The 243,793-nt window shown below is 47.7% G+C and overlaps 1 protein-coding gene across 2 annotated transcripts; it reads left to right on the plus strand.

Annotated features, from left to right (window-relative positions):
• The first annotated feature begins 98,512 nt into the window (after window positions 1-98,512).
• Window positions 98,513-240,646, plus strand: Slc24a4 (solute carrier family 24 member 4). 2 transcript variants are annotated; one of them, XM_006990888.4, is made up of 17 exons: window positions 98,513-99,790; window positions 101,840-101,950; window positions 187,063-187,139; window positions 190,046-190,120; window positions 191,720-191,804; window positions 192,385-192,488; window positions 193,215-193,289; window positions 196,948-196,973; window positions 198,812-198,865; window positions 200,488-200,573; window positions 204,821-204,990; window positions 209,069-209,273; window positions 225,541-225,707; window positions 232,815-232,929; window positions 237,776-237,888; window positions 238,323-238,388; window positions 239,741-240,646. In XM_006990888.4, the coding sequence occupies exons 1-17, from the start codon at window positions 99,661-99,663 to the stop codon at window positions 239,891-239,893; spliced, it is 1,812 nt and encodes a 603-aa protein (XP_006990950.1). In that variant the 5' UTR covers window positions 98,513-99,660; the 3' UTR covers window positions 239,894-240,646. The 2 variants fall into 2 exon arrangements, with proteins under 2 accessions (XP_006990950.1, XP_006990949.1); XM_006990887.4 differs by having other exon boundaries at window positions 98,953-99,790; window positions 200,488-200,630.
• The last annotated feature ends 3,147 nt before the right edge of the window (window positions 240,647-243,793 follow it).

Below are 243,793 nucleotides of genomic sequence, written 5' to 3' on the forward strand. Positions count from 1 at the left end.
TACCAGCTCAGCAAGGGCACAAGTACTGAGTGATTACTAGGAAGCCTTTTTACTGGGCTCACTGCCGCCTGCATTCTAATTCCCTGTCTGTAGAGGGTGGGAGGAGAGGGCGGGGAAGGGTGAGAAGGGACAGACTGAGCAGGGAAGCTAAAGACTGTATTCACTCTCTGGCTGGCCCCTGATAGGTCCTTTGGGTAATATGACCTGGCCACTCTGTGGAATATTTAAACCTTCTTTAAAAAAAAATTTAGCCGGGCAGTGGTGGCACACGCCTTTAATCCCAGCAGAGCAGGCAGATCTCTGTGAGTTCAAGGCCAGACTGGTCTACAGAGTGAGTCACAGGACAGTCAGGGCAACACAGAGAAACCCTATCTTGAAAATAATAATAATAAAATAATAATAATAATAATAATAAATATAATTTAGATGGGTAGACTGGATAGTACTAATCCTGACCTGAAAAAATGTTTGTGTTGTATTATAATAAAGTATCAGTAAAAGGCCAGGCATGATGGTACACGGCTTTAAACCAAGCACTTGGGAGGCAGAGGCAAGTGGAACTCTGAGGTCGAGGCCAACCTGGTCTAGATATTGAGTTTTAGGAAAGCCAGAACTGAATAGTAAGACTCTGTTTAGAAACAAAAACAAGCCCCACAAACAAAAGGTCAGTAAGATGCAGAAGAGGACTCGAGGTCACTTAGAAAGCTGCATTTGCAAATGGCCAAGGGAAGATTCTAGCCCCTGCCCGTACTGAAAATGAGATTTTTTTTTTTAAAGTACACAGTTTATGACTCTGACTGCCTTTTGCTTCTGTCCCAGTGAATAAGTACTTTAAGGAAACAGGGATGTGGCATGAAAATCCTGATTTTCCCTACTCCCCGTGCTGGTGTGCAATGGCTTGGAAGAGGTAGCTGAGGAGGTGATGGGGGCGGAAGGGGGACCGATGAACAGAAGGCGTGGCCTGCTGCAGAGCCTGGCTACCCTCAGCCTATATTGTTGTTCTTCATCACCTACCCTGGCATAAGTGGCACCCCCTCTTTGAGAACATCACAATGCCATCTAGTCTATGCCCACTCCATTTCTGATCTGAGATCCATTGCCCTTTAAGAAGACCAGACGAGCTCAGATACTAGCATGGTTTCAGGAAGACTCTTGACGAACGTGCCCACTCATTTTGGCAGAAGTAGCTGGGTTCTTGTTCTGACAAGCGTGATGTGTCTATGCAGAGTGGATTGACGGCAGATTTGGAACATTTGAATGTCTCCGGGCCTCTCGGATCCTCCGTGTATTTGTCTGTCAAGTGGAGATGGGGTTGGGGTTAGACCAGATAATCAATAAGATCCCTGTTTACATTCTGATTCTGTCCTCTGTGCCACAGACACTGTGTTGCTGAGGACCTGCCATGTTTTAAATGCAGCACACTGGGGAGTAGGTAATGAATGTGAGACCTGGCTGCTGAATGCCTCTCTGGGTCCCCACTGCCGCCATCCTCCACTCAGCCCTCCCTCTCCTCATTGCCAAGAGCACCCAATGGGGATAAACAAATACTGCATTAATGCAGCTCACTCTTCAGCTAAGGGGGGACGGTGCACAGAATTTCAGCACTTGCAAACTTGCAAATAGCATTCCTATGTGGAATCAATTTGCTATCTGCCTCCCACAGACCTGAACTAGGGACACTCTTTGTTGTACAAATGGCCATCCCCTGGGGGTAATTTCGTATTGAAACCACATTTTCTTTACAACAAATCAGTTTTATTTGTACTTTTCAATGGTGGTAAAACTGATGATTTCGACTTAAGATCTAATCATTAGGAAAGGGTAATTAGTTGGAGTCATTAAAAACTCAGCAGCTACAGATTTTTAAAAACTCATACAGGGCTTTGAAAAACTTTAGCTTCCCCTTTAAAAAGTGTGTGTGTGTGTGTATGTGTGTGTGTGTCTGTGTACTAGCATTTATGCTAAGGTTTGCATGTGGTCGGTTGAGCTTTTGGAAATAGGTTTTCTCCTGTATAGGTCCCAGCAATCAGACTCTGGTCGTCAGGCTTGGTGGCAGGCATCTTTACCCTATGAGCCATCTTGCCTGCCCCAACTTCCCTTTAAACTGTCTCTCCTGCAAAATAGCCTAAGCAAATGAGATAGTCCTCGGAATCAGAGGAATTCTACAAAGAGCAGTGGCGGTGATAAATCTTTAATGCTCTGACTTCCCTAACTCCCTTTCCTCAGCCTGAAGTTGGGGCTAGAAGCCAAAGAAGATATAAAAATTCGAGGAGAATGAAATCCATGACTTCATCTGCAGTTATCTATTTCCAGAAAGAATGTGGAAATGCAGAAGGGGAAGTTTTTTGCAGTGAGTAGCTAGGCTAGGAAAGGACACTATCGGAAGAGGTTATTTTAAAAGCATATTCTGGACTAGAGAGATGTCTCGGTGGTTGAGAGCACTGGCTGCTCTTCCAAAAGACATGGATTTGATTCCCAGCACCCAGATGGCAGCTCGCAACCTTCTCTTAGTCTAGTGCCAGAGCATTTAAAGCCTTCTTCTGGCCTCTGCAGTCACTAGTCATTCAACTAGTGCACAGACACACATGCACGCCAAACACCATAAACATAAAATACATAAATCTTTTTTTAAAAAGCATATTCTGATGAGCCAGAAATGGGCAATGGATCTGACCACAGATGGGGGATGGGGAGAACATATTCTACAAAGCAACAAATAACAAAATAACCCAGAACGGATCTACGTCCTGCACAACACTTATGGAATTGCTCCCATCTACACCCCATAATCCATAGCTTCTTGAACAATTTATGATTAGCAAAGTTAAAAATAGAAATGAGTAGTACCTGTTGTCTTTCATGCTTTCTAGCCTGTGGAATGTTAACCTTCAAGAAACCCCCAAAGTGGGACTGGTGCCAGACAGAACCGTTGATCGGAAACTGACTCTGGGGAGCATCCTGGGGCACTCTGGAGGAGGAAGACATGAAGTGCAGTCCTGGCTTTGGATGACTGCATGCTAAGACAGACCATGGACACCCGGCTGGGGATGCAGCACAGTGGCAGAGCCCTTGTCCTGCTTGCCTAGTATGTTTAAAGCCCTGGGTTCAATCCTCTGCACTGAAGAAAAAAAGAAAATAACAGAGAAAGGGAGACTATGGATAGTGCAGTCTCCTCAATAAATCAGAAAGAAGCAGTCAGAGAGATGCCTGGGCTGACCACAGAGGGAAAGAGGCATGATGGTGAGGAAGGGCATGTCTCCTACTGGCAGGATATAGCTCGTGCAGGGTAGAGTCAGCTTCGGATGGAGGAACAGGAGATGACGGAACAGTGGCTGGGCCCAGGGATTTCTCTTTGCCTCCTGGAAAATCTAAAAGAACAGGAGAGGGTTTGCACGGTGGCTTAGCTGAACTAGAGGATGCTAACTAAATAAACAGGTGTTCTTCAGAGCACAGCTGGAGCTCAGTTTGAGATGGAGACATGTGGGGTTTCTCACAGCAGGTTTAGAGCTGGGGAGCAGAGGCACCGAGTTAAGGTATGAAAGTGGGTTTCTCTCCATCAGTGTGGAAGTGAGCCCTGAGACCTGGAGTCACACTTGTCTGTGACCCCCAAGACAAAACCTCTCGGCTTCACTTGCCTAAGGAGACCGTGGATGTAAATGGATTCATTCCCACAGTTTTTACCTGCCCAACATCCATTTCCCCCTTTGCTAATAAGAATGCTAGGTTTTGCTCTGAGAAACCCATCTCTTCCCTGCTCTGAAGAAGTAGGACCACACTCTCAGTTCCAGGGCTGAGCATGTGACTAAAGGTAGAGACACAGTGATTGGTGTAACCTTACTCAGTCCAGGATCCCAGGACTTCAGCCCCAGACCGGCGTTTTACTTGTGTATGCTGGAGACTGACCCCAAGACCTTGTGTGTGGCTTTCAAGGTGAACACTTACCCACTGAATTGCATCTCCAGACCCAGAGCATTTGAGAAAGAACACTCTACTTCCTATTAGGCTACTGATTTGGTGGGATCTAGCCCTGGGGAAGGGGTCATTTTTGCCTCTTCCTGAGGGAACAGTCTGTCCCAGAAAGAAGTCAACACAGAAGAAAGCTAAAAGGGAGGGAGTAGAGAGAAAGCCACGAAGCTGGTGCTGTCACCTGAGTGCCTCAGGAAGTTAACTACAAACGCTCATAGGTTCTTGACCCAAAACGCTTGCTTGTCCATTTCAGCTAGTTTGAGCTAGCTTTTCTAGAATTTGTAGCACAAAAGTTCTGTCTAAAGAGAGCACACTGCATAGGAACCAGCAGTGGAGATCACCTCCCAAATTTCATTTTATTTGGTTTTTTGAGACAGGATTTCTCTGTGTAGTTTTGGTGCCTGTCCTGGTTCTCGCTCTGTAGACCAGGCTGGCCTTGAACTCACAAAGATCTGCCTGGCTCTGCCTCCCGAGTGCTGGGATTAAAGGCGTTCGCCGCCGCCACCACCACCGCCACCGCCACCGCCACCACCACCACCACCTGACTCAAGAAGACCAGTTTCTAAGGAATAAGTATTCAATAAATGCTAACTATTCATGCTACATAAAGTATGTTTGAATAGTTTTGATCTTATTTATTCATTTTATGTGGATTATATAATTAACCTTATCATTTCTGTATCCTTGGGGGAAAACTGTGCTACTGCTTCATTCATTCATTCATTCATTCACTCGTTGAGTCACTCACTCAGTTGTGAAGTCTCCTTGTTAGTGAGGGGTCTGGGGAGATGGCTCAGTTGGTAGAGTGCCTGCTATGGAAGGACCTGAATTCAGATTCCCAGAATTTGTGTAAAAGTGATGGCACACTTCTGGAATCCCAGTGGACTCCCACATGCTCTCTCTGTCTTTCTGTGTGTGTGTGTGTGTGCATGCAGGCATGTGAGTGTGTATGTGCATGCGTGTACACGTGTGTGTGTGTGTGTGTGTGTGTGTGTGTGTGTGTGTGTGTGTGTGTGTGTAGGCAGATCCCTGGAGCTCACTGATCAGTCAGCCATGCCAGTTCAGGAGCTCCAGGTTCAGTGAGAGACACTGCCTGAAAAAAGAGTTGTACTCAGTAGTTAAGAGCACTTGCTGCTCATCCCCGGGTTCAGGTTCAGTTCCCAGCACCCACAAGGCAGCTCACAACTCCCTTTAATTATAGTTCCAGGGGATTTGATGCCTCTTCTGGCCTCTGTGGGCTCCTGCAAGCATGTAGTACACGTACATACACTCAGGAACACACACATACACATAAAATTAAATAAATAAACATTTAAAAATAAGATAGACTTCAGTTGAGGAAAACACCTAACATTGACCTCTGGCCTCTATACATGTATGCATATACATATACCCTGGACACATGCACTTATGCACATACACACACACCCATATACAGAGACAGAGACAAAGTTACAGTTAAATCTCTTCCTTTGCTGCTGGGGCTGCTGCTTCCAACTTCGTAGGAATCCCTTATGGGTCCTTTCTCCTCATCCACCTCCCTCCTGATTTGATGGAGCCATTTCAAGCATGTGGTTGCTTGTGGGTCTTTTGTTCCAGCCCTCTCACTTTTCAGGTGGGAAAATGTGGGCCCAGAAAAGGACGGTGACTTGTCCAGGTCCTAGAGTAAGTAGCAGAACAGAAAATGCCCTTGTCCTCCCAGGTCTCCTTGCTCCCCGATACCTGTGGGTGGCCTGCAGAACTGACCACCACTGGGCTTTAGACAAAGACTCACACTCTGAGGAAGAAGAAAAGCACAGGAAGCTATCTGCCTGCTTTAGGGCTCAGAGGAGCCCCTCTGCTGGCCTGGAAGCTCCTCCCACCAACACTACCCCTTCCTCCTTCCTGTCCTTCCTAAACAAGGAGAGCAGCTGCACCCCTCCTCAGCTGAAGGTGGCACCAACTCCTGGCAGGTGGAGCTGCTGAGCCCTCACTGAAAGGTTGCTCTAATCCTGCTCTCTCCCACGCTAATTCCCTGCAAATAATCTCCCAGGCTGGCCTTAGCCTACTTCCAAGGCTAGAAGGCACAGGAGGTAAGCCAGTGGCTTAATGACCTGTGGGAGACAGAGACCCACATCACTCGACATGCGCAAAGCGGGTGGTGGGCTGGGAGCTGAGATTCAGCGAGGCTGTCACTGTCCCGGGCTACTTGGCTTCAGGGACTTGCATTCTGGCATTGTACCGCAGAGCTCCACTGGGGGAAATATGAAGTCCTCTGTGTGGTGAATTATTAATGAACTTGTTCCTGCCTCTCAGAACCCTTCTGCCTTCCTGGGATGTAATTGTGGTGGAGAGACTTTGCTGCAGTCCCCAAGGGGCAATGTCTATGTGTCTTTCTTGAAATGGCTTGTGGGTCAGTCATTTCATCTGCTCATCTCCATCACCAAGGGGTTATTTGGAAACAGGAACTGCAGTGTAGGGTTCTGCCTTGCTCCCACACATGCACACTGGTACAGGCCGGTATGTTGGTGGCTGGCTGCTTCAGGTTTCCACAATGTTCCCAGATCCCCCCTCTGCAACCCTGTGATGGAAGCTGACTCAGTTTGTCTGAGGCTTGAGACTCTGTGTTTATCCTATAGAGCCCAGGCTATCACCTGCTGTGTTCCAGGAGCTGTCCAAGAGTCTGTCCAAGAGAAATGAGGTCACTAAGGTCACACAGCAGGTAGGTAGAACTATGATTTAAAGCCACATTATCAAGCTCACAGCTCTCATGCTCCAAAGCACCCTACTGTATAGTCACTGTTGAATGCATGTACCCTGTGTGACCTTCAGAAGAGACCAGGATAGAAATGGCATGACACCCCCCGCCCCCACCAATGCCAGCTGGAATAACAACTCCTGAAGGGCGGAGCAGAAAGGGATGTGGTACTCAAGTCAAGGACAATTGGATTCCAGACAGGGACAATATTAATTAATATGCAATTAACATCAGTCATATGTTTGTTTAGCTTTATTTGCTGCTGTGCCTATTGTCTGCAGACAGACAATAAAATATAAGTTTGATGAACATAGGAATGTTGAGCCAGGCCTAGTGTCCTGGGCCTGTGAGCTCAGCTACGCAGAGGACTGAAGCAGGAGGATCCCAAATTCAAGGTGTGCTTTTACTATAGAGTGAGTTCAGGGCCAAGTGAGGCAACTAAGTGAGATGTGGCCTCACAATAGGATGTAAGAGGGCTGAGGATGTAGCTCAGTGGTAAAGCACTGGCCTAGCGCTTCCAAACTCCCAGGTTCAAGCCTCAAGACTGACACAAGGAACTTTCACAGTCTGTATCTCCAGCACTTAACAATAACAGCTGGTATGCAATAGGTGCTCAATATTTGTTTGAAATGGTATGTTAAAGGTAGGTATGCATTCTTTGTGAATTCTCCAATTGAGAGGTGGGTTTGTCTCTCCTCACTCTGCATGGAGGCTTGCCTCAGTGGCTCATTTAACCAATGCAACCCAGCAGAAGTGATGCTCTAGGTCCTCTGAACCTGTTGTAAGAAGTATTTAGGGTTCTACCTGGAGTTCTTGGAATGCTCACTCCTTGGACTCTGTTCCTCTTCAAAGCATTCTGAGGTCCCAGAAGAGGCTATGTACAGTCAGCAGCTAAAACCAAGCCCCGGTTGACTGTCACTACCAAGTGCTGACCACAGCAGAGACCAGTGTAGACACCCAACTTAGATGAGAATTCAGACCATCACAGCTGCAAATATTTGCTTGCAATAACATGACAGACCCCATGTGAGAGGCACCCAGTGGGGCCTAGTCACTACAAAGAGCCTTGGAAGACAGAGTGGAATTTTATATATGTGGATGGAGAGAGGAAGTAGCCACATGCCCATGATAAAGCAGCATGCATATTTTGGGTTCATTCATGTGAAATCATAAAGGATGGCTGTCAAATAGTTAATGGTAATTAATCTCAAGATGGAAACATCCGGGGCACCCTTAACTGTCTTCATGTTTTAAAGATTCATTCAGGTGGCTTACAATGTGTCTAAGTTACTTATATAAATAAATATTACCATCAAGGTTATTGAAGGTGAGATGAAAGAAAAATAATCAACTCGGAGTTTTTCTCTAACACAGTGGACAGCCTTGAAGATTGCCATGGCTGTTCTTGTGTACATCACCCTTGTGCAGGGGTTATGCTAGTCTCTAGACCAGTGGTTCTCAACCTCTGGGTTGTGACCCCTTTGGGGGTGCTGTCCTTTTTTAAATGGCTGTTGCCCTTTAGGCCACAGCTGTCTGAATCAGCAACCGCAACTCTGCCGCTCCCAGCAGCGGAACCGCAAGGGCCGCAGCCGGAGGGAAGTCCGTTCCCTCCGCTCCAACTCTGTTCCCTCCGCTCCAACTCTCGCAAAGCTACGAAGGGAACTTAACCAAACCTCTCTCCCTCTAAAGAACTCAAGACTCAAAGGTTAAGACGGAATTCTGCTCTTCAGAGAGGCTGAATAGCAAGTACCTAACCTCCTCTCCTTGCTCGAATCCCCCAAAAAGCCCTGGTGAATCTCCTCTGCCCTCCTTACAAACCCTTTCTCCCCTGGCTCCTCCCTACCACTTCCTGTCAGCTAGTTGCTGACTGAGCCTCCAGACCGCAGGTGAATTTTATTTAATCAAACACATCTCTGCATCATTAAACAAACGCTTCAGAGCATAAACAAAAGTAACACACCTTGAAATAATATTCTACAACATGGGGGTCAAACAACACTTTCACAGGGGTCGCATACTGATATCCTGTATATCAGATTTACATTATGATTCATAACAGTAGCAAAATTGCAATTGTGAAGTAGCAACAAAATAATTTTATGATTGGGGTCAATACAACATGAGGAGCTGTATTAAAGGGTCACAGCATTAGGCAGGTTGAGAACCACTGCTCTGGACCATTCTAATTTTAGTGTATGTGCTTCTCAAGCAAGCACATGCCTAGTCTTTTTGGGTAGTAAAATTAAGAGAACTTAAAATTTCCATCCCTAGTCTTCCCTTTAGACCCTGAGTCAGATGAAATCGAAGAACTTACCTAACCTTACAAGGCTGCTAAATCAGTCAGAACTTTTATTTGAACAGACACCATCTCTGGTTGATTTAAGCATAAAAGAAATGCATTAAAAGGTCAATGGACATCTATTTATGACAAGCACTCTCAGCAAACTGGGACTAGCAGGGACCTCCTCACCCTAATAAAGAGTGTCTGCAAAAATCTATGGCTACTGACATACTTAATGCCAGAGACTGGATATTTCCTCCCAAACTGGAAAAGGTAAAGATGTCTTTTCTCACCACTCCTAGTCAACATGTGGTCAGTAGAAAGACTCGGGAGAAAGAGAGAAAAGGCGGAATGATAAAGAACTTCAAACAGGCAACATTGTATCTACATAGGAAAGCTCAAAGAATTTCTAGTTCCTATTAGATCTAGCGTGTGAGTTTAGGAGAAGGCAACACACCAGTTCAATGCCCTAAAATGGACATATTTCATTGCATCCCTACATGTTAGCAATGAACAGTAGAACATTGAAAGAAATTCAAATGATGCCACTTACAGCAGCAACAAAACCGTGAGATACTTAGAGATACATAATGTGCAAGATTTGGAAGTTGAAAACTGCAAAATATTAATGAGAGAAATCCCAGAAGTCTCAAGTGAGATACTGTGCTCATGGGCTGGAAATAATGGAACCTATCAACATGCCAGTACCTCCTCATCCCAACCTCCACCATCCTATGGATCTCAAGATTCAATGCAATTCTAATAAAAATACTAGCAGGTCCATGTTGAGAATTGAAAAGGTGATTTTAACATTTATATAAAAGAGCAAAGTGCCTAAATTGGCCCAAACGGTATTGATAAAAAACAAAACTATAGGACTGATACTACATGATTTGAAGGCTTATTGTAGACAGAACTGTAGTGATCAACACAGTATGGTGCAATTGATAGGACACACACACAGAGGTCAACACAACAGGGAGCAGTCCGGAAAAATGCACAAGTGATTTGTGGTGTTGATGCTAAGGTAGTTCACAGAGGAAGGTTGGGGTTTCAGCAAAAGGTGAAGGAACTCTTGGATATTTCTATGCAAAATGCAAGGAACTTCAGGTCACAGCCATTTTGAAATACTTAATGCAAGAAGCTAAAATTATGAAACAAAGGAGGAAATCTTTGTTATTTGGGGCTAGATAAACATTTCTAGGTACACACGAAACATGAGCCACTGAATTAAAAAAAAAAGAAATAAAATGAAATGAAATTGCAGACAGATTAGAACTTCTACATTGAAAGACACTTATGAAAAAAAATCAAGCCACAGACTGGAAGAACAAATTTGCAAAACATATCTGATAAAGGACTGGTAACTAGAATACATAAAGAATTCTAAATAAAATTCAGTAATAAGAAAAGGTCCTAGCCGGGCGGCGGCGCACACCTTTAATCCTAGCACTCGTTAGGTAGAGGCAGGCGGATCTCTGTGAGTTTGAGGCCAGCCTGGTCTCCAAAGTGAGTTCCAGGAAAGGCACAAAGCTACACAGCGAAACCCTGTCTCGAAAAACCAGAAAAAAAAAAAAAAAAGAAAGAAAAAGAAAAGAAAAGAAAAGGTCCTGCAGTGGTTTAAAGGAGAAATGTCCCTGCCCTCCCAATGAGGTTCATGTGTTTGAACATTTGGTCCCCAGCTGGGGGCACTGTTTGGAAAAGTCATGGAGCTTTTAAGAGGTGGGAAGTATGTCACTGGGGTGGGATTTGAGGTTTTATAGCCAGGTACCACTTGCTGTTCGCTCTCGGCCTCCTGAGTGTGTGTGCAGTGTGAGCAGCCAGCTTCCCGCTCCCACCTCCATTCCTTCCTCTACCTGTTTCATGCCCCACCACGATAGACTCCAGCTCTCTGGAACCAGTAACCCAAAATAAGCCTTTTCCCTTTGTCTTGCTTGTATTGGGATGGTTTTGTTTGTTTGTTTGTTTGTTTGTTTGTTTTTGTTTTTTTATCACAGCAACAAAAGTGAAATGAATGAAGTAAAAAAGCAACACAAAATCAGCAAAAGATTCAAACAGAAACTTTGCCAAAGGATATGTGATGAGTGATAACGCTACACGCCACAGTTACAAAACACACACTGAGTCTATGATGACAATTAAGCCAATACAAGTCAAACTTTAAGGAAACTGATCCTGAAGGTTGAGGCAGGAAAAATGCTTGAGTCCAGAAGTTCAAGGACAACCAAGGAACAGAGTAAAATCCTATCTCAAAGAAAATTTCTTAAAAAAAAAAAATCTATAATGAAGTACCTAATGAAATAATGGAGTGTTCATCTTTTTCAATCTGATGATATCCAGTGCTGGTAAGAATGCTAAGCAGCTGGGACTCTGGCCGGTGCTGGCAGAAATAAGGTGATCTGACCATGTTGGAGAACAGTTGGACAATTTTCTACACAGATATGTAGTCCCACCTCTCTGTGTCTAATGAGACAAAGTGTGTGTACCCGACTCCTATGCTGCACATATACAGTCCTTTTATTAAATTCCTGTGCTTGAAAACTGGAGTGTTTTCTGTGTTCCTGTTGGGAACATCTGTAGCGGGAAGCTTGCTTTGTCTTCTCAGGAGATTTACTGCAAAGGGAAAGGTCCTAGTGATAGAGGCAGAGAGGAATTGCAAAGTCCGCTATGCCAGTATGTGAAGGGTGCATTCCCAGCTCTTACCTTTCCAACCAAGGCCAAGAGCTTAATTGCAGCTTAGCAGGTGGCTATCGACTGTTCACAGGATCTGAAATCAATTAAAAGCCGTGGACACATTACTGCACATACTTTAGCTGGACCTGTTGGCCTGTGCATCTGGGAGCCCATCTGGGCTCTGCAGCCCATGGATGTCCTCAAGAATGTCCTTTCTCAGGTTTTGGACCAGTCAGGCTACCCCAAAATAGAAGAGGAGCAGGAGGCATGCCTCACTACTGTCCCTAGTCCCAGAGGCTAGATTTTCCAGAAGCATCAGGGCCCTGAAGGAACAAGAAAGAAGAGACAGAGGCTGGGAAGAGCATAGGGAGGATGAGGAGAGGCCAATTTGAGGGTTGGAAACCAAACCTTTTCCCCCTTGTGCTCCCAGAGCATCTCAGGCCTCTCTCACTGCTTCCTGTCCTGGTCTCTGCATCTCATCTACTGATCCCACCCACCGACTTCTGAGCACTCTCTCCTTCCCTGTCCACAAACATCTGGATTTCTCTGCCCAACTCTCACCAACCCTAGACACATCCTAAATGCTCAGAGGATCTTGGTCCTCATCCACTGTACACCTAGGCTGCTGTCTCCAGACAGATGTCCAGTTCCCAACCAAGGAAGGAAGTCAGGAGGATGCTTGGAAAAGGAGATAGAAAATACGGAAAGGAGCGGGGAGTGGGGTGGAGGGAAACAGGTGTGACCAGCCAATAAAAATCAGAGATGCTCTAATTGAATTATAGAAATCCGAAGGTAGGCTGCAGAGTGGTTCAGTAGTTAAGAACACTGGCTGTTCTTCCAGAGAACCAGGGTTTGATTCCCAGCACCCACATGGCAGTTTGAAACTGTCTGTCACCCCAGATCCAGGGGATCTGATGCCCTCTTCTGACCTTCTTGGGCACCAGACATGCATGTGGTGCACAGACACAGGTAAAGCACCCATACCCATAAAATAAGTTTGGAAAATCAGAAGGTGGAGAAAGGCAAAGATAAGGGGAGTGGATCTGAACAGCTAGGAGAAAACCAGCCGAAAGACGTGTATGTTGAGACCTCTACTTTGTCCATTACTGCAGGTGGACTACCAGGGGCAATCACCTGGTTCACTGTAAACTCCCGGGACTGTTAACTCCAACTTGCCCAGAAACAGCAAGGACTTCTGATACACCACTACCAGCACCTCTTCCTGTTCTGGTGCAGTGGGCATTTCCCAGTTACTCTCCAGCCCCAGCTACTGGTTGTGGGAATTTATCTCAGGACTTGGTTTTGCTTTTCTTGGTTCACATCCTTAGTGGTGGTGAAATATCTTTGGACTCTCAAGCTATCTTTTTGGACTCTTGGCATAACAGCCATCAAACAACCAACTCCCTCTTTCCTCTCCTCCCATAGAGACTGAAATGGCCATGTACTTACTTCTTCCTCTCCCAACCCCATTTACAACAAAACTGGGAAATATGTGCTCTGATGTAGCCCTGTGGAACTGCTAAGAAGGGGGATATTTTAGTGTCTCCTGGGTAAGGTTTTCTTCTCTAAGACTAAGAGCTAAACAGGTATCAATCATCTTCTTCATGTAGATGTTGTTCTGCATATGTGTGGTGTTGGGATCGTGGCAGCCATCTGTGACAAGGACAAGCAGAGGAGCAAGCCATTACACTGTAGAATGTGCAGACCTAGAAGCCATAGGTTACTCAGTGAAAACCCCAGTGTCAAGTGTGGGATGCTTCCTTATGCAGTTAGTCAGGGAAGCCCTGGAGGCCTCTGACACGATATAGGCCACACAATATATAGCTGTTGTTTTTGGTTGTTTACTGGAACTAGGTGATAAGTCCATATTTTTGAAGACACCATGTATTTTGGTTGTGGAACACAGAGGGGTCAACCTGGATCTGGGCTGGAAGCTTCCTCCCCACTGGCTAGCTTTTGCAGTGCCTGACGGTCCTGTGTAGGTAGCAAAAGGAGAAAAGTCATTAGGAGTCTCATGCAGCTGTTGACTCTGTGTGCTATGATACCAACCTTCTGGGAGCTGAGCATGCTCAGAAATGTGTCCACCATCTTTCATTCTTGAACTATGACCTTGAAATGAGCATGCTCAGGAACCTGCTGTCCCCTATAGGAATATATATAAATATATACCTATGTTTTTCTTGAAATAAACTTCTTTTTGTTTGGGGAGAGTGCTGCTTTTTGTTGCTGTTTATTTGTTTGTTTGTTTGTTTTGGCTTGTTTGAGATAGGGTCACACTGTATAGTTAGGTCTGGCCTAAGTCTCAGCCTTCCTGTCTTTACCTCTGAATATTGCGATTACAGGTGTGTGCCACCATGGCCTGTGAGAGCATTGCTTTGGAAATAACTCCCTTGCTCTCCTTATGCACTGAAGCTAATAGATCTTTCTCTGTTCTTTTATCTCTTGGCTGTGCTATTTTTGGCTTTGTGCTCACAGAGATGCAAGCCCATTATGCTCAGTTTCAAAACTTCTGCTCTAAAAAAAAATAAAATAAAATAAAAATGAATGGATTCTGAGCACTTATGTTACTTTCCACACTCTCCCCAGAGCCGGCAATGCAATCCACTGGAGACAGACATTGTCAGGCTGTCTGTGCTGCCATTCTGTATGTTGGGGGTGGGACCTGGGTGGAATCGGTTCCCTTTTTTCCTGGCCCTCTGGTCTAGCTGTCTCCATTCTTATGCTGTGCATTCTAATTAGCCAAATAAACAGTATAATTATAGATCAATGATAATTCTTACAAAGGTGAAGTGCTGGGAGATATTTGGGGTTTCTGGTAGTGAGATGAGGGGTCATTTCAGATGAGGGGGCATTTCAGACAGGAAGAATAGCTAACGAAGACTTGGTCATCAAGAAGTCACATTTGAGATGAGGCACGACATGGGAAGGAGTTATATCACGGTGTGAAGACCCAAAAAGGGTCTCTGAAGCAGAGAAAACTGCCAGTGCAAGGCCCTGTGGCAGGAAAGAGCTGGGACATGTGAGACACTAACCAAAGGAAGTGGAGGAGACGGTGAGTGCTGGGAAGAATGGAGGAAGAAGGGAGAGGCCAGATTCCGTCAGGCCGCATCGGCTGTGACAGACGGTCTGCATATGATTCCGATCCAGAAGTCACTTGAAGTTTTGTCATATGTTGTTGGGCAGAGTCCTGCTGCATAACCTAGCCTGGCCTCGAACCGAAGAGACACCTGCCTCAGTCTCCAAATATGGGATTACAGGCTATACCACCACATCCAGGTCACTGAAAGATTCTAAGCAAAGATGCAACATAATACAGTTTACTTTTAAACTTTTTATTTTTTATTTTATTTATTTATTTATTTATTTATTTATTTATTTATTTATTTATTTATTTATTTTGGTTTTTCGAGACAGGGTTTCTCTGTGTAACTTTGGAGCCTGTCCTGGAACTCACTCTGTAGCCCAGGCTGGCCTCGAACTCACAGAGATCCGCCTGCCTCTGCCTCCGGAGTGCTGGGATTAAAGGAATGCGCCGCCGCCGCCGCCGCCACCGCCACCACCACCACCACCCAGCTACAATTTTAAAATTGTTTTGATGCTGAGTTTCACACACTGAGCTATATCTCCAGGCCCTAGTTTGCATGTGTACATGCAGGTGAGGTGTGCATGTATGTGTGTGAATGTGCACGCAGAGGCCAGAGATCCACATTGGGCATCTCCCTCAGTCACTCTCCACCTTGTTTGTTGACACAGGGTCTCTCTCTGAACCTAGAGCTCTCTGACTCCGCTACACTGGCTGCCAGCAAGCCCAAGGATCTGCCTGTCACTCACGCCAGTGCAGGGATTATAGGTACCTCACTGCATCTGGCTTTAAGAAAACCCTGGGCACTGGGGATCTAACTCAAATCCTTATGCTTTTGTGACAGGCACTTGGCCAGCGAAGCCATCTCAGCAGTTCCTGTGTGAGCCTGATGCTGACTGTATTCCCCAACTCCCAGCATGCCAGGGGGCTCCCAGTGCCCCGGTTTGCACTGTTCTTACCTAAGGCGTCCTTCACTTTGGGGTGTTCTCTGTACCCTGGGGGCATGGGCAGCATACTTCACTACTTTTGAAGAGGGGCAGACAAGGGGTACTTCCCTCTACCCAGTGTGAAATCACCCTTCTCTCAGCTCCCTCCATCCACGTTCCCTTTTTTGTCTTCAACTGTGACCAAATAAAACATGATGCATTTCATCGACAAACCCTCAGAGTAGTCTGCATCCTTCCTTAGCATCTGTCTCCTGGAACCTGGCAAGGGGAAAAGAGGTATCTCTGCTGTTCAGGAAAGCGCCGCGAATACCCATTGCCCACTGAGTTCCCAGCTCTGTAGACAAACTGCAGCCAAGCCCTGGACCACATTGTCTGCAGCCCTCTTGGGAATGATTTTGCCTTTAGGGTTTCAGCAGCTAAAATCTCTATCTCTGACAGTAGTCCCTCGGCTTTTCCAAACAGAAGGTGTAACATGCCTGTCAAAGCAGGGTTATTTTACATATACAATTCCTTCTTTCCTTCCTTCCTTCCTTCCCTTCTTTCTTCCTTCCTTTTCTCTCTCTCTCTCTTCCCTCCCTCCCTCCCTCCCTCCCTCTCTCCCTCCCTCCCTCCCTTCCTTTCTTTGTTTCTCTCTTTCTCTGTTGTTGCTTACCCCTCTTCCCTTCCTTCTGGTTGCATTTCACACACCCTGAGGGAATGTCAAGAGACTCTGGTCAGTTCTGTAATCATTATGCCTGACACGGGAAGTCTCTGTATTGCGGACATGTTTCGCCACAGTCCAGTAACGTGAGCTTTGAAGGTGAAATGTGCCCAGCCCCACAGCGCAGGCAGGCAGTGTGAGGTGCTTATGTGAAGGTGAGATGCTGCTGGCTGGCTGGCTCAAACTCAGGCTGATTAGACAGCAGTGGTTGTCAGAGGCTCCGGCAGAAGTGCTGAGTCGCTAAACCTATCATCACTTACAAACGAGCAGCCCAAGGCTCTGGCTTCAAAGAGCTCAGCCTCAAAGGGCAGCGGGGAGCTGTGAGGAGGGGCTCGCCTATGATCATGCCACACTAAAAGGGTGCACTCGCACTCTCTGTCACTCCAGTCACAGAAGACAACACATCATGGAGGCCTGGATCTGCCTAGCGCCCAGAAGTCTGGCCATGCATGGAGTTCAAAAGATAGAGGGTTTGGGCAGTGGAAATCAGAGAAATCTGTGGACACCGAATGAGGACAAAGACCAGTGCTTGACACAGCACAGACACACAATTCACATTTGTTGCATGAATGTGCACAAAAGGATAAATGGATGGTTAGCACACCAGCGTTCTAACGACTGATGATCTGTGAACAGGCAGGAGAGTTAGACTCCTGCCCCTGCGAAGTGGCCATTCTAGAGGTGGGGGAAATGGATGACCATGAGAACATCTGTTGGCTCCCCTGGAGGAGAGAAGTTGCAAGAGGGAAAGGGCTGTAGAAGTGCGGGGCAAACGGGCTGGGATTCTACATAGGGAAGCCAGGGCAGTCTTCACATGACAGGCCAACCAAACCTAAGCAAAGTAAAAAGCAGGCATGTAGCTAGAGTTTTCCTGCCTTGCCCACAGTCAGGACAAATTTCTGTCACCCGCCAGTCCCACAGCCGCTCAGACCTGACCAAGTAAACACAGAGACTTATATTGCATACAAACTGTATGGCTGGGGCAGGCCTCTTGCTAACTGTTCTTATATCTTAAATCAATCCATTTCCATAACTCTATACCTTGCCACGTGGCTCGTGGCTTTCCGACGTCTTCACATGCTTCTTTTCATGGCGGCTGGCTGGCAGTGTCTCCCTCTGTCTTTCTGTTCCCTCCTTTCTCCTCTCTGTTAGTCCCTCCTATACTTCCTGCCTGGCCACTGGCCAATCAGTGTTTTATTTATTGACCAATCAGAGCAGTTTGACATACAGACCATCCCACAGCACAGGCATGTTGTGTGCACTTATAATCGCAGGCCCTGAGAGGCAAAGGCAGGTGGATCCCTGGAGCTCACTGGCCGGCCAGCCTAGCCCACTCAGTGGGGGGAGGAGAGTGGAAGGAGAGAGGAGATAAAGGAAGGAAGGGAAGGAAAACAGGAGAGAGACCCTGTGTCCAAAAAAAAAAAAAAAAAAAAAAAAAAAAAAAAAGGTGGCTGGGTGGCAATGGTGCATGCCTTTAAACACAATACTCGGGAGACAGAACTAGATGGATCTCTGTGAGTTCAAGGCCAGTCTGGTCTACAGAGAGAGATCAAGGACAGGCACCAAAATTACAGAGAAACCCTGTCTCGAAAAACCAAAATAAATAAATAAATAAATAAATAAATAAATAAATAAATAAATGAATAGCAATGTCTGAGGGATCATGTAGCCTCCATATGTACACATGTACATGTGCATGTATAGTCCCCCCATGTGCATCTGCACACAAGAATACAGACGACAGACAGACACACTCACACACCCCACATACACAAAGGAAAAGCCAACTCTGTGTGACAGAGAAGCCCTGGGTGGCACTAAGCTGTGGGCTGGGCACTGTACAGTGAGTTGGTTCTCCTGAAATGGAGTGAGATAAGTGAGAGGACCCAGGTGAGAGCATGCTGTTCACCAGGACTGATGCTCAGCTTCCTTTTGATGTGACTAATTTGTTTATCCTGTTGTGTCTTTTGTCTTGATCCTAGTTAGTGCTCCTGGTGAAAACACGAGGGTTTCTAGTGAGGCAAGCAGGCTGTCTTGAGGGATAGAGATGGACTCTAAGACAGAACGCTTGTCCTTCCTTTGTTGAAATGAAGCTGCCCCAGTCACCAGGAAGACTGCTCACGTCAGGGTTTCCCAGACAGCTGGCTTAGTTAGCAAGGGCAGTGAGGTATGGGTTGCTCACCCCTCTTCTGAGCAGCCCCCTCGGAGGCTGCAGCCTGCAGTGTTGACTGACATTTGTGACAAGGTGGTTCTGGCTAGGGCCAGGCCTTCTGCCCCATGGGCCTGCCAGCTGGCTTTATCAGCTCGGCAAGATTCCAGGCCCAAGTGAGAAGAAAAGTTCCCTGCCTCCACGGTCCTCACCCACATCTGCCTATTGGACTTCTTCTAACAATGCGACTCTGGTGTGAAGAAGAAACTGGGGGGTGTTGATTTAGTCTAGAAAAGAGAAAGGCTCCATGAGCACAGCGTCTGATAGAGAGGAGGCACTAGGTATGTTCTAGAAAGTTCCTGACCCAGGCAAGGGCACAGCTTGGCTTCATACATAAACATAGTCTGGATTAATGTCGGAAAGGGTGGTTAGTGAGGAGGGCTTCCCCCACCCAGTTCCCTTTTGTGATTGCTATCCTGGGTCAGAGCCTCTGCCAAAAGAGCAGGTCCTATATCCACCCCCCCCCCTCACCCTGTACAGCTGATAAAGGGTAAGGTCTGCCACCTTACCAAGACCACAGGGCCTCTGGCTGGCCACTGTCCATCAGTTGCTTTCCCCTGAGAATCTGAACTAGTCTACTGCACGGGACTGGCAGATTTTGTTGGGTCCCACATGTAGCTCCTCAACATCACATACACACATAGCTTTGTGACACAGCTGTCTGCTCTTCACGCCAGGACTTTTGCCTAATGCTGAGAATGTGCTCCACCCATGCCCAAAGCCAGCCAGAAGCACCACTGAATGAATGGCCCCAGAGCAGCCCTCAGTATGCCAGAGTCAGTGGATAAATGTACCCAGTTTCCTTGACCCTCGGCTGAAACGGCAGTTTTCCAGAGTTTTTTTTAACAGCTCCCAGTTTAGTTACCCATAACAGCCATTTATTTGATAATGCCCCATTTTCTGACTTCTTTTCCCTGCCTCACTTACTCCCTTAAAGGTGTTTTGGGGGCTATCTCCCAAATAGACTTGGCTACTCATCTGAAATTCTTTTCTTTAGGATCTGCGTCTTCAACAATCCAAACTGAGACAGGATTGGCTCTACGAGTTGGTGTAGGCATGAGGTTGGAGACTCTTGTTGAGTCAGATGTTAGTGAGGTACCACGTCAGGAGAGGCCAACCGTGGAGGGCCCCAGAGTTCCTGAGAGCCAAGGAGCAGACATCACAAGGCACCCAACAAGCAGCTCTGTCCCTGTGCACCCTCCAGCTGCTTCCATCTGCTACTAACTCTATCCAGGCCACTTACAACCTGCCAGACACGCCCTCTATCTAGTAGATCTGTGGAGAAGCCAAGATTTAGCAAACAAAAATTCCAAGATGCCCAGTTAAATTCAGGACACACTCACACTAAAAATAGCTGTTAATCTAAATTCCAAATATATTGGTTTCTAACTTTATCTGGCAAGCCCATGGCCAGTAAGTCAAATATTTATACCATTTTGAAGACAAGAAACAGAGTAATGGAGGTGTCTACCCTGCTTTGCACAGCTGCTTAGTAGAGGGCTGGACTGGAAAGTCTCAATCCAGAACCTCCTTCAAGGTAGAGCCTTGGTGGGTTCTTTGCCATTCAACAGTGATCTGAGCCTATAAGAGTAACATTAATGTGTTGGAAAGAGAGGCTGAGCATTGAGCAGATGGAGAGAAGATGAGTGTTCTTGGCTACGGTGCTGTCAATCATTGAGAGCATCTCTTTCCAGGCTTTGCAGAGGAGTGGCCTGGTGCTCGTGTCCTGAGATGAAGCAGGTGGAAAGGATTTTGATTGGTGTTTGATTCTTGCCCAGGAAATATCTAATGCAAGTGAGGTGTCTTTGAGAATGCCTTTGTGGAAGAAATTGGTGTAATGTGGGCACCAGAGCTTGTCCTGGCAAAGGGCATGTAAATGTCCCTGTGGATCAGTCATGGTAAGCCACCATCCATCCTAGTTTCCCCGGAATAGTTCTTAGTGAAGGCTCCAAGTCTCATCTGATTTAGCCTTTGTGTGTCTGTGGCAGGAGAAGGGGGGTTGAGATAGAGTCTCACTGTGTCTCCCAGGCTGGGCTTGAACTTATGTAGAATCCATACTAGATTAGAATTCACAACAATCCTCCTGCCTGGGCCTTCTTAGTTCTGGAGTTTCGGGTGTGTGCCATCACTCCCAGCACAAGTCAGCATTCATCTTATTATATTATTTCTAATATTGGATGGGTTTAAGTTCAGCTCCCATGGGTACTTCTAGCTTTCATGGTCTCACCCAGTTGTGTGTAACATGTATCTCAGGCCATTCTGTTGCTATAACAGAATACTCGAGACCAGCTAATTTATAAAGAGGAGAAGTTTATTTGAATCATGCTTCTGGAGGTTGGGAAGTTCAAGAGCATGGTGCCAGCATCTACTTCTCATCTGTTCAGGATCTTCTTTCTACATCATAATCTGATGGAAGCACCACATAGTGACATTCAATAAGCATGTAAGAGTGGGTCCCTCTTTCTATAAAGTCACTAGTGCCATCATGGGGACCCCATCCTCATTACCTTGGTTAGATAATACTAATGACCTTTCAAAGATCTCACATTCAAATACCATTAATATGTAAATCTGGGGATTAAATTTTCTGTCCATGAAAATTTAGAGGGACATATTGAAACCATAGCAACTTGAGAACACTTTAATTTTTTAAAAATGTATTCTATGTATGTGGGTGTTTTGCCTACATGTATGCCTGTGTACTATGTGCATGACTGATATCCATAAAGGCCTAAAGAGGGACTGGAGTTACAGATGATTGTGAGCCACCATGTTGGTGCCAGGGATCAAACATGGTCCTCTGGAAAAGCAGTAAGTGCTCTGAACAGCTGAGCCATCTACAGCCCATGAGAATACTTTAATCTGTAGTCAAATTTAGATGATTATTAGCAGTAGCCCTAATTCTCTGCTGTACAAATTGACCAACACCCCTTTTTCAAGGACAGCATGCAGAGGGACTCAAAGATGGATGTTCTGTAGCACATGTGACCAGGGAGAGCTAACTGTTGTAGTTTTGCCTTGTGTGTAGAAAAAGTATTTCATTTGATGCACTGGACCTTATAGGCACTTGTACCAGTGGCTTGTACCTGGAGCCTTTGCTGTGATCCATGAGATCTTGAAGTCATTGGGCTGCCAATGGATGGTATCAGTAGGAAATATGGGAAGTCATAAATTAGGAGTCATATTAATGTGTTGGAAAGAGAGGCTGAGCATTGAGCAGAGAAGCATGAATGTTCTTGGCCACATTGTTACAGCTGTCAATCATTGAGAGCATTTCTCTTCCCAGTCTTTGCTCTGCTTAGTGATGCTTTCACATCATTCAGAAAGATCATTCAGAAAGACCATCTGTGTGCATCCAAAGGACACTTAAATACCCGTTCAGTTTCTCAAAAAAAAAAAAAAAAAAGCTTATGGTAATCATATACTTGACACAAGATAAAGACATTTGCAAACATCCGAGGGTGCTAAAGTCACTGGCTGTATAAAAACTAGAAGACATAAATCTGATGGTGAATATCTATTTGTGCCGAAAGAGCAAAGATGCTAGTTTTTGGATGGGACACCCAAGGAGAACGCTTTAGCACCAGCAACTACAGGAAAGGATATTTCTACAGCTTTCTGTTGTCAGGGCTCTTGATTCATCTGAAAGGACTGTTCTTTAAAATTAATCCTGCTCATGTGGGGAGCAAATGAACTGAATAGACACATCTCCAAGGAAGATATTTTGTTGCCAATAAGCACGTGAGAAGATTCTTATCACCACCCATTACTAAGGAAGTGCCAATCAAAAATGAAGGAAGCAAACACATCATGCTCAAGAGGATGTCTGGCATCCAAGCTCAGACCACTAACAAGTGGCACAGAGCTGAAGTCCCTGTGCGTGGGAGGGGTAGCAGGAGGATTAGGAGTTCAAGGTCAGACTGGGATACATGAGACCCTGTCTCAAAACAGACATATAAAAGAACAAAATAATTTTTTTTTAAAGAAGGGAGGAAATGGTCTGCCAGTTCCTCAGAATCCTCTTAGAAAGTTAAAAATACAACAAAGAATGCGCACCTGCCCGGGCCATTCCACCTTTGGGCAAATGCCCCAAAGAGTTGAGTCAGGGATGGAAATTGATGTGGTCTACTTCTGTGCACAGCAGCATTTTTTACAAAAGAGAGGAAGCAGTCCACGTGCCAAGAATGGATGAATGAGTAGACAAGATGTGTTCTTGATACTCACTGGAGTATTACTCATCCTTTAAAAGGCAGAAACTCCGATACACACTGCGGAATAAGGAGCCCTGAAGACACTAAGCCAGCAGTGAAGCAGCCACTCTGATGTGATCCCGCGTGTGTCAAGAATGGCGAGTAGCGGAATCTGCAAGGAAAGTGTAACAGTGGGTACCAGAAATACAGGGACTTACTATTTCCATTTATGATAGCGTCTTGTTTGCTTTTCTGTTGCTAAAGATAAAATGTCCTGACAAAGACAGCTTAAGGGAGAAAAGATAATATTTTGTCTTGTAGTTCCAGGGAGACACAGTCCATCACCATGGAGAAGGCCCAGTGGCAGGGAGTCAGCTGGTCACATTACACTCACTCTTACACACATTACACTCACCTGCAGAGAGTGAGCAGGAATTAGGACTGGGCTATCCAGCTTCAAAGCCTGTAGCCAGTGACCCATTTCCTCCAGTGAGGCTTAACCCCTAAAAGGATCCACAGCCTTCCCAAAAAGGACTATGGGCTAGGGACCAATTGTTCAAACATGTGAGCCTAGGGAGACATTTCACATTTAAAACAGATGGGGCCAGCAAGATGACTCAGCAGGTAAAGGCACTTGCTGCCACACCTGACCACCTGAAGTTCAATTCTTGGGACCCATATGGTGGAAGGAGAGATCTAGTTCCTACAAGTTGTACTCTGACCTTTGTGTGTGTGTGTGTGTGTGTGTGTGTGTGTGTGTGTGTGTGTGTGTGTGTGTGTATGTGCGCGAGCACATATAATTAAATATAATTAAAATCCAATACAATAGATGATAAAAAGAACTAATGGAAAAAAGCTCCAGAGATAACGATGAGGTGGAACAGCAATGTGAATGTACTGAACTTGGGTCATCAAAAAGCATAATGTACACAATACTTTTAATAATGCTCTGGATGGAACCCAAGGCCTTGAGCATGGTTGGCAAGCAGATTCCCACTGAGATTATTCCCATTCCCAATCAATTATTATGTGTTGATTACAAATAATAAAAACAAATTAAAAATGGCTAAATGAGAAATTTTATAATGTATATGTATATTTTACCTTAAATAAAAACCCTCTTGCTCACTTTTTTTTTTAAATATCAAGCATTTCTGCACATGTGCAGTGAGAAATGATAACTGCTAATGTGTGGGCTCTACCAGGAGAACAGCATTGCTGACAGACAGATGATGCCAACTCCAGGGCAATGCCAGCTGCTGTGTCAAGCAAAGGATCAGATAGCTCTAAAGAGGGTTTGCTTTTTCTCAACTGATTCACGGATTCAAAATAAGGCTTTAGGAAGCTCATCCTGCCAAATATGAGGTATCCAAAAGGAATGTAAACATGACCACAGATTTAGTTAAAATCCCTGGCATTCAAGATAAAATTGGCTTTGTGGTCTCAAATATCCATTTTGGTGGAAGTCAGTTTCATAATAAAACAAATAATGGTTTTGCTAAATTTAACTATTGAGTAGCAATGACCCTGGAATTGGTTGTGATGAACTTGTAATTTCTAATTCATTCAGAACAGCTGTGATAATCTAACCAACTGAAATTAAAACTGCAGTTGTTAAATGAGACAAATATTTTTATATATACCCAGAGCAACTGTGATAAAGCTGAAGTCATATTCAACAGCAACAACAAAAAATCTGGCACAGAGCATGTTTGCTTGCTTTTGCTAAAAGCCATTAATCAGAGTTTAGAAATGCTCAAGCTTTGGCAGAAATATAAAATTGAGTAAGTTCCAGGAGACCCTGTGAACACCCAAATTGGGGATGGATGCACAAATCCCTTGTAAAAAATGGCAGAGTAGTTGCATGTAACCTATGCACATCCTTCAGTGTATATTTTTTGCCTGTAGAATGACTTTTAACACTTTAGCATGGGTGTCCAACCCATAGTCTGCGGACCCCCTGTGTCCCAGGGTAACTATGAATGCAGTCCAACATGAAATCACAAATGGTACTTAAAATGCCACGAGATTTGCTAGGTATGGTGGTACACACCTTTAATCCTAGCACTTGGTAGGCTGAGGCAGGTGGATCTCTGTGAGATTGAGGCCAACTTGGTCTACATAGTGAGAACTTGTCTCAAAAAACCAACAAAACAAAAACAAAAACCACTGAGATTTTTTTTACTTGTGTGTGTGTGTGTGTGTGTGTGTGTGTGTGTGTGTGTGTGTGTGTGAATCGACTGCATAGTTCTCAAGCACAAACTTTGTAGGTGATAACACCATGTCATCATATCATCCAAACATGTATGCTCTCACAACCCAAGGGCTGTAGGTTAGACACTCCTAGAATTAATGTGTGGACCAAGGCAGCTTTTCATCCTTTGTAGCCAAAAGGAGCTAGAAGGATAGATACCCCTGATCTAAAATAACATAAATGCTATGTCAATAGTTGTTCTAATCACCTGTTAGAAAATAAGAACAAAGAAAAGTGTCTGTACATATTTGGTAAAGACATAGTTCATCTCTGAAATATTTTTGATTTGTAGTTGGCTGAGTCTTCCAATGTGAAACCTATGCATCTGGCAGGCTATCTATGCATATGGAGGGCTACCTATGCATGTGGTAGACTACTTATGCATATGGAAGGCTACCTATGCATATGGCAGGCTACCTGTGCCTGTGAATCAGCCCACATCTAGCAATCATACCAGACTTTTGATTTTCTTCCAAAAGAGTCTTCTCTATATTTTGATCAAAAATCACTTGGAAATAGTTAATCAAAATACTCTGCATGGAACACTAATGAAGTTAAAAAAAAACTGTTAATTTGCAATGGTTGAAATCAAAGTGTACAGGACACATGGTCAGGTCCTATGGCAGAGCGTTTGTCCGCTGGGCACAAGACCTTGGGTTCAATTCTAACACTGGGAAAAAGAAAAGGAACCAACAAAGCTGCAAATGGCAAGGCATGGAGGTGCATCCCTGAGGAGAACAGGGAAGGAACTGAGCAAAGCTGAAGACAGCACATCTGTGGTGCCGCCCACACACTGCTCTAGACAATCTTAACCGGAGGGAGAGGAGCTGAATACGTGGATAATTGTATAAATTCGTATTCCTTACCCGAGTGGGACAGAATTGAGAAGGCTAGCACTCTAAGAGTGGCAAAATATTCAAAATGATAAAATACTTTAATTGATGATTTTAAAAAATCTTGTAACAGTATTTATCAAAAAGAGGTACTCTAAAAGAAGATAAAAAGACAATTTCTGTGAAAATATTTGGGTTAAAATAGTTATGCTTTTAATAATTTTTTAATTTATTTTTTATTTTATGTGCATTGGTGTTTTGCCTGCATGTATGTCTGTGTGAGGGTGTCAGATCTTGGGGTTAGAGACGGTTGTTAGCTGACATGTGGGTGCTGGGAACTGAACCCAGGTCCTCTGGAAGAACAGCCAGTGCTCTTAACCGCTGAGCCATCTCTCCAGCCCCTAGTTATGCTTTTTAATATGATATAGGTTAAATATTAGATCATTTTCCTTGAAACTCACTAAACATATTGGTACCTGTAAAAAATATTTTCTGAACTGGCTATGGTTGTATATGTCTATAATTCTGGCGCTCAAGAGGCTGAAGCAGGAGAATCACCATGGGTATTAGGCCAGCCTGAGCTATAGTGTGAGAGTCTGTCTTAAAGGGGATGCTTTATCAATTAAAAAATTCATGATCTGTAGAGAAGAGTCTTTGGAAAATGTCAACAATTTCAAATTTACTATCGATTCAAAGCAAATTTGAAGATAATTTCAGTCTACTTTATAAAAAAAAATTAAAAAATAATGAGGCCAAAATACAAAACCCATCCTTTGGAAGCATAATTGTGAGAGAGTATTGAAATAAGATACATATACATATATGCATGTTCCAATAATTAATAAAAATAAAGTTGTAAATTTGAAAGACAGCAAGAAGAGGTATATAGGGGAGAGTTTGGAGGAAGGAAAGGAAGCAGCAAAGGATGTATTTATATTATAATTTCAAAACATAAAAAGGTGCCAGGCGGTGGTGGCGCACGCCTTTAATGCCAGCACTCGGGAGGCAGAGGCAGGCGGATCTCTGTGAGTTCGAGGCCAGCCTGGACTACCAAGTGAGTCCCAGGAAAGGCGCAAAGCTACACAGAGAAACCCTGTCTTGAAAAACAAAAAACAAAAAACAAAACAAAACAAAAAAAAGGTGAAAAAAAAACCCAAACTAAGGTTGAGAGTGAAGATGACTGTGTTGATCTCTGGCCTCAGCACATCCCTTCACTTGAGCACACATGTGCACATATCCACACAAACGTGTACATGCACATATCAAAGTTCCTAATCAATTTCTAGCCTAGAACTCCCCATAATTTTGTTCAAATGCTAGGCAAGGAAGCCCAGCTTTCCTGAGACAAAGCCCTAGACAGTTCTCCCAGCTAAGAAATACATCAAGCAAGACTTACCCAAAAGTCTAAGGACACCAAATTGTAAAGATATGCTTCCTGGGGCTAGAGGGATGGCTGAGCAGTTAAGAGTACTTGCTGTTCTTGCAAAGGATCCAGGTTTGGCTCCAGTACCCACATGAGGTAGCTCATAAACCCCTGCAGCTCCAGCTCATGAGGATCTGTCACCTCTGACCCCCACATGCACATGCACATATGTGCACATACTCCCTACATACATAAAATAAATCATTTTTCAAAAGATTATCTCCCTCCCAAGAATCACAAAGGTCCTGCCCAGGCTGCCTGCACCACCAGCAGGCATCCCTAGGTTAGATAACAGACAGCTGAACCAGGATTCTAATAGATGTTCATTTCCCGAATGGGTCTGGTCAGTGCCATTGGGCAGAGGCTGAGGATTCCTTTGCCATTAGAAGAAAGGAAGGAGGGACTCTTTTTTTTTGCTCTGTCAGCAGCAAGACACATTGAATTTCATGGCTGGGTGACACATTGGACATGGCCTAGTGCCCCACTTAATTTTTTTTCTGTTGTGGTAAAATGCATATAATATAAAACTTACCATTTAAACCATGTTTAAGTGTATAATTCAATGGCATTCTCAGTATACAACACCCCCAGTCCACCCCCAGAATATTTTCATCCTGTCAGACTAAAACTGTCCCCACTGAACATTAATCCTCTAGTCCCTCCTTGCCAACTGTTCAACTTTTCATTTGAGTGGAATCCTACCAATTTGTTCTTTAGTCTTCAAGTACTGACTAGGCTGGATGCTGCTTCGATTCCAAGGTCAGACTCAGGCATAGAGTTACACCATCGACATTTGTTCTTCTGTGACTGGATTATCTAGCACAATGTCCTCACACAGCTTGTACCAGAATCTATCTTCCTTGGTTTGGTTGCACACTATGTCTTTTGTGAGCAGTGTTTCTGTAAACATGGTGAGCAGTAGCTGCTCCAGTCCATTCTTTTGGACGTGTACCCAGAAGTGAAATTTCTGAATTATATGTAATTCTATATTTAATTTTGGGGAGACTGTTAAACCATTTCCCATTTTGTATTCTCACCAACAATGTGGAAAGGTTCCAGTTTCTTCCCACCATCTCCTGTACTAGTGATTTTGTTTTCTGATAATGACCATCCTCGTGGGTATAAGATGGTATCTCACTGCAGTTCTGATTCCCATTTCCCTTTTCATGTGGGTGTTGGCTATTTGAGTATTTTGTTTGAAGAAATCCCTATTGAAGTCCTTTGCCCATTTCTTAGTTGTTGGAATAATGCCTCTTTTTATATAGGAGGGAAATTGATCATAAAAAGGCTACATGGAAAACAAAGGCCCAGGTGTGTTGGCACATACCTTTAATACCAGTACCCTGGAGGCAGGGACAGGCAGAACTCTGTGAGTTCAAGACTAGCCCAGTCAATTTAGTGGATTCTAGACCAGTCAAGGCTACATAGTGAGACCCTGTTTCGGGGGGTGCTATGTGAGGACTTGGGATGTAGCTCAGTGGAGCACTTCCCTAGCTTTTGCAGGGTCTTAATTTCATCTACAGAATTGCAAAAAGTGCAGGAATGAGAGCTCTCTCTCTCTCTGTCTCTCTCTGTCTCTGTCTGTCTCTGTCTCTGTCTCTCTCTCTCACACACACACACCACACACACACACACACACACACACACACACACACACACACACACACCATATACTTTTGGACCTGGTGGTAACTATCCATAATTCTATACATTTCAGGAGGCTGAGACAGGAGCATCACAAAGTCAAGACCAGAATGGGTTTCAGAATGAACTCAAAGTCATCTGGGAAAATTAATGAGACACTGTCTCAAAATAAAAGTTAAAAATGGGATGTGAATATAACTCATTAGTAGAGTGCCAGTTTAGCAAACACCAGACTCTAGATCTGATCCTCAGCAACACAGATAGGCAGACAGACAGACAGGCAGGCAGGCAGGCAGGCAGGCAGATACACACACACACACACACACACACACACACACACACACACACACACACACACGGCCCTGTGACATTCAGGTGCTCTATAAATCTAAGATGTCCTGACCTCCCAAGAGGGCTTTTTTGTTTGTTGTCTGACTTCAGTCTGTAGAGAGGAAGAGCCCGAGGTCCAGATGATTCACCACATAACAGGCTTGTCTTGCTTTTTCCTGCCCAGTGATCACAGCCTGCTTTTTAATCTTGGGTCATGCATTCAAGCATTGCCCTTCCAAATGGAAAAGCACTAATCAGTGTGTGGAGATAGGGCTTTTTAATGAACTAATTAAGGCTAGTTGGTATCATACAGGTGAACTGGTTTCATTTCTTAGACTCTTCTGAAAGCTCCTTCTCCATTCTTCCTGTCCTTACATGACGCATCTATCCAGTCTGTCTCACTGCATTATGGGTAGCCCATTGTCTCTCATTTTGCATGCTGAGGACTCTAACCCAATAGGACCACTGTCCCCATTAGAGGAGACAGACATCAGGAGTGTGTACACCATGGACCACAGGAGAACACAGCAAGAGGCACCATTTATTAGCCAAAAGGAGCCTCCATCAGACTCACAACCTGCTGAGCCCTGACTGTGGACCCAGCTTCCCGAATGGAGTTGGTGACTTCATATCACCCAGCCTATGATATTCTGTGTGATATTCAGAGGTGGTAGACTCTGCTGAAGAGGACACCTGGATTCCAGAGAGCTCTCCCAGGGCAGGAGGATGGGCAAGCTCACCAGCAGGATCCTCTCTAGGCTGGGGCCAGGTTAGATCTTTCTGGGATCTTATAGACATAATCTCGCAACCAAGTAATCCTCTCCTGGCAGAACACAACTTCCTGCTGTTGAAAAGAGAGTTTAACAAAGGCTACTGAATTATCTCCCAAGGCTTCCTGGATATCGAGTGGCTTTAATCAAAAAGTGATGATTTAAAATCTGCAGGCATGTGCATATTGGATTTCCCCAAAGCTTGGATGCCTTTACCACGGCCAGTTCTCATCTCACAATCCTTAGTTTGGATTGCTTTCCCCTTGGCCACCTCTTTATTACTATTATTACGTTCATTTATTTTTATTTTATGTGTATGAGTGCTTTGTCTGTGTGTATGCATGTATACCACCTAAGTGCCTGGTGCCCATGGAGGCCACAAGAGGGTGTAAGATGTAGCAGGAATCTTAAAAGCTCTTATTAATAAAAACAAACAGGAGGTCAGGTATTGGGGTGAAAGCTGGAAGATCAGAGAAGCAGAACAAGCCACAGCTACCTCATCTTGCCAGTTCCTCAGCTAATCCTGTTTCCTCAGACTGGAAGCCTCTGAGTCCTCATCCAGAATGGGTCTCAGCTGAACTGTAGCTCAAAAGCCTAAAAGCTTAACCAGCCAAATCCTTAACCAGGCAAATGCTTCTAGTTTCTGGTCTCCATGCCTTATATATCTTTCTGTTTTTGCCATCACTGCCTGGGATTAAAGGCTCACTCCTTGGGATTAAAGGCATGAGTCACCATGCCTGGCTGTTTCCAATGTAGCCTTGAACTCACAGAGATCCAGAGGGATTTCTGCCTCTGGAATGCTGGGATTAAAGGCGTGTGCTACCACTGCCTATCCTCTATGTTTAATATTGTGGCTGTCCTCTTCTCTGATCCCAGATAAATTTATTAGGGTGCACAATATTTTGGGGAACACAATACCACCACAGCATGATTCCTGGGAATTGTGGTTGCAGATAGTTGTTAGCCACCATGTAGGTGCTGGGACGTGAACCCTGGTCCTCTGCAAGAGTAGTAAGTACTTGTAACTGCTGAGCCATGTCTCCTGCCCAGAAGATTGGCTCTTCAGGATGTGCCTAGGGCAAAGGCAGGATGCAAGGGGACACGTGTGGAGACTAATCCAGCACTAGGATTGAGTTTGGTACCATCAGGATTGCCCTGCACAACACAGCCATCAGTGTCCACAGACTGAAGTTTCTAAGTCATCAACTTCATCCTTCCTGCCCCTCCTCCTTTGCTCTGTTTCCTTAGGCTGTGGTCCCTGGCCTCCCCACCATCCTCTCTGTCGATGCCTTGCTCACATCTCTCTTAGCTATATTCAAGGTAACCTTGTGTTTCTTCTTGTCTTTGCTTGCTGATGACCTAGCATAACATCACATCCCAGGACTTCACAGGGTCAAGGGCAGGACCCTAGTAGGAGACCAGGGCTGGCTCTGAGACTTACTGGGTTTCACTGACTCCAGAATTAAGTGGGATGGGGAGTCCTAGATGGAAGGCTAAGGAAGGGGTAAAACTGGAATTTATGCTCAGGAATGAAGATGTTAAGCCTGGTACTCACTCCACTCCATCACTTTCTTTAGAGTGCTTCTGGAACTTCCTAATACACTAGCTCTGCTCGGGCAGATCTAGGGGTGGGTCCTGGATGCCGCATCTCTAGAAGCTTCCAAGAAGTATAGCAGCTGCTAGAGGTACATGTACTTTAAGCATCAAGGCCCATGGCATTGCATTTTTGAAGGGTTACCTGTGCTGGGATTTTAGGGACATTGAAGTCAGGAGTGCTTCTCAACATCATGACCTCTAGGACCATGGCCCCTGGGAGGTGAGAATCTCCGGCCCTCCTTCTGGCCCTGCATTTTATCAGGTGTGGATCTGCAGGCAGATTATGCATCCCTGTGTAGTAGACCCACTTGATGTATTAAAGCACAGAACACAGCAGCTATCCCTGCCACCCCCCCCCCCCCCCAGCCCCACTCAGCAGACTTTCTGATTCAGAAGCTCTAGGGTGGGGCTCCAGACTGCATCTCCAGCAACTTCCCAGGCGATGCTAATACTACATGTTGGAGGAGTGCTGTTACAGAGCATCTGAAAACCAGGTACCACACAGGTCCTACAAGAGAAGATCACATGGACCTTGGTATGATGCTGGCTCTGTCTTCGGTGCTCAGTGTGATCCTGGACAAATCATTCCCATTTTCTGAGATCCTATTTCCAGTCTTTAGAACCGTGACGATACGCTCACTCTGTGGAGCTACTGAACAGATGGCAACAAATGTTGGCAGCTCCCTCACAAAGGCTCGTCCCCACACTGATCATCCAGCCTGCACCCCAGAGTTGTCAGTAGTGTTGCACTAATTAAAAAACTGTTTTCAGGGGCTGGAGTATAGCTCAGAGTCTGAACATAGCATGGACAAAGTACTGGGCTAGATTCTCAGCACCCCTAACCCTCACCCCATGGTTATTCTAGTTCCTTGATTTACCCTATTTATGCAATAGAGTGCGTGAACTGAATGAATTGATTTTGTTTTGTGCAGGGGCCCTGTTTAGGAAGGTGGAATCTAGATAGGAATGGCTTCTCAGATGTTCATGTGCACTCTTGGCTTGTAGATCTTCAAATGCTGGTTTTCGTGCAGTAGGGCTGGGGCAAGAATTTGAATGTTTGCATTTCTAACAAGCTCCCAGGTGGTTTGGGTTTGGGGACCACTCTTCAAGTATCCAGAACTTTACAATGGGGCAGACAGATGGCTCAGTGGTTAAGAGCACTTGCCACTCTTGCAAAGGACCCCAGTTCAGTCCAGATGGCAACGCACAACCATCTGTAACCCCAGTTCCAGGGTATTCAACCCCTCTTCTGGCCTTTAATAACACCAGGAACACATGTAGTACATGTACATTCATCCATGTAGGGAAATACTCAGACATATCACATTTTTAAAAATCTTAAAATGATACTAATATAAAAGTCCATGGTCCTGCTCAATCCTATCCTATGATTTCCTGGGTGACTTTTCAGCCAACAGAAATTTGAGAGCTCCTCTCAGTGTCCCTTGAGCCTCTCACTTCGAGTGTACGCTGACATCTAGACCAGGGCCCTCATCATCACTCGGCCAGCCCCACCCTGCTTCCTGGGGTTTTAGGTGGAAGAAGAGGTTGTTTCAATCAGGGCTGTGTGATGATGTGAGAACCATTCTAATTGGTGTAATTCTCATAAAGTAATCTGCTGATCTGTAAAATGGGGAAAATATTATCTGTCCTTGTGATGAGTCACTGCAGATCTGGATGACCCACTGCATCCAAAAGCACTTTGGAAATTGCAAATTTGTAAATACGAAGGATTATCTTTAAAAAAAAAAAAAAAAAAAAACAGGCAAGTACACAGCAAAGCTTTCTGTCCCAACTTCCAAAAAACTGACTTCAGGCACTTTGCTAGAGGGATCATGGGATGAATGCAGACAGCCACAAAAATGATCAAATATTTTTGGTGGTTTTCCTGACTTAATCCAACAATAAATTGGAATCTTTTAATTTTGACCACCTCCAAAGAAAGACAGCTGGGAATGAACACCCTTTAACCGGTCCACTTAAATTGTTAACGATTAGTTAAATTGTTAACTGTGTCCCATCAGCAACTGCTAGGCACACACACCTGCATGCAAGAGCAGGAAATCCACGAGAATGGGATTGCAAATGCAGGTTGGTCACTGGAGCTGAAGGTCCAGCAGGAATATGCTTGAGTTCCAGCACTAGTCTGGAAACCCATTTACTTCATACTGTAAGAACATAATAGGAAAAAAAGTACAAAGAACATGAGCACTCCCAAAGCGCTGCAAGATCAGTTATTATCTGTACTTCTAAACTAAGGAAAGGGGCGGGGGGGGGGGGGGGGGGGGGGACCTTCTATTTTGTTTAAGCTATGTTTAGTTTTGAAAGTGTCCTCTCCTGCTGTTTTCAACTGAAATCAGCCTACCCCCTCCGCGTGCGCGCACACGTGTGTGTGTGTATGTGTGTGTGTGTGTGTGTGTGTGTGTGTGTGTGTGTGTACATGGGTGTGGGTGGGTGGGTGTGTTTTGGCCTGTGTAGGTGTATGTAGAAGCCAGAGAGGGTGATTCCAGGTGTCTTCCTCAGTCACCCTCTGCTTTATTTTTTAAGTCAGAGTCTCGCAGTCAACCCAGAGCTCCCACAGAGAAGAACATGACCTTAATACACTGGAGACTTTACCTTTTTATATTCAGCTAGCTCTGGAATGGGTAGGTGCCTTGATTCTACCAATAAGATGCAACACTGGTTTGCTGAAGGACTCTGGATAAACAGTCTTCCCTTTGGGGGTGGGCAGGGCAGCCAGATTCATTCTCTTCCTGTGCCTTCCTGGCTACCTAGCTGTTTCTCTCTCCTTTCCCTGGAGTGCTGGTAGCCATTACCCCAGGGGTCCAGTCTTGGACTGTACTTGCAAGAGCAGAGATCAGGCACGACCCCAGCCTTCTGTTACATCCTTGAGTTGCAAAAACAACCAGCCTGCACGCTCTTCTTAAAGCTTCTGCAAAGCTGTTCACGCTGCCTCCCATCTCTCAGTCTGAGTAGGGCTCCATCATCTGTATCACAAAGCAGAATAGCTGTCATGAGTTTATTACATTAAACTCAGGTGCCCTCTTTCTTTGACTAACTAGACTTCAGAGGTGCAGTGGAGAGAGTCTGGGGTGAGGCAGAGGAGAAGATAATGATCTCAATGTTCAGGGTCCCAACATCAAGACAATCCTGTAGATCAAGTCTCAGCTTGTTTCTGTCTCAGCATGGAGGCATTAGACACCCCCGCCCCCCAAAACCCTATTAACTTGGGTTAAATGGAAGGGAGGGCCTGAAATGCAGCTTCAGTCCTAGGAACACAATTTTATTCTATTGTCAAGTGCATTGTAACTGGACCAAGCTCGGCCAAGAGGTCCTGCTGGGATGTTCAGGGGAGATGCAATTAACATATTGTTGCTATGCCAACACTAATAATTTCTTTTGGGACTTGTTTTCTTCATATAGGCATTGTGGCGGAGTCAATAGTGTAAAGGAGGTAACTGGCATTGGAAGGGAAGGTTAACCTATTTCAGGGAACTGACTGTTTTCAAGGATTTGAGCAGTGGCCCTTGGCAGTCCAGCAGAATGCTAATTATGCATTCATTAAAGAGGGCTCCACACCAACCTGGCACTGCCCAAATGCCCACAGTTTTTAAGTCTGAGGAACCCTGGGTGCTGCTCCCTCCGTGATATGTGCCCTGGAAGGTGACAATGTGAATGACTGGATACATGCATCAGCCATTTCCAAAAACATTTGAGTGTGCCCTGTCCATGCTAGTGAATTTCTCATTCTGGGGAGAATGACTGAATTTGGGCTTCTTTAGCAACTACTGGTCATCAAGGGCCTTTAGGCCCCCAAATTAGACTTAGTCTTTAGTCTCTGACCTCTCTCCAGTTCTCCTCAGTGACTTCTCAGATTATTAGCAGAAACAAATCAGGCTGCTTCATTAGCAGAGAAATGGGCACAAGCTGCATTATAATCTCCATGTGCACTTAGATATGGGTGAGGACAAGAGCCCTTTACCTAAGTCGGGAATGACTGGGGTGGGATCCATCAGCTGTCTGCTGTCCCATGCACTGAAAGTCTTTTCCTGAGCTATGTGGGATCCAGGCTTCTCTCTTCCTTCCTTCATCACATACACCTGGGACACCTGCTTCCCATCAAACATGGTGTAGCATGAACATGAAGATGAATGAGATGCAGAATCTGCCGTTGAGGGACTCTGGGTCTAATGAGGCACATACAGACATGAGTACATTCACATTCAGCTCTAGTAGGCATCGTGTATAGGAGAACACAGGGGCAGAGCCTTCCAGCAGGAAGTTGAAGGTCAAGGTAGGTGGTCTGTGCTCAGGAAGGAAGAACAGACCATATAGGCAAAGGCTTGGTGGCCTGTTAGTATGAAGATGAGTAACTAGGGCCAGAGAGGACCTATAGCTTACAGTGCAGTGGTCTTGAGAACAAGTTCCACAAGTGGGTTAGCCGAGTTTGAACACATCAGGACCTGTGTAAATTTGTTTCCTTGTATGTAAAAAAGACAGAGACACCATATGCTACCAAGGTGGGCAGTGAAGATGGAGCAGCTGAGCAGCACCCGGGCAGATGGGAAGTGTGTTCAGTCACTGAACATGGTCCTCCCCTCTGGAGAAGACTTGGCTTAGGTCTTGGTCTTTTTAAAACACACACTTTTTTTTTTTAAGTGAATATAGGTGTTTTTCCCCCGCTTGTATATCTTTATACCATGTTTATGCAGTGCTCATGGAGAACAGAAGAGGGGATCCCTGGAACTGGAGTTGCAGACAGTTGTGAGCTGCCATGTGGGTGCTGGGAATCAAACCCAAGTCCTCTGGAGGAGCAGCCAGTGTGCTCAACCACTGAGAAATCTCTCCATTCCTCAACGTTTTTGCCCTTTTTAAAGCCAGTGCTCAGGTCTCTTCCTCTGGCTATTTTGGTTCTGTTGGGCAAGTCTTTGCCACAGAGCTGCAGGCTATTTTTTTTAAGTGATGCTTAGGGTTGGCATTAAGGCTTGGTTGGTCAGTAAAGTGCTTGCCAAACAAACATAGGGACCCAACTTCAGATTCCCAGCACTCATGTAAAAAGCAGGACAAACTGGTACATGGCTGTAATCTCAGCACTGGGGAGGCAGAAATAGGGTTTCTGGAGCTCATTGGTCAGCTGACCTCACAAAATTGATGAGCTCTGGATTAAGTGAGAGACTGTCTCAAAAATCCTAAGGTGGGGAGCATTGAGGAAGACACTTGATAGAAGCCTCTGGTCTCTGTGTGAATGTACACATGTATACACACAACTGGGCACACACACACACAAACATGAAGACATGCTCACACCACACACACTAAAAAAATGAGGCTCAGCAAGATACTATACAAAAGTAAAACTATCAATGTAATTTCATGATGTCAAAAATAAATGTTTCCAACTTTGTCAGTACTAAACGCCTTACAGTCAGACTTTTTTCTCCCCTGAATCCAGGGTCTGTGTATGCTTGGCATGGGCTCCACCATTAATCTTCACCTCTCCCCACTGAGCTACATTCCTAGCCCTCCAGGCGGATTTTAACCTCTCTCCCTCCTTTCCTTCTCCCCTCCCTCCTTTCTTTCCTTCCTTGGCAGAGTCTTTAAGTGAAGCCCAAGCAGCTTCACATTTTAGATCCCCCTGCCTCCACCTCCTGAGTGTTGTGACCACAGGAAGCACCTCCACTCCAGGGCCAGATTTCAGTTTTCTACACTGTCCATCAATGATATCATGACGCTGATGACTAGCCTGTCTTGTGTCAAAAGACAAAGGGGATGGAAAATTTGGGGTCATTACTTACTGTTATCAGAAAGGAAGTATGCTTTCAAAGCTGCCAGCAGCATCCCCCAGTGCTCACATGGACAAGCCTGACAACTTGACCCTCTGTGAATGCGGTCAATTGAAGCAAACTCGTGAAAGGCCATGAGTACAGAACACCACGCAAGTGAGAAAAGCCAGTCTCTGGCTTTACAAAAGGGTAATTGAGTGCTTTGAGGATGGTGACAAGTAGAGTGTTCTTACGTCGTTTATAGGTCAGCCGTATTGACAGTCACGGGCAGTTTGCTTCTCCCTGTATGATGGCTTGTGGTAACTGGGGATGTGCATGTGAGCCTTAGCTGCACTCTTTGCCAGGAGACAGACCCTGACAGGGAGAACTTCTCAGGCTTCTGGTTGAGTCAGGACAGTTGGGAAGGAGGCTGGGGGTCAGGAAGAGAGTCTCTGTCTTCCATGCTGCTGCTTCCAGCAGAAGCCACGACTGTGTCTCCTCCCTGCAGTGCCTCTCTGGCCACAGCTGTCATCCTTATGTGAAATTATAGGGGCCATCTTCTCCCCTGAGGTGCTGGGGCAGAGATGAAACCTGTTAAATATTACTGATGACAGTCAAATGCCACTGAGATACCAGCTAAGCCTTTTGTTAGTCTTGTCTCACAAACACCTTTTGATGTATTTCTGTGGATGAATGAAGCTGCAGGAGAGTCTATTCAACAGACTTCAGCAGGACCTGTCCACAGCTCTGCACTCCAGCTACAAGGATGTGGTAACCACAGCTGCTGAAGACTCCTGCTTCAGGAGACCTCCAGCCATATCCGCAGCAGTGTGGGACGCCTTCACTGCATGCAGGAAAAGCTTCAGTAGACTCTAAGTGACCTCACTTTCGGCTGTTCCAGAAAGTCTGACCTTTGACTACTCTAGACCTTGCCAAGGCATCTTCTATCAGGTCTGGAGGAGTAAGTACACTCCCCTAATAACTCAGAAAAAGCGTGTGATGGACAGATGCCAGGGCTGTACCGGTGCTTGGCTGTGATCGGCCTTGACAAAACTGGAAGCTATGCTGTGAGTGGTGCAAGTTTTAGGTACCACATTTGCATACCACTAATGCGGGACTGAATTCTAGAGTGAAATCAAGTTTCTTAACAGGTGATCAAATAGGTACACTCACAACAGAGGACAGAGCGGAGACTCATCGCCGCTGATTCAGCTGCTGCTGTGCTGCTGGTCCACCCAGGGGAGACGGAGCCAAACTTGCAACCATGCTTCTCCGATGCTCCCTCCTGCTCCACCTACCCCAAGTTCTTACTGCTAGGAAATCCTCAGCCCAAGAGAGCTACTTCCTGTACAATCATGCCTTATACACTTTTCTGTGCCCTGTCATGTTCTACATCATTTCCTCTTTCTGCCCAGCTCTATCACTTCCTATCTGTCTGTACAGACCTCCAGACCTCTATAGTTAACTAGTGCTGGGATTAAAGGTGTGTGCCATCATGCCTGGCTCTCTTCCCAGTGTGGCCTTGAACTCACAGAGATTGGATGAATCTCTGTCTCCCAAATGCTAAGATTAAAGGCATGTGCTACCACTGCCTGACTTCTATGTTTAATATAGCAGCTGGCTTTGTCCTCTAAATCCCAGGCAAGCTTTATTTGTTAGAGCACAAATAAAATATCAGCACAAGTGGCCCTCACCTGCTGTTGCCTCAGTGACAGAAACAGCAGGTAGAATCAGGCATCATTAGGATTAAGTACACCTAGAGAAGAGGATGTCTTTCCAGGTCCCACTATTCCTCTGGGAACATGGTCTGATATTAATGTTAATAGAACTCTAATAAAGAATGTGGATGTTTTAAATAATGTCATCAGACCTGGTCAAGACATTATTATGATAGAATGATGTGTTTGATGCCATCATTCAGGAAGCAGTTATAGATTTTCAAGCAAGATGTTGGGAACAACAGTGTTGCCAGCAACCCATCCATCTGCCACACATTTTAGCTTGTCAACAGGGCAGTGCTGAGCTGTAAGCCCCAAGACTCTGTTAGGACTGCCTCTAGTTGCTCAAGCCTGTGAGGCCCACGTGAGGCAGACTGGAAGCATCTGGATCCTGGTTACCCTCCAGCAATGGCTGCCAAGAACGGAAGATAAGAATCCTAGCATCTTTGCCTCCTGGAGGGTAGCTCTGAGCTGCCATGTTTACCATCTCCTGTGTTTCCAGGGAAGCCTGAGTCCTGGTGGCCCACAGTGATGACCTGCTTGCTCAACTAAACTCTAGACCTTATTGGGATATCATCCAAATTTTGGTGGAAGTCTCTTTTCTGGGGCAGGATTTCATGAAGGGATGTAGTCCATGGGTCCCCCTGGTATCCTCTACTCCATCACAGTTTCTCAGTCCTTGTCTCCCATAACCTTGACAATTTTGAGGAATCACATCAGGTTTTTGTAGATTGTTCTTTGGGTTGGGTTTAGCTATTGTGATAATATTGTGGCTATTAGTGTTTGGCCAAGGTCTCACAGGCCAGGTATTCTTCCTGTTCCATCAAACTAGGGAAGACACCACATTTTAAAACTTAAAGAAAATGCCTCCACTCCTCAAACCATCACAGACAGCCCTTTCTCCCAAAGAGGGACATGGCTGGAGAGTGGTGTGTGTTTGAATGGTCCCATCAAGAATCAGTGACTTAATCCTATGTTTCCTGCTTGCCTGAGAATATGCTCTCTGTGTTTTGGGGTCTCTTAAGATTCTGATTTTCCTTAGCCAGCCACAGGGATACTACATTATGGAAATGCTAAGACAATACAAAGGCATGCAAATCAAGACTACACAGTGAGATTCCATCTCTCTAGTCAGAATGGCCATCAGCAAGAAAACAACAAATGTACCCTTAGTCACTGTGGGGGATGCAAATTAGTCCAGTCACTATGCAAATCAGGATGGAAATGCTGCAGAAAACCAAATAAACAAACAAACAAAAGCAACTAAGAACAGAACTCCCTTATGACCCAGCCGTACCACTGTTGGATCTAGAACCAGAATCAGCTTGCTTTGGCAATAGCTGCACACCCATGTCTGTTGCCACACTAACCACCATAGCCAAATTATGGAATTACTTTAAGGTGTCTATTAACAGATGAGTGGCATCTATACACAGTGGAGTGGTACTGAGCAATAAAGAATGGCATTGTGTTTTGTTTTGTTTTGTTGTTTTATTTAAATGGCTGGAACTGGACAGCATCATCATATTAAGTGAAATAAACCAGACTCAGAAGATGTTTCCTCTCACCTGTGAAAGCTTGAAAGAAAGAAAGAAAGATGTAAACTAATGGGGGATATGCTAGGATTGTAGAAGAGAATCAGGAAAGGAGGGGTGTGAAGGGCCATAATAAAGAGGAATAGCAGGGTGCATATGATCCAGTACATGATATGCATGTATGCAAATGTTACAATGAAACACCTTATGTTGAAAATTAACACATGCTAATTTAAGGAAAAAAACGTAGAGCTGGGTGTGGTGGTATACACTTATAATTTTAGCATTCTAGAAGGCAGGAGGATGAGGAGTTCAAGGCAAGCCTGGAATATATGAGACCCTGATTCAAACAGACACAAATCAAGGTAAAAAATGAGAAATGAATGTCCCGGCTTTCTTTATTTTGAGATGGTGTCTCACTAGTTGCCCAGGCTGGCTTTGAATTCACTCTGTAGCCCAGAAGACCTTGGCCTTCAGCTCTTGAGAACTGGCAGTACCGGTGTGCATCACCAGCCCCATATTTTGTGTGTATTGGTGTTTGGCTTTCATCACTTGTGTGCCTGGTGCCCACAGAGGCCAGAAGAAGGCATCGGAGCCCATGGGACTGGAGTTACACATGGCAGTGAGCCATCCTGTGGGTGCTGGGTATTGAACCCAGGTCCTCTGGAAGAGCACCCAGCCTTCTTATCCACTGAGTGATCTCTCCAGCCCTACTATGTCTATGACTTCTGAGAAGCAGTGGTACCAACCTGGCCACTGAACTCCAATAATAAAATTAATGAGAATGATGCAATGTCGGGATTGTTCTGGTTTCCATAGCTGTAACAAAATACTGGAGAGGGGGCTTTATAGAGAAAGATGGTTTATTTAGCTTATGATTCTGGAGGCTCAAGAACAAACATAGTGCTAGCATCTGCCTGGCTCTTTAGAGGGTCTCACAACACATGCCACCACAATAGAGAAGGGCATGCCAAAAATGTCATACATCAAGGTGGGTGCAGGAGAGTGAGGAAGAGGGGGGAGAAGGGAAGGAAGCTCACTGTTTACAGTTACCTCTTCTGGTAGAAGGTAATTGACTCCTACCAGACCTGATCCTTTAGACCAGCAGGACCCCTCTGAGGGTGATCAGAACTCAGTTCCCTCCTATCCTAGTTTACCTCTCCAAGGTCCCTCGGCCTCTGAGCATTGCTACACTGGGAACCCACCTCTCAGCACGCGAGTCTTTGGGGGTACATGAGCCACATCTGAAGCTTAGCATTGCCCTAAGATGCAGTTTCCAAATGCAGGCTTCCACATGGAATTTGCCAAAGGTGTGGTGGGCTGCTACGTTCTCTTTGGGGACAGCCATGTGGCTACATGACACTGAGGACACTGAGTCTGAAGTTACAGGATGTACATTTAAGCTGTTCTTCTGAGGCAATAGAGGACTTATAAATTGCCATGCTCAGAGTCATGTGTGAATTGTCAGCAAATCACAGAGTGCTGCTCGGTCTGGTCTGTCCTGTGTCTCAGAGTTACAACACAGGCTGTTTTCCGTCTCTTATCCCGCTACAGTCTGAGCATTCCTCCCAGCCCAGCTCTGCCCCAGTCATCTATTAATCTTTGAGCCACGTAGTGCTTGACTTAAGGTCTAGCAGATTGTAAAAATGACTGTGATGGCCTGGGGGAGATGGCTCTGTCAGTATAGCACTTCCCTGGGCAAGCCTGAGGACTGGAGTTTGAACTCCAACACTTAGATAAAAAGCCATGTGTGGTGGCTCACCCGTAATCCCAGCTCTGGGAAAGTGGAGACAGGAGGATTCCCCAGGGCTTGCTGGCCAGTTAATTCAGCTGACTTGGTGAACCCCAGGTTCAGTGAGCCCCTGTCTCGAAAGAGAAGGAGGAAAGCTATCGAGGAGAACACCTACCCACACACGTGTATGTGTACCTGCATACATGTTTACATACCCGGGCAGAAACATATGCACACACATAGCAAAAATGAATATTGTACCACATTATATAGCACTTTCTTTACATCAAGCATAGTTCACTCATGTGTCAACTCATTTAATCTGCTACAAGGTAGGTAGCATTGTTAGGAAATTATGTACAACCAGTGCCCAGGAAATATGAATGGAAGCATCTGTGGCCACCCTCTCCTACCCTTACATGAGGTCTGTCAAGCATTAAGCTGGCTGAAAAGACTAGTCTTACACTTCTAACAAAGATCCAGATGGCTTCCTATATCACCTGTACCTTGAGGGGGCAGGGAATACAGGCAGAGGTACAGGCAGGGCTGGAGAACACAGGGACTAAGACTCACTTGTTCCACTGCTTGGGAGAGGATTACAGATTCTCAGGTTTGATTCTTTAAGGGCATGAAGAAGCCAGTTAAGCCAAGAGCTTCAAGAGCCTCATCGGAACCATCCATGTTCACAGTCCCTGGGAAAGCCGGGCAGACACTTTCCAGCACCAGGGATAGAGCTTTTGAGTTTGAACTTAACGTGGAGCCCAGTGATGGCTGCCAAGTGGCCCGGAGCCTGCTGTCCAGGCAGGACTGTGACCCTTTCCAAGGATGCCACAGATCAGGTAGAAGTGGAGCTGGTTCCCTGGAGACTGAGGAGTGTTCAGGGGCAGTGGAGGAGGTATATGGTTGAAGCATGACCTTTGGGCCAGGCAGCACTGTGTTCAAATCCAGCATCACTGACCATCCACTGTCCAACCTGTGGTGAGCCGCTCATAGGGTTCTGTTTGCTTGGGGTGGATATAGAGGAAGTGGGCTCCACACACCTGCTGAGGAAATGGGAAGCCCTGGAGATTTGAAAACAGCATTCTGAACAGGTGATGGCTGATTGGTGGGGAGAGCAAGGCAAACCAAGGATGAACAGAAGATAGTTCTGGGCCTGAGGGTCCTGGAAGAGGTGACAGGACCTTCACATAGGGTCACACCACCAGGTATGCTAGAAGCATGGGGCTGACCCTGTCACTGCACATAGCCCTAGGCACAGGACACCTGAGACAGGGAGGAGAAATCCCTGTCCTGTCCTGTCTCTACAGTCCACTCTCCTGGCTGAACCCAGAGGCTGACAGGGGACATCCCTTCTGTCAGCTGGAGCAGGGAGGCTCAGAGCCTGTTTGGCAGGCTCAGGGAAGGTACATACAAGACCTAAGATGCCTGGACACATCTTAGGGATCATCATCCCTGTGATGAGCCCAGCCTCTGGATCCAACTGGCTTCCTTAAGTCAGTAGTGTCTCCTAGGATGGCTCTCCAAAAATCATCCATTGCCCTCTCCATCTCTGGTGTGGGAAGCACCAGGCTGTGTAACGTAAGAGACCTCTCCAGTAGCGTTTTATGATTTGAGGATGCATAAGAGGGATTCCTTAGACCAAAAGACCATCAGGGTCAAAGGAAGTGGGTGAGGCTGGATGTAGGAACATCATGGGAAATAAGGGTTAGAATGGTGCATATCTGCCTTCCAATCTCCCAACCTTCTCTTTCTTTCTTTCTTTCTTTCTTTCTTTCTTTCTTTCTTTCTTTCTTTCTTTCTTTCTTTCTTTCTTTCTTTCTTTCTTTCTTTCTTTCTTTCTTTCTTTCTCTCTTTCTCTCTTTCTCTCTTTCTTCTTTCTTTCTTTCTTTCTTTCTTTCTTTCTTTCTTTCTTTCTTTCTTTCTTTTTCTTTCTTTCCTTTCTCTCTCTCTCTCTTCCTTATTTTTTTGTGTGGGAGTCTTGCTGTGTAGCAAATTGACTTTGAGGCCTCTTGACTCCACCTCCCAAGTCCTGAGATTATAAATGATTGCTACTAGGTTTTTTTTTTTTTGAGACATTGTCTTTGGGTAACCCTGGCTGTCCTGGAACTTGCTATGTAGACCAGGCTGGCCTCATAGAGATATGGCTGCCTCTGCCAGAATACTGAGATTAAAAGCGTGTGCCACCACACTTGGCCATGCCTGGCTCTCTTAAAGAAGCATTTGTGCACCCAGAAACCACAGGAGTGCCTAGGAATGCAGGAGGTGCGCCTAGGCTGGTGGGTAAGATCCACACATTAACATTCAGTTAGTGCTACCAAAGTGTAAGAAGCAGACATCCACTCAAGCACTCGGGAAGTCAAGAGTCCTTCTCGAAAGATAAGGGCTCCGATAGGATCAAGTTTATTAAGTGCAGTCAAGCTCAAGTGATAGACTGTTCTTTTCTTCCGCCCCTCCAAGCACCAGTTCCCCCACACTCTACAAAGCACACCCTTCCTGCTCCCACACAACTCTTGGCTTTTGACTTTCCAAGATGTCAGCTGACCAAGCTCTTTCAGTCCCGGAAAGCTACGAATTCAACACATTCTCAACAGGCTCCATTCACTGGGCTCTTAGGTTATATGACTGAGTCTGTCTCCAGGTCCCTTTAGGGTGCAGAGTGGGACAGGGAGGGGCCTTCAAGCTGGCCTTTGGAGGAACAGGTTGTGGCTGGGAAGGCTATGAAGCATGCTTCCTGCCAGAAGCAATTGCACATCTGGCCCAGGGAAGAACTGGATGAAGCAAAGGCTTTAAAAGGACAATAGCAATCAAACCGCTCTGTGTCCTGTACTACGTCAGTGCTTTTATTGGTCAAACTCTTCAGTCCTCACAGTGACCCCCAAAAGTCAGTGTTCTAAGCATTGACACCCCATTTTACAGATGAGGAAACTGAGGTGGGCAATGGTGACCCCTGTGTCTGAGATGGGGAGGGGTTTGGCAGCTGCTGGCATAGTCCACTTCTTGAACCTCATGCTTGAGCACCAGACTCTGCAGCTTCCACTAGTGAGGATGGAAATTCCCACCAATTCCTAATGGATGCTTTTCTAACCCCGGTAATGGGGGACACAGAACCGAGCTACAGTCAGCTGGATCTCAGGTGCACAGGCTGGGGACTTGGCTCCCGAGTTTAGAGCTCACTATCACCTCCCCACCCCAGTGCTCCTGTCCTCTTCCGAGTTCTTGCTTACTTGAACAAAATCTTTATTTTCTTTCACTTTTAATGGACATTTTTGCTAGGTATAAATTTTTTGATGGGTGATTTGTTCCCCCTTTTAATACTTCAAGTCCATGGGTCCACTCTCTTCCTGCGTGCCTGGTGTGTGTAGAGCTAGCAACTCGCATCCCTGCTTGTGCGTAGCTCAGACTTTTTACCACCTTCCTTGTTTTTCTGTATTTTGGACATGTGTGCCTATCGAGATATGAGGGTGTCTTTGTTTTCCTCATTTATTTTGAGTTTATTCTACCTAGTAGATCGGCTTGGGATTGTGACCATTATCTCTTCAAATCCTTCTGCTCCATTCTCTTTCTTGTCTTTCTGGCATCCTAATTATACACATGCTATGGTTTTTAATATTATCCCACTGTTCATTGAAAGTTTTTTTTTTTAGCATTTATTTGCTTGTGTGTGTGTGTGTGTGTGTGTGTGTGTGTGTGTGTGTGTGTGTATACACACATGCACTTATTCCAGAGTGTGCATACAGGGGTCAAAGGACAACTTGCAGGAGTTGGTTCTCTCCTTCCACCATGTGGGCTCTGGGACTCGAACTCAGATCAACAGGCTCTGCCTCTGCAGTGTTCTTATTCCCTGAGCCATCTGAAGGCCCTACCCCATACTTCTTGATGTCCTGCTATGTCTTGGACATTCCTTCTCTTTGCATTTCAGTTAGAAATAATTCTATTGCCCTGTCTTCAAGCTGCCTGAGTTGACTATGTCAGTCTCCTGATGAATCCCTGAAAGGCATTCCCTTTCTCTCTCCCTCCCTCTCTCCCTCCTTCTTTCCTTTCCTTTCTTACTTTTTTTTCCCCATGCTGGGGATTAAAAACGCTCTACCACTGAGTGACATCTCCAGTCCTGAATGCCAGCCTTCATTTCTGTCATGAGGTCCTTAATTTCTAACATTTCCTTTTGGTGTTTTCTTAAAGTTCCATTCTCTTTGCTTACTTAGCCGTATGTCCTTACATGCATTGTGCATCCATAGCAATCATTTTACTTGAGATTCCCTGCCTGACATCCTCATCTGCCCTATTGGAATGAGTCTGGTTCTAGGGACTGCCTTGTGGACTCGGTGCATTTTCTTACTTTTGGGCAAACCTTGTAACTTCTGGCGGGGAGCTGGAGGTATCACACTGGGAGACAGCAATGCCAGTAAGGAGGCAGTTAGCGGAGGTTTTCTGTTCATCATCTAACAGTTGGGTGTGTTTAATATTTAATATGGTTGTGCACTCTAAACCCTTCAGGTTCCTCTGGTGTCCTAGTTTTATCTCCGTTTGACTTTGAGTTTTCCCACTTAGCTTTCCTGCTTAGAAAAAAAAGAAAGGAAGAAGTCCGTCCTGTAGATTTCTCAGCAGTAATCTGCTGTTCCTATGTTGGACTCTTGGTGTGGTGGCCTGGCTTCTCATTCGCTTTGTGACTTTGGACATGTTTCTCCACTGAGCCTCTTTTCTCATCTATAATATAAAACAGGAATAATGTCCCCTTATAGTACTGGGCTGAGGATTAAATGGAATACTAAATTAAAAATGATGAGCGCTGTGCCCTGGATAGACCACATTCCTGATTGAATCAATGGATCCTTCGGGCTCTGAATCACTAATTGCTACTTGTTGAGCTGGATGCTTGCCGAGTGTTGCTCTGTGTCTTTCAGCTGTGTAGTTAGACGAGAAACTCATCTCTCCTCATCGTAGCGGCTCCGCTGTATGGTTGCTGCAATAGGCAAGTATCTTAAAAATAAATAAAGGTGCCTTCTAGGTACCCCAGATACTTTAAGCAGCACCTAATGACATATTTAAGTGCAAGACCTGCCGGAACCAGAGAAAATAATAACCTCCTTAATTGCAGAGACATCCAAGCTACATTCTCCCATGTAAATAATACGCCCTTCAGAAGCATCCTAATTAGGTATTTACCTCAGCAATTGCAGCGGCTTCACCCTGCTCCATAGGGACACGTTAAACAGCATATCAGGGTGGCTGGGACTGAAAACAAACTGGCATCAAGAAAATAAATGGTGTCAAAGATTTTTTTTTTTTCCTGAGAAGGTAGAGGCTGGGGCTCTAGCTGGGGAGAGCAGTGGGAGCCCCAGGGGTGGGCAGCCTACCTGTGTATGGAGGCAACTTCCTGTCAAGACCCCTCTTGGGCAGGCAGAAAAGCAGCACTGCCCCTCCTCATCCACTTTCCAGAATTAGGATCTGGAAATTGGAAATTGTGGAATTGGGTCTGCAGGGGGATGGCTTCACTCCGCCGTGTGCTGGTAGGGAAAAGGGCTCTCATGAGGAATCACTGGTTTGGAAGGTGTCGGGGTGTGATGGGGTCCTGCCAAAGTCCTCATTCTCATTGTCCTGGGTCATTGGCAGTCCCTGGAGAGACAATGGAACCTCCAACAGCTTCAGGAGAAGTGACCTGCCCTCCTGATTGCTTCCTTTTCTTTCTTCTTCCTGTCTCTCCTGTCCCTCTCCTCACCCAGACCTTATTTCTTCTGTCCTCTACAGTTCTACCTCTTCAGAACCCCAAGATGCCCAGACCATCATCACTGCCCCTGACCATTACTGTCTCCTGGCTGGGAGATGGCACACCTGGAACAGAGATCTCGATGTTTTGAAATTAGTGACGGCTTGGGGACAGGAAGACTGCTCCTCACAAGGACTTGGCATGTGACCTCAGTTCTTAGAGCCTATTCTGTCACTTGCAGGCACCATCACTGTGCCTCAGAGTCAAAGCCATGTAGCCTTGCAGGCCTGGCTGTCTGTAGATACACTGTCAGGTCCACAGGACTGTCTGCCCTTGAGGTTATCTCCCAGATTCTGCACTCCGAGGTGTGAGGATATGAGACTAGCTCACAGGGACAACAGCAATCACAGCCCAAATGGGGTCCAATGGTATTTGGGTCTCGCTGACACCCTAACTTGTCCTGTAGTAGCCCGAGGTCTTGACCTTTCTATTTGCATCTACAGCACCTGTTATGGTCCTAATATGAAATGTGACTCGAAGGCTCACTGTCTGAGCAGTTGGCCCCCAGCTGGTGGCTCTGTTTGGGGAGCTTGTAGGACTCTCAGGACATGGAGTCTAGTTGGCAGACAGGGTGGAGGCTCATGGGTTAGAGGCCAGAGCTGGTTCTGCCCTGAGTCCACTTTCTCTGTTCCCTGGTTGGTGCTGAGATATGAGCAAGCCTCAAGCTGCTCCCACCACCATGCCTTCCCTGCCATGACAGGATGCACTCACTCAAACCCAGAGCCCAAAACTAAATCCTCCTTTGAGTTGCTTCAATAGGGCCGTTGGTCATAGCAACTAGAAGAATGATATATCCAGTGCCCTTCTTGCCTGTCATAGTTGCCTTGGTAGCATGAGAAAGTTGAAAGGACCTATGGCATTGTCTGATTTTGTAGTCCTCAACTTGGCATCTATTGACTGGAGAGTTGTATCAGATTGTGGGTGCTGCTATAACAAACTACTGTGGGCTGAGTGTCTTAAACAACAAAGATGTATTTCCCATAATTCTGGAGTCCAGACACTCAAGGTAAAGGTGTTGTAGGACTGGCTTCTTCTGAGGTGGAACTCTTTGACCTGCATATATCTGCTTCCCTGTGTTCTTGCACGGTCACCCCACTTTGCATTGCTGTGTCCTATTCTACTCTTCTTATAAGATTAGCAAGTTTCCATATGACATCATTGAACTAGAGTCACCTATATAAAGTCCCTGTCTGAAGAATCGTTTCCTTAGCTACAGAGATTTGGAACTTCAACATACAACGTGTATATGTGAGGTGTGTGTGTGTGTGTGTGTGTGTGTGTGTGTGTGTGTGTGTGTGAGAGGATGGGGTGGAGGGGTCATGTACATGAGCTCAAGTGTACCTGCACATGTGTGGGCTATGCACGTGTGCATGCTCATGTGCCCAAGTATATTTGCACATATGTGTGATGTGCATATATGCATGCAGGCATGTGTGTATGTGTGTATTTGCCCTCATGTGCATACATGCATGTGTAGGCCAGAGGACAATGTCAGTTGTCTTCTTCAGTCTCTCCATTTTGCTGTTGAGACAGGATCTCTCACTAATCCTGGAGCGAGTGAGCTTCAGAGATGGCCTGTTTGTGATTCCCTCCTCCCTGAGTACTGGAGTTGTAGATGTGTGCCTCTGTGCCTTGTGTTAGGGATCCAAACTCAGGTCCTCATGGTGTGAGGCAAGCACTTTGTAATTGAGACATCTCTGTAGCCCCTAAACTTAAATCTTTATAAATGAAGAAAGTGGAGCCCAGAAAGGATAATCCAGCCTCTCTTGTCTGTGGCACACAGTGGGTCTGGAGAGGCTGGGAGTGGAGTTCGGGGCATAGGGCTCCTAGCTATGTCTAGGCCTACTCTGTCATCTTTGCTGGGTGTTTTCCCATGATGAGGATTGCTATAAAGTCATTAGCCACAGTATGGATTTCAAAACACCTTCAGATTGCTAAGATACCTCCTATGTTTCTCAGATGCCAGCCTTCAGGGTTGGCTTTTCCTTCAATAGCTAACCAGTTTTGTCTTCCTTCAGAACGTGGTTGGGGAGCACTTCATTGCCCTCACTCCTGACGTATTTGGGGGATATCTCAGAGGGCTGCTTATACATGCTACAAATGGGTCCTGTCTCCCATCATTCCAGGTAGTAGAATGGTCACCCTGTCCTGGTCTGTCAGGGGCCTTGCCAGCATTGGCACTAGACATCCTGTGTCCTGGGCAACCCTCAGTCCCCCAAAACAGGGATGATTGAAACCACTCCAGCCAGACTCCTCTCTGGGCTCATCTCTCACATTCCCCCATTGGCCTATCTGGCCTGCTCCCTCTTTCAATACCTCATCATGGCTCTCTAAAGCCCAGTTAAAATCACTGCTTTACCAATGTTTTCAGAGCCTCAGGAACTGTGGTGGGAAAGGGAACACATGGCATCTGAGAGTGGAGCTCCATGCTCCTGGATGGCTGCCCATGACTCTGGCCAATGGGCTGCCTGTCTCTCTCTGGTTACATCTGCTGCTGCTGAGCTTGTGCAGTGGGATACCATCCATCTCTCACCAGCATGCCTCCTGCCTCTTAGGGTGCATGTAGCTAGCTAGTATCCTCTCCCTTCTGGGTCCCTGTCTCAAAATCTTTCTGAGGGGGATTCTCTGCCTTGAGTACCACACAGAGCAGCTTATCTTCCAATTCTCACCTTCCCCAACTTGGCTTTCCCTCTGCACACTGAGAAAATTCATTGATGTCAATTTCTCAAAGCAATTAGCGCTTCCTTCCCTCAGAGGGAGACTTCTACAGGCGGCGTTGAAACTGTAATTCATCCTGAAGGTCGTCGGCTTTGCATCACTGTGAATGATGCCCTGATAATGTTATAAATGCATGCATGGCAGGCTGTCATTCACTCACTTGAGAATAAGGACAGCTGTCAATCAAGCTCTGCTGCGCACCCACACTGAGTTGGGATGTGCAGACACAGAGATGAACAAGACCACATCCCTTGCACTCTGTTCTTGCTCCATCAGGGAGATAGGAGGCCCACAGCACCTATCAGGGGTCAGGGGTCACAATCCATAAAAGACTGGGTGATCTTAGTGAGGATGTGATCATCCTTGCTGAGGGATGGACAGCAGAAAGAGGTGATGTGAAGAGATTCTCAAACAGTGCTTGGGGACTGGTAGGAAACGCAACTGCCCTGCCCAGCCCAGCCCAGGCTCCCTAGATCAGAGCTGCTGGTGTGAGGCTCAGCAATCTGTGCTAAGGAGTTTTCTGGGAGTTTGAAAGCCGTCTGGTTGCTCCTCAGTGCCCTCAGTAGGTCATTACTGCTGACCCTTCACCACAACCCCTTTGCTGGAGAACTGGCCCTGGCAGCAGGCTGCCTCACTTGGCAAGGGGAATCCTCTTACGCCTCTACAGATTCAGAGTAGTGGCAGGGCCGACATGGCTGTACAGTCATGTTCTCTGCCTCCTCTGTGGAGGAATGCTAGTTTGGGATGCAGAGCATGACCCAGGGTTCCTCATATGCTCAGCCCGGTCCTGTCCATTTCTGTTTCCCCTCACATCTGTGTTCTGGAGATCAACCAGTTAATTGCCTAAATGAGAAACCCTGACTCGGGCTCTGCTTCTCAGAACCAAAGTCAAAGGCTTCTCTGAGAAAGGAAATCTTTTGCTGGCCCCTTGGTGGGACCAATAAAAACCTGCCAACTAGGAAAGCAGAGGACATACATAGGTCGAAGGAATCCAGTGTGCAAAGGCCAGAAAGTATGACTAGCATGGGAAGGTGGGTTTCTGGTGGTCTTATGGCTGCAGTGTGGGTGCCCAAGGAGAGTGTGGGAAGTTAGGATGGAGGTCAGGTGGGAATCGGAGACTGAAAATGTTATGAGCCATCATGAGGGTTTGAATGTCAGGGGCAGTGAGTGGGAGGCCACAGGAGAGGAAGGAGGATGGACAAGACTAGATTTGCATTTTGGACAAATGACTGTACTATAGGAAAGAGGTTAGAAAGTGGAGAGATGGGAGGCTGAAGCCACTTGGGAGGAGCATCCAGCAGTCCCCAAATGATTCAAGCAGGACCTTGTGGACTACAGGAGGATCAAGAAGCGTTCTGCTGGTAAGAGATGCAGCCATGGATGTCAATCACTCCAGCCTCGGTGAGTCCATGGTAGTGCTGCTCCTGAAGGAGCTGGGCTCAGTTATATATCACACATGGTCAATAGCAGTGTCTGGGAGTAACTGAAGATATCCACTCAGCACGGGGATGTCCCTCCGATTTCTGAGGTGTAGAGGGAGGGGGTAACAGTGTAGAGGCGTGAACAGCGGGCAGAAGATGAAAGGGAGACACACACAGCAGCTGGAGTTTGAGGAGCTGGGATGATGTGATGTCTTGGGAATCAGGGACGGAGCAGGAGGTAGGGGAGAGTGGTCATTGGAGTGACAGCCAGAAGGCATGCAGCTGACCACTGGGTACTGGCCACCTTAACTGCCTGCATCTTGTGATCTGGGTGTGTAGACAGCCCACTGGCTGTGGATTGAATGAAGGTTTAAGAGGTGTAGAAAGGTATGGAAGTAATTCCATGAAGCTTGATCATGATGGGAAGGAGACAGCCGAACTCTCCCTGGTCCTCCCCTCCCCCCACTACCATCCTGGGTCCTCCTGTCATTCTCAAGCAGAACAGTGGGTCACAGCTGGCTGGAGTCTGTGCATCAAATCCAATCACAACCTCCTAGATGCAGGGAGGTTCTAAGGACAACCTCCACCTAGGATGTCCGGCTTTTACCACCTAAGTTACCTGCCACACAAAGGGTGATGGTGCAGAAACGTGCATTCGGGCAGATGTATAGCGCACACTCCAGAATTTCTTGGCCTCCCAACACACCTGGTCTTTGCATCAGCAGAGCGTTTGTATCTCCCTGGACAGATAGTGGCCCAAATTATTTAAACATGCAGTTTTCACTTGAGATGCAAATACACTCCCAGAGGCAGTTACCGCCCCCCCCCCCCACCCACCATGCTTTTAAAAAGCTGGGCTAACCCATCACTTCTGATTCCCCGGCTACCTATTGGAACCAATCACTGAGAGGCCTCCTGACATTAATGAGAACGTCAGTGATGCTTCCGTAGGATTCTCCCTGAGACTTTGTTTTAACTAACAAGGTTATTATTTCTGATGTGTTATTAAAGCTGGAATCTTTCTCCAGTTGCTTCAAAGCTCCTCTCCCCTTGGGATCAGGTCTTCAGATCCTCTGATGGAGAATTCTTTGCCTCAGATTTAGAGGAGAGGGAAGAACTAAGCCAAGACGTCTTTACACAGACCGATTAGGGGTGGGGCCTAATTGCAGGTGTTTCCATATCTTTTTCAAGCATTTCACTTGCCTCCCTCATGTTAAACATTTGTCAGGGATCTGACAGGTTGCCAGAGCTTACAAGGGGTGTCCCCCAGAGTCCAAAGATTCAAAATTATGGACAATAATGTCTAAGAGCAAGGGGAGATCAATATTTCTCCCTTTTCCCTTTGGTCCGAGTGATGTATGAACATAGTGTCTGCCCGCCATGGTGAGTGGGGATCTTTACTTCGTATGCTGAATCTAAGGCTAATGTCTCTGGGTACACCACAATAGACCCACCTAGAAATAACATTTTGCCAGCTTTCTGGTCATCCTTTATCCTAGAAAAGCTGACACATGAAATTAGCCACCATGCCATCCTAGGCACGACTTCAGCAGGTATTCAGTGGGCATGGGCTGAGTGAGTGAATGGCTGTAGTTCACACTTTGCTTGGTTTATTCCAACAGTGGACCTCTGTCTCTTCCTGCCTGGCTTGGAGTGATCCCTATCTGCTCTGTTTCCTAGACTTCCACTCCATCTTTTGAGATTTGGCTCCTGTATTGTTTCTAACTGTCTCCTGATGTTCTACTGATGGAACAAAACACCACAATGGAGGCAACTTATAAATGAAACCATGTAATTGGAAACTTTCTTACAGTTTCAGAGGGTGTCTATGACTATTATGGAAGTAGGCAGGTAGGTATGGTGCTGGAGCAGTAGCTGAGAGCTTACTTTTGATCCACAAACTTGAGGCCGAGAGAGGGAGAGGGAGGGAGGGAGGGAGGGAGGGAGAGAGAGAGGGAAAGGAAAGGAAGGGAGAGAGTGGGAACAATAGTGCTAATTGGAAATGGCATGGGCTTTTGAAACCTCAAAGCCCATCCTCCCACCCCAATGACACACCTCCTCCAACAAGGCCATACTCCTAATCCTCCTCAAACAGTTCCACCAACTTCAGACCAAGCATTCAGATATATGAGCCTATGGGGGCCATTCTCATTCAAACCACCACTCTCTTTTGGATTTTAGAAAGACAAATGTGGTCCTGCCATCTCTTCTAAGACTTTAAAGTATCTTTCCATTGTTATTGACTCATTTAACAGGTGTTTTCTGGACTCCTAGTTAAAAACTGTAGTGGGCCTTGTGGTGTCTGGCACAAAGCCAAGCAAGACCAAATGGTCTGTGTCTTCTTGTAGCTCACATTCTAGTGGAGTGGAGGAATGAACAAGGAATGATACCCTGCAGATTGTTGCCCTTGGAACATAGGGTCTTAGGCTCGCCTGGGATAGAAGACCCACACCAAGGGTCACAGACTGTAGTCTTATTGTGCCTGCCCCCACAGCCCCTGTCTCTGAACTGCTATCTCTTTGACACACAGCTTTTGTTTCCCAGAAGTTCACAGGAAGCTAGAAGTCACATTGGAGACAGCAATTTACACATAGGATGAACTCTCCTGGGACATGAATTTTTGAGTCAGAGTCTCTCGCTGGTCTGGAACTTCCCAATTAAGCGATGTTGGCTGTCTGGAAAGTTATAGGGATTTACCTGTGCCTGTCTCCTTAATGCTTGGATTATAAGAATTCTGCTACCATGCTTGTTTTGATGTGTCTGTGTGCATGGGTGTGTGCGTGCATGCATGCATGCGTGTGTGTTGTGGGAGTTCAACTCAGGTCCTCATACTTGCCATCTAAGCATGTAATCAATGGAGCTGTTTCCTCAGCCTGTGACTTGATTTTCCAAAGTTTTCATAAAATGATGTCATAGGATAAAGTCCTTGTATTAGTCTATTTTCTGTTACTGCAACAAAGCACCAGAAGGTAGGAATTTTATAACAAAAAGAGATCTGTTTAATTCACAAGGGCCTGGTGCTGGGTCAGCCTGGCTTCTATGAGTGCCCCATGGCAGGAGTGTATGAGAAGGGGTGAAGTATCATCTGGTGAGACAGGAAGCCAGACAACAGCCAGGAATCCTGTGTTAATCCCTTCCAAGGGCATGTCCCCAATGGCTTAATGGCCTTCTACGAGGCCCTGCCTCTTAAATGTCCCACCACCTTTTAACACTATCACACTTAAACTAAGCTTCCAATTCACAAACATGTGGGGAACACACTTAGACCACATCCAAACCACTGTGGTCCTCTATGTAAAACCGATGGGGGAGAAAGTTCTGACTGAAGCAGTTCAGAATTCTGCCTGTCTTTCACCTTGGGTGGTTGTAAAGACCTCATAGAGAGCTTCAAAGCAAAGTTTCAAAACTGGTCTACAGACTAAACTTCTAAAGCCTTAGTACATGGCCCTTCTGTGCTGGTCCAGCTTGTCTGCATCATTCCCCTTTGACCCTCCCTTTCCAGTCCATCCCCACGCGATAAGAACATAAGCTTCACTACATTGACTATCCACATGTATTCATCTTCCAAGACAGTTCCAAAGGCAGGAAGCAAACCCAGCTCAGGATGGGGGGTTGACTCCTTGGTGCCTCTTTGGCTTGGGGTCTTAACCGCTTTGTAGGGAGCCTGTCTCCCCACCCCAGCAGAGCTGTGAGCTCCCAGGGACAGGGACTATGCCTCTTAGCTTTGCAGGTGGAGCACTTGAGCAGAACATTCATTCCTTGGTGGAATGAATGGGTAGAATCTGAGTGGGGCCATGTGCAGTCCTGCCTAAGCAAACTCTTCCTGACCCATTACATAAGCTCAGCTTCATCTCTGTTACCGGATATTGACATTGCCTGTGATGTTCAGATCTGCCCCCTGTCCTGAGGGAGGAACACGGTGGCAGTAGGACCTGAAACTCAACAGCATCTCATTGCTCCTTCGTATAGCTATTTGTGGTGTGCTTGCTGTGTGCCACAGAAGGACTGAAGATAGAGCCTGACCAAGCAACATGACGGCTCACCCTCAGAGAGTTTACGCGCTAAGCACATAAAGCAAGAACGAAGAAAAATTCAAGATTTTGTCAGATGTTACCGCGTGAGCAGGAGTGGAAAAGGGAAGGTGGAGACGGGACAGGGCAGTGTTAAGGGGTCACAGTTTGCAGCAGAATAAACAAGTCAGTCTCAGGAGTGATGGAGCACTGACTCGAGAGCAATGTGGCTAGGGAGCTGTGTGAGAACTAGGGAAGAGGAGCCAGCAAAGACAAAGGCCTGAGGTGCGAGGGTGCTGGACATATTTGAGGCCTATGAGTGTGAATATGGGTGCATATGGGTGAATATGGGTGCATGCACATGGATGTGGAAGCCAGAGGCCAACATCGGATGTCTCCTCAATTATGCTCTACCTTTTTGGGTTTTTTTCTTTTTTCATTCTCTCTCTCTCTCTCTCTCTCTCTCTCTCTCTCTCTCTCTCTCTCTCTCTCTTTCTCTCTCTGTCTTCTTTTTTTGTGGCAGGGTATCTCACTGATCCTGGAGCTCACTGGTTTGACTAGAATGGCTGGCCAGTGAGCTTACACATCCCCCTGTTTCTGCTCCCCAGTGCTGGGATTACAGGTGCATGCCACCATATCTGGCTTTTTGTGGGGGTTCTGGGGGTCTGAACTTGAGTCAGTGAGCACCTTTACTGACTGAGCCAACTCCCTAAACCTCAGACTTCATTTTGAATCCATCAGCAAATCTTCTCCCCCACATCCACAAAACAGTACCTGACTCGTTCCCACTGCCTGCTCCGTCACCTCCCCGATCCAAACCAATGATTTTTCTTTGAGTAAATTTATAGTTACACAACTGTTGCCACAGTCTAATTTTAGAACATTTCCGTCATGTCTCCCCTAGCTGTTTGACATACGTAAATCATACCATATGTGTCTTTTGTGTCTGGCTTCTTCTATTCCGCATAGTGTTCTGAGGCACAATTAGTCAGGGCCTTGTGGCTTCTTGCTGTCTATTAAATTATGTTTCCTCCCTCGATCCATTTATTGATATCCTAAGTCCTGGTGGAGCTGTATTCAGAGTCAGGTGTTTGGGAAATTGCTAAGGTCTTAAAGAAGGTGGAGAGCCTTCAGCGAGGAATGGCCACTTGAGGACACAGACAGAAGCTGGCAGACATTCTACAATCCAGTAGGACCCAGGCAGGCTGGCACCCTCACCTCAGGCCTGCACCCTCCAGAGCTGTGAGGGCAAAAGTGTGTTAGGGAAGCCACTCCATGCATCTTGAGCTGGCTAAGACACCTCTGCTGGGACCTTTACTCCACACTGGGAGCCGTGAGAGGGTTTGAGTCTAGAACAGCACGTACTAAGTTAGATTTCCAATGAATCTGTCTGGCTGCTCTACTCAGAACTCAGGGAGTCAGGGCAGACAGGAAGAAGCAGAGAGACCCATGAGGGGACCATTTCTAAGAGGTATCAGGCATGGTTCAGCATTAAGATGGAATCAACTCATACATGCCACAACATGGATAACCTCAGAACATTATGCAGAAAGAAGCCAGACACAAAAGACCACATATGGCATGATCTACATATGTCAAATGCCTAAAGGAGACATGACGGAAATGTTCTAAAATTAGACTGTGGCAACAGTTGTGTAACTATAAATTTACTCAAAGAAAAATCATTGGTTTGGATCGGGGAGGTGACGGAGCAGGCAGTGGGAATGAGTCAAGTACTGTTTTGTGGATGTGGGGGAGAAGATTTGCTGATGGATTCAAAATGAAGTCTGAGGTTTGGGGAGTTGGCTCAGTCAGTAAAGGTGCTTGCTGACTCAAGTTCAGACCCCCAGAATCCCCACAAAAAGCCAGCTACGATGGCATGCACCTGTAATCCCAGCACTGGGGAGCAGAAACAGAGGGATGTGTAAGCTCACTGGCCAGCCATTCTAGTCAAATCAGTGAGCCCCAGGATCAGTGAGATACCCTGCCAAAATACAAGATAGATAGATAGATAGATAGATAGATAGATAGATAGATAGATAAGAAAAGAAAAGAAAAGAAAAGAAAAGAAAAGAAAAGAAAAGAAAAGAAAAGAAAAGAAAAGAAAAGAAAAGAAAAGAAGGAAGGAACTAAGGAAGGTAGGTAGGTAGGAAGGGAGGGAGGAAGAAGAAAGAAAGAAAGAAAGAAAGAAAGAAAGAAAGAAAGAAAGAAAGAAAGAAAGAAAGAAAGAAAGAGAAAAAAAAGGAAGGAAGGAGGTAGAGAATGCCCGAGGGAGACATATAATGTTGACCTCTGACTTCCACATCCATGCGCATATACCTACACCCTCACACACAGTAAAATGGGAAAGGAAAAGAAGAGACAAGGGTTGGTTCAATGGAACAGATAGTTAAAGCAACTTGTAACAGTTTCTATATCTCAGACCCCTGTCTTGATCGTTTATAAAGGTGAAAAGACACCATTCTATAACAGCTCTACAAAGCACCATATTTCACAGTTGAGAAACAGGAATTTGTTAAAGCACAGAGTGCTAAGTAACTTGCCCAAATCACATGGGCAAATCACATGACCCCGAGGAATGGAGTTGACAGATGTTCAGCTGAGAAGCAGCTGTGAGAGGAGAACATGCATGCAGTGTGGACAGGGACGTCTGGGAGAGAGAGAGAGTTCAATGTAGGGACTTAAGTTCCAACATGGTGTTTAAAATCATGAGCGTAACCCAAGGACTGCATATAGACAAAGCAGAGAAGGTGCCCCAGACCTGATCCCTGGGACTCTCCAAACTGCTACCAAGAGGAATATGTTAGCTACCTTTCTGTCACTGTGAACTGTAAAACAAATCAACTTGAAAGGAGTACAGGAAGAATTCTTTAGCTCATGATCTCAGAAGTTTTGGTCCATGGTCACTTGGCCTCATTTCTTCGGGCTTGTGGCAGCTCAGCGCTTCATGGCTGGGGAGCACAAGAAGAGGCAGCTGCTTTAGGGAGAAAAAGAGACAGAGGAAGAGGCTGGGGCCCCAGTGCCCTTGATGACCTAACTCCTTTCCTCTAGGCCCCACCTCTAAAGGTCCCACCACCTCCCAGAAGCACCACAGGCTTCAAGCAAATGCTCTTTGCAGATCACAGAAGATTCAAATTGGAGTGGGAGAGTTGGCCATGGGCTCGTCAAAGAAGCTAGTCCAGGAGCCCATCTAAGGGCAACTCCTAAGCTGCCTGGGGCTTTGGGAGGACAGGTCTGTATCTGTGGAGAGAAATGGAGAGGGGACATATGGGGGCAAGGCTGCTGTACCAGGAAGCCCTGGGAAGTAGAACATAGAAGGCGGTTTGGCTTGGAAAGGGAATTCAGTTTTTTCTCAGGATGGAGGGCTGCAGACGGGACCCAGATCCCTGTGGAGTGAGCAGGAGACGACATATGCACAGTCTGGCTTCCACAGGCCACCTGGTTTTCCATTCCAATTTCAGGACGAGCAGAATGTGAAGGCAAAAATACCAGGCTCTAGACATGAGTCACCAATACTAGGTGAGGCTGCGAGCCCAGGCAATGACTAGGATTCCCCTTTGGTCAAGGAGACAAGGTCTCAACACAGAGATTTGGGTAATTCATGTAATTTGGGTAATTAATTGGTCTGATTTACTCTCATCTGGACCACACAGGTCTGGAAAGTGTTTGAGATACAATTAGAGGTTGCTACATGAGTCCTTATTGACTCAGCTTGTGGGAGACTCTTCTTGCATTTACCTGGTGTGGTGTGAATTACTTCATCTGATTTATACAGTAAACATGCAGTGTCTATATTTTCAACTCTGCAGTGCATGGAGAACAGCGGACAGGAAGCCACAAGGTTGACTTCTGGTCATCACAAGGCAATTTATACAGGGCAGACAGTTGGGCAAGTTGATCTGCAAAGTCCCCTGTGAGTTTGTTAGGGCTGACCAAACCAAGAACCACAGACCTGGGATTAAGCAAGTCTATTTTCTCACAATTCTGGTGGCTGGAAGTCTGAGATCAAAGTGTTGACAGGGTGGCTTTGAGGCCTCTCCCTTGGCTTGCCCATGGCACTTCTCTCTGTTTTCATGGGGTCTGCGTGAGCCTGTGGCCTAATCTCCTATTGGACCAACACCAGCCACGCTGGATGAGGTCCCAACAACACAACTTTATTGGACCTTAAACACACACTGGAAAATTTTTTTTGTTGTTGTTTTTGTGCATGTATGTTCATGTATGTTGGAGTTCATCTGTATGGGTACACATGTGCTTGTGTGAGGATCAGAGGTTGACATCAGGTGTCATTCTTCAGGTCCTTGTCTGTCACATTTCTTTTAGACAGTCTCTCACTGGCCTGTAGCTTGCTAATTCTAGATGAGCTGGCCAGTAAGCCCAAGAAAGTCTGCTGGCCTCTGCCTCCCTAGCTCTGGGATTACAAATGTGTGCCCCTGTGCCTGGCTTTTTAAAAATATGGTTTCTGGGGATCAAACTCAGATCTCTCTGCTTGTGTGGCAAGTACTTTACCCGAATGAGCTGCGTGCTGGCCCTTTAAATCACATCCGAATCCGGCTATGCTGTGAAGGATGAGGGGCTGAGAAGGATGATTTGGAGGGGATGCAGTTAGGCTCATAGCAGCATCCTGTCTCAAGATGCTGAGATCCCAGGTTCTCTCTGCCTTGCTAACTCCCCTGGTGGGGATCTCTGGATCTCCACTTTCATAGCTGCTTGGCCTTCCTCCAATGGGAGCAGTGCATCAGTGGATATACAAGAAGGGACAATGTGAACTCTCCAGTAAGGGCCCTCCAAGGGACAGCACTCCCTAAGGGGAATTTTGGAAAGCTATGTTACCTGTGTGGGCTTGTTAAGATGGTTGGACCCCTGAACATTTAGTGAACAGGAGCTAGGGAGAAGTGTGGATACGTGAGGGATAGTCCCACACAATGAACTGAGCTGTCAGTCATAGCTATCTCTGTAGATTCATGTGGTGGGAGAAAATGTTCATAATAATCTAGCATCTAATTCTATTCCACATATAATCAAAAGGTACAGTGGGCCCCTGGTGTCCATGGATTCACCAACCTCAGAGAGAAACACATAGCAGAAAATTATGCTGAACCCATATTCTCTTTTTCGTTGTCATTATCCTCTAAACAATTCAGTCCAAGAGAAATCACATCCCCTTAACATTTACTTTGTATCAAGAATCATCAGTAGTGTGAGATCACTTAAATTATCCAGGAGGATGTTTGCAGGCTATGTTGCAAACACAATACTGTTCTGTGTAAAAGGAGTTGGATTTGGGCATCTGTGGGGAATTCTGGAGCCAATTCCCTATGGAAAGACCACATTTCCCTTTGCAAACTGTCAATGCATGCTCTTTGTAGACATGCCTAGCCAGTCAAACCTGGAGGAGGTTGTGTGTTACTTGCTTTAAACCTTTACCAAAACTTAGTTTAGACAACACTTATTTTCTATGGCACAGGCTCCTGAAGCAGGTCTCTAGGAGCAACCGTGATTGTGGTGCCTGATCCCAAGGCAGCTCTCCTGTTTACAGGCATTGTCTCAGCCATGGCTGTTCAGCTCATGTCTGCAGGTGTCTGCCTCACTGCGTCCTCCAGTATAGCTGGGACATGTGTGACTACAACTTCCTCTCAGTTTTCTACAGCCAACACATTGGATATTGTTTTGAAATGAGTTGAGTCATTTTATTATCTAAAAACTTCACTTAAAGGTATAGGAGAAGTTTTGAATAAATTTTAAAATCAGGGTTGGGACCGTATTACAAGACATTCTAAGACTCCATTCTATACCAGCTTTGTCCAAGCAGAGGCTCGCTTGGTGACTGACATTTCTTTACCTTCTTGGTGTCACTGGACTGATGTGGAGCCTTCTTGGAACTAGTCTTGTGCTGTCACCTGAACAGACTGTGAATCAATGCTAGACTGGTCACCGCCAAGGTTCCTAAACATCTGTCATCCTGCTTTCTGGTGTAAGAGCTGAGAATGAGGACAGATATCTGGAAGAATAGGTCCTCCGAGCCCAGTTATATATGCCAAACAGTAACAGCCTGAGAAGCCTGGACTCCTGGGAGCCCAGACTGGGGCAGTGGTGGGGACTGGATTATCATCGTCAGTTGTCACCGGACAGGGGCAGGGTGTCCACACATGCTGCACTCAGGGCCAGGCCAGCTTGTTGTTGTTGTTCCAGTTTCGGCCCAGGCCCAGGAGCTGGCCCCTGCCTCACCTTGGGGCTCCGGGATCAATTAGTAACACAACATATAAATGAGGTCTGGGCCCCTTGGGATGGCTAGCTTCCCATGGGCACTGCCTCTAAAGAAGTGGATTCTGCCTCTTCCTCCCTGGCTCCTTGGCCTAGGTTCCTCTTCCTGGATGCACTGATTCAAGATGTCACAAATAATCCACCAGAGCGAAACCTACTTGGCCTCATGCTAAGACCCCTCCTACACATCAGCCTGCGAGGGCCCCCTTTCCACTCCCCCCTCCTCAAGTCAGTCCTATGGAGATCAGTGAGAGCTCCCAGATTCACTTGCCTTTCTCTCTCAGCTCTTCCAGGTGGCTACTTCCCTGTCCCAAAGCATCACGGGTCCCAGTGCAAATTTCCAGGTCCTGCCTCACAGCTACAGATTCCCAGTTGCTAGAGCTACAGTCTCAGGATCAGCATTTTGTTTATTTGTTCAGACAGGGTCTTGTCCATCAGTACTTTGATATAAGCTCCCTAAGTCCTATGTGTTTGAGAGCCCTTGGCTGCAGAATACATTCCTGAAGCCTTCCCGACACCTGTGACATTTGCAGCCGGGGATCTAGTCTACCTGTCTAGTTTCCTTTCTCATAACCAGACTCAGGTCGACCTTGGCATTGTTTCCAACCTCATGTGCCCTCTTCTTTCCTGAGCTCTCTGCACACAATCTGTCTCCTGTCTGGATGAACTCATCCCCTTGTCCTTCTAGACTGTTCATATATTTCAGGACAAGGTCAGCGGCACAGTTTCTGGAAGCCCTCTCTCCCTCCAAGTTGTTGCCCAGCCCTGTCTTACGTCAATCATCGTCCTCACCTTGTTATGTCCAACACTGTCATACATCAATCATTGTTGTCCTTACCTTGTTTCGTCCTCTTTATTTGGCCCCACACAGCACTAGCCCCATTGGGTACCCACGCCCAGAGTGCAAGGGAAGCTCCTTACCTCTCACATCCCACCAGCCCAGCCCATTCCTGGTACATGTGCTTGTAAGTGATCTCTTAGACTCTGCTTTCCCATCTCTGCTTAATTGGCATTCTGCTTTCTGCTGTTGGGCTTTGTGTAAACCTCCTTCATTAAAAAAGCAGTTCCTTTGTCTCCTATGCGTGGTTCATATTTAGCCAAAGAGATTTATCTCTCCAATAAACGCCACTCTGCAGGCCGCCACATTCATCTGCTGTTCCTACAGGGAAATGAAAGCCAGACCCAGGATGTACCCAGAACCCCTGTGTTGTTGAGTGCAGGAGAAAAGGACCATGGGAATTTCCAGAAATCTTACTGCCAGCTGGTTGGTGATCAAGGCAACGTCCCTGGCATTTGTCTCCATGTTTATAGGGCTACGTGAGATTCCTGGTGGAGGTGATGGTGGTGATGTGGCGCGGAGCTATTTCCTTCGTTCTGTTGACAGCCTTAATTTTTAATATGAGAGAAGATGGTTTATGATCTAAGAGAGTGGTTCTCCTGTCAGGGAAGGTAGAGATGACAGGCATGGTTGTCAGCAAACTCATCATTCCATAAGGGACCAAGTTGGTCCTGCGGGCTCCAAGCTACAGAATGACACAGCTGCATTCTGGGATGTAGGACAGACACACCTGGCTCCTGGGATGTAGGACAATTGTCTTCCATGGTACATTTGGGTACAAGGTAAGTGTGAAGAAGCCAGTGGGTTCGAAATCCACATGCATATGTGCACACATGTTTGTGTTACCAGAGAACAACCTTGGATGTGGTCTCTCAGGTGCTAGCCACTTGGCTATTTTTGAGACATAGTTTCTTTCTCTCTCTTTCACTGGCCTGAAACTTGTTAAGTAGGCTGGACTGGCTGGCTAGAAAGCCCCAGGGACCCACCTGTCTCTACCTCCCCAGTGCTGGAATACAATCATGCCACCACTTCTGGATTTGTTTGTTTTCGAGATAGAGTCAAATGTAGCCCGGGATGGCCTCAAATTCTCTATGTAGCTGAAGATGACCTTGAACTCTTCTTTAAAACTTCTGTTTATCTATATCTATCTACCTATCTATCTATCTATCTATCTATCTATCTATCTATCTATCTATCTATCTATCTGTGTGTGTTGCGGGGTGGAGGTTGCTTGTGCCATGAGGTGTGTGTGGCAGTCAGAAGATAACGTATGGGAGTCACTTCTTGACTTCCACCATGCAGGGCCTGGGAACTGAACTCAAGTTGTCAGGTTTGGTGGCAGACACCTTTACCCACTGAGCCATCTCACTGGCCCTGGCTTTGTTTCTAAATTTTATTATTTATATATTTTTGAGACATGGTCTTAACTATATAGGCCTGACTAGCCTGGGAATCACTATGTAGATCAGACTGCCATCAAGCTCGCAGAGATCTGTCTGCCTCTGCTTCCCAAGAGCTGGGACTAACAGGATGTACCACTACACCTGGTTGACATAACAACAACAACAATAACAACAACAACATGGGGTCCTGGGATACAACTCCGTTCCTCGTGCTTGTAAAACAAGCTCTTTACTGACAGCATTGTTCCCAGCCCTGACTCTCCTGTCCAAGGATTTCTGCAGCTAAGCTGATTTCATAGACAGACAGGGGCAACTGGCCTGGTGAAGAGGTTGTCATATTCTCTGCCATGCGATCTGCTGCTGCATCAGAAGCTTGGGGGGTGGGGAGGCATGCAGGGCTGGCACTCACTGGCCTGTCTGTGTGCTGAGTGGGACACACGATGTTGTCTTCCTCCCAGTCATCTAAAACTTCTGAGTAAAAAGGGAACTTTGAAGATCACCTTGCCTGACTTCTCTGTCCCATGCTTGAATTCCCTCTGTGACAGACCCAGCAAATGATGATTATCTAGCCCTTGTACAATCATGTCCCATGCCAGAAAACTCATTACCTTCCCTGGCGGCCCATTTCATTTCCAGACCGCTCTCCCGGCCAGTGTTCTCATAGGTGAGGCAGACACTTGCTTCCTGTAACTGTATAGGATGGCCTCCCTGCAGACCACCCGTGGCATTTAGAGAAAACCTTCAGATTGGAAGTGTCCCCATTCCTGGGTCCCCACACGCTACTTCTGTGGGTGGCAAGAACCTGTAATCTTCACCCTTCTCATACACGGTGAAGATGCCTGGCAAAGCCATTGGAGGCAAGATTCTTGTTGGAATAGCTCATTTCTTCATTTATTTCTCCCCAAAGTAAGGACTGCCATCCACACCACCCACACCAAAATGTTGCCTGATAACCACCTCAGGACTTGGTGCCATGTTGGGTGCCTTGGCACAATCTGATGTTTATCGAATGGCTGCAAGAATAGATAGAGGAGGGGTTGAATGGGTGAGTAGCTGAGTGAAGGAAGAGATTTATGGATGGAATGAAGAAATGAGTGACTTACTAGGAAGAGAATGCCAACCTGGAAATGTGTAGGGACAACAACATCCATGGAACCTTCTTTATATCAACATCAAGATGGGTAAGAGAGCTTGAGGCAGAGTGAAGCATTAACAAAGAGGATACATTTTATATATATATATATATATATATATATATATATATATATATATATCCAAATATTGGAAGCAAGATGAATTTAAATTTCTCCTCTCTGATGCCTGTTAAAATCTGTCACATGGTCAGTCACCACTGGCATAGAGAAGAGGCGACTGGAAGGCATGTTAGTGGCCAATGGGTTGTGCCACATTGTCCAGTAAGGAGCCAGAGATGAAAGCAACTCTTCCATATCACATGGGACATCTTTAGTGCCAGAGACAGTCTGTGATCCCCATCTCAGCTCTTAGCTGGTCCCTCTTTTCAACCATGCTTTATTTGCTCAGAGATTATTTTGTTTTACCCTAAATCTCTTTTGCGTTTGTTCTAAAATCTCCACTGGGCATTCATCATGCAGACCCAGGTTTGGATTCTGGAGAAAACATCCATTCATTCATCTCCAGCTTTCTATTTGGCCACAGATGGAGGCTAGCTATGATGAAGCAGGCTTTGGGGGTCCATGGATGAGACACGGCCCCTTCCCTAGAAGAATCTGTCTGGAGGGAATGACTCATGAATAAACAAAAGGCAATGTGTTGGTGCTGTGGAGCGGAAGTGTGTGCTCCGAGGAGGGACACAGAGGCCGGATAAAGTTGTCAAGTTGTCTTATCTTGTTTTGTGGTTCAATCACGGAATGACATAGGCTGGTTAATTTATAATGAACAGACGTTATTCGTCTCATGGTTTTGGAGGCTAGGAAGTCCAAGAACAAAGAGCTGCACCTGGTGAAGGCCTCAGGCTACAGCATCATTACAAGGTAGAAAGCATTCCGTGACGTGTGAGGGGGTGGGGAGGAGAGAGTGAAAGCGAGAGCAAGACAGAGAACGTGAGCCGAACACATTCTTCTCTTTAAAACCAGGAATCCACTTCTACCATAAGAGGATGCTCTAGGTTGTTTTCTATTACTGTGGTAATCACCAGGACTGATGGTAACATGGAGAGGAAAGGTTTATCTGGCTTACACGCTCTAAGCACATGGTTCTTGAAGGACACCAAAGTCGGAACTCAGGCAGGGCAGGAGCCTGGAGGCACAACTGAAGCAGAGGCCGGGGAGAAATGCTGATTCCTGGCCTGCTCCTCACTGCTTGCTCAGTCTCAGTCTGCTTTCTTACACACCCCCAGGACAACCTGCCCAGAGTGGCACCACCAACAGTGGGCTGGGTCCTTTCCTATCAATCATTAGCCAAGAAGAAAGATGCTTCATAGGCAGACTGATGGAGGTAATTTGGGGAATTAGGAGTCCCGATTTCTGGATGATTTTAGTCTGTGTCAAGTTGATGAATGAACTAACCAGCACACAACATTAATCTGTTCTACTTATTTGAGTGCCAAGTCTCAACACTGTTACACTGAAAATTCTAACACACATAGGACATAGGGACACCATGGAAAGGGCCTTGAAGGACCAATAGGAGTTTGCTACCACCTACACATGGCGGGTATTTGAAGCAGAGAAAATGTATTTGCTAAGGCAGCAAGCTTGAAAAGAGTCAGAGGCAATGTGGGCTGTGTCTCCATACAGGAACCAGGGTCACAGGGCCTGGGTCTTCAACCAGGGAGAAGTGTATGATTGCCTCCCCCTATGACTGGCTGTTCTTGTGTCCTGATGAGATTCTGAGCAGCAAAACCTGAGAAAATAAATGTAGTAAAAGGAGAAGTCTCTCAAAAACCTGCTTTATGCTGGGGGGGTGGGCGGGTGGTGCATGCCTTTAATCCCAGTACTTGGAAGGCAGAGGCAAGTGGATCTCAGTGAGTTCAAGGCCAGCCTGGCCTACAAAGTGAGTTCCAGGACAGCCACGACTGTTACACAGAGAAACCCTGTCTTGAAAAACCAAACAAAAACAAAAACAAACAAACAAACAAAGCCCCTGTTTACAACTTAGTAGCTTGAGAGTGAACTGTAAGTCCTGTGACTATTGTAGGAGACATAATGGTTTGCAAATATTTGAAAATGTGTTTTTGACCTTCACTTTGGGCTTTAGTATGGAGGCTAAACAATTCTCCACTTGTGTATCTTATAAATGAGCTAACAACAGACATTAGTCTCTCTGATTTTTTAAAAAATTTGTATATGTGTGTTCATGTACATGTGTATATCTGTGTGTGTGCACATGTTTGTGTGTGGGTATGGAGGCCTGAAATTGATGTCTGGCATCTTCCCCAGTTGTTCTCCATCTATTTTTTTTTTTTTGAGACAGGTTTTGCAGCTAGCACACACCACTTCCTCTAAAGTGGCTAGCCAGTCTCTAGGGCCGTCCGGTGTCTGCCTCTCCAGCATTGACATTACAGCTATGTACTGCTGTGCTAGGCTTTTTATGTGGACACTGGATGTCTGAATTCAGTTCTTTATATTTGCATGGCAAACACTTTACCAATTAATCCATCCCCTCTTTTTTTTTTCTTTTCTTTTTTTTTTAAGTCCTCTAACAATCTCTATGTGGAACCTAGGCTGCAGATGATGAGACTCTGTGCGATTTCAATCCAAAGATGGGATACATCTGACCTGTGACCAATTCCCAGGAGCCATTGTGCCCATGGGTGGCAGAGACATCCGGGGCAGCTTGTCTGCTGCTTAACAGAGCACTGGAACAATCTAATAAATAAGAAATACAGTGCCACCGTCAGAGGCTTGGATGGAGGTTGGAGCGAGCCAGAGAAGTAATTTGGGCAATAAATCCTGTGAATTCCCATTACCCTCCCACCCCCCTTCAGACAAGCTAAAAATAGAAGCCTCAAATAAATATATATCAGAGGTAAGGGAAAAAAGAAAGGGGTGATTTAGAAGGAATTGTTGGTGGTCAGCCTAAACCAAGAGTGTGGAGATTAGAACCAGATTATAATCATGAGATACTCCAGTGTTTTCCAACAAGGTCGTTGGGGAATAAACATCACCGTGTTCTCTAAAAACAAGTCAAGACAAGCAAGGTGAAAAGCCAGGGATGGATGAGCTGTTGGCCACTTGTCTGCTGGCTCCTTGAGAACTCCTGTGGAAGTTCTAGCAGGAGAATACAGCTGCTTTACCCCAGACAGAAGGTCAGTCAGCAGCTCTGGCAGAGGCACAGGGAGACAGAAGGCAGGAGGGGGAGGTCTGCTGTCTGGGTTACAGCTCCTGATGCCGTCATAAAATGTTCTCACACAAACAAGGGAGGGGGTCCATTTTAGTTCCCAGTTCCAAGGTATTGTTCACCATGATGGGGAAGCCATGGCAGCAGGCGCTGTGGAGGCTGGCCACATTGCATACAAAGTCAGGTAGCAGAGAGGGATGTGGCTAGTGGCAGCTCGATTCAGTCCTGGATCCCAGCCTGTGGAATGGTGCCACCCACGGCTCATGTGGCCCTTGAACTCAATGAACCTAACCTAGGTAATCCTTCACAGCTGTGCTCAGAGACTTGCCCACCCCCCCCAGGGATTCCGGTCATTAATTCTAGTCTGTCAAACTGACAGTCAGTATTAACTATCACACTCCCTAGCCAACCAGATCTGCTGAACCAGTCCTGGCAGCTGACAGGTGACCAATGTCATAACTAGATGCCCTCACTTCCTTGGCTGCCACTGCCGGGACATCCTATGGTCTGAATAAGATTGGCAGTGACCATGATGGGGGCATCTTGGTTCTGATCCTGCAACCCATCTGGCTTCCCCATCCACGCATCCAAAGATCACTAGCGACCTTCCTGTTGATGAGGTCAATGGACACTTTCTTTGGTTTTCTCTCCACTGCATGTGGCTCTGCTGTGGGCCCTTCCTTCCTTAGGTTTCAACATGCCTTATCTTATGTGTTTCTCACTTCTTATCCCTGTAATGCGAATCTTAAAAGGTCTTATTAATAAGAACAAACCTGGAGCTGGGTATTGAGGTGAATGCTGGAAGATCAGAGAAGCAGAACAAGCCACAACTACCTCACCTCGCCATTTTCTCAGCTGATCCTGTTTCCTCAGACTGGAAGCCTCTCAGTCCTCATCTGAATGGATCTCAGCTGAACTGCTGCTCAAAACTCTAAAAGCTTAACCAGCTCTAGTTCCTGGTCCTCATGCCTTATATACCATTCTGCCTCCTGCCATTACGTCCTGGGATTAAAGGCTCTTGTTACCATGCCTGGCTGTTTCCAGTGTGGCCTTGAACTCACAGAGATCCAGGCAGATCTCTGCCTCTAGAATGCTAGGATTAAAGGCATGTGCTACCACTGCCTAAGCTCTATGTTTAATATTATGGCTGTTCTGTTCTCTGACCCCCAGATAAGTTTAATGGGGTACACAATATATCAACCACACATCCCCGTGTTCTTAGTAGCCTTTGCCGGCTCCTCGCCTTCTACTTGTACATAGACATCACTGGAAAAATGCCCCTTTGCTCTATCTTTACTCTACATCCTCCAAGCACCTTTGAGACCCCCAACTTTCTGCCCTCACCCAGTATATGTCTTAGCTCCTAACAGCTCTAGTTACTCAGTACAGCTGCTGCTAGCCCTATGAGTTATTCAAATTCCATTTTCTTTAAAAATGTATTATTTTAAAATATTTAATGTGTATTTTTTAAAGATTTCTATACATTATTTTTATGTGTGTGAGTTTTGTTTAGCCTGACTGTGTGTTCGTGTCCTACATAAATGCTTGGTGCCATTAGAGGTCAGAAGAGGACATTGGATCTCTTGGAACTGGAGTTACAGATGGTTATGAGCCCCACATGTAAGTGCAGAGAATCAAATCCAGATCTTCTACAAGAAAAATAAATAAGTGCTTTAACCACTGAGCCATCTTTCCTCAAATACTGATTCTTTAAGTAAAATTGAGACCTAGCAAGATGGCTCAGCAGGAAAAGGCACTTGCCACCAGGCCTGATGACCTGAGTTCAATCCCTGGGATGCTCATGGTGGAAGAAAGGAAGCAACTTAGCAAGTTGTTCTCAGACTACCACACCTTGCCATGGTACATGTACACCCACACACAATATACATACATGTACACACACATATAAGCTGCATTTTGAGGGTTTGTTAATGGCACAAAGCAACCATTTTAGACAACATTATTCACATTTTATTGCCCTTGGGTATTCTGCAAGCACCTCACCGTTATGTCTCATTGCCAGGCGGTGGTGGCACAAGCCTTTAATTCCAGCACTCAGAAGACAGAGGCAGGTGGATTTCTGTAAACTCAAAACCAGCCTGGTCTACAAAGTGTACTCCAGGATGGCCAAGGCTATAAAGAGAAACCCTGTCTTGAAAAACTAAAAACAAAAGAAAGCAAAACAAAAACAAAGAAAAGTATATTACTCGTAGACTATTGGGATGTGTGAAAAAGAGGGCGAGTAAACAGAGATAAGAGAGAGGATAACAGATTGGCTTTCGTTGTTAAGTAGCATACAACCCACTATGAATGAGCTTAAGTGGCTAGGGGGAGTTGATTGTTCCTTACACTAAATGGAGCACAGGTTTTGATTGAAGCTTTAATTAAGCAATTGGCCAGTGTTTGCAAAGGCCATCTCTCTGCACACGCACACACGCACGAACCCAGGCGCGCGCGCGCGCGCACACACACACACACACACACACACACACACTGTAGACTATGCAAAAGTAAGCATCACCTTGGACATAGAGTAGCTGCCAGTAGCTCCCGGAGTGGGGATATTCCTCATTCCTGTCTCAAGGGGACAATGGGTCTTCTACAAATGTCTCCCCATACCTGAGCCTAGGCCAGGGTCACTCACCAAAAGCAGTGCTTGGCTCAGTCTTGGGTTTCATTTTGGTCTCTAGAATCATGTACAAGTAGCTATTTCTGACTCAAAAAGACTCTCAGGCTGCTGGGGAGTGAGAAGAGGAACATTAATCCCAAGGAAGACCCACAGATGCCCAATAGAGAAGAGGAGGGGTAGATCTGAAGAGAGAGAAGTGGGGTTGGACTGCATGTCCTGTCTTCTTAGGATTTGTGAGGACTTGGCTCTGTAGGTCACCTGGAACAGCCAGTCTGAGACTGGAGCAGAACCACATGCTATAACCCCAGTAGATTCAGTGTGTAGACTGGCTCCTTCCACCTTGTATGTGTCCTAGGAAAAGCATTCTTTCCTCAGATGCAGAATTAATGGTTTTCCAAGGTGTCCAGAGGACCAGCAAATGGGTGTTTCTTTCAAATATCAAAATACACAGGCTGACCTAGAAGTTAAGAACACTTGTTGCTCTTATAGAGTACCTAAGCTCCATCTCCAGCATCACACAGGGCAGCTCACAACTATCTACAACTCAGATTCAGGAGTTCCAACACCCTCTCTGGCATCTGTGGGTACCTGCACACCTGTGGCACTCGTGCATAGACACACACACACATAAATAAAAATATATTTTAAAATACAGTGATGAAATTGAGCAGTGATGGCACACACCTTTATTTCCAGCACTCAGTAGGCAGAAGCAGGTGGATCTCTGTGAGATCGGGGCCAGCTAGTCTGCAGAGTGAGATCCAGGACAACCAGGGTTACACAGAGAAACCCTGTCTTGAAAAAACTGAAAAAAAGAAGCCATGAATTTGAAAGAGACCAAGGAGGGGTGTATGGGAGGATTTGGAGGAAGAAAAGGGAAATATTTATATTATATATGTAATTATATTATAATTTTTTAAATGTAGAAGGAATAAAGAACATGTATATTAGACATTTTCTATATTTTTTCTCAAATTATGGAAATACGTACAAAGATTCAGGGGAAGAATCAGGTGAGTAGTGGTGTGTGTGTGTCGGGGGGGGTGGGTGGCGTGAGGTAGTTCGGCCAAAAAAGACATTTGTCACACCAAACCCGACCACCTGTGTTTCATTCCTCAGACCCACATGGCACAAAGAGAAAACAACTCTGCAAGTTGTCCCTTGACCTCCCTGTGAATGCCGCGGCATGTGTGCATGCACAGGCAAACATCTCCAGTTGACACCAAGCAAGAATAAGAACCCTCTCATGACAGCAGGAGAAGGTAATGATGTGTCAAAGTGGGAACATCTTTTCTGTAATCTTTACTGCTGCTTTCTTTCATTTGTTTGCCTTGAATCCACATCACCTCTAACAAAAGCACCATATTCCTTAACGTTCTGGCAAAAACACTCTTCAGTTCTCAGGGCCGAGGTAGGTAAAGCCACCTCTTTAGAAAGTACGTATTAAGATAAGCATTCAAATGGATCGGCAACACAGAATGGGCTTCCTAAGCACGGTGTGCACAGAGCGAGAGTGGCCCTGCAAACTCCACCAACAATAGCGACTTTGTTCAGAGAGCTTTATGAACCCCATTTAGCATTAAGTAGATTGTCACACCTGGAGGAGTTCCAACAGAGGGGCTTCAATTTTCTTATAAGTAATATAGAGTGCTGGGAAAAATAGGCTTGAAGACATTGCAATTCCTTTCTTGCACAAATACAGAAAAAAATATTTTTCTTTGAAGTTGCTTAAGGTTATTTTTTTTTCCCAAAGGCAGAACATGTGAAATGTGTCCATGGCAGGAAGCCTTTCTGACAATTATTTATGAACCCCTGTGAATTGGTGAAATGGGAAAGACAGTCACAGTTATGGGTAAAATGGTGTCTCTTAGAAAGATATGTTAAGATAGAAGTCGCTGTACCAGTGAAAGTGATCTTAACTGGAAAGAGGGTCTTGGCAGATGGCATCAAGTTAAGATGAGGGAGGGTGAGTCCAAACCCACCCGGTGGCAGATGTCTTTATAAGATGAGACCATTTGGATTTCAAGGTCTAGACCCAGAGAGGAAGCAGAAGGCGATGACTGGGGCAGATCAGGGTGGCACAGCTGCCAGCCGAGAGACACCAAGGATGCCCCCAGCTGCTGGAACCTAGATAGAAACCTAGGAAACCAGACAGGACCCTTTCCAAGACCCTTCAGACAGAGCATGCTCCTGTAGCTGCCTGGATCTTACTTCCAGCCTCTAGAACCAAGGAAAATGACCTTCTATTGTCTTGGGCTACCCTGAATGTGGGCATTGGTTGAGGCAGCCCTAGACACCCTGAGTCCTAAGGTATTTTGGCACTTTTATTTATTTAAAACAGAGAGGGGGGGTTGTGTGTGTGATTTATGCATCCATGTACACATGTGTGTAATTTGTGTGCCCTTACGTGGATGTAGAGACCAGAGGTAGACATCTGTTGTTCTCTGCTTTATTCCTTTTAGGCAGAGTCTCTTACTGAATCTGGAGTCACCATTTTTGGCAAGGCTGATGCCAGCAAAGCTCCAACAATCTTCCTGTCTCTGTCCCACCCTCTCCCAGCCCTGATGTTACAAGCATATGTGGCCACACCCGACTTCTTCTTCTTCTCCTTCTCCTTCTCCTTCTCCTCCTCCTCCTCCTCCTCCTCCTCCTCCTCCTCCTCCTCCTCCTCTTTCTCCTTCTTCTCTTTCTTCAGTGTATGCATGAGGGTATGAATGCAGACCCTCATGCTGGTGTAGCAAGCACTTACCCACTGAACCACCTTCTCTGCCCTCTAAGGTCTTTTGGATATAGTAAGACATAAAAGCCTTTTCTCATTGGTTCCTCAGAAAAACATGTGTCCTCAGCCAACTGACCCCAATATCTCACAAATACCACTCTGTCACTGTGCCCTTTTGCTGACTCCCAACCTCAATTAATCTCCCACTTTTGGAGCACACTCTCATCAATAGGAAAACAGGGTTCAGCCTGGAAAAGGAGATTCAAATAGAGACACAATATAGGATCTGGGCTTATGAATAGGAATTCATTTCAGAACCCAGGCTTTGATAGGGGAGATTTGCACCATTACTTTCTGGGGACTGTGGGTGAGACATTTAGCTCTATGAACCTCAGGCTGTTCATTTGTACAATGTCTCTGTAACTCCTGCCCAGCCATTTCCTTGTCTTGTTTGGTGTCAGATGAGAGAATAGGGGCCAGTTATTTCAAAATGGGGATTACCTGTGAAGGCATTGCTTTACCCAGAGTGGCCACAAGCCCAGTTTCTTGGGGAAGGAAGACGAGAGGGAGGGAGAAGCAAGTGGGATTTATTATCCGGGCCTGCCTGCTTCTCACTCAGTGCTCAGAGCATGTAGACAGACCAGCCAAAGCAGAGAAGACCTCCAACCAGAAGCTGAATCTCCAAAGCTGAATCCCCCAACTCTTGCCTTCTTACTGATACCCCAACTCCCAACCTGCTCCACTGATTTTTATCTTTACATTATATGTGACTGCATGTGTGTGTGTGTGTGTGTGAGTGTGTGTGTGTGTGTGTGTGTGTGTGTGAGAGTGTGCATGTTTGCTTGTGTATACATGTGTGTTGAGTGTATGCATGTGTATGCATATAGAGGCCAGAAGTCAACACTGGGCATTTTTATCTATCATTCTATGTCCTAATTTTTGAGACAGGGTCTCTCACTGAACCTGGAGCTTGACAGTGTTGCCAGACTGTCTGGCCAGCAAGCCCCTGGAATCCCCATCTCGGCCACTCCAACACTGTACAGACAGGGACACCTGTACTCAACTGTCACATCGGGGCTGGGGATCAGAACTCAGGTCCTGATGTTTGCATGGCAGGCACTTTTCCTCCTGAGCCATGTCCTCAGCCTTCTATACTATTCTTATAATTGGGGAAACTAAGGACCCTACTCCCTCTCCAACCCTGTCCCCTCTCTGCCCTCGGCTGCTTCTCATCCTCTCTCCCTGTCTCAAACCTCATCTTCTCTTTGAAAAGTTTTGAGTAGAATAAAGTCACTGTTCTCAGAGGCTCAGCATAAAGAGCTCACTATGCACTTCAGCAGAAATTATCCCCTTTGAAGAATCCTCACTTTAATCTCCTCCAAGGCAGGTCTTTGTGGTAAATAGAACAAAATGACACAATATGCTTCACACTAAAAGCCTTATTAAGTAGCATTCAGAAAATCTTGCAATTATCTCATAATTAAAAGCATAATTAATTGGGTGGGTGATTTTTTAAAATAGTTATTTGGTGATTAGAAGCAATCAAATATTTCAGATGATCTAGTCAACTTTGTGCAGGGCGGTTAGCACCCCTAAATGTGACTTAAAAACAAATACATCTTGGCTGAGTTAACACATGGCCTCTTACACCTGTGATAAGAGTTTTGTGACAGATTCAGTCACATTCATGGAAGCATCTTTCTTTTTCTTCTGGGGTCTCTCCTGATACAATGAAGACATTTAAAGGCCAGCTTGTGGGTCAAGGAGAGAGAGGTATGGATTAGGAGCATCCCACCCTTCCCAATAGTAACCAGCACCCCAGGCTTCATCACCCCTCAACTATGAGAATTCAGAAGAGTGTGAGGTCATTGGGTTCTTGGCAGGAGAGGAGAGCACAGTGATGCCCCTACTTATCTACTTCATCCACCAGAGAAAATGAATCAGAATAGTCTTGGAAGCAAGTCACACATGTACAAATGGGAAGTGATGGCCTCTGTGTAGCTGGTGACCCCAGAGACATCTGAACAGGACTGGGAGGATACTATTATTTTCTTTAGCTTAAACTCCAGGTGAACCTCAACCCTGCCCTTCAGGAACTGGTCTAGACATGCACATCTGCTATAGTTTGAGTCACGTACAGAAAACTTGATCCTGTTGGAGACTTCAAATGGTGGTGGGACTTTGAAGAGGTGGGGCTATGGGAGGCTAGAACTGGATCCTTCCTGAGGCTGGCTTTCTCTTTGGCTAGAGAGTCTCTCCTCACACCAGCTCTTGTAGTAATTCTGTCTACCACAAGACAATATAGCTATCAGGAGGCCTCACCAGATCTGGCACCATGCTAAACAAATGAGCAAAATAAACCTTTTCTTTTTCTTTATACAGGTCCCTACCTCAGGTGCTTTGTTATAGTCATTTTTTATCACCCAACTGAAACTTTTATTCCTTCTGACATGCCGTCCTTCATTAATTTCACATCACTCCTCACAAAGAAAGTGTCTCCTGAGGCTGCCTGGGTCTTGATCTCTCAGCAGGCCAGGCAAAGGGAGAGATGGTTCTCGCTTCTAGCATCCTCAGCCATCTGCTGCCACTCCAGCCCTGAGTGTACTCCCTCCTGCTGTCCACGGCTGGTGGTCATCTCTTGTGTATCAATTTTCTCGGGAATGATGGGGGACCACTCTTACATTCCTGCCTTTAGTAAGAAAGGTCTTGATGCCTATTCTTGGGGCACAGACCTTAATTTTGACACGTTAGTATTCATTTCTAAGAGCTGAGGAAGTGAGGGGACCCTTAGCTGGACCTTTTGGGGGGAATCTTAGGCAGCAGAGCACCTTTGTCAGAACTGGGAGGACCCTGCTCCAGAGCAGGTGCCCCTCGTGGGGCTGGATGCTCCCTGGACAGTGGGGGCTTTCACCTCTCTTCATTGCTACATCATTCTGTGAAGCTGGTCATGGGAAAAGTAAGAGGAAGTAGTGTCCTGGGAAGGCTTGGGGATGATTCTGCAGGCTTCATGAGAAAAGTCCCCCAGATCAGAGGAGCCTCTCGGGGTACGTGGAAGCCAGCCAAGGCCACACAGTTCTAGATGGTGGATTTCCCAAGGACATTTGTAACACCAGAAGAGGCACATCACTCATATTAGAGCTTATTCAAGGGGCAAGAACTGAATGTGGGTTTAAGGATGAAGGAAATATAAGGTTTCATGTGAGCTCCTTTAGCCCCTGCATATATCTGGTTCTTCCAGATTCTCAGGACAGAGGCTTGGGAGCCATCCCAGCTCCTCCTCTTCTGCTGCCCCAGCCCTGCTTCCAGTCACCAGCCAGTCCATTCCACTCTGAATTTCTTGGGAGTCAGTGCCCTGATGTCAGGCCTGTGATAAACTGGTGTTCTTCGACTCATTGGCCTCCCTGTAATTGCCTCTTCAACCTTCCTTCATGACAGTTGCAGAATGGTTTTAATTTGTGGGGTGTTTTTGATTGTTTGAGAGAGAGTCTCAAGAACTCACTATGTAATTGATGTTCTCGGGTGAGTTTAGGATGGACTTGAACTCCTGCTCCTCCTGCTCCTACCTCCCAAGTGCTTACGATGACAGATGTACGCCACTCACTATACCTGACCTCGGGGATGGGGTATGTATGTATGTGGGGGTGGGTGCACATGTGGATGCATGCATGTGGAGAGAAGACAGCCTCAGGCATCATTCTTAGAAGCATCATCCACCTCCACTAAGCCAGGGTCTCTCTGGCCTGCAACTAGCGGACTAGGCTAGACTGGGGTCAGCCCCAGAAATACTCCTGTCTCTTCCTCTCCAGCACTGATATTACAAACTTGAACCACTATACCCAACACCCTTCCTTCCTTCCTTCCTTCCTTCCTTCCTTCCTTCCTTCCTTCCTTCCTTCCTTCCTTCCTTCCTTCCTTCCTTGTTTCCTTTCTTCTTTCTTTTTCCTTCCTTCCTTCCTTTCTTTCTCTCTCTCTTTTGTGTGTGGATCCTGGGGATTGAACCCAACTCCTCCTATCAGTAAGGCAAGCTTTAGAAACTGAGCCACAACCCCAGCTCCTCAGAAGGCTTTTGAAATGTATTTTATTTTTAATGTATGTGCATATGCTCGTGCACATGCAGGTGCCCACAGAGGCCAGGAGAGGGTGTTAGATCCCCCTGAAGTTACAAGTAGCTGTGACACACCCAGTGTGACTGCAGTGAACCGAACTCAGGTCCTCTGGAACAGCAGCAAATGTCTTTAACCACCAAGCTCTCTCAGCAGCCACCACACCCCTAAGAACAGTTTTTTAAAAGCCAGATCTGCCCATGCCAGTCTCTCAGGCAGAACCCTTGCTCTCTCTCCACCTCCAGTGCTGGGAAGTCAAAATGATCAACAGTGACTTGCATCTGAGAAGCCTCCATGACAAGTGACCAACACGACGAGAGAGGTGGAAAATGGAGAGAGATGGACTCTCAGAGTCAAGATTTACCTTGTGGAGTCCAGAAGGAGAGTGAGCAGGGTCAAACCTGTCTGGGCAGGATCTGCCTGGAAGTCCCATGAAGAACAGATGGGAAAATAGTAAGAAGAGAGGACAGATGGGAGAACCAGACCTTAGAAGCAGTGATCCCTAGGAGGCACTATAGATGGATTAAAGCAACATGAAGTTTCATCAACATGGCTGCCTAAGTAGAACAAGGAATACACCTATAGACACACTAACACAGAGAGGGGAAGTCTAATGGGACCCCAATCCTAGACAAAGAACTACAGGCAACCAAGGAATGTTGAGAGTGGAAGAAACAGTCTTCCTCAGGGAAGGTCCCCTAATTGGGTATCCAATACCAAGTGGTCAGCCCTGAAACCACATACATACAAGTAACAGTATATATACTGAACAGGTTATATTCATATATTTAGGAGTGTGTGTGTGTGTGTGTGTGTGTGTGTGTGTGTGTGTGTGTGTGTGTGTGTATGTGTGTGTGTGTAAAACAATGACAGAAAAAGAAGTCATGGAGTGGAGTGGTTGGAGGGAGAAAAGGGAAGAGATGCAATTATGTAAGAATTCCAAAAAATTAAAAAATATTTTTAAAAAGCATCAGTCTTCCAACACACAGTTAGTAATTATCAGGGATGGGCACACTTTGACTGTAAAGGACCAAATAGCAAATGTTGTAGGGTTTATAGGCCTTTCTGTCTCTGTCAGAGTTTTGTGTCTGTTGGTATAATAGGTTGAAAGCAGCCAGACATTTCGTAAGCAAATATTCATGATTGTGTTCTAATAAAACTTTGTTTATAAAATAAGCATGTTGGCTGATACCCTGTGTAGAATGATACCCAGCATTTTCTTAATCAGAATTGTGGGCTTGTCAGAGATGAAGAGTTTAACATGTACAGATGAAAGTTGGAAAGTCAAGACCTATAAATAAAGGTGCAAATAAAATAAAAAAGAGTGGGATGCTGTGGCCTCTAGGGACTCCCTGCAGCCAGAAGACATCCATATCCCTAGGTGTGAAGGGCCAAGAAGGGAATGTAGCTGGTGGAGTCTGGGTATGAGATGGGGTCTGGAGAGAGGGGCTACCTGGGAGAGATCAAGACTGTGATAGAAAGAGATCATTCTAAAGACTGTGCTCCAGCCAGAAGAGAGGCAGACAGGGACAGACACCCTGACCTCTCTTTGCCTCATCTTCATCCCCATCCTGTTTGTGGTCCATTCCCCCTGCTCCCAAGCCTGTGTGCATCTCAAACTAATGACTATCTTTAAGAGGTCCCTGAAAGGCTGTTCCACGACCCCACTTTAGTAACTGTATTAGGAAGGCAGGTGGGGGCCTGATCATGAATGACTTTGAACCTCCTGGCAAGTCTGTTCAGGCTGGCTCTGTGGGCACAGGGGCATGAACAGAGGGAAGGCAACAGTTGAGCCCATCGCCTTGACTATTAAACATTCATATTAAAAGTTGAGAGGTCTCCCTCTCAACCCCTGACCTCCTGCCTCCTTTCCCCCAGCTCTCATGACTCAGACACAGCCACTGCTCCCCCACAGCCCTTTGTCTGATTCAATCTCTTTTTCAATGGAACTCATTTTTTTTTTCTAAACAGTTCAATATCCATCTCTGCTTCTTATAAACCTGCCTTTGGAAGATTTGCATGATGAAAGGGGAAAGATGAAATTGTCTTCTCCTTAGGGAAATAATTTGTGCACCTTCCGTTTGGAAATTATTCCAAGTTCATGCTTCATGGGAAAGTCAAATTGTTCCCTGGAATGGCACTAATAAATCCATCCGCAAGCATCCTTACCTTCATCTTGGTTCAGTGCTATCCAGAACACCTCATGGCCTTGGGAAATGAAAAAGGGGTCACGGATCCAAGGTCACTCTTATGTGTTTGTTCTTTCTTTTTTTATGGTGTGTATGTTGAGGGGGTATATAAGTGCACATGTGTGCACATCTGTGTGAAAGTCAGAGGACAGTCTCAGGTGTCATTTTTTCAGGCACCTTCCATGTATTTTGTTTGAGGCAGGGTCTCTCATCAATCTGGAGCTTTATGAAATAAGCAGGCTAATTCACCTGGCCAGTGAGCTGCCAGGGATTTGCCTGTCTGTACTGGCTATCTTACAATCTCTGGCTAATGCCACCACACCGGGCTTTTATTATAAGGGTTCTGGGGTCTAAACCCAGATCTTCATACCTATAAGATCTTCACATGCTTTACCAATTGAATTATGTCCCCAACTCTTGTTCTTTCAGTTATTGGATATTTATAAGCAATTGGTTATGGGCCCAACACCAGGTAAGATCTAGGCAATATACCTGTGTGTGTGTGTGTGTGTGTGTGTGTGTGTGTGTGTGTGTGTAGATTTCTCTATACAGCATAAGCCCATCAGAGCAGGATCTGTCTGGTGGATGCTCCAGGCTCCATCCACCTGTCTGATGGATGTTCCAGGCTCATCTCTAGGTCAGGACCCACCACATAGGAGGTGCTTCATCACTACTTACTAAGTGAATGTATACTTGAAAGAATGCTATCCTGTTTCAATCTTAGACTCTAATAACAAGCAAGCCAATGTCCTCACCTATTAAAATGACTTGTTTAATCTAGTAAGAGATAAGTTCTGCTCCTAAAAAATGTCACATACATGCAGTCGCACACCACATCACCATACTTCTCTATCCTGAGTGGGAGAAACCCATCTAAGCAAATGTTATAAGCATCGCAGTCTCTAAAATGTCACTATGTCCTGCATTGGCTTCATAACTATAAACAGGACAGAATAAGAATCCAACAGAATTCACAGTACACTGTAGGATGAATAACTGCTTTTTCAGGAGCTCCCCCACCCCTCTTTTTTGCATGACTATAAAGAAGAGTAGGCACAGAGCCCCACCAATTCTCCCTCCGCCACAGTTGTGTGGAGCCAGTTGATGGAACTTTCTCTGTCCCCACTGGTCACACAATCAGCAAAATGATCAGCAGAGAGCTCAGTGGCTGCCCCGCTCACTGCCCTTGGCTTTTTGGTCAACTGAGCCCTGACAATAGCCAGCCAGCAGTCCTTTCCCAGCAGTTATCACGGCTCAGATAATAGGTCCATGTCGTCAGCCTCACATTTGTTGGTTGACAATGGCTCGATTCTGCAGGGTGGCATTATCCAAAACCTGCTTCCCCACCCCCCTACCCTTGAGGGATCTGTGAAAGAGACCTCAGTGGCGCTGAGACAAGCTAGACTGTGATGACAAAGGGGCTCTCCTGAGAAGCCTGAAAAGCTCTATTGGTAGATAAAAATGTCAAGCGGATTTACGGTCAAGAGCAGAGGAGCAGGGGACACATGCCCCACTTGCCTGGCAGAGTTCCAGTTAAGATGTCTTCCGACAGCTGCAGTCACAAGTGTAGAGCCAAAGAGGTGCAGAGAGCTGAGGAGTTTCAATGTCCCATCAAAGTACTGTCCTCCTGTCCCTGACACTCTTTCATGTGAGGTGTTGAGCTTTGATCCATTGAGCTAATAATGCTTAGCAATTATTAGAGGCACTGGGTCATAGGAGTATGTTATTGCCATCATGAACTATGATTTGACTATCCTTTACAGTTACAGGGGTCTTTATCTTGTCATTTGACCCAACTGAAACACACCAGAGCAAGGCTCCTACCTTTACAAACCAAAACCAAAACAAACCAAAACAAAAACAAAACAAAACCAAAAAACCAACCAAGCAACAAAAACAACAGAAAGGTTAAATGGCTTGCTTAGAGTCACCAGCAAATATACTTTAAACCTAAAGACTCTGTGTTGGGGATGGGCTACAGTCTATAATATCTCACAGTCACCCCATGTCTGCTGGGAATCTAAACAATGAAGACGACTGCCTTACTGCATTGCTGGTCAAACCTCAACCCTGCTTCTCCTTAGCATCATGGAACCCATGTTGGCCTCCTGTATCTTGTGCTCAACGGTTACTGTTTCTACTTTGACTACATGGAATAGGTCAAACTTTCTTCTATGGCCGCCTTTTTTAGTGCTCGAAGATGAAACACCTCTGAGGGCTTCCTCTTCAATCTAAACAATTCCCCAACCATCACAGTTGTTGTTAAGCATGTTTTAAATTTTTAAATTCAGTTCAGAGCCCGGCCACCAGAACATAATATGACATGCAACCTTTGGCTGGAGAAACAGCATGGAATTGCCTCTATTACCTACTTGGGTTGGGGTCTGTGCTTCCACGGATGCTCCTGGGGCCTGCATGAGTCATTAGGCTAAACTTCCACTTGGAATTATTATGGCATACAGAGAAGGTAAGGTTTAAGAACAAGAAATCAAGAAAACATGAGCTGCTGGAATGAAGGGGTTACCGTGGGAACTCCCCAATGGGGTCCAGGCAGTGATCTAGCTGCTAAAAAAAGAACAGAATAGACACTAAGACAGGAAGGCTTTGGTCAGCTCCCCAAGCCATACACCCACTTTCTCTGCCCTCCTTGGATCTTTGCATGTGGATCCACCAACACCCTAACTTTAGGCACCTTATTTTCTGGTTGAGCTCATTTAAGCCCCCTGCTGTTGTTGCCAGGGTGACCAGAGGGCAGGTCCAGCTGAAGCTGCTAGTGGTCCATCCAAATCTGTTCTCTCCTTCTGTTTTGATGGGATCTAAACTGTCCCCTCTAAGCCATGTGCTAACTGTTAGGTTGCTAGCTGATGGGCTTTTGGAAGTGATTGAATCATGATGGCTCTGACCTCTATGGTAGATTAATCTACAGATAGGCTCATAGCTGAACAGACTTTGGCAGAAGCCATAGGAGATATGCCCTAGCTGCAGAACATAGATTGTGGTGTTCTTGAAGGGGAGACCCCTCCCTCTGTTTGTTGACCACCATGAAGCAGGCAGCTCCTCTGTTGTGTGCTCCTGCCTCACAGTGTTCTACCCCATCTCAGGCAGGAAGCTATGGAGTCATCTGGTCATGAACTGAGACTTCTGAAACTGAGTCAGAATAAATCCTTAGATGCTTTAGTGATAGTGATGAAAAGCGCTCCTTCCCTCATCTTCCTCCTCCCCTTCCCTCTTTGGAGACAGGGTCTTATGTATTTCAGGCTGATCTTGAACTTGCTATATAGCCAAAGATGACCCTCAACTTTTGATCCTCCTGCCTCCACCTCCTAAGTGCTAGGATCGAAGGTATTTGCTACCATGTCTAGTTTTACATGAGGTGGGGGATAAAACCCATGGGTTCTTGCATACTAGGCTAACACTATACCATCTGAGCTACATCTCCAGCCCATTTCTTCCATTTTGTAAAAAGAGCTGTGGCTGAACACCCAACTGCCTCACTGGAGATGACATTCTCGACTCTCCTTGAGGATAGGCATGGCCATGTGACCAGCTGTCAATGGAAAGTATTTGAGGCTCTTGGTGGTCTAGGCAGGCTCATCCATGTTTTCTCCCCTTCCCCACCCCAAATTCCTCCACCTGATGGAAAAGAGGGTACGAAAAAGCCCAACTTCAATCAAACTGAAGAGGATAGCACCTAAGGTCAGTAGTAGTCAAACTCAAGCTAATCAGAATCACCTAGAGATTAGATTGTTAATGCATCAATCCCTGGACCTATCCTCGGGATATCTGGAGCGGGGCCCAAGAACTGCATCCTTATCAAGTCTCCCAATGCTGCTGCTGTTGGCTTTTGAACCAAGAGCTCCTCAGGATGGTGAAGCAAGAAGATGAAAGTGGGTCCCTGAATGACCATCAGTCTAGACCAATATGACTCTCAACTAAGAGAGAGGTGAACCTGTGTCTTCGGGTTGCTAGATTTAGCAAGGTAATATGAAGAATGTTCGGTTAATGAATGAATCATTTAAACCTTCCTTTAATATAGTTCCTCATGTTGCGGTGACCCCCCCAACCATAAAATTACTTTTGTTGCTACTTCATAACTATAATTTTGCTACTGTTATGAATTGTAATGTAAATATGTTTTCTGGTAGTCTTAGGCAACCCCTGTGAACCTCAATGGTTAGCCCCATTCTTTCAGGGTGCCTGATATCCATCTGATGATCATAAGCCATGATGCAAGCTTTGCTGAAAGGGCCTGTCAAGACCAGAGGCTGCACATGATTCCTCCCATGCCCTGGGCATTGGGAAATGCATGCTGTGGTCTTCTTCCTCTTCTAATCCAACCACTCCACTAACTTTTTCCAATTGTTAGATCTGGGTTCCTTGATAAAAGAATTCGAGGTAAAATTCTATTCTGTTTTTTTTGTGTTTTTTTTTTTTTTTTTTTTTTTTTTTTTTTATTTCCCGTGAAATCCATGTGAGATAAAAATTATTATTTCCAGGAGTTTTTTTATTTGTTTGTTTCTTTGTTTGTTTTTTTTGAGACAGGGTTTCTCTGTGTAGCTTTGGAGACTATCCTGGTACTCACTCTGTAGACCAGGCTGGCCTTGAACTCACAACTCACAAAGATTTGCTTGTCTCTGCCTCCCGAGTGCTGGAATTAAAGGAGTACACCACCACCACCACCCAGCTATTATTTCCATTTTTAAAAGGAGGAGGAGTCAGAGAGATGACTTGTCTAACTGTTAGCCCTGGCAGAAGACCTGAGTTCAGTTCCCAGCACCCACATGATGCCTTCTTCTGACCTCTAAGGACTCCGAGCATTCACACATACATGAAAATATATACATTGTAGGTACCCACACGTACACATAAAATATCTTTTTTTTTTTTTAAGGTGAGAGCATCTGCTTCGAGAGCTGGTGGGCACTGATAATGGGAGAATTGGTATTTGAACACTGGTTGCTTTTCACTCCAAACTGTATTCTCTGCCCCCAAAACAAGAACTTAAAAAAAATTAACTATGGTTGAACATTTGGTACATATAAAGAGATATATGTAGCACATATGTAGTTATCAAGTGTAACAATAAATGCTATCTCTGTGAGCCTGGCCCCCGAGGGCTCATAGGCTTCCAAATGAATGGTAGCAGGGACCTGTCAGGGACTAAGAAAATGTCTGTAGCCATTAGTCCCATGACACCCTGGGCAGATATTTCATCTTCAGCATACCAATGGAGACACAGAGGTATTGAGTTCTCAGTCTCACTATAGTTCCTGGAAGGAAGATGTGGCCTGGGAGGTCACGCCTGCTCTGATTGACCCTCCCAGTCCACAGTTTCCACAGAAGGATGTTCCTTCCTTGCTCTGGAGACGTTTTTCGGAAATGTAGGTCCCCAAGGTGTTTCCCTGATTTTGTGAGTAAGAATTCACAGGACTGGAAGCTTCCATCCCAGATTCTCCAGATGACACTAACGTAGCTTGGCCTACAGGCGGGGGCGGGGCTATCTCAGCATCTCCCATATTGGGTGATCCAGAGAGAAGGACAGAGCTTCAGGTACATGTACTTAAACTGCTTTGTACCTAGCTTTGGTGCTCATGGTTCAAGGATGATCTGCAGCCCTCTGCGGGGCTTCTGGCACCCTCCTGACAACACCAATCTTTTCTCCAAGCAAAGGGCACACTATCTTGACGGCTGTCGTAACATATGATCAAGGTGAGTATTGAAGGTTTCTGATGCACAGTGTGTATAGTCAGATACACCTACCTATAGAGACAATGGAAGGCTGTCGTTCAACATCCCTATGAAGTCCAGCTGCCACCCAGCTCTGGACAACAGGGACAGCTGGGAATCCTGCAGTTTGGGGAAGGATTCACAACACTGGCTCTCGGTGGTGTGGTATATGGTGGGATGAGCTTCCATTCAAAGCTTTTCCATGGCTTATGGTGCAGTGAGTTCAGCAGCAGGTGTATCCATGGAGACTTTAATGAGACATCAGACTAACCTGGCAGTGTGGACAATTAATCAACCATGGGGTGCTTTAATTTCCGAGTAACTAGACTCTAACATTACAGACACTGTGACTCACATTGAAGCCATCCATATCCTGTGCAAAGACAGACCTCTGACTTCATCTATATTTCCTTATAAGTAGCATGGCATATTGTCACACATTCCCTTCCCACTGGAAATTTGGGACTGAAGGGGGCAATGACTAGGGGATCTCTGGTCCTTTTCAAGAGAGTCCCCTGGCAACAACACATGAAAACCGTGCATCTGGATGTTCAGCTCTTAGAGCTGGAAGGAGCCTCACCTGCAGAACCAGGAGCCTTGGGTTGTTCCATTTAGCCAGATAGACACACAAAGTAATTTCTTCTTGTTTTTTAAGAAAAGGCCAGGCACACAGACAGTGGCCACCTGCCCAGTAATGTGATATTTCATTTACAACAGCCCAACAGCGTAGCTTGTATGTGTTAATATTGGATTATTTCTCTTCATAGTTAGCTGCCTCCTCACTTCACTGTTTCCATAGCAACACTCCTCAAACACCACTTCCTACTCTGAATACACAATGTAAACAATCTGCTGTTGAACATTTCCCAATTTAGGGGACTGGAGCCAAAGCTGAGAAGCGTGCGATTACAGGGGAAGGTGGGCCACTGAGAAGCAAGGTGCTGGCATTCACACAGAGGGGTGCCTACAGCAGCTTTTGGGGATCAAGATATCAGACAGTTACAGACCACTTGGTTCTTTCGGTGAGGGGACATTTAGTATATAGGAAGAGTTCGGGGGACTCCTCTACCATCACTGAGGGATGAAGAGTCTCGGGGTCCCGGAAGTGACATAAGTTGCTCCTATTGTGACAGAGCTAAGACAAGAACTAGGGCTTGTCTGAGAAATGCAAATGTTTCCCCTGCAAGCGTGCCCCGGCAGCCCCCAGCCTGAGTCCATGGCAGTCACTATTGGTGCATCTCGGCATTCTCCCCTCCAGAGCCTGCATACTGAGCAGTTCTTCCTAAGGTCAGCACTGTGCCTGTCGCCCAGCTGGACACCCAGGCCACTCTGCAAAGACTTCCAAAGACCTCACTGGGCCTGCATTCATGGGGTTCTTGGGGCTTCAGGAGTTGTATTTTTTTGCTAAGGAACGTGGGGACTCAGCCTGCTGCCCCAAGAACAGCTGAGGACCCTGCTTAAGGCATTGCTATTTTCTTTTTATCAAAGGAGCTATTTTTGTTTCCAGTCTCACCCACACATAGTAGTGTCCACAATTTCCACATCTTCAGAAGCAAGGCGAGACTGTTCTTTCTTTCTTCTTTAAAAGAAAAACAAAAACCTCAGACCATTTTCTTTCAACTTCTTAGCAACCCTTAGCATTCTTTGACTTCTGAGCAAATGATCACATGATTTCTGTGTCTTTAGCAATGAGCCAAAGGACACTCATGGCCTCAGGAAGTTCAAGAAAGGCTCACAGAAGAAGTTGGAAAAAATGCCAGCCTCAGGCACTCTGGGGGATGGGTACTGCTGGGAGGTGGTGGTAGTGAGGTTCCCACCTAGCTGCTAGCTAGATTTTGGAGTGGTGAGGGAGGTATAGAGAAGATTTGGAAGATCTTAAATCACCATTGGAAGAAGATTTTTAAACAAGTGACAGCCACTTAGTGCCACTGGTAGAGCACCTGCCACCCTTGCAGTGTCCTGGGGGGTCTATGGCCTGCTCTACTCACAGCCACCATAACATCGCTGCCTTGGGGTGGGGCTTGTCTGCTGTCTATCCTCCTAAGGATGGCCCACCAGGCCACCCCAGAGACACCAGCTAGAGTCACAAGGAACTCTAAGAGGGTCCCCAAGAGGTAGGCCTGCTGCTTGCTGCCTATTCTGAGCAGGTCCTACTGAGGTCTCTATCATGAGCCTCCTCACAGGCCCCCAGAATATTTCTCATGAGATGAAATTCACAAGCCTGTCAGGGCTCCAAGCTGGGGAGACTGAAGAGGGAGTGGAACATTAAACCCAGGTAGTAGATGAAGACCACCCTTAGCCTCTCAGACACAGGGCTGTGTGCCTCTCCCTGTTCTGTGGTTTCCTCTCAGAGCAAAGAGGGGGCTCAGAAAAAAAAAAAAGAGCTCTGAGACAGGAGAACAAGCTCAGACATCCAACTCCATCACTGCCTCACTGTGACGCTGAGAAAGTCATGCCCCTTCCCTGAGCCTCAGTTTCCCCATCTATAAAGTGCAGGGACTGGTTTGTATTCATCTTCCTTAAACACCCATTCTGTAGGGATACTGGGTGGTGGGAGGAGCAAAATGGACCTCACATGATACAGGCTTGGAAATCCCAAATGCAGTAAAGTAAAAGATGGTCTCCTGTGAATCTTCTCAGGCCCGTAAATATGCCGTCCCCAGAGGTAGCATGTCCAAAATTGTGGAATGAAATTTGGTTCTGTAGCAATTTGGAGATGAGCACATCCCAGATGAGACTATGGTGTCTTGACGGGAACTAGAGGGGATAAGTGACAGAAAAAGAAGAAATGGAAAACAAGGGGGGCCAGCAGCGACTCTATCTCAGGAGGGCCATGGCATCCTTAACTTTTCTCCCAGGTCTGGTGTGAATGTTCTAAAAGCCACCATGTGGCTCTTCGTTATGAAACTCAGCTCCTGAATATTGATGCTCCATGGCAGAGAGAAAATGACTGCCATATCCAGAAATCTATCTCTTACAGGTCACCAGGGCGCCATTTATAAAGCCATGGCTCAAGGGTACACATTTCTCTCTCGCTCACTGATACAGGGCGTTCAGCAGTGCTGTCTCTGTGCAAACTCAGGAGCCACGGTGAGAAGCTGAAGCATGGTGGCAAAGACCTCCTCCTCCTCCTCCTCCTCCTCCTCCTCCTCCTCCTGCTCTTCCTCCTCCTCCTGCTCCTCCTCCTCCTGCTCCTCCTCCTCCTCCTGCTCCTCCTCCTCCTCCTCCTCCTCCTCCTCCTCCCATTACAGAGCACAGCTTGGACACACACACACACACAATGCATGCACAAACACACAACCCGTGGCTGTGCGCATGAGTGCACATGCACACACACACACACACACACACACACACACACACACACACACAGCTTAAGGTGATGAAGAGAAGATTCCTAGGAACCAAGGCACACCCGGTGAGAAGTCCTCAGAAGGGAATTCTAAGGCAGAGTTCTGAGGTTCACCTATCTGCCGTCTGCTGCCTTTTGAGTGCGGGCCTTTGAGACAGAATGCTAATAATACGTTTTATATATTATATTTACCAGCAGCCCAAGGGATTAGCATTCTCTGGGCTTCAATGGCCTCATGACTACTCACACTCGCGACCTACAGGAGGATGGTTTCCGCCGCTGGTGAGGAGGAGGGCAGAGAGCTATTCTGCTCTTGGAACCAACAAGTTCTTTCCTGTCCCCACTTTGAGATCTTCAAAAAAAAATTGGCATTTCCCTACCTGGAATCGCTCCATCTAATAGAAAGTAAGAATTTGTTGCAGAATTTGTCTTTAAAACCTGGTTTAAAAGGAGGGAGGGGGCAAAGAGCAGTCCCCAAAGCTAACCAAGAACATCCATCAGAAATCCTTTAAATTAAATTAAAACGCTGAATCATTCAGATCCATCCCATTGCATAACAGCCATTAAAGTATTAGCATTACTTTGGGGGTACTCTGTTATGCAAGCTACTGCTAAATCTCCTCTGGGCCTTAAAAAAAATTCCCCCAAAGAGTTGTTGTTTGCTAATTTATTTTTAAATGGGGCTGCATCTGTGTTCATCCTGGCCTTCTATTCCGTTTCCGGCCTCCACGCAAGGATGGCAAAGCACACAAAAGTTGGGACCTAGGATTCAAGAGGTGCTTGATATCTTCAATACGTTTCTACTCTACATCTGTAGCAGCATCAGCAGCTGTTTGTTCACTGAGACAAGTGTGTGATGGCAACCAGTACATGCATTCGAGCACTGACTGTACAACCTCTCTCCTCCCTGTACACTTCTGGGCTTCAGTTTTTCCAAGAGGAGGGTTTGGGTGAGGAGGCTCCTCCTTGGCAAGATGATTAGGAGCAGGGGTCTTTGACTCCAGCGTTGTCACTTCTCGTTGTGTGACTTTGAGCAAGTTGCTTACCTCTTCAGAGCCTTGGCCTCCGACATCTGCAAATGTTGATCATGATGGTACTCAGCCCATAGAGTTGATAGGAAGATTCAGTGAGTAGATGGATATCAAAGGCTGTGATGACTGTCTGGCCAAGAATGAGGACCAATAAACATGGATATTGGTGAAATTATTAAGGCCACTCCACGTAGTTAAAAAGGAGGTTTATTTAGTGGACGTAACTTACAGATGAAGGGATAGGTAGGTTGCAGGGTCTGGGAAAGACGTAGTGCAGTCTGGCAGTGTTCTCTGGAGAACTCTGCTCAGTCTACCTCCAGTGTCCAGGGTCCAGGAACCAAGAGAGGTGGCACATCCAGATCTCGGGTCTTCAGGGTCCTCTCTTGGCCCCACCTTGTAGGCATGACAGTTACCAAAGCCTCCTTGGGGGTTGGAACTTCCAGATCAAAGCTGGAATGGCTAACCACTACACGTGATCTACAGTTATAATGGATTTTGTGGAGGCCCCCAGCAAGATGATCAATCATGTATGGCAGAAAACCCTCCTCTTATCTTTGGCTTCATTTCCTATCCTGACAGGCAGCCATGGCCAAGTAGTTGAGTTCTAACCCATGAGAGTAGAAGAAGGTTACCATGTTCAGAGCTGACCCATCAAAACCTTCCCGTGGGATTCTTTACATCTCTCCCCCACTGCCATCTCCAGATGAACATGTTGCCCCTGGAAAGCCATATTATTAAAGATGGCACAGTCACAGGATAAAAGGGACAAAGAAGTTTCAACAACCAGTTGGAGACTAGCCACCTGTGATATTCCCAGTCTGGGCTTCATGTGAGAGAGAAATAAACTCCTAAAGTGCTAAGTCAGTGAGATTTGGGGGTAACTGGAGTTCCCATAGCAACGCCCTGGGTTAGGTACCAAGTCTAATGGGATTGAGACACTGTCCCTGAGGGACCAAACCTGGTTGCAATTGTTTGATCGCTCAGTTCCTAGTTTCTGACGTTAACTGGGTAACAACCAAAGTACTCCCAGTTCTCTAGCTGGGGACACAAGCTTGCATGTCTGGCAAGTGCTGGCCTGGTACCTGGCGAGCTCTCTGCAGATGGTTGCCCAAGCTGGCCGCCTGGGCTGACTGCCCCCACACTCTGGACAATGGAGCGTATTTCTGCCCAGATGCCACAGGGAGCTGCTAGGGTTACCCAGGCAGTAGCCCACGTCCAAATATATCGTTTCAGTCTGCAGAGCCTTGTTGGCCCCCTGCCTTCCTAGCTTGCCTCTCCTCAGAGTGGGAATGAGCAGGAATGCCCACCTGGGGGCCCCAGAATGGGGAAAATGGAAACGTTTCCTCATTAAAACTCAGAATAGACACATGTCCCTGCAAAACAGGGGGCCAGAGAGAGACTCAGCACATGGTACAAGCTCTGGAGGGGAGAGGCTGCCTAACCGATGCTTCATCTGAGGTGGAGCTGTATCATTCCTGTATCCCCACTTCGTCTAATAATTCCCACATGCAGACTTTGCCCCAGGTATAAAGCCCCCCAACACTCTCTCTGCCCCTCTTTCCTGTGCCTTCATTCTCCACCATAACATCACCCTTCTCACCCATGTATTAAGGCTCTTTCAGACAGGCAGAGAGGCAAGGCTTTTGATTCTCGAACTGTAACAAATAAATGAAGAAATATGAAAACATGAGAGTGTGTTGGCTAAAGGTCAAAACCCCAAGCCTCCTTCGCTTTTGGCTGTACAGGGTACTGATGCTTATAAAGGAAAGTCTGGCTTTTGTGCCATGTCACAGCTTGTACTGAGCAAGAAGCAGCCAGTCGCACGGCATTATCGGGGGTCTAAATTGGAGCCAAATGTCTTGCCAAATAGTTCTCGTCACTGGGCCTGAGATCTTCTCCCTGCCTTGGGTGACAGGAGAGGAGTGAGCAGAGGACCAGTGAGTGGAGGGTCATCTGAGGTTGGAAGCTCAAGTCTGGACATGTCACTTGATCATAATTCCCTATCTTGAGCGGAGGTGGGTGATGGTCCACTTAACAGAAGTCTCCCTGTGCCAAGCTGCTCAGTTAGACTTTTTCCAGTCTTCCTTTGATAAGCATGATCATGTGACCAAGTGTCCACCAGTGGAACATGAGAGGTGTCTGGGACTTATGACACTGGATATTCCTCTGTCCTACTCTCCTCCACACCTATTGACACAACCCAGGTGTGGTGATGAGTCGGCTGTGATCCTGTAGATGAAATGTCCAAGGGGATGGCAGAGCCACAATGTAGAATGGACTAGGAGCCCCGAGTGGCAATGAGGAGTCTGGACTTCCAAACCCGGCTGCTCTTAAAAGAGTATTGTATTGTCATTTTCCTGTTGTGTGTGATATGTGTGTTTGTGTGTGTGAGTTTAGGTGCATGAATGCTATGGTATGCATGTGGAAGCCAGAAGACATCTTAGTCCTTGCCTTCCATCTGTTTTATGTTTTTATGATTCTCATTCGTTCATTCATTCATTCATTCATTCTCTCTCTCTCTCTCTCTCTCTCTCTCTCTCTCTCTCTCTCTGTGTGTGTGTGTGTGTGTGTGTGTGTGTGTGTGTGTGTGTGTCTGCACATCCTTAGAGGCCAGAAGACAGACGCTGTCTAATTTGAGTGCTGGGAACTGAACTTGGGTCCTCTGGAAGAGTAGCCAGTGCTCTTAACCTCTGGGTCATCTCCCCAGCCCCACTCACCTTGTTTGGGACAGGGTCATTTGTTGATTATCATTATATAAGCCAGACTAGCTGGCCTGCAGGTTTCTGGGGATTCTCCTGTCTCCACCTCCCATCTCATCTTAGGGACATTGGGGTTACAGATGGCTTTACAAAGGCCCTGGGGATCCACAGCTTCATGCCTAAGCAGCACTTCCCACTGTACTATCCCCTGGTCTGGCTGCATGTTCTCTTTGGCGCTCTGGTGCTGAACTCATTGCTGTGGTCTGTCATTCCTTTTGGTTATATATTTTAGGTTATGGTGTAGAAAGTATATAAGTGTAAAGTGCTCTGCTCTTAGGTGTCCAAGCAGTGTCTTCTGAATGAACAGCGAACACAGCTATTGGTTACTTCTGCATTGAAATCACAAGAACCCGAAGGGCAAGTTTACAAAGTACTTAACAACTGCATATCTTCCTTTACGGGAAGCAGCACTGTCAAGTAAGTTAATGGCGTGACTATTGTAAGAAGAGGCCAAGCAGGAGTGTCCAAGGGCACTGAGACAGAGCCACAAGTCCCTGATGACCTTGACTGTGAAGGTAGGTAGAAATCTGGGCTGGAGCTGAAGTGACAGTGGCTGACAGGGAAACACTCTTTATCTCCCCTGTGCATAGTCACAACTGTGTTTTCCTGCTCTGTGAGAGCTTTATTAAGCACCTCGTGGGCTGGGCACCACAAACTGCAGATAAGATAGCAAGCCCTGGACGGAGTCCCTCACTCACCAGGAGGAGACATGCTACAGTAGAGATGTATACCGGAGTCTTTGGAACAAAGTGGAACCAACTTCAGCAGGGGGAGGAAGGGCAGGCAGGAAGTCTCAGAAGGCAAGGAGCAGGGGAAGGTCTACCCTGACGCAGATGTCCCTGGATGGTCTACGGCAGAGCTGGAGTCCATCAGCTCCCACTGCACTTTTAGAAGTCCCCTCAGCTTGGTGAGACCAGGCCAGAAAGTGGTAAGCTTTGGTCAACAGGCCACCTCCAGGGTATAACTTCTGTAGCCAGCACAGAAGCCTGCAGGTCTCCTTTCCCTTTTGGCATGGACAGGCAGCGATCTTTGCTGCTGTGGCTGCTCCCCAGCACCTGTGTGGCCCCGCCTGTCACAGACAAACAGCATGAGCTAAAAAGAAACTTTTGTTGTTTGCCTTATTTGTCCTTATTCATATGGTGCAATCTGGCCCCTGGGTTCTCGAAGTGTGAGCCCAGGACAGGTAGCATTTGTTTTACTTAGAAAGGTGCTAGAAATACAAATACTCAGGTCTTACCTGGGATGATTGAAGCAGAAACGGGGTACAGCTCAGCAGGGTAGGTTTTAACAAACCTTGGGGGCGGGGGCATAAGAAAGTTTGAGAACCACTGCCTGGCCTAAGGCAGACTAAATCAGTCATCTTACAGGGGAGGAATTAGGACTCACAGAGGAAGGTGGGAGGGTGGCTCAGTGGGTAAAGAGCTTATTGTACGTACAAGCATGTAGGTCCGGGTTCAAATCCACAGCACCCATGAGCCACATAAAAGTCAGGTGTGGTGGCGTGCAGCTATAACTCCAGTGCTGGAGGTAGGAAGGGCAGGGACAGCTGGATCCCTGGCACTCACTGGCCAATCAGTCTAGCTCAACGTGGTAAGCTTTAGGTTCAGCAAGATCTCAACTCTGTCTAAAAACAAAGCAAGTGGAAAGTAACAGAAGAAGATACCAGTGTGAACCTCTGGCCTATCAATGTACCCCAGTGCACACACGCATATGTCTCCCCCCAAAAATAAATTTAGAGAAGTCACAGAGAAGGTCATTATAGGAAACTTTCAAAAGCCAAGTAATGAAATAACAAGATTTATCATGTGATGGGAAAGGGTTCTAAAGGAAAAACAGCACTGTACCCATCGCCCACCGACTGAGCCACCCTGTCTAGATAGCTAAAACACTGTCTGGCTGTGTGGACATCTACCACAAATGCACAATTGCAGAAAGACACTCAGAGTCCAGTGGCATTGACGCCAGGGCTCAAGATAAACCCAGGAAAGTACTTTCCATTTGTGCCTGTGGCCTAGCTGATTTAGGAAATGCTCCTGAATGCTTTGAATTTGAAAGGTACATAATATCCAATTCTCTCTTCTGCAAGCTGAGTCATTAGTGCTGTTGCTGAGGCTATTTGGTAATGGGCACTATTTAAATGAAGCCAAAAAAAAAAGTACAATTTCAAACGAATTGCTTTTTAAACTGTCAAATAAAAGGAATCCATTTGTGCATGTGAGATCATTCCAAGGATTCTAACTATTAACTGAGAGCAGTTGAAAAACGTCTATGAGAAGAAGTGTTCTACTCCAGGGTTGGCTGAACATTTCCAGGTAGAAACTGATGACTCCTTTGACCTGACCTGGACTCAAAACTTTGTTTTCATTAGCCCTGTGTAAACTTCATGGATGCAAGTTTCAAGTATTAAATCTCAGAAACAAGCCCCTGGGTTTGTTTGTTTGTGTTTTTGCTACTGTTGCTTTATCTAATGTCACCTGAATGCCATCTTGGATATCAGACATAGGTGTATTATCTTGTCGGCTCTTTCCTCTGTCTTAAATTGGGTATCAAGGGCCCTGGCCAAGCTGCTTTCCAGGAAGCATATTTAACAGTTTCTTCTTCCCTTTGTTATTGATGAATTCATCCTTGTCTAGTCTATTCCATAAGGAGGAAATTCTGAAGATCTGTGGAAAGTAACTTTTCAATAGCCAGTGTTCACGCTTGGTAGCTAGCACCGAACTTGAGGATGAGCCTAAATGGTGAGACCAGACAGAATTCTGGAAGGTTCTACACAAGGTCCACTTTGGCTCTTTCTGTTTCATACCCTCTAGGGCTTTCCACTCGTGGATTAGTTTTGTGTCCACACTTTTAGTGTCTTTGTAATGTCTGTTATATTGGCAAATTATCCCATGTTGTTAGAGTTCTCTGAGAAGTTGGAAATGAGGCTGTCATCCCCAGCTTCAGACCCTTTCATGTAGCTTGATTTTTTCGCCTTGCCCACAGTCAGGACAAATCTTTGTCACCCGCCAGTCCCACAGCCGCTCAGACCCAACCAAGTAAACACAGAGACTTAATTTGCTTACAAACTGCATGGCCGTGGCAGGCTTCCTGCTAACTGTCCTTATCTTGCTAACTGTGCTTTTATCTTAAATTGGTCCATTTCCATGCATCTATACCTTGCCATGTGGCTGGTGGCTTACTGGTGTCTTCACATGCTGCTGGTCATGGCGGCGGCTGCAGCGTCTCATTCTGCCTTTCTGTCCTTTTATTTCTCCTCTCTGTTAGTCCCGCCTACCTTTCCTGCCTAGCCACGGCCGATCAGGTTTTATTTATTAATCAATCAGAGCAACTTGACATACAGACCATCCCCCAGCACAGCCAAGTGCAGACCATCTCAAACACCTGCACTCAGGCCCATGGTCCTAATCATCCTCTATACGGACCTGCTGGGTAACGCCACAAAGAACCCAAGAAGGGCTCCCACAGGACATACAGAACATCCCACAGCACTTTCATGTTTGTGTCTCAAGATCCCTTGTCTGGGGATGGGCTGCCCTCCTCCAACTCTGTGGTTGGAAGGGGGCGGGCAGCAAAATGTCCAAGAATAAAAACATTGTGTCCTTGAGAGGAACTAGAAGGTAAAGCCGGACTGTCTCAACTTCCCGGGTCCCTTTCTGCTGGGTGTTTGTAAGCCTCATATTTGGTAATGTTCTGCTGTTTATTTACCTACCTGCCTGCTTTTTGTCCTTTCATTTTAGTTTTTTCTATAGTTAATAAACTTTTTTTTTTTTTCGAGACAGGGTTTCACTGTGTAGCTTTGCACCTTTCCTGGAACTCGCTTTGTAGACCAGGCTGGCCTCGAACTCACAGAGATCCACCTGCCTCTGCCTCCCGAGGGCTGGGATTAAAGGCGGTGCGCTCACCCATTCTCCTGACCATATTGGACAATGTAGAAACGAAGATACTGAAAACGGTGATTTCCTCCTCCTCCCTCCCAGACCACAGCCCCAGCTACTGGGTACCTCTTTCCTGTGTCCCTTTGCTTGGCTAACAAATGGAAAATGACCTTGTCTGTGAAGTACAAAGGAACCTTTGCAAGTGGTGGCCAACTCATGGAGGCGTTTTGGGACAGTCCCCAGAAGGGAACTCCTCACACTTGACTGTGCCCAAGGTCTCCAGGGATCTGGTTTAAAATTCACATTGTTGCTCAGTAGGTCTAGGGTGGAGCTGTGCTGCCTGCAAGCCTCCTAAGCTCCCAGGCAATGCCTTGGCTGCTGTGGACCGCACTGCGGCCTAATGAGCAGCAAGGGAATGCACGCTCTCTATGCAAAACACTGACTTCCAGAATCCCACTTAGCAGGCACGCATCTGAGGGACCGGCCCCTTTTGATTCAGGGTTCCTTGAAAGCAGATACTGGGTCTTAATACACATTTTTGTTGTTGTTGTTTTGTTTTGTTTCTTGGCTGGCTGGCACTTGGCACGGAGCCCACGCATGGTGGGCATGTATTTATTTAATTAAACAAAGTTGGCTTTGATCCAAACATGATTTTAAGTAGACTTAACCCCTAGTAGGCCCTAGATCACCACGGGATAAAAACCAACAGGGAAGAAGTCTGAGTTAGAGATCCTCCCCATAAAGGTCCCCTTTTATCTGCACCTGGAGGACACCTTCGTTGCTCTTCGGAAATTTCACTCCCGTCACATTTTAAACGCGGTTTACTTTAGGAAGAGAGGTGGGCAAATAAACCCAAACCAGAAAGTCCTGAGAAGCCGTAAGGTTGCAAAACATCAAAAGCTCGCAACTGTAGGGGGTGGAGCCTCAGAACTGCCGGGTTTCTCCCTTTGCCAGATTACCAGCGTTTCGTAGGTCGGTGTTGCGCCCCCGCTACACAGGTCCCTAGTTAGCCCGGAGAGCCCTGCAGAAACCGGTCCCGGCGGGCGTCGGTTGGCTTGGTGCAAGCCTGTTTGTTAGCGCTGAGCGAGCAATTAAGCTGCTTGTGCAGTAGCGACCTAGGGGTGGTGGTGGTGACCGCCTGGGTCGCTCGGGGGGGCTCGTGGGGAACCCGGACCGAGCGAGAGCGCTATAGAAATCCTGGCTTTGAGAGTCCCCGGCGATGCCGTAACCTGTTCCTCCCTACAGCAACCACAGATGCTGAGGACTCATTTCGGCTCCCCAGGGTCAGAGGGAGAGAAAAGGGGGGGGGGGTCAAGGAAAGGGGATTATATTGGTCAGCGCTTGGGCCTTCCCCTGGGAAAGAGAGAACCGCAAGGGGAGAGCGCCCTAGGGGAGGTGTACACGTGCAGGGGAGGGAGGGTGAGAGGCAGGCGGGCGGGCGGGCAGGAGGGGAGGAGTAGGGAGGCGAGAGCAGCTTGCGGGAGGCGCCACGGCCTCGCAGACGCAGGCGCCGGCCGCCGAAGAGCCAGAGAGAAAGTTCCCGGGGACAGTTCACCCGCGGGAGGGCCCAAGCTGCTGCGGCTGGCCAGACGGTCTCGAGTCCCGCGTGTGTAGCGCGCCGTTTGCCTGCACGCACTTGGCTGCCCGGGCTCTGCCTTCCGAGAAGCAGTGGAGCCTCGCGGGCGGGCAGCCGGGGCGGCCGCGACTAAACTTGGACGAGGAGGATGCTGCGAGTGGGCGCGGCGGCGCAGGGCGCGGGGGCGCTCCCCAAGCTCTGATCGCTCCCGGCGGGCTCCAGCGCGCCGAGGCGCAGTAGGCAGGTAGTGACTCCAAGCGCCCGGACTGCGCCAAACCTACCAGCCAAGGCCGCCAGCGCCACCGTGCAGGCATCGTCTCCGCCACGGAGTCATGGTGCGCGTAGCGCGCACACCCTGCGCGGAACTCTGAGCTCCGGCCGTGCAGTGCGCCCCCTCCTCCGGTATCCCCATCCTAGATTCCCGCGCCTGCCTTGCTCGCGGACCATGACGCTATCGCCTGGAGCCCCTTGCTTCTGAGCTGCTCATCACCCCGCTGCAGCCCCAGCGCCGCTGGACCACCGACAGCGCTCTGACCCTACAAACTCGGGATCTTCTCCCAGGGACGCCGAGCGCATTGAGATGGCGCTCCGCGGACCCCTCCGGCCGCGCAAAGTTCGCAGGAGGCGAGAGATGCTGCCGCAGCAAGTTGGCTTCGTGTGCGCTGTGCTGGCTCTGGTGTGCTGTGCGTGCAGCCTCTTCGGAAGCTTGGGTAGGTGCGGGGAAGGATGTTCTCCACTCCGGGAGTTGGGGGCCCTGAGCTGGAAAGCCTCAGGACAGCTCCAGCTCCTTCCCAGTCAGATTGGTCCCCAGGGTTTTCCCTCCCCGCCCGGGGTAGGGGGTGGGGTAGTGCTCACCCAGGAGGGCTGAGACACGCGCTGGACTGTGGCGCCGGTTCCGCTAAGCTGCTCAAGCTCCCTGGGGTTCGGGACGCGGCTGTAGGTGTGTGTTGCTGGAACTGAAGCCTACACCACCTCTCCCTCGAGTGTGCGGGCAATGGGCAACTCAGGGCAGCCTAGGGATAGATTCTCTTGCTTTAGGGTATGTGAAACTGAGCAGTGCACTTTCCTGTTCTGCATAGATGTAAAGGTTGTGCTCAGCCCCCCCCCCCCCCCGCCCACAGAGACTCAGATTCTCAGGCTAGGTCTCAGCTCTCCCCTGATCCACATGGGTAGCCTGGGTTTCCTGGCGCGTCCTCCCCGGATCCTAAACAGAGAGAGGCAGTTCCCGTGGGAGATTGCTGCCATGTTCCAGCATCGCTTCTCTCAACTCCGCTTAAATCCCACCGAAAGGGAGGACTGGCGTACAGAGCCCTGATCTACACTCCTCCAAGCAGAAGGCGACCCGAGAGACTGTTAAGATATGCAAATTTCAGACGGAGTGGGGAAGAGAAGAAACTTATGAGATATTTATTTCGGGGGCATTGGGGCTCCTGTTTAGTCTTTAAAGAACATTTACTGCCTAGATATTTCAGAACTGGGTGCTGTGAACCTTTCGGGGTTCCTTCCATGTAAAATCAATGTTGCCAGCTTAGCCACCAAGGCAGAGACACAGTAGAGAGAGGGCACCTTTTTGAGTGGTTAGAAAGCTCATTAACATAGCGTCTTGGGACCATTTAGAGACCTGTGCAGTGAAGAGAAAAGCAAGTGAAACCCGATTAAACTTTAAAAAGAAAAAGACACTATCTTTCAACATCCAAACTGTGATTTGGAAATAGAGGACTAAAGGGTGGCTAAAGGAAGTTTATTTTTAACACCTCAATACCCAGTGTTTTACAACTGGACAATTAAACACAAGAAATAACAAAATGTCTAGGCTGTGAGGTGTAGGCATTCTGGAGGAGGCATTGCTACCCAGCTGAAACAGTGGGCATCCGGATAAGGTAAATGGATACTTGGGGTGCGGTCTGAAGCCATAGCTATTTTTATTTGCTAGATCAGGAGTTAGCTTTGGGTATTTAACCATCTCTGCTCAGAGGCATCCATGCCTTCTCTGATATGGCTCTGTGCGGCCCCTGGACCACAGCACGATGACCTGGGAGCTTGCTACTACAGACTCTCAATCTCCACCTTGAATCGACTGAATCAGAGTTGTATTTTTGACCAGATCCGCAGGTGATGTGTGTGCACAGCTGGCCGCCTAACATCAGCTGGCTGAACTCACAAATTTAACCATCCAGTCATAGGAACCACCTTGAGCAAATTTACTGAGAAAGTATTTAATGCTCCTAATGAAATCCTTTGTTGGGTGGGGGTGGATGGAGGGAGCTGAGACCAGCTCAATCTTGTCCAAGGTCAGATCACACAATGACCCGTGTGAAACTAGAAACAATGGATTAGATTCAGGAAACAGAATACTACATGTAAGCAGGTGATAGCATACTGGCAATCACCGAATCACTCCCTACAGGTGGCTCTACACAGCCAAATCTGAGGCTGGAGAGATGGCTCAGCAGTTGAGAGCATGTACTGCTCTTCTTGAAGACCTGAGGCTGATTCCCAGCACCCCCAGTGAGGCGGCCCACAACCACCTGTAACTCCAGCTATAGGCAGATCTGACTCTTCTGGCCTCTGTGGACACCTGAACTCAAGTGCACTTACTCCCCCCCCCCATACAAACAAATACATATAATTAAAAAATAAAAATAAATAGCCCGTGGCTGTGGCTGACCTAGCTATATGGACAGGTGTAAGGTCATTTTTGAGAACTCAAGAATCACGTTGACCTGATGGTATCTGTGACTTGTTTTTTTCCAATCCAGGCCACAAAACAGCTTCTGCCAGCAAACGTGTTCTGCCAGACACGTGGCGAAATAGAAAGTTGATGGCACCGATAAATGGAACTCCGCCGGCTAAGAACTGCACAGATCCCGGTAAGATGTAGTCTCCCCTCTCTCGCAGGCATTTAACCCAGCCTGGGTTTGATGCTTATGTGGACAGACCCAGTTAATGCTGGGAAAGACCATCTTAGGAACCTGAGTGAGAAAGGGGAGCTGCATGGTGTTGAGATGAAACCTATAGACATTCGTCAGCCACGCTGCTAAGCAACCCAAGAGCTTGCCTTATCCAGCAACTACGAAGGTCACACACAAGAGTCTAAAAATGTTATCTTTTGTTCTAAAGGCAATGCATTTCCCCTGCTCTTTTGATTCTTTGGCTTTCCCCTGGTGTCTTCGTTCCCCACTTGGATCACTGTGTGCATTTGATGACCCCCTTGGGATATAGCTTGTGGTGGGTATCTTTGTGAGATGACCTACCAGGATGGGGGTGCTCCAGTCCACCGAAAGGGAGAACTCTGGGTTGGTTGCTGAGCCCTTCCTCTAATGGAAGTCCTCAGGTAGTTGGGTTTTGCTTGTCCTGGGAAGCAGTTTTAATGTTCTTTTCTGGGGTATCTGGGGTGGTAGGTTCCCAGGGGTAACATCTGGTCTATTCTGCTTCAGGCAGGCTTCACTTAAAAACAGCACAAAGATTCTCAGGAGTAGAGAGTAAACGTGCCAGCAGTAGGCATGTGAAAGCTGCCCAGACCTCTCAAGGCACAGGTGTAGGGCATTTGCTCTGCATCAATATCTTGGGGGTCTTTGTGAAGAGAATACAGTAGGGTGAAGAATTCAAAAGCCCTGAAGGAAATAGATTTTGTTGTAGATGGCTTTTCCACTGAGTTGCTGGGAAAATCACATAATTTTCGGGGATTCTAACCTGTAAAGTAGACTGAATAGTGCTTGCCTACTCTGGGTTGTTGGAGAATCTGGTGAAGCTCTACAGAGGGCTGTGTGTAGGAGATGGCACACACACACACACACACACACACACACACACACACACACACACACAGCAAAGGAGTGGGCTTGGATGCAGAGTGCCAGGCTTCTGAGGTTGGCTTTGGTAAGACAGTGTCTTCTCTAGGTTAGGAAAGGTCTATGGTAGAGACACGAGTTGCTCAAAGTCATACAACTCAATGGCACCAAAGCTGGCTTTGGAACCCTGGTCTGTGTGCCTAGACTGTATCTTGGGCTCCATGTGCTTAGGATGGCTTCTGTCATCTCTCTAAGCTTTCTTGCTTAGAGGTCAACACAGTGAACTCATCTTTCCCCAGAGGCCTTCTAGAAGGACTTCGGAGTGTGGAGAAATAGTGAAGACTTTCAGAGCAGCATTGTAATTCCCACTGAGACTGGACATCTATTCCTGAATCATCTCACCCATCATGGTGACCTTCTAGACAGTGGTACCATGCTGCCATTAACATTCCCAATACTCTTTTTAGTTTGGGTATTGCTCTGGTTCCTGCCAAGGGGTTTACTCAATCATTAACATGTGTAAGGCCAGGGACAAGTAATACTGGATCCCTTCTGTCATGCCAGGGACCTGACATTCTAGAATTGGCATCTTGAATTAGACAGGGCCCCACTTGTAATGCTAGAGTTTTCTTCAGCTCTATCATGGTCCCTGTATTTTTAGTCTGGTAAAAAAAAAAAAAAAAAAAAAGCTTTGCATGGACTTTCAAGCAGTGTGTTCTGTCTCACAGGAAGGGCTAGCCTTGGCTTGTGGAGAGGGAACTGCCAGAAACCACCCATATCTTTAGCAATAATTAATGTTTGGATTACACTTTATGCTGACTCTATCTGTAGTGGGGCCTCGCACATGGAAAGGTCTCAGTGAATGAGATGATTCAGTGAAAACACATTTGGAGCAGTCTTCATGCAGTTCCATGGTATTTTTTTTTTTAAAGATGGGCACATAAAGGCGAGTTTAGTGGCTTCTAAAGACCTCATCTCTGGGTTACCTGGCTTCTGGTGCTGTCTTAGTTACTTTTCCATTGCTCTGATTAAACGCCATGACCAGGGCAACTTATAAAAAAAGTGTTTAATTGAGTGTAGAGTTTCAAAGAGTCCATGATGGTGGAGCAAGGACATGGCAGTAGGAACAACTGAGAGCTCACATCTTGATCCACAAGTAGGAGGCACACACACACACACACACACACACACACACACACACAGGTAATGGCACAAATCTTTTGAAACCTCAAGTCTAGCCTCTGACATACCTCCTCCAACAAAGCCACACCTCCTAATTCTCCCTAAATACTTCTACCAATGTGGGGACCAAGTCTTCAAATGTATGAGCCATTCTCATTCAAGCCACCTGAAGTGCCCTGCTCTTCCCACTCCCACCCCCATCTCTTCCCAGGCCAGGTAGGGACTTCCCTTCCTGCCTCCCTTCTTTCTATTTACATCTCAGCAAGCATTTGCTATTATTGTATGCCAGCTCCCATGTGGACACAGACTGTGGAGTCTAAGGTTACAAGAGGCAGCCTCTGCCATTAGGTAGCTTACAGTCAAGTAGAGTGGGCAAACTCTTGACCCAGAAAAGCCAGGTAACAATGAAGGACCACAGAGACCTGCAGTCAGTCCTGCAGGAGACACTTCCTCTTTGGTGCACACAGGACAAAGAGCTGGCCTGCTGGGGTTCTGGGTATAGATGGGATTGGCCTTTGTTTCAATGACAGAAACCTTCCCGACTGAGTTTAGCAAACAAGGCAAATGATTGGCTTGGTAACTGGAGTGGGGTCAGAGGTTAGAAGGTATCTGTAACTCAGCTTCCCCCAGTCTCTGGACTCAGTTGTGTTCTAGCATGGGATGATGGTCACCAAAAGGCTGCTCTAATGTCCTTGCAGGCTCTGAATGTTGCAAAGAGTATATCTGAACCCTGAGACACATTCTCCTTACTTGCCCATATGATAACCCTAAGTCAACTATTTGGGCCAGATGAATATTCGGCTCTGGATTGTCTTGGGCCTCAGCACAAGCTAAACATTTAGAGTGAGCAAACAAAGCTACTTCTCCTGGCTCCATCTGGGAGTCAGTGTGCACCTGGGGGTCCGTGTGACTGTGCTCTTGCGTTAGTGTCACTGGGAACCTGAGAGGCTGTATGCCTGGGCACCTAGGGGGCTTGTGGCTGAGCACTTATTGGTCAGCATGGCTGGACACCTGGGGAGCAGGTAGATGCTCACCCAAGGCTCTCATCCTGGGCTGCTGTTCTGATAAAGGTGGGCTGGGGTTCCAGGTTAGACGCTCAGGAGTGTGACGGAGTCCATCCTTTTCAAGAGTGTGATAGGTGTTTCCAAGAGGAAGTCAGAGTTGGTGCTGTGAAGGCTGGGGCCTAGAGGTTCATGGTAGGGGCATCACCAGGAGCCTGCTAGGAATACCATGTCGCCCTCTCTCCTACTAGATCAGAATACACATTCTAACAAGGTCCTCAGTGAGTCGTGTGTACACCAGATGCCAGTGAGCATGCCCTAGAGTGTGTGCTGGACACTTGCAGGTAGATGCTTGATCAGTATTTGAATGTTAGACTGGAGGCATGGCTTAGTGGTAGAGCATTTGCCTGTCATGCACAAGGCTCTGCTTTTGATGGTCCCAGCACTGAAAAAAATCACATGTGAATGTTTAATAAAAAGTTAGACTTGGTTTAACATAGTAGTTTTCCTAAGTATTTGTTTATTTATTTTTCACATAGGGAAATAAAAATAATTACTTCATCATGGCCAATGATGTCTATAGGAAATTCATATTTTTCCCTCAGAAATTTGAAGACATGATTTGGCCTCCAGGCCTTAGATATTTCTTTTCACAGTCTGTACCAATGGTTCTCACCCTTCCTAATGTTGCGACCCTTTAGTACAGTTTCTCATGTGTTGATGACCCCCAACCATAATATTCTTTTTGTTGCTCCTTCATAACTATAATTTTGCTACTGTTATGAATCATAATGTAAATATCTATGTTTTCCAATGGTCTTAGTGGCCCTTGTGAAAGGGCCATTTGACCCCCAAAAGGGTCATGACCCATAGGTTGAGGACTCTGGTCTGTACAGAGCAGGCACTACATCAGGCAGGGGGCTGAGTGTGCACACGCTCTGTGGAATAGTAATGAGTGATGCAGACCTTGAGTCCCTTAGTTACTACTTCTGGCTGCTCTAACAAAATACCCCAGGCTGGGTGGCTAACCAGATGCTTTCTTACCGTTCTGGAGCCTGGGAAATTGAAGATCAAGTTGCTGGTTGCCCTGGTGTCTGGTGAGGGCTCAATGCCTACCTTAGAGCTGACTTTTTGCTGCATGCCCCTATGGTACTGAGAAAAAATGATTAAGCTCCCCTTTCTCCTGCTTCTTCCTTCTCCCCGCTCCTCCTTCTCTTTCTCTCTTTTTCCTCCTGCCCCTTATCCTCCTCCTTCATATAATCATGCTAATCCCATCATAGGAACCCCACCATCATGGTCTCATTTAACCCCAATTTCCACCCCATATACCCAAAGGCATCACCTCCAAATACTGTCGAGTAGAGGGTTAGGGCTTCAACATAAGGATGGCGGCCGTGGAGCCCATTCAGTTTATAGAAGGAACCAATGAGTTTCCAGGCCTCTCTTGATGGTAGCACTAGACTGCTTAAGGGTGGTTCTTCTCAACCCTGGACTGCAGAAAGAGACACTTCCTGGGGAATGTAGATGCCAAGGCCCAGCCCTGAACTGGAAATCAGGACCAGTGACAGGTGCAATTTTTAAGGGCTTCTGGACACGTGACCTCTCTGTCCTTATCTCACATGGGTTTCTGCTCATCACTGCCACATCTAAAGGTTGTCCCTGGCTACCCAGTCCTAATTAGACCCTTAACCACTGGCTGTCTTGTTTCAGCCCCTCACAAGTGTTCATTCTGCCCATTGTTACATCGCTCACTGCTCTTGAGCACACACCACACAAGCCTAGATTGCTCTCCAAAACCATAGCATGTGATTCAGCTTTCCTGTCTGGAGCATGGGATGCACGAGTACTAATTACGTCTGCTTTACAGGCTGGCTAGGATTGTACACATTACCACTCATCAGCCCTTAATATGGTGTTCGGCATGTAAAACACCCTCTGACCTGTGTTATAGGACTGTTAGATGCTTGGTTTTTCGCTTGCTCCCTCTGGGGATGAGACAGAGCTGGGCTATCACAAGCCCTGAGAAGCCATTTTGTTGATGGAGCTTGATGAAGATGAGTTAACCACACACATCACCAAACATTTACTCTTGTCTTGTGGAAGCAAGCATTTCTTAGCTTGCTGTGTCTTATGTTTGGAGGATTTCAAATTCTGAGGATAGTTTACTAGAACATTTTTATATTAAAAAAAAAAAAACGTTTACCTCCTACTTGGGTTTTTTCCTTCTAAACTGGACGGAGCAAGGCTCCCCCTGTGCCTATCCCCACCCAACCTGATTTGAGATTGAGTGAGCGCCTCATTGTCAGCTCTGTCACCCTGTAGTTTGGGTTTCTGGTATCCTGCATCTTTAAAAGAAAGGTGAAGGAGAGAGGAAGTTGGTTTACCCTCCCTCCCTCCCTCCCTCTCTCCCTCCCTCCTGTTGCTGCTGGGGGGTTCAGCCCTCCTGTAGAGTTTGCTGTGTTGTATTGGGCTTTCCTCTTTTGAATGTGCATTCTGAAATGCCTGCTGGCTGTGTGTCCTTGGGAGGAAGGCTGGGAGGAGCAGGCTGATGACCAGCTTGAGAGAGACTGAAGGTGGCAGGCCTTGTAGCACTTCAGGGAAGCAAAACTGATGCAGGGTTTGGATGGAGGATGCTTTGTGGTCCACTTGCTTTTGTGACTCTGCTCTTGCTTTTTTTTTCCTGTAGTGGATGGAGGTAAAGGCAGATGTGAAGAAAAGTCTATGGCAGCATGGGTAAGGATGGGAGGGACAGGACAACTGGACCAGGAATAAATGACATCATTGGACAGGCACCCCAGCAACAGGTCTCACAGATGCAGGAAGCAGAGGTGCCAAAGGCATGAGAAATAAAGAGAAGGAGGAGGAGAACTGAACTGCACAAAGTGTATCGGGATCAGTGGGGAGGTGCCGGGTACAGGCTACAAGGCAGTATTGTGGCAGAGCCACCAACCTGATCACAGTGGAGGCAGAGGCGGGCAGCACTGTCATCAACACACCCACATTTTGCTGCTTGGGGGGTGATGTGGAGTCAAGTGGGTCCAGTGCTTTGGGAGGCAGAAGTCTGGGTTCTAATGTCAGCAGTACCAAGACTCTGCCTGTTGGCATTTGGGCTCTACCTCTCTCACCTTTGAACAAAATGAGGTAGGCTGGGATAGGTATGAAGATTTCCAGGAGCCAGGAAAGGCTTGTGTCTGCCCATCTTGGAGATGCTGGTTTGTGTAGTAAAAGCAGACGCTGGAGTTTGAGTCCCAGCTTACTTCTTACCAGTGATGTGGCCTTGAACAAGTTATATAATCTCTAAGTTTCAAGTTTTCCCTTTTGTAATGAGGATAATAGAAGTTCCTACCCACTTTACCAGGCTGCCATGAGACTTGAGCCACTTGACAGATGAAGTTCTTAAGTGGTACCTAGCACATGGCAGTGATGCCCTGGGGCATAATGTGTTGGGCATATTCTGAGTACACTCTGTGTTGCTTCTTCTAAGAACTCTTTACATAGGGGCTATGGATGCTCTTGTTCTGCAGTTGAGAAAACCAGCACCACTCAGGGAACAAAAAGCAGAAGGGGGTGGGGAGGAGAGAATATACTCAATAATTATTTTTCTAGAGAAGTTTTAGGTTTATAGAAAAATTAAACAAGCAGAAAAAAATATAGAGATCCACTTCCCTGGTCTCTACCCTATAGCAGTTTACACCTAGCCTTAGGGTGTTACGATTGCACACATGAATTAATATTCACACATTGTTATTAACCAAAGCCTGCAAGTAACTTCAGCAGCCACTCTGTCCTCGCTCCTGTGGGTTCTGATAGATGTGTGTCCACCATTACTGATGCATACCAAATGATCTGGCTGCCTTAAAAGTCCCTTGTGGAAGCAGCTTATAAAGTATGGACTGGGAATGTGGCTAAGTTGGTAGAGTATTTTCCTAGCATGCACGAGGCTCTGGGTTCTATCCCTGGTGTTGCATAAGACTGAGTGTGATGGCACATGCCTGTAACCTCAGCATTCACCAGGTGGAGGCAGGAGGGACAGCAATTCAAGGTCATGCTTAGCTCTATAGCCAGTTCAAAGCTAGCCAGGGCTATGTGAGAGCCTGTCTTTAAAAAGGAGTAAGGGGAGGGGGTTGAACTGTGAGCCCATATCCTGATCCATAGTTTTAGTAAATGGGGTAAGAAAAGACAAATTAGGGAAGTGAGCTCGTCCCTGCTGGATGCCCTTCTGAGGAATGAGGTGTGCCCATCCCTGGCACCAACAAACACCGGTTTGTTTCTTGGTATGTTTCTAGTTTCTAATACTGATTTGTTTGCAATCAAAAACCAGTAGTCCCCTTTATCCAAACTATTGGGGCCATCTGTTAGCAAACCCTCCTCCCTGCTGGGCCGTCTGCTGGCCCTGGACTTGCAGATACTCGGTTCCTAACAGCCACCCTTGCCACTTTCGGGCCTCCTGCAATCCAGAGTGTGCCCACTCGGCTTCCTGTTGAACTCTGAGAGTGTTCCTGCCTGAGTTAAAAATGGAAATGATTAGGTACCACCATGTGCTGCCTCGGGTAGGAGCAATCTAGCCCTGCGATTCCACCCCAGAGTAGCATACTGAAGATGGGATTTTTGTATTTAGTGTGTTCCATTATTAAGGAGGTATTGGAACATGGCATTTCACCAAAAAGGAAGACAAATAACCATGCTGGATTCTTTCAGTGTTTCCCTTGGGAAAGCTGTGACTATCCTCCTTGGGAAAGGAATGGGAGTCCACTGGTGGCTGAGAGGGAAGGGAGGGGAGCTCTGCCCTTGGCAAATAGGACTGTTGGGTTGTGATCCCATCACTTCTTTTGATACTTCAATTAAAAGCACAGCCCTGTACTCAAAGCAACTGCAACACAACACTCATTTCTCAGGTATTTCTTGGCTCTGTATGAAGCTCTAAGCCAGAAGGGACCCAGGCCTTGCTGCAAAGGGGTGCAGACTTGAATGGGGGAGCCTGACCTCAAAGGCTCAGGGTAGCATGGATGGACAGCTAAGCAGATGGCGCTGTCGGTATTTGAGTCACAGTAGCATCTCTGTACCTGGAGGAATGCTTACTGACAACAGCCGCGTGTCTCACTCGTGGCTGTCCGAGGGGACAGCGCAAACAAACAGCAGCCAGGAGTGCTGGCACAGTAGTGAGTAATTAGGCTTCAGGGAGTTAGCAAGCAGTCAGTGCTTAGCGAAGGTGAGAGCGAAGACAGACGACTTTGATTGTAATATTCTGTAGCCAAAACGGAGAGGCGCTGGATAAGTGTATGCCATGGGGCCAGGATAAAGTTGCCAACTGGTTCCCAGCAGCCATGGCAAGTCAACAGGAGAGAGAGCCATCTCAGTTCTGTGCTGGACACAGAGACAGTTCATGGAAGGCCGCAGATGAAACAACACAGGCATTTTCCACTCTTTGCCCTTCAGCCTTTGAACTCTGACTCTGGGAGGGCAGGGACCGTATGCACTTTGTCCTTGCCTCTGAGGCTGAGGCAAAAACTCAGTTCATAGTCTATGGTGACTGGCTTCATAGAGCCCTTGGCTCTACCCACTGGGGAGCTGTACCCCGCAGACATGGCTGCTGCCTCTCCACTGTCTCTTCCAGCCGGTGGATACCGGAGGGCGTTGACCCAGAACACTCATGCAGGGAAAGTTGAGGATTAAGAACATGACTCCAGAGACAAGACTTCTGGTCTCTAAGCTGTGCCGTTCCTAGTTCTGAGACCTTGAACTCTAGTGATCATGTAGCCTGAGGGAAGGGGCAAGGCTTGTTCAGCTTGTGGATATATCCTCAGGTCTGGAACCATGACTGGTGTGCAGAAAATGTGTGTGTGTGTGTGTGTGTGTGTGTGTGTGTGTGTGTGTGTGTACCACGTGTGTTCATATGAGAGGCGTGTTTGACTTTAGGCTTTATTTTGAGCTCTCTACCCCCACCCCAGAGAGCAAATACCCTACTTTCGTGCTTTCTTGTTACCGTTTCTTTGGAGAGAAGAGACTGTTGCTTTTTGCAGGGATGACCAGAGGACAGTGCTGACTATGCACTGCCGTGGTCCTCAGTGAGTCTGTTCTACATCTGGTACTTTCTCTGCGTCACATGAGCCCCGAGGCATGAAACACGGAGCTCAGAGACCAGTTTTTATGCTGTGGCACTGACTGCCTATGATTCTGTAGAAGACACTAGTTACCTGGGCCTTGCCTTCCTGGCTGTGAAATGGGTAGAATGCTGACCCAGGGCATCCCTCAAGCTTCTGTGGGCTCAGCTCAAAGTATGTAGATGTGATTGTGACCACCTTCTCGGGGTATTAATGCATCTCAAGACCATCCACTCCATGTGACAGAGAAAACCAATTATTTGGGACCTTTCAGAATTGACCCCTTTATAACTAGGATTTGTTGAAAATGTGCCTTCTTGTGTGAAGCAAAGACCCCATTGATCTTGTGTATAGCTAGAGTAGAAGGCTAAAGATCATTTGAACCAGGAAGGTCCAACTTGCAGCCTGTGGGTGTCCCGCATGAGACCCCATGCAGCCAACAATCGCTATAAAATCCTAAGTTTACTGCAGACATTATGAAGGGTGGTGTGTATGTGTGCGTGTGTGTGCATGTGTTTGTGTGTGTGAGTGTGTTTCTTTTTATAACTTGAGAACATGGTTCTTGAGTGTGAACTCTGTAAATGATAACATTATTCCCAGTGTTGAAAAGTTAGATCCACCCGCTAGGCCATCTGTCTATCTGTCTGTACACACACACACACACACACACACACACACACACACACACACACACACACACACACACTGTATCCACCATTGTTTCATCTCATTCATACCACACACATCTGACTTTTCATTATGGACTCCACACCCAGTGAGAGCTCAGCAGATCTCACACTAACTGATTCCATTCAGGCTTAACATGTGCTTACTGAGGTAACTACATAGACGTAAAATCGCCCTGTGAAGGAGGCCTCCGGGGTCATTTCTTTGGAGCAGGAAGCCATCTGTGTGTTACGGTATAGCTAGCTGCTGGACACATACTGACTGGGCCAGCTTGTTGGCTGAGCCCATAGGGAGATTTAACTGACCTAAGTGTGGGCTCTGCCTCCAGGGAACATCCATTCTAGTAAAGAAGGTAAAAATCTATGGAACTAATCTGTAACACGCACAGCACTGCACTCTTGGTGGAACATATGGAGGTGTTAAGTCTTCAGCGTCGGGCCCAAAGAGAACATTAAATAAAGGAGGCGCCAAAGGTTGGAAAGGCAGGTGTTGAAGAGAGCGACACTGTTCTAAGTGCTTAATGCACATGGCCTTGCCAATCCTGGTCACTCCTCCTGTAAGACGATGAGGTGGCATCCTTGCTTCCATTTTTCCAAAGCTGCAAGTTAGATACAAGGAGGCTAAATAACTTCTCCAGTGTCTCTAGCTCAGAGTTGAATCTAAGCATCCTGATCATGGCCTGTGCTCCTTAGGGTAGAAGGTCATGGATGCCCTCAGACACCGGAGTAGTGAGTCTAGGGAAGTTGAGGGCACAAGGTGCATAGATGGGTTGGGTCAGAGAATCATCCTGTCTTATATGTTGAGACTGAGAGCCCGAAACACCCAGGAGCCTCTGTGCTCTGCCTATGGACAGTGGGAGTTCCTGGTGGATTCTGAGCAGCTCTGTGTCTTTGTGCTGGCAACACGGAGGACTCTGACTGAGATGTATCGTGTTGTTAGCATTGTGCTAAGTAAGCTTCCTTTGCCTTGGATTTGACAGAAGAAAGTGAAGATGGAAGAACTTGAACCTATTGTAAGGAAATTTAGGCAAAGATAATAGTCTTGTGTAGGATGCTATTAAATGGAGTGAGGTGTGCAGAATCTGTTGTCAGCACCACCACAGGTGACATCTGTGGACATACCACCACTTTCTGAGGTGGGAGCATGGGAAGTCCCTCCCTCCCCACTCCATTTCTCATAGAATCCTCTGTAGAACCCTAATCCAAGAAGGTCTTTTCCCCAAACACACTGCCTGAATTTTACCTTATATTCCAAAGTGTGCCTCTGACAGACACTCACTGGGCATCCATGTCAAAACCCTGGAGGATGCTAAGGAAAGCCATCCTTATCCTCACAGGTTGGAAGGTTGAGGTTGGCTTATCTTCATTCCCTGCAACCCGGAAAGGCACGTGGAAGGGTCTGGTATGACTGGAAGGTTTCACAAAGGATGCAGTGTCAGCTGTCCCTTGCTGCAGATGGGTGCTTGCTGGACAGATGGGGTGGCAGGACGTGCTGGTGGGTACAGTGGCTATAGAAACAGGAAGCCCAGAGAGATCCAAGGGCCAAGGGGATATTTTCAGTTGGCTTTGGGTTTGCCTCCCTGGCTGTCTTCGCTGCTTTTCTCGTCACTGTGACAAATACCTGAGAAACACAATGTAAAGAATGAAGGGCTCATTACGGCTCCCAGTCTGAGAGTGCTGTCCGTCATGATGGGAAAGGTGTAGTGACAGGAGCCTGAGGCAGCTGGGCATATTGCAGCTGACCCCTGAGGCCAGAGGATGTCCAGTCCTGTATGCTGCCCCCAAAGTTGGGACTCTGCTTGCCTTCTTTCATGGGAGGTTTGAAGAGCAGAAAAGATCACTGTTGTCTCCTGGCACTGGGCAGATGGGTGGGAGATTCAGGGATGACGGAAGTGCCAGTGTCATTCATGAAGCACCAAGGAGAGGGGAGCCCGTGTTGCTCCAACATGTGTGCTCTGGCCACATGACACCTCCCAGGTGTGGACATCAGTGTATTACACTTCAAACTAGAGATGTATTTTTAAGTGTGTGTGTATGCACGTTCATATGCATGCACATGTGCACACATGAGCACAGGTACCCTTGGAAGCCTGGGGCATCAGATCTTCTGGAATGGGAGTTACAGGTGGGTGCTGGGAACCAAACTCAGGTCCTACAAGAATAGTACGTGCTCTTAAACACAGAGCCATTCCTACAGCCCCACTTACTACACTTCTTATGCCAGCAGGCTTTGCTCCCACAGTCATCTCTAGACCAGTGGTTCTCGACACTCCCAATGCCGCGAGCCTTTAATACAGTTCCTCATGTTGGCATGACCCCCAACCATAAAGTTATTTCATTGCTACTTCGTAACTGTAATTTTGCTACTGTAATGAATCTTAATGTAAGTATCTGATATGCGGGATATCTGATATGCAATCCCAAAAGGGTTGTGACCTACAGGTTGAGAACCACTGCCCTAGACCACTGTGTAGACATTTTTTTTTTAGAAGCCATTTTGGAAGCCCTTAAAACCACAAGGAAAATTAGGAAATATGTAGCCTTGTATCTAAAACATGACAAGGAAGGACCTGTGGCCCTTATTGTGAGGACCTTCCCTACCAGGGTTCTCATCCTCATATCCTCTTCTGCCTCATTCCGCTGCATTGCTAAATCTTTTAGGGAACATCTGGTATGCCTCTGTGGAGGCCCACGGAGGCTCTCTAGTGTGACTTTACTCAGGATCAGAGAATCTGGGCTTGCTTTACCCAGCAGGGCTGAATAATGGGATGATTTGGCCACGGGCGTGGTTACCAGGTGTTTGGAAGGCTCTACACTTGACTGTATGTTGTGCTTTGATCTTGAAAGGGGGAGATCTTTTGCCTCTCCACTTGGTAGTGTATAAAAAGCCCATTAGAATAATGGATGAGGTGACTGGGTATTGATCCAGGGCCCTTCCGAAGCTATCCTGTGTCCCTGTCTTTCTTATCATCTTTTTTCTGTCTTTCTATCATTTCCTCATTTCTCTCTCCTCCCCCAAGAACCCTTCGACAGGTGGGAGCAGGGCTCCAGCAGACTCCCACATGCCTCCTGTAGGAGGACCCATGGCCTGGTTGCCTTATGCCTGAACCTATTTGGAGATGAGCTCCTGGGGTGAGGATCCCCTGACTCCTTACTGAAATGTCTTCTTACTGCTGAGGAGACAATCAGCTTTCCTGTGAAGGTGGCTGATGGAATCTGACCATGAAAACAGCCTTCCAGATTGGGTGCTTGGATGATGTGGGTCATTGGCTTGTACATGGGATGCCAGTGTGAGCCAGACATGGGCATCGCCACCTCAAAAGGCCTCATTTAAGAGAAGCTGGTTCTAGAAAGGAGTAGACACTCCGCAGAGGTTCACAGGTGCATTGATAAAGACGATTAGCAGAGAAGATGGAATGATTTATGAGCAAGATTAGAGAAGCTAAGAGGTTCTGGCTTATTAGTTGAGCCACTGTGAAGAAAGCCTGTAAGAAGGGGCTCCTGGCCCTGCCTTGCAGCGATTCACCTGCCAGGCCTGCATCCAGGGAATCCTTAGACCCAGGAGAAGCAGAGCCAAGGGTCAGCCTCCTCTGCTTAAAATGCCTCTGGCACAACACGCAGGCTCCTCAGTCAGCCTCCCCCAGGAAACCACAGGGAAACTCCACCACTTGGGGCTTTGGATTAGACAGAACAGAGTGTGGAGGAGTATTTGGGAGGATGCTAAGGCACCAGAGGGGTAGGCTAGCCTCATCACTGCAGCTTTACACTTTGTAATTCTTGGTAATTCCTCTGCAGGCCTGGGAGTGGGTAGGTTCTGTCTGCAAAGAACTGCTTTGAAATCCCTTTGATCATTTAAACCGTGCCTGCATTTTCCTTAGCTGGCAAATGCCTCAGTTTAGTGAGGTGTGACAAGAAGCTAAATAACTTGTAGGCTTTGGCAGACCCATATCATTAGGAAGAAGCAAGGGAAGGTGGGGGGGGGCAGTGCATCCCTCACACCTGAGAAAGATGTTGCTGTGGCCTCCACAGCCCTGGCTCACTGTGCATCTTCAACCACCACAGGGCCAGGTGAAAAGATGGCCGTGGGGTTGTGGAAGGCGAAGGCAGAGGAAGAGACAGTATGTCCCACTAATGTACATGTCCACCTGGGCTGTTGCTGAAGTGCAGATGCAGGAGGTCTGTACCTCTGCCCAGCCCCTGGGCAACAACATCACTTTGGGTGGTGGCAGTGTAGTCTGCCTGCTCTAGTTTGCAGGTGAGCCGTGTGGTCTTTCGCAAGTTGCTTGGCCTCCTTGAGCTTCTGCTTCTCTCTCAGTGGGTCTCAGGGCTTGCCTGGCATGAGTCCCGGCAGCCCACGCCCATTGGCTGCTGAGCTCTGAGACCCACACATTGCTGAAGCTCAGTGCTATAAGCTGGTCATTTGGAGCTTACCCTAACATCCCCCAGGCTTCTTGGAGGTGCCCTCTTGGTCTACAAGGTGACTTCCCCCTATCTCTATTCCCCTTCCTTGAGGTACTTTCCATAACCACATAGTTTGGGGCAAAGCGGTAGACTCAGTCTTTCTTGGTGATGGGACCACAGTAATATATTCAAGGTTCTGAGATGTTTAGCAGTCAAGAAATCTTTAAACTGTAAAAGTAGACATTTTAATTACAGAAACACATGTAACAAAATTTACCACTTAACTATGTGAGTCTGGTACATTCACATTGTGGTGTAACCATCTCCATCGTCCATGTCTGTTACTTTTTCTCATCTTTGTAATCTGAAACAGTGTGTCCATTTGTGGGAACCCACAGAAGTTTCCTAGTGAGAGCTGAGCTTGCTTTACCCAGCAGGGCTAGATAAGGGGATGGATTGACCACATGCATGGTTACCAGGTGTTTGGAAGGTCTGCACTTGGCTGTGCTGGGGGGAGGTCTTTTGTGCCACCCCTTGGCATTCCTATAAATAGCCCTTTAGAAAAGACAGTTGGGGCCAGTGGATAAGGATCCAGGCCCTCCTGAGGCTATCCTGTGTTTCCATCTGTTTCTCTCCCCTCTATATTTCTATCTAAATCTCTTATCTCTCACTCCTCAAAAGTACCCTGGGGGAAAAGGTAGGTGCAGGTCCCCCCCCACCCATTAACCATGATCCCCATTTCCCTCCCTAACCCCTGACGGCCACTCCCTGACTCCCTGAACCTATGACTGTGACTGTTCATATCAATGGGATCATATGGTGTCTTTCTTGGGTGTCTGGCTTCATCTACTCAGCACAGTGTTCTCAAAATCCATTTATGTTGTAGCAGGTGTCAATAATCTTTCCTTGTGTGTGTGTGTGGGGGGGGGCATATTATGTGGGTGGGTGTGTCTGGCGGCCAGAGATCAACTCTGGTGTTGTTCCTGAAGTGTCAACCCCTCCTCCTGGCTCCAGCCATTTTCCTTCCTTCCTTCCTTCTTCCTTCCTCCCTCCTTTCCTCCCTCCCTCCCTCCACCCCTCTCTCTCTTTCTTTCTTTGGAGACAGGGTTTCTCACTGGCCTATAACTCTCCAAGTGAACTGGCTGATGAGAACCCCAGGCTCTATTCATCTCTGCCTTTCCAGACTGTGATTACAAGCACATGCCACATGTATTAACATGGGTTCTGGGAACTGAACTCAGGTCCTCATGCTTGCAAAACAACCACTTTATGATCTGAGATAGCTGCCCAGCCCCAGAGCTCCTTTCCCTTTTATGGTCAAATGCTATTTTATTGTCTGCACAAACCACATTTTGTTTATTCATCCACTGATGGACAATTAGTTGCTTCTGGTTTTTGTATTTTATTTATTTTGTTATTTTAAATAATACCACTGTGAACATGTATGTAAAATAGGTTTGCACTGTAAAAAATCATAAACTTAATATTAAACCATTGTTTTTTTTACAGGGGAACACAGATCCTTAGCTGAGGTTCTTAGCCCCAGCTGTGCCGTAGATTCATCTGGGAGCTAGACAAAAATACCCATGCTAGGTCCTCCCATGAGCTAATTGAATCAGACCCTCTAAGGTGGGAACAAGTACACAAGTGTTTCAGTCTCCTAGGTGATTTTCTGAGGACCCACGGATGAAAGATGCTCTTTGGCGCAGCTGCTAAGACTCACATCCATCAGCAGTTCAAGGTCAGATCAAGAACTGGGAACTAAGCCAGGCAGTGATGGTGCATGCCTTTAATCCCAGCACTCGAGGCAGAGGCAAGCAGATCTCTGTGAGTTCAAGGCCAGCCTCATTTACAGAGTGAGTTCCAGGACAGCCAGGGTGGTTACACAGAGAAACCCTGTCTCAAAAAACCAAACCAAACCAAACCAAACCAACAAACAAAGAATTGAGAACTATTGAATCCTAGAATGCCCTGCGATGTGTCTCCTGTATAGGTCTGGCTCATCCAAAGCCTCTGCCAGGCTGGAGTTCCAGTCAAAGTCCATTCCACGGATGGAATGAACAGAATTGAGGGGATGGATGGATGGTCATCCTTGGCCTCTGGCTCCCATAAGTCCTCCATTGCTAGGGAGTCTGGGAGAGTTGTGTCCTCTAGGGGTACCCAGCCAGGGACCGGTCTGTATCCACATGAAATCACCAAGCAGATTCAGATAACAGGATGCAAGCCAGCAGCCACACTAGGACCCATCTCTGTAGTGTGCAGGACCGACTACAGCTTCAAAGGATCATTTTTTATATGGACAACGCATTTTTGCTGATAGAGGCCCCGAAAGCACCAGAGTTCACATTCCTCAATTCAAGATTGGAGTCTCTGGCCTAGCGCTCCTGACCACACAACCCATGCTTGTGAATGATGCCCCTCCCTAGAGACAGAGATTTACCTCAGCATGGTTTAACCCTGGAGCCACTATTTAGTGGTCTGCCAGCCTGTCTGGCATTGTGATGTCTGAGCTCGCTTTGGTTTGATGTATGAGAGTATGGAGAAATAACTTCAGTTATTACTTTTAAAGTATAGGATGGGCCTCCTGAAAACAAACCTCAAAGTCTGTTTTTATTTTAAATTAAGTCTTCTGACTTGGTTGCCTTTCTAGGGGTGTCTGATCCTGGTGTCTTTCATAAAGAACCCACCCACCCGAACACAGCAAGCTCGAGATGCTAGCAGTGTTTTGTCACATCCTCTGGGCACTCTGGGGACGTCTGTTTCCTGGCTCCCTGAGCACAGTTTGCAGGAGCAGAGCTGGTGAACCCATGGTAACGGGGCCCACATGTTCCCTTCAGTCTTAGTAACCAGTCCTCAGGCAGACTGCTGAGCCTGAGGGTGAGAAAAATCTGCTTCCAGTACAGTCTGCCTGACCTTCGTGTCATGGGGCAATGGGCTATCGATATCATTCTTTTCCCATTTAGAGAGAGTGACTGATGCAGTTTGAACAAACTGGCAAAAATTCTCAGAGCTGGTTTCTCCATTGTGAAGTAATTAAAGGGCAATAGCAAAGGTGATGACTGGTTCTTAACCATAGCCCCCTTGAAGGAATTCTGATGGGGAGATGGATCGGTCGGTGAAAGACTTGCTGTCCATCCCCAGAACCCACACTTAAAAAGCCATAAAACCATTCTCCTTTAAAAAATTTTTGTTATTGTTTTTTTCAAGACAGGGTTTTTCTGTGTAGTTTTGGTTCCTGTCCTGGATCTCACTCTGTAGACCAGGCTGGCCTCAAACTCACAGAGATCTGCCTGGCTCTGCCTCCCGAGTTCTGGGATTAAAGGCATGCACCACCGCCACCAGGCTCCTTTAAAAATTTTTGTTGTTGGGGATATTGAGCAAATCCAGGACCACTGAGTTATACCTCTAGACAAAACACCACCCAAATGTTTTGTGTGCACATGTGTACATTTTTAAGTACATGCAGGTGCACACATGTGGAGAGTGTGTTGACACATGCTTGTAACCTCAGCCTTGGGGAGGTGAACACAGGTGGATCCCTGGGTAGACTCCCTGGCCAGCTAGCTAGGCTTGAGCAGTGAGCCACAGGCCAGTGAGAGATCCTGTCTCAAAAATATCAAGATGGGCAGAGCCTGAGGAATTTTACCTGAGGTTGACCTGTGGATTTCACATGCATACATACATGCATGCACGTGCCTCGCCACACATATGTGCACCTGTATGCATATAAGAATGCATCCACATGCACACACAGCATTTGGGTGTGTTTTGGCTGGAGTATAACTCAGTAGTCCTGCATTTGCTTAGTATCCCCAACAGGAAAAAATTTAAAAGACCAGTTTTATGGTTTTGTAATGTCCTCTGTCTCCAGATCTGTGCAGGCCAACCTGGCCACTCCTCCTTTATATATCAGGGTGCTACACACACACACACACACATACACACACAAACACACACATACACACACACATCATCATCATCATCATCATCCTTCCTTTGGATGGGCTAGAAAATTCCATGGAGCAGGGACATTGCCATTCTTGATGTGTGTGAGTCTGGGATCCTGTGCTGGTGGGTCTGGCTTCCAGGGGTGTGGGGCTTGCAGGTATTAGGGGCCCATCAACTAGCACTTGGCTCCAAAGCTCTGAGTCACCATTCCTGACCCTGCTCAGCTTGCCCTTCTGCTGTGTAGGTCTTGGCCAGCATTTTCCACTCTTCTTTCTTCTTGTCTTCAGAAAGATGAGGTCAGGATGGCAGTGAGGAGCAGCTGTGACCCTGAGAAGCCATGAGGAAACCATTTCTTGTGTGTGCTTAATGGGAATTGGTGATGGTTCCTCTGCCATTCCTCTATGTACCCTCTTCTGCATTCAGATCTTCTAAAATTTTTTTAATTTATTTATTTTTGTGTTACGGGTGTTTTGCCTGTGTGTGTGTGTGTGTGTGTGTGTGTGTGTGTGTGTGTGTGTGTGTATGCACCATGTGCATGCAGTGCCCACAGAAGCCAGAAGAGGGCACTGTATTCCTAGAACTAGGGTTACAGATGGCTGTGAGCCACAATGTGAGTTCTGGAAACAGAATCCCCGGTCCTCTGTAAGAGTAGCCAGTGTTCATAATGTCTGAGCCTTCTCCAGCCCCCCAGATCTTTTTTTAAATAGAATTATTATTCCATACATGTTCCATCTTGATCATATGCACCCCAGATGCTCTCTTCCCACTTCCTCGGGAACCCCATCACACCTCCCCTACAGCCAGGTCTTGAGATCCACCTTCTGCCTGCCAGCTGTCGGGAAACGATAGTGCCTGTTGTCTCTCTTTCAGGAGAAGTTGGCAGACAGTAAGGAGCACCTGCAGACTTATCAGACATTTCCTGTCACTCTCCATGGTCTTGAGTGATGCTTGCTTTCAAGAACAGCTAATCCTGGAGGCTGGATTTTCCTAACTAGCTTCTCTGGCCTCCCAGGGCAGCAGGCTTCCACTCTTGATCCTCTTTGCCACCTCTGGGGCTGAAGTTTGCTCCGGCATCTGTTCACTGCTTATTTATCCAAGAAATCCCAGAACCTCTGATATAAGGGAGACTTCAGCAACTGTAGATGAATAGAATAAAGCTCACCTCAAGTAATGCTCAGCGAGAGGGGAGGAAAGGCAGAGCTGACATCGTAAGCATCCTGAGCAATGTAACTGCTCAACCACCCCCCACCCACCCCCCACTGAACACACACAATCTCTAAATCAAATGGAGGGCTAGCTCTCCGTAAACTCATCCACCCACTAATTGAGCATCGCTTTAATGCTGTGTGCAGATGGCTTAGGTAAGAAAATGGGCTCCATGTTCAGGGATCCTAAATTGTCATCTGATAGGAAAGTCAAAGCATGAAACACCAGTAGCTGAAAAAATGTGCTTGGAGACATGCAGATCTGTGTATCCTGGCAGCAGAAGAAACCATTCCATAACCCAGAGGAGCAAGAGTCTTTTCCTTGGGGCCTCCAGGAGGGATTGGCCTTGAAGGCAAGGGTGATTTTATACCACGAGTAGAGGAAACTGCATGGAGCTAGGCCCTGGGGTCCTGGTGGCTTGTCCTGCTATTTGCCTTGACTTACCGACAGCTATACTTACACTGGTGGAGAGGGTCCCATTCAAAGAATTGAATCCTGGTCAGAGTGATATAGACATGGCAGCTGCCAGGGGCGGGGGCAGGGGAGAGGAGCTGTCCTCAGATAGGCAGGGAGGATAGGTTGGCCCAGTGAGCACTCTCTGGCTGGTCTGCCAAGTGCCTAGCATTGCCTCCATCCAAACTGCAGCCCTTGTCTATATAAGAGCAAGACGTCTAGGGAGCCGTGCCAGGAGCAGGGCAGACTTTAAGGTTCTGCTGCTATTCTTGAGGGAACGGAGATGTGAGGGGCCTACCTGAGATGGATGGAATGATGGCAGCGAGGGTGAGCCCGTCAAGTGTACTGTACCCCATAACAAAATGAAGGGATCCCCATGTAGGGATCTCGTTGGCAGCCCTTCTCACCTGTCAGCAGAGCACTACCAACCATAAACCATTCATCAGTCTTTCTTCATCCAGTAGCATGTTAAGAGAGCAGACTGAGCCAGGCATGGTGGCACAGCCCTATAACCTAGCACCTGGTAGGTGGAGACAGGAGGACTGCCAGTTTAAGACTAGTATGGGCTGCAGAGTGTGGAATGTGCTGGCTGGGGTTAAACATGGCCCTGCCATCTCCTGCATTGGCTTCCAATAAGTCAGTTGAAAACCCTTCTGTGCTTTCATTTCCTTATGTGTGGAATGGGGACGAGAACTTGATGAGTTCTCTCTCTCTCTCTCTCTCTCTCTCTCTCTCTCTCTCTCTCTCTCTCTCTCTCTCTCTCTCTCTCTCTCTCTCTCTGTGTTATTCTGGAGCACCCCTTAGAAGCACCAGGCACTGGGGAAACAGTAGTGAATAATGCCTTTGCTCTTAGGAGTTTGATTTAATTCAAGAAGACAAAGAATAAAATAAATATGCAAACAAGTAAATGTCTATCTAGCATCAGTGATAAATACCATGAGGAAAAACAGTGGGTAAGGAGGTGGCGACCAGGATGGATTTCAAAAGCTATGGTGAGACATTTGGGGATGCCTCTTGGAGGCCACTGGGATCCAATGACACTGGAAGAGGACTGTGTAGCTGTCTGGTAGAGAAAGGGAACCATGGGGACTTCGTACATTCATGTCTGGCCAAGGGAAAGAAATCGTGAAAGCCTCAAGGAAGTGTGTGCTGGTCTCTTCCAGGTGTGACCAGCACAGAGTGAACTCATTTCGGCATTTTCTCTTCCCTCTAAGGACATCATGGGTCTCTGCATCCACGACAGGTCTAGGTTTCATAGAGTCTGCAAGTGTTCTAGAAAGTACTGCAGCTGGGTGTGCAGGTTCCCACTTACGATCCTAGCATTTGGGAGCCTGGGACACAAGAGGATAATCACGAGTTTGAAGGTTGGGTTACCATTAAGACTCTGTCTCCAAAACAAAGCAAAACACAACTCATGAATCAGTGCTAGCCCCAAGAATGGGTGACTGAGGTCAAGATGGAAGCATCTCCCAGATGAGGCATCAGGATAAAACCTGAGCTCAGGAGAGAGGGATGGCTCACTGCTGAATCATCTTAAAAATGGAAAGTGTCTATCTCCTAGTTGTGATCTGAAGCCACAGTGACTGCTTGTGGTGGCGATGGCTCCTGTGAAAGCAGAAGATGACCCTGAGGTCAGGAGCTAGTATCTTGGGCTGTGGTTCTCTATGGTGGCTGCTCCATAGAGTTACCTGGGAGCTTTGGAAAGCCCAGAGGTTATGGTGTGTTTGGGCATGGAGCAGTGTGAGTGGGTGGTAAACTTCCTCCTTGGTCAGAACATGTGGCCATGGTTAGGAATCACTGAGCCAGGCTGGGTGGAGGAGTGACCACCCTTGTTCTAGGAGATTCTGGACATGCAGATTCAGGATCACCTCCTCTGAGATAAAGACCATGAAAAGAATGGCCTCAAAGTCAAAATCTCTGAAACAAGTGTCATAAAAAATGGGAATGCTTTATGAATAGCTCTACTCATAATAAAAAGGCAAAGGACATACTTTCCCCAGGATCTACTATCAACCTTTGTTTATTTATCTCAGGGAGTTAATGATAAACTCTTAGGGTAGTACAGGGAACCAATGTGGTATAGTGTGTGTGTGTGTGTGTGTGTGTTGGGGGGGTTGTGCCTAGGTGTGACTATATATATGTATGTGTGTGTGAGTGAATGTGTGTGTGTGTGAATGTGTGTATGCACAGGTGTACATGCCTGTGTATGCATGTACAAAGACAGGAAGACAGTAGATGACTTGTTCCATCCACCTTTTTCCTTCGAGATAGGGTTTCTCACTCAGCCTGGAGTGATATTGACAGGTGGCAGACCCGAGTGATCCTCCTGTCTCTGCTCCCTACCCCACAACAGCAGAGTTGATGGTATGGACTCATGACCATGCCCACCATTTTATGTGAGTACTTAGGATTTGACCCCAGTTCTCACGCTTGTACAGCAAGCACTCTTACCCACTGAGCCATATCTCTGGCCCCAACCTTGTATTTTTGAGATAGGATCTCTCACTGGGACCCAGAGCTTGTTGATTAGGCCAGAATTAGAATGAGTTATTCATCCTGTCTGAGCATTACCCCAAGAGTAAGAAAAGATGGCAGCTGCAGCTTGCTGGCCAGTCAGTCTAGCCTAGTTGGAGAGTTCTAGGTCAGTGAGAGACCCTGTCCCCAAATAAAGGTGCATGGTGCTTGAGGACAACACCTGAGGTTGTTCTTGGAGCTCTGCATGTTCTTGGAGCTAGGCATGTGAACACACACGCACACACACACACACACACACACACACACACACACACACTTTTGAAGAAAGTATGCCTTGTGCCTAGCTATCTCATTGGCAGACTGGTTCTCCTTATTTTAAAAAGAGTAGATGAGGTATCAGGACTGCTTGTACATCCTTGTGATCCCCAGATGAGCATGCAAGATCGAGGGCTGACTTTTCAGGAACATACTCTGACAGATGGAGTCAGGTACCTTGTCTTCTAAGTGTGTGGACTCAGCAGGTTTCAGCCTCGAATTGAGCCCCAGTATCCTGATTCATGAGATGCCAATGGGACTGGCTGTACAGATTCACATGTATTTAGATTCATTAAGGCAACTAAGCCCTAAGCAAGGAGCCTGGGTCTTCTTATTATTTTTATTATTTATTCTTCTCTCATACAATATATCCTAACTGCAGCACCCCCCTCCACTCCTCCCAGACCACCTTCCCCCACCTTCCCTTTCCCCAAGATACATTGCTCCTCTGTTTCCCTTAAGAGCAGACCTCCCAGGGATATCAACCAAACACTGAATAACAAGATGTAGTAAGACTAGGTACAAACCCTCACATTAAGGCTGGACAAGAAGGGCTTTCCTGTTCTGAACATTGACTTGGGAATATTTTTATACTGAGTTTTGCTCTACATCAGGGGTCAACTGACTGTCTCTGTAAAGAGAGCATGCCCTTTGCAATCTGCAGGGGCCACTCAACCTGTCCATTCTAGAATGAATCTATAAATGAATGTGTGACAATAAAACTTTATTAACACTGAGCTGAGGTCCCCAAGCTGATTTGTAATTCTCGGTTTCCAGAACCTGGAGCTCTTTCTCTGGCCCTGTGCTACTCTGCATTAGAAATAGGACTATCCACTAACTGCTTCGGGGTTGACCATTGCTTCCTTTTTGGGGTTCATTTTTCTCTTAGAGTCAGACTAAGTAAAGGCTTCAGAAAGTCTCATCTAAGAGTTCTGTTGGTTAAGGCTTTCTGTAGCTGGGGACCACTGAGGAGTGGAGTCTGATGCTTCTGAATGGCAGGTATTGCTTGCAATGAGAGTGATTTGTGGGAGTGGAGAGAAAACTCAGAACAGAAGGCAGACTATGCCAAGGGTGGGTTATGACCCAGTTCCAAGAAAAAAGCCTTGTTCATGGTGACAGCTCAGTGAAGCCCATCGAACAGACCCCACAAAGCCCTCCTTCCAGGTAAGAAGTCTGGCTTGAGGCTTGCTTGCTGCATCCTGACAGCTTCCCCCAGATCCCCAACATCATAACTAAGGAAAGCAGCTGGAAGAAATTTCTTGAGAATAGAGGGCATTTTCTTTTTCAGTCTTTTTAGGCTACACTTTTCATACACATTTCAATTAAGCTAATTGCATAATAGATTATCCATAGATTCCCACACAACTGGGGAAAATACTTTCATCTCCTTGTGCCTCCCTTACTTCCATTTCTCAATGGCAGAGTTTTGCACAACTCCAAGACACTGTCACAATCAGGGTGCTAACACTGACATAGCCAAGACACAGAGCACATCTGTCACCCCAAGAATGATTATTTTCAGGGTCTCACTATGTATCCCTGGCTGGCCTGCAGCTTGCTGTGTAGACCAGGATAGCCTTGAACCCACAGAGCTCTGCCTGCCTATGCCTGGAATTAAAGGCATATGCTACCATATCTGGTGTGAATATAAGCTCTTATTGAAATTTTGGAAACATGATGGCCAGAAGAGTAGGTCAAGTGTGTTAATGACTCATGTTTTCAAACGCTGCCTGTAGCTAAGAGTCCTGTTGCCAGCACCAGCATCCAAAAGCTTTGCAAATAAGCATCTTCCTAAATGGACGTTCTTGTGGGTTTGGGAATGAGCCACCCAGTGGGTCCACAGGGAAGATATTTGTCTCTTCACCTGGCAGACGCTGGACAAAAGAACCTAGGGGCTGACCACAGACATTATCTACCCTTCGAAGCAAACAACCTTGGGGAAACTTGCCAGGCTGGGCAGAATGAATTTGCTTGTGCTGGCTGCTAAGGTCTTCTCTTACACAGTCAGCACAGAACAATGGTTGCTGCTGACTAACCTATGCCATTGATAACACGGGGAGATTCTTTTGGGGAAACTGCTCAGAGGAGGGAGTCAGAACCAGCTTCCTGGAACCCTGGCTACTAAGCTATAAAGAAAGTGTGTTGCAGGGGCTACAGGGGCGGCTCATTTAATAAATTGCTTACTGTGAAAACATGAGAACCTAAATGCCACCCCCAGAATCCACATAAAAACAGTTGGACATAGCTGAGCAGTGGTGGCACACATCTTTAATCCCAGCACTCGGGAAGCAGAAGCAGACGGATCTCTGCGAGTTTGGGGCCAGCCTGGTCTACAGAGCTAGTTCCAGGACAGCCAGGGCTACACAGAGGAAACCCTGTTTCAAAAAAAAAAAACAAGCAAACAAAACAACAACCAAAAAAAACAGCTAGACATGGTGATGCACAGCTGTAATCCTAGCACTGGGAGATGGAGCCAGCCAGCCTACCTAGCCTAATTGGTGAGTCCTGAGCTAGTAAGAGACCTGTCCAAGGCATTCACACACACAGAGAGAGAGAGAGAGAGAGAGAGAGAGAGAGAGAGAGAGAGAGAGAGAGAGAGAGAGAGAGAGAGAATATGAAAGAGATGAAATTATGCCTCACACAGATGTCTCAACATTCCACCCTTTCAGGTACTCTGTCTGCAGCCTGCAGAAGAGAGGGACTCAAGCGTGCCTCAGTCACACACCTCAATCATGAGCAGCAAGTGTATACACGCAGTAGGATGCGGCTCACCTCACAGTCAGGTTCACCAAGCCATGGTAGACTCAGGACCGTTTGGAAATCAGGCTTTGGGTACCACTGCTAAGGACCCAGGATGCAAGTTTCTATCCCTGGTTACCCTAAGTGAAGATGGTCTCTGAATTCCCTCTGCTTAGCCATGCCTCTCAAATGACATTGAAGGCATGCATGAGTGTCCACTTTTAGCACCCACTCTGTCAGCCTTAAGTTACCAGCAAACCCACTTGATTCTTTGAATTAGCTGAGTAGCTGATGCTGATGAGAAGTAGTCTGTGGACCAGATGTTTGTGCCCCACCCTCAATGTGATGGTGTTTGGGTGTGGAGTCTGGAAAGGGCTCGGATCATGAGGGTGGACCATCATAAGTGAAATGTGTGGGGGAGGGATTGTGTTATTCTGTTTTCTAGGGTGTGGGGCTTTGTTGTTGCATTGGGTTTTTGTTTGTTTTTTGAGAAAGAAAGTTGGGTAGGCAAGGAGAGGGAGAGAATCTGGAAAGACTTGTGGGAGAGAGAAATATGATCAAAATATATTTAAATTTAAAAATTGTTTTAAATAGCAGAAAGTAAGGAAAAGAAAAACTGGACCTTGGATCACTTTGGATTTTGGACTCACCCATCTGGGATGTTCACCCAATCAAGTCTATATAGACATTCCAAAGTCCAGAGAAGTCCAAAATCTAGATCCTTTCTGTCAGCAGAAAGGAGAAGAAAGACTCAACCCATGTACATACAGAGCATGAGGTGTGTGATTTTCCAGATATTTCCTGCTATGATGAGAAGCCCAGTCCTAGTATAGCTCAGTGCTTTCCTTTTCCAGCCTTAGAAGGCCAGCCCTGATCATAAGTGAAAAGTGGTCTGCCTCCCCCTTACTTTCCCACCCATACCCAGCATGCTGTGCGGTCAGCCGTGGTCATTTCATTGGTTCCCCAGCGATCTACATACGTTTACACTGTTGCTGCTGCCGTGGAAGAGGACAGAACCAATGTTGCAGTGGGTAGCTCAGAAATGGTGATCCCTGGTCCAGAGGGGACCAGGATGTGTTGTTGTGACAGATAGTGTCACATGGTCCTGAATCAAGCTCCCATTGGTTGGTAACCTTGTCCTACCTTCACAGAAGAGAGGCCAGTTCTCCAGCTCCCATGGTGTTGTCAGTGTGGAAGGGAATCAGCTTTGGTTCCTACTTTTCTCGTGATGGAGGCTGAGCATCTTTTCCTAGTTGAGCCGTGGGAGCTCCCACTCTGCGGGCTGTTTGTTGCTCATACCATTTTCTTTGCAGATCTTTGATTAATCTCGCTTTGCTTGGGTTCAGTGGTCTTAGAAAGAGGGTTTAGATTGATCAGGTTGGTAGACAGATTCCTCACTGGTCAGCCTAGTGCAGCCAGGGAAGGGCTTTGCCAGGTCAGGTCTCTCTAGGGCTGGAGTTACCCCACGATTACCCACTAAGAGAACAGCCTGGGTTTTGTGGCCTTCTCATGAGGTTGGTCATAAGGAGTTGCCTGTGGGAAACCCAGAGCTGGGGCTGGGGCCTCAGGGTGCCAGCCTGCCCCTTGGAGAGGTGTGTCCAGATCCTGTGCGAGCTTCTGCATTACTGGCCTGGCCTGCTTTTGACTCATTCATGTGTTTGTTATCAGAGGCATGCCTGCAGTGAAGAGGATTCTTCTCTATCTGGAGACAGTGATGTTCAGAACAGATGAATGTCTGTCTACCCATGATGCTGACAGTCTGGTGGGAAGGAAACAGACGCATTGTCTGAGCTAGGGGCAGAGTGTGAAAATAGAATTCCCAGCTCACGTGCCTTTCTGACAGGACAATGCCTGTGGGACCTGGGGACTCTGGTGAGGTGCAGCTCCTGGAGATGTGTGTGTGTGTGTGTGTGTGTGTGTGTGTGTGTGTGTGTGTGTGTGTGTGTGTGTGTGTCCCTGTCCTGAGATTGTGCATGGTGACTAGCATGGCCCTGAAAGCTGTTCCTCATGGAGAAAAGAGGGCAGAGTGAGGGGACCTTCTGTGCTGGCATCTCTCCTGGGCCTCCCAGCAAAGGCCTCACTGAGAAAGTGATATTTGTGCCAAAGAGGGCATGAAATGGGGGGGTCTTGAGGGGAAAGCCACTCTGCGTGGGTCTGAAGGTGGGTAGTTGGGGACTAGCAGGTGAGGGTAGCTAGAGTCAGGTGAGGGAGGGTCAGAGGATGAACTCCAGAGGTGGGAAGAGGGCAGGTGTGTCCTGGTGTCACCCATCACAGCAACAGGAACTGACACTGCACACAGACACCACAGCAGCCGCCCCCATGGATCCCGCTCTCAGGTAGAAGCTGCATGGCATGCTTGGGTGACTTACCCAGAGGCTCCGGCTTCCTCTGAGGCCCAAGCCTTCATCCCTAGCATTTGCTCTTGAAGATGCAGGTGTGGGGACATTTGTAGTTCATGCAGATGACACTAGCCCATTGTTTTAATACAGGCTGAGCATCCCAGGGACCAGGAGAGTTTGGGATGCTTTTCAGTTTTGAATATTTGCATATACATAACGAGATGTCTTGGGTATGGGGCCCAAGTCTAAATAAAAAAATCATTTATATTTTATATACTTTACATCCATAGCCTGGAGGTAATTTTATTTAACATTTTCAATGTATCCACATTTTTACTTTAGTCTGTCACATGATATTGGATATGCAACTACATTGTGTTGCTTGTTAGCCAGAACTGTCCTGGGGGAGGGCCAAACTAGAGAGTGAGTCTCAGACTGGGTTGCAGTGAGCAATTGGTACATGGAAATCTAAGTGCATAGTGCCTGGAGCATCCTCCAGCAATGTGGATCTCTCCTCTTTGATACAGCATTGGTTAATCCCTATAAACAGAGGCCAGCGTTGAGAATGCCATATGCATGTCCAATTCTCAATGGGGACCTGGCTCTGTTCTCGGTTCCAGTTCTGTCCTTATGCTCCTCACCAGCCTGATAGCCCAGATGTGCTGGGCTCTCTTCCACACCTCTGATACCCTTGGGGGTGTCATACTCTACCAGAGCCTTTCTGACCAGGTAAACACTGAAGAGAACTGATCCACATAGTATGGCAGGTCGCTAGGGTCCCTGGAGACAGGCAGTGGCTGGTGCTGGGACTGAGTGCTGCTGTCTCCTTCCTATCTTCATCATAGTTCCAGCTTTGGTGAGTGTCAGCTAGTGCATTCCATTCTCCCCCAGGATTGGAGCCACTTTCCTTAGTCATAGGCTTCCTTGGAGGAACAAGTTTGGGGTCAGCTACAGCAGGACTGGGCACAGCTAGAACCCAAGGAGAAATTTCCTGAATTATCAGTTAACATCAGAAAGGATGGTTGCCTGAAGAATATCCTGGGTCAAAGCAGAAGCTGGTCACCTTTATTGAGTATCACAAAGGTAACCAAGCTACAAAGAATAAATGCTAGATGCCCAACTAAAAGAAATATTTGTGGAGTGTTTTTCATTTGGGGTGGGGTTTTTGTTTGCTTAGTAGCAATCAAAGTAAGAGAATTTATTAATAAAGATGAACTTCCAAAGAAGGAGTCAGACTGAAGCAAGGGTAAGATTTTTTTAAACAGGAAAGAGAGACAGAGAGACAGAGATCGATTGTGTATGTCAGTGTGTATGCAATCCTGTTTCTGTGAGTGTGCACAGTGTATATGTATGTATGGAGGTCAGAGGCCTTGCGGGTCACTTCTCAGTCACCTCCCTCCCATCTTTTTACCTGAGACAGGGTCTCTCACTGACCTGGAACTTCAACAAGTAGACCAGGCCACCTGTCTCGCTCTCCTGTCTCCCCACCAGAGGCAGTAGAGGCTCCCACCACTGTGCTAGCTTTTTACATGGGTTCTGGGAATCTGAATTCAGGTCCTCATGCTCGTGAGGCAAGCACTTTGCTGACTGAAGACCGAGCCTTCTCCACAGTCCCTGTTCATTTTCATCCTGAGTTGTGGTGTTTTAAGACAAGGTCTTGCTATGTAGCTGATGCTGGCCTTGAACATACTACCTTCCTGTCTCCACCTCCCGAGTGCTGGGATTACAGTCATGCCGCATACAGCCAGCCTTAGAAGGAGTATTTGTACATCCATGCTTGTAGCAGCCATATCCCTGACAGTCAAAAGGGGGAAACAACTAGAATGCCTGTTGACAGTCGAATGGATGAGCACACGTGGTTTGTATAAACCATGAGCTATCATCCAGCTGTTTTGTTGTTGTTTTTGTTTTTGTTTTGTTTTTTCAAGACAGGGTTTCTCTGTGCAGCTTTGCACCTTTCCTGGAACTCATTCTGTAGCCCAGGCTGGCCTCGAACTCACAGAGATTCACCTGCCTCTGTCTCCTGAGTGCTGGGATTAAAGGCATGCACTACCACCACCACCACCAGGCTCATCCAGCTTTTAAAAGGCAGTTCTGATTCATGCTACCATGCAGATGAACTTTGAGGACATCACACTAACAGCAATGAGCCTGTCCCAAACCTACATGTTTCTGGGTCTCTGAGGCACCCGGAGTAGTCAGATTCATAAAGATGAAAAGTAGAATGGGGGTTGCAGAGGCCGCAGAGGAGCATGGGAAGTTACTGATGAATGGATATAGTTTCTGTTTGGAGAGACACACAATCCTGGAGACTGATGGTGGTGATTGCACCACAGTGCGTGGAGTTAATTTCACCAAACCATGCCCTTGAAAATAGTTGGTGATGAATTTGTGTAATGTGTATGTTAACATGATTTCCAGAAGTTAAAATATATGAGTTGCATTTCAAAATCATAACACATCAAGGAAATTTATTTCACCCTGTCTTAGCCTATCCAGGAGCCCTCTTCAGGTCAAGCTTTGTTCTGAGGTTACGTTGTTAGCTGGCCCAGCCTGACTGGTAGTCTAGCCTGGTGCAAGACCCTCTTACTGTGCCCCCCACCTTTCTTCTCCCCCAGTATCAATCAGGAGCCAACGGGAGCTCTCCCAAATGTCAGGGAACATTACCACACAGAAGTGTATATAAGCAGAATTGTAGGTGTAACAAGTCATATGGAGGGAGCCTGTGATGGACTGGGATTCCAGAGGCGGCTTTCCCAGGACCCCCAAAAGCCATCTCCTGCCTGCTGCTCAGCACACCATCCACCTTCCCCCGAACCACAGGTTTACCCAGATATAACTGGCCCCTGCCTGTGTTTTCTAAACTAAGTTCAACTTGCTTGATCTTACTTAAAAAAAAAAAAAAAAACAAAAAACAAAAAAAACAAAAACCCTTTCTTAGTGAATAGAGGCCTCTCTCTCTCTCTCTCTCTCTCTCTCTCTCCCTCCCTCCCTCCCTCCCTCCCTCCCTCCCTCCCTCCCTCTCTCTCTCTCTCTCTCTCTCTCTCTCTCTCTCTCTCTCTCTCTTACACACACACACACACACACACACACACACACATTTTCTTTAGCTGACATTGAATTATGTTCCTACTCCCATCATTTGCATTTGTTGGGGGTGCCTCTTTAGGGGGTGGAATGCTGCCCACCTCATCCCTATGCGCCGTAGACGTGTAGGCCATTGTTTCCTGTGTACACCAGGTACGCCTGTCACCTGGCACACCTGCTTCCATTTCTGTTGAGTAAGATGCAGAAACAGAGGAACCAACCACTTTCCCAAGCGTCTGCACCAACCTGTGTTCCCTCTAGCGGTGTTTAGGAATTCTGGTAAACCTAGAATTGTACTTAGTGTTAGTTTTGATGGCCTTTCCAATGATAACCTCACTGCAGCAGTGTTCCACTATGGTTGTACTCAAGAAGAGCTACTGTTGGCACCGACTCACTGTTGAGTGAGTGAGTGAGAAAGGATTTTGTGAACAAGCAATCCTGTAGGGAAAGGGCCACATTGTCCTTAAAGGATTTTGGTGGGCCAGGTAGATAACTCAGCTAGTAAAGTGCTATGCAGTCATGAGGCATGAATACCCACCCGAGTTCAATGCCCAGCGCCCATGTGAAAAGCCAGAAGTGGTGGCATGCACATTTAGTCCTAGTGCTGGGGCAGCAAAGACAGCAGGATCCTTGGGGCTCACCGGCAGCCAAGTTAGCTGAATCAGACAGCCCCAGGTCCCAGTGAGAAATCCTGTGTCAAAACAAACCAACAAACACCGTCAACAGCTCCTTAAAAACAACATTTGAAGGCCGGGCTGTGGTGGCGCACGCCTTTAATCCCAGCACTCGGGAGGCAGAGCCAGGCGGATCTCTGTGAGTTCGAGGCCAGCCTGGGCTACCAAGTGAGCTCCAGGAAAGACGCAAAGCTACGCAGAGAAACCCTGTCTCGGAAAAACCAAAAAAAAAAAAAAAAAAACAACATTCAAGGTTGACATATGGCCTACACACACACACACACACACACATACACACACACACTCACTCATGGATTTTTGTGGAAATTGAAAGCACCACTGGTTGTACTGAGTCCTTTTCTTTACTGGCACTTACATGGTGCTCACACATCCCAGGCATTGTTATACAGGTCCCATCCAAAACCGGAACTCGGTTATAGAAATCCGTTGGGGCAGAATTAGTGCCATTGCGCCGATTTTGCAGATAGGGAAAGTGAAGAATGACATTAAATACTTATGGCCACCTAACTGGGGCATGGCGAGCCTGGGCTTCAGGTTCAGGCAGTGAAGGGTTAAGTCTGAGACTGTGGCTGAAAAGAGTGGGAAGAAAGAACCACTGTCTTTCTAGGATTCGAGCCTCAAATCCCCAGCATGCACTGGGGCCTGCTGTGGCATTGCACAGGGGCTTTGTCAAGCTGACCTGTGGTGTCTGGGAAGTGCACATCTGAAGAGGGATGATGCAGTGCACGCTGTGTGTACCTCAGCATCTCTAACACCCCAGTGTCCCCTGGCACCCCCGGCTCCATATGAGCACAACCTGCTTTTGGCATCACTAGTAACCATGTGTTCATTGACCTTGTATGGAACAGATTTTTAGAAATAAGTTTATTGTTAACTTGAAATTCATTTGTATTTAGCAAACACAAGGGAATTGCATGTAAACATGAGCAAATTTAAAAGCTTGTGTGCATTTCTTTCCATCTCTAATAAATGAAGTTTTTGTTTTTGTTTTAACACAGAGACAAGTGTATTGAAGTCTTCTAGCCTGATTTTTCTTCTTCTTTACCACTTGGTTCATAAATCAGTTTAACATTCAGAGTTTTTCTGGCATAGGGCTCTTTCTCTTGGAAGTAGAATTATTTGGGCAGAGCACACATGATTTTAAGGCCTTGATTTGTCAATCCACTTTCCAAAGGAGATCATACTGGCTCACTATGTGTGGTATAGAAAATCCCCCCCTCTGTTTTTAACCAAAACCATTTTTAATTAGAAAATCCTGGGGTGCCTGATGACCTGAGTTCAAGTCTCAGAACCCAGAGTTGCCCTTTGACCCCACCCACATGCCTTAGCATTCACCCTGCATTCACCCCCTACACACAACAATAATAAATTTTAGAAAGGAGACCCCAGGTTAGATCATTGATGCTATGGAATTTCATAAGCTCAGTTCAAGTTCTCTTCCTGTGTAAAAGCAAGACCGCTTATTGGCCAAGAATCATCTTCTTTTGTTCCAAGCTCTGTAGTTTCTTTGTTGTGGTGTAAACAGCTGATATTGGTGGGTTTTGTCCACCAGGGGAGTGTGCAGCTGTTGGAGCAGGAGAGACGGTCTAACTGGAGGAAGAAAGGCTGATCAGAGATGAGCTTCATCGTGGCTGCTGGGCCTGGAGGTTTAGCTCAGGGCAGGAACATGTCAGTGCTGGGTTCTGGCTATGGAAACTCATCTCATCGACTTCTGGTTTGAGCCCAGGCACATATGCAGCCCCCTCTGGACCTAGACTCAGTTTCTCCTGTTAACAGTTGGAGCAGGGGGCCGGGCAGTGGTGGCGCACGCCTTTAATCCCAGCACTCGGGAGGCAGAGCCAGGCGGATCTCTGTGAGTTCGAGGCCAGCCTGGGCTACCAAGTGAGCTCCAGGAAAGGCGCAAAGCTACACAGAGAAACCCCTGTCTCGAAAAACCAAAAAAAAAAAAAACCAAAAAAAAAAAAAAAAAACAGTTGGAGCAGGGAGTTAATGTCCCCACCAAGCTCCTTGTATTTTAGTAGAATCCTGAAGAAGCTAAATGTTTGAGGGCCAGGAGGGAAATCCTTAAGTGAAAGGATCTGGAGCATTCTCCTTGGTTGCTGAAGAGGATGTGTTGGCCGAATGCCTACTCTACTCTTGACTAATAAAAATGTATATCCTGTGCTGCATACAGTTTTTAACATGTGGACATGCTGACTCTCCCCATGTGATCCTTACAGAAGCCGTGTGAGGTAGGACCAGAATCTGTCTCAGTCTATAAACACCCATGGATGGGTGAGGAAGCTGCTACATGGAGAAGCCAAGAAATCCCTGAGTTGTCCTCACCCCCTCTGAGTGTGTGAGCCTTCCTTCTCAAGTCAGCTGTCCTCTTCATCTGGGTGTGTAGTGCCCAACAAACACATTTCATGTTAGCTGTCCGGCTTGAGTCATTTTCTCAAGTGACCCAGCTAATAAGCGTCACTCGTGACCCCTGGATATGCCATCTCCCATTTTACCTGGTGCACACATGTGCAGGTGACCACAGAGCCTCCTCCTGAGATTTCTACCACAAAAATCTTTTCCGTCCATCTCTGATGCACTTTTCACAGGACAAGACTTTTTGTATGCTGGTGAAATTGGAATAAATTGGCCGAGTCTCACATTTGAAATGAAAGGGTCATCATGTTGCCATGTCCCAGCATGCACTGGCTTCCATGTCCAAGGTGATGGGGTGTGCAAAGTCACAGGTGTCCACAGCCAAGCATGCCCATGGCTGTGACTGTCTCTCCCACATGCGTCTCTGCTGAAGAATGTTGACCAATTATGTAATAGAATGATTTTTTAGTTCTGAAGATACCGTTTGAAAGTGCAAAAATGTTCCCTGCGCTAGCTATAAAAAAAAAAAAGTGTTTAAAAAACAATCTTCAGCTTCGTGTATTCTCCTTGGAATGTGTCACACGGGGGAAGAGAAGCCAGGCTGGAGAGTTTGGGCATATTTGAAGTTGTCGGGGCAGGTGAAGTAATTTTTTTTTTAATTATAAGATCTCTGCTACACAAATTTTTGCTTGTTGTCTGTATTTGTGAAGACTAAAGCCACTGAAGACCAGAGTCAAAAGGGAAAGTGTGAAGGGACAGACCTTTCCAAGCCAGCAGCAGAGATGTATTCATTCTGTGACAAGCTCAGGTGTGGGGCAGAGTAAAACAGAATGAGGTCCTTGCCCACATGGTGCCACATCGTGGGGGAGAGTGGGAAGTTGGTAAATAAGTGGGCTGTACTTGGGAGAATGAACAGCCCATCTTTACATCTTGAATGAAGGCATCTGGGTAGCCAAGGTGGCTGTGTGGGGCCTGTGAGAGCAGCTCTGCTTTGGTGGCATTGGCTGTGAGCTCTCCATGGCTCTTCCAGGCAGGGACAAGTGTCCAGTTAGGGGCTGGAAATGGAGCTTGGACATCAGATATGTCCGAGGCTGTCTGTGGTATCTTGAGGTGGAGTATTGTTCCTTGGAAATACCCAGTCTTGAGTCGTCCCACCACCCCAGAAAGACTCCAGAACAATGTCTGGCTTCCATGTGCTTAAGAGAGATGAAGTAATGTGTGGGACCGATGGCCTGAGCTTCAGGGAGGTCATAGCAGGCCTGGTTCCTGGGCCTTGTGTTTGGGAGATAAGGCCTGGCATTTTCTGTCCTTCCTTGCTTGGATCAGAATGTAAACCTCAGGCTAGGTACTAGGAGCCGACTAGCCAACCAGCCACAGCACATAACATGGCCTGGGACAATCCCTGGAGTCATTCATGCTGTGAAGTCACGTGAGCCAAGTGTGTTGATCCAGTCCAGAGCAGAAAGGGGATGTAGACATGAGGCTGCCTGGTGCATGCCCACAGTCCTCTGACGGCTCAGCTCTGGGCCAGGCCTGCCCCTCTCCTGTCTGGCTTCCCAGGGCTCTGGAGAGAGAGCCCCAGTGCTCCATTCCCAAGGTGCCTGATTTGGGTAGAACCTCAGCCACACCAGCTCCACAAGGCCAGCTCCTTCAGATCTGTGATCTTCCTCCCGTCCACCCTCCCCTCTCTGGTGGGGGAGGGGTCCTCTGCTGCCCACCTGCTGCCACTCTGGAGCAGACTGGAAGGTGGGGGTAGATAAGCCAGGTAGGCCAGACCCTTTGTGATTTACATCACCTAGCCCAGACTCAAATGGATACCTACAGGAAGGGTCTGAGGTCATGGAAGGGGAGCTGACTGTCCCAGGACTGCTGGGGAAATGGAAACTTTGAGAAAAAGTGGGGGGAGTGGTCTCAGAAGCCAGCAGCCCTGCTAAGGCAATAGTCTCTGGCAGTACTGGCTTGCCTTGTCCTGAGGCCTCATGTCTGATTCCCTTTTCCTTCTGGGTCTACAGAGCGTTCTACTCCTGGCTCTGTGCTGGGTCAACACACTTGGCTCACTGATGACTCCACCCCCCAGGGGCTGTCCCAGGCCAGGCTGTGTGCTGGTGCGAGTTGGCTACCAGTACCTAGCTGATGCTGGCTACTGGTCCTCAGTAGCTACTGGTCCTGTACTCCTCAGACATCTGAGGCACTGGATTTTACCAGGTGTCAACAATAGAAACAGCCTGGTGGGGGCCAAAAGTTGCATTTGCCTGCCACCATGACTTCTGAAGACACTTCCTAACCACCTCTGACATTTGGTTAAAGTCTCCAGACTCCTCCATCACCCTTGGGATGCAGTAGAAACTTCCATGCCTGCAGCCTGTCTGTCCACTATAGCTTCATTTGGATAGGATTCCAGCCACCCTTGCATAGGATTCCAGTGTGCTCCTTTTCTGTGGCACCTCAGGTGCTCCCTCGCCTCTGCGCTTCTTCTTCGAGGTACTTCTGGCTCCTTCTTTATCCAGCCTACACAGTACCTCCCCACAGAAGCATTCCCCCAGCTTGCTCAGGCAGTGTTATTCTGTTTTTCCACTGCCGCTTTCATGACATAATTAGATTATAATTATTAGTGTGTCACATAATTAGCTTATCATAATTAGCTGTCTTCCTAGACAGGCTGTGAGTACTGGGGCTCATACCAGCTGGTGCTGGGGACATGATGGTTCCTAACCTCTGTGGACTAGACTGATGGAGGGTGTCGGCACTTATGGACAGGGTGCTCTGCTAGCCCCCTACCCCGCTCCAGGGAGGTGGGAAGGCCAAGAAGAAGCCAGGTGGTGAAGCCTTGCATGGGAAAGAGGAGGCAGGCTGAGGGCTGTTCTTGAAGACAATGGACAGGAAGGGACTGAAAGGCCCGAAGAGTTATCCGTAAACACACAGGGCAAAGATGGTATACACACAGCAGCAGCTGTGTGCAGCAGATGTCAGAGTTGGGGACTCTGGGTGTGGGCACAAAAAGTGACTTCGGACACTAGAGAAAACAGTCTTTCCCTTGGTATCACTGTGATCATAGGAGGGAGAAGCAGGGGAAGGAAGGGAAGAAGGGAGGGAGGGAAGGAAGAAAGGAATGAGGGGGGAGGGAGTTCCTTCTGCCCAGAATTTCCTTCCATCTTTACACAGCCAGTTCCCTGTCTTCTTTCAGGTTTCCCTCCCATGATCCCCATGGGAACTCAGAGCCACCCATTGACCCTGCTAGATGGCAAACTACACCAGTAACCCAGGTGCAGAGCAGACTCAGTGCCGGGCACAGGCTTGCTCTCTTGCCCTCTTCCCTCCTCCTAGGGACCCATCCACATCCCACATGTGCCCTGGAATCACTGCCCTGCTTTTGACTCTCACCTGACCTCTTCCTTGCCCATGCTTCTCATTAAGCTCCTATGGTTCCCCCAGAGCCTTGGGGTATGCTGGTCTGAGTGGGTCTGTCCTCCCTCAGCACAGCCAGGCCACTTGGTTGACATCACCCTCCTCTGCCGAGTTCCCTACCATCCCCTCCCACTGTCCTGTCTTGAGAGCTGCCCAAGCATCAGGCCCACTTACCTGATTCATATTCTGGGGATACAAAGTTTGAGGTCAGCTGAAATCCTCCCAGCTAAGCAGCTGGAATGTTGGGAAATCTGCAGGGCAGCCTGGGCTCTTCAGAGGACTCTGGGCTCTCCACAGCTTGGCTGTCACCTCCGGGATCCTCACTTGGAGCTGGGCCTTCTGTAGGACTTTCAGCTCATGGTCAGGGCATTCTTGTATGGACAACCAGCCTGCATGGGCTTATCCTGAAGCCCCACAGTCTTTCAAGGTGCCCAGGTATCGGGAGCTCTCTGAGCTTTGAGGACAGTTGAGCTCTGGGTGCTCATTCTGGATTCTTTCTCTTCCTAAGCCCTTCCCTGAGCTGGATGTCCATCACGGCTTATCTTACACTGTGACATGTTGGGGATAACCAATCAGACTTCCTTCCTAGCTTCTTAAAATCACTTGGAGTAGCATGCCTAGAAGGTCCCCAAGCAGACCAAAGATGACTAGAATGTCAGTTCCTGGTCAGCGATTATTTACTATGCATTGACCACTGTTCTTGGAGTTTAATGTATAATAACCATTCCTTGTGAGACTTAGGGAAACTGAGGCAGCAGGTAGGAGAAAAATGAACTTGCACAGGTCACATGGTATGAGTGGCAGAGACAGGATGGGGTAGCTCAGTGCTGGTCAGAGCCAGAGGTCAGAGGTAGTTCTCAAGGACTTCTTGTGTGCCCTGTGATCTTCCTTTCAGAAAGTAAATTGATGTGACATGGCATGTCAAGTAAACCAAGGCAGGCTGAGGTCCACATTGTGCAGTTAGTGAACTGGTGGGTCTGGGATACACACCCATATGCTCAGGCCCGCCCTCCACCCCATGGTGCTGGAGCAGGGATGGGAGAGAATTTTGTTGCCGGGAGGATGACTCCCAGCCTGGTTTAAGAAGAGAGGAGACATCCCCCCTGAGCTGGAATGTTCCACCTGGAAAGTGATTGAGAATTGGGGGGAGGGGGCCAGCGAGAAACAGCGGCCAGTTGTGTAGTGCAGCAGCAGCCAGATAGAAATGCTAGCAAGCAGGTCCAGGAGAGAGGGGGCCCATCCTGCTGTTGAGGCTAGCTTGGCCAGGTGGCTGGTGTATGCTGGGCTGCAGGGGTGGGTAAGGCACACGCCGACCCCTCCAGTCTCTACTGCATGGAGAGCATCTGAGGTTGGAGAGTTTCGGGAGAGTGATACACACCGGAGGTAAGGCTGCAGCTTGGGGCCAGGTGGAGAAGGAGAAGGGAAGGACGGCTGCCTGTGGTTCCTGGGCCTGTCAGATAGAACCCGGTGGGACTTAAAGGGACAGTGGATACCCGTGTGTGTCACACTGGCTTTCTGTATGATGTATTTCCTCAAAGCGACACATCTGGGGGCAGATGCTGCTGAATTCCTCCAGTAAATGGCTTTGGGATTCAGTTGCTATTTCAGTATTAAAGGCCACCAGCTTGCTGTTAAACACAGTGAGCTGAAATGCATCTCGACCTCCATTGCTCCTCAGAGGCCCATTACAGAAACGAGAAATCAATTACAAAGTTAAATCCAGGAAGTCAAGAAAACAAAAAAGATCAAGAATTCTGGAAGCTGGAAAACAGAGGCTTGAGAAGGAAGTTGGTTGACTTCGGAAAGGCTGCAGCAGGGATGGACAGGGGAGGAAAGGGCAGGGTGGGCAGGGGTGTGGCAGGGTGGGCAGGAGTGTGGCAGGGATAGGCAGGGTGGGCAGGGGTGGGCAGGGATGTGGCAGGTTGGGTAGGGGGGTGGCAGGGATAGGCAAGGTGGGCAGGGATGGGCAGGAGTGTGGCAGGGTGGGCAGGGGTTGGAGCAACAAAGGCTTGGTGCATCAATCAGAGAATTTTGTCACTGTGACAAATACCGGAGAGAAACAATTTTAAGGAGAAAATGTATGCTTTGGCTCATGACTGTGAAGGTGTCAGCCTGGGCTTGTTCATGGCCAAGGGCCTGAAGTGAGGCTGAGGCTGAACATCCTACAGGGAGTGTGTGGTGGGACAGGGAAGCTTACCTCCTGGTGGCCAGGAAGCAGAGAGCTCCTCTGTGCTAGCTGGACATCTTTCTTCTCTCTCACTCCACCCTTGGTCCTGGCATTCAGATTCAGTCTGTCGGATGGTGTCACCCAGGCTCAGGGTGGGTCTCTCCCCTGTGGCTGTTTTTGGAAATGCCCCCACAGACACCAAGAAGGATGTTTCACCTGTCTACATGTCTTTTAATCCATTCTAGGTCACAGTCGATCTTAACCAGGCCCCCTTGCCTGTTAGCACTAATAGAATATCCTTTGCCTTTGGAAGCAAGTGAGGGTTCACTCTAGAGAGAAGGAAGTTGAGAGTATATAAGAAAGTAATTAAGAGGAAATATACATTTGAATGCCAATACCTGTAGCCCCTTTCCCCATCTAAGCTAGCTAGTGGCCAGGTCTGGCCCCCCTCAGGAGACTAGAAAATTTTTCTCCGGGGAGACTGCTCATCCTTGGCTGAGGCCCATTGAGATGGAAGGGAAGACCCTTCCTCCACAGGCATCCCCTGAAAGCTCTTCGTCACCCTACTACAAGGTCCACAGCCATCAACTTCACCCACGCACCTAGAGCTGGCTGGAAGCCTTCCATATGTCTTACTTAAAAGACCAGACAGATGACCAAGAAAGGCATGTTCTCATGAGTTCAAGACAAACAGCTTTTATTCATCAAGATATGTGGGCATGTCATGGATAGAGATCAGGAGGCTGCCGGACACCCCTCAAAGCCCAGGATAACCCCCCACAAAGTAAATCACCCAACATAACAACAGCACTGAAGTTGACTGCTCCCTGTCACATACACAAAACACACAGTTATGACTTCTTGATGGCAGCCAGCTGTGAAGGGAGGGAGATGAAAACTGGGGGAACCACAGACTGCCGAAGCAAAGTGGGCTTCGTCTTCCCCATGGGGTACTCTTGCAAGGATCTGACAAACCCATACGTGGGGTGCTCTCTATTGACCTGGTCTGGAGGGATGCAAAAGAGCCAATAGATCAGTGGTTGTCAACCTGTGGGTAGACATGGGGGGGGGTGTCACAAATCAGATATTTACATTATGATTCATAACAGCAAAATTCCAGTTATGAAGTAGCAATGAAATAATGTTATGGTTGGGGGTCACCACGACGTGAGGAACTGTGTTAAAGGGTTGTAGCATTAGGAAGGTAGAGAACCACTGCAAGAGAGCCATACCTACCATCCATAATGTTACCTCTAGAGCAGGAAACATTATGCATCAATGACTCTGCTTTTGAACGGCTCAGCAAAACTAACATGTGGTACAGAGAAGATAACTGGCAAGTACCCACCGGCCAACCCAAGTAAAGGGCCCGTGACTATTTGCTGTATCTGTCTCCGGGACAATTAGAGAAGTCTGACTATGACTATGTGAGATAATGTTGTATTAAAATTAAATTCCTTGGCAGTCATAACAGTGTGTGTGTATTTGGGCGGGGGAGAAGTCAGCTTCAATGCCATTGTTATGTTGGGTGTAATTACTTGGTTGGGGGCTGTTCTGGGCTTGAAGGCATCCTGCTGCCTCCCGGTCTCCATCCACAAAACGCCTCAGTATAGTCCCCTTCGTATCTCGATGAATAAAAGCATCTCTAAACCTTGTGAAGGTTCCCTTTGGCGGGAGATAGTCTGCAAATTTGCCCTTGGCTGAGGCCCATTGAAATGGAAGGGAAGAATTTTGTTCTAGGAAGAAAAAGGTAGTAACATATTTAGGGTGGGATTGCATGTGTTAGCAATCTTCTTCCTAACGGCTCAGCCAAACAAGTGTGCGGGAGCTTGGGATGGATTAGTGACCCCAGTTAGAATCTCCAGCACCCACATAAAAATCTGAGAGTGGCTACATACACGCCTGTAACCTCAGTGCTGCGGGAGCGGACAGGGACAGGAGGGTCGCTGGGGCTTGCTGGGTGCCAGTCCAGCTCCAAGTTCAGGGAGAGACAGACCCTGTCTATAAGGTGGAGCGCGATAGAGCAGGCCACACATGTCATCTGGCTTTGGCACGAATGAGTCCATGCTGCCACATGAGCGCATGCACGACACACCCACACACCACCTATGCACACCGGCACACAACTCCGACAGAAAAATGAGCATGTAGAAAAGGCAGGAGCTGTGGCAGTTTTCATCGGCTGATCTAGGTCAAAGACCCTGGGTGTCTGTTGAGTCTTTGAACTTCTGTTTAGATTTGGGAATTCTCAAAATGAGTTGATACAAAAATGTCAGAAAGGAGCCCACAGAAGGAAGTGCAGCTGAAGTGAGGAACTCACAAGTGTGCCAGATGGCAGAGCAGAAGATCAGGGAGGCAAGGACCCCAGGTGCCCAAGTCTGCCTCATCTCCTGAGTCTCAGGCCTTTTCACGGGATGGAGGGGAGCTTGTCACTTCTGTCTGCCTTTCACAGAGATGCCAAACAAACACGTGCTCTGACGTGGAGTGAAGGTCCCTGAGGCTCAGGAGATACTTTCCGTGAATGGCGTCTGTACTTTTTACTCTGAGTGCATTTGGTGACCCATTTTATATACTTATTTGAGAAACATTATTTGAAAATGTGTGTATATAGATAAAACATTCTGTTACTAAAAACAAATGTGAAAGAATATAAATTATCCGAAATGAGAGAATACCATCAGAACGCCCAATGTCCAAGGTCCAATAATAAGAATATTCTAGAAAAGGAAGACGGCGGGGGGGGGGGGCATGATCGTATAAATTAATCTGAGGATATGTGGAACCGAATTTCCAGACAGTGTATTTGTTAAGTCCTCAGTATGGGCCAGGGTTGCGGCTCGGTTGGTAGAATGTTTGATTAGTACTCACAAGGCCATGAGTTTGATCCCCAGCACCACATAAACAGAGTGTGGTGGCATATGCCTATAATCCCAGAGCTCAGGAGGCAGAGGCAGGAGGGTCAGGAGTTCAAGGTCAACCTCAGCTAAACAGAGTGTCTGAAGCTAGCCTGAGCTACAGGAGATACTGCCTGAAAACAAACAAATCCTTAGCAAAAAGCCAGATCTGGGGCTCACCAATTTGGCAGCCCTTTACCACTGGCAGATTGTACTGAGAAAGGTGTATAGAAGTTTCCAAAGGCAGAGAAAAAGGTCGAAACCAGAAGATTCAGAAGCGTGGCATGGGACTTCCTAACAGAGGTGCTGATGCTGGAGGCCACTGGGTGAGTCTTGGAAAAGCCTTGAGTCCCTCCCCTTAATTCACCTATAGGCCGAGCCTCCATCAAGATTCAAAGCAGAGAGAATCAGGAAGGCATGTGAGCTAACACAGAATGTCTCGGGGTCACAGTGGCCTTGTGGGTGCCCACCTTTCATACTCCACTCTGGTCCCTGGTAGCCTTCCACAGTCTACTACGTATTCTTGACAGGAAGGACTCAGCCTCTCCTCTGCCCTCCCTGGCTGCCGTCAGTCAGATACTTGCTGACCACCCCAAGACTGGGTCCCCGGATCTGAGAAGAAGAAGAAGACACCCCACAGCCTCTGGACTCAGCCCGTGCCACGAGGTGCCCCATTAGGGTGTAGTGGTCTCCTACCTCACTGTCCAGACAGCCACAGTCAGACGATGCTGTGTACCAGGCATTTCTTTGGGCCACCAAGCAGCTCCCCAGTCATGAGCTTAGGCTCATTTCTAGCTAGCTCTTTTAACTTAAATTAACCAATTTCTCTTTATCTACCTTTTGCCTCGGGGCTTTTTACCTTTTCTAACTTTATTTCTGTGTGTCTTACTCTCTGTCTGTTGGCTGCCTGGCTTCTGGCCCCAGGCATCTCCCTCGTTCTCACCTCTCTCCTAATGGTTCCATAACTTCCCAAATAATGGCAACAACTGGGAACCACATATTCAAACACCTGTACCTATGTGGGATATCTCTCATTCGAACCACCCTGTCTAGTCCTTCACCTGTTGCACCCAATGGTCATCTTTGAGGCCAGCCCCTGATGGAGTCTCCCTGCATTTGCCTCTCCCTTTATTCCTTGGTGGAAAACCCTACATGGCGATTCCACTTGTCAACTTCAGTACCGATTTCCAAGTCTACTGAACGTTGTGACCATCATGCCTTGCATACCATTCTCAGACCTGGGAAATCTCTTTTATTCACACCAAACCTGGGCTTAACACTGCCTTGGAAAGGGAACCCCCCAGCCCCAGCACAGAGAGAATACCCCCAAAGTCATGCACATTGCTTGTTCTCAGGCCCAGTGCTAGAGACTGGTGGATGAGTGTGAGTGTGAGCCCCCCAGGGCCCCATGTACTGCTGCCAGCTCACCTGAAGCTCCGCAGGGGAAGGGGTCTGCCTCCTCCTGTGCAAAGAGCCTCAGAGGTGGTGCAGCTGCCACTGAACCAAGAAGATAACGTCCCATCTTGTCCCTAGGCAGTGATTTCTTGGCCAGGCCAAGATGGGATTCACCTTGTAGGACCCGCCTCTGGTCATCAGCCTGTGAGCAGTCACTTCCGAGAAAGTTGGCAGCAAACAGGAGAGTTGATCTGTGACTGTGGAAGCTTCTCTCTGTGCCTGAGGTCACCCCATGGGTGTCAGTAAGATGGGCTGAGCACCTCGCCCACACTATGTAGACGTTCTGGAGAAGTTAAACAAGATGCCATGGAGGGAGCAGGTCGTCTTCCCCAGTCGTTCCCTTTCCTCAGATCCCCCATCCATCTTTGCCATTTCCTCATGGGGTTCAGCCATTGAGCTCTGGGCCTGAATTTAAAACTCTGCTCCTAGTATATTAGGCCTCAAAAAAGCAGGAGTTTCCGCGTGCTGTTACCCAGTTGGAAGTAGGGGACCTTTAAACGGTGGGTGTCCTGCTTTGCGGTTTGCTTGCTTGACCTATTTTTGTTAATGGGTCTTTAATTCTCTTTAAATTTGCCCCATCCTTGGGTTTTATTAAATTCCGGAATGCACATGTATTGTTGAGTCCTCCAGGGTAACAAAATGTCAACAGATTAAACAGTACATTTTTTTTTTTTCATTGCCTGAAGCCCTCAAGAATAGAACGCCAACCTAAATCTCATTAGGAAGGAGGCTTGCCCCCCGCCAGTCTTACCCCAGAACTTCTGATTAGAGGGCCGGGGAAACCCAAGAAATTAAACCAAAGATTAAGTTCTCCTCCAACAACTCCAGCGTTTACCAAATTCTTCTCAAGGGATTGGATTTAACAGGATGAGGTGACTTTAACCCTGTGCTCCTCCAAGTGAGCTATAACATCTAGAATTAGGCTCGCTGAGTGTTCGATCAGGGAGGAGATGCCAACCTAGGCCCACTGGGATGTTCACAATTTCAAACAAATGCACCAGGAGGGACCCGGAGAACCTGTCGACCCTGCGTGTTGCTGGTGGGGGTGTAAAACAGCGCTGCCATGGTGGAGAGCAGTATAGTGGGCCCTGAGCAGGTTAACCCAGGAATGGCCACTTGGCCCAGCAAGTGCACTCCCAGCTTCCCACACGGGATAACCACACACAGATGCCCAAACAAACAATGGCTGACAAATATTTATCGCAGTAGTATTCACAGTAGCACAAGCTAAGAAATGAATGAATAAAATGTGGTATATCCAAAAAATAAAACATGACTTATTCATAACAAGGAACAGTATCCTGATTATTTCAATAATAATTAATATGAAAAACATTGCTCCAAGGGAAAGAAACCATAAAAAAAAAAAAGAAAAGAAAAAACCCACATAGGGAATAATTCCATTTATAAGAAATGACTCAACCAGATTCGGAGACTAGTGGTTGTCAAGGGCACTGTTTGTGGAGGGGGTGGGGTGGGAGGAATAACTAGGTAAGGGATACAGAATATTTGAATGAGGAAAATGTTTACAACTAGATGGTGTGTCTACATGACATCACAACTATTAAATGTCACCGAACTTATGGCTCATGAATACGGTTGTATGAATTAGGCATCACAATTGGACTTGGGTGGCTTTAAAAAAAAAAAAAGAAACAATGTGTGAAGTTGATAGAAAAAATGGTAGTGGAGGATCAGAGAGGGATTGGAGGGTAGGGAATAGTGGATATAATCAAAATGGTGGATATAATCAAAACACATTATATTCATGTATGAGATTCCCAACAAATTCATCAGAACAAATAAAAAGGGATGGAGGATATAGCTCAGTGCCACAGCATGTGCTTAACATGCACAAGGCCCTGGACTCAGGCCCCAACCCACACATAATTCGACACACATGTGGACATGCATCTGGGTACCCACACCTGCACAGGGGCAGAGAAAGAGCAGCAGTTTGGGCTGTCATAGTCCGTATTCCACTGTGCTCCTGTTTGTTATGCAAACAAGAGACTCAGGGCTTCTGCAAGCTGGTGGCTTGGACAGCACAAAGCCGCAGAATGGGCTCTAGAGAGAGGTGGGCGTGGTTCAGTCCTGGCTCCTCCCTGCAGTATGTTGTTAGTTATCAATTTTCCTCTCATAGGCAGCATGCGGCGGCCCACAGGACCCACCTCACAGGGTTGCTGGCGACACAGTATTGTCTGTGAAGAGTGGCTTTGCATTCCCCGTTCTGGTTCCCTCTTCTCTAGGAGTGTGAACCATTCCATTACGTCCCTGACTCTTGCCTGGGTGGAAGTGCACTCTGCATCCCCAGCCAGTGGCTCTCAGACTTTGGGGCAGTGTAAAGGGCAGATGTCCAAGCAGAATTTATTTAGTGTGTGGTGTATAAATGGTAAGTGTGTGTAGGGTGTGTGCTCACTTGTCTGTGTGTGCCTGTGTGGAGGCTATCACTCTTCGTCTTATTTTTTTAAGCAGGATTTCTCACTGAACCTGCTGCTTGTTATTTTAGCTAAACTAGCTGGCCAGTGAGCCCCCCAGGACCCTTCTGTTCCCACCCCCATGTTGTCCCCGCACTGAGATTACAGGCACTCATCACCATGCCAGGCATTTGATGTGGATGCGGGGATCCAATCTCAGGTCCTCATTGCTCGTGTGGCAAGCACTTTACCCATTAAGGCATATCCCCAACCTCATCCAGGCAAACTTTTAAATATTGCCGGCTTACCTTTCTTCTGGGACCCAGCTGCTGTTCTCTGCCCACAGGAGCCTGCACCAAGCTGACCAAGGCCCCTGGAGCCATCTGCCAGGTGCTAGACCAGTCCCTACCTGTCTAGCTCCTTCTGGGAGGCAACACAGGTCACCTGGCCCAAGCTGGGCCACAAATTTTTCCATTGGGGATTATATCCCAGCCCCAGGGCCAACTATTAAAGCTGCTTTAACGCAGGTGCCCAGAGATTTTAGTTCCTGGGATCAGACTCAAGTCAGTGGCTCCAAAGGTTCATTCCACAGTGTTTGAAGACATTTGGTGCTATGGTGCCTGGACATGGGCAGGGAGGCTTCAGGACATCCTGCAAGGCACAGGATAGCTCAGACAAAGCAGTGTGGCCCAAGGTGTCCATAAGTGCTGAGGCTGAGGCCCCTGGTTTTGGTGAATCTGTTGTCCAGGAACTTCCTCCCCAAGCTCTTACCTTGTGCACCACCTCCATATCCCAGTGACTGAGAAGGTGTCACTCTACCTCATGGGATAAGGCCCACAAGGGATGAATGACTTGTTTGAGACCCACAACTACCACACAGTAGAGCTAGGATTCAGATCTAGATCTGTCTAGCCCTGTTGATTTAATCACCCATTATTAAAATGAGGGACGGGCTCATACCTTGTGGCCACACCAGATCAAACAGGAAAAAGACTCTTTACTTAGATAAGCCAGGCTTCATGAGTGCCCTTTCTTTCCTGAGAGCTGTGTAGCTGTCCTTGTTTGTGATAGTCCTTTGGAGCATCATGGGTGGGGCAGGCAGACTTTCAAACAGACAAATTCAACGTATCAAGAACCAAGGCAAAGGAGACCTGCTTCCTCACACTGCAGGGCTGATGCCTGACTCCATTCTGGATCTGAGGCCTGCAGCACAGGGAAGGGAGGAGGGAAGGGCGTGGAACAGCATCAGCAAAGGGATGGCTGACCTAGAGTGCCAGGAGAGACGTGTGGGTCTGGAGGAGAGTGGAATCTTCCCACAGAGCCTAATGTTCTGCCTGAGGAGTGGATGGAGGGGGAAGATACTGCATTCTATTTATTAGTCAGCTTGCCCTATGGCACAGAGGGAGAACCCTAGGGTGGTGGTGGAACAGAGTGACCATACCTAACAGCAAGGCTTTGAACCACTGTGGGAAACAAATTTTTTCTGGTGGGTAGTTAAGCCTGGCCTTGGGAATGGGTGGGCAGGAGCCCAGCTGCCTAGGCATCTCATCACGTGTGAGGTGTGAGGTGCAGGGCTGGGTGTACCAAGTTCTCCCTCATCCCCAGCTTTTCATGTTCCCATAGTAGGAACGTGAGTAAATTATCCTACGCACTCAACTGCTGGTATTTGGAACTATTATGGGTAATGCTGCCTTGAGCACCTATGTACCTGTGGTTTGAGGGGCATAGGTGTAATTTCTCTTGGGTGACAGTAGAACTATTGGGTTGTGGTCGTGAGTCTGCATCATTCATAGACAGAGCCAAATGGTTTCCAAAGCCTGTCATTTTGCATCCCACTTGTGAGTGTCGGCGTTCTGCTACTTCCTGTCGCCACCAACATCTTTGTTCGTGGATCTGGTAAATTTAAGGTGCATTCCCCGAAGAGTTGAGGTTCTGAATGACTTTTTAAAAAAAGAGTCATTATATTATTTTTACTTATGTCTATGTGGGGGTGGTATGTGCATGTGAGTGTAGGTACCAAGAGGTCAGATTCCCCTGGAGCTAAAGTTAGGTAGTTGTAAGCTGCCTGATGTGGGTGCTGGGAACCGAACTTGGGTCCTTGGAAGAATAGTATGTGTTCTTAACTTCTGAGCCATCTCTCTAGCCACTAAGTGCCTTAAAAAAAAGTGTGTGTGTGTGTGTGTGTGTGTGTGTGTGTGTGTGTGTGTGTGTGTGTGTGTGTGTAAATGGAGGACAGAGGGCAACCTTGGATGTCATTCCTCGGGACACTGTCCACCTTGTGATTTAAAGACGAGCTGTCTCTCTGACCTGGCGCTAGGCTAGTCTGGCTGGCCAACGAGCTCCAGGGATCTGCCTTCCTGTGCCACAGTGCTGGGTTTACCAGCATGCAGCACTACAACTTTCTCCACATTTTTAACCTAGTTTCTGGGCTGCACACTCAGTTCCTTGTGCTCTTCTGACTGACTGAGCCATTTCCTGGCCTGCATAGTGCTTTTTTTCCCCTTGACGTTTAGATATCTTTGCCCAGTTTTCTATGGATGGTCTTTCTCTTCAGCAGTTTCTACCTCCCATCCTACCTGTTGTTGTTCAAGGTGGTTCTTCAGCTTGTCTCCTGAACACTGGCATTGACTTTCTTCCCAATCTGTTTCTGCCTTGAGGCCTCCACACTTGCTATTATTCTTTCTGGAACATTCATTTTTGGATTTTGATGGTCATTCAATGCCTTGATTGCTTGTCATCTCTTCAGAGAAGCCGTCCCAGACTTCCCAGTCTCAAACGCGCGCGCGCGCACACACACACACACACACACACACACACACACACACACACACACAAACACATCCCTTCGCCACACAGACACAATGCCGTCATGCTGGGCCACACTGCCCTTCACAGCTTTAGGGCTGCTATGGTTTGATCTATTGATTTACTTTAAATCAGAAGCTCTGAGAGCCAGCCCTGCCCGGCATGTTCACTGGCTCCCGTTGCTTGGCATGCAGGAAGTCGCTGACAAGTAAGTGCTGCTTAACTGTGCGCAGGGTTGAATGTTTCGTGTTGACCATGCACTTTGAGTGTCTGCAAATCCTTAGCGGGCTGAGTCCATGGCAGCGCCTGGCCCTGGAGTGGAGTTGCTGATTGAGGCTGGTGCATGAATGTATTCACTTGCTCTGTATACAGTAAACATCTGACGAAAAAGAGCAATCTGTGTGACTTTAGGATGCTGTGGGGCTGGGCATGAGGTCGGTGCCCAATATTGTCGTGAACAATTTCAGTTCAGAATCATAAATACAGCTCTCTGTAACTGAGGGTTCTGTATCTGCAGAGGCAGCCAACACTGGGTTGAAAATATTTTTAAAAAACTGCCCCCGTGCAGAATGTGTGCTGACCTTGTTTTTCATTCCCCAACAATACAGTGCAAAAACTGCTTAGACAGCATTTGGATTGTGTTAGGTGTTGCGGGATTCAGAGCACACAGGAAGATGTGCACAGGTTACATGAAAACACTACAGTGCTTTCTATAAATGACTGTCTGTGCAGTTCCATGTTCAGGAGGGATGATGATCCACAACTAAAAGATGATCTGGAAAGATTTCAGCCTGCAAGCTGAGGGTCAGTCTCTGAGTGAACCCCACTTTCTTCTTTGGGCTCCTTTGATATTTTGAGATTTTCTTTCTATAGCAAGCACAGATTTTTCTGCCACTAGGAATATTAAATTTTAAAGGGAGATTTATGTTTTTCATGATTTTTTTCGAGTGGTAACTTAAAAAAAATCTGCCTTCAATAAAAAGGAAAAATTTGTAAAAGAAAAATGCACGTACACACAAGTACATGTGTGCACACAAGCACATGCACACACAAGTACATGCATACACATACATGCACACATAATGAAAAATCCTCCAGCTTGAAGAAGGATCTGCCCTCCCTCTACAACCCAAAGCTCTTGGACTCAGGCAAGTCAGCTAAACCCTCTGAGCTTTGGTGGCTCCCTCTGTTAAGTGGAGGCAATAGTCAATGCCCATAGATATTATGAGGATTATTACATGTGTAACTGTGCCTAGCATGTAACAAACATGCCATTTGTGTCATCTGGCCTTTGGAATATGCCAAAGGACTATGTTAGGCTCTGCTAGTACAGTATCATTACGTTTAATCTCCCCATTCCACTGAATTTCTCTGTGAGGGTGGGGCAGTCCACTGATAGAGGAGGAATTGGACATGGATCCAAGCCACTTCCTTCATAGGCCACTTGATTATTAACACCAGGACCCAGCCCTGTGACTCTATCCCGGAGAAGCTGCTGAGGAAGCTGATGGACCAAGCTATGCCTCCAGGCTGGGACTCTGACCCAGACCTGCCTTGGGCATTCTGCCCTCTAGTGGCAGATTCTGGAACTGCAACTTTTCTATGGTGTGCAGCCTCCCAGATGGCTCTAGAGTGGACAGGTCAGAAACCCACATCCCTGTCCATCTCTGGTCAGGAGCAGTGAGGCGTTGCTGCTGCTTCTTAGCTTTGCCTCCAGGGGCCCGCCTTGCCTTCCATTGACTCCTGCTGACCCAGGTGACCATGGCAGTCATAGGCCAGCTGTCAGTCTCACAGGCCCCCAACTCTCATTCACAAGGTTTTACAGACGTCTTGTTAACCAGCAGACTGGTTCACGTTACTTTCATGGGTAAAGAGCTCAGGGGCCATCCTGTTGATTGAAGGCTTGTAGGTGTGCCGCATACCTGGCCCCCACCATGCCCTCTAGTCTCATCTGGGGACCTCCTCTCCTGCACACATTTCTTCATAGATCCAGAGAATGCTTAGAGCTTCCATGTGCGATAGAAGCTGGGTGGGGGAGCCATGAAGATTCCATCAGATGGAGGACCAAAATCCTTGGGTATTACTGGCACCGTGTGTGCTGCCCCGCCCCCCTCTCTCTGCACATGCCTACGCTGCCCGTAAGATACAAACATGTCTCCTCTCCTCTGAAACATTCCTTCCTGGCCCACACCACCCTGGCACAGAGCAAGCGACTTGTCCCTCAGCTCTTGCTGGATGTATTTAGCCCTCCCCCTCCCTCATGTAGGGATCCCCAATTCGGCACACCTTCTCACATGACTCCCGAAGTCCCAGAGAGAAATGAGCTCCTAATGTGAGATTAACAGTTGCAGGCTCAGGCTAAAGACAATGGGATGGAAGGGGGTGGGGTGGGGGGGCAGCGGAGGGTAGTGGATTGGGGCAGGAATACAAAGCGGGAGAGAAGCCACATTCCTCCTGACTTCACATCCAAACAATGGGATCACTCAGTTACGAGCCTGTCTAACGAGCTCTTGGATGACGCTAGCTTAGGGGGGTTGATACTGTCTATGCTGAGATTTGCAAAGAATACCACTTCCATGAAGCCCTCCAGAATCACCTGCTAGGCTCTGACAGGTCCTTACTTGAGCCCTTGGACCTGTCTACCTAATCTACAGCTGTGTGCTTATGGCTCTTACCTACGTCACCTTTCCGTCCCCACACTCCAGGCACAGACCAGTCTCCAGTACACGCTGAGAGCGTTTCTAGACATTAGAAGGAGTCTTTGAACCTCCCTTCAGAACCACAGGCTCGAAAATATGGCTGGTGCTTTGCTGTTGGTCCTCACCCCTCAGCCTTGACCAATGCAGCCGTGAAATTGAAAGCAAATTATAATTACCGGCTAGAGCCAAGACCACTGCCGGATCAGGCCTGTCCTTTCCATTCTCCTGTGGATTATCTCCAGCATTTCTCTGTCCTCGGCGCTCTGCCCCCAACCCCCTCCCCCCACTCCCGCAGCTCTTCCGAGGAGCCGCCCAGCATATTTCATGCTTCAGTTGAGGGGAAAACACCAGGCAAGACAGAAATATTCACAACGCCCGAGCACCAATCAGAAATTCATTTCGCTCATGTTGATGGGCTCATGTCTCTTTTGAGTCAAGCCGGAGTCATTAAGCTGTTCTTACAAACTAATTCTGGCTTATGTGCTGGAGATACTCCACATAACGCTGGGTCTGGGATGGAAGGGCAAGTGAACCCAGAGGCCCCACGAGCATGGGGCTGTGAAGATGCGTGAAGGCCAATGATGTTGAAGGGTGAGAAGCATCTCTCATCATTTTCATTCATTCATTCATTCATTCATTCATTCATTCATTCATTCACTCACAAACACTGGCCCCTTCCTGTGTCGGGCACCTTGCTGGAATAGAAACAGCTGCTGAAAGACATACTTAGTGCTGCCTTGACAAGGTCCCATGTGAGAACGTGTGCAGAATAGGGGATCTCTACATGAGGGAGAGGGGAGCACTAAATACAGCAAGAGCTGAGGGACAAGTCACTTGCTCTGTGCCAGGGTGGTGTGGGCCAGGAAGGAATGTTTCACATTTGTATCTTATAGGCAGCATGTGCAGGGGACGGGGAGAGGCAGCACGCATCTGTTTCTGCAAGGCCTGGCTCTGATTGGCCACTCTCAGAGGACTGTGATCCTGAAGAAGCTGAGCTCCGTGGAACTCACTGTCTGCATTCGAATCCTGTCTCTCACTTCCACTTGCTGTGTGATTTTTAGACCCTGAACCTCCTTTTTCCTGCCTGGAATGCACTGGGGTACAGACTGTACCCAGAAAGTGAAGGGGCTCTGAGTGGTAAGAGGACAGACAGCCTGTGAGATTCAGAGCCCCACCTAGCAGACACTATGTGGTCAGAGACACTCAGCCACAGCCCTGGGCTTTCTCCTTTGGGTGCTCAGGGAGACCAGCGGGGCCCTGTCCAGTGAGAATGAGCTAGCAGTGCCAGGAGGACCGTATCTTTCCCTCCCTGAACTTCCATGTACCTTTGAACTTGATGTCAGTGCCTGGAATACAAAGGGAGAGGTCAGAAGGCCTGATGGTGTGCTCTTCTGCAAGGGCCGGACCAGCCACTATTGGAGGAGGAAACCTCCGATGCAGGTCTCCTGACTCAAGTGCTTTGGAGCCTGCTTGCCCTCCACAAGGTGCTGGGCCCCAGCCCCATTTAAAGGGAAATCTTAATGGAGATCACCTAGAAAGGTGACTTTCTGACTCCAAGACCCTATCTTAGGCATTATGGCTGTTTCCCAGCGTGGTTTAACGCTTTCTGTTCCATAGATGTTTCTAGCTCAGTGGAGGATATTTAGAAGAGCAGCATGGCCTTCTGGGGGGAAAGAGTGATGTGGGACATGGCGAGGCTTTCTGGAGCGGTGTTGGTAGGTCAAGTCTGACTCCTGTGACCTGGATTTGGCCTCCAGTCATCTCAGCTGTAAAATGGGATGGGGCCAGATCAACTCTAACGACCAATATACCTTCTTCAGGGAGAAAATACTGGGTTTCAGTTCATGGAATCAGAGGGTTTCAGTCCACCATGGCAGGGTGGGTGGGGTGGGCGGGGTTGAAGAACTTGGCTTCAGCTGCAGGAGTAGAGAGCAAAGGTGGTCCCCACCATGCCTAACCAGGAAGCAGAGGGGTGGGCACACTGATGCTCAGCTGGCTTCCTCCCAGCCCTCAGGAAGATGTCAGCCACATCCAGAGTGGCTGTGACCCTGCAATGGTCCCTCCGCAGTAACATACAGGCACACCCAGAGTGTGCCGCAACCTCCTAGCTAGTTCTAAACTCAGTCAAGCTGACGGTGAGCGCTTGCCTCGTGCATACCTACCTCCTGAGGCTGCTGTGCGGATTCTGACACACTTCAGAGGGCTCCTTCAGGAGCGACCCTGCAACACAGCTGCTAGCCACCCCCTCCCCCAGCATCATGCTGTTCTGAGGTCCAGCTGGGAGCAAACAGCTCAAGTCCTTTTCCTGAGGGAAGGGTTAACTTGGAGCCCCACAGGATCAGTCCTAAAGGAGGAGTGCTCAGTGAGTGCTCTAACCAAATGAATATTTAAAGTGAACCCTGCTCTTCTGTCACCCCAAAGGTCGGTTAAGCCAGCACATGTCAAAGCAGACCAAAGGCCACAATGTGAGCCATCCTGCTAAAAGGTTTTGTGTGATGTGGGCAGTAATCTGTTTCTGTAGTGAGCAGGTTGTCTGAGCAGAACTTGGCCTCCCGAGGGTTGACAGACCAGACTGTGGCCTGAGCTGTGGGCCTGTCATGTGAATCCTAAGGCTTGTTCACTCCCTGGGTGGAAATTCCAGCGGGGTTCACAGTAGTGACATTTTGGGTTAGGCAGGAGGCTCCTGAGGCTGTGAAAAGGTGTCTGTAAGGTGGCTGTCAACCCTGTCACTTCCGAAGCGCAGGAAGGGAGCCCACTGTCAGTCACCCTCTGGCTTCCATAGACACCCTCCACCAAGGCTCCACCCTTCTAATGAGAGAAGGAAGCGGCAGGGAGGGGCGAGGCAGCAGGATGTACTATCTGCAGGGTGTTCTATCTGCAGAGAGGAGTTTTGTTGTTGTTGTTGTTATTTTTATTACTGTTGTGATTTAAAATACCAGCCAAATGTGGTGAGAAGCCATGCAGATTTAACTCCTCTTTCAGTGTAAGATACATGTAACATACAACTTCCTTCACCGTGGTATCAAGGACAATCACAATACGGGGCAGCCATTGCTCCACCCAGCTCCAGAAACCTTGCATCCTCCCAAACAGAACCTCTGTCACCAGCACCTCATTCCCTTGCCCCTGGTACCTGGCAACAACCATTCCCATTTGCTGGGCTTGTGATTTTGAATACCCTAAGCACCTCGTGAAGATGGAATCAGGCATTTTCAGCTCTGCTGTAACTGGTTTATTTCACTTAGCGTAGTGGCTTCGGGGTTCATCCATGTTGAGCCCAACGTCAGGTCCCCTTTTCTTTTTCAGGACCAAATAGTATTCTATTCTTTGCACACAGCACATTTTATCATCTGTTCACAGACGCTTGAGTTTCTTTGTTGTTATCAGTACACCACTGAGTGTATTTGTGCATGGATTTCTGCTCAAGTGCCTGCTTTCAGTCCTTCAGGGTCTACACTTGGAAATGGAATTGCTGCTGGACCGTGTGGTAATTCTGTGCTTTATTGCTTGTAGAACGTTTATTGGGGTTTTTAACTATTTATGTGCAATGCAGCAGGAAGAGTAGGGCACAGGAGACTGCAGCAAAGGTGAAGAGAGGACAGAGAGAGAGAGAGAGAGAGAGAGAGAGAGAGAGAGAGAAATCGAGATCACATCAGCCCTGCACTGATCATTGTCTGAGCCTCGATCGATACGTGGGTGTCCATACAATATTCTCTGAATTCCTACGCACTTTTGATGTTTTCTGGGGGAAGCAATGCCACCCAGCACAGCAGCCACGGTACTTCAGCATCTCAGCACAGTAAGGGTTTGCATCCCTTATGCAGTATTCCAGGCCGAGTCCCTGACTGGTAGACCAATTTCCATATGGTCACTCAAGGACACAGGCTCCTCCCTGCTTGTGGCTCAGCCTCCTTTGGTAGAGTAATTGTATATGTTGTGTGGCTGGTGAACCTGGTGGGCACATGTCCCTAAGTTAGTGAGAGCAGGACATCTGGCCCCGGGTACTAGCAAAGGGGCCCGAGAACTGTGCAACCTTTTTCTCACTCTGTGCACGGAAGCACACTGTCGTCTCTTGTCTGCCTCTTATGTATGACCACTTCCCTCCATCCTGTCACTGGATACTCACAATACACAGGCCATGGTTGCTGCCGTGTGAGTAACTGAGGCTCCCTGACACTTCTCCCAGAGAGTGGCAGAGCTGGGATCTGAATGAGACCCTAACCCTACCCCTCCACAAAACTGCTGTCTGGGTCCTAATGGTTCTGCAGCCCAAGCTAACACAGCCCCTGGATCCAGCCCCACCCAGCTTCTCTGGCCTCCCTTGTGGCTTGGCCCATCTCCTTTCCCTCCCTGTAGCTCCTGCCTACAGGAAGGAGAAGACAGAGATGACCACACAGAAAGTTCAGTGGGGTGATGACATGGCTCTGGACACCGGAAGACTCGGGGCAAAGCTGCATCCTCTTTGCTTCCTTCCCACAGTCTCCATCCTTGCTGTATCCCCCAAAGCATAACCTCCTGCCCTCCCCCAGGACTCCGCTGCTCATTAGCCACTATTACTTCCTGTACCTTCCCTGGGCTCCTGAACTTTGCTGCTCAAATATTTGCTGGGCCTCGGGCTCCCTCGATCCCTGAGCGTCGAATTCCCAAGCACCCTCTTCTGCGTGTTTTCTTCCGGTTGTTTGGTGTCATAGCTGGCGCCTCTCTGCTCATTTGGTCTGATGCCATCAAGTCCCTTTGGCAGAGCAGGGCACCTTCTTCTCACCTATGTTTGCAGGAACCCCATAATAGAGGGCCCTTCCCTCCCCTTGTCCCAGGCTGCCCCGCTCCTCTGGCCCTGTCTTTCCAACTGCTTTGTTCCTGCTGAGCCTAGGCAGTGTCTCTTCTTCTGGATTGTTCCCACCTATGTCCTCTTCCTCACAGCCGAGGCTGACAGTCTTCTCCGGGTCACAGACAGAGAGAGTGCCCACATCACCACACTGGGCCCGACCACTCTCGTGTGTGTCCCAAGCACAGAAGGGTCAGCTGCTGCTGCTGACGGACAGGACCCAATGCCCACACCTCCTCAGTGTCACGTGGGAGAGGCTCACAAATACTTCTCACTACCTTTGCCCCACTTTAGCCCCTTTGGACAGAGACCTGCCTCTGATCCCTTGGTTTCCCCACTTAAAGATATACCATGGACCTGATTAGAATGGTTTCTAGAATGTGTTCCTTTTTTTTTTTTTTTTTTTTCCGAGACAGGGTTTCTCTGTGTAGCTTTGCGCCTTTCCTGGAACTCGCTTTGGAGACCAGACTGGCCTCGAACTCACAGAGATCCGCCTGCCTCTGCCTCCCAAGTGCTGGGATTAAAGGTATGCGCCACCACTGCCCGGCTTTAGAATTTGGTGTGAGATAAGAACAGGCAGTCATACTCTGTAGCTTTGCTGTCCCCCAGCCCCTCCAGGCCTTCCTTTCTGCTTCTTTTTTCCTTACCTCACCCACAGCCAACAGCTTTTAACTCAAGTGGCCTGGGGACATTAGGGCTTTAACTTTAGGAACCCCAGGTTGGATGTGGCCAGGGAGGTGGTGTGGCACTGGTTGAGGTGATATGGCACTGGGTGAAGTGATGCTACCCTGTGTGGCAGGCCCTGATGTTTCAACATCTTAGTAGTATTTCAGGCTGGGTTCCTGGTGGTGGAACACCCTCCATGTGGCTACTTAGGGACCCAGGCTCCTTCTCTCTTGTGGCTCAGCCGCCTCTTTGGTGGAATTAACATACTTACTGTCTGGCTGGTGGGTCTGGAGAGCAGGTGTCCCTGCACTGAGAGAATAGAGTATCTGGCCCAATGCACCAGCAATGTGAGAACTGTGCCTGGGTGGACGAAGCTTGGCAACATTGCCGTGGGAAGAGAGAATCACAGGGGGCGCAAGAGTGCCGCTGACTGTGTCTGACATATATGGGAATGGAGGGGACAGTGGAAGAGAGTTACCATGTGACTCAAGACTTCCTCAGAATCTACCCTGGCGCCCCCTGCTTGTTGCCACTGGAAAGTGAACCCCAGGGAAAGAGGCCCTCAGTCATGCCCATGCCCATGCCATGGGTGCCCAAAACAGCATGTAGCATATGGCGGGAGTCATGTTGTAGCCATCCCTAGAAACATCATTGTGCCCACTCTTCCGTGGTGTGACTCTGCCACCATCTTGTCACCGTCCCCTCCCTCTGAGTCGGGGCATATGACTTTCTTGATCAACAGGATGTGACAGAAAGGACCATGTGCGTGTTGGAGACTGTTAGCAGTTTCCATCTGTCTCCTAGGGCTCACAGCAGCGCAGGTGATGTCAGAGTTCCCAGCTGACTGTGAGTGCTGGTCATGTGTGTTCCACACTGAGTCAGGCCTTCAGATGACAGAGACCTCAGCACCATCCCACTGTCACGCCTGAGACCCCTGGGTGCAGACGGTATTGCCTCAGTTCCATGTTCTCAGCCGTCTGCTCTGGCAACAGGAGGATGCTGTGGCTCCTTTCTCAGTCAGCTCCTTCCCCCTTCCCTGTCCCCTGCCTGTCATCTGGCTTTCTTTCTTTTAATGGCATCAGGAACTCAAGCAGGAAGTCTTCCAGAGATAAGGCAGGTGTCTTAGGGGTTTTATTGCTGTGAGGAGACACCATGACCACGGTAACTCTTCTAAAGAAAACATTTAATTGGGGTGGCTCACTTACAGTTTCAGAGGTTCAGTCCATTATCATCATGGCAGCATGCAGGCAGATATGGCGCTGGAGCTGAGAGCGCTACATTGTGCAGGCAACAGGAAGTGAACTGACCATCACACTGAGGAAAGTTTGAGCAAAAGAGACCTCAAAGCCCACCCCACAATGACACTTTTCCTCCAGCAAGGCCACACTTCCTAATAGTGCTGCTCCCTTTGGGGACCATTTTCTTCCAAACCAGCACAGTGGGATTTCCAGACTCAAATGTCCACATGAAGGAAAGGAATGTGTTGAACTGACAAACATATCTAATAGTTGATGACTCATGGGTGATTTAGAGTGACTGATAAATGTGAGCCCTGAGCTGTGTCAGCCTGGCATCATCCCAGCCTCATGGAGCCCCATAAGGCTGACATTGGCTCATGAAGATTAGGACTCTGGTTGCTGCAAGAGATGCTGCTCATGTCTGGGTGGTGTGGGCAGATTTGGCTCTTAGCAATGATCATCCATCATCAGGACGCTTAGCTCCAATGTACATCCTGCTCATAGCCAGTATTTCCTTCCAGATCATTCCATAGCCTTAGATAGGAGCTAGTCACCTAGATACCCTGGTTGAGTTTGAATATTTATGTCCTCCTCACCAAAATTCTTGTTTTGAAATTTAATCTCTGTGTGGTAGTGTTAAGATGAAGGGCCTTTGGGGAAGTGTCCAGACCTGAGGGGATCCTGTCATGTAAGGACACATAAAAGAGCTGTCACTGATGAGGATGCTGGTACCTTGATCTGGAGCTTCTGAGCCTCCAGAACGGTACATTTCTGTTGCTTTTAAGCTGTATGGTGTGAGCATCTGAAGTTCCATCTCAGGCATGGAACGGCAAAGCCATCCGAGGTGTGCAGAGGAAGTGTCGAGGCACGGAGTGGGTGAAAACATTGGCCAGGGCTCTCTTTCCTTGTCTATTGTTGGGGGACTTCAAGATGTCAGTGGCAGCACCTCTTCTGAGGTTTCTACAGGACAGTTGCGAACTCTGTCTGCATGTGTGGACATGAAGAGTTGGACTCCCCGGTCCGGGGGCATGTGCTTTGCTCTGTGAGGGCCCTGGTCATTGATGGTCTTGAGATAGCTCTCATCTTTTATGGCTGCCTTTCCTGCTCTCCAGTTTTAAGTAAAGCACTGTTAGCTTTATCTCTGGCTTCCTTTGATGACAATCTCTTTGTTTGCATCAGGGGGTGAAGTTAGCTGCATATGCATGTCTTGGCTATCGTTTACTAAAAATTAGATGAGGGGCTGAGGTGGCTCAATTGGTAGAATGCTTGTAGCATGAGGACCTGAGTTCAAATCTCCAGCACCCACATCAAAAGCTGGGCATGGTCATGCTCATGCCCATCACCCTAGCACTGTGAGGGCAGAGACAGTAGGGTAGCTGGAGCTTCCTGCCTGCCAGCCTAGCTCTGGGTCCAGTGAGAGCCTCTGCCTCAAAGGAATAAGGAGGGAAGTCATAGAGCAGGACACTTGACATCATCCTTATGGCCTTTGTGTGCAGTTGCACGCCCATGTGCACATATACCACAAAACACACACACACACACACACACACACACAACACACAACACACACAAGAGCTTCATTATCATTATGGCCCTTTGCTGTGGTACTTCACAGTTTGTTCTCAGCTGCTTGTCGTTGGGCCTAGTGTGAAATCCACTAGGGTAGATGGCTGAGATTGTAATTGGGAATGCAGAGGTGTCTATTCCAAGACTCCCACAGCACAGGAGCCGCCTTCTGTGCCCAGCACCTGCTGTTCCTGCCTGGCTCCCGCCTGAGTCACTGTGCTTGTGGCCATCTGTAACTAATTGAACGATCACGGCCTGGAGTTATTTGGGTTTGTGTCTTTGGCTTGAAAATGAATCTATAATGAGCCAAGAGTAGCTTCCTTCACTCTCTTGCCTACTGGTGATGAGGGAAGAGCTTTTGCATGCGTGAGAAGGTGGCCAAAGCTGTGGAGCCTGGACCCCCTCTAGGCTAACATCACTTGAATTTTCGTTATAGTTTGGAGTGTGAAAGATCAAACCCAGTGCTCTGTCACAGGGCTCTCCAACAGCTCCGGGGTGGGGTGGGCTTATATATTTATTTACTTCCTTCCTTCCTTTTGAGACGGGCTTTTGCTATGTGGCCCAGGCTTGCCTTGAACACCGGATTCAAGCCCTGGGCTCAGGCGATTCTCCTGCCTCTACCCTAGAGTGGTCGTGATTATAGAGGTGCACTGTGCTCCCATTCCAAGGAGGATTAGATTGGCAAACCCAGAAAGGGCAAGTGAGCAAGTGTGAAGATCAGACAAGAGAAAGTGGGTGCAGGAGAGGGTGATAAGGCTTGAGGGAGGGGTGCTTTGAGAGCTGCTGGCTAGGCTAGAGCAATAACCCGGGTCAAAGTTTGAAGCAGCGAAGATGGTTGCTAAGAGTTCTGTTTGGATTGACCTGGAATTGTCATGCTGGGATTCAAAAAAGGTAAAATAAGAGCTCACCCATGCCCAGGTCTTTCCTACCAGCACCAAAATTCTCACTCTAAACATTGGTGCACTAGCACGCTGGTGTTTTGAACCTATAGAATATATGGGATTTGTCTTCCAATAGGCCCTGACCCCTCAGCACCCTCACTAAGATGGAGCCATAAAACCAAACTGAGTGATGGATGGATGCCAGGCACCCATCATCTCAGGAAGACACACCCCAGTTCTCCACGAATCCCTTGATCCACTCAGGTCGACATCCAAAATTGGGCACCAGGGTTGCCAAATCTCTTGGGAGCCAGTGGTCACAGGCTGATTTGGTGCTGAACAAAGGATGCTCTCATCTCCAGGTCAGTAGAATCCACAAAAGGCCTTTGAGGAGCAGCATGGCCCAACCACATTGGGCCCAAGAGAGGTCATACTGGCATCAGCTCGCAGCTGGAGGGGGCACCACTGGGGAGTGCCAGAGATGTGGTCACCTAAGAATGGTCTTGGAGAGAAGACTTATAGGAGGGCTGGATGTGAAAAGGAGGTTCAGAGCTGAGAGCTCAGTGGTAGAGAACTTTCTTACGGTGAGCAAGGCCCTGGGCTTAATCCTCAGCACCAAAGGAATAAAGAAAATAAGTAGGTAAGTAGGTAGGTAGATAGATAGATAGATAGATAGATAGATAGATAGATAGATAGATAGATAGATAGATAGATAGATAGATAGATGAGAGAGAGAAAGAGAGAGGGAGAAAGAGAGAGAGAGAGAGAGAGAGAGAGAGAGAGAGAGAGAGAGAGAGAGAATAAAGAGCCAGCCTTCCAAAATCTGATTTCATGAACATCTCCTTTCTGAAGTTGCCAGAGCCCTACAGCAAGGTGGGCTAGCCTCAGCCCTTTGCTCTAAGGCCCTGCAGCCTGCCAGCCTGCTCCTCTGTTGGGTCCTCACGCAGGTCCCACCAGCTGCGGCACAGCCCAGTGCTGTGGCCCTGCTTCCCAGTGCGGGGTGGCTTGTCCAGCAACCTTGCAGTGTTGAAGGGTGATCACATATACAGCTTCAGGAGGACTCCAGCAATATTTAGGGTCTTATTAACTATCTCAGCAACCCAATCACGTGGAGCGACACTGGGAAAGTCCTGTCCTCCAATTCAAACCTCAACTGACTGAAATGCATTTCTGGCAGCTACAGAGTTCTCCAGACCCAGGTGCCAGGAAAAGAATTTGTTAATTTCATGGGCACTGGGTCACAAGTGTCATCCTGTGGAGCTCATCTGCTTGTTCTGGCAGCTGGGACATTACCTCACACCCAGCATTTTGAAGGTGGGAGGAAGGATTTCTCATCCATTATGGCCGATATAGACAGGTCAGGCCAGCAGCCCCTGGTCAGCTCTTCCTATACCCAGCAATGGGGCAAGGAGTGTGTCTAGAGGATTAGGAAAAGACTACTGGGTTTTTACAGACTTTACAGTCACTTTCTGTGTATGGTGAGCTACCCGAGGAAGGAAGTGTGTTCCACACTGTGGTGATTTGAAAGAAGATGGCCCCCAAAGGGAATGGCGATATTAGGAGGTGTGGCCTGGTTGGAGGAGGTGTGGCCTGGTTGGAGGAGGTGTGGCCTGGTTGGAGGAGGTGTGGCCTGGTTGGAGGAGGTGTGTCACTGTGGCGGTGGGCTTTGAGGTCTTTTTTGCTCAAGCTTCCCTCAGTGTGACTGTCAGTCGACTTCCTGGTGCCTTCTGGTCAAGATGTAGCCAGCACCACATCTGCCTGCACACCGCCATGTTCCCTGTCATGATGATAATGGACTGAACCTCTGAGGCTGTAAGCCACCACCTCAATTAAGTGTTTTCCTTGTAAGAGTTGCCGTGGTCATGGTGTCTCTTCACAACTAAGATACACAAGGTCACATTTTAAATTTGATGCTGCCCATGATTTGGTGTCAGCTGCTCTATTGCTCATGCAATCTGGAAGCTTCCTCAACTCCTTCTGCCGGCCTTTTGGGCAGGAATTCAGCTGGCCACTAAGGCTGTGAACATAGAGGAGAGGCTCCCTCACTCCTAGGGTGGCTGGAGGCTCTGGAGTTCTCCTGGATTGGAGAATTGAGAGAGAGAGAGAGAGAGAGAGAGAGAGAGAGAGAGAGAGAGAGAGAGAGAGAGAGAGAGAGAAAGAGAGAAATTTGTTCACTGAGAAGGTGGACAGAGAAGAACAGTAAAACAGGACATGTCCAAGAAGCCATGGATGCAGCTGCCACCTTTGGGCCATACAGTCCATCAGTTTTACCTTTGACTGACATATTCAGTGGTTTCTAATTGAATACACAGTCACCTGCGAGGAGACCCCATGGCCATGGGCCACAGCGATGGGCAGTCATGCATTTGGCTTCATCCAGCTGACCTGAGTTGTGAGTCTCCTGTTCACTTTGGCTTTCCTCCATGTGGGCATTGGTGTTTACTGAGAGATGTAGACTCCGCAAATGCAAGTTCAGGCTTTAGCCTGGGGCAAACAAGTATTTGAAGGGTTACTGATGAGTCTGTCTCAGGAAAGAACCCAGGAAAGAAATGGGAAGGTCCAGTGACTGTGACCCCTCTACATGTGTCTCCATGCAGTCACACAACAGCCCTTGTTACCTCGCAGCGAGACAGGCAGACACCATGAACAGACATGAACAGCCTGGTCCCTGGATTCAAAAGGAAGAATGGAAGCCTCCAGCGTGCTCCAGCCACACTCAGCAGCCAAGTCCATAAGGATCTGAGGCACCAGTGTGTGGCTGGAGCCGGGCTAGGAGCTGGGAGTCAAATGGGCAACTGTAGCCAAGTTGTACTATGAGTCTAGTAAGAGACTGATGTGTGCTGCTGGCCATTGTCCCTTGCACAATCCTAGAGGGTAGCACGCAAACATGGTTGATTTGTCTCTGTGTTATAACAATATTCTGGCCAATGGAAGTAGATATCTTGAGGGAAAAATGTCTAACTATGGCCCTCTTGGGCTAGTATGGCTGACATGTGGAGATAGAGAATAATTGCAAGACAACAGGACAGTGGCTTCAATAGGTATGTATTCAAAGCCGAGAGGAACTTAGAAGTACCATCCATATGCCTAAGAGAGTCATGGAGGACTCCTCCAAGGGCCACCCTCGTTGGGAAGAGCGTTCCCCCATGCAGAGGGTCAGCTCTTTGTAATAGCAAATCCAGACTGCCTGAGTTCAAATCCCAACTGTGCTGCTTACTGTGTGACTCGGGCAAGTTATCTAACTTTCCTGTGTACTACCTGGACTCCTACTCTTCCTGCAATACCCCGAGGTGAGTTTGTCCAGCCAACTAAGTGGTCATGTAGGAAGCAAGTCTAGAGCACAGGAGAGTGAGTCCCAGTCCTGTAGAATAGTACTCTCCCTCCTCTTCCCCACAATGCTCCAGTTTCTCCCCAAGGTCCAGACCAGACCAGGCCAGATGGATTCCACACAATCCATTGGTGCCTATGAAAAAAGAAGAGAGACCCGGGGCACACACAGTCACAAGCCTGCTGCCCAGTTTCCTGGGTGGTGGGTGGGCTGATAAGTGGTGGAAGGCACAGGCTCTAGAACCTTCCACAACGTTATCATGTGCTGACTGCAGTCCCCAGGTGACTATCAACTCACAGGGTGAAGGTGAGCAGAGTCCATGTTTACAGGAATAAGCGAGCAGTATGTGTCAAATGCCCTGTGGTGTGTGGGTCCTAGGGAGCGGTGGGACCCTGGTCTCATATGTTGTTAGCACCCTTGGTCCCCAAGTTGGCTGTTATTATTGTTGTTGTTATCGTTATCATTATTGTTATTTTGAGACATGATTTCACATAGCCATCCTTGCCTTAAATTCCCTGTATTCCCTGGCCCTGAATTCTGATCCCCCTACCTCCCCTTCCTCACTGGGATGACAGCCTGCACTACCATGCCTGGTTCATACCGTGCTGGGAATTGAACCCAGGGCTTCATGAATGCAAAGCAAGTACTCTGCCAACTGAGCTACAATCCCCAGGCCCCGAAGTGTGCTAGTTGAGCACCCACATCCCCCCTTCTACCTTTTTTGGGTCTGCATCCTTGGTGACTCCTGGGAAGGAAGCTCTACTCTTTCAGAAGTCACCCCAGCATCCCTCTACTCCCACCAAACTGTGGTGGGCAGTGCAGGTGGACCAACGAGCTATTCCAGACCTATAGAAAACGGTGCGCGGTTACAGCCACGGTGGCTGAGAAACCCAGAAACCCAGAGGTCACCATGCAGCCTTCCAGTCTGGGTGCTTGACAGCAACCTCGATGGAGATGCAGGGACCTGGGCTCCTGGCCTGATGCTCTGCTATGTCCCAGAAGTGGCTTTCAAGGAGAAGTGCGGCAGAGCTAGGAGATGCCGCTGCCGCATAGCCAGGGACAGAAGTGACCCGTGGGTACAGACCGGGGGTGCTTGCTTCCAGGCAGCACCTCTGCCCTGGGGGTGCAGGACCCATCACTGCCTTGCCCCACACAGGGAGTCCTCAGTCACTGACGTCAGACACCGTTAGGGTCGCCTTTCACCAGATTGTGAAGTGACGTCTGTTGGCTTTTTTCTTCTGCATTTCTCTAATCCACGTCTCTAACAGATTCTGTGGGGTGTGTTTGGCTGGTGCTGTTTACTCCCTGGGAAATAATTGCTGAATTTTAAAAGGAAAACATTTGAACAAACCACTCTAGTTCAACCACCATCAGAAAAGAGTGAGTAGATACCCTTGGTCCTGCACGTGACCCCTGAACAGGCAAGCCACACAGTAGTAACAGGGGGCTGATGGTCTGGGTACAAGCCCCAACTTGACTTCTGGCTGTGTGACTTCGACCAAGTTACCTAACTTCCCTGTGGCCCTTCAGTCAGCTGTTGTAGATGTTTCTGCAACCTCCCAGGATGGTGTACGCAGGGCCAAGCAGACTAAATTGTTGGGGTAGCCCTCTGTCCAGAGGCCACAGCCCCTCTGGAGAGAGACTGGGCATGATAAGGAGCAGAGCCAAGTGCTTTTGGCATTCGCAGCAGGGGGTTATGAACAGAGGACGGAACCTTCTTTTGACCTGTGGTTGGAGTGACAAGGAAGAGTCCCTGACCTTGCCACTGTGGTAGGACCCAGTAGCAGTGGGATCCTGGGATCTGGCATCCATGATGGATGACAACATCAGGACGTGTGTGTGTGTGTGTGTGTGTGTGTGTGTGTGTGTGTGTGTGTGTGTGTGTGTATACACCCACAGGGGAATGAGTCAGGATGGAAATAAAAGGCAAAGAAGGTGACTAAATTGACCTGGGACTTAGACTCCTGTGCTTGGATGATGGTTGATGCAGTCTTCTGGGTATATCTTTAAGGAAGTGCCTTGCCCGTGTGGACTTGGCTGTCCCAGAATAGCAAGCGGCCTGCACCCTTGGGCTGGAAGCTATACAGCAGTGGCTGTAAACCCAGGAGCCGATTCTCCAGGGCCCACAGGGGATAGAAACTTCTGTTTCAAGATTGAGGCCACTAGAAGGGGTCCAAGAGAGAGAAGCTGGTGACTGGGAGTTGTCCCTTCCGCATAGGATGGTGCCGGCCAGTCACGGGACCTATCTCAGCCTCTTTTCTCACCCACAAATTAGAGCTAGTGGACTCTTCCCTGGAGGATATAGGATAAAAAGAGGCGGAGTTAAAGGTCACTTTCTTCTTTTTTTTCCCTGGAGTTGAGTGTGTGTTACCTCATCCCTTATCCCAAAGTGGGTCAATCACTGCATGTTCCCCATAAGAGAAGTTTCCCTGGGGAAATTGAGTCAGGATGGTTTATTTCTGTGCCTTTCCACCCCTTACTGCCCCCCCCCAAAGAGAATACAGGGAGCTGGCAGCCAGTGTCTGTGAATCTCAGCTGCTATTGTCAGCATCCATACACCGAAGCCTGGATGGAGCTCTTGGAGAAAGCACAGAGCCCTGAAAGGGGGCCTGTCCTCAGACGCCATGTGGGTGGCTCTTGGTGTGCTCTGTGGGCAGATGTGGACCAGGCTCCCTGCCAGAGCCAAGACAGCCTCAGCTATAGGTATTCTGAGAACTTTCTGTAGGACCCGATTATGGCTCAGGGGTGGAGGTCAGGACATGTACAAGGCCCTGGGTTCCCTCACTACCACCACAATCATAAGGAGGATTTCCTGCCGTGATCAGAGAAGTTTCCCTCCATGGCTAAAGGTGATAACTCGAGACTGGGGGTTGATCAAGGTACTGAGCAAGAAAGGGTTGAGGGCTCAGCATTGAACAGGACACTCATCACTCCCTCCAAGGCTCAGGGGACATCAGGGGACAGAGGGCTGTGAACCGCTGTCTTCTGTGTGGCCTGGCTGTCACTCATGAACACACAGCAGCCATGGTTGCCCATGTACGGCCTGCTCAACACTGGCTTATGAACAACCATTGTTGGGGGAGGGGAAAAAAAAAAACGTCCTATTGAAGGATGACAGACACAGAAAAGTGTAGTCAGCATGTTGTCATCTCAGCGTACCAGTGTCACATGTCTAGACCAAGGAACAAAATACTGCTGCCCGCAGAGCACCTTGTCCCCATTGCCCCTGCACCCTCCCCCAAGTAGCCCTGTGTTTCTGCTGGAAACAGGACACCTCTTTAAGGTAAAGTCTCCTGGCACCAAGAGAGACTGTCATGGCCCCACTGTTCTTGTTCACAGTTGCAAAAGCAGAGAGCCTCTCCCAGGACCAGGGCCCTTCCTTCACCTTCCGTGGGCCTCAGCCATCCCGTCCCCCAGTCTAAAGGGTAGGTGCTAAGATCACCCCTGTGGCACCAATAGGGGATGCTGGCACAACGTGAGCTGGTCCAAGGCCACTCCGAGGAGTCAGAACAAGAGTTGAGCCAGCAGAGCCGAGCCACACCCTTGGGTGAAAGTAGAGAGTGCCTCCACTCTGGAGGTGTTGAGAAAGGCAGAGTGACCAAGGTTACTGCCACCTCCACGGTTAGGTCCCTAACAGAAATTCTCCCCCGGTGTCTGTGCACCCCCTTTCCTGTGCCCCGGGAGGGTGTGTGTGTGTGCAGTCTCTGAGCATTCATGCTGGCTTTCCCAAAGGTGGACCCTCCATCTCAGAGGCAACCTCTGTGTGACCAGATGAAGGAGCAGGTTCTCTGCAGAAGCAGACAGTGCATTGTGTGATGATGGGTCTAGCCTCGGCAGCCATACCCACTGTTCTGCATCCTGCTGGTGACTAACGGACCAGTCTCTCTCTGCTTACATCCCATGTAGCTCGTGACTGAGTACCATGAGGAGCGCTGGCCTAAGACCCCACTCTACCTCCCCAGCATCTTCCCATACTCTCTTCCAGCCTAGCACCCCCAAACAGGTCAGGAGGGGGGACAAGAGCTTTCTCTCCTCATTCGCTCTTCTACCTAGCCCTCCACTGCTAGGAAACAAGCATGTGTGATGCCCTAATCCTGCCCATCTCTGAGAGCAGTGCCTCCATCCTTTGGTTAGGCATTTACCCTAAGGTCCTCATAGCTGGCACTACGCCCACTAGCTGCTACCCCTCAGCTGAGCCTATTCTTGGGGCATGAGACAAGTTCCAGATACCTGTGGCTCATGTTGCCTGAATCCATATCTGCTGAGAACCCCACACTGCCTCCTGAAGTATCGCTCCAGAGGGCATCCCTAGCTCAGTACGTCTGTGAAGATGTCCTTGGACCCAACTTTTCCCTGAGCTGTCTGCTCTCGGCTAGAGTTCTTTGTTTACTTTCCACATCCCACAAAAGCCTGGTTCGGCCTCCTCCTGTGGTGCCTTGTCTTGTTACAGTCACCATTAGTCACACATCTGTCTCTGCCTTCCCGGCAGACTGCACAGTGAGCCTGATCCATCCTTGCTCCCTAACAGCCCTCAGTACAGATCTTCCTGGGAGTACAGCACGCTCTGTGCTTGTGTCAAGGGATAGCAGTGAGGATCTGGGTTACGAGTGTTTTCTGCTCGCAGGACCAGCATGCAGGCTGTGTGCTGTCAGAGAACCACGGGCGGCAGAATAGAAGGATTAGGGAAAGATGAATAGGAGCATGTTGTCATTCTACGCTGTTCAAAGGTAGCTCACTAACACAGACAAAAGATGTGCCTATCTTCAAAGATGGGGCTTTAAGTTGAAAGATGGGGCTTTAAGTTGACTTAACGAGACATTAAGAAATGGAACAGAGATGTGTGAAGTCACGGAGCATTCTTATGTATTCCTAGCCTCCCAAGTGGAGGAGGACTCCCCCGGGAGTGGAGAGCATGTGTTCCGTGTTCTGACAGTATGTAGACTGGTCAAGAAATCATGATGGAGATGGGGAGAGTCAAGGTATTAACAAGAAGGTGGAGTGAGGCCAGCATCCATGTTCAGTGTGAAAAGAAGGCAGACACATTCCAGTTTGTTTGGATTCTGGGATCAGGGTTTCTCAGCCAGCCATTACTGGCATCTGGAGCTAAGTAATGCCTTATGAATTTTAATAGGATTTTTAACAGTGCCCCCCGCCCTGTGCATGTGCGTGTGTGCGTGTGCGTGCGTGCGTGCGTGCGTGCGTGCGTGCGTGCGTGTGTGTGTGTGTGTGTGTGTGTAGGCAGGTCAGAGGCTGACATCAGATATCTTCCTCAATTGCTCTCCATATCTGGAGTTTGCCATTGCCTAGACTGGCTGGCCACTAAGTTCCAGGTTCTCCTGTCTCTGCCTCCCCAGTGCTGGGATTACATTTGCGCACCACCTCACCCACAGCACCATCTCCATGGACCTAATGCTTATGACTTAGTGTTTCTCATCATCTTTGTACACTGATTTTTCCTTCCAGCATGTATATTCAGGTGGGAGGAAGGGCCTGAAGGAGGGATAGCTGCCATCTGGTGGGAAGGCAGATCATGGCCTCTTCCATGATGAGCCACTCTGGAGAGCCTCGGATTGTTCGGAACCTTGATGGGGAGGGGCCGCAGAGGTACTTATGCGAGGAAGGACTGGAGCAGTACCTATTCATCATCTTCTTACGTGTTGTTTCAACTCATGGTCATTCCCCGAAGTTGGTAGCTTTGGAAATGGGGGGTCTTTGTGGCAAATCCTCTGCCAGCTCCTCCTTGGCGACAGGTGGATCATATTCTGTGTTCTGGCCCTGAATGCAGGTTACCTTCTGTGTTTGTTGAATGATTGTTCTTGGAAATTTAATGTTCTTGCCTTTTGTTCTATGGTCCAAGGGGAGAGACGGCATGAAGAATGCATGCTTTAACTTCTAAACCTGAAACTCTGTAAAGGCAGACATACCTACAATCCTCGCTGGGTCAGGAAGGCACCCTGTGCCGTGTGCGTGCCAGGCTGAAGGAAGTGCATAGCCCGTGCCACACGCGTTGACATCTTTCCTGACTGTGTAGAGTAGACGTGAGATGCTGTAGGCTTGATGAAGAACTCATAGCATTGAGCAGGAAGAACAAGAGAGACACCAGGGAAGCAAAGAGGTGCCTTCCAGTCCAGATCAGCCTCCTGCTGCTGCTCCGTGGGAGGGAGAAGAATGAACTTGAACTGGGCAGACATGCACTGAGACAGCTCACAGATCACTGCATGCTCTTGAGGCCAGCTCTGCTAACAGCTCAAGCTGAGCTCTCCTGACAGTCCGCGGGAAGGTCAGATTTCTCACTACCTAGCTTCTGTGATCTTGTCGACATGTTTGAAGGGAGGTGATAGTCCCAGAAGACATCTGAAGGAGGGGAGGCCACCAAAGAGGCCCAGTGGCCCAGTATGGCTGATCTTGTATTCTGCTCAATGGTTCTGTAAAACCCGTTCATAATGAGCTGAGAGCCTCCTCCAACTTCACATGCCTGTAGGGGAAGCAGCAGACTAAACCATCTCCTTTATGCTTGTGATGGAAAAGCCAGGAATAGAACTTAGACCCTAGCGACTCTTAGAAGTGCTCCTTCCAATTAGATCCCAAGATGAAAATCAGCCCTGTGCCTAGAGAAGAATCTCACAGACACTTTTGTTCTGCTGAGATTGTAGGGGTTGGGTTGTAGGAGGAAGGTAGGGACTTGGTGTAAGAGACAGGCTTGGGTCAAGGACCATGATACAGTGCAATCAGGTCGGCTGTAGGGGCTGACTCAGAGTGTGAAGAAGAGCCGCCTTGGCTTCCAGCAGTGGGATGCAAGTCCCTCCAGGAACTCTCATATGTTTGCCCTTCACTAGCCTGCCTGCCTAGTTCTGTCTTACTTAAGGTTGGGGTGGCTCCTTATGCCTCCCAGCCCAAGCCTGGAAAGGTCCAGAATAATGGCAGCTTCTCCAGAGAAATGGAGCCAATAGGCCACGCTTGTGCGCGCGCGCGCGTGCGCGCGCGCACACACACACACACACACACACACACACCCTGTATCTCTCTGTGAAGCTATAAATCCATCAATCCTTGTAAAGATGGTATTTGTATATAGTGCATTTGTGAGTTTCCCGTCACTAAAACAAGCTACCTGAGGCAATTGATCAGTAGAGGAGAGGTTCCATTTTGTCAGCATATGGCTTTGGAGGTCCTGGTCCAAATCCGGTGGTCCCTATGGCTTTGAGCCTCTGTTGAATAGACACATCATCGCAAGAGTCTTTGTTAGAGTGAATGGCTCTACACATACAGCGGGAAGCAGGAGAAGAAGGGAATGAGACCTGGCTCCTACAATCCCCTTTTGAGGGCATGCTCCAGTTACCTACAGGCTTCCCTCTACACAATCCCCTTTAAAGATCCATCTCACCTCCCAATTGTATGACCTAGGAGACCAACCCCTTAATACAGGAATCTGTGGGGGAACACTCATCCAAACCATAGCTCTCTCTCTCTCTCTCTCTCTCTCTCTCTCTCTCTCTCTCTCTCTCTCTCTCTCTCTCTGTGTGTGTGTGTGTGTGTGTGTGTGTGTGTGTGTGTGTGTGTGTGTGTGTGTGTGTGTTTGTCCTATTGGCACTGATGTATTTAAAAGATTGGCTTACAGGCTCACTGTGAGTGGCAGGCAGTAGAGAATTCATACACAGAAGCTAGGGTGCTGTCTGCAGGCCGAGTGTCTTCCCCCAGAAGCCTTAGCTTTGCTGTGAAGTCTTCAACTAACCTGAGTGGAGTTGAATTCACACCCGAAGTACTGGGAGTAATCTCGTTTCCTTAAACTCAGCAGATGGTAACTGTTAGCCGCATTTATACAACGGGCTCACAGTAAAGCCTCGATTTGCATATGATTAAATAGCTGTTTCTGACAGCCTGGTCAAGTTGGCACATACGATTCACATGGCAACCAGCTCTCAGCTTCCTACCCTGAAGACCAGCGCCTGTGAGAGGACAGGAGAGCCAGCCTTCCTCATTCCTCCCTGTCAGAGAGAGCCTGAACCACCACCCCTCACACCCAGGTTGGGGAGCCCTTGAACCCAAGAACCCACCTTTCCCCAACCCATCTTCCAATGGCTGAGTGTGAGGCTGGCCGAGACAGGGAAGAACCCTGTGTCCCTGGGGAATCACAGAGATCCTTCCTGGCTGATCAGCAATTTGAACTCTCTTGGTTAATTGGGTTTAATGTTCTCTCCAGCTCAACATACTCCAAAAGAGTAGTGTGCCCCAGGAAAGGTATCAGCCAAATAGTGACACCCTGGAGGGAGACACTGCTGATTTCACTAGATAACAGCTATGACTCAGGGCAGTGCCCATAGATCATAGGATATAAAAGACCCATGTGGGCCGGGCGGTGGTGCACACCTTTAATCCCAGCACTCAGGAGGCAGAGCCAGGTGGATCTCTGTGAGCTCGAGGCCAGCCTGGTCTACAGAGCGAGATCCAGGACAGGCACCAAAACTACACAAAGAAACCCTGTCTCGAAAACAACAAGAACAACAACAAAAACAGACCTGTGTGTGGTAGCTCATACCTATAATCCCAGAATTTGGGGAAGCTCAGGCAGGACAATTGCCTTGAGTTCGAGGCTGGCCTGGGTTGCATAGCAAATCCCAAGACCTACACTATAGAACCTAACCGTGACCAAAGGCTGTTGCCATGGTCGAGCATGTGCTCACAGGGGTGCTTCAGGTACCCATGTTCTGTGAACAGGGTTAAAGGGGTCAACAGATATGTATATGGTGGAGGGTGACTTGTTTTCCAAAACAACCACATCACAGCCCCAACCCCTGGTACCTATGACTGTGCAGTTGCTTGGAAACAGGAACTTTTTGATTAGTCAAAATGAGGTCATGCTGGATAAAGGTGGGGCCCAAAGCCAGTGCCTGGTGTCCTTTTGAGAAAGCCATATGGAGACCCCAACAAGAGGAGAATGTCTAATGAAGACCAAGGATGACAGAGGCGTGACATGTCTACTAGCCAGTAAATACCAAGGACCTTGGCCACTACCAGGTGCTGAAAGGGACCCAGAACATCTGCTCCCTGAGGCTGCCGTGGGAACCAGTCTATACCAGTCTGTACTGCTTGTTTTTCCCATCGCGGGGACAAAATGCCCAACAAAGGCAACTGAAGGGGACAAGGGTTTATTTTAGCTCACAGCTCCGAGGTCATGGTCCAGCACGATAGTGGAGTCACCGTGGTCGGAGTGCGCCTGCTCACCTTGTGTCCTCAGTCAGGAAGCAGAAAGATGGATGCTGGTGCTCAGCTCACTTTCTCCTTTTTATTCAGTCGGGGACCCCAGCCTGTGAAATGGTGCCCCCCCCCCAATTAGGGTGGGTCTCCCACCTCATTCAACTCAGTCTAGAGACTCTACCACACCTGTGCCCAGGCTTGTCTCCAATGTGATTGTAGAGCCAGTCAGGTTGACAGAATTAACCGTCACTCAGTCTTGCCAGCACCTGGATTCTGGATGCCCGGAAGTGTCATGGGTCTTACCTGAGACTGGTCTCAGCATCAGAGCCTCCATAGTGGCTTCTGAGGCTTCTTCAGCTGACTTCTGACAGATGGAGGTACGTCCATCTTCAGGAAACAGTGGCTGTGGTGACCATGTCCACCAAGCTCACATCTATGCATGGGATGGATCCTAGGTCTTTAGGTGTGTGGCACTTTGCCTCCTTTCAGAGTCCTAGGAAACTCTGCCGGTGACACCCTACCCCCGGTGTCCCGATCATGGCCCGTTTGGCTATGAGTGGCAGGAACACATCACGACCCGCAGCCGAAACAGCTCACTCTCAGGCGAGTCCAGCCTGGGGACTTTCCACAGCCCGCTGCCATCTGGCCCTCGCCAGACAATGAATAATTGTTTCTGCTGGTGGAGAGACAGCCCCAGTTAACACACAGCCCGGATTCACTCAGGCAGCCACCTCTGCCTGTCAAGAATGTGTAGGGAGTGTGTGAGGCCTGGCCCCAGCACATTGAGTGCCACTGTCACCGATGATGACAGTGACAGCTCAGTGACCCGCACCTGCTTCCTTGAAGACACACTGCACATTGACAAGAACTTACCTGAGACTGGTCCCCAGCTCAGAGCCTCCCTGGTGGCTCCTGGGGCGTCTGCAGTTGACTTCTGACCAATGGAGATGCATCCATCTTCAGGGAGCAGCGACTGTGGTGACCATCTCCATCAAGGTCACCTCTGTCTATGGACGATGTGTACCCTGTGCACATGTGGGAACTGGGTGCTGGTCATCTGTTTGTCCTTGTCATGAGGAATGGCACACCTGGGGGCCCTGAGGGATGTCAGTAGTGGCATGCTTCTATTCACTGGACTGTGACACAGTCAGCTCTGGCTTCTTAAGGTTTTGTTTGTGGTGTTGGGGGGGGAGGGGTGTGTGTGGGTATGTGTAGCTGGGACTCAAACCCAGGGCCTTGTTCACTATACCACTATATAGGGCAAGCACTAGACCACTGAGACACATCCATAGCCCCTTATGAGGTATAACTTTCATACAATAAAATGCAGGCTTTTTTAAGTACACTGATTGTATTTTGACAAATGGACTAAGCGATGTACCCACCACTCCAACTGCAACCTGGAATAGCTCTATTAGCGGAGAGATTTACTTGTGATCTTTTCTGTGCAGTTCCTCCCTCACCCTAGCATTTTGATTTCCCTGTCTTGACAGTTCTTGGGCCTCATGGGTGTGGGAAGGGCCACACTGTGGTGTCTAGTACTGGGTTCATTCATGCATTGTCTTATTTTTTAATGAACATGCAATGTAACAGGTCACCTTATGGCGTTTTCACATGTCCTTAGGTTTGATTTCCATACCCCTGACCCTTGCCCTCTGTGTTTTCATTCCCTGATTGCTCTGCCCTCTCACTTTGCTATCATATACATTCTAGCACTTTCCTTACCTGCTTTCTTGAAGTCTGTTACTCTCTTTCCAGGGCCACATGCATCACCTTTACCCTTGAGTCTTTCTTATGAATCATAGTAAGTTGACTTAATATGTTGATAATAAAAGCATTACAGAGGGGAGCCATGGAGAATCCTTTCTGTGCTGTGCCTACCTGAGTCTCTTTGGGTCGCCTCCGGATCTTTGCATAGGCGTCTTCATTCACAGCTGTAAATAAACCACACGTGACTCTCATGTTGCTCTTTAAAATCTATAGCAACAGCCGGGCGGTGGTTGCGCACGCCTTTAATCCCAGCACTTGGGAGGCAGAGCCAGGCGGATCTCTGTGAGTTCGAGGCCAGCCTGGGCTGCCAAGTGAGTTCCAGGAAAGGCGCAAAGCTACACAGAGAAACCCTGTCTCGAAAAACCAAAAAAAAAAAAAAATCTATAGCAACAGTCTTTGCAGGAGGGCAGTGCTCTGGCCCTTCTTGTTCAAGGATGTAGCTCAGCAACAGTGCTGGGACAAGCATCACAATAATTTGACCGTGATGGTCTTCCTGGACAGCTGGTGGCTCCCACTGTCTTATGGTCAGCAGTACCAAGCGTCCCCATAGATCAGTCCGCACCCCCCCCCCATTTAAAATGTTATTCTTAGAACAAACACCGGATGAAGAATTGTTGGACCAAGAGAAGAAATGTTCCATGGTTCTTGCTGTACAGTCCAGTCTGTTGACAGATTGTCCTTCAGTGCATGGAGCGCATGGTGATATTTCACAGGCTCCTTAAGAGGATGAAATGGGATATTGAGCTTAAAAGGCCATTTGTTTGTTTGTTTTTTGGGATTTTTTGTTTGTTTGTTTGTTTCTGAGACAGGGTTTCTCTGTGTAGCTTTGCACCTTTCCTGGAACTCACTCTATAGCCCAGGCTTGGCCTGGCTCTGCCTCCCAAGTGCTGGGATTAAAGGCGTGCACCACCACCATCCCACTACAGCCCGGCTTCCTTATCTGCTGTGCACCTCATCTGTTTCCATAATTTGGCTGTCGTGAACAGTGTGACAGGCGTAGGTATCTCTATAGGAAGCTGTGTCTATAATAAGTGACTTTGGTCCTTTGGGTCATATACCCAAATATGATTTGACTGGATCACATACAGAGTTAAGGGTGAACCACAGAATGGAAGAGAATTTTTGTCACTATTCATCTGGTAGGGAATTAATATCTAAAATATAGGAAGACGTCAAAGAAGCAACAAAAGAGTAAATGATCCAATCAATAAGTGGACAGTAGAATTCAGAAGAATGAAATTATGTCCTCTCACGGCCATCAAAGGAGAGGAGGGATGGGGTAGGATCTCACAATCCTTTTTGAGGGCATGTCCTTGATGACCAAAGGATTTCCCACTAGAACTCCCTTTAAAGCCTCTGTGACCTCCTGATCGTCATACCTGGGGAACTGAGCCTTCAACACATGAACCTTCAGAGGACACTCAAGATCCAAGCTGCAGCACTTGGACTTGAGTTGGAGCTGGTGGTCACTGAGACTGAGCCCTGGGCACAGGACCTGATGGCTACAAAGCCCATGGTCCAGGGACTTCAAGTCAGATGTGCTGTCCTGTCTGGGCTTACCACAGTCTGTGCTCTGGCTCCTGGCTTCTGTCACCGACTGCCTGGGATACTGAGTAGAACAGCTGACCTCTCTGGACACTCACGCCCCCTGTAAGATTTGGGGCTGATGAGGAGACCAGCAAGGGTGCTCAGCATCCTCGGGGCTTGCAGGGTGGCTTGGAGCCCACAGCTCTTTAGACACCTATAAATCTCCATTCCCTCCTGGGTGGAAATAAACAAAGATGCACTATCTGGACAGGTATAAAATTCCACGATTCCAGGAAGGAACAATCCTGTGGCTGAGCTTTTCAATCATATTTATTTTTTTCTAGTGCATAATCTATTTTAGGAATGCACTGAAGATAGGATTTCAAACTCCTTTTCATGCTGGCTAAGGCAACATCTTCATCTGATGTTTACTCCTGTTTGGGACAGGAAGCAGTGGTATAAGACCTTAACATGTGAACTATTGCCCATGAAAGGCATGAGATTTTCAGCAAAGTTATTTTAAACCAATGAATTGGGGGTAGGGAATCTTGATTTCTTGGCTTTTGGCTCCCGGCGCCTGAGTGGTTTCTAAAACACATACCTTATGTAAGTTGAAATAATGGAAATTTGAAGCTATTTAAACGACTTCCCAGCCTCCCAGTCTCCTTTTCATAGTTTCATAATAAACGTCATGGCTTAGAACATGGGGTTATTTTTACCAGAAAGCAAAGAAAATGGCATGTTTGGAGGCAGTTTCTTTAAAAAAAAAAAATTCACTTCACAGTTTACATTCCCTAAAGAGAATCAACTAATTGAAAGGTTTGGGAAAGATTTGCATCCAACAGAAAGCATAGCTCTGTGGGCTTTCTGTCTGTGGAGGGGCACTGTGTGTGGCTGATAGCCTAGTGCCAGGGATGCAGGGCCAGACAGGCCAGGCTCACAAAGCCTTCTGGGCAGGCTCTTCAATTGCCCTTCAGTTAAATAGGAGGCCAAAGGCTTGACACCTCAAAGGCACCTCCTGAATGCTGGCCTGGTAGCAGGTTGTGCCAGGACCTGGTAGTATGAGCCTGGCCAGCATGGCTAGAGCTGAGAGCACACCTTGGGATGATCCAGGCCATACAGGCAGGTAGAGCCAGACCGTGCTGAGCTTGGAAGATCTGGACCAGCTTCAGCATTTGTCTTCTGTGGATGTTGAGAAGCTGCCTAGCTGCTAGGTGGAAACAGATAGGAGGCTAGCTAGAAGATCAGAGTGATGGTCCAGTAGTAGATGCTGTCAGAGGTGGAGATGAAAAGGGAGACAGATTCAAGAATGGTTTGAAAAATAAGCTTTCTCAGTCTCTCTCTCAGCTCCCAGGGAGGCTGGTGATTTAAGTCAACTTACTACAGGATGTAGAAACCATCTTAGATAGTTTACACAGAAAAGAATTTCATTCAGGGAACTAGGTACTCAGAAAAGTACAGGAACAGCTGAGGAAGAGGCCTGAAAGTTTGGGTCACCCCCAAACTCATATGAGAAATTCTAGCCTGGGTGTGGTGATATATACTTATAATCCTAGCACTCAGGAAACAGGCAGGAGTCACAAGTTTAAGGCCAGCCTGAGTTATGCAATGATACTCCATCTCAAAAAAGAATTGCAAAGAATCTTAACCCCCAAAGTGATGGTGTTAGAAGGCAGACTCTGGGAGTTGGTTGGGTCATGAGGACTGTGCTTTCACCACTGGGGTAGTTAATATCCCTAGAAACAAGGCTCTGGCAAACCTGGTAGCACAGCCTATAATATCAGCTACTGGGGGGGGGGGGGCTGAGTCTAGAGGATCCACAAAGACAAGGCCAGTTGGACCTTGAAGTGAATTTAAAGCCATCCCAGGCAACTTAGTGAGTCCTTGTCTCAAAATTAAAAAAGCAGTGGGGATATAGGCAGTGGTAGAGTACTTGCCTAACATGCATAATGCCCATGGTTCAATTTCCAGTACCATGGGGGGTGGGGATGACTCTGGAATGCTGCCTGACCCCATCCATGTGTGGACACAGAGATGGCAGCTTCCGTGACCTAGGAAGCAAGGCCTTGACCTTAGACTTCTGGCCCTCTAAAACTATGAGAAGCAAGTTTTCTGTATTTAGTAAGCACCTTGGGTTAACATCTTTTGTTACAGCAGCACAGATGGACTGAGGCAAGCAGGAAATAGAAAAATCCAACCCCAAAGCTCCCTGCTCAGAAATTAGGATGTGGGGCTGTTGTCAGCAGAGCCTGCCGGTGTCTGTAGCCATGGTTGCCCATGGAAACAGCAGTGAGAAGACAGTTGACCTCTTTTCTGCTCTGGAAGTCCCCATGGTCAACAGGACCTATTTCACAGTCAGAACCATAGCCCAAGCAAGCCAAGGCTCATCAGAACACAGTGTATGATGGTGTATGGGACTAGTCCCCCATGGGAAGGTCCAAGGAAGGAAGTAAAATGGAAACTGGATGCATCATGGTCTTTTCTATATCATAGGATTGGAGGAAATGGGAGATCTTAAGAATGTGCCAGGATTTCCTTCCTGCAACCCATGTAGATGGCGGACCATGCACTGGGGTTTGGGGTGCCTACATGATTGCCAAGGTTTGTGTGACAATGGCTGCTTGGCAATGTTGAAATTTGGGAGGTGTCTGTAGAGATTAGAAAAACAAAACCACAGAGAATGAGCAGAGAGAAGAGAAGACAGGGAGGAGGCCCTAAGAACACAGCATTCAGGGGTCCTGCCCGGGACACGGAGCCAGCCAAGGGAGATGAGAGAGGAGCAAGAGAGTCAGAGAAACTAAACAAGGAAGTCTGAAGAGGTGGAGCATACAAGGTGGATATCTCTTCAAGCATTTTGCTAAGTGAAAGATGCTGACTGAAAAGCTTTCCTGTAATAAGACTCCATTGATAGGACCTTCTGTAAAGGACACCTAATAACCCCTAGTGGCCAGGATTTGGGGACTAGGTAGATATTGATTACAAATATTCAGCACGAGGGAGTTTGGGTGTGATGGAACTATTTTGTCTTTGAGTGTGATGTTGGATACATGCATGACCTCACACATTTCTAAAACTCAGAAAACTACATGCCACAAAATATAGACTTTATCATATAGAAAATTGAGAGATAGCTGGCTGGATGATGGATAGATGGATGGGTGGGTGGGTGGATGGGTGGATGGATGGAGAGATGGATAAGTGGGTGGACAGGCAGATAGATGAATGAAGGATGGATGGGTGGATGACACACACACATATATATCTTCATTGCTTTCTGCCTTGTTTATTTTATCTTTTGAGATTTAATTTTTTACATGGGTGGGTGGGTGTTTTGCCTACATGTATGTCTGCACACCACGTGTGTGCCTGGTGCTTATGGAGGCCAGAAGAGGGTGTCAGATCCCCTGGAACTTTAGTTACAGATGGTTAGCTACAGTGTAGGGGCTGGGATCAAACCCAGGTCCTCTGGAAAAGCAGTCCATGCTCTTAACCACTGAGCTATCTCTCTAGCCCTCCACCTTGCTTTTTTGAGACACAGTCTCTTACTGAACCTGAAGCTCACTGTTATAGCTTGTTCAAGCTGACCTGCAAACCCCAGAGCTCCGCCTCTTTCCATGCTGGGTCTACAGTCAGGTGCTGTCATACCTCACCTTTCACATGAGTGCTGGGAATCTGAACTCAGGTCCTCATGCTGGTACATAAAGTTCTTACCCACAGAGCCATCTCCTCTGCCTGAGCAGCAGTAAGTTCTGTCAAAGGTTTTAAGGAGACTGAAGAATACCCATGCTTGTAGACGAATTTCTTTTTTTTTTTTTTTTTTTTTTTTTTTTTTTTTTTTTTGGTTTTTCGAGACAGGGTTTCTCTGTGTAGCTTTGCGCCTTTCCTGGGACTCACTTGGTAGCCCAGGCTGGCCTCGAACTCACAGAGATCCACCTGGCTCTGCCTCCCGAGTGCTGGGATTAAAGGCGTGCGCCACCACCGCCCGGCTGTAGACGAATTTCTAAACAGTCTTTTTAAATAAGGAACACAGAGTCAAATACAGAGTTAAAAGCCCAAGAGATCCGAGCACTAGCAAAGAGCCAAGACTACCTTTAGCTCACCACTCGCTGCCATCCTTCCCCTGAGAGAGCTTTTTATCCTGTGTGACTTGTCTTTTTATTGCCTTTCTGTTCTGCCTTCTCACTGCCTCTAAACCCAACCACATGACTTGCTCGTCACTGCCTGTCTGTACAGACCTCCAGGTCTCTATGGTTGGTACTGGATTAAAGGTTCGTGTCACCATACTTGGCTGTGTCCTTGACCACACAGAGACTCTGCCTGCCATGTGATCGGATTAAGGCATGGCTACCACCATCTGACTTGTGTTCCTGGCTCGCTAATGACCTCTGATCTCCAGGCAAACTTTATTTATTAACATACAAACAAAAATCACATTTCAGCACAATTAAAACATCACCACACATGCTGGCTCTCCTCTGGATCCATGGAATTTGTAGTGGATTGTGGGCTGCAGATGAACTTGACCAGTGAGGTGCCAGGCATATCTCTCTTTCCAGGAGCATAATCTCTTGTCATGGCCCTTTGAGATCCCAGGAAACAGAGCCTGCCCCTCAGATAAGGGCCTTGTCCCTCAGAAGTCTGCCTGTTGTAGAGAAGATACTCAGCTGAGGAAAGCCACATATTGGTTGAGCTTCATCTTGGGTTCTTCACCTGTGCCCTATTGTGGTTGTATGGCTGTAGGTGACTCCTTCAGCCTTGCAGGCCAGGTCATTCATCAGTAAGTGGGAATGATGAGTTTCTTGGGATTGTCTGGGAGATTAGGGCTTTGAGAAGTTGCCAATGTGACCTTCAGGCCTTGACATGGGTGCCCTTTCTATGGATTCACTTCATGTCCTCCACTTCCCCCAAGTCAGTGGTGGCTTGCTCAACCCATTGGTCACTGCCCCAGAGGCCTTCACCATTGCTCAGTGTAGTGGTTTGAATAGGAATGGCCCCATAGACTTGTGCTTGAATGCTTGGCCTATAGGGAGTGGCACTATTAGGAGGTGTGGCCTTGTTGGAGTAGGTCTGGCCTTGTTGAAGGAAGTATGTCACTACAGGGGAGTAGGGGAGGGAAGGCTTTGAGGTCTCATACGCTCGAGCTATGCCTAGTGTGGTAGACAGTTCACTTTGTGTCGCCTGCCGATCAAGATGTAGAGCTCCCAGCTACCTGTCTAGCACCATGTCTGCCTGCATGCTGCCATGATAAGAGACTAAACCTCTAAAACTGTAAGCAAGCCCGAGTTACATGGTTTTCTTTATAAAAGTTGCCATGGTCATGATGTCTCTCCATAACAATAGAAACCCTAACTAAAACAGTAAGTTGTTAGCTTGTCCCATGCACTGGGCCAGATGTGCCACAGGGGCAGATGCCTGAGACTCAGCAATCTGCTTAACATTTGGTGTGGAGTAAACACTGGAGGTACGCCTATTCTTTCAGGATAGGGGTATTCTCACATTAATAGGCTTCTGCTTTCTCAATAGCTTTGGTGGTCTCTGAAAGTCAGGTCACCCTCCAAGATGCAGTTGCTGTACTCAAGGAGGCTCAAGATACACAGACTATTATTCAGCAGTTCCCTGAGTACAGGTTCACTGAGTGGGTGCTCTGGAAATGCCCACTGAATAAATTCATACATTTTGATGAGCGGCACCACTGGCAAAAGTATAGCTTGAAAAGGACTATGCCGGCAGAAAATCACCAAGTAGCTTTCTGTGTCCCCCATGCTAAAGTGTTCCATGGGGACTTCAAGTGGCAGTGTGTAGGTGCTGAAGGAATTGTGGGTACTAATAGACCCAGGGCCCATAGGGTCTCCCCTTCAATGCTCACGAAGGTAGGTAGCAGGAGAGATCTCCCCAGATGTCCTGAGCTTTGCATACACGCCAAAGCAGAGTGCAAAATGGGGAGATACTGTGTATAGGGTTGCCCAAGTATGTCCAGAATCAGAAGTGAGAGACAAGTCCTTCTGGGGCCAAGGTCCAAAGGGAAGGCTGCCTTTCATCATGTTGCCTTCCTGGCTCCCTCCTCCTCCTGGACTCTGGAGGATGCTGGCATCATCCTACTTCCCTGAGCTTTGGGGGCCTGCTGCAGGACCTGCAGACAAATCTCTCCTCCCCCCACACCTGCCACCAGGGATTTCTGCAGCTTAAAAGCTTAGGTGTGACCTCAAAAGCCGTGTGTGCCCTGCTGATCCCTCCCTCCTCCCTGGGGTGGATCTGAGCAGTGGGGGTGCAATGAGCCCTCTCAGACCTGCAAGCCGCACATACTTGAACATGGTCTGGGTGCTCCTCATCCTGGCAAGCTGGAAAGAAAGAGTAGGTTTCCTGGGGAACCTGGAGTGACTCTGCTCCAGCAGGCAGGTTCTCCTGTGGCCTGTTACAGTCTGTGGCTCACTCTCACCGTCTTTGGTCATGCCCCCTCCCCCACCACCAAAACCGTTTTATTGTCTGTCTTACCTTCACAACCCAAGGATGCACATCACCTGCAGCCATGGGGACAGAGTGTGCTGGTACAGTAGCCTACTGGGAGGGGTGGTATGGCCCTCCACTCACTGAAGCCTTTGCTGTCCAAGCCAAGGAGTGCTGTACATATTCACCCAGCCTTGTGTTTTCATAACAGATTGTCACTGAAGAAGCAGAGGGCCCTCGAGGTTAGGTGACTCAACCACAGTCCATGGGTAGGTGGATTAGTTAGTTTCTTTTCTGTTGCTCTAACAGAACATCATGACTAAAGGCAACCTACAGAAGGATAAAAGGGATAAGGCTCCATCGCGGTTAGGGAGGCATGGCAGCAGGCAAGCATGGTGGCCGGAGCAGGAAGCAGAGAGATCACATCTCACCAAGTATGAAGCAGTGATCCCATCTGCCATGATGTTCTCCCTCCAGCAAAACTGCACCTTCCAAAGCTCCCTAAACAGACCAACCAGGGACCAAGCATTCAAATGCCAGCACCAGTGGGGGACATTTCTTATGCAAAACACCAAAGTAGATGAACCTGAGGCCCTGAATTCAGAGTCTTGGATTCTGTCACCCAATCGCTTTTCTCTCTGAGGCTAGTACATGTATATCTCAGCACCTATATCCCAATGTGTGAAAAGCTTTGGGTGGGCATGATAATAGGGGGCCCATAGCAGCTGGGAGCTCTACAGGTCACCTACTGATTCGCTGTCAAAATTAAGACTACGGATGACATTCACTGTACCCTGCAGCCTTCCAGCCTGCACTTAGGGGTGTGGGGAAGGCAGCGGGGCTGTATGAAAAGTCTAGTCGTACCAGGGACAAAGTGATTTATATAACCCACAGCTCCATCCTGGCTGGAGGCCAGATGACATGTCCTCCACCTCTGAAAAGCAGAGATTTATTCTCATTCTCAAAGATGCCCCCAGGATTGTGTAAATTGCCAGCTCTCCTCACACTGGCTTGAGAATCAGGAAATGTCTTGAAAGCTCTGGGCAGAACCACTGGCTTAGGATCAATGCTGCAAAGTCCCAGAGGTTCTGCAAACAGAATCCCAGCCACAGGGATGTGGACTCTCTTCTTCTATAATTCTCCATCCCCAAGTAGCAGATGCAGGCCCTTGAAGCGTTAGCTGTAGTTCTTTAATAAGAAGTTTGATTAGAAAATAAAAATATAAAGAAAGGGATGAAGACATTTTTCTTTAAGTACTTCTTGCTTCAAAGTGGGCAGGCTCTCTGGTGCCTGGATAGCTGCCAGATTCAGTTTCTCGTCAAGGGAATCTGATGTTGAAAAGTGAGATTTTATAACATTCGCTTTCAGAGCTTAGGGCCATGTTGTATTTACAGAGCAGGATTTCTGTCTAGGACATCTATTGAGTGCCTGCTGTGGACCAGCTATCTTTCCAGATACCTGAGGGATGGCAATTGTGACCGCATCCCAGTAGCATGGGATAACGCACAGTGAGAAGGGACTATTCCTCCACTGGCTATGGGCATTCTGAGGCAGATGAGTTGTCCCTGGGCAAATTATGTCATTGTCTGGAGAGCTCCAAAAGCCACCCTATTTCTCATTCCACCAGCAGTGTCTGTCTTTCTGACTGCAGCTGTCCCGGTGTGTGCGAAGTGCATTATACTCTCTTTCAGGACCCAAGGCAGATCTAAATCCCAATCAGCTCTCCAGTACTGGGATATCTGTGACTAATCCAGCAACCAGCATTTTCCTAAAAGCACCAGTCTGCCCCACACTGAGATCCAGCTGACCTCTCCAGTTAGTCCGAAACCAGGGAGTCCTGAGCTGCTTGGTGGACTGTGGTTCTCGGGTGGGTTTGCTGATGGTGCCCTGCTAACTAACACCTTGCTGTCTCCTTTTCTCTTCCAGCGATTCATGAGTTCCCCACAGACCTGTTCTCCAACAAAGAGCGACAGCATGGCGCTGTCCTGCTACACATCCTCGGTGTAAGTGTCCTCAAGGGGCCAGAAGCCACTAATCTTCTGGCGCAGGAACGCCATCTGTATAGTGTATAATGACCATAGAGCAGTGGTTCCCAACCTTCCTAATGTTGTGACATTTTAATATATTTTCCCATGTTATGGTGAACCCCCCCAACCATAAACATACTTTGTTACTACTTCATAACTAATTTTGCTACTGTTGTGAATCATAATGTAAATATCTGATATGGAACCCCCAAGGGAGTCATGACCCACAGGTTGAGAACAACTGCCATAGAGTATCTGAACTCTTCTTTAATTCTTGTAACAGCCTGGGAAGAGACTAGACACTAGGCTATCTTGCCCAACAAGAGGCGTTTCTTAAATGTCAGGTGACTTAACCAGCGCCACCTAGTGTCTCCACTCCCAGCACAAGGACATGGTTCTTTTCCTGTGCCTCATTTTCTACTTGCATAAAATAGGGGTGATGGCCCCCATGTACACATCAGGACTAGATGTCAACTGCATCAGACGTGGTGTGGTACACAGGTCCTCTGTACATGCTGGCAGCTATGGTTCCTGTGACTGCTTTCCAAATCTCTTTTGCCACATTTCTCATTCTCCTTTACATTCGGATGAGATCCAGCACATTCAGGGTGGTTGGCCATGGCCATCTCCTCTGCATATTCAGACAAACCCTGATGGCAGACAGTAGAGTTCAGTGACAACTTAAATGGGAACGAGGAAGTCAAGCCCAAAGTATTTCGCCCCCCCTGCCTATTTCTACAAAGATTTGTTGATTTATTTATTTTTGTGTTTATTTGAGATAGCGTCTTCTGTATCAAGGCTGGCCTCAAATCTGCTGTGTAGTTGAGGATGACCAAAAGCTTCTGATCCGCTCCCCCCACCCACCCTTCCTCATGCATCTCCCAAGTGCTGAGGTTATAGGGGTATGCCACCTTGTCCAGTGTATGTCGTACTGAGGATTAAAACCCCAGCCTTGTGTATGCTAGGCAAGCAGTCTACTAAACGAGCCAGCCCCAGCCCCTTCATCAGTAAAATTCTTCGTTACAACACAGCCACTCCATCCATTGCTGTGATCTCTGTGGCTGCCTCGAACTCACAGAGACCCATCTGCCTCTGCCTCCCGAGTGCTGGGAGTACTGGCGTGTGCCGCCGCCACCCACGTTCTGTGGCTGCTTTTGAGCTTCAGCGGCAGGACTGCAAAGCTGCATTGAAATACGTGGTCTCCAGAGCCCAAACTGCTTTCTGGCCCTTGTGGGAACCAGTAGAAGATGCTGTTGAAAGATTGCCAGAAAGTGAAGCTGGTCGTGGTTGGCTTTTTTTTTTTTTCCCTCTTTCAAATCAGCCCCAGCAAATTTCCTCCTGTTCAGCAGTTAGGCTGCTCAGCACTGCTTATAAATTTAAATTCTGTCAACCACTAGTCTTTTTCTAGAGGTAATTTAATTCTCTGGTGGCAAACAAGGACGTAAGATGACGAATGAGTGAAGTTGTGATTGGCACGATAAACCACTAATGAAAGTGGCAGATAGAATGGGAATTGTGGCCAAGTTGTGAACTGCGGGCCTGTGTATTATTTCTAGGATGGAGTTATTATCTTCCAGACATCCTGGCATTTACATTCCATCCCCTTTTACTAGAAGATGCAAATTCAGCTGGTTTTCCCCATAGTTCTGTGGCTCTGCCTCATAAACAAAACTTTTATGTTTGAACCTGAGGGTCAGTACCTCAGAAATTTGGCAAGAACCCTTCAGAATGGTAATTACCAAGCTAAGACTGGAGGACTGAACCCAGACCATTACTGGATTGTATGAATAAAGTTTTATTAGAACACATGCACACCCATTCCAGAGCTGCTTTGGTTCTATAAGAGCAGGGGTAGTATATAGCAGAGACCATTTGACCTACAGAAGCTAAAATATGACTCCCTCCCTCCCCACATGTGTGTATATTAGGGGTAGTCTCTCTCTCTCTCTCTCTCTCTCTCTCTCTCTCTCTCTCTCTCTCTCTCTCTCTCCCTCCCTCCCTCCCTCCCTCCCTCCCTCAATCCCTCGCTCCCTCTCCCTCTCTCTTGTGACATGTATGTGTTTGTGTGTGCATATCTATGCATGTATACATGTGCACACACATGGTTATGGAGGCCAGAGTTCTATATTTGATGTTCTGTTCAGTTGGGTTTCACCTTATTTTTTGAGATAGCACCTCTCGCTGGACCTGGGCTTACCAATTCAGCTAGAGCGGTTGTTCATCAAGCTCGCCTGTCTCCACCTCCCCAGAGCAGGGGTTACAGGCATGTGCCACTGCACCCACTTTTTACATAGGTGCTGGGGATCCGATATCAGCTCCCTATGTTTATACAGCAAGCACTTGGTCAACTGAGCTGTCTTCCCAGCTCCTCTTTTTTTTTTTTTTTTTTTTTGGTTTTTCGAGACAGGGTTTCTCTGTGTAGCTTTGCGCCTTTCCTAGAGCTCACTTGGTAGCCCAGGCTGGCCTCGAACTCACAGAGATCCGCCTGGCTCTGCCTCCCGAGTGCTGGGATTAAAGGCGTGCGCCACCAACGCCCGGCTTATTTTTTTGAAATAGGATCTCACTAGGTAGCCCAGGCTAGCCTGGAATTTGTAATCTTCCTACCGAAGGATCCTGAGGGCTGAGACTGCAGGGATGCACTGCCCTGCCCAGCTCCAGATCTGTATTTCTGTAGCAGTGCTGGGGGAAAGTACAGGCCTGTGTGGCCTGGATTTATGACTGTCTGCTGCTCAGCATTCTGTTTCCCTTCTCTAGGCCTCGGTTTCCTTGTTCGTCAGGGAGGATATGGGGAGACTAATTCTCAGTTGCTGGTGCTGTCCACTTGTGCTTCTGCCTGGTGTGGGTATTAGGGACCTTGCCTGAAACCAGCTTTCCCTTCACAGGCCCTCTACATGTTCTACGCCCTGGCTATCGTGTGTGATGACTTCTTTGTCCCATCCCTAGAGAAGATCTGTGAGGTACGTGCAGAGGACCTGGAACCCTCCACAAAGCCCTGGGGGACTAGGAGCATCTGTCATATAGATGACACGGACAGGAAGTCTGGGATAGGACAAGACACACTCTGGTAGAGAAGACCATCATACAGCCGCCTGGTGCCACAGCCAATCAATGTCAGTGATGACGTCCTATCCCAAAGCTCAGCAGAAGCCATGGACTCTGTGAGGTCACCCTCCAGGCCATCATGCTCTAGAAACAGTGGTTCTCAATCTTCCTAATGTTTCGACACTGTAATACAGTTCCTCATGCTGTGGTCACCCCCAACCATAAAATTATTTTTGTTGCTACTTCATAACTGTAATTTTGCTACTGTTATAAGTCGTAATGTAAATATCTGATATGGGAGACAAGGGGTCATGACCCACAGGTTGAGAACCACTGTTCTAGCTGCCATGGGGTGTGAGCCAAATCTGGCTAGCAAGGGAACAGGCAAGCCTGTGACTGCATTGGCACATCTCCCATAAACCATGGCTGGCAGTCCCAGAGGGGACCCATGTTCCCTAAGTGCTCCCCTGGGTGGACACTAAGCCATGGTGACAGGATTCCTCTCTGTCCCCCATTTACACCATGTTCTCCCTTTAGCTATTTTGTTCATTTATCTTCCCTTTCCCATGTGGAAGACCCCGGGCCCCTCTGTGTTGGGCCATTCTTGTAGCATCCAACCAAGTAGGGAAAAAACTTTTGTTTGCAGCGCTTGCCATGTGCACCCCCTTGGGGATTTGCCACCCCTCGCCCAGCTCTTTGAGGTCATAGTGTCAGGGTGGGGACAGATGGCTCCTAGGGACAGATGCCTGCCTTCAGCTCAGCTTGTTTCTGGGCACAGCCAGGGGAGCATTGTGTCACAGAGCCCAGACCACCTAGGGCTACCTAGGGGTCCCCTGTCTTCCATTTTGGATCTGATGATGGGCCTCCATGGCTGGAACATGGCCTTGCTGAGCAGCATGGACTCATACAAAAAGTTCCTAACCTTGTCCCACGCCAGCTCAATCCTGGGGACAGGCCCTCTGGGTGTCTGAGACTCTGTCTGGGTGCTGGGCTTGCCATGGAGAAGCATCCAGAATGTAGGAACAGGCATGTGTTAGGGTCCAAATCCCACAGCCTCAGGACAGCTTCGAGATCCTCATTATACACCACTGCAGACTCCAGCCTGTTCTAGGCTCTAGGGACCCACAGGTCCAGCTCTGCCTTGGTGGTCCAGAGGGGAAGGTGAGCCTGTGGACTGCAAACCCTCATCACAGAATCCGTTCGATGAGGGTAAACAGATGGGGCCTGAGAGGGTGTGGCCGACTCTGAGAATGCTGGGAAGGCTTCCTCCAGAGTTGTGAACAGGGATCTAAGAGTGTAGAGAATGAAGAACAGATAGATGGGTCAGGAGGGAAAGGGAGAATTGAAGTCTGGCAGACGGCATAAGGCGTGTGCTTCTGGAGGAGAGGCCATGGCTGCCAAGCTGGGCTCAGTCCAGCACTGGGCCACTGAGAGCTTTTTGCTGCCCACCAGCACAGTGGCTGTGTCCACTCCACCCTGCCACACCCCAGTCGCCTGTGTTCTCCCTGTTTCAGAAACTTCATCTGAGTGAAGATGTGGCTGGTGCCACCTTCATGGCTGCAGGAAGCTCCACTCCAGAACTGTTTGCTTCTGTCATTGGTAAGGACACCAGACAGCTAGGACACCGTGCAGAGAGAGCCAGGGCTTGTTGCCCGGTGCAGTGGGGCATTCACCAGCTCTGAGGCTCAATTTCCCTACCTGTAAGCCCAAGGAGTCAGAGGGGCAGGAAGTAGATTGGTGGTTTCTTAGAGCGTGGGATCCTAATGGGCACTGGGCTTCTTATGAGATGACAGTGTTCTAAAACTAGATTATGGCTTGGGTTGTAAAATTTTGTGGATCTGCCAAATTGCTGGACTGCATCACTAGACATGTTAATTATGTCTCAATAAAGTTATTTAAAAACATGGGATGGCTCAGCCAGTAAAATTGCTTAGCATGCAAGCCTCAAAGCTTGAGTTCAATCCCCTAAACCCAAGGAGAGAACCCACTACTGAAAATTGTCCTCTGACTACCACACATGTACACACACACACACACACACACACACACACACACATACACACACCATACATATGATGACGATGATACATTTAATTTGATTGAATGGCAAAACATAAGTGTGTGGGAAGAGCAGGTTCCCAGGGCCCCACTCTCTGGCTTGGCCATTATCTCATTCCAGGTGTGTTCATTACCCACGGAGATGTCGGTGTGGGGACTATTGTGGGCTCTGCTGTGTTCAACATCCTATGTATCATTGGAGTGTGTGGACTCTTTGCTGGACAGGTCAGTAGATTTTTTTTTCTTTGCCTGCCTAACCAGTACCCTGTGGGATGGGGGTGAGCTTCTCCTGAGATAGTTGTCAAGGTGGCAATGGGGACACCCTGATGAGCCTGGTCATGTCATTTATCTACATTCTCCTCCGAACCCATGTCCCCCCCATGCAGTGACCTTGACACTCCTTCCCTGCCACCAGCTTGAGAGCCATGTTGGTGGACCTGGTCAGTTTATGGTGGGCACTCATGCAACAGCAACAGCTACTTAAGAAGGATCTCCTTGGACCCTGGTTGGAGTGAGGTCTTGGAGCCACCTGGGCTGCCCACCTCCTCTGTAGGCACAAGGCTAACTGTGGTCAGAACACATTTGACAGGAGGTCAGAGTCTCAGGGAATGTTAGGCTTGCCTCACAGCAGAAGATCATGGCAAGGCCCTACCTTGCTCAGGGTGACAGAGGTAGGCAGCTGGCGGGACATGGTGATGCTCCTTGTCTCTACCTCAATGGCCAGCTCCTGCTGTGAAATGTGCCTAGCCACCACCACAGAGGACTAGAGCCAGTTTCTGATTTTCCCACACGTGAGAACTTTATTTGGTTCTGTTGTCTTTCCCAGCTGTGTCCAAGAGCTAGAGGTAGGTGGGGAGGCACCCCGAGGCCCATCCTTCAGCTCTCTGGGCAGCTGGCTGCATTCCCAGCCTCTAGGCAATGGCAGCTGATGACTTGTCTCTGCCCTGGCAGGTGGTGCGGTTGACATGGTGGGCTGTGTGCCGTGACTCTGTGTATTACACACTCTCTGTCGTCGTGCTCATAGCGGTGAGTCACCCCCAAAATACCCCAAGTATTGGGTGGTCAGGGCCCTGCGAAGGCACAGGTGCCTGCCTGTCTGTTCTTGACCCTATGACGAGAGAGGTCACAGCAGCGACAGTGGAATGTGTTGACCCCTCACTGTGTTCACATGGGCCCCTCACACCTCTACCCACACCTCTACCCACACTACACCTCCCTTTCTGAAGACCTCATCTTTGGTCTCGGCATAATGCAACTAAATCCAGGACTATTTTGATGATTAAAAGCCTCGGGAGATATATATATATATATATATATATATATATATATATATATATATATATATATATATATATATGGTGGAAGTTCAAGCATGAACTCACATGAGGCCCTCCCAACCCTACATTGAGACCCACCCACTCTTCAGACCTGCGTCTAGGAAGCAGGTTTCAAGCTGGGTCATCACCTAGATAACCAGGAGACTGTGGCTGGAGGAACATGATCAACCTCGGCAACTTGGGGCGACTGTATCTCAGAGTGAGAACTGTAGAAATGTGTGTAGCTCAGTGGCCGAGTGCTCGCCGAGAGTGTGCAAGAAATGGCCTGGATTCAGTCCTGCAAAGTAAATAAGAAGCAGCAAGTTTCTGGGTCCTGTGGCACTGCAGCCCAGGAGAGGGCCGCCTCAAAGCCATCACAGGGGGCAGCTGGGAGCCAGGGACAAGGGAAAAGGCAGAGGAGCCAAAAGAAGACCCCTGGGGTCCATTAGTGTGGAATATACCCCCGCAGGTCCCAAGGGCTGGGGGCGGGCATTGTGGCCGATACAGTGAAACACACTATCAAGTGCGTGCCATCCATAGGGGAACAGTTTTGATCTCTACAGTGACGCACAAGGACAGAAGCCTGTGGCGTACGGATTCCAAGGACATGGGTGACAGTTTTCTACCTTTCCAGACCCAGGGGTACGACTGCCCTTATATTAGTTATCTACTGCTTTATAACAAAATTCCTCCGAAGCTGGGCGTGGGTGGGGCGCACCTGCAGTCAAGGGCCAGAGGTATAGCACCTGGGAAGCTAAGGCAAGAGGAATGTGAGGCCCAGGCCAGTGTTGGCTATTATAGTGAGATGCTGTCAAATAAAAAAGGGTCCCCAGACCTAACAGCTTATGACAGCAAGCAGTGACCCCGCAAGTGAGAAATCTGGAGGTGGCTGAGCTAGGAAGAGGAGGGTCTCAGGACACACAGTCCGGTGAGCATCCTCTTCAGGAACACTCTGGTAGCTGTCTGCTGACTTCAGGGCCTTGCAGGCCATCCCACAGTGTAGCTTGCAAGGCACCTGCCCTCACAACAGAGGTGAGGAGGTCAGAAGGCCAGGTTACCAAAAAGCTGTGACTTCCACCTTGAAAATGGTCAGAGGCAAGTCAGCAGCTCCCACCCTCCCCCCATGTTCAGAGGGAACATAGATAATCAGTAGGATTACCAAGGCCAGCTCAGAAACTGCCCACCACACTCAGAAAATGACATTGAGAGGGGAAACAAGATACCTATGTGAAATTTCAAAAGATAAATCCATAGTACCTTAAACATACCATAAATGGGCAATAAAAATAACTCATAAAAGCCTGACGTTCTTTTGGTAATCATTTTGGCAGAAAGTCCCTGGAATATTCAATGATGTCATCTGTTGCCTGTCCAGAAACTCTCCCAACTCTCCACTGCAAAAGCAGACCGGTGCCAGTGTTTGGGGCTTGACCCCAGGGGTGGTGCCCCCCTCCCCACTGTGAAGTGATTCCCCAGATAATGAATTATTCCTCATAAAACACTAAAATGACCCAAGAACATTCTCCAGTTTTCGTAAAATTTCCTGGCTGTGAATTAAATATTCCCTTTAAACACTTGGATTTGTGCAGTCGAGTTAAAGTCAAGGTCATTGTTTTTCTGTTGCCTGGATATTTGTTGTAACGTATTTACTATGTATTTTACATATTACATATTTCTCATCCCAAATGTGAAAAAACCTCACAGTGTGGGACTGTCTCCATGTCTTGTTCTCCTCACATTCTTGCTGTCATTGCCCATAAATACCAGTAGCCCTCCTTTGGGCTGTATAAGCTAAAAATGTCCCTGTAAAAGCGTCCCAGATTCTCCTTCTTCCTCTGTCAAGTGTCCTCAGAGCCTTGGGTCCAAAAGGCTCCCAATAATTGTCTGGCTAGGGTGCTTGAAGTGACTTCCTAAAACAGGGCCTGTGTGTTCTGCCCATTGCAACAGACAGTAGACCCAAGTCCAGACAAGAGCCCCTAGCCTCTTCTGGTACCATACGGGACCCTTTTGTTTTCATGGTCAGGTTGTTGGGAGCATCCCTGCCACCTCCTCCTACACTTGACTGTGGAGTCCACCCCTTCCCTTAGCCACAGAGCATCCTTCATTTGTGTCTTGTCCCAGAGATGCTGGATGGAAAGCATGGTAGTTGGGGTTGTGTAGAAAAAAAAAGAACTGAGACCAATAGATGAAGTAGTAGGTAGATGTAGATGGATAGACTGAAAGATGGGTAGATGGACTGATGAATGGAAGGACAGATGAATGCATGGACAGAGATGTATTGGGGAATGGGCTCAAGTGATCTTAGACCATGCCACCTGTAAGCTGGAGACCCAGGGAACTCAGTAACACAGCGCAGCCTTAGTCAAGGGCTGGAGAAACCATGGCACCAACTGGTATAAGTTGTAGAGTAAAAGGCTGAACCTGGAAGGAGAAGGAATAGGGTCATAGTGACCACCCTCAGGCCTTTCTACTCTGAGTCCTCAGCTAATTTATGGTGTCCATTGTAGCTAGAGTTTTCCTGCCTTGGCCACAGTCAGGACAAATCTTTGTCACCCGCCAGTCCCACAGCCGCTCAGACCCAACCAAGTAAACACAGAGACTTATATTGCTTACAAACTGTATGGCCATGGCAGGCTTCTTGCTAACTGTTCCTATATCTTAAATTATCCCATTTTTATAAATCTATACCTTGCCACATGGCTGGTGGCTTACCGGCGTCTTTACATGCTGCTTGTCCTGGCGGTGGCTGCAGTGTCTCTCACCTCAGCCTTCCGCTTCCCAGAATTTTCCTCTCTCCTTGTCCCACCTACTTCCTGCCTGGTCACTGGCCATCAGGGTTTTATTTATATAGAGCAATATCCACAGCAGTCCATCCATCGTGAGTGAAGGTAGATCTTCCTTTCTCAGTCCACTGATTCTAATGCCAGTCCCTTCCATGAACACCCTCACAGACACACCAGAAATAATATTCTACAACTATCTGGGTACCCTGAAGCCAGGCAAGTTGGCACTTAAAGATTAGCCTACTGTCCCTCTATCACTTTTCTCCTACACACACACACACACACACACACACAGCCTTCATTTAGACAGCTGGTTACTCTTTGTTTTTAAGAAAACTAGCCTCAAAGCCACACACGTGTGACATATACGTAGGCATAGGTGTATAGCTGCCTTCTCTGCATTCTCTTGAACTTTAGTAACTCTGTTCTCGTAGCAGGGGAAGCTCCTGCCAGGTCTGCCCCAACAACTACCTGTGCTATAAGAAAACACAGGCCACCTCTCTTGGAATGACCACACTGAGCCAGCGGGCAGAAGCACATGTTCCCTTGTAATAAGTGTATCCCTTTGTTTTCTTTGCTTTCTAGTTCATATATGATGAGGAAATTGTGTGGTAAGTTTTTAACATTTTTGTTGTTGTAGTTGTTGTTGTTAATTGCCAGTTGGGTTACCAAATCATTTTCAGATTTATTTCTGCAAACATGGATTTGCTAGCTTATGGAAATGATGGGGCTATCATTCTAACCAGCCTTGCCTTTGTCCTATTAGAGTGACAAGAATCATTTCCTCTAAGTTACCCACCCAGCTGCTATCAAGATACACATAAAACTAATGAGGGCAATTATACTTTACATGAAGATAAGCAAGAATGAGAAAGGATCTGGTTGTGGGTCTGTTTCTGGGAGGGGGAGGAAGCAGCGGTGCCCTGGCAAGGCAGTGAGTGAGGGATAGGGTCTCAGATGCCACCAAGACAAAGGCATGTCATGCAGATCCCTCCCTTGTGACTTGTAGAGGAATCAAGCTCAAGGGACTTAACGGTCTTACTATAAAAATCAAGGAGCTGGGAAATACCTGCCTCACAAGCAGAGAGGATCTGAGTTCAGATTCCCAGCGCCCACATAAAAAGCCAGGTATGGGAGCACACATCCTAATCCCAGCACTGGAGATGCGGGCACAGGCAGATCCCTAGGAGCTCTCTGCCATCCTGTCTGGCCAAATCAGTGAGCTCCAGTTTCAGTAAGAGACCCTGTCTCAAAAAACAAAGTGGAGAATGATTGGGGAAGCTGCCCAGTAACAACCTCTGGCCTCACATGCATGTGGGTGTGTATCTGTATGCACATATGTATATGTACACACATGTATACCATGTGCATACACATCAAAACCAGAAAATTTTTTTTAAATAATTTTTGTAAGAAAATACAAGGACTTGCTCATCTTTGTGACACTGAATAGAAGTTGGCTTTCTTTTTTTTTTTTTTATTATTTTTGGAATTAACTTTCTTAATTGGAATTCATGAAGCACAAACTTCTGAAGAATAAGTTGATTCTTCTACCCTCCTCCATGGGGTGTTTTGGCATCTCAGTTCATATGCCACACAATTGCCTGGTCACTGACATGGTCCAGAATATGCATCCTGTAGGTGACAACTTCTGAGAATACACTCCGATGACCACTAAGAACATCAATCGCTTGACAAGAGTGGCTTTATGCCCAGCACCCAGAGAGCCTTAGTTAAAGGCCACTCCTGGTCTAATTTCTTCAGCTGTGGGTGGCTTGGGACAGTCATACTGAGATGGTCTATAGGTCCATTTCTGGTCCATGGGCTGCACGTTAGCAAAGGATGGACTCCCAAAATGACTGGCCAAGCTCAGTATGCAGAGACTTCAGCACATTGTCAGAGAAGTAAAAACTGTGTGGCTTCTCAAGTTTGTGATCACAGATGCAACCCCACTCCCCACACACATAGCTTGTGGAGTTGGGCTATATCTACAAGACAGCGGTGGTAGAATGTTCCCAAAAGACAGTACCACACTGTGCTAGTGGATGGCCCCAGAGGTTTCTGTGCTCCACCATGCCCCTCATCCAGGGGTTGGGCTTTTTCCTGCCTGCTCCCATAGCCTCTCTGGTCCCTAAACAGACTCTTGAGTGGGCCTACGTTCTCTTAGGGCTAAGGCCATGGGATTTGGCATCTGGGAGTGATAGCTGGGCATGGGGCTCTCCTGAGTCCTGGAGACCACTATGATTGAGAAGAACCAGACCCAGCCTTCTCTCGGTTACCAAGAGGACTCTCTGTGATTAAACATCCCTAGGCTGGGATGTCCCACCTGAATCCCAGGGACAGAAAAGCAAGGGTATCCCACCTTGCCACTAATCTTGACCATGCAGCCCCAGCTTGTGGGCGCCATGACCTGCTGCACTCTAACCACACTCTCCTTTATCTCTCCAAGGTGGGAAGGCCTGGTGCTCATCATCTTGTACGTGTTTTATATTCTTATCATGAAGTAAGTGGCCTCTCCCCTTCCTTGAGACCTGGAGGTACCCTTTCCTTCATATCCTACTCATGTCTTTTGTCAGAACAGGGAATACACTCCACCCCATCTTCCAGTTCCTTTGGGGAAGCCTTCATTCTCTAGTGGACATCATTCAGGGCATCCAGTGTGGGGAACTGGCTCAGACACTGGTGTAGTCCATCCCCAGGTTAGGGGACAATGTTGGGTGGTTGATGTAGGGCAAATAGACACTGCTTTCTGAAAATGAATCCCCAGCAAAGACCTGTGTCCCTCCCTGCTCTGGGCAACTCCTCTGCACCAGGGTAACCACTCTTGCTGTTTCAATAAATCTAGTAACAATACCATTCTCAAAAGGCTCAACTTAACCTCTGCCCCAGGGTTTATCAGATGCCACTTGTCGGCTCCACTGCTTATGCTGGCAACAGAACCCCACTCATATTCTGGGGGTAAAAACACTGTATTCTGGATTGGGAAACCTTGAGCCACTTGGGAAGCTGCTTGAGTCTGAACTACCTTAAAATGACCCATAAGGAAGACTAGACAGCCTCAAAGATGAAGTTCTGACACATGCCTTAGTACAGATGAACCTTTAAAAACTCAACAAATATATATATAATGGCTATTCCTAAAAGGCCACTGTTAGATATAATTCAGTGTTCACCTGGTATCCCAAAGGGTCAAGTCTGTGGAGACACATAGATTAGAGGTCAGTGAGATGCTGGAGTGATGAGGACTGATTAGTAGGTATAGGCTTGCTGTTGGGATGATAAAAAAAGTTGGGGAATTATTAGTGATGATTGTATAGTAGTAAGTATAATCAACAACACCAAAGTGTGTTCTTAGAACATAGGAAATAACTATAATGATAAATTATATATATATATATATATATATGTATATATAATACATACATATGTGTGTATATGTATATAACTATAACAAAAAATAACTACTTATGAATATTCATGAGCCTAGCTACACGCAGGTTTCTCTTCTCTCATGTAATTAAAAAGACAACACCATGGGTGTTATGAGGGTCCTCGCCTTTATGTAAAACATTGTATTGTATAAATATTTCACAAAATGTATTTTCTAAAGTGGGGAATTAAAGTGTCCAGCAGCTTGAGAATTGCTCAGTGACTGCCAATCAACAGCTTTTTAGTGAACAACCAGCAGAGAGGCTTAGAGATGGAGAGCCACTCTCTTCTCTCAGGGGATGGCTGTGCTGGTCATGAATGACATGGGAGGTAGATGGTCACCAAGCAGCCACTTGAGCAACAGTTGCGTTGGGGGGGGGGGGGAAGCATGGTGGTGATGCCACCTTTGCATCTGTCCTGTTGGTTAGACTGAATTGCTTTTATTAGGATAAGCTCATGCGAAGCATTAAATGCATTTGGCTGTAAGGCTTCTGATACCCCCAGGAGGGCACTATAGCCCAGTAGAAGCAGGTGCCTCCAGACCACACATGATCCCAACGTTCCTGCCGAGAACCCCCTTCAGCTCCGTTAGAGAGCCTCCCCGGTTACCGCCCATGCCCAACGCCCTGTTCACTGTACGCCTGGTACCCCACCCACCTGGGACTGCTCTGACCTCCTGCCTTACCTGACTCACAGATACAATATGAAGATGCAGACGTTTTTCACAACCAAACAAAAGAGCATTGCAAATGGTAACCCAGTCAGCAGCGAGCTGGAAGATGGTAATGACCTCTATGACGGTAGCTATGACGACCCTTCTGTGCCATTGCTGGGGCAAGGTAAGGCTGAGCAGACAGGAGCTGTGGACCCTTGTGGAAGCCACTCTTACATAGACACACAGAACAGTCACACACAGACACACACACACACTCACACACCGTTACCATCAACCTTTAGTCATGCACACCCCAAATGAGGAAAGAAGACCCACATTTGAGATGTTGCTCAGATTGACATTCACTTAAATAAGAAAGGCTAGAAGGGGAAATTCCTATAAAAGAAAAAAAAATGAATTAAATCATTGACATTTTCCCATGCTTCCAGAGGCAGGTGGGAAGCCTGATTGACTTTAGAGATGCAATGTTGTTACCCAAGAGAAAAGCCCAGAATAGGAAGCTTAAGTGACAGAACCTAGGCCTCTCTGTGCATCTCAAGTGCCAGGCCTTGTCCCTGAGAAATCCATCCTAGAAAGTGTCACCTCCAAGGCTTGCTAACACTTACCTAAAGGGACAGCCTCAGAGCTTCACAGGCAGCCCAGCCCAACCCAGAGGCCTGTTTGCAGGCCCACTCCTAAAAGCAGCTTCATTACCCTGGCTCCTGTGGGAACTGGGAGCCTCTGGAGCCAGGCTCTGTCTTCTTGGTCACAGCCTTTGAATTTTCTTGATCTGAGAGCTGCTTTCTTGGAAATAGCCTCAGTTCTTAATAATCCAGCCAGTTGTCAGGTAACACCCCCACCATGGGACAGCTGTCCCATCTAGACCAGCATTAAAGCCTGAATGGTGCTTGGGTTAGGAAAAGGAAATCCAAAGCTATGTGACATCCTTGGTCCACTCCAGGCGTCCTCCACCCTTATTCCTCAATGCCCCAGGCAAGTCTCAGCCTTTCATAGGGGTCTTTAACTTGCTCGTCATATCAGGAGTGTGTGGTCTCAGAGGTTCTCCTTGCCTACGTTGGTAGCTAAGGAACCTGTGTTCCTCGGCCCTCTGCAGCCTCTGTCTTGGGCAGAGCAAGGCAGAAGTTTCCTCTCGGATGCATTTTGCACAAGTGTCTCCTGTCCTGTCTTGGGTTTTCCAAAGAGGAAGGCACTTGCCACAGATGCTGTACTGAATGACACATCTTTCTACGTGGAAGGAGGAAACCCATTGAGACAGGAGAGGGTTTTCAATTCAGGGGAACCCACTCTAGCCACTGGAGGCACACCCATGAGGGAGAGAACCAAGGAAGCCTATATCATGGAGACGAAGGTGTTACACATGGTGTTTCCTAAATTCCCAGCAGGCGTCACAGGGAGCAGGTTGTGGAACATCATCCACTAAGGGGAGGCCCAACATTGGCCATGATTTGGAATTTAACCTCCATAGTCACAGGGACTCTGGGGTACCCATTGCAGGTCCCAAAGTCTGGCAGGAGAGAGGCTGCCCTGCTCAGCACATAAGTGGCACCGGAAGGTCCTTTGAACCTGGCTGGCAAAGAAGAGATATCTGAGTGGAGAATCAGGACGCACCCACTTCCTGATGAACTGCCCAAGAGCTGCCTCCTGTCCTGAGGCTGGCAGTGAAGCCCAACCCCAGTACCCTGTGAGAGCCATTCCCAGTACCCTGGGATCCCCAGCTCGAACTTTCCCAGGAAGCCCAGGCTCCCCAAGCCTGCTGCCCACATGCATGGCCCATTTCTGGAGCTCTGTGGTGACTCTCCATCACTTTTGTGCTCAGAGACAGTAGGGCTTCATGGGTTTAACACCACCATCTCTACGTCCAGGGTAACTTCTAGAAAGTTGGAAGACCGGTCACAGAGCTGGTCCAGGCACTGGGACTGAGGGAGAAGCCAGCCTCTTACCCCTTGTTAAACAGATGCATTTATAGGGGAGGCCGTGGGAGGAAACGGTCCCAGAAGGTTAGATAAGGAGGCACAGGCCTTGATTTCTGGGTTTGTGGACTCAGGGGTTGCATCCGATCTTGACTATCCCCAGAAGACACTCCCTGGGACCATTTGCAAGTTGCTACAACGTAATTTCCCCTGAATAGAGTGGGAGGAACAGCTTCCACTGACACCCCAGGACTGAGATGACCAGGACTTCCCACTTTGGTTGTCTAACAATGTTGCCAGGAGATAACATCACTTCCTTTGCCATCCTCAGCCCCCTGGCAAGTGGCTCTCCAGCCACACCACAGAAGAGGATGTCTGAATTGCCTCCTGACGTTTCAAGGAGTCCCTTGGGCTGGGCTTGTAACTCAATGGTAGGGTGCTTGGCTGGCACACACAAGCCTCCAGGAAGAATAAATAGGAAATAACCTGCTCTCCCCAACCCTGCATTTCTCATATAAAATCTAAAGCTTGAAGCTCAGCTTATTTGTAGGAGAAGCAGGGAGAAGCCCTTTTGTACTTTAATATTCTTAGACACCATGTAGCTTCAGCCTCCTGACTGGTGCTCTGGTGGCCTTGTTCACAGCCTTGCAGCCAAGTCTGCCTGGCCACCGGCTGCCATACTGGATGAAGCTGATCGAGCTCAGAGAGCTCCCAAGGGGCCCTTCCAAGCTGCCCTGGTGTTAGACACAGCCTAAGTTTAGGAAGAGACGGGAGAGGCAATACCAGGCCTTAGATGGAGTTGCCTGGAAAGCATCTTGCGGTTGAGTACCCTCTGGTCTACCACTCGCAGCTTGGGCATGATGGGGGGAAGGGAGGCAGGGGTCATGGCTCCTGCCTCACCGGCTCCACAAGCTTTTGAGGCCAAGTGCTCTCCGTGGGGTACCTGTAATGAGGCTGGTTCTACAGATTGGAGTGTGGTACCTGCTACCGGGGTTTGCTGGTGCCCCTCCCTCTGGCAGCCCAGAGCATCGAGGCTCCCTGTGAAAGGAGTCTGCTACTAACACCCTCCTTCATGTAACCCCTGGCATCCCCATCACCAGCAAGAGCTCTGCCCCCAGATTCTGCCGCCGCACGCTAACCCACCTGTGGCCATCTGTGCCGGCCTCTGTGTCCTTAACTCTTCTTCTAAATTGTAAGTAATCTGTTCTCATCCTGGCCGTAACACATGCTTTTAAGCAATAGACACAATCCGTGAGCCAAGCCCCACACTGTCCACCTCTGTGGAGGTTAGTGTCCATCTTGGACAGGCGCATGGGCCTCCGGCTATTTCTAATCCACCCGCCTCCTGTCTGCTGAGCCTTGCTGCCTGTGTGGGGTGTAGTGTTTGTGAGTGTGTTTGCTAGGGTGGGGGTGGGGTGGGGGGTGGGGCTGTTTGCTGTGCATTTTGTGCATTTTTATACCATTAACTTCTGCATGACTTTGCCCTCTGAACCTGCTCCTTGGTCACTCAACTCTTCATGCTGGATGCCACAGGATCTGGTAATGGGTGCAGAGGAACATACCTGTTTTCTTAGCCCCTTCAAGGGGATATGCTACTTGCTTCAAGGTGCTGTGTTCGTGAGTGGTTTGATTACTTTCCCTGGTACCTGGAGTGCTATGCCAAGCTCCTATGGACACAGGCACAGGACTGGGCCTTATGTTCTGTCTCCCAAGGGAAAGGAATGCGTTGGAGAGGGCAGCCAACCACTTGGAGGGTGTCAGGGTTCATCGAAGACACTGAGCCTGGACAGCAGCATGTCCTCAGACAACAGACTCCTTCTAGGACCCCTGACATCTAGTTTAGGGCCTAGGGCCAAATCCTTGATCACCCTGCTATCCTTCTGGGGAACAAAATTGGAAGCAGCCACCCCAGTAGCAGTGAAGATGACTCACTTTAAGACAGAGAAAAGGACCACAGGAAAGGTTATGGTGACATTGTCCTCTGTTTCCCAGCATTTCCCACTCCTAAAGACCCTTATTGACTTAGAAAGTGTCATCTAAGTGTCTGAAAATCAGGGTGGTGGTGGTGGTGGTGGTCCTGACTTGGTCATGAGTGACAGGTGCAGGGACCTGTCTATGGCATAGGAAGGTTATCCCAGTGAGTCCTAGAAAAGACACTGAAAGACCCTTGCAGCCAGCCAAGGCTGAACCCCAGAAAAGAGAGATCTGAGAGAGTCAGGCACCGACCCTTAGAGGGGCCAGATATAACACATGGTTGGCAAAGTACCTGCTGGGTCTGTCTAACTTGCTGAGTCATGGGTATTTCAGAAGTCAGCCAAGTCTCTGAGTAGCTACCAGCTGCCAAGCATAGCCCCAAGATGTTGGCCATGCAGGGAAATTAGCCCCTATCACTAGGGCACTATCCTTTAAAGATTCAACACTGATCATGGGGTGTGGTCTACAGTGAAGGAAAAACTTCCCTATGGCAAGACCCCTGTGGTGATGGTGGATGAGATTATGAGCTCCAGCCCTCCCAAGTTCACCTTCCCTGAGGCTGGCCTGCGCATCATGATCACCAACAAGTTTGGGCCCAGAACCCGACTACGGATGGCCAGCAGGATCATAATTAATGAGGTAAGTTAACCCAGCACATGGGTACAACCCATAACCCTCAGACTGCGTGTGGTGGAGAGTGGCTATGAATACAACCCAGCACATGATTGTAACCTTCCTTAAAACATAATTTTTTTTTTTTTTGGTAACTCAAGTGCATGGTTCTCAAGCATGAACTTTGCAGATGATAAGACCATGTTGCATGTCAAAAGGTTGGGCACACTGGCTAGCAGAAAGTGAGTGATCTTGGGTGGGTCTGGCAGTTCCATGGGCCCTATCCCCTTAGGACTCTTCCTAGAGTCTCAGGCATGGGAGGAAGGAAGGGTGGGGGCCTACAGAGGCTTGTCATGGAAGTTTAAGCAGAAGGTGGAGGCACACCCCCCCCACCCCCCCACCCCCCGTCTGAGGTATTTCACTATTTGTCAGTTGCTAGAGTTGAGCTAATTAGAGAAAGCGGAACCTAAAGTCTGGGTGGTTTCTTCACAGTGTTAATTAGGGAACCAAGCATGAACACACTCCCATTCTCTGTGGATTATGACCCTTGAAGAATCACCAGTTGTCTTACTGTTCCATTGCTGTTCACCATGACCAAGGCAATTTATAAAAGGCAGCATCTAATTGGGGGCTTGCTTACAGTGTCAGAAGGTTAATCCATCATCCTGGCAGGCAGTGTGGCAGAAGGCAAGGAGGCATGGTGCTGGAGAAGTAGCTGAGAGCTCACATCCAACCCACAAGTAGCAGTGGGCAGGGATAGTGCCGGACAGAAGGAAGGAGACAGACAGACAGACAGACTGGACCTGTGGGCTTTTTATTTTTGTTTTTGTTTTTTGTTTTGAGACAGGGTTACTCTGTGTAGTTTTGGTGCCTGTCCTGGATCTTGCTCTGTAGACCAGGCTGGCCTCGAACTCACAGAGATCCACCTGGTTCTGCCTCCTGAGTGCTGAGATTAAGGGCGTGCCTAGCTGGTGTGGGCTTTTTAAACAGCCATTTTTATCTTTTTTGCCATGGGACACAAGTCACAACACAAAGGGGAAGCAGCAGGACTCAGGACCTCCTGGAGGCAGATTCCCTCCTAAAACATCAGGGGAGTGGACAGCTTGTGGGGACCCAGCTCCAAAGTCCCCCTACCCAGCACTTTTCTTTAAGACTTCTACATTCTTGGAGTCAAAGCCCACCCCCAGTGATGCACCTGCAACAAAGCCACACCTCTTAATCCTTCCCAAACAGTTCCACTAACTGGGGACCAAGCATTCGAACACAAGTCTATGAGGGCCATTTGCCTTCAAACCACCACACTGGTGAATAGAGATGGCCTCTGAGGATTTGCTCTTCACACCTGGCATTCTGGGTGTCTTCTCATTTGGAAAAAGTAGTCATAACTTGGATATCACTCAACCAGACTGCAAAGATAATATGGTGTGCTGCTCAGCAGCCTAACCTGTTTCTGGGCCTTCCTTTCTAAGTGCATTCTAGGACTTGCCAGACTCATTCTCCAAAGCATGCAGTGGCCAGAGGATGGAACTTAGCACATGGGTGTCTGCAAAAGCATTATTTCCCAGTGACTAAAGGGTGTCTCTTTGGGACACTTGTGCTTTGATTTGTGGCTCAGTGTGTCATATGTGTGGAAAGTCCATTAAGCAAGGAAAATGCCTTTCTGGGCTTTAAATCATTCTGGTCTATGTTAGTGAAATTTATTTCAGGGAAATTTTATAGAATCCTGCCCATTTATCATAAGCATGAGAATATTGCCCCCAGGGTGCTTTTGGGGTGTGATAAATAACTCTAAAAGACTTGGGCAGTGGCTTTATAGTGTTTTTCATCACACATGGATTTGAGGTTGTTGATTTGTTTGAGAAATTTAGGCTAGTCTTTACTTCACAGTGTGGTCCAGGCTGGCCTGGAACTCAAGATCCTCCTGCATCAGCTCCTGTGGGCTGGTCTTACAGTTATGTGCACCACACCAGGCTGGAGAAGCAGGTTTTGATGAGCTTGTGAATATGAGCTATTGGTGCCACAAATGTTTTCAGCTGCTGGGGTTGCCCTGCTCTGTAAGGCAGCCTGAGAGCCACAGAGGCTGGCCCCAGGAGAAATGAAGTGAGTTCTAATCTCATACCCACCACTAAACCTCTCAGTCTCCTTGGCCTCAGTTCCTGTCTGAGGTTCCTGAACAGGATGCTGCCAGTTTTAAATTTTTCATCCACATGCATTGGAGAGTTGTGCCTGGGGCCTAGGTAACTTTAAGGACTGTTGTTTGAATCTTAGATGGTCTTTTAATAAAAAAAACCCAGAGCCAGATATTGGGGTAAAAGCTGAAAGATCAGAGAAGCAGAGCAAGCCACAGCCAACACCTATTATTACTTCACCAACTCCACAAATCCTCTGACTGAAATCCTCTGAGTCCTCACCCAAAAGAGTCTCAGCTGACTGCTTTAGTTCCTGTTTCCTCAAGCCTTATATACTTTTCTCTGCCCTTCTACCACTTCCTTGGATTAAAGGCATGTGTGCTTCCCAGTACTGGGATTAAAAGTGTGTGCCACCACTGCCTGGCTCTGTTTCAGTGTGGCCTTGAACACACCGAGATCCAGATGGTGTGTGCCACCACTGTCTGGCCTCTATGTCCAATCTAGTAGCTGGCTCTGTCCTCTGATCCTCAGGCAAGCTTTATTAGGGTACACAATATATCACCACATTAAGGACAGTCATCATAGGATGGAAGAGTGGAGGACAAACCCCACAAAATATCCAAGTTCAGACTTACTTACTGAGGTGTTCTGAGGAAATAGCTCAGTCAGTAAGGGGTTGTCTCAAAAGCACAGGGACCTGAGTTCGATCCTCAGAACCCACATTTAAAAAGACAGGCCTGTTGTCATGTACTTGCAAATCCAACACTCATGTTCCATTTCAGACAGCTCCCATTGTCCTCCACATGAATGGTCACCATTGTATGCACACCTACACATTTGTACTTGCATATACACATCTGCATCTGTATGTGCACATAAACATGCACATGTAAACACACACACACACACACACACACACACACACACACACACACACACCATGCTTTTCGTGGCTTAGGAATCTTTGTTTCAAACCTACATGAGGACAGCTCAGAAGTCTTCAGAGCAAGGGTGAACCTTCACTATGAGTGGCAATGCCCTCCATGAGACCGCCAGGATGGGTGCTGAGTACCCCATTATGGAAGTTTGCTAAGGGCCACAGCTCCATCCCCAAGTCTCTTGTTGAAGTGGTAGGGAAGGATTTGAATGTCATTGTGGAACACCCATGACCTGTGGGGCTGATCCATAAGCTATGACTGGAAACGAGGAGAAGACAGCTGAATGAAGAGATAGGTTCTAGAGAATACGAGGCCTACTTATTTCTTCATTTCTTTTCTTTTGTTCTTTCCTTCTTTCTTTTCTTTTTTCTTTTGATATAGGGTTTCTTATAGCTCAAACTGACCCCAAACTTACTAGGTAGCCAAGCATAATCCTTGATTAGGATCCTACTGCCTCCAGCCTCCAAGTGCTGGGGCTCCATCATTTGCCACCAAGCCGGGCTCATTCAGTGTGAGGTTCAAACCCAGGACTTCATGCATGCTAAGCAGATACTCTACCAACTGAGCTATGTCCTCGGCCCTGTTAGTTTCATATAGCATGTCTTCAGTCCATGCCTGTATTCAAAGAAGCCCACAGATCAAGCAAGACCAGCCAGGCTAGGGTGGCACCAAAGCTACTTTTGTCATTAGCCATGGCAAAGGGGGTGGGAGAGAAGGGGATGGGTTTGGTGCAAGCTGCTGGCTTTGGAGAACACCCTCATCAGACATGGAAGGAAACTCAGCGGGACGATCCATTGACCAACATCCTAGTAAGATGTTTGGAGCAGTTGGTTGTTGGAGAAGGGCTGACTGAAGCTGGATTTCAGACTAGCACACATCCAGAGTGGTTCAAGTGCAAAGGGCCGACTATAGCAAGTGTTGTCGAGGATGGGAGGCAACTGATGGCTCTTGTTAAGAGTCGGGAGATTGTAAGAAAGAGGGCATTGCATGGTTCTGTGTCACTCAGCTTGGTGTCTGCGTTGCTTCCTGTCCCCCCAGCGACAGAGGTTGATCAACTCGGCCAACGGTGTTAATAGCAAGCCACTGCAGAACGGGAGACAGGAGAACATGGAGAATGGAAATGTTCCTGTGGAGAACCCTGAAGACCCACAGCAGGGCCAGGAGCAGCAGCCGCCACCACAGCCGCCACCTCCAGAACCAGAGTCAGTAGAGACAGTCTTCCTGTCCCCGTTCTCAATGCCTGGTGAGTCTGGGGGTGCTGGCTCTCTAGCCATGCTTCTGTGGGTGCCGGTGGGACCATGCCTAGGTCTTCAGTATGGAGGCCCTGACTCTGGAGTGGTAGATTGGTACAAAGGGCTGACATTAGGTCACCAGGGCACCCTAAGGCACTGGATAGGCATACTGTCAGTATTACGGGTAAGAGTTGGGTAAATGGAGACACCGCTGAATACGGTTGGAGCCTGAGGGCCAGAGAGAGGCAATCTGGCCCTCAGAAAGCACCAGTAACTCCTAGTGGCCACACTTGAATGCTATGGGCAGCTGATCTGTCTTACAATAAAAAGGCAGCAACCGGTAATACTGTCTCTATGGACCCTGGTGAGCAGGGGGGTGTTACATGCACCCAGGCCTTGATGCAGAGGTCAAAAGAAGGTGGCACTGGGTGCCCTGCTCTGTCGCTCTCCATCTTATTCCTTTGAGACAGGGTCTGCCACTGAATCTGGAGCTAGGCCGGTGGCCAGCAAGCCCCGGCGATCTTCCTGTCTCTGCCTCCCACAGCACAGGGGTTACAAGCTCATACAGCTGTACCTGGCTTTTTATATAGGTGCTGGGATTCGAACTTAGGTCTTCCTGCTTGCATAGCAAGTACGTTTACCCGCTGGGCCATCTCTGTGCTCTCTATGGACATCCTTACACTCTTGCCCTTCACTTTCAGGAGCAGGACACTTTTGTCCACATATGACCTCATTTCTAGATGGGCTAGTCTAAGGTAAAACTTCTCCTTACTCAGTTTCACCAGACGTATCTGGATGCACTTCTGTAAATAAGCTAGGTCAGACCACAGGCTGCCTCAGGTCCTCGAGCATCCTTCTGTCTCTCTTGGAGTCTGCCCTCCAGGCCTAGGGTCACCTAACTGCTGGGTCCTTGCTGAATTTACCTGCTCTTTTCTCTCCCGTACCCTCGGCTGCAGCCACACTGGCCTCCTCACTGCCGTCCCTCAAACACAGTGCACATGTGCCTACCTTGATGCCTTCACACTGCCCTTTGCTGGAATGCACTTGCCTCAGTTTTCCACACAACTTGCTCCCTCGCTCCTGCTCCAGTGTCACCATATCAGGATGGTCTTCCCAGGTCACCTGACTTTTTGTTTAAGATTTATTATTTTTATTTTATGAGCATTGGTGTCTTGTCTGCATGTGTGTCTGTGTGAGGGTGTTGGATCCCCTGGAACTGGAGTTACAGATAGTTGTGAGCTGCCACGTGGGTGCTGGGAATTGAACCTGGGTCCTCTGGAAGAACAGCCAGTGCTTTTAACCACTGAGCCATCTCTCCAGCCCTGCCCCTAGGTCACCTTATTATAAGTGCTTTCTATAATTTTGTACCTTGAGTGTCTCCCTCCACTAAACTATCAGTTCTTTGGGGGCGGACATCTTTGTCTATTTGACTTCTGTATCCCAGCACCATGTCTGCACCCTTGGAAACCTGTTGCGTGAGTAAACTCAAGAGTTTGCCTGTGAGAGGATCCAGAACCCACCCTGTGTTGTTCACTGTACTCAGCCTTCCAGGAGCTCTCTGCTGTCCTAGGTGGGCCCCGGAGTCCTAAGCACTGGGATCCATTCCTGGGTATTCTGTCCTGCTGCCCACCATCCTAGGAGGCAGCAGAATTCTGGAACTTTCCAATCCAAAGCTTCATATTGGTCTAATAAAATTTCTGTGATTAACACCTAATTCACTAAGCACCTGCTCTGCTTTGGCCACATCTGTGTAGCTGGCCTGGGCCTGCCAGTCTGGGACCCTGGGTAGCTGTATATGGAGATACAGGCTCTCCTAGAACCATAGACTTCCCTGGAGTTTCTGGATTCGAAAGCCTCCATGGTATGTGCCTTACTTCCACTCCAGGGTGTAGTCGGATTTTTCTTTGGGCTGCCAGCTCACAAATAATGACACAGAGACTTATTATTAATTAAGAAAGCTTGGCCTTAGCTTAGGCATGTCCCACCAGCTCTTATAATTTAAATTAACCCATTTATTTTAATCTATGTTCTGTCAAGTGGCTCATTACCTCATCTCTCCATATTGCCCATGCTGCTTCCTCCACATCTGGCTGGCAACTCTACCTTCTTCTTTCCATAGTTCTCTATCTGCCCGGAAGTCCCACCTATACCCCCTGGCTATTGACCATTCAGCTCTTTATTAAACCAATCAGAAGGCGCCTTGGCAAAGACACATCTTTACAGTATAAAAAAAATATTCCACAACACCAGAGCTCTTCCTCAAACTCAGGGCCTAGCTCCAAGCTTCTCTGGAGTAGTTCAGGGATTTGGCTGGGTTCCAGGAACTGCTAGACCTGATCAAACACCATTTTTCCCCCTATACCAAAGATAGACCCCCCAAAATGAAATCTGAGGGGTCTCTGGGGAGCTTTGTCCTGGGATTCAACCTTTCTAGGCCTCCTCTGCCATCCAGATGGCCCAAAGGAACTGGTATCTGGATCACCAGAGATGCATCCCTGTGTCCTGTGGGACCACACGCCATGTATGCTCAGCCCATTTGGCTGACCAGGGTGAATTTGGTAGAAGCTGTCTCTGAGTTATCTGGGACCCTGAAAGTCAAAAGGAGTGGTCTTCTCCAGATCCAGGCTCCCCCATACTGAGGTCCCTGTTAGGACACACTGATGAGGAGGCCTTCCATAGAGCAGGGGCCTAAGAGAGCAGTCCATCCTCCCAAAGCCTGCTCCAGGCCAGTAGACCAGTTTGGGCCCTGGCTTTATAAAAGACAGGGACACAGGCCTTGGGTTACGTCCTGGGTGCCCCTTTACAGCCCTGGGTCATCCCACCACCGGCCCCATTCCTCTCCAGGGTCTATGGGGTTAAGTCAGGGGAGACAGGGCTATGGTAATCAAAGGACCAGTGCGGGGAGAGAGTTGGATCAGGGCCACAGCAAGAAAGGCACAGTCTGGAACTTGTGATGACAATCCCTTAGTTATCTATGTGCATGGGCCCCCACTCTGAGAGGTGGGTATGGGCAGCTCTGTGCTTCCCTCTGCCACTTCCCACTGGCCACTGCATTGCCATCCTGGTCCCGAGATGTCCAGGAGGCTACTGGAGAGACACGTGAGGGTCGCCACTTGCTCTGTAAAGTAAGGCAGCCCCTTGGAAGGGTGACTCATTCCTGTTTCCTCCCAGCCTCAAATGTGGCAGGAGTAAGTGGAGCAGCTGCTAGGACCTGCCCCTCTCCCCTGCATCCAGATCTGGAGCACCTTAGGGATATAGCTGTGGGGGTCTCTGGATGGGTCACTACATAGGACGGTGCTGATGCAAGGGACCCCACTCCCACCCCCTGTGCGTGCCCCAGCTGCCTACTAGGTGACTGCTTTGTGATTCCCCCCTGGGCCCTTTGGGGAGGACCGTAGTTGGCCCACCTTCTTTCTTGGTTCCAGGATGTCCTTAGGTGTGGCCTTGACCTAGCCAAGAACAACAGCTTCCTTGGCTTCCCCTCCATGCTGGCTCCATGCTCAGGATCCAGCCTGCTTCCCATATCCACGGAAAGCTCCCTTTGTGTAGCAGAGCTGTTTACAGGGTTGCCCATGCAAACTGTAGTCCCTCTTCTTCCTCCCTGGGAGCAGAATAGCCATGGAAACAGTACAGGGTGGTGGCGGTCCCTCTAGGTGTGGACAGTGACCTGGGCCAAGGGAGGTAGAGGTCGAGGTTCATAGGAAGTTGGAGGAGGCCAGTGAATACCACACCCATGACCTCAGTTCTGGGCCTGCTTGGCCTCCTTTCAGTTCAGCTCTGCTGATTTCACAGGCCTCAGGCCTCTGGTAGCTCTGAGGTGCCCCTTAGGGGTCCATGAGGCTGCTGCTTTCCCCACCACGGCCCTCTAGGAATACCAGAGGCTAGGATCTTTGGAAAGGGAGGATGCTGTCCCCGGGGCCAGCTTGGAAGCCATGTAGCTATATCAAGGGCTCAAGAGACTGGTGTCAGCCATACCCATGCTGATGCTTTTGTGTTGTTTCAGGCAGGCTGGGGGCAAGCTCTGGAGTCCAAGGTGCTAGATTTGAATTTCAGTCCTGCCTCTCCCCAGCTCTGTGACCCTGGGCCAGCTGCTCACTTCCCCAGCTGCTCACTTCCCTGACCCTCTACTCCTCATCCACACAGCAGGTTGCTGGCACTTGTATCCTCAACAGTTCATATGATGATATCATCAGGCCTTATACCGTCCAATGCATAGTAGGCACTCCGAAGAATTCATGTGGACTGCAACATGCTTCATCCACATAGTGTGTGTTGTACCCAGCTTCCATCTATTCTGATTCGACCACAGGCAGTGTCCTAGAAAAGTCACAGGCTCAGGAGCCCCTGTGGGCCTGGGCCTGCCTCCATTTTGAAGGTCAAAGGAAGGAAATGGCCGCCGCTGAGTGCCTGTTACATGCCAGGCAGTTTGCCGTTATTCACCTCGTCGGTCAACATCTGGGCACTAGGCTCTGTTCTGCCCTTAGGACTGCAGTTCGGACAGGGCAGGCCATGATCCCTGTTCCCTAGGAGCTTCCAGGCTTGCCAGGTAAATCTGAGTAGATGACCACGTGATGTGTTTTCTATCAGGTGCGTTCAACCTGAATGTAGCCCAGGCTAGCTGTGAATGAAGTCATCACAAAATCTACCTGCTAAAATATCAAGACTTTTTTCCTTTTAACTGGGCATTTCTCAGTCATGAACTTTATGGATGACAGTGTTGTGTCACAGTGTCACATGAAAAAGAAACTGTGTGTGCATGTATGCACACGCTCATACTCGCGTGTGTGTGTGAATGTGTGTGTGTGTGTGTACGTGCGCGCGTGAGAGAGAGAGAGTGTGTGTGTGTGTGTTGTAATAACCCACGGGCTTTAGGTTAGACATCCCTGAAATTTAATGTATGGCCCAAGAAAGTTCTACTTTGCCCATTATGGCCTAGCCACCCCCATTACACATGCCCTTCTTCCCCAACTATAGCCGCCCAGAACAGGGCGCAGAGGCCCTCCTTGGCCATCCAAAGGCTAGGGCTGTAATGCCCAAGCCTCCCCATAGCCTAGACCCACCTTGCTGATGCTGGTTTCCTCTTCCCACCCTGGCCCCCAGAAGCTAGGGTGTGGTCTCCCAGGGAAAAGGAGAATCATGGCCTCCTGTGGAAACCAGGGTCTCTAGTCCTTGCTCTGCCCTAACCAGACCCTGAGCCCTAGCCAGAGGAAACCCCACATGTGAGTTGTTTGTAGCTGTGTTATGATCTGGGATGCCCTGAGTGTCCATGGGCGCCTTCCTGACCCTGCAGTGGAACTGTTTTCTCCCACTCTGTATTGTACCTACCAGGACCTTCCATCATCAGGTCAGCCAACATCTGCTGGGACACATGCCAGGGGCCAAACAAAACAGAACACCTCTAGCTGTCTGTACTAGTCAGAGTGCTGGAACAGGACAGCATAGACTGGTCCCTGTAAGCCACAGGAATCTCTCCTCACACAGTGCTGGAGGCCTGAAGTCTTCCCTCAGGGTGGCAGCATGACTAGGCTCTGCCAAGGGATGCCCTTTTGGCTGCTCATTGCATGCTCAGCTGCCTGCCTCTGTTTGGTGCATGCACCTGGAAAGAGAACATTCAGAATCTCTTTCCCCAACTCTCTGTGTGTCCGTGTGTGTGTATGTGTCTACTTGTGTATCCATGTGAAGGCCAGAGGTCAACCTCACATATGTCTATGTGTGTCCATGTGAAGGCCAGAGGTCAACCTCACATGTGTCTGTGTGTATATCCATGTGAAGGTCAGAGGTCAACCTCTGGGCTGGCTGGCCAGTGAGCCCCAGGATTCTACCCATTTCCATCTCTCTAGTTCGAGGATTAAAAACAGCAGCACACCTGGCTTTTTATTATTATTATTACTTTCTGTGGATTCCAGAGATTGAACTCGGGTCCTCATACTTACAGGGCAAGTACTTTACTGGCTAAATCATGTTCCTCTTCCTTTGCCCTTCAGAGCTCACTGAACCTGAATTGCCTCCTAAATGCCCTGACCCCAAATACTTCAGCTCTCAATTGAAGTAGCAAAGGATGCAGTTCATCATTCCAGGATTTCTCAGGGCATCTACCCTTACACCCCATCTTCCTCCGCTCAGTGGGGCTTCTGATAGTGTTCTGGTCGGGAAGGCCTTTGGGTCCTTCCACCCCCAGTTCTGGTACTGATGAAAGCATCTCTGCCGAACTCCTGGGACTGCCGCCTCTTGGGTGGGACACCCTATCTGCAGCTCCTAGGGTGATGTGCACAGCTCCACCCGCTCTTCTCTGGGCCCCAGAGACTCTTGGAACTTTTGTCGGAAATGAGCTTTCTCTTTCCTTGGTCATGGGAGCTGCCAGAGACACCTCACACTCAGTGTGCAGCCTCTAAGTCAGGGTCATGATTTCAAAGACTTGTCCCTTCCGGTCACTCCCCTGTCAATCACTCTGTGCACCCCAGAGGCATCAGCTCACAGACCAATATGAACAAATCCTGGCTGAGCACTTATTCTCGAATTCAGCAGCTTTATTAAGACATAATTCACACCTTTTCATGGGTTTGCCAGGTTGTGCAATCATCACCACAGTCATTATTAAGGGGTTTTATCATTCCCCCAAAGAAACTGTATAACCATTGCAGCCCATGCCCCCCACAGCTAACCTACTTCCTATCTCTTTAGAGAGATAACCTGCATGTTTCAGACATATGAAATCATGTGATGTACAACCTCTTGTTCCAGACTGCTTCTAGCATAGCGTTTTTTAAGGCTTATCCACATTGTAATGTGTACTGTACTTTTTCTTTTTAGTGAATATGCCACACTTGCATAGACATTTGGGTTGCTTCTACTTCTTGGCTTTAAGTAGTTTTAATATGGTTAATTTATCAACTACTTGTTAACATTAGTTTGCCATGTTGGGGAATCAAACCCGTATCCTTGTGCATGCTAGGCTAGTGCTCTACCACTGAGCCATAACTCCAGCCCTGTAAGTGGTTGTTCAAAGAACTAGTAGAACCTCATGCTCTATTTCAGGAGGCTCAGTATTTTTTCTTCAAGGAAAGCAGTAGTTCTCTGTGGTTAGCAGCAAATTGTCTCTAAATGTTAAAGTTTAAAGCATTATTAGGAATTTTTAGACTAGAACCCTTATATTCCAAATAGGAAACTGAGTCGGTGCCTTACTCAAGGGGAAATCTCCACCAGGCCTAAACCCAAGCATCACATCAGTTTTCTAGGAAATCCCAAGACCCATCCCATCTACCAGATCAGAGGAGCACTGGCTGGGACACCCAGGACTCTGTGTCCGGGATCCCTGGGCTTTTCTGTGATGCCTGAGGCTGGCAACAGAAGCAGCACACCTTCTTTTGCCCAAAGGGGGTTGTTAAGAAGAAGCTTGTCAGGCTGTGCTCAGTGCTGTAGCCAATGCAATTCTTCTGCAGCCTACTCCATGCTCATGAACCCAAAGCCACAGAAAAGGGGGAAAGGGGGGCCCACCTCTCCTCGCTTCTGCTTTTCAGATTGAGGAACCTTCTGGGAAGCCAGAATGAGGAGGAGGGGGAGGAGGAGGAGGATGCCCTTCACTTTCTTTGCAGCTTCTACAGACAGGGGGGTGGGTGGGTGAGGTGGGGGGGTACATGGCAGACCACGGATATGACACCTGGCCATGGGAGATGCTAAGGGCCACCTTAGTACCCCAGTGTCTGCGGGTCAGTCATGGTGAAGTTGGGGAAGCAATAAAGCACCTTCACTGCTAACCGAGACCTGAGGCTGGGGGAGCCCGGGGAGCCCACAGAGCCTAGTGAGGCTGAGAGATGGGTGGGCTCTAGCTGCATAGCAGGGTTCTTCCCTACCCCCCGGTGGTCCCTAATATCCGCTCAGCATCTCATGTTTGTACTTGGACTCTGCCAGGGGCCCTGCTAGGAGAGCTAGTGGAGTCCCATTTCCCTAATGAGGAGTCTGGGATTAGGCAAGCCCCATATAGGTGAATAGGAGCCACCGTTGGGACTGGCACCCAGGTCTGACTGTCTGTAAATGGTTGCCTCTGACTGTGCCCTCTTTTGGCTTCAATGAAAATGGTACGGACAATGGGAAGGAAGGATGCGCTGCTAGCTCTGTGTCTGGTGAGCACTGGGCCCTAGAGCCCACTCTGTTGAGAGGGCCGGATGGGGCCAGCAAGTACTCACAGTCCCTCAGGGCTTCTGGCATTCATCCACCACTGAACCCATTCTAGGGCCTCTGAACTCAAGGCAAGTCCCTCAGAGGCAGAGCCTACATTTGAATCCTCAGCTTTCCTTAGCAAGCCTGAGCATCCTTGAGGAGGTGGGCAGGGGGTAGGCAGGACTGTCCCACAGCTGAGGACCAGGAAGCTCCGAGGGGCTGGGCCAAGGGTCTCGTGAGTCCCCAAATGAGGGGACTCTGACTTCTCCATAGACAGAGAGATGCAGGTCAGGGCTGTCCTTCCACTTGAGGACAATGGTCTCTGGGACACAGCACAGCTATGCTCTCAAGAAGCCGAACAGAGTTCCCTTAGTTGCTCATCAGCATGAGAGGAAGATCAGGCCCTCAGGAAGGCCTCCAGGGTCTGCTGCCGGGAAGAGACTCTTCCTGGGGGGTGTCCCTGTCCACCAGCCTGCCAGACTACCTGTGTGTTAACCCTGAGCAGGACCTGCCCCCAATCTTACTGATGTTTAATGTTTCCCCACATACCATCTCTCCCATGCTCCCCTTCTGCAAACCTCAGCCACAGATCTCTACCTACTGAACTCCTCTTTGACCCTCTAGAGCCCTCAGGATCAAAACCCATCTGTTCAGAACCCCAAGCAGTGCTTGAAAAGGAGGCGTGTGATAGGTGGAAGATAATGGGGTGAGGGACAAGAGTAGCTCTAATTAGTGCTTACTCTGTGCCGGGCCCTGTTCAGCACAACCATGTGCATCATGAGAAACTTGTCTTGCTCTCCCAATTTTCAGCTAAAAACCAAACAAGCAAAAAAAAAAAAAAAAAAAAAAAAAAACAACCAAGATGCAGAGAGGGTGACTATGCTCCCAAGATCACACAGCTATGTGCACATCAGTGCTTGGATTCCCATTAGCGCTACAGTTGGTTACAAAGCTACAGTGCCTGTCAGAAAACAGCCAATTTATTGAGAAGAATAATGAGAAGTATTATTAATGAGAAGAATCTAAATTCATCAATGTCATAAAAATAACAAAAATTATTGGTTGTAAAGTTTATTCCCAGGATTAAGAGGATGAAAGAACTTTTTAAAGATTGTCTATTATTTTTAATTGTGCATGTGTGTGTGCATATGAGAACATACATATCAAACAGGAGCTGAAGTTGCAGGCCATTGTGAGCCCCCTGAAGCCGGTGCTGGGAACAGAACTTGGGTTCTCTGGAAGAGCAGCACATGCTCTCAGCCTCTAAGCCATCTCTGCAACCCAAAGCCTGGAGAACCTGAACAGACTTTCTTGTTGCTTCCAAAGCTATGGGATAATTGATGGTGCATGGATCGTGACTGTTGGCACCTGCCAGCCTGTGGGTAGAGAGGGACTCCCACGGATCTGGAATCGTGAGACTCAGCAAATAGCACAGGGGAGCAGGGTGGAGATCTGAAGAGCTAGTACCATCTCCTGCCATCTGAGATGCTTAAATAAGCCATTGGATTTCACCAACCCTCCACTTACTGAGCTGTGAAGTAGGGAGACTACCATCTCCAAAACCTGATACAGAAAGCAGAATATTTCCAAACAGTGCCTGTACAATGGGGGAGACAGTGTAAATGTTGGCCAATGACAAGACAGCACTGTCTCCCCCACACCCCACCCCATCTCCTTCCCTCCCCACAGCTGAGGCTACCTGTGGAAGGAGAAGGCTCAGTTTGTGCCGTTACTATTGCATGAGCTGTTCGTTAGTCTCCACAAGGTATGGTTTAACTTTATAAAATGGATTTTACCAAGTGGAGTTTATCCCAGGAATTCCAGTTCTGATCAACACATATGATCAGTCAGTGTCACCAGACCTGATGGCACAGATCTGTAATCCCAGCTAGCTGGAAGGCTGACACAGGAAGATCTCAAATTCAAGACCTGCCTGGGCTACAAAGCAAGTTCAAGGCCAACCCGGGCAACTCAGGAAACTCAGTCTCAAAAGAAAAAAGAAAAAATAGTTGTAATATAGTATAGTTTAAGGCAGCAGGCCTTAGGTTCCATCCCCAGTACACACACACACACACACACACACACACACACACACACACACACACACACACACAGGGTCAGGGCAATACTAGACAATGTAATATGACCAAAGATCGATAGATACTCTTTCTTGATTAAAATTTTTTCAGAAAGCATTTAACAAAATCTCTTCAACCTGATAATAAGTAGCAATGAAACCCTGCCACTGTCTGTGCACACTCAGCGGAAGACTGAGAAGTTTTGCCCAAACTCAGAAAATGGACAAAGGGTTAAGGTAGATGTTTCTCTTAAGATGTACAAATGACCAATAAGCCCTAAAGGATGCTCAACATCTAAGTCATTAGGAAAATCCTAATTAAAAATGCAGTGAGGCCAGATGTGGTGGCTCACGCCTCTAATCCCAGCACTCAGGAAACTGAGGTAGGAGGATTGCAAGTTCAAAGCCAGCCCAGACTACATGGCTGGACTGTTTGTTAAAAACAAGCAAAAAACAATGATGTGCCACTTCACAGCCTTTACATGACTGAAATCAAAGAAGAGAGTTGATAACAAATATCCAGAAGGTGGAGGGAAAGGACTTTACACATTACTGGAAGGGAAGTGAAATGTTACCACCATTTTAGACAGCACGCCAGCTGTTTCTCAAAGAGTTAAACAGAGTTACTATGGACCTGCGATTCTACTCCTCTGCTTCCACTCGAAACTAGTTAGAAATATGACTTCTTCTTTTTTTAAAGTGTATGGATGTTTCGCCCACACGTATGTCTGCACCACTATGTGCCTAGTGCAAGGAGAGGCCAGAAATGTGTGTGTGTACATATATGTATATACATATGTATGTCTCAAAATAAAAAGAGGTAATACAGCAAAGTGGAGAAACAAAAACACACAAACACTTGTATTCAAACCACACTATTCATAGAAGCCCAGAAGTAGGAATATTCCATTAATTAAAGGATGAATAAGCATAATACGTTTCATACAGAACTGAGGATGCAGCTCAGTAGCAGAGCACTTGTCTGCACTGGCCTAGCAGATGCCAGGCATTAGGTTCAATCCACAGCCCTGGAAAAAAAAACATATTCATATTGTTGAAGATTATTCATCTGTGAAAAGGAATAAAGTGTTAGCACCTGCTACATGAACACAGTGCTAAGTGAAAAAAAAAAAAACAGGCACAAAAGGACACATTTCTATCCCATTTAGCTGAGCTGTGCAGAATAATTAAATCTGAAGGTTCACGCCTTTAATCCCAGCACTCGGGAGGCAGAGCCAGGCAGATCTCTGTGAGTTCGAAGCCAACCTGGGCTACCAAGTGAGTTCCAGGAAAGGCGCAAAGCTACACAGAGAAACTCTGTCTCGAAAAACCAAAAAAGAAAGAAAGAAAGAAAACAAGTCCGTGGTTCCCAGAGTTTAGAGGAAGTAGGGAACGCTATTAATAGGTATGGGTTTCTATTGGGGATGATGGACATTATTTTGAATGCTGTCATACTTAATGGCTATGTAAGTACTAAAACCCACCTAACCAAACACTTCAAATGGGTGACTTTTTGATGTGGTACTTATATCTCCAGTGTTTTCAAATGGAGTTAACCTGCAGTGGGGTTCTCCCGCTATGGCCCAGCCTAAGAGCAACCACTAGGAACTAGTTAGAATTATGTCTCTGTCATCGCCACCTCCTCCTCCTCCTCTGCCTCTTCCTCCTTCTCCTCCTCCTCCTCCTCTTCTTTTTGTAATGTGAATGGATGGCCTGCATGTATGTCTGCACCACTTGTATGTCTAGCACATGGAGAGGCCAAAAGAAGGTATCAGGTCCTCTGGAACTGGAGTTACAAGCAGTTGTAAGGTGCTGGGAAACAAACTTGAGTCCTCTGGAAGAGCCGCTAGTGCCCTTAACCACTGAGCTGTCTCTCCAGCCCAGATAAAAGTATCTTAGGTAACAACTCCCTGTGTCTCCAGCTACTGCAGGCTGAGTGGGAGGAGCCAGAAGTGGGAGGCCAACCTGAACCACAGAGAGGAGATACAATATTTTTTGAAAAATGCAAATTTCCAGATCCTTCATCCAGACCTTCCAAAGCATCAGACCTGTAGGCTGGTCAGATCCTTCCAAGGGGTTCTGCATTTGAGAAGCAGGAACACTGTCTAAGCCACGTGGACACTTAGCTCCAGGGCCCAAGAATATCTCTCCAGCAGCCAGGGGTGCAGTCTACCCCCAGGACCACAACTTAGCCACTCCCTTAATTGAAGTGTCCAATTAGTGAACCATCCAAATTAGTGTGAGGTTTTCATCAACTGCTACATCTGTTCTTTCCCTCTGGCATGGTGGGCCATCTGTTTGGTTACAGTTCGTCTTAAATACTTTTTTGTCACATAATTAAGTTGTAATGTTCTACTTCAAGGGAGAAATCATTGAGTTAGGGAAAGAAAGAAGACCTTCTCCTTGGTGTTGACATATCTATCAGTCTGTGATGGCGCACAGGAAGGGAAAGGCTGGGCGCCAGGAGAGGCTTCCAGAAGCACTGGGGTAGCTGTCACTTGGGAGGCAAGAATGCTACCACTGACCATCGGCACTGGATGTTCCTTGGGGTGGACATTTTTCCCATCACCCTGTAGCCTCATGGCCTTTTAAAATTATTTCTTGGTGGTGTGTGTTTGTAGTCCTCATGCTGGGAGAGTGGAGACAGGCTAACAAGCCTGGAGAAAATGGCACCCAGTTCAGAATAAAAGCAAGGTGGCTAAGTCCCAAGGAATGACATTCAAAGTTGACCTCTGGCCTATATACTCACATGCAAGCATATATATGTGTGTACGTGCATGCACAAACACACACACATACACACACACACACACACACATACTGGTTTCATAGAATGATATTTAGCTTTCACTATGTGTAACCCCATTATTTTCTATTTCTTCTTATGGAAATACTGGTTTTATCCACTAAAGTGATTTTTCTAATCCACCAGTGTAAGACACCCAACTGTTAAAAACCACAACAGTAGAGACAGGGTCTGCTAGAGGATTGTTTCCAAGGAAACTATGGTAGGTGTTGATGCTAACTGCTTGGGTGGGGCCAAGATGATGACAGATGTCAAAACAATATGCAAAGCCCATACCAGCAAAGGGACAAATGCCTGATGCGATTTGGTGTCTGTGAAAGAAATGTGCTCTTCTGCAGTGTTGTGTCTATCTGCAGAGAGGTTCCTGGGTACTTAGGTGGCCAGGGTCACAATTCCATGAAGTTAATTATTCTCCTATGCATGGAGTCTTAGAATGCCTCAGCCTTCCTCAGCAGCCCGGATGGGTTGGGATGTAGTTGACAAGAGGGGAGCCTGGAATTTGGGCCAAACCATGGGACAAAAACTGTTCTCCTGTTTATGCTGGGTATACCCAGTATGGAGAGGTGCCTTTGGAAAGAGATAGGAGACAGATATTTTCCTAATTGCAGCATCTGGATGGATAACCAGCTGACTTGCTGATCTCAAGCTAACCACGTTTTCTTTGCTCCTAATAAGCAGTCTGGGTTAGTCTGTTGTCATTGTTGATTTGTTTTGTTTTGTTTTTGTAAGTAAACACACTTTGATTATAATTATTTAGGAAATAATAATGCGCACATAGACAGCTCTGAAACTGATGAACTCCAACCTGCTCTGACATTTAAAAAATGGAGATATCCATATGCCATAAAATAGATTCTACATTTTCTCTTCTGTAGTCAGAGAACAATATGACCCTTGTCAGTATATAATTCCAAAATATTTTTATTATAAAACAAAACAAAAAAATCACCAAATACATCCACCAATGAAGATTCCCAGTCCCGTCTGTCTCCCTGGTGACCACTGGTCTGTTTCTGGATTAGCCTCTTCCAGACATTTCATCTAGATGGAGTCTAGCACTATGTGGCTTTTGTGTCTGGCTTCCCTCCTTGTGAGGATCATTCCAGCACCCCTCCCTATGAAGGCATGCATGCCTCAGCATTTCAGTCTTTCCCTGGTCTGACATAGCACAGCTGGCTTATGCATTCCTCACTGGGGTGACTGTGTGAGCATTTGAGTTTTTGTGACAACATCTGTCTTCATCTCTCAGGTGTGCATGGAGAAGCCAGGTAGTGACTGATGAGGCCGCTATGTTGAACTCTTTAGGGGAACTGTTGGACTATTTTCTAAGGAGTCTATACATTTGTATTATTCCACCAATATGTGAGATTTTTACTTTTCCACATCTTTGATAATATTTGTTATGTCTTTTTACTATAGTCATAGTTTTGGGTGTAAAATAATTTTAATTGTATTTTCTTAATGACTAAAGAAATTTACACTTATGTATTTCTTTTTTTTTTATTTTTTGTGTTGGGCATTATAAAATAGGTTTGATGGCTATTTGTGTCTTTGGAGAATGGTCTGTTCAAAACCCTTTTCTCTTGAATGTGCACACAGGTGCACATGTGTATAGGAAGTGTATGTGTGTGGAAGCCAGAAATCAGTTTCAGGCGTCATTTCTCAGGAGCCGTATACCTTGTTTTTGAGACAAGTTCTCCAGTTTAGCTAGTCTGTCTACCCCACACCCCAGGGATCCTCCACGGGCCACTCCTTCCTTCTGCAGTTTTTTAACCTAATCCTCGCTTCTCTTTGTCTTGTCTTGGGAGGAGAATAAGGTCCTGGGTTTTCAAATGGTTCCCACTTCAACATGGGCATTTACAGTTAGACATTTCCTTTGGGGCCAGTCTCCACCACATCCTGTGAGTTTTGACCTTTTACATTTTGTTTTCTGTTTCCTGCAGTATTTCCTAATTTCTCCCGTGATTTCTTCTCTGACCTCTCAGTTACTAGGACTGGCCTATGTGACTTCCAATTGCTTGCAAATCTCCCAGCCTTCCTCCCAACATTGAGTTCTAATCCCATTCCCTGAGGTTGGCAAGCACACACTGCCTGATATCAGTCCTTCTAAACCCACTGGGTCTTGTTTTACAGCCCCACGCTCAGTCTGTTCTAGAGAACTGTTGGTGTGTACTCAGAGGGAGTGTGTGTACTTTATTTTTTTTTTTTTAAATATTTGAGGGCCAATGAGATGGCTCATTGACACAATGTGACTCTTGACACAAGCCTGATGACCTGAGTTCAGTGACCCAGACCCACATAGTAGAAGGAAAGAACTGGTTCCCACAAGTTGTCCTCCGACCTGCACACACCAGCACTGTGACACAACCCCCCATGCACTCACACAAAATAAATACGTGCAGAAATGTGTGTGTGTGTGTGTGTGTATGTGTGTGTGTGTGTGTGTGTGTGTGTAATAAAATATTTTGTTTTTGTCATATGTGCACATTGTGTGTGAGTGCAGGCATGCATGTGTTGTGTGGAGGCTTGAGGACAATTTTTAGGAGGCAGTTGTACAATAAGTCACTAGAGCTTTTACCCACAGAGCTACCTCACCGGCCCCAACACGTGCCTTTCTTGCATGCACATACTGATGCTCTCCGTCAGCTCTGGGGTCTTGCGCACGAGTTCTCAGCGTGCCTTCCAGCGTCTGCTGCCTCATCCCATGTGCTGGGCTGCATGCCTGGTGCTTCCCACACTCCGTGTCACACCATCCCTGCAACAACCAAGACAAGGAGAATGTTCTTATGAGCAGATGAAGACAGCAAGATGCCAAGCGCTCAGCACCGTGCTTGCCACACTCCATAGGCCAGTTACTACATTGTCATTGTCCTAGTCTGACCCTTACCCTCAGAGGAACAAGTAGAGTTGATGGAATTACTCCAGGCTGTCTGACTCCAGAACCCATAGCCCACCTCCCCCTCACAGCTCCCCTGGACCAGTGTCATCCTGCTCTTGGCTCACCTTCCTTGTCTGGTCAAATTATGGATTTCAGTGGACTAAAGCTGATCAGCCAACAAGCATTGAGTCCTCCTGCTACTTCCAGATGACATGCTGGATGGAGGACAATTCCATGGCCTCAGTTGCTTGAAGTCACAACAAGTTTAACTTGAAAACAATAAACCAGGAGTGGACTAGCAATCGCATAACCCAATATCTTTCTCTCCCACCCCTTGCTCTACCCCACCCCCCTTTGCAGAGGCAAAAGGCGACAAGGCTAAGTGGGTGTTCACTTGGCCCCTCATCTTCCTCCTCTGCGTCACCATCCCCAACTGCAGCAAGCCCCGCTGGGAGAAGTTCTTCATGGTCACCTTCATCACGGCCACGCTGTGGATCGCCGTGTTCTCCTACCTCATGGTGTGGCTGGTGAGTGACAGCCCCTGCCCAGCCTCTTCTAAGCTCCGGTCCCCCCTGTGGGCAAGTTGCTGGCCTTGCTGACCTCGGTCTCTTTCTCAGTAGAAAGTGGTATTGACATAGGACCGCAGTACCTTCTGTGTACCCAGAGTGAACGCCACGCTTTGTTCCCTCTAAGATGGGAGCAGGCATTGGAAAGGGAGACATGCAAGAGGCTACACTGATGGGCTGAGCAGAGTGAGCAGACACCAGTCCTGGGCCCCTCATTTCTAGGGTTCCCAGAGGAATGTAAAGGAAAGAAATGGGGTCGCTGAAAGGTAGCAGGAACCCTCTGTCAAAAAGCTGCCCCGTTTTGTGCCAGACACACAGGACAATTTTATAGAAGCCCCATTTGGGCCTCCTAACATCCCCCATGGGATAAATATTTTTAGTGTCCCTACTTTGCTGATGGAGAAACTGAGGCATGGAGAACCCACAGTTGTCTGAATAGCTGGGACTAATGATGGAATTGGAAAACCCCTGTTTCCTGCAGGGGGTTAGGAGCAATAAGGTGGGGGGGGGTAGCTACAATATGGCTGGATTTCCATTCATTGTGAAGCTCGTCTGTCAGTGCACGTACCTCATTAGATCATTTCCTCTTCCTCCTAACACAGAGGGCAGCATCAGGGAGGTGAGCAGGCTTTGACTGCTGAGGCAATGGGGCCAGGAGAAGTTCTTTGTGAGCCCAAGGGCCTCTTTCCCTTCACCCTAGAGGAAGGATGCAGGCTAGCAGGAAGGATAGGCTGTGGAGAGTCACCTAGGGACCTGCATATGCTAGGCAAGTACTTGGTACTGAACCACATACTCTGCCCAAGAGAACACATTTGAAGCCTGGCCCTGCCTCTTAAGACCATTACAGTGGAGCAAGTGGCTGACTGACCCAACTCCTAGAGCCGAGGTGAGCCCCTCCGTGAAGTTGGGGTGACCACCACTGCCTCTCAAGCCTGTTGGCCCATTCATTGTTAGACATCCTGCTCTCCAACCAGCCACTGTCTCATTTCCCTTTTTCCCAGCCCTGTGTGGAGAGAGCCCAGTTGTTGGATCCTGAATAGTACATGGTACATTTGTTGGCTTGTTTGTTTGTTTGTTTGGGGGGCTTGAAATATTTCCTACCCACATCCCTAGAAAAAGATGCGTCTCAAAGACGATAATAGCCACACCTTAAAGGAATTGAATCTCACATCTTACTTTCCCTGAGCAAAATGAAAAGTGAGCCATCTTTACATTGTAAAGGGACCAATGATGTTTACTAAGTCATATTCCCAAAATATGACAAGTTAAAAAAAAAAAGTAGAGTATTTTGTGAACTTTGAGTAGGCATGGGAATTAGGAAGGTCAAATTAAAGAATTTGAGAAATTCTTTCCTCTCTCATTACGGAAAATGTCAGCACTGTTCAGTGAGCTCTAGGTGGCAAAGAGATGGGACACTCCCACCTTCAGTATCTTCATTTACAAATCCTGCTTTTGTTTTGAAAACCAGACTCCTAGCCCAGGTTGGACTGGGGTCATGAGCGCCACCCTACTGGGCCAGTATGGCTTTGAGCACTGATGGCCTCGGTTTGGGGAAATAAAACCATCTTGATGATAAGAGGGGATAAAGAAGACAGTGTCTCTGAGCTCACCTTGACCTCTAAGATGTGCCTGCCCTGGTGGCCAGTGCTGGCTTCCATTATGTCCTAATGGGGCACCAGGGAGAAGTGAAGCCACCGGGCCATCCCCAACCCCTCGCCTTAAAGGCTGTCACCTCTAAGGGGTTAAGAAGAACCACTTACAAATGTCAGAGGTGTACACCTTCAATCCTAGCTCTTGGAAGCAGAAGCAGGCCAGTCTCTATGAGTTCTAGACCAGCCAGGCTACAAAGAGAAACCTTGTCTCAATTAAAAAACAAAACCAAAAAAAAACAATGCACCAATGTCAGTATCAAGCAGAGGGACCTTCAAATGGACTGTCCTTTCTAAAGCACAGTTGGGGACACTGGGGAACAAAGAGAAGCTGGGAACATGGCTTCCCATCTGGAGGCTTGGAGCACTGGAGTTTGAGTCCAGGGTAAAATAAGGTTCATGTGACATTCCTGACCCCAGACCCTGAAGTGTGTGGGCATACCTACAAATTGTGCCCATCTTTTGTCCACCCACCCCCCCCACCCCCCACCCCCCCCCACCTCCCGCTGCTTCTTAGCCATACAGTTCAGTAGTTTAAAAAGGAGGCACTCCTAGCAACTCCACTGTAGCTCAGTGGCCCCCTTAAGATGTCCAGCATCACCGATTCAAACCTTGTATGTCACAGCTAGTGGCTTGCGGAGATGCCTTTGGTCAACAGTGTGGACTTGGTAATGATGAATCAGTTGTTCTTTTATCCCTCTCCTGAGCCCCTCCTTCCAGGGCCAGGGCATGTTAGCAGTGTGCCACTGTCTGAGAAAATGAGGGGTGTGTGTGTCTGTCTCTCTGTCCCCACTCAAGAGCAGGAGTACCTGGTAGTGTGTTGGACCCTCTCTGAGTGTGGGCAGTATGTTCAAACTCATCTGTTGCTCTTCTCCCAGGGCTGTTTCTGTAATCCACACATACTGGCTGAGCCTGGCACTTGGGAAGCACCTTTAGCCTGGGGCTCTCAGGACGCTGAAATCTGATGGCTCTCATTTTCTTGTCCCCATAGAATACAAACAAATGATTGAAATAGAAGGAAACACTGCACCATGGCCATGTGGCCCTGGCCAGGTATTCACATTACACTTCCTCATTGCATTCTTGCCACTGAGCCCAAGAGAGAGCAGAGGCTTAGAGAAGCAAGCCTGATTGTCCGAAGTCATACAGCAGTTGCTGGGACTGGAACCATTAATTAATGTCCTAGTTTCATTACTGTTGCTGTGGAAAAAAAAAATACCTGGACAGAAAGCAACCTAAAGGAACTTAGGACCACTAGTCATATCACATCCACACTCAAGAACAGAGAGAGACGTGAATACATGAACGCTTAGTGCTCAGCTCACTTTCTCCATGCTTCTATAGTTCAGGACCCCAACCTAGGGATGGTACTGCCCATAGTGGTCTGGCTCTTCTCATATCTATTAATGCAATTAAACAATCCTCCCACACACATGCCCACAAGCCAACCTCATCTAGACAATGCCTCATTATTACTATCTTCCCAGGTAATTCTAAGGTTATCTTAGGGTTTCTATTGTTATAATGAAAAACCATAAAACCGTGACCAAAGCAAGCGGGGGGTGGGGGGGGGTGTTATTTGGCTTATGCTTCCATATCATTGTTCATCATTGAAGGAAGTCAGGGCAGGAACTCAAATAGGGCAGGAACCTGGAGGCAGGAGCTGAAGCAGAGGCCATGGAGGAGAGATGCTTACTGGCTTGCTCCTTATGGCTTTCTCAGCCTGCTTTCTTACAGAATCCAGGACCACCAGCCCAGGGATGGTACCACCCGTCGTGAGCTGGGCCCTTGCCTATTAATCGCTAATTAAGAAAATGCCCGACAGCTGGATCTTATGGGTACATTTTCTCAATTGAGGTTTTTTTCCTTTCTAATAACTCTAACGTGTCAAGTTGACAATTAAAACTCTCACAACTGAGATATGATCAGTTCTGAGGGATATCACTGTTGATCTCTCTGAAAAGAGGCAAGCTGCAGCCAAGGGGTAAACCAGGGTAGTCCAAATGCCTCTAAGACTTTCTATCTGACTGCCCTAACTCTGCTCCTAATGGCTTCAGCTGCCTTGCCAGTGTCATTAGCTCAAATGGCATTCACTGGCAGACTGTGACTATGCATCAAGATCTTCTTGAGAAGCCTTTGATCCAGCAGGTCTGTGTCTTGGAGTTTCTCCTTAAGGAAGTAAAAAGATGACAATTCAGACATTGACATACAGACACACTGATGCAGAGGAGATTGGAGCATTTGGCTGGGAGACCATGCTCCACTGTGAGCAGCTGGTGCCCACGGACATTGGTACTTAACCTCTCTGTCTCTCGTTTGGCATAACAATAGTGTCTTCCTCACCAATAGGCAGAAAATAATAGGGTAGATAAGATTATGAAAGTGAGGTGGTTTGAAAGAAAATGGCCCCCAAAGAGAGTGGCACTATTAGGAGGTGTGGCCTTGTTGGAGAAAGTGTGTCACTGTGAAGGTAGACTTTGAGGTCTCATATGCTCAAGCCACACCCAGTGAGACAGATGATTTCCTGTTGCCTGTGCAAGATTAGAACTCTCAGCTACCTCTCAGCATAATGTCTGTACGCACAACACCATGTTCCACCATGATGATAACGGACTGAACTTTCTGAACTGTAAGTGAGCTACCCCAATTAAATGTTTTCCTTATTAAGAGTTGCTGTGGTTGTGGTGTCTCTTCACAGCAATAGAAACCCAAACTAAGACAGAAGTTGGGTGTTGCTTTGGCAGGCCTGACCATGCTTTTGTTTGAAGGAATGTGGAGCTTGGGACTATGGATTAGAAAAGCAGTTGAACACTTTAAGTACTGCTTGATGGGCCGTTCTAGTAGGAACATGGAAGACAGCAGTGTTGGGTGTGGTTTGAACTGGGGATGGGTAGCAGAGCTGACTCAAGAAGTTTCAGAGGGGAGGAATTTTAGTATGTTGCCTAGGGATCTTTCTTGAGATCTTTTGGTGAAGAATAGGTGAAGATATAATTTGGTGAAAATCGAAGAAAAGGGTTATAGAATTTGCTTCCATGACTAAAGAAAGCTGCTGAGGCCAGGCATGTGTCAGGGAAGTCTCTGAATGGAGGGCTGGAGAGGCCATTGCATGAAGCTATGAAGTTGAAGCTTGGATTGCCTTGGAGACCCCAAGATGTTAGAGATACCAGAGTCATGAGATACCTGCCAAGGAAAGCTGCTAACTGGGAGTGGAATCAGCCCAAGAGAAAGAAATGTGTTGCATTTAACCAAGTCCAAAGGAGTTGGAGATCTGAAGAGTACTTTGACATCAGACATAGAGATGCAGACTGTGGAGTTTGCCTAGCTGGTTTTTGGTCTTGCTTTAGTACAGTATTTCCCCACTGTGCGCCCTTCCCTACATTTTGGAATGGTAATTTATATCCTGTGTCATCATATGTCAGAAGTATGTGATCTACTTTTTGATTTTGATTTTATAGGGGATTACAGTTAAGAGATTGCATGAATCTCAGAAGAGACTTTGAACTTTAGGTTTTTAAATAAGTTTGAGACTGTTATATCAGACTCTGGGAACTTTTGAAGTTGGACTGAATGCATTTTTGCATTATGATATGGCTACGAGCTTTTGGAAGTGGAATGTGGTGGTTTGAAAGAAAATGGCCCCCCAAGGAAGTGGCACTATTAGGAGGTGTGGCCTTGTTAGAGTAGGTGTGGTCTTATTGGAAGAAGTGTGTCACTGTGGAGGTGGGCTTTGAGTCCCATATATGCTCAAGTCATGTCCAGTGAGACAGATTAGTTCCCGTTGCCTGCACAAGATGTGGAACTCTCAGCTACCTCTCCAGCACCATGTCTGCCTGCATGCTGCCATGTCCCACCATGATGACAATGGACTGAACCTCTGAACTGTAAGCCAGTCCCAATTAAATGTTTTTCTTTATAAGAGTTGCTGTGCTCATGGTGTCTCTTCACAGCAATAAAAACCCTAAGACAGAGAGTAAGATACCTTTGTAGACTGCCTGGGATACAGTAAGTCCTCAATAGGGATCCAACAAGAATCCATCGAAATATTAGTGGTGGATTAGTTATAATACACAGGCCATACAGTGAAATCTAAGCATCATTTTAAAATGTGTGTAGGCGATGGTTGCTAGTGGAGAGGTATTCGTGGTATATTATTACATGAAACGGACAGTTACAAAATGAATAGTGGCACACGCCTTTAATCCCAGCACTCGGGAGGCAGAGACAGGTGGATCTCTGTGAGTTTGAGGCCAGCCTGGGCTACAGAGTGAGTTCCAGGAAAGCTACACAGAGAAACCCTGTCTTGAAAAACCAAAAAAAAAAAAAAAAAAAAAAAAAAAAAAAAAAAAGAATAGTGATAATATGAGCTGACCTCCCTTTTTTCCCAAAAACAAGGATGCACACACCTTTTCAAATGTTCTCAGACCAGCAGCTTCAGGGTATTAACCACCTGGGAATGCAAGTTGTTAGGCCTCACAGTGGGACTCTGGGGTGAGGCCTGGTGATCTGGTTCTAATAAACTCTCCAAGGGATTGTCTATGTCCTCAAGTCTGGGACCTACCTACAGATGTAATGTGTCAATAGTGGTTGTCGATGCTCTTAAAAAATGGTAGTTAACTGCCATTTTCATTTTATTTTATAAAGATGTTTAATGCAAGACTGGAGAGATGGCTCAGTGGATAAAAACACTGGCTACTCTTCCAGAGGACCCAGGTTCAATTACCGTCACCCATGTGGCAGCTCACAGCCATCTGTAACTCCAGTTCCAGGGGATCTTATGCTTCTTCTGCCATCCTTGGGAACTACATGCACACAGAACTCTCATGCACATAAAAAATAAGTAAAATGGGGGGAAAATTAAAGAAAGTTTTTAAAGCCATAAGCAGATACTACGTGATCAGGGAAAAAAAAACATGCAAAGATTTCTCTGCTGAGCATGATGGTGCACGCCTTTAATCCCAGCACTAGGGAGGTAGAGACATGAGAATTTCTGAGTTTGAGGCCAGCCTGGTCTTCATAGTAAGACCCTGTCTCAGAAAAAAATTTTTTCCTTAAGAAGGTGAGGCCGTGGCTCCATTGGTAGAGTGCTTATCTGGTATGCATAAAGCCCTGATTTCAGTCCCCGGTACTACATAGAGCAGGTGTGGTGCTGCATGCCAGGAATCCCAGCTTTTAGGAGGTAGATGGAGGCAGGAAGACTCCAAGTTCAAGGCCATCCTTAGCTACATAGCAAGTTCAAGGCCAGCCTGGGCTACATGGGAACTTGCCTCCAAAAATAAATAAATAAGTAAACCATATTCAAGATTTTTCTCCTAATTACACCACCATCACATTTAATTTAAAAGCACACTGGGTAAGGAGAGTTTGCAGGGTTGTTGCATCGTGAGTTCACTCCGATCTCTGACTCTGGCCTCTTCTGCAGGTGACTATTATCGGATACACTCTTGGGATCCCTGATGTCATCATGGGCATCACCTTCCTGGCAGCAGGCACAAGTGTTCCAGACTGCATGGCCAGCTTGATTGTGGCAAGACAAGGTACGGATTGAGCCTCAGCCTCCTGTGCCCCCTGGCAAGCTCCCCATCTCCACTGGCTGAGCTATGGCTCTTAGAACTGGCAGTTGTCAGGTCCCGCCCAGAGGGTGCCATGATATTTAGAAGTTGTCATCTATTAGATTCCCTTGTGGGGTGACTACTGTTGTATCACTATTCCTGAGGAGACAGGAGCACATATCTCTTCACACCATACAGGGTACTAATGACAGCCCAAGAAATGACTCCATCTCAGTCTAGCCTGGGGAACCAGAGACTTTAGTGCCATTACTTACAGAGTATGGTGAGGGAGGGCCTGGCTACTACAGGAATGTGGGTAACCTCCAAACAGCTGCATCATAATAAAGTCCCACCCCACTGTGGATGACAGCCTCATGGAAGCTGCATCATGGAATCCGTGCATCCCTCCCTCCTGCTTCTCAGCTGCACAGGTCCTGGTTGGGAGGGGATGCTAGAGCCAATAGGTCTGTGTAACCAGGAGGCAGGGATAAGTGGTGGGGAAGGAGGATGCTAGAGCCAATAGGTCTGTGTAACCAGGAGACAGGGGGTAAGTGGTGGGGAAGGGGGATGCTAGAGCCAATAGGTCTGTGTAACCAGGAGGCAGGGGTAAGTGGTGGGGAAGGGGGATGCTAGAGCCAATAGGTCTGTGTAACCAGGAGGCAGGGGTAAGTGGTGGGGAAGGGGGATGCTAGAGCCAAAAGGCCTTGTGTAACCAGGAGGCAGGGGTAAGTGGTGGGGAGGGGGATGCTAGAGCCAATAGGTCTGTGTAACCAGGAGGCAGGGTTAAGTGGTGGGGAAGGGTGATGCTAGAGCCAATAGGTCTGTGTAACCAGGAGGCAGGGGTAAGTGGTGGGGAGGGAGATGCTAGAGCCAATAAGCCTTGTGTAACCAGGAGGAAGGGGTGAGTGATGGGGAAGAGGATGCTAGAGCCAATAGGCCTTGTGTAGCTGGGAGGTGAGTGGTAGGGTAGAATGCCAGGTGAGGATCTAATGATCCTCATTCCTCTCCTGCTTGGGAAGTCACCCACAGGCCCAACTGTCACTATGGTTCTCCTCATTTCATTATCATGACTACAGGGCCAAAGTTATCTCTGCTCCAGGATGGATATGGGATGGTCTTGATATGCCCAGAAGAAAGAAAACCACACTACAGCAAATACTAGGATGGACTCCCCTAGATCTTTCGAAGTATTTTCCTGTGTGGTTGTTTTAAAGGAGATGGGTCCTGAGGTCACAACATGAGTTGGGAACAGAGCCTCAACCTAGAAGTCATACAGCAAATGACTGATTATATGCATTAGTTACTTTTGTTCTGCTATGGCCAAATTACCTGACCAAAATGACCTAAGGGAAGAAAGCTTTCTTTGCTCATCGTTTCCAGAGAGCTCAGCCCATCACAACAGGGACCGCAGGGTAGAACATGGCACTAGACATAGGTGGTAATGAGTGTTTACATCATGGTGGATGGGAACCAGAAACTGGAAGTAGTGACCTACTTTCACAAGTTAAACTCCACTTCCCAACAGCTCTACAGTGTCCCCAAATAGTGCCACCATCTGAGGAACAAGTGTCCAGAGCATGAGTCTGTTGGAAACATTTTAGATTCAAGCCATAACAAATGAGAACCATGTCTGTCTCAGACAGGCATCGTGAAAATCCTAGACAACGGCTCTTTCCTGTCCCCCTGAATTCTAGAAGATGTGAAGCGTTTTGCTTTGTATGTTGGGTTTCTTTTGGGTTTGTGAAGTGACCCAAGTTGAGCAAAATGAGGAGGGATTCACAGTCTTTGACCCAGAAACCAAAGAGCTGCTAAGCCTGGCCTTTCGTTCTCCGCTCCTCTCTACCAAGGAGACAGCTTCCCAGAGTGGGCTAGTGCATGTCTTCCTGGTAGGCAAGAGTTTTGAAAGTCCATGTGATGGAAAGGCCGAACAGGAAGCATGTCCCCAGGAGACAGGAGAAGAAGGCACCGCCAGGGAGAAAGGCTGGTTCTGGAAAAAAGACACATTCCTCTCAGAGATGCAAAGGCTGAGACAGTGGCGTGAAGAGAAGACAGTGTGAGATCGTGTTGAGTGCTGGGTAGACAGGTGCCTGTTGTAGAAAATTAGAGGCCATTGGAAACAGCAGCTGAGGGGAATGGAATTTAATTGGGTGACCTTTGACATTAGTATGTTTGCTTCCTAGGGCAGATCAACACAACTGAACTTAACCTTACTCAAAGTCTGAAACCCAGGGCCTGGAGCCTGGGGGGCCTCGCCACCCTTCAAATTCCAGGAAGAGCCTGCTTGAGGCCTCCTGTGAATTGGGGCTCTTTGGCTTACTCAGCCTGCAGCTGTACCCCTCTCGGCTCTGCTTCTGTTGTTCCAGGCTGTGTGTGTCTTTGTGTTTCTGTAGCCATGCTTCCTTCTTATAAGAACAGCCGATGCTGGGTGAGAGCCCACTTAGTTCAGTTTAACTTTATTTGATGGCATCTGTAAAAATCCTAAATTCAGTCACAGTCAGAGGCTTGGGGTGGACATGAAGTGGAGGCAGGCAACACCTTACACAAATACAATGAGTGGAAAGAAGGCTGAGGGACGTGGGGCCCTAGCTGGCATTCAGTCACATGAAGCTGGGAAAAGTCAGTCTCATGGATACTCCACAGCACACAGGTGACAAAGTCACCTCTGGGTGAGCACCAGGGAAAGACAACAAGACAAAAGGATGTTTGGTTTAAACCCTGGCTAGCAGGAAGTATTGCAGTTTGGCTGGTCCCAGTGTCAATGAAGAGTCTTATTTAGGAACAAGGACAAGCAGAGTCCTGTAGTAGGACACAGTCTCACACTAGCCATGGCAGAAGAAGTGTGAATATGGCTAAGGTTTGGAGTGCAAAGCTGTCATAAGGTAACAGCGATGTGATCCACAGAACCGGGTAGACATGAAGCTTCTCTATGACAAAGGGTTCAGAGTCAACTGTGTGAAGCAGGAGATCACGCGGGTTCCCTGACAGGAGCTTCTGCCATAGGCCTCTCTGAAGGCTCCCTACAGGTCAAAGTGTAGCAGGCAGAAATTGACAGGGGCGCTCACAATATTCCCAGACCTTCAGGCCATGCACTGTCCCTGTTCAGTCACGACCTGCATGTTACAACAGACCCAGGTGACTTATGTGCCCATTGAGGGGTGTGTCACACTGCCCTAAGGCTCCCAGCCACCTGTGCAGCCCAGAGAGTTGCTTTGAGACACAATCATCATCATCATCATCATCCCTCATTTCCATCTCCTATATCCCCCACCCACCTCTAAATTCCAACATCTCTAGCCCGTCCTCACCAGGTACAAGTAGCTGGTCCCAAACAATCAACTGCACAGTTCCTTCACATTGCTAGAGTCTAGGAGCCTAGTAGACCAGGGTCATAGAGATCCAGACCTCAGAGCCCTAAGCTGCCAAGAAGCTGAAGTCTTTCATGCCAGGGAGGGAGAGGCATGTGTTGGGTGTCATCAGAGGACAGTGGTGAGAACGAGGGAGAAGGAATGGCCTGGCACACTGGAGGGTAGTGAAGAGGCGGGTCTGGATGCTGGATGGACTTGCTGATGAATGACGCAGCTACCAAAGCAATGTTAGGTTGTAGACATTGGTGTTTCAGGCTTGTTCCTTCTGTGCCCTCATTTGTGGGTGCTGGAACAATGTCAGAGTTCAGCCAACACGAGTGTTTTCTTAAAATGTGTTCTAATTCATGATCCCCACCTCAAGAGAGGATGTGCCTCAGCTATGTGACCAACAGGATCTTGGACAGTGGGGCAGGAAAGGGAACAATGGCCTCTGATTGCAAAGAGAAAGGTCATCCTGCAGAAACCACAGGAATGTAAGGGCTGATGCTCTGTGGTCCCAGATAAAGCCATGGATGCCACTGTCTTGGCACAGCTATATACATCATGGCTTGGTGGAAAGATACTCGACCAGCATCCTGAGACTGAGCCTCTAGCAAAGGATTAGCCCTTGGTCACCTGCCGGGTGAGAGTGGTAAGGCCCATAAAGGTTTCCTAGAGAGATCTGAGCTTACTTCACCCAGCAGGGCTGCATTAGAAGATGGCTTGAGCTTGACCACATGTGTGGTTACCAGGTGATTGGAAAGGGTCTGCACTTGGCTGTGCTGGGGGGACATTTTTTGCTCCACCCCTTGGCATTCCTATAAATAGCCCTTGAGAAGAAACAGGAGGGGCTGGTGGATAAGGATCCAGGCCTTCCCAAGGTTATCCTGTGTTTCTGTTTCTCTCTTCTCTATCCTTCTATCTGAATCTCTTATCCCTTGCTCCTCAAGATGCCCTGGGGTAAAATGTGGGAGCCAGTCTCCCAGCTGGCCTCCCACACCACCCGAACCCAGCAGAGATGGAGGAACTAAAAGAGGCGGAGCCAGTGGTAGGCCCTTGAGAATGGCAGCAGACAAACCTGAAGGAGAATAATGGTGGAGCCTGTGTTCTTTTCTAGAACCGGTATTGGCAGAGGGACTTAAACAGTGTTTACATCTCACATTTCTGAAGGCTGGAAAGCCAAGGTCAAGGCATGGACAAGGCTGGCACCTTTGGCAGCTGTGAGGGAGAATCCTCTACTTGGCGACCTTTGCCCTGGCCTGATTTTCTCCTGTGTACTGTTGATATCTGGATTTCTCCTTTTCCTAGGACACCAGTCAGTCAGGCTGGACCATGGTTCAGCCTAATGCCTTCATCATAAGCCATTATCTCCAAATAAGGCCGCATTCTGAAGTGCTGGTATGGGGTTAGGACTTCCTCAGAGAGGAAGTGGGGGTTCCCTGAGACCAACTCCTGATGGAAGGAAATGTGTTGCTTATCCCCCCCAGGACTTGGAGACATGGCAGTCTCTAACACCATCGGAAGCAATGTGTTTGACATCCTGGTGGGGCTTGGCATCCCGTGGGGCCTGCAGACCATGGTTATTAATTATGGATCCACAGTAAGTCCTGCCACTTCCTGAAGAAGGGCATAGGTATGTTTCAGAGGGAAGGATCTGTCCACCCGGTTCCAGCCCGGAGTTCCGGGGAGATGTGCTGCCAATGTGGGTCCTTAGGGCCCACTTTGTCTGATGGCTTCTAGAACAGTCTAGTCTTGTCTGCAGGAGTGAATCCGTGCTTGCTACATGCTCATCAGTGTCTTCCTCTTGACTAAGCCCACTGGCACCTATCCCCATCTTGGGCCACTTCCTGATGAACCAAGTGCAGACTTGAACCTATGGCTCCCCCTTGTCACAAGGTCCTGACCATTCCTGCATGCTCACCAGAGGGAGCCCTGTGTTTCTTGAAGGAGAGAATGAATATTCTGAAGAGGGCTGGGCTTTGGGAAAAGACTGGCCAAAACTCAAGCTTTGGGCCTGTGTGCTTCACTTTCTAGGTGAAGATCAACAGCCGGGGACTGGTCTATTCCGTGGTGCTGTTGCTGGGGTCCGTCGCTCTCACTGTGAGTTTTACCATTTCAGAATGGGAGGGAGCATCATGCACACTGCGTTTCATCTAATTCAGCCTGGCTGTGCACACCTCCTGTTACTTGTCTTCCGAACTGAGGGACAAAGCCAAGGAGATGTATATATTCAAAGATACCCAAAACCTACTTTTTCCTTTTTCTTTTCTTTCTTTCTTTTTTTTTGGGGGGGGGGATCAAGAATAACTACAGACACCATGGTACTTCATCCTGTGCAAATGAGATGTCACCAGCGGACCTGGGAGATGAGCTTGGTCAGTTAAAGCCAAGTTAGAGTCCCAGAACCCATGTTGTTCAAATAAGGGGTCATAATGATGCACACTTGTAATTCAAGTGCAGGAGAAGCAGAGTCAGGCAGGCCATTAGGGGTTCTCTGACGACCCAGCCTAGCCAAATTAGAATGTTCCAGGTTCAGTAAGAGACTCAAAAAGAAGGTGAATAGTGTTTGAGGAATGACAGCCAAGATTATCCTCTCGTCTCTACATGTACCCACACGTGCACACAAACATGTCTCAAGGGTTGTCATGTCACATGATTACATTTCATTTCTTTCCAACTGATCCAGTGAGATAGAAACTCTGCTCACCTGCTGAGATGACAAATAGATATGACAGTCTTCGGGACAAAATGTAACGACAGTGCGATCCTCCCAGCTCTCATGAACAGACCTATGCTGGGTACTTTATATCTGTGGTATTTTGTTCAGTCCCCACCACCCCTGATGAGGAAGGTACTATTATTCCCATTTTGCAGAAGAAATCAAGGCTCAGGAGTTAAGCAATTTGCCCAAGGCCACAGAGTTAGCAAGTGGCAAAAATGTGGTTTGAAGCCAGGTTTCTCTGTCTTTACAGATCTCTGTACTCTGTGGAGGCAGCTGTGGTCCAACCCAGAAAAGCCTTGATTCAGGGATAAGAGCAAGGGCACTTGGGGTGGGGTGGGGGGAGCTTGTTCCCCCAACAACAAAGGGAGGCCCAGGCAGAAGTTCACCCAGAATGGCTCAAATGAGCCTGGGAAATGAGCTGAAGAGAAACAATTATGATGCCAAGTTCTGAGGCAAAGGGGAAGGTCTGGTTTCCTTAGGGAAGGGCCATGGTGAGGACACATTGGACCTTGAGGAAGTAGCCTGTCTCCTAGGGGAGGGCCAGTATATGAGAGTTGTTACCGTGGATCAGCCATGTCATGGGGCAGGTCTCAGAGTCTAGTCTCAACTGGACCAGAAACTTGACTACATTTTACAAAAAGTTCTGGAGCGCACACTGTTATTTTTGGTTTAAAAGGCCTCTGAGTCTGTCAGCCCCACCAAGTCTAGCTCTGCTCTTGTCTCCTCCCAGGTCCTTGGCATCCACCTCAACAAATGGCGCCTGGACCGAAAGCTGGGCATCTACGTGCTGGTCCTATATGCCGTCTTCCTGTGCTTCTCCATAATGATAGAGTTTAACGTCTTTACCTTCGTCAACTTGCCCATGTGCCGAGAAGATGACTAAAGCTGAGCTGTTGCCCGGAAAAGAAACTGCTGTGGCCACCATGATGCTGGCGTCCTCTCTCTCTCCTTCTCCACACAGGTCTCTCCTGCCTTGGCAGCCACTGTCAATTCTTTCATGAGCTGGAAGGATGGGCCACCATGGTCTTTGTCCGGTCATGGGCCAGGCTGCTGGGTATCTGTCCCTGCATGGCAGGGTCCAGGCATCATTTGAGCAACTCCACAGACTCTTGGCTGCCGGCTGCGGGGATGCATCGTGTCTCTTCTCTCTTGCACACTTTAGTCAACAGGACTTCTGTGTGCTGTTTGTCTTTCTGTCCCATGGGCAACCTCAGAAATGAGTCAGTCAGTGAACGTGAGGTGTCCTAGATGAGTGCAAAGTAGGACTGTGGTTGGCCAGTGTCAACTCTGGGCCTGGAGAAGGCAGATTGTGTCACGATGAGCATCCGACTCTGCTGGGAACACTGGAAACTTGGAAGAGACAAGGCATTCACCTGCAGGGAATTGAGACCACTACAGTTATAGGAAAAATAGGAAGAGTGGAAGCATTATTTCCCAGTAGAAGAGAGAAAAGCAAGCAAATACTGTTATCCTTTTTATTGACACATTCAGAAAATGAGCAATGAAATATTAAAAATAAAACGTCACATATAGATCATCATACTTGAAGAATATCATTCCACACAAAAGGAGAGGATCATTGACAGGGACCAAAAAGGTTACCCTTGGAGAAAAAAAAAAAAAAAAAAAAAAAGAATCCTTTGCGTGTCATCTTGTGCTGGCTCCGGGACGATTTGGTTTGGAATATAGCAAAAGGTGGACGACCACACAGAAACAGGTGCTAACTCAGAGACACAGTGGGCAATGTAGTCACAGCTACACATTTCAGACCTTAGGATGCCATGCACCGCCCTTCAGGTTTGTAACGGCTCTGTTAATGCTCTGCTTTCAAAACCACCCCACTGAAAGACCCAGTTGTTTATATTCCCAACCAATTGCAGAAGCAATGGCTAATGACAAGAAGAGAGTGCCCACGAATCACTCTCCTGGTTGGCCGAAGCCAAGTGGGAAAAGCATACCTTAGAATTTTTAGAGCTAAGTCTTTTCAACTTCAGAGTTTGCTACACATGCAAGGCCAGGGATGGGAGATGGACCCAAACACAGGCAAATATGAAACATTGTTTGACTGCTTCATAGCTTTGGAATCTCTGTGTAACAGATTCATAACTATAAACCATTCCTGGGTTCTAATGAGAAAGCACAAATTAATTTTATATAGTGAGGTTTTTATTTTTTTAATGTTTCTATTGCAAAAGTCTATCGGGTCTGATGCACTTTGAATACTGAGATATTTTGCACAGTAGAAGGCATGGGAATGAGCCAGGGTAATGAGTTTAGTGATTTTAACCTTGGTGGCTACTGTAAATCCAGCAGCTGAGTCCTTCTGGGCCCATGGTGGAATCTGTAGTGATGTTCTCTAAATTTCAAGGGACAACGTGTTCAAGCTTGTGTTCCCTTAAGCAGAACTATGATGAGACCTCACTCCCATTGCCCAGCCTTCAATTCAGGGTTCACATCAGTATTAGTAGCTCAACTGAGTCAAGGCTTTGCTTTTCATCTATCTGGATAAGTTTGGTGGCCTCCAGAGTGAGACTACAGATTTCCCTTAAAAAGAACGGCTAAGCTTGAGTGAAGGAGCCTGAAGGTGCCTCAGTATAAACTCAGCTGCAAGAGGCTTCAGGGTTGCTCTAAGCCCTAGTAGCTCGTACACACACACACACACACACACACACACACACACACACACACACACACACACACCTCCACCTCCCTTTCACAGGCACATGCTAGCTCTGAGTGCTTCTGTCTCCCCTTTGAGCCTCCTAACTGCTCTGTGATGTAAATTTGGACATCACGTGGATCTAGTTTAGCTTCAGGACGTAGCGGAGCTGGGGCCAAAGGTACCCATCACCGGTCTCGATTTAGCTAGTACAGCTGATTGGCCAGCATGGCCCAGTGGCATGAGTGTGATTTTGCCCTGAGTGGAGATGTAGGAATCTTATTTCTTGGGTCAAAACCAACCTCTCAGAATATTAAATTTACCCAGAAGTTTCCCATATTCTAATGGCTGCCCTTTTTGAATATCCCTATTTTTTCCTGAAAAGAAAAAAAAGACCAAATGCTAATTTTTAGATGTTGTTAAGGCACAAGCCACAGCCTCTGAGGGTCCGCACTGTGTTTTGATCCTCTGAGTCCTCGTATAGCTTTTCAGAGACCATCCCAGCTGCCTTCCCCCTCCTTCAGGATTTGCTGGAAGCTATAAAATGTCTCACAACTGCAGTTAGAAACAGAAAACTATGCTTTGAGCATGTAGGGCACACCTCTTACTAGTTTTCTTTGGTCGTTATGTGCCAATGTCCTCAAAGGCCCAGATATGAGAGATGTCTGGGCATCTCTCCTATCTGGGAAACTACAGGCTGAAAGTAAAAAGTTCTCTGTTTAACTAAATAATTTTTCCTCATGAGTTTAAAGATTCATTTGGTAATATAGGCTTTTGTTTTTAAAAAAACATCCTTCCATTACTATACAGAATTACTTTCTTTGTTTTATCCCTAAAGCTAAATTAGCATGGTGTAATTACTTCTGCTACAAAAAAAAAAAAATATTTAAAAAAAATACACAGCTTTTTTTCTCTTCAGAGGCAGAAAAGCAAGCACATTGCTGTGTTCAAATGGAAGGTGTCTGTCTCTCTCCCGACCTCTGTCCTCCCTGAATCCTTCACAGGACTGAGGTGGGGCAGCCTGTGGACAGAGACAATGGGGACTAAGAGGGGCTTGGGTCATTTCTCCTGGGAAAGCAGGAGAGAGTCCAGAATAGCACTGGAGGCTGCTCTCTGTGGCCTCCCCCTCCCCGGGTGTAAGATTGGGCTGCTCTTGTCCCATACCACATCAGTGGCCTTCTAGCCCACCTTGGCTTGTCTCCCCAGGAAGTCAGCAGCGAATAGCAGACACTTTTGAACCCACCAAGGCGCTGATGTCCACCTACACACTACCCCAATCCTGCCTAGGCCCCTGGGGGAAGGTGTGGTCCTCTCTTTACCGCCTGCCTCCCCTCCTTTGTAAGATCCCCTTGTAAATGGATAGAAAAGATGGCTGTGTCTTGGTAGGTGCATAAGGGACAAAGAACTTGCTGGTTAGAGTTAAAAATCGCCGGGAGATTGAATCCATCAGCCAGGTTCTAGATACATGCCAGAGGTGTTCTGATGTCTCCCAACACAACCTCCACATGGGGTCCTCCTTCTCTGGGGCAGTGAGCAGATGTATCCAGGACACATCCTGCGGGGATCCATACCTGGGAATGGCTCAGATGCCATGTCGTGTCCATAGAAACTTGTAGAAAATTTTGAAAATGCTCTCTAGTTAACTCTTGAGTGACAAGAAGTCCTAATTCCTACCAGTTGACTAGCTAAGGCCCTGCCTCCCTGAGCCCAGCTCCCTCTGTCCTATATAGACTTGCTCAGAGAGCAAGCACCCTGCTTTCTCCAGGTGTGAACACTCCATCTTGGTTCTCTGGTCTCTGCAGTTTGTCACATCCCATGAGCCCCTCAAGGGTCATACCCCAACTAGACTTCCTCAAAAGTCTAGAGCAGCAGTTCTCAACCTGTGACTATCAACCTCTTTGGGGGGATCAAACAACCTTTTCACAGGGGTCACCTAAAACCATCAGAAAACACAGAGATTTACATTATGATTAATAACAATAGCTAAATTGGGAAGTAGCAACTAAACTAATTGTATGGTTGGGGGTCACCACAAGATGAGGAACTGTATTAAAGGGTCGCAGCATTAGGAAGGTTGAGAACCACTGGCCTAGGGAAGGGGCTCTTCCTATTTTCTAGGCAACT

The sequence above is a fragment of the Peromyscus maniculatus genome, chromosome 14 (genome assembly GCF_049852395.1).
Source record: "Peromyscus maniculatus bairdii isolate BWxNUB_F1_BW_parent chromosome 14, HU_Pman_BW_mat_3.1, whole genome shotgun sequence".
Taxonomy (NCBI): Eukaryota; Metazoa; Chordata; class Mammalia; order Rodentia; family Cricetidae; genus Peromyscus; species Peromyscus maniculatus.

Coding starts and splice junctions, on each gene's coding strand:
- Slc24a4 (XM_006990887.4), top strand. CDS start 99,661: ATGGCGCTCCGCGGACCCCTCCGGCCGCGCAAAGTTCGCAGGAGGCGA. Junction 191,805..192,384: donor ACTGTTTGCTTCTGTCATTG/GTAAGGACACCA, acceptor ATCTCATTCCAG/GTGTGTTCATTACCCACGGA. Junction 237,889..238,322: donor TTATTAATTATGGATCCACA/GTAAGTCCTGCC, acceptor TTCACTTTCTAG/GTGAAGATCAACAGCCGGGG.